Source organism: Sciurus vulgaris (genome assembly GCF_902686455.1).
Source record: "Sciurus vulgaris genome assembly, chromosome: 13".
Taxonomy (NCBI): Eukaryota; Metazoa; Chordata; class Mammalia; order Rodentia; family Sciuridae; genus Sciurus; species Sciurus vulgaris.
In genome coordinates this window covers 74,694,488-74,982,845 of record NC_136474.1, presented here as the reverse complement: position 1 = coordinate 74,982,845, position 288,358 = coordinate 74,694,488, and the positions used below count along the sequence as shown (strand labels likewise).

Here is a 288,358-nt window from a genome sequence, read left to right as displayed (position 1 = left end):
CATGTAGATTTGTACATAGTAGTCATCAAAAGTTGTAGAGGCGTAATAGAGATGTAACGTACTTAATTTATAACCATGGAAGGATATGTTTTTATTGGTTACAAAGCTGTGTTGGTTATCCTTTACGTGTATATGATGTGCTTATGTCTGTAAGATTAAAGAATTTCCGAGTAGAACAGTAGGTCTATTTTAAAACAGTGAAGGGTACTAAGATCCCCTCCAGAAAATAGTACCTATTGACATTCTTGGGGAGCTTTAAAAACACAAAATATGAGGCCACTCTCACTTCAAGACTTCAAGACTTCAAGTCTTGAGGATTCTTTGGGTGGAGCTTAGGAATCTGAATTCTATTTATTTTATTTCTTGGGTGATTGTGAGACAAGAAGTCTGCAGGATGAAATGGGGAGCCGGGAGGGACCCCGAGCCCAGGCTGCTGCTCCTCTTGGGCTGCCTGCAATTGCTGTTTCACTTTTCATGTGACTCTCCGTCTCCTCACCAAGGTAAAGGTTCCTAAGGTCAGGCCTGGGGTTGTCACCTTTTTATATTCTTCTGAACAGCGCTTTGCACAGCAGTGTTTGTCGATGATGAGGCTTTGGAGGGGTTTGTGGCTCATGTGATAATCTTGGCTTTCTTCTTCTTCTTTTAGTTTCATGGACCAAACACAGAGTATCCCGGATCAACCTTCTTCTGTACCTCCTTCCCAACCCAAGAGGAAAAGGACATCAATGATAGCTTTCTTTTCCAAGGTCTGATCCCAAATATCATGCACATTTAAATGTCCCCTCTAAGGAATCGTTTTGAGGTTCTTTCTGGAAAATTATTTCTAATTTTTTAATATTTTTTGTGGTGCTGAGGATTGAACCCAGGGCCTTGTACATGGGAGGCAAGCACTCTACCAACTGAGCTATATCCTCAGTCCTGGAAAAAATTTTTGATGTCAGTTCTTTTAACATGGATAGAATATTTATGGGAAGAGAAGAAGATGAGTTGAGAAGGATTTAACTTGCTGCTAACCCAACAATAAAAATATAGAATGAACCATGATAAATATCGGAAATTACCATAAAGCTTGCAGATTACTGAATCTCCTCAAAAGCACTGTGGAAAGAGACCTGGATCCAACCCCTCCCTCCTGAGACACACACACAGAGGATGGTGGGGGCAGCGACTTTGGTCATTGATCTTATCTGGATCTTTCAGTGTCTGGACTCTGACTTTAATAGTCTGCTCTGCATTCTGAAGGTCAGCAGGGCCTTCCCGGAATTAGAGTTCATCTGCTCACTACAGGGGGCAGCCCATCTCTTGCCCCATCTCTTGCCCTGCAGTCACTTAGAGTTTGGTCTTTGAAGTCGTTTTCTGCGTCAGACACACTGTGTTCCCCAATTTGCGTTATTCATGCATTCCTGTTCCCGATCTTAATTGCTCTGATGCGTGCATTTGGAGTTGGGACAGCCTTCCAGGGCCCTGAAATGTTTGTAGATGTGTAACTGATTTTTGTTGATGTGCTTGCCAGTTGTGTCACATGCTCTTATGAGGTTAAGGTAACTACTGAGAATGTGCCCTTGGAATGAGCCACGTGGAGGGATGGGGGGGGGGCGATTGCTGAGTGTTCAGGACAGAATAGGGGAGGGAGTGGGGGAACCAAGCACCATATAGACTTGTCATTGGAGGTGTTTTGCTACAAAGTGGAGCAGAAAGATGGGGAGGGGCTGGAGGAAACGGGCATGGGAACTCTTTAAGGTGAGTGAAATACCAACACATACTTTGAATAGCCTGTGTATTCTCAGTCCACATCGACTCTTCTAAAGTCCCCTTTCTTTTCAACTTCTGTACCCCTCCTCACTGCTATAGAGCATCTCTCTCCATAATTCCCCCCAAACACAACACCAGCCTGCATTATTTTACTTCCCCTTTCCTTTCTCTCCATCAATTTCTTCATTATATAGATCAAACTAATATGTTTTCCAACCTTTACAGGGACTGGGGTGTAGCTCGGTGGTAGAGTGTATGCTTAGTATAGATGAAGCCTTGGGTTTGATCCCCAGTAACACACACACACACACACACACACACACACACACACACATACACACACACACACACGCACATGCGCAAGCATGCATACACCAGCATCTTTAGTTGGATAAAGAAGAGCAAAACTGATCAGGCAATGACAGGATTTTCTTTAGAGGGAGCGAATGGGGCTGGTTTCAGAGCACGACTCTGAACACTCCCTATTAACACACTTTTGACCTATCACTCAGGTCTCTTGGAAGCTGAAGTTCCAGAAGCAGGATTCTTCAAAGAATGTGTTTTTCATCTTGGCGGAAAGAGCTCGGGACCCTAGTGCTAAAAAGCGCCACCTAGCAATGAGAGGCCTGGGCACCATGGCTTGTGAAGCCCCTGACCAGGTGAGGAAGGACATGGAGCTGAGCCAACCTTCCCAAGCCCTCCAGCCCTCCTGGGTGGTGCCCCCAAGGCTGGGGTGGGGTACCCCATGGGCTGTTGCCCTGTAACCAACTGCCAGACTTAGCAGCATAAAGCAACATACAATGTTTACCCACAGTGTCTGTTGGTCAGGGGTCTGCGGACAGCTCACCTGGGTCCTCCATTCAGGGCCTTACAAGGCCGGGAACCCACAGGCTGGACTGTTCCTTCCTGAAGCTCAGGAGCCTCCTACAAGCTTCTGTGGTTTTGGCACAATTTGGCTTTTCCAGTTGCAGGACTGAGATTTCTGTCTTCTGTCTGGCTGTCCTCTGGGGGCCAATCCCAGTGCCCAGAGGCCACCCTCTCATAGGTGGCAGCTCTCTTCTTCAAGGCCAGCAGGAGTCACTCACTCGTGCCTGCCACAGTGGAGTCTGGTATAATGTAAAGTGGCCGCGTGAGTGACATCCAGTCACCTTTGTCATATTCTGTTAGGCTAAAAGCAAGCCACAGGTTCCTTCTGTACCCAAGAAGAGCAGATTGTACACGTGCATGGCTCATTCAGGGTCACTCAGCATTATCAACCACAGGCGGTAGCTGCAGGCAGGGCTGATACATGCCGCCATTGTCCCCCTTGGGAATTTCAGTGATTTCCCCGTGATTTATGTTTTTTAGTAAAAGTCCTTTTTCATTTCTCTTTCTTTAATATGTGTCAACTTCAGTGGCCATTTCATGTCCTCCTTTTCATAAAGGTACCTAACCCTCCCCAGACCTCTGAGTTGCCCTGGTCTACCGTCCCCCTGAAGTATCCTACCCATCTCACCCACCCAGAGGCCACACTCCAGCTCGCTCCTTCTGTCCTTCCAAGATTGAGTTGGGCTCCTGGGTTGGGCTAATAGGAGCACCGGCATTATGATGAGAGTTGCCCCTGACCCTGAAGAAAGTCCGAGTCTCTCTTTTCAAGTCTTAGGCTACTGGAAGATTGGAAGCGGAGTTGTTTCTGGACGTATGGAGAGCAATTCCTGTGCTTACTAATGTTTTCAAACCTTGACACCAGGTGAGAAAGTACAAGAAAATTATGCTAGACCTGCTGGTGCATGGATTGTATGACCCTGTGAGTTCTGAAGTCATCCACGAGAGTATGAAGACGCTGACCATCATCCTGGGCAAGATTCAGGGGAAAGGTTTGGGCTCCTTCTTCGTAGACATCACCCTTCAGATCAGGACTTTATTGGATGATGTAAGTGACACAACTTATGAAAATTTGGGGGTATTAAAATCAAAGTGACATTAGAAGTGACAACCCTGGGTTGTGTGTTGCTTAGGGAATAAGATCTATATCATTTATTTATTCATTGATAGTGCTAGTCAGTTTTTCATTGGTGTGACCAAAATACCTACCATAAACAATGGAAAGGAGGAAAGATTCATTATGGTTCACAATTTTAGAAGTTTCAATCCATGGTTGACTGGCTCCAGTGCTTTGGACCTGAGGTGAGGCAGACCATCATGGTGAAAGGACTTGATGGATGAAAGGGACTCACTCCATGGCAACTGGGAAGCATGGGAAGGAGAGAGAGAAAGCAAGAAAAGGACTAGTGACAAGATATAGCTTTCCAGGGCGTGCTCCTAGTGACTTGCTTTTTCCAGTTAGACCCCACCTCCTTCAGTCTCCTCCACCTCCCAGTAATGCCATCCAGCTATGAATCCCTTAATGGATTACTCCATTGATGAGATCAGGGCTCTAATGATCCAATCACGTCCCCCTAAGTCCCACCTCTAAGAACTGCCACTTTGGCAGTAAAAGTCCTTTTTCATTCCTCTTTCTTTAGTATGTGTTAACTTCAGTGGCCATTTCATGTCCTCCTTTTCATAAAGGTACCTAACCCTCCCCAGACCTCTGAGTTGCCCTGGTCTACCGCCCCCCTGAAGTGTCCTACCCATGTGTTGAAGACCAAGCCTTCAACACATGAGCCGTAGGGGATGCTTCAGATCCACACCATAACATTTGTGGATCTGTTCAGGACTAGTACTGTGTGTGGGTTAAGGAGGACATAAAAGATGCACAATATTCCTCACTGCTCCTTAAGGAGTTTTCATCTGAAGAGTGAATGTTGTACACTGATGGCAGTGAGCAGCATATAGTCTATGCTCTCTTATGCATCTAAGAATGACGATAGTCCCATCTCGCGAGCCCTTCCTGTGTGCCGCATACAGTGCTAGGCAATGTACACGGAGCATCTCATCTAATCTTTGCGGTCATCCTGCGAGGGAGGCACTGTAATTATCCTCACTTCATGGGTGAGGAAGCACAAGGCACAGAAAGGTTGGAACCTGCCCAAGGTTTGCAGAGCCTGTCAGGGGATAGGAAAAGCAAGCTCTCTGCTGCAGCTTCCGCACTGGTAACTGGTAACTACCAGATGAAAGGATGGGCTCAGCAGGAATTGTGCTGGGGCAGCATTTGGTCTGAACCATAAGTCAGAGAGCCTTAGTTTTCCAATTAATAAGTTAGCCTGCTGCAGTTATTCTCTGCCTCTCTGAAAGACAAGACCTGTTGAATGGGAAATGGTCCCTTTGTATGCTCCCAGAGCAACTAGCATCAGTTCATCACACCCTGGTTCCCCAGGAAGCCACACAGAGCAAGCTGGTGTGCCGGCTCCACGTGAGAGGAAGAGAAACCGCCAGATTATGAAGCTCGCCGCTTATATAGAAGCTGCTGGCAGAGCTGTCCCGCCTTCTTTCAGAGAGACAGAGTTTTGCTCTTGAATATAAAACAGTCCTCTTTGAGGAGGAGACAGGAAGGTGTCTACTTCACCACCCTGGAATGCCAGCAAATGTCTTAGGGACATATCCTTAAATCTTTCTAGAGGTGCCATCTGAACTTCAAGGCTTATTTTTGTTTCAAAAACTTTTTAAAACCCACCTTGCCTGTGATTTTTGATGAGAAATCCTTGGAGATGTATCATGAGGAAATTCTCTTGCTGAGCTCTGTGCTGACAGTTTACATCTCTGTCACAGTCAGCACTCCTTGCTGCCTGCCTTATGTTTTGCTCCTGCTCTTGTGCCCCCATTGGATGAGTGGCAGACTCCTGGGGGACATGCACCTGTCTTATGCATTCTTGTGTAACTCAGCAATAGGGGAGGGCTCTGGATGGGGTGCATACACACACTGACAGGGCAGTGGACAAAATAGCAACCCTGAAGCAATTCTGCTGTGTCACATATGCTACATGTATACAAACACCCAGGGGTGTTTAACCACTGAGCCACATCCCCAGCCCTTTTTAAATATTTAGTGATAGGGTCTCTCTCTTTCTCTCTCTAATTGGCTTAGGGCCTCACTAAGTTGCTGAGACTGGCTTAAAACTCATGATCCTCCCACCTCAGCCTTCAGAGCCACTGGAATTATAGTCATGTGCCATCATACCCAGCACTAAATGTTTATTTTTAAATATATAATTTATATTTATTATAACATATAAACATACTTATGTATTAAGTATATATAAGTATATTTATATATTATAAATTATTAAATATATTATATATTATAATATATAAAATGTATATTTAAATACTTTACAAAATGATCAGTGGTTCTCAGTCTTGCTGAGTCTTTGTGACCCTGGGTCTAGTTGCTTTTGCTCCCTGGAGTGGCCTACACTGGCCCTGTCCTGCTTTACCTGGAGCTGGACAAGACCATGAAGCACTGATACACCAGTCAGGTGTGAAGGTACACGCCTACAATCCCAATGGCTGGGGAGGCTGATACAGGAGGATTTTGAGTTCAAAGTGAGGCACTAAGCAACTCAGTGAGACCCTGTCTCTAAAATAAAACACAAAATAGGGCTGGGGATGTGGCTCAGTGGTCGAGTGCCCCTCTACCAGGAATTCAATTCCCTGGTGACCTCCTCCCACCCCCAAAAATCTGTGCACCAGAGTCAAGTGACAGGGTCCTATGCTGGATCTGTTATCTGACAGTGTGACTCTGGGCAAGTCACTGAAATGCCCTGGGCTCTGGACTCCTCACCTGGAAATAGACACACAGGACAAACAGCTCACAAAGGAGAGAAAGGGAGGGCTGATTCCACTCCCCTGTGCTCAGGGGTGAGCCAACCCATCAGAAGAAAAGCAGGGAGGTGAGAGGGAGCGGTGGTGGTGGTGGTAAAACAGAATCCTATGTCCACTACAGGTAGAAGGAACTCAGACCAAAAGTAGAGAGAGGTGACCTAAGTGGGCGCGGCAGTGGTGCTCACCTTAATCCCAGTGGCTTAGGAGGATGAGGCAGGAGGATCTCAAGTTCAAAGTCAGCCTCAGCAACTTAGCAAGTCTCTAAGCAATTTAGCAAGACCCAGTCCCAAAAAACAAAAGATAAAAAGGCCTGGGGATGTGGCTCAGTGGTTGAGCACCCCTGAGTTCAATTCTTGGTACCAAAAAAAAAAAAAAAAAAAAAAAAAAAAAAAAAAAAGAAAAAGAAAATAAGAAAGATAGAGAGAGAAAGAGAGAGAGAGAGATTGGTAAAAAACCAAGGTGCACATCACCTTTGGTGTCTGTCTATTTATGTAAAAGGGGGGAAGAGCTGTGCCTGGTGGCCCACCCTGGGATGTCCCTGCAAGAACGATGACTGGGGTGGGAGCATGTGCTCTGATGTTTTTGTGTTTTTTTTTTTTGGCATCTTAAAACAGCAGGGATTTATTCTTTATATATATATATTTTTTAAAATTTATTTTTATTGTAAACAAATGGGATACATGTTGTTTCTCTGTTTGTACATGGAGTAAAGGCATACACCATTTGTGTAATCATACCTTTAGTAGGGTAGTTAGAATGGTGATTATCAAGAATACAAGCAACAATAGGTATTGGTGAGGATGAGGGGAAAAAGGTACACTTTTGTGTTTTGGTGGTGACTGCCTTTTTTGTTTTGTTGACGGAAACCCACAGGAGAACGATAGCATGAGGTACTTGGCCTTTGTCTTGCTCGGGCAACTGGCTGCCTTTGCTGGGTGGAAATGGAAGAAGTTTTTCGCCCGTCAGGTTAAGCAGACACGAGATTCCCTCCTGACCCATTTACAGGACAGAAACCCACAGGTTGCCACGGTAAGACATTAATTTTCCAACTGATGTCTGAAGTCACTGTGCTGTCCACAGAGGGGCTGAGAGGGCAAACCCCCAGGTTCCTGCGAGTGCCCTTATGACACTAGCAGCGTGTCATGGTGACTCCTGAAGAAATCGCCTCCCAACATGTCACCCTTTGCTGGGCAAGGGTGTTGTTTTCCTGCCCCAGTTGCTCTTGTGAGTGCCTGTCAAGGCCAGATAAGCTCAGGTTCATGGTGGGTGGGCAGAGGGTGCAAGTTTAGGCTCATGTAGTGAGGATATCTGTTTGCCCCCAGTTAGTGATTGTCACTGCATCTGTTACAGATTTCCCATCCCTGGCTTCTCACTTCCCCTCCCCCCCAGTCCCCTGATTATAGACATGACCATTTCACACACATATGTCTGTAATTTCACGTCTGTGAACTACCTGGAAGTTCCTTTAACACTGCAGTGTCCCTGACCACAGATTGGGTACACTCCTCTGGGATACTCTTCCCCAGCTGGGATTCTGGAACTCTGGTATTTTTGACAACACGGTGGTGGTATTACTTTTTTCCCTCAGGCTTGCAAAACGACTTTTCGAGCCTGTTCTCCGTATCTGAAACTGAGAAACGAATACGGCTTCCGGAGCGAAGAAGATCAAAGGAACCCCAAACTCTGCAGGCAGCTGGTGAGCGAGCCAGGGCAGGAGAGAGTCCTCCTCAGTCCCTGCCCTCCCAGTGCTTAAGACAAAGGTGGCCAAGCACAGGAGGGAGTTATCCACCCATAAAACGACTCAGACCAATTATTCGATTGTGATTGACCCATGATGCAATGTAAGTGGTGAACACCTGGGAGTTATGCACAGTGTCACGGGCAGTTCCCGTTCAGGTCATTAGCTAAGTACAGGCGGTGCCGCCTGCTCTCCTACTGCTTAGCCCAGTGCACCCACAGCTGTCCACTAGTTATATCTAGGAGGTTTGCTGAGTCCCTCCCTCACATGTACCTTTGCTAATTTCTTTCAGAGTCACTATCATCCAGAGCTCCTGCAGTTCTTCTACGCAAATAAAATTCTGTAAGCGGGAGAGGCAGGAGAATGGTCCCACACGAGTGTCCTGCGGGGGCCCTTGTGTTCCCTCTGTTTTGTCTCATTGGATGCCTCTTCTGCTAGAAAAGAGGATGTCAGGAGAGCAGATGGGGGCAAAAATAATACCGTGGAATTGCATAATTATACCCAAAGTAAAATTCTAAATTGCTTTCACATATCTCATTTTCTCCCCACACAAGTTAATGAGAAAGCATTTTCCTAAAAACACACAAAGTATATGCAGGTTCAGTGTTTATTTCTCAGCTATTTCCTTCTAAGGTTTATTGCTGTCAACTATCTTGTGTTTCTAATATTAAACTTCTGAGGCTTAGCAGAAAAATTACCTTAAGTTTTTTTAAAAAATGTATTTGCTATTGATATTTTGCTATTTGCTATTGATGCCTTTTCTTGCCAGGACTTATTTAAAGTTGGCCAAGATACCAAAAAAAAAAAAAAAAAAAAAAAAAAAAAAATAGCTTGCAGGGGCGTCTTTAGTTTTTCATGGTCTTAAAATGTCATTGCCTTCAAGATCATCTTAAAAAAGAACTAATGAAGAGAAAAAAAAATCTATGAATGATAGACTGATGATACCTAAGGAATAAAATAGTAACATTTATTGGGAGTGTTTATAATTTATTTGACACTAAGAACTTTTTGCAGTTATTATTTAATGTTGACAACAACCCTATGAGATAGGTATTTTTATTGTTCTCAGCTGATAGATGAGAAAACTAAGGCATGGGAAAATTAAGTAACTTGTCTAAGACAAATGGTGGAGCCAGAATTCAAATTCATACAATCTCATTTCTGGAGCCTGTGTGCAGTTACTCTTCATGGAAACTTTGGTGATTAAAGGCAGAACAAACAAGAAAAATCTCAGCACACTTATGTAATCCCAGAAATTCAAGAGGCTGAGGCAGGAGGATCACAAGTTCAAAGCCAGCCTCAGCAACTCAGCAAGGCCCTAAGCAACTTAACAAGACCCTGTCTCTAAATAAAATATAAGAAGGGCTGGGGATGTGACTCAGTGGCTAAGTGCCCCTGGGTTCAATTCTCAGTATTAAAACAAACAAAACCAAAAAAAAAAAAAAAAAAAAAAAAAAAAAAAAACCCAAAAAACAGAAACCCTCATCTTCTGCTCCTCTATTAAACACAGTTAATTGCTGTGATACCTGGTCTACATTTTTATTCATTTAAGTGAGCTAAGCACACATTTTTACTAATCACTTCCTGAATAAAATGCCAATTGTTTGGTGACCAATCCTAGTTATCTGAGGGGTCACTGGGCTCGATCCTCAGCTCCACATAAAAATAAGTAAATAAAATAAAGGCTTAGTGTCCATCTACAACTAAAAAACTTAAAAAAGAAAAAAAAGTTTTGACTGGACGTGGTGGCACAAACCTGTAGTCCCAGCTATTTGGGAGGCTAAGGTAGGAAGATCATTTGAACATCCAAGTTCAAGACCGGCCTGAGCAACATTGTCTGCTCAGGGAAAAAAAAAAAAAAAATTGCTTAGTTCCTCCACTTTCCACCAACACAATTGCTTCCTAAGCTTCTCTTGCGGTAATTCTGGTACTACCACTGCACGCAGTACTGGTCACGCCTGGAACACTATGTTCAGTTTTGGAAATGGAAAGATCACCAAGGGGGAAAATCAAGAGAAGGTCATAAAAACTAGAATGATCTAAAGTGGCACTCTGAGAACCAGGAACTCAATTTTCTGCCCTTTCTCCCAGATACTGGGCTGCAAGGAGATGAGGGTGCTTTGGAGCATTCTGGGAGACAGGATGTGGAGATGGCAGAAGGGGTGGCAAGTGCCAGCTGTGAACGGGGCTTCTTTCTTCCTGTTTTGAAGCTGGAGTGACAGCAGGACCTCCTAGGAGTGACTTGCAGGCTCAGGAGCAGGTGGGAAGGGCCCAAGCTGTGATTCCTCTCCTTCCCCAGATGTTGGCCTCTTCAAACTACCTTGCAAGGTTGATTTACAATCTGATCTCCTAAGTGATCAGTGAGTGGCGTGAGAAACATCTGAATTTGTGGCACTCATAAAGGTGGGGATGGGGGGAGGTGGATGGATGCATATGTTGTGAAGTTGAAAAATCTACGCAGGTAGCGTCCTTCAGTTGATTTAATCTGTGAAAGATGCTGTTGGATTATTTGACTTCAAGATTCCGTGGCAGCCTTTTGATTTTCCTCCCAGTAAGCCACAGCTCCTGACATTCATGCCCCTATGCCGTCCTCTCCCCTTGAACCCAGGATAGTTCTGTGACTGCTTTACCCTTTAGAATGTGAAGAAAGGGCCACCATGCTGGTCATGGAAGCCCTGGCTGCTTCCTCTTTTCACTCCGGCAGAAACCAGCAGCCATATAAGAAGTCAGATTACAGGAACAAAGGCGAATGTCTGAGATCCCTGTGTGGAGGAGGAACCCAGCCCTCAACAAAGTCTGAGGCCCAGACACGTGGGGCCACAGCTGGTTGGTCCAGCCAGGCTCTACTCATTCAAGCTGTTCCAGCTGACATGGCCCGAGAAGGAGGAGATGTTCCCATCACACACACCCCAACTGCAGAATTGTGAATAAAGAATCATTGTGTTTTAAGTCATTTAACCTTTGAAATAGTTCATCACACCACAAGAAATGACCAAAAAATTCCTCCTCATGAGTTTTGTCATTTTGGCCAGTTTTGCTTTGCTCTTAATGACTCCTCTTTGAATTTAAATTATGTCTAGAAAGTTACGTGATCATGCGAGGGACTTTGCTTTGTTTTTCTTTTTGCATCTCGCCATATCTGTCACAGGCCCTGCCACAGAGTGGATGATTAAGAAACATTCGCTGACTGATTAATGGTTCCAAATCATAGAGGGAATAAAGTCAATGTCTAGTCCGCCATTCTGATCTTTCAACTGTGGGTTTATGCTCTTCCTTTCCAGTTCTTCCTTGTGTTTCTTCCTTTCCCAAATGCTTCTTGTTCTCTTACACATCCTTGCCTTTGTTCAGGGTGTTGTTTTCACTCTGATCCCCTTCCTGTCTGCCCCTCCCCCACAGTCACATGCACCCCCCCCCCCACATCAGTACTCCAATACACACACAATTTCACAAGTAGGTCTGTCCTATACTCCAAAGGATAGGTCCAATGTCAGATCTCCTCGGTTAGGAAAGAGCTGGAAACTCTGAATTCCCAGGAGATTCTACCAGTTGTGTGTCACTTAAATTGTCTTATTCTCCTCTGAAGATTTTTCACTGAAATGTCCTTTTTTTATTCCTCTTAGATTAAAGTTGTCTTGTATCTCTCTTGTGATTGTAGGTGCTCAGTAAATAAATGCTGACCAGGTATGCAGAAGTCAAAAAGTCACTGGAGCTATTACTGATTCTTAGGAGGACTCCATTTTGACAAATAAGTGTTGTTATTTCACTTGCTTCTTATAACTGATCCACAGATTACCTTTATACTTATTTATCTAAAATTTCCCTTCACTATAAGATGCCTGTTAATTTGAATGCAACTCTAAAGGCAATGCTTTGACATTTCTTACTTTTAAACATTAGATATGGAACAGTTGAATAAAAGAAAAAGAGATGTTCCTGTGTTACTGTGCGAAGTGCTCAGGGTAGAGCTATTTGTAAAATTCTTTCAGGGGAAGAGATGAGTGAGATAATGAGATAAGCCCTTCTTTTTTTTTTTTTTTTTTTTTCTGTACTGGTTATTGAACTCAGGGATGCTCTACCACTGATCTACCGCCCAGGTCTTTTTTTTTTTTTTTTTTTTTTCCGGTGCTGGGGATTGAACCCAGGGCCTTGGGCTTCCGAGACAAGCACTCTACCAATGGAGCTATATCCTCAGCCCTATCGCAGCTCTGTCTAATATTTTTTTTTTAAATTTCAAGACAGAGTATTACTAGGTTGTTAAAGTTGGCTTCAAACTTGCAATCCTCCTACCTCAGTCTCCCAAGCTGATGGAGTTACAGACATGTGCCACCTGCCTGGCAAGAGATGAGTTTTTCTTAAATGGAGGGACAATACCAGAGGAAGTCTGAGAATCTAATGAGTGTGACCATCTCTGGTAATTAGTGTGAACAGAAGCCTTTATTCTAGTCCGTAATGCAATTAATTGGGGAAACACTTCACACATTGTTAAAACAAAACAAAACATTGTGTTTAGAAGGAAACAATAGTTGTGTAGGACAGAGAGCTGTAAGTGATGTAAATAAGTCAGCTACACATTGTGCTTTCCTGAATTTTCAGTTTTTTGTAATAAGCATGTGTTACTTTTATAATCATAAAATAAATGCAAAATGCCTTTTACAAAGGAAAAAAACAAAACAAAAAAAGGGCTGGGGATATAGCTTAGTCAAGGCCCTGGGTTCAATCCCAGCACCACAAAAAAAAAAAAAAAAAAAAAAAAAAAAAAAAAAAAAAAATTGTCCAGTGAGTGACATGCTTTGGAAGGCCTGGGATGGCCATTGTTCATTCTCAATACCTTTGTCCTTGTGTGCCATTTTGTTGTAACCTGTCATGACAATAATTTGTCAATAACATGTTGATGACACATGGCGTATGGCTGGTTATCCCTTTGAGTTACTGAGTTTACATCATTTCAGTAACCATCCAATGATCAATGTGGAGTCAGTTCCTGTATTTACATGTTAAATGTTCTTAGAAAAACTTGGGTTCTAGGTAAATCTGACATATCCCAATTTATTGAGGAGAGATGATTTGATATGCAAAGGCCTCTATTCTTTACTACATTAAGCACAGACTCCTAAGTCGGACGTTTAAGATTCTTCACAGTAGATACCAACTTAGAATTGCAAAGGATCTTCCTCAATTCCTGCTGCTGGGATGGAATACTTTGCTCTCCCATTCCTTGTTTCTATCCACTAGTCCCTGGGCTGATTCCATACCCCACCTTCTTCAGGGGTAGAACAAAGCAGTTGGGAGGATGAGGCTGACTGTGGGCAGGTCAGTGCACCAGGCCTCAGTTTGCTGATCTGTGAAATGGAGATAATACCCCAGCTCATAGAGTCACTGGGTCACATAGATTCCACTAGGTAACACTGAGCACTTGGTACAGTGCTTGGCATGAAGAAGTACTTGGCTCTGGAATTGGGGACTCTTTTTGTTTGTAACTCCCAACCAGCTTGCTAGACATTCTTTCTTCCTTCTCTGAAGCTGCCTAGGTCTTCAGAGAGGTCTGTTGTGGTGTGACTTATGATGATTTGAGTGCTATCTCGGTCCACTGGCACTTGAGGCAGCTTCTGCAACCTACTCCCCACCAGTTCTCCAAAAATGTAGCTTTGAGCCTGGTCTGACATAGGCATTCAGCAGAGATTGGTTGAATTTATTGAACTGCAAACACTGGTGCCTTGTCCAAACATGGGCCTACCACATGATAGGTTTTGGAATTTTAATAAAAATGTGAATTGCAAAGGAATGAGAACAGCAAATTTTTCTTTCCCATGGGCCCTTGTTGGGGTGTCATGAGCACTCAGAGCAAGTGTAATACTGCTTTGTGCTCCGGAGATGTTCTCAGTGGGCTCTGTTCTTCCCCCCTAATGTTCCCCAAAGCTCCATTAATAATTCTGTATTGTTTCTGTTAGGCAATCTCTTATTAATAATTAATGCCCCGCCTTCTGCTTCCGGATGTGACTGCTGTATTCGTGTTCCTTTCAAACTAATGAATTTCCTACAGCAGTTTGCCAGTGTTAACCAGCGAACGACCCAAATGTCTCCCTGCAAGAAGAAAATGTCTTTCAGAATGTAGATCAGAGAGTTAAAATGTCATTTCCTAAGCCACACTGCTAGAGGCACATGCCTCTGCCCTGGCAAAAATGCGATGAGCCATCCAAAGCAAATTTTCCACGAGCCTGCCTGACTGCATCAGCAGACACAGCCACCTGCTGGGAAGGGGGGACGCTCAGTTCTCCAGCGTGACCTGTTGTGCTGGAAGGACATTAGGCGGCATGCCTCAAGACCTGGCTTTGCACCCTGACTTTATCACTAACTGGTTCTCTTGAGCAAGCCACATAACTGTGGAACCTCAGCGTCTTCATTTGCAGAATGGGGCTATAACCCAGCCCACAAGATGCCATGAGGATCAGATGCCAACCTGTGAGAACGGAAGTGTTACCCCACAAGGGGTGTTTTCACTGTAGCCACTATTTATCAGGAGAGGAAGGGTGGAAAGAATGAAATAGAATGTAAACATCAATTGCAATTTAAAAGCAACAGCTAATCAGTATTCTTTTTAAAGCCTTAGAATATAAACGTAGTGAAATTAGATCTGTTACATTGTTTACCTAAGAATGCTTTTCCAGATGACAAATACTCCTGTTACATGTGAAATTTAGTTTACAAATTAAAGTGTATCTATTTTATACAATTAAGTTACACTCACTTTTCCAGTAGGAACATCCCTTTTTCTTTTATTCAGCTGTCCTATACCTAATGTTTAAAAGTAAGAAATGTCAAAGCATTGCCTTTACATTTGCATTCAAATTAATAGGCATCTTATGTGACATTCGGAAATTGTGGGAAACCTGCCATTCTTTCTTTGGATTACTTTAGTATTAGAATCCAGTTGAACTCAAAAATTATTTATGAGTCCATCAGGAAAAAAGGAAAAATTTACTGTGTTTGGATATAAATCTGCTAGAGGGACAGTTTATTTATTAGCCCTTCACAAGCCTTCTCAGAGCAAACCTAGGGATCTTCAATTTTTCCAACTGGCAAGAAAATCTATTCAATGTGCAGAATAGTGGATTAAATTAATTCAAAGCTGCCAAGTCTCTTTTTACAACTTAAGTGAGCCATCCAATTTCCTAAATAAAAATTTTATGACTTAAGGGAACAAACACAATTTCCTGTATTAAACACAGTTTACTTGTTTAGACGGTTAGACTATATTATTTATGTCTGGCTTCCTCTAATTAACTATCAGTCAACAGAGCATATTATGAAGGTAGTGAGAAGGGCACAGTTAAACTGGTTTAATCTGAAAAGACCTTTGTCCTCCCAGCATCCATGTTTCTACCCGGACCTAACTATAGATGAACCTCTTGCACCTTTCCCAAGAAAAGTCATGCCTGGTCCTGCATTTTGGATTTTACAAGGCTTTTTATGAAATATGATCTAGACTTGCATATCAATAAACCAGGTCTGCCTGAGAAATCAACACCTGCAACTTTGAGTGTCCCCAACACTGATGCAAGGCTCCTAGCAGACTGTGACTTTACTTCTCAGGCTGTAGAACCAGGTTGGAGGGTGGCGATGGGGACTGGGGGTGACTGAGGGTGACTGAGAGAACCAGGCTAGGTCATCCTCTCTCTAAGGAGCATCCAAATCCTGCCCTTTGTGCATCTAGGCGTTTTTGGAGCTGGAACCCGGTGGTGTGGCCCACAGCAGGCAACCTGTGCAAAGGGTTTGCTTGAGGACTTTTTTCACTTTGAAAATTCAAGTGGTTCATGGTGCACTTTTAACTAATGAAATAGCAGTCAATATTTTTTTATGGGTGGGAATAAAACAATCACTAGCAATAAACAAGCAACAAACCAACTGAAAAAGCCCTTGCCTCTTCTCCCATTCACTCCCCTACTTCCCCCTTTCTGACTGTGCTTTGGCTCCCCTGGGAAGAATAAATACAGCTTATGTGGTACGTGAGGTCTTGCAGAAGGGGGTGGTGGGAAAGTCATCGCTGGTGGACTTTCTAAGGGAAAGCTTGGCTAGGATGGCATTCCGTCAGGGCATGTGTGGTGAAGTGGTAGAGAGAAGTTCTCACCTCGAAAGTTAGTGCCTCCTTCCCCATCATGGACGTGGCCACTCAGCAAGGCCTGTCGGGCACATTTCCTTGTTCTTTCTAGTGTAGCCCTTCCACTGGAGGTCAGCTGTTAGGTGTACCTCGATTACCCAGTTTGGCCTTCATACTCTTGTGCTGGTGATTATCTCAGCCAGAGCCTGCTGCAGCAGGTTTGCAGGTTGCAGAAGGAACTCCACACACCTCCTGCTGCCCTGCCCTTTCCGAACCATTCAACAGCAAGAGTGGTATTACATAGACTCAGAAACTGCAAGGAAGGCAAGCGTGGCAGTTAGGATTGCTGTTCCCTGCCTCTCACCATCAGGTTACCATTTCTTCCCAAATTTAAATGTATTTCTTTGACTGACTTCAACACAGTGCATAGAATATAATCTAGGGAATATTTGTGTGTGTGTGTGTACAAGGTATGTTTGAGTGCTACTTCTGCAGAGGAAGAGACTTCCAAATACACTCTACTTATCAAGTAGTGTCTGGGGAGAAAAGAGTGCTGGGGGAAAAAAATGAAGCTCTATCACAGAACTTCCACCCCTCTATGAAAGCCAGGTCTAGACAGGGTTCCTTTTTAGTCTTGTCTTTTCTCCCTCCTTTCTCTCTCTTTTTGAGGTGCTTGCAATTTGACAACTGACTTTTGGACTCTAGGGATTTAATCTCCTCTGATCTGTGATTACGTTCCTCTGATCAGGCCCTCTGCCTTCTTTCCATCTATTTGAGAAGGTGTTCTGTATTAAGAACTGCTGATCTCGTTCTGGGACCCTCATTTTGGAAGCATTGCTTGAATGGTTCTGCTTACATGACTGAGCTGACATGAGCTGATGTCTCTGCTTTGGTTGCTATGGAATGTTCTTTGGAAGAGAGGTGCTCTGTGAGCAGTCATGGTCAATGGTGATGTTAACTTGAGGCCTCAGCTGGGTAGGGATGGAGGCATGAGAGGCACTCCTCACTGCCCTGTCTAGTCCTGTGATACCCACTCATGCTTCCTTTTTTTGAAAGTCCTAGTCATGCATGAGAGGTCTTCAGTCTTGCATGTACCCTCCACAGTCCCTTAACCTGATGCCTTAGACCATAAACAGGCAAAGAGCTGCTAGTAGGGGTCCCTGTCCAGACTCAGATAGTGGCAGTAACCCCATGCAAACCTGCTCTTCTTGACCTGGACTTGACTGTCTCCTGCTACAATTAAGTGCACACCTGTAATCTCAGCAGCTTGGGAGGCTGAGGCAGGAGGATTGAGAGTTCAAAGGCAGCCTTAGCAATGGCGAGGTGCTAAGTAACTCAGTGAGACTCTTGTCTCTAAGTAAAATACAAAATAGGGTTGGGAATGTGACTCAGTGGTTGAGTGCCCCTGAGTTCAATCCCCAGCACAGTCCCCTGAAAAGAATGAATAATTCCATATCCTATTTCCCAAGGGCTCCACTCCTTCTGACCTTCAAGGAGACCAAGTGGTTGGACCATTGCATGTGAGCGGTGATTGTGTAGTACCCTTCTTGTGGATGTTTGCATTGTACCCTGGCTCTTGAGTGTGTGCTTTTCAAAATGGTAACCACCAGCCACAGGTGACTATTGAGTTCTTTAAATATGGCTAGTCCAAATTAAGATGGGCTTGGGGCGTAGCTCAGTGGTAGAGTGCTGGCCTAGCTTACTAGTGGCCTTGGGTTGGTCCCCAGCACTGTAAAAACAAGCAACAACAAAAAGAGTAGTTAAAAGCTCCTCAGCTGCTTTAAAAAGATTTAAAAGGGTATGGATGAAGACACCAAGCCAAGAGAAAAAAGCCAGACCTAAAAGGACAAATACTGTAGGATTCCACTCATGAGGTTCCCAGGGGAGTCACATTCAGAGATGGAAAATGGACTTGTGAGTGATGGCAAGAAATTTCTTATAGAGAGTCATGAACTTGTCTATGCAGCAGCAGGCAAAGAGGGGAGAGGGTGTCTATGGGGTCATATGGGTCTCAGGAGCAGCTGCATGGGAAGACAGAGGGTGCAGGAGGCCAATGAGTATGGAGAGATCAGGGAGAGCAAGGGGCCAGCTGTTATCATGGCATTGGTATCTCAGCCAGCCTCCACTTCACTAGCAGGTGGGACTCTCCTTCCTCAGAGGGAGAAAACAAAAGCTGCTCAGTGACCAGGGGAGGGCTGCAACATCCCTGTCTTCCTTCCTTCCTTCCTTCCTTCCATCCTTCCTTCCTTCCTTCCTTCCTTCCTTCCTTCCTTCCTTCCTTCCTTCCTTCCTTCCTTCCTCCTTCCCTTCCTTCCCTTCCTTCCCTTCCTTCCCTTCTTTCCTTCCTTCCTGTTTTCTTTTTGTGGTACTGGGGATTGAACCCAGGGCCTGGTGCATCTGCCTTTCACCTTTCAAGAGCCATTCTTTCAACCCAGATTGGTTTAGGATTTCCAGGTCACCCTTGGACTTGTTACAGCTAGAAAGGCTTTGTTCTGCTGCTGGTGGTGGGAGGAGAGGGTATCACTCTTCCCTGCAAAGGCATGGAATTTCTTTCATTCATATCTTCAACCTTTAAATAGGTTATCTGTTGAAAGCTTTTGTCATGCTTTGCTGCTAATCCCTAGGGCACCTTGTTACAAGGGATCAGTACCCTGCTTTCCCATAGCTCTGACTGCAGATGCATCTCTGGATAGTTGAGGTGCCCCTGCCCAGCCTGCTCACGGTGACCTGAGCTGCCTCGAGGGAAGTGCCTCTTCATGTTTTCTTGGGCTGGCTAATTCCCCATCACTATATCAGACTCCATGCTAAACCATTTCCCTTTGAGTATTGGGGTATCTTTTGTTTTGAGGGTGGTGGTAAAATTCATATAACATAAAATTTATCATTTTAGCTGTTAAAGTGCACATTTCAGTGGAATTTAATACATCCATTGCGGAGTGCCATTCATGGCCTGCAAATAAAACTAGGCTTGGTTGAGCCATCAGACACAGGAATCTGGCGCTCAGGAACTGGCAATCATGAAATCCTGTTCCAGATTGCCTGGAGTATGTGGTTTCTGTGCAGACTGGTTCGCCACTGAAATCTGCAGGCCAATGACCTGCTGAAACAAAAGAGTTTGCTTAACTCCACCCCAACCTGTTTCTCATGGAAGAAGCTCCTCCCGGTTCCCCTTTGATCAGTGCAGCTATAAATAAAGAGAGCATGGGCTCCTCCATCTTGTTAGAGTCAGACATGGCTCAAACCATCACGCTCCTTGATTCAAAAGATAATTGTCTTCTGTGGTTTTTTCTATTAAATCAATTTCTTAGTGGCTAATTTACAACCAGCCCATCCTTTTAGCAGGAACCCTTTCCCTCAACCACTAGGAACACGCGCAAGAATCCATAATGTTGTGTACACATCACACTCTCTAGTTCCACACATTTTAGCACCCAGAAGGAAATTCCATGTGCTTTAATCAGTCACTCCCTCTTCCTTTCTCACCAGTTCCTGACAATCAGTAATCTGCTTTCTGCCTCTATAGATTCACCCATCCTGGATACTTTATATAATTGGAATCATATAATACACGGTCTTTTGTGTCAAACTTATTTCACTGAGCATAATGTTTTCCAGGTTCATCCACCTGGTAGTATGTACTTCATTCATTTTTATGGCTGGACACCTTTCAATTGCATGGATTGAAGACATTTTGCTTAGCCATTTGTCTGTTTGGAATACTTACCACCTTTGGCTATTATGAATAATGCTACTGTGATGATTGTTGTACAAGGATCTCTTTGAGTCCCTGCTTTCAAACCTGTGGGTCTATACCTAGCTGCTGAATTGCCAGGTCACATGGTAATTCAACATTTAACTTTTTAAGCAACCACCAAAATGTTGGACATAGTGGGTATGCCAGTTTATCTTTCTGCCATCAAGGTACAAGAGTTCCAATTTCTCCACCTCCTCACCAACATTTATTATTTTCCTTCTAAAAAATTATTATATTGGCTCTACTGGATGTGAATTGATATGTCATTGTGATTTTGATTTACATTGACTAAAGATATTGAACATTTTTCTGTGCTTGTTGGCCATGGGTGTATCTTCTTTAGAGAAATATTTGCTCAAATTCTTTCATATTTCTAAATTTTAAAAACTGAGTTGTCTTTTTGTTATTAAATTATAAGTTCTTTAAATATTCTTATACAAGATCCTTAAAAGATATAAGATTTGTATGTATTTTCTTCCATTTTGTTGGCTATCAAAAGATAGCCACAATACTTTCACAATACTGTCTTTTATTGTACAAAAGGTTTCAGTGTTGATGCAGTTCCATTTATCCATTTTTTCTTTTCTTTTTTGCTTGTGCTTTTTATGTCATTCATAAAAAAATTGCTAAATTTAAGGTAATGAAAGATAATAAAAACATCAACCTCTATGTTTTATTCTAAGAGTTTTATCATTTTACCTATATTCAGGTCTTTGATCCATGTTGAATGACTTCTTGTATATGGTGTGAGGTAAGGGTCTTCATTCTTTTGTACGTGGATATCCAGTTTGTCCCAGCACCATCTATTGAGAAGACTACTCTTTTCCCATTGAATGGTCTTGGCACCTTGTAAAAAATCAGTTGAACATAAATGCATGGCTCCTGAACTCTCCATTCTATTACATTCCCCTTTATTTTAAAGCCCATCTGTCTATTTGAGATTAAGGTGCTTTCTTTCTGTTTTCTAACTTATGCCACTTTTCTTTGTTACTGTTCTTCGTACTCTCTTTTCATTTACCATGTGCTTCCCTCTGAAACTTAACCTAAGATTCTGCAATGTCAATGCCTATGTGGACAATTTTACTAATGAATTGTTAGTAGAATTGTTAAAGAAAAGACAGCAGGCCCAAAATGAAGTCACTTATGCTGAAATTCCATGTCACCAAGCTGACACCTAACTTGTTTATTTATAACATCTGATGTGAGAAATCAGGAGTTAGTGAAAATCTTATTAAGCTAACAAAATTTCACGTTCATATTTATGAGGAAAGCAACCTAGAAATGACCATGCTCTAATGAATTCCGTGTTTCTGCTTTCTTTTGCCTTTTTCTGCCTATAAAACCCAACCACCCTTTTACCTCATAGAACTTCTATTTTACAAATTGGATGCTGCCTGGCTCATTAAAACCGATTAGGTCTTTGTAACCCAATTTGTGGAAATTCTGTTGATTGACATTTGATCTCTTAGTTCACAGCCTCCTGTCCTTAGGAACTTTTCTCCATCCCAGGCTATCACCCTCTTTTATTGGTGGTTCCTTTGACCTTGTCACCACCAATGACTCCACTCTCCAGAGTCAGTTTCAGAAATCCCAGACTCCAACTACCACCTCCTGAAGCATTAGGAAACCTTGAATTAAAACAATTTTATACCACTTCACACCCGTCAGGATGGCTGAACTCCAACACACTGACATCACAAAGAGCTGGGGAGGGTGTGGAGCATCATGAACGCTCGTTACTTGCTGGTGGAAAGTGAGGCAATGTAGGCATTTGGGAGCAGCTTGGTGATTTTGGTCATAGCTAAGCAGAGTCTTACCATATGACCCTGCAATTACACTCCTAGGTGTTTACTCAAATGAGTTGAAAATTCACCCCCACTCAGAAACTGTCATGCAAGTATTTATAGCAGTTTTATTCATAACTGCCCCAAATTGGAAGCAACCAAAATATCCTTTGAATAAGTGAATGGATAAACAAATTGTGGTATAGTCACACAATGGAACATTATTCCATGATAGAAACAAATGAGCTATTTGAAGAATGAACTGTAATGTAAAGCACAGACTTTATTCTATTTTGGTACTAAGATTGAAGCCACTTAACCAATGAGCCATATCCCCAGCCCTTTTTAATATTTTATTTAGAGACAGAGTCTTGTTGAGTTGCTTAGGGCCTCGCTACTAGCTTCGAACCCACAATCCTGCTGCCCTCAGTCTTTGGTGCTCTGGGATTTAATTAAAAATAATGTATCAATATTGGTTCATCAACTGTAACAAATATGTCCCACCAATGGAAAGTGTTAATTACAGGGGAAAGTGAAGGCAGAGAGAGGACGTACAGGGAACTCTGTACTTTTTGTTTAGTTCTTCTGTGGACCCAAAACTGTTCTAGGAAATAGTCTATTAATTTAAAACATTTCAAACTTCATCAGAAGGCAAGAAGTAGAGATATGAGTGAGAGCAAGGACCAGAGCCAGCGATCTTTACTTTCAATGCTGTTCACCCACGAGTAGAGTGCTGCAAAATTCTGACATTGAAAAGTTGGATTAACAATCCCTAAACTGCTCCATCTCTAGACTTCTTATGAGAAACTCTATCTCTCATTGTTTATTACTTTCAATTGGTCTTCATTGACCTGCAATTGGAAAAATTCTAATTAATATATGAGTACAATCAGCTCATTTGATGCATAAATTGAGGTTAGATGACTTTAGTTACTTGCTCAAGAACACACAGCTAGAAAGTGATATAGTTGGAATCTTCCTAATTCTTAACACGCCACAGTCTTTCAATCTAACCTGTACTGTACTTGAATGTGAGCAGACCATGTGACTTGCTTTTAAACAACAGGATATGGTGTTGGTGAAATGCTGCTTGATGGAGTTAGTGGCCATGACAGAGGTAAAGGACCTCAGGTCATCTCTAGGAATACAGGGGTCCCTAGGAACTGCAGGTCATCTCTAGGAGCTGCAGGGGTCTCTAGGATCGGCTGGTGGCCTCCAGCAGATGGCAAGAAAACACACCAGAGCTTCAGTCAAAAAATTCAAGGAAATGAATTCTACCTACAACAATCTGAATGAACTTGAAAGTGGATTCTTCTTCCTCAAACCTCTAGATGAGGATGCTGCCTAGGTGACACATTAATTGTAGCTTGTGACATTGAGCTGAGCACCCAGCTAAGCTGTGCCCAGACTCCTGACCTCTAGAAATCATGAAATAATAAATGCTAGGTTCGGGATAATTTGTTACATGGCATTGAAGACAAACATGCTACCCCTGCATGAACCAAGTTTTCATTTCCCTCAATTATCTAAATTGTGTTTTACAAATCCTAACACTAACACAGATATTAGACCTTGTATTTCAAATGCATAAATAGTGGTTCTGGAATGAAACCAGCAAGAGTTCTTATCTTTTTTCATTTGAACTGCAGAAAAACGAATGTGTCTTTCAAATAAAACATAATTGTCTTTCTTGAGACCTTGTATCAATCTGATTAGCAAGCAAATAGTTTTTTTTTTGTTTGTTTGTTTTGTTTTTTCATTTGTCTCCCTGGATTGTAAATATTCTCTTATCTTCTAACTTGTTTTCCAGAAGGGACTTAAGATACTAAATAACAAAGCACTGTCAGGTCCAAGTGATTCAGTTTCTTTTTTGATGAAAAGCTTATCCCATTTTAAAGAGACCCATACAGGGGGGGCTCATATTTCCCTTTCTAAAATAACAGCTGATATCCTTTAACTACCTGGGTCTCAAGTAAACAATTCCTGTTAATGATCCTCCATCAGACAAAAGGCAAAGACTCTTTCATCATGGGGATAGAGCCGAGATTCAGCCTATTGGTAAGAATCAAAATTTCCTAGTCGCTTATCATAGTTTTCAGGTTTGACATATCGACAGATGGGATGCTATTAAACTAAGGACCTGGGAGGCGGACAGAACACCAAAGCCAAGGTAAACTGTTAGGAAACTGAAATTTCTAGGCCCAGTGCTAGACCACAAGATTAAAACTAGTCAAGAATTCTGGGTTGGACACCATTTGACCCAGCTATCCCACACCTCAGTTTATACCCAAAGGACTTAAAATCAGCATACAACAGTGACACAGTAGCATCAATGTTCATAGCTGCTCAATTCACAATAGCTAGAAGCCCTTCAATAGATGAATGGATAAAGAAACTGTGGTATATATACACAATGGAATATTATTCAGCCATAAAGAAGAATAATATTATGGAATTTGCTGGCAATTGCAAGGATTTGGAGAATATCATACTAAGTGAAATAAGCCAAGCCCCCAAAATCAAAGGCTGAATATTTTCTCTGATAAGTGGATGGTGATACATAAAATGGGGGTGGTGGGAGGGGCAAGAGAAGAATGGAGGAACTTTGGATTGTGTAGAGGAAAATGGAGTGGGAGGGGGTGGGGGAAGGAAAGATAGTGGACTGAGACAGACATTATTACCCTATGTACATGTATGATTACACGAATGGTGTGAAACTACCTTGTGTACAACCATAGAAATGAAAATGTTGTACCCCATTTGTGTACAATGAATCAAAATGCAATCTGTAAAAATAAAAATAAAAATAAAATAAAAAATAAATGCAAAAAAAAAAAGAAAAAGAATTCTGGGTTTGAGGTAGCAGCCCATGAAATCTACTAGAAATAGATTCAAATTCTATTTATTTTAAGGAAACTTTATTACCATAGAAATTATAGAGCAAACAGACAACTCCTAGGTCAATCTTTAAGTTGCTTACAGATGATGAACTGTTAAACCTGTAGGATTCCTAGAAAAGCCACTCTTCTCCATGTTCACCTGGGCAGTGGCTGTGGAAGTTCAGAGGACTGTGGGCAGCCATACTGAGCTGACCACCAGGACAGGGAGGGAGTAGTCTTTGTCATTTGTACTGCTGTGACGAAGTACCTGAGGCTAGATGATTTCTAAGAGCAGAAGCTATTTCTCACAGTTAGGAAGGCTGGGAAGTCACGATCAATGTTCTAGCATCCAGTGTCCGATGAAGGCCTTCTTCTTGTCCTCACATGGCAATAGGTGGAAGAGCAAAAAGAATAGGTTCTGTGACCTCAGGTGGCAGAAGAGCAGAAGAGAAGGAGACCATCCTGCCAGCCCTTTACACAGCATCCTTCATAAGGGTGGGCCCCAAACACTTCCTGAAAGATCCCACCTCCAACACTCTTGCGTTGGGGATTAAGTTTCCAACACATGAATTATGGCGGCCATTTTCAGACCATGCAGGAGTCCCAGTTATTTCTACCCCAGTGACCACCACCTGTGATTTTCCATTCTCCTTTTTCCAAATGGGAGTTTGTGTCATTGCTCTCCTGTTCTCCCACCACTGTGTTTCAGGCGTGCTGGATACTTTACTTATTCTTCAGTTCTTGATCACTACCATCCTCCCTCAAGGTCTATCAGGGACTTGCTTATCTTGTGGAGATCCTGGATTTGGTAGTGGGTGAAGCAAATGACTGAATTTTTAGGTACTCTTTTGGGGAGGGACATATGAGCACACAGCATATGGCCCAAGTTTTTCTGGAAGGTAGACTTATTGAGAAGAAGGATACATGTGGCCGTCAAGTGGTCAATGGTGAGCTATCTTAGACACTTCCCCAGTTGTCTCCTCAGCCTCCATTTCTTCCTTCACTATCTCCAACAATGATAATTCTCCTGAGATCCAGGTGGTACTGGGCTGAGCTTTGAACTCTCCTTCTTTCTGGTCAAAGGAGTTGGTTTTGGGTGACCATGTGATCTAGGCCACTTTAATTAGAAGACTCCATAGGACTTTTGTGGATATTTGCTATAGTATGGAGTTTGAATGTTCCCCAAAGCCCACATGCTTGAGGCTCAGTCCTCAGCCTCTGATGCTATTAGGAGGGGGTGGGATCTTTGGGAGGTGTGGCCTAGAGGAAGGAAGTTAGGTAAGTAGGGGCATGTCCATGAAGGGGATATTGGGACTCTGGCCTCTTCCTTTCTCTCTCTCTCTTTCCTGGCCACCTTGATTTGAGCATCTTTGTTCCATGACACACTCCCTCTTTGATGTATGCCTTACTAAAGGCCAACATACCACAGATGGAAACCTCTGAAACCATAGCCATAATAAACCTTCCTCTTACAGTTTATCATCCTAGGTATCATATCACAATGATAGAGGACTAACACAAGAATCCTAGATGCAGGTTGACCCTTTTGCTTTAGAGAATGTGGTATACAGTCACGAAGTCCAAAACAGTGACTGCCATCTTATTTCCATGAAAGAAGCCAGTCTTGGACAGAGACTGACATATCAAGGGGAACACAGCTGAGAGAATCACTGATAACTGGAAGCTATCTGTGAAACCATGTCTAATTCCTTATAATTTGGTATTTTCAAGTTACATGAGCTTTTACATTTCCCCAGAGGCTAAGAGAGTTGGCAAAATATTTTCCATTATTTGTAAAAGAAAGCCTCCTAAACTAATACAAGAGGTCTGACCAATACAACCAATCTGGAAGGAAAGATCAAGCTATAGAAGACCATAAGACTGGAGAGGCAAAGCCTGTGGTTTTACTGTTTTAATTAAAAATTTTTTTTGGTACTAGAGATTGAACCCAGGGGAGGTTTACCACTGAGCTACATCCCCAGTCCTTTTTATTTCATTTTTAAGACAGCATCTTACTGTTACTTAGGGCCTCACTAAGTTGCTGAGGCTGGCCTTGAACTTGTGATCCTTCTGTCTCAGCTTCCTGAGTGGCTGAGATAACAGCTGTGTGCCCTCCTGCCCCAGCTCAGCTCAGGCATTTGGTTTAATAAGCAAGCAGTCACGTCTGTGGGAGTCAACTGAGGCAGGCAGAACCTTGCAGGGTCCAAGAGGCCAGGCAATTGGCTAGAACACCATTGGAGAGAATACGCTAAAGATGGGATTTGCTACTTAGAGTGATAAGCCAGGTTCTACCTTCTGTGGGAACAACCTGGAGGGGGTCTGAGTGAAGGCTCAAGGTTGAGAGGTAGTATCTTCCACTTGGATGGCTGGAGATTGGTGAGAAAAACATGTCACCAGTCTCTAAATGTCTCAGAGCCTTATCTTCACAGTAGGTCCTCAAAATCTTTCAAACTTAAACCTTCACAAAAGCCGGGTCAAGGCCCTACCTTAAATCTTTCCCACTCTTCTCTCTCCCCCTTTTCTCTCTTCCTGTCTGAGGTCATATCTTTGGACTGATAGGTAACTCAACAGATGTCATAAGAAAATATTTTACACCATCACATTTATGCTTTTGGGGACCAGAATGGGATTCTTTACGGTGACAGATATTCCTCGTGACTTTTCCAGATGCTGGGCACGTGGCTGTTTACAGACCCAGGCATGCCCTTGAATGCTTGCCACCCTGCGCCTCAGGGGTTCTTTTCTTGCTGTCCTCTCAGCCTGGAATACTCTTCCCTCCCTATCCACAGGGCTCACTTCTTCTCTTCCTGCAGGTGACGTCCGAGCAGAGACCTGGTCACAAAGACCATCTTAAATGAAACACACTTCCCACCTCCAGGTGCTGGCACTGTTAGCCTGGCTGCCTTCTTTACCTTTGCCTACTATTTACTGCCTTCTGCACCTCACACCCTGTACTTTCCCTCTCACCTTGCTGGAGAACAGGTTACTGTCACTGTTCGTTTTCTTGCTGTGTCCTCAGTATCCAAAACTGGATTGGATATTCAATAAACACTTGTATGACTTAATTTAAAGTCAGGAACTTTGAATTTTTCCGACAGGTGAGAAAAGACAATGTACATTTTAAAGAACTGTGTGTTTTTATTTTTGACCCCCGACTCTGGTCTGTTCTTACAGTGATTAAGGATTTGGGTTGAGCGTGCATCTCATTGCAATTTTTTCTTGAATGTGAATCAATCTGAAAGATTGGGAAATGGAGCATAGGAGATGTGAGAAGTTTGGCTGCAAACCTAACTGGGAAGAGCCGGGGTGGGCGGGGTAGAATGGTTAATGGAGAGACCTGACAAGGTCACATGTAGGTATGCCCGTGGGAGTGAGGTTCCCGACAGAAAAGAGTGGCCAAGGAAAGGTGCGTGTGGCAAATGGAATGCAGAGCAACAGGACAGGGAGAATGACTTAGGAGAAAACTCTTGGAAATAAAAGTGAAACTATGTAAGTCATGTGAAATGACTTGGGATGATAAAATTGAAAAAATATCCTACAAGGAACCCTAAAAAGAATAGTGGGAAAGCAGAGATAAGATAAATGATTACTCCAGGAGGCTGATATCTAAGAGCCTCTCCAGAAAGAAGAGAGAAAACAATAAGGAGGGGTTTATCAAATATACAAGAATATTGAGCAGAAAGGGAGTAAATAAGATTAAAAGTTTCCAGCACAATAAACAGGAAAAAAAATCCATATCAAGGCTTGTCATTGGATAATATTATTACAGCAGGGATGAAAAGATAATCCTGAGCACTACGAGGGAGAGAAAGAGAAAACATAATGCAACAACAACAGAGGCAAAAGTCAGAAGGGAAGCATCAGGAAATAGCAAGGTTTCTCAGCAACACTGGAAGCTAAAGGACACAGAAGGCTTCCTGCTCAAAATTCTGGGAAAAAGTTGTTTCCAATCTTGAATCTGTTCCCAGACATTATTGAGTTTGAGATGTGAGAAAGACATCTGGGGACATGCAGATCATTTTTTAAAAAAAATTACCTTCTGGCAGTAGTTATCAATGCTATTCAACAAATTCTTCCACTTTCCTTTTGGGAATTCTCTTTTCCCTTTGAGTTGGTGTAGACAAATTAAACAAGTGGAAGTGACAAGTGTCACTTGGAAGCTTCAAGTGGAAGCTTCACTGTGAAATTTCCTTCTATCTGTCTCAGTGACTTACAAAGCTGGTGATGGTGACTCTTCCAGTAGCTAGGATTTGGCAGAGAGGAGGTATACAATACTGGTGATCCCCAATGATCATATCATGGAGTGAGGAATACACTGATAATGCTTACGTCTCTAAGGTTTTGAGGCTGTGTGTTACTGCAGCATAGCCCCGCCCATCCTGACTGATACACTTTCCTATGTTCTTTATCAGGAAACCACTGGAGGATATGTTCATGAAAATTATGAAATTAGACAAAGCATATGTAATCCAATCAAACTAGAATCCAACTCAAGAGAGGAAGGAAGACTGGAGGTGAGGTCAGCTGAGCAGCCAGTCTTGAGTGTCAGAAGCCTTGGCTCCAAGTGGAGCCAAAGAATGGGCAGCTCTGGGAGGAACCCCCCAGGGGAAAATGGAACTGACAGATTGTCTGACAGGTTGACAGTATACAAATTTTGATGAAGAAGTATTTTTACCGAGCTCTTAGAGGTTGTGAGAAGACTTAGAGCTATAGGTTTCAGAAAATGATTGAATTTTAAAAAGAGAATAATTAACTCCAGGAAAAACAAAATAAAAGAAAGGAAATGTAATGATAATACCACCACTCAGCTCATCGATAACGTGGAGTAACAAATTCTAAATATGGACTTAATTCAAAATCATAACTTCCTTGGGATAGGAGGAGCAGAAAGGGATATGGTATTAGGTCTCACACTTTTATATAGTATAATAAGTTAATAGGTGATGTTTAAAAGTCACTAAACCAAAAGAAAGTTGTGGAACTGTATTAACACCATAGATTAATTTGCAGTTATTGTTATGATGTTATAACTGTGTCAATCAAGTAGCTTATGGTGCTACTATTGTCACCTGGGAGCTTGTCTACCCTGCAGTCACCCTAGCAGTTGACAGATGGTTAGCGGTGTTGCTGATGTATCGGTTACTCTTCTGTTCTCTGAATCTGCTGCCCAAGAGGGGACCCAGGGGCTCAGAGAGTCAGGAAAAGGATGGTGTGAGGTGCTCTCTACAATGCAGCCCCACCTGCACGTGGTTATGACTTTGTGGTATTTCCCAAGGTGAAGGAGATAAATACTGTTCTCCCATTTCAAAAACCTGAGATGTTGTTTGAACAGAATAAGATTCCTTGGGGATGGTGTTTTGTGGGTAAAATTGAAACCAAAGGGTAAACTGAATGTCATCTTGCCATGCCATATTCTGACTCTTGCCACCCACAGGAAGTTGCGTGCGTTAACCTAGACCTCAGAAGAGAAGCCTCAGCGATGAAACTCCTGTAAAGACTTTGACAGCTCGTAACCCCTGCAGAGCCTCATAAGTACTGGGCTGAGTCCCACAAGTGGACAATGCTGTGTCCAGTCCTTTTGGGATCCAAAATCAAACGAGCTCAGACTGGATGACTTCTAAGCAACAGGAACTGATTGCTCAGTGCTAGAGGCTGGGAAGTTCCAGATCAAGTTGCAGGCATATTCAGTGTCTTCTGAGGGTTGTGCTCCTCACAGATGATGCCTCTGGCTGTGTCCTCACATGATGGAAAAGGTGAACAAGCTCCCTTAGGCCTCTTTTTTTTTGTGGAACTGAACCCAAGGCCTTGTGCTGTGGGGCAAGTACTACCAACTGAACTATATCCCCAGTCCTTCGTTAGGCCTTGTTTATAAAAAGCGCAAATTCCACTCATGAACTAATGACACCCCAAAAGATCCAGCTCTTAATACATCACCTTGGGGATGTTCCTGTAAGGAAAAATGCAGCTCAGCTCAGGACCCACGGTAGCTGCAGCCCTTCCAACAGAACTGGCGCTCTGTATGCTCGGTCTCAGTTGCGGCTCAGAATAGCTCCCAGAAATCCGAGGGACACAGGACCTCACACAAGAGACTTTATTATGTGGACGTAGGCGTGGGCTCCTGGGTTGGAAAAGAAGGGAAAGAGAAAGATGGCGTGGACGCTTCTCCCAGATATTGGAATTTCCTGGGCTGGAAGGAACCAATAGCGGAGGAGAATACTTGCAAGCTGACTGATGAACCAATAGCTAGCTAGCATGTTCAGACTAACAAGCTAGGATGTAACGTGGGAAGCAGGAAATGGCTCTAGCATAGGCCGGAAATTCCCGGAACGTAAGAGGCGGGCAGAGCAACTTCCAGACTGGCAAGTTAGGTTGTGGTGCAACGGAAGGGGTGGGAGATGGGCTTTGTATTACAGTTCCAGCACATGAATTTTGGGGGAAACACCTTCATACAATAGCAGCCTTGCGTTCATGTCTGGTTGTAAGCAGCAGCAGATCCAGGAGAGCGGGAGGAATTTGTATCACCACACTAAAGAGTATGGCTCTGGCTTCCAAGCCTGGAGCCACACCACAGGGAGCTCCCAATGGAGACTCTTTGCCTCCAGTAGGACCTTTCAGGGAGGTGCTGTGGGCTCCATGCACTGGCAAGGCAAGACGGAAAACGATGAATCAAGAGAATAAACCAGGGTGAACAGAAACCCCCCAGAAAGAGGTGGCAGCTCCCCTCAACCTCACTGCTCTTTCATCTATTTGTTTGTTCAATTATGTATTTGTTTGTTCCATTAGTCCCTAATGCTTTATTGACAAGTTTATCACTCAGTGTCCACCCTCCTCCACCTGGATGTGGACATCTGCATGTGGTTTATCCACCTGTGTCTTGGAAGTATCCACTTTTCCCCCCACTTGATCTTTTGATCAGATTGGATTTATATCAGAAAATAAGAGGTATTTTGTTGTTGAATAATAAAACAGAGGCTGGGGGGCTTCGTGGGTCAGCACAGACAGTTCATAGGAACTCAGCAGTCATTCACACTGTTTCGTCAGACTCTGCCACACAGCTTCTCTGCTTCATTACTTCCCAGAGACCAGAGAGAGGAGTCTTTGGTGCCAAGTGTTCTGATGCACTTGTTAGCATTTATTTTGATATAATTTGTTTTCATTTTAATATAAATAAATCTGGAATGCACAATGTTTGCCAAAGATCTTCTGATTTTCTTTAAAGGGTTTTAACTATTCATTTTAAGGATCAGCCCTCTGGTTCATTACTTATTTTTTACCTGGAAGTTTCTTACAGCAACAGTGAATGTGGGGTACTCATCAGATATTTCTTTGTGAAATTTCCTTCTCGCCTGTCATTCGTATGACGTTGGATATTATTAAGCTGGACAAAGTTAGGGATTTTCTGTCTCTAGTATATGAATCAATGAAATGTCATTTTGGTGGATTCAAATGCATTGATAGACTGTAGGGAGAAAATGGAAGAAAATTCATAGTAGAATCAAGTAAATAGACAAATCCCATCCAGTGGCTGCCAGCTGGTTTGGGGTTAGGTATGTGCTCATTAGGCTTAACAATGAGGTAAGGTTTAACTTGAATTCAAGCAACTTCATCAGCAGGATCACCCTGTCAAATTGTGCTTAAGTTAATCTGTTAGAACCACTTTATTAATCAGTGACTATTGTAAAGAGAAATATTCCCTTTCTCTACAATCCTAAAGTTAATAAAACTGGTTCTGTCCCTTTATAAGCGTTGAGTTAATTTGAGTGAGACAAGCGATGTCATGGCAAGTTAGTCACCACGATTGTTGGGAAAAATCAACTTTCTGTGACAAATGTAGCATAGAACTTCAAGTGAACAACCCTATCTTCTACAATAAGCATTCTCTCCAATATAGTTACATAAAGCAAACATACTCATCCTTAGATCACAAATCAAAATCCTTGGAACCATAAGGATAAAGCTTACAATATTACAACAGATTTCTTTTTACCTTTCAGCAAACTAGATAGGATTTCATCTCTGATGACAAAAGATAAAGAGGATGGATAGAATGTGCTTGTATTAGTTGTTCACAGATGTGTAAATATTCACCATTGTTTTCCTTTTCTACCTCATAAGATTTAATGGTTTCCTCATGATTTATTTCTTTTTCAAAGCACTCATATCAAAAAAATCTCATTTTTTTCAGTTTACCTTCTGAATAATTGTTAACCAGGTCTTGGATACTCTGCATCCCTTGACATTTTCTAGCTAAAGCTGAATTCAAGAATATGCAGTTTGTGATCTGTTTCCACAATACCATCAAAAGGCATGGACTTAGATTTCTTTTGGTATGTTGACTGTGGAAGGTGGCTGTCTCTCTTCATCCCAGAGACCCAGTTTCTGATCTTATATCCTGCCAGGATCTCTGGTCAATTTGCAAAGTGGCCTGCTGACAGGAAACCTGAAAGTTTGCTTGGAAACCCTCTGTGTTAGCTTTGTGTTGCTGTGACCAAAATACCAGACAGGAACAAAGAGGAAGAAAAGTTTATTTTGCCCTAGGGGTTTCAGAAATACAGTTCATGGTCAGCTGACTCCATTGCTCTGGGCCCATGATGAGGCAGAACATCATGGCGGAAGGGTGTGGCAGAAGGGAGTACTGCTCACCTCATGGGAGCCAGGAAGCAGAGAGAAAAGGGGAAGGAGCTGCAGGCAAGAAGAACCCTTTTAGGAATTGCCCCCAGTGACCCACTACCTCTAGCCACACCCCACCTACCTACAGTTACCATTGTTAGATGGATTGATTAGATCTTCTCTCTCTTAATCTAATCATTTCACCTCTGACTATTCCTGCCTCAAATCAGGAACTTTTGAGGGATACCTCGTATCTAAAGTATAACACCCTCTAATTGGTAAGAATTTTGTAATTATTTCCTTGGTGGGTGTTACAGGTTGAATTATGCCCCACCAAAAGGATAAATTGAAGTCCTAATTCCTATTACCTTAACTGGAAATAGGGGTTTTGAAGATAATCAAGTCAGGAAGAGGTCTTTAGAGCAGGTCATAATCCAATATGAGAGGTATCCCTATAAAAAGAAAAAGGAAATGTGGACACGGACACACACAGAAGGAAGACGATGTGCAGATACACCTGGGAAGAATGCCACATGGAAATGGAGCAGACTGGAGTGACACAGCAACAAGCCAAGGGACGCTAAGGACCACCAGTCACCCAGAAGCCAGGAAGATGCAAGAAGCATTCCACCCAGAATCCCACTGGGAGCATGACCCTGCTGACACCTTGATTGCAGGCTACCAGCCTCTCAAACTGTGAGAGAATATCTTCTAGTTGTTTTAAGCCACACAGATTGTAGTGTTTTGTTATGGTAGCTCTGGTGGGTCTTTTAACCCTGGGGATGATTTAGAATTGAGAACAGAGATCATGAAGCAAATCTAACCTGTGCTATTACTATTGTGTAAAATCTGAGCATGACTTTGTGCATATTGCTATTTGTCTTAGCCAAATAATTTGGGCAAATTAGAATTTGTCTTTATTCTCTAGAAAGCAGAGCTGGAACAAAACTTAAAAGCAGGTAGTTTATTTTAATAAGGGATCGATGGGAAGAGAAGTGAAGCAATAGAACTGACAGCATAATTGAGTTGATCGTTGCTGTGGGCAAGTGAGTCTCCATCGTGCTGGACACCTTGGGAATCTTGTGGAATGTCTCATATGTGTCTGCCCCATAAATGGGAGGGGGAGCCTTTATCCACTAGCTTCTGTCTCTCACTGGATTTCCCTTCTAGGGTGTCAAATCCCCTAACCTTCTGGTCTGCATGTGGATGAATGTGGTTTTCAGGGGTCCTTTGCCACAGTGCCCGAGAAGAAAGGTGAAAAGCAAGAGGCTAAGGATGAGAGGTACTCCAGGCCCCACCTGTGCAAAGCTGGTTGCTGTGTCAGTTGACTGAAGCAAAAGGCAGGCTGCGAGGAGGGGCGATGGGACACAAATCCTCGGAAAATTAGGCTCATCAGAGTACTGAGCGGTCAATTTAAAAAAGTAAGCTGAATCTTACAAAAGAATCTTATTATGTCAACGGCATGGACACATTTAAAAGAACGTCACCATGTTTATAAAATGGATTTATTAGATTTGCAAAAATTATTTAAGTGCTTAGGAAAGTTGGTTAGCCAGGTCACTGAATTACTTTAAAAAGGATATTGAATACATTGGACTTAATTACATTTAAAATAGTCAAAGGAATTTAGTTAAGTTGAAAAAAAAAGTTAGTGTGAAAATTGTCAGGATTTAAAAGTGGAATATTATTTTTAGTCTGAACTTCAAAACCTTAGAGAGCAGGCACAGCGTCACCCTCCTCAATCCCTGTCCTAGGGAAGTGAAGGCAGGAGGGTGGCAAGTTCAAAGCGAGCCTCAGCCATTTAGCAAGGCTGCAAGCAACTTAGCGAGGTTCTGCCTCAAAATAAAAAATAAAAGAGGAACGGGGATGTACCTCAGGGATTAAGTGCCCCTGGGTTCGATCCCTGGTACAAAAAACAAAAACAAAACAAAAAAAACCAAAAACCCCAAAACAACAACAACAACAAAAACACCTTACGGAAAACAATCAATTTGTTTCTGTAATAAGTGGAACATCAGTTTGAAATACCAAAGTGGTTTCTGAATATTGTTCTTTTTTTCTTTGCGGTACTGAGGATTGGCTCTCTATCATGGACCTGCAGCCCCAGCTCAGCCCCTCCTCTTTTTATTTTTTTATTTTGAGACAGGGTCTTGCTAAGTTACCCAGGCTGGCCTTGAATTTGGGATCCTTTTGTCTCCATCTCCTGAGGAGCTGGGATTACAGGCATGCAGTATCATGCCTGGCTGAATATTATTTTCTGAACAAAAATCACCCCAAAATATTTAAAAAAAAAAACAGAGATATATTTTCTAATCCAATGAAATCATCCTTCTTTGCTATATTGTTTATCTGAAAAGTCGTTCTTCAAAAGGGGGCTAAATTCAAGGTCCCCATTAGTTTGCAGTGGAACTTTTTTATCTGTTGGGATTCTTTGGTTACAAATAACAGAAATCCATTTTGACAAAGCAGAAGGATTTACTGGAAGGATTCTGGGTTGCTCAGAGGAACGAGAAGGCTGAGATTTATACTCTGAAATGGACGGGAATCAAGCCAGCTTGGGAAATCCGAGCAGGGGTGTGGGCCTGGACCAGGACAGTCAGGTGCATCCAGAAGCTGCTCTGGCCCTAATCAGCAGAAAAGAATTTGAGTGAATGGGATGCTGGCAAGATTCATGAAAAGTTTTGGAGAATGGACTCTACCCACCACCAGAGAATGCCCTGCCACTGGAAGAAGTCCGAGGGTGAGGAAGCTGTTGTTCTACAAGCTGTCCTTCCCTCCCCTCACCTTTTGTAGCACAGAGCATCTAATTTCCCCCAGGTTCTCCTGGTGCTGAATGACAGGGCTCAAGCCTCTTTCTCCGACATGTCTTGGAGAGTCTTCTTCACCACTGGGGCCCCCAGCATCCTCAACTGGGCTCTGAATTTGTTCTGATTATCTTATTGCTGCACAACAGTCATCCCAATACTCAGTGGTGTAAAACAGCACCCCTGTTATTATGTCACAGATTCTGAGGGCCAGGAAGTCACACAGGGTACTATGGAAATGGTTTTCTCTGCCCGAGGGGTCTGGGAAGACTTGAATGGCTGGATGTCACCAGAAGGCTTCCTTGCTCACGTATCTAGCACTGTGTGCAGGATGGGCTCAGTTGGGGCTATTGACAGGCGCACATGGCATGGGGTCTCTCTGGGGTAGTGGTCTCAGGGAAGTAGAACTTCTCACATGGAGACTCAGTCTCCAAGTACACAGGTTCCAATGAACAAAGGGGAAGTGACCTGGTCTCTTACCACCCATCCTCAGCAGTCACACAGAGTCACTTCTCTGTGGTCAAAGCCATCACAAGCCCACTCAGATTCAGGGGTAGGGGACCCAGGCCCCAAGCTCTTCATTGGAGGAATGTGTTAAGGATTTGAAGCCCACCACATCTTGTTCTTCTGTGGCCTCACACTGGTGGGTTACAGTGCCTTGGTTGTTCACCAACCTCAATTGCCCCAAGAGCTACAAATCAGAAATCAGCCTGTAACCCTGTAATTAGGGCTTCTTAGCCCATGTGCTGCTATAAATGGCTTATTATGCTATTGATCCTCTCAGCCTTTGGAACCAGTGCAGGGTTTGGGGGAAGGTGGGGAGCCTGAGTCAGTCAGAGGATCTGGGCTAGTCTTCTCTAGCCAGAATGACATCCTTCAGCCTGATACTTGAGGGAAGCACATCTGTACACAATTTTTTCCTAGGTATACCACGAGTTGAGAAAAACTAGGACGCCCTGCACCAGACATGAATTCTCTCAGGTAGGAGACTTCTTTGGTTTCTTCATCACTGTATCCCCACAGTGCCTGACTTGTAGCAGGTGCTCAACAAAAGGCAGTGACCAGATGAAAGAAGAATTTGTCTCAAGTCTCATGAGTTGGAAGCAGCCCCAAACTCTATCTGTTCTTGAGTCCCTTCCCTGATTGAGATGGAAGTTCTGTTCCACAAGCCAGGTCTTCAGGAGGCACAGGAGTCAGGGTGCTGGAGGTAAGAGTGAACAGTTGTGACCTAAGGACACAGGGAAGAGCAGAGACCAAGCTGCTGGAGAAAGTGCTGGAGAGGTGACCAGCACGGGCATCTGCCTGCAGGTGGCTGATGCCAAGGCGCGGAAGGCTCACGCCTGTCTTTCCTCTTCCTGAAACCTCTAGTTTTCCCATCTGATGGGTGTGTCTGTTCTTGGCCTCCTGAAGGTCAGGCCATAAGTCAGGGCAGTGTGCTGTGGGAGTCACCTTGTGGGGTTAGCACGCAAAACCAAATGGAACAATATTCCAAGCCGAAGGCCAAGGAGCCCCTGGGTAGCTTGTGCCGGATGAGGTCCTGGTGCCGCTATTTCAGGTATGACTCCTCTCTGTGCCCCTTTCCCTCCTCTCTCCTCTGCTTCTACTCTTCTGTTGCCTTGTCTCCCTTCCTGTCCTCATACCTTTAACTCCTGGGTAAGCTCCCCTCTTGCTCTCTCTCCACCTCTGCTGGGGGCATCTTCTTTCATTCCCTTTGGCTCTTATGACCAGACTGAGCTCTTAGGGGTTCTCCCCTCCTTTAAGCTGAACTCATTATCTGACTGACAAGACCGAACTCCGCTGGTAGTGCACTCGCCTATTGTCCTTTGACAGCATCTCCACGCCTCTCAAAGGCAAAAGGTCCCCAGCAGCAGTTTTCTCCCCGCCGCCCTCTGTGGGTGAGGGGTATTTTTGTTTGAACCCATTTTGAAACCCTCAGTCGTATCCTATAGACCTTACCTATAAGGCTGGCCAATTCCAGATTTGGCTGGGTAGAAGTACTGGGGAGGTGGGAAAGGAAAGAATGAGGTTAACTCATCCTAGAGGCAGGTCTGGCCTACGTAGTGAGCCTGTCAGACAGATTGCTGCCCTTTCAGCAGGAACCAGGAGGTCGGCCACATGGGCAGGATGCTGGCTCCTTCGCCTTTGCTCAGCCCCCAGTCGGGTCTCATCCTCTGCTCCTGGCCTTTGCAGAGGCCGCTTTGCACTCAACTCTCGCTCCCTCCCACCTGCCCCCTTCCCACCTACAACTCCCTGCACTTCCTGGTGATTCCGTTGTCAGGCATTTGATACACTTGCAGTTCATGGCCTCCCAGAAGAGGCAGGTAAAGGCATCAAAGTCCCTGTGGGAAGACCTGGCTTGGACATTTGCCCACATCAGGCTGGAGATGTTGGGATGATGGGAGTCCCCACATTGGTAGGTTTCCACTCCTCTCGAGGGGATGCAAGTTCCTGTGGGGCAGGAGTGGGGCAGTTTTTCCCACTGGGGTCCTCAGTGGCATCCTCAGCAACAAGTGCTGGGTGTAGCCTACAGTGGGCGCTTCCTTCTTCTACAGTGTTTGGCCTGCCTGGGGCTCTTCTTGCCATGGAGATTTGCTCAAAGGAAACCTCCTGTGGCTGGCTGGAGCCAACCACCCCGTGTTTAGGAAACTTAACTCCTCCTTCAGAAGGAATCCTTCCCGTACCTAGTGTGTCGTACTTCTAGGCCGATCACCGGTCCAGGACATTTCTTTTTTGGTAGTGCTGGGGATGGACCCCAGGGCCTTGTGCGTGCTTCGCATATGTGATCACTGAGTCACACTCCATCCCCCATCCCATCAGACCATATCAATCACAAGGTGTAGACAAGGCAGGTTTCACATCCTGTGATGCACGTGGGCAAGCAAAGGCTCTGAGAGATCAAGAACCCAGACTCCTGCTGTTACCAGGGTTCAACCAAAGCTCGGGAGACAGAGGTGGGTGGAGAAAAACGGGCTTATCAAGGCCAGCCCTGAGGAAGATAGAGGAGACTTTTCAGTCTCAAATCTCTCCATCTTGGAGGTGCTCAGGGGAGCAAATATATTTTATGAGAGGGAAGAGGGTACGAGGGTACAAAAGACAGGAGAGCTATACATACAGGGTTGGTTGCTGTGCTAGCCAGAGAATATGTTGCAATATTCATATCCAGTTTTCTAACCCTCTCTGGTGCTGCCCAGACTTTGGGGCCAGTTTCTTCATTTCTGTTTTCAGGATAAGGAACTTAGTTGCAGAAAAATAATTTATTAGGAAATGGGAAATTGGGACTATAATTCCCTGTGTTAGCTGTCCCTCATTCTTGGGGAGTTGGGGTGTCATATTGGGCTGGATCAGTGTGTAGATGTCATTGAGGAGCTCTTGTTTAGTTGTTGAAGGAAGCAAGGCCCAAAATATTTAATAACTCTGCCTAGGGCAGGGCTTTAGTGTTAGCCCAGATATTGAGCCCTTGGACCCCTTGCCTAGTGCTCTAAGTTTGAGCATTGGCCAGAGCCCCCTTGGTGTGTTTCAGAGTCTCCACGTGGGGCCCCCTCCTGAGAATGAGCTGTCTCCTTTACTCTCTCCCACCCTCCCCTTGGACACTGGTTCCTCTTAGCTTCTTGAGGTATCCAATAATAAGACACCTCCTCCCACTATTTTGAACCATTGTCCCCTGAGCACAGTGTGTTGACATTTGCATTTCAAATCTCTAATTAAAGTTGTTTAGCTTTCTTCCTAGTTGACATTCCTTCCTCCCCTCCTCAAGGCTGATTAGGAACAAAACAGCTGCCAAGGTAGAGGCTAGGGAAGGTGCTCATTGTTTCTTCCACTTTCCTCCCTGTCCCTGTCCCTGGGGAATAGGTAAGTGCACAGAAAAGTCAGGGATGCTCTGGGCAGGTGGCGGGTGGGAATCTACAGCCACTGCTCTCTGGGGTTGCTTCTCCCTGGAGTGGCTTGCTGAAAACTTTCCTCTCTCAGTTGCATGTCACCATGTGGAGGGTGACGGTGATACTGCTGTTTACTGGTGATGAGTTCTGCTCCTTCTAATGTTGAAGACTGAACACTGGAGAAGCATGCCAAGGAAAGCATATTAAGCAGGTTTTCTTTAAAGGTAATAATACAGACTTCTCCTGGCAGGAAGAAGGGGGGCATGGCTGATGTTCTAAAGTCCCAAGAAGTGAGCGCACCCTACATCTTGTTAGGGGAAAAAAATGCAGCTCAGGTTGGGATCCCGCTGAACTGCCGCTCGCTCGCTTGGCTCGGTTGTGGCTCGCCAATAGCTCCCAAAAAAGATGCTCCGCAGACGCGAGATCTCACGCAAGAGACTTTATTTATGTGGACGATCAGTGCGTCCGCTCAGGGCCAAAAGAAGGGGCAAAAGAGAAAGATGGTGCGTGGCTTCTCCCAGATATTGGAATCTCGCAGGCTGGAAGGAACCAATAGCTGAGGAGAATTCTTGCAAGCTGACTGATGAACCAATAGTAATGTTAGGACGTAATGTGGGAAGCAGGAAAATGGTGGCAGTGTAAGCCGGAAATTCCTGTAACGGGAGAGGCAGGCGGAGTGCAGATTGACAAGTGGTTGGGAGGCGGGCAAAATGGCTGTACCTGGTGGGCGGGAGAGCAGCTTTATACATTACACATCTTTTATAGGTTAAATCTCTTTTGTTCTCCAGTTCTCCCACCTTATCTCTCCTTCCTGCCTATATGACTAGGCCTGGTTTTGCATTAAGTGAGAAGCTATGGGCAGGGGGAAGGCCAAGGTGATTCAGGCAGGTAAGGGCCCAGGGGGCATTAATTAGCACCTCCATGCTTGCTGTCCTTGATAAAGGCAGGTAAATTTGGTAATCAATGGGCTCCCGAGATCCTTGACATTCCATTCTCCCAGGGGCAGTCTCCAACTTCCAGAGGCAGATGGCTTCATGGCTTCATTTCCTCGATTTGGCCTGATCCCCTATTTCTACACTAACTGCCTGTCCTTAATTCTGGCTTCAATGGGAGCAGCCTGGACTCTGTCACAGCTGTCAGACCTTCTGTTGGCAGCCAGAGTCCTCTCTCAGCCCCTCTCCTTCCTGCCCTGCCATCACTCAGCTCTGGCTTTCTACAGGTTAACTTGGAGGAACACAATTTCCCTCTGTGCACTCTCTCAACCCCCGAAGTGACCGTGTTTCCCCTGCCTCCCAGGTGGCTTGCAGAGGCGGATTTATAGGCAGCAATGCTATTCAGAAAGCAAAGGACCTTTCTGTTTTGTAAGCTTCACACACAAAAAGCCACACTCAGTAACACTGTTATCAGAGGCCCCCCTGCACCCTGAACCAGGACAGCTATTATAACTGAGGCCTTGGTCAAGTGAAGGTTTGTCGCCAAAGCCCACACCGATTGTTTTTGGTTCTCGTTACACTGCCAGGGCTGCAAGTCAGGAAAACAGACAGTTAAAGGCAGCGTCAGTCTTTCCAGTAAGGTCAGAGGCTGGCTGCACATGCGTGGAGCAGTGGCGGCCTTGGGGAGGGGCAGATGGGGGCAGAAGACCGTCTCTAGCACCACTCTGTCCTCTGTCACTACCCCTTTTGCCTTTGGTACCAGGGCTGGTGTCTAGATTTGACCATTTGCCGTGTGACTCAGGGGCATGGGAGATGGAGCAGCCTGGCCCTTGGCAGTGTGGTGGCCTCTTCACAGGACATTTCAGGGCACTTGAGGCAGTTACCTCACAAATTCCTGCATATGGAAATTTCTGCACAGTTCTGGATTCTGACCTTGATTTCAGTGATACCATTGATTATCATTGACGAGTTCTGCTTCCTCAAATGTTGCAGTTTGAACATTAGAGAAGCACGCTGAGGAAAGCATATAAAGCAGGTTTCATTTAAAGGTAGTAAAAATGAGAAGGGGAGAAGGGGGCCATGGCCAGTGTTCTGGTATCCCAAGAAGTGAGCGCACCCTGCCCTTTTATAGACTAAAGTTTCCTTTTGTAAGAGATCCCACAGAAACCACGCTGGACACAGGAAATCACATAAGGGAGTTTATTAAGTAAACAGTATCTCCCTGCAGGGTAAGAAAGAAAATGAGAGGAAAAGAAAGAGAACGAGAAAGGGCATGCACTAGAGAGAGTGTGAAAGCCAGGAGGATAGAGAAAGTGAGGAGGAGAGGCAGAAGGATGAGAAAAGATGGCGGGTAGCTACAGTAAAGCCATTGAATTCTGCTGGGCTAACAGGGGACAATATCTTGCAAGCTGACTGATGAACCAATAGCTAGCTAGGATGTTCACAGATTGACAAGTGGTTGGGAGGTGGGGACAATGGATGCAACAAAAAGGGTGGGGGAGTAGCTTTATACATGACATTCCCCTGTTTCTGTTTTTATAAGAAAATCTTCTGTTCCCCAGTTCTTTCTGAAGCCTTCTCTCTCCTTTCTGCCTAAGTGACTGGGTCTGGTTTTGCAGGTGAGATGTAAAAAGTCCATTTTCCTAGGGGCAGTCTTCAACTTGCAGACTTCCAAAGGCAGATGGTTTTCATGGGCTTCATTTCCTTGATTTGACTGATCCCCCATCTCTACACTTACTGCCTGTCCCCAACTGTGGCTTCATTCACCCCTCTAATTTTAGAAACTCCTTTGCTGTAGGGATGAGCTGGAAGGGGGCAGTGTGGGGCAAGCAGTTTGGAGTTCCCTTTTTAGAAATCGGGTCAATTGAGGGGTCCAAGGTAGAAGTCCGGTTGGGGAAGAGCAGGTTGTAAAGGCATCTGGGGATGGGTGCTTCTATGAGAGAAGAACAAAAAGACATGAGTACTGAAATGAGGTTGATACAATATAAATGTTGCAGAATCTGGAACATGCCAATGAATATCATAAAGATGACAGAAGTCAATAATTCCTCACCAGGGGGTGGAAGAATTGAGAAGTTGTTCCCATAACAAGGCCTAGCAAAGGCTGGAGAGGACAAGGACTTTATTTGGGAACTTTAACATTGTCCAGGTTATGAGGAATGTAAACACAACATTTAGTAGAGATCTCTATACTTCTGTTACTAGAAAACATAGATTAAGCCTACCTGTTGTCTGTAGGCCTTAAACTGACTAAAACTTCTGACTCTGGCAGTTTCTCTTGATAGTTATCAGGCACATTTGCCTAAGAATCTCTCTTTTGTAGCTTTTAGTCTTTATTCTAGTGGGCTAACACAAGTGTACGTCTTAAGTTACATTTAAGTATTAATTCTTTTAAATGCCCAAGAATGGCTATATTTTGGTTTTAACTGTTTTGCTAGGTGTTTAAGATCAAGCTGGTCAAAGTGACCTGTTCCTGTCTGTTAAAGAGTCAGCTGAGTTCCCACAGGGGTCACTCATAGAGAACTTAAGAGCAGCTTCTTAGCTCCATTAGTGCCATTGGTTAGGCAGGGTCTCCTTGATGAGGTGGCTTCCCTTGAAAACACTAGGGATGTCTCCCTTTTTCCTTGACCCTCCTCTGCAGCAGGTGCACTGAGTGGCTTTTCCTCTAGTGGCCTCATCAATCTCCTTGATCAGGAGGTTGTGTGACCAAGAGTTGCAAAGCTCCTTAGAGAAGTCCTCTTGTTCCCTGGGTTCAGGCTGACTTTGAGGGCAAGACCCAAATATGGACTTTTCTTGACCTCTGTTTAATCTCAATCTCTAAGTTTGATCTTAACCATCAAGCAAGTCAGTCTCACCAGTCATAAAGTAAGAGTACTGGGCTTCAGCTTCAATGTCTATAACTTTACAGTTATTTACCCCCTTTTATCTAATTCGGGTTTATATTATCTGTCCTATAGGTGATGGCTTACTATTCCAAGTTAATTTATGGTGTACTTCTGCAAAATATTAATCAGGCAACAGTTACAGTTTATAAGGAAAATACAAGATGGAATCACCAACAGTAAAACATTCAGTTTGTGCAATAGCTATCTTGAATTTTGGCTGAGTAATTCATTATATCCCCTGTTTGAGATCACCGTAATCTTTACAACATACATCAAACTTTTGAACACAACTTTAAATGAGTTAAGGTCTGGCTTACTTTGCAGCCATTTTAATGTGCAGCAGGGTTGTGAGGCAGAGCCTTATCTCAGGTAAGGCGGGGCTTTTCATAAATCAGTGAGGGGCAAAGGAGTAATAGAAAATAAAGGTTTATAAACACAGATTTTGAAGATTAAGCTGAGATCAGATGGAGCTCTGTTCTCTGATGGAAATGCAGATCTAAAGAGTTATGTCAGCAATCTTTATAGGACATTAACATAACTTTTTTCAGAGCTGCAAAGTGCAATGTTAGGAGCTCTGTGTAGCTCTCAAGGAAGTCCACTATCCAAAGTTATTGTAAGGTGGGCAGGAACCAGAGAAGGGAGCTGATGAAACACTGGTTATCTAGCAAAAGAATTCCTTCCTGCCCAAGAGCTGTGTGCCTGAGATCAATGTCAGAGCTGATAGAACTCCTGTATAGAGCATCCCCAGGGAGGATATTGCCACAGCAGTTAGGCATCTTGTGCCTCTGCACAGGAACACTCCCAGGCACCAGGCATGCCACAGTCATGAGGTCAGAGACCCCAATCTCAGTCACTGTTGTCCCATTTTTGCTACTGTGCATTACACTCTTTCTTAAATGTCATTTTAAGAAGTTTACATATATTGACTCCTGAGTCTATATGAAAATTAGTTAACACAATTTACATTATATCTAAAACATGAATTAAAGAAAGGCCGAGAGAGCTTTTAAGTTTCCTTTTGTGTGGCAAAGTGGTAAAATGCTTTCATGCTTAACTTTTAAACAAATCAGGCTCTCAATAACTTTTAGAAATACATTTAACAAATTTTATATATACCCTATTGATGACAGGTCCTATATACAACATTAAATGATGAGTTTAAAATTACCATTACAGACAAGTTTAATTTGGAGAATAGCAGCTTGATAAATTTTCTGCTTTTAAAGGCTTGTATACCTGGAAAATATGAATACATTTAATATACAAAGAATAATGTTTTTAAGTATGTTACTCCATGGAATAACTTTGTAAATTAATTAGATGTTTCTAACAAACACATTTGAGTAATCCCATACATGTCAACTCTAATTCACTCATCTTAACAAGATATCAGACAAGTGTACCAACAGTATTTGCCATCTCTTTCCTGTTGAAGAAAAGTCCTAGAAAAATTGATGTTAGACATTTTACAAACATCAACATTTTATTAGTTTGACCACCTAGAGACTTGTGAGTTAATTTTAAAGACATTTTACTTCTATTAGTTTACCTAATTTAAATTGAACCTTTTTAAAATCACGTGAATTAAAAGTATTTGGATCCATTTTTTTTAAATTTTAATTTTTATGCACACTTATATTTAACACAAAAGTAAAGGCCTTATAATGCTTATCTCCATTGCAATGTAATGGATGTTCAAAAATAACTCTATAGAGTTGATTAAAAAGAACTGATCAAAAATCATTAACCTAGGTATGTAGGATCAAAATTATGAGCTCAAAAATGTAGCATTTAAGAAAAACAAGAGTCCTAGAAGAAAAGTGATAATGGCCATTAATGATAGCATGAGAAAAATGGGAAAGAGAAGGGCAGAGAAGAGGAAAAGGGAGAGATAAAGTGTTGTGTTGCAGCCCAGGAGAAATTTAAAATGGACACTTTTTTTCCTTGGGTTTGAGACTGGTCTCCCACTGAGCATTCTGGCTTCCTCCATTTACATTTCAATGTAAGCCTTGACTGAGATCTGGATCTGAAAGGAGCTAACAGGTTCTAGCAGAAACTTGATGCCTAGGGCTTTTAACCCTTTTCCCTGGTTAGTAATCAATTAAGGTTTGGATGTAGAAAATTGTGAAAAATTACTTCTTACTGGGACATGCCACTGGTGGTTGGGCTGGTTACTCCCTCCACACTGACGTATGTGGGACCTCATGGCAGGAGGACTAGGTGGGCTGGGTCGGGGAATGGAAGCAGAAACAGCTGACTCGAAGTTGGAGGAGGAATTAAGAGGGGGAAAAAAGGAGGCGTTCGAGTTTATAGGAAGAGCATAGAAGCATAAGAAAGAAGAGACTTGAAGATAAGGAATCCCTTTCCATCTGCCCACTCGCTCACAGAAGCTATGTGCCATTATGTGGCCATTTTGGATTGATTATGTAAAGAGTAATCAAGTTTTGATGGCTTTAAGCTGGGGGTCAGGCGAAGGGTTCCCAGGGGTGAATCTGCTGGAATGGAGGACCCAGATCCCATGGTGGGGACTGATACAACCGAGTCTGTGGCCAGGGCGTCTGCGGCCATTTTGGATTGATTATCTAAAGGGCACTGTGGCCAAATATAAACCGGGAGTCAGGCGAGGGGTTGAATCTGCTGGAATGGAGGACCTAGATCCCATGGTGGAGGCTGATACAGCTGAGTCTGTGCCCCGGCGTCCCGAGGCCACAGAGTAGTCGACTGGAGACAAGAAGGAGGCACATAGATGGTGTCGTCCCACAAACTTCAATGTGGGGCCAGGCAAAAGCTGAGAAGAGTTGAGGACCTGATATCAGGGTTTTCGAGTGCGAGATGAACCTCAACCCTGAGAGAGAATCTCCACCATAAAATCAGGAATCCACCTGGCAGATAAGACAGACTATAGGGGCCAGCTGTAACTATAAAAGTTGTGACTGGGGTACCCCCATCCCTCAGCCGCCTTGAGGGTCCCAAATAAACCGGCCTATGGGAACCAGCCTAGAGGACTCACCAATCTGAAGTTCGGTGATGAATGCAGAGCAGAGTGTCTGGGCAGAATGGAAGGTGAGGCTGTGTCTGGGGGGCACTGGGGCTTAGATGGGGTTCCACTCGCTTAAGAGACAGTGGAAGGACCCATCCCGAGTCACAGCACCAATGTAAGGGATCCCACAGAAACCACACCGGACACGGGAAATCACATAAGGGAGCTTATTAAGCAGAGTGTCTCCCTGCAGAGTAAGAGAGAAAATGAGAGGAAAAGAAAGGGAACGAGAAAGGGCGTGAGCTAGAGTGAGTGTGAAAGCGAGGGGGAGAGAGAAAGTGAGGAGGAAAGAGAGAAAGATGAGAAAAGATGGCAGCGTGGCTACAGTAAAGCCGTTGAATCCCGCTGGGCTAACAGGGGACAATATCGGAGAAGGACACTTGCAAGCTGACTGATAAACCAATAGCTAGCTAGGATGTTCACAGACTGACAAGTGGTTGGGAGGCGGGGACAATGGCTGCACCGGAAAGGTCGGGGGAGCTGCTTTATACATTACACCTTTGTTCTCCTGCCTTCTTCTCCCTTATCCTGCTCATTTCCTCCCATTCTGCATCGTGACTGGGAGATGGTGGAATGGGGGGTGGGGTGAGCAGGTGGGCTGGAAGGCCCGGTGGAGTGCTAGGCAGGAAGGGAGCTGCAGCCCAGGGGGCCTTGATTAGCAGCTCAGGAGTTGCTTCATTAACAACCTTTTCGGAGTGGTGGCATCAAAGGGCTCTGGAGAACTTTCCAATTTCCCAGGGATGGTTTCCAACTTCCTGGACTCAAATTTTCCATTTTTCTCAATTCGACAGGATCCCTAACTGCCTGTCTTTAATTCTGGTTTCATTAGCACACACAAACATCCTGTTGGTACTCTTCCTTGGTCCTTTATCTTGTTAGTAACCTGTTGCTAAATCAGGGGGAAGAAGCCGGGCTCCTTGGGCAGGTGGGCTGCATCCAGGCATCATCAGGATTGTGGTGGGTGAGAGCCATTTGACAGAAGGTGAGCCAGCCCTGGTGCTGATACCGCCGCCGTTTATCGGTGACGAGTTCTGATCCTTTCTAATGTTGAAGTTTGAACCCTAGAGAAGCATGCCAAGGCAAGCATATTAAGCAGGTTTTATTTGAAGGTTATAATACAGACTTCTGCCGGCAGGAAGAAGGGGGCCATGGCTGATGTTCTAAAGTCCCAAGAAGTGAGCGCACCCTACATCTTTTATACCTTAAGGTCTCTTTTGTTCTCCAGTTCTCTCTCCCCTTATCTCTCCTTCCTGCCTTTGTGACTAGGCCTGGTTTTGCAGGTGAGATGTAAAAAGTGAGAAGTGGATGGGGCAGGGGGAGGGCCAAGGTGATTCAGCCAGGCAGGGCCCAGGGGGCATTAATTAGCAGCTCCTTGCCTGCAGTCCTTGATAAGGGCAGGTAAATTTGATAATCAATAGGCTCCGGAGATCCTTGACATTCCATTCTCCCAGGGGCAGTCTCCAACTTCCAGTGGCAGATGGTTTTCATGGCCTCCATTTCCTCAATTCCACCTGATCCCCTATTTCTACACTAACTGCCTGTACCCAATTCTGGCTTCAGCACCAAGAATAGAGAATTCAGAGTTTGCTTCTGATGTCAGCCCAGCCTATATCCCCTCACCCAAGATCCAATTCCTGGATCCCAGGCCACACATATTAATGATTGATCTGTTATTTTGCTGGTTTGTGCAAATGAAATGTCTTCCCGAAGGCTGGGCTGAAGCAGGTGAGAGAAGAAGCCCCGGGGAATGTGTGTGCCTGTGTATGAGGAGGTGATTGATTTCGGCCAGTGGCCTCCACAGAGAAGTGTGAAAAGAGAAGGGAAAACAAAAATTACACAAAGCAACCTGAAGGTCTTCCCTACAAGCAACCAGAGGTGTTAACAGTGAGCATTCTCTGCTGGAACTGCTCTGGCCGTGGAACCTCCCACGCTGCCTCTCCAAAGCAGAGCAGCTCCCAGGCTCCAGGGGAACAGCTGGTGGGCTGCGGGATAATCACCCTCACAGGTTCCGGTTCATAAAGCTTTAACATCAGCTTCAGGGAGCCTAATCCCATAACCCCAGAAAGCTTCCTTCTTCCTCTTAAGTCAACTGAATTTCTTTCTAGAAAAGCCAAGTGACCTGTTTCTCAGGGAGGCAAGTCTGAGCTTGCTTGGAGGCTTGGTAGGGAAGGCTCAGCAAGGAGTCCATTTGCCTAAGAAGCTGGAGCACCCCTACCCCTGTCCCATCTAGGGAAAGAGAATCTTGAAGCATGTGAGATGGCTGTATTTGTATAGGTCATGAGAGACCCTGTCAGCCATAGGAAGGCTCTTTGAGTATGGCCTGCAACCAGCATGGCCATAGCAGCTGCCCCTTGGACACCAGGCCCCAGAGGCCTCTGCAGCAAACATGGCCTTTCAGATGAAGAGGGAAACCTGAAGCCAGCAAGATAGATTCTTTGGCACAGTCAGGTGCCCTTCCCACTCCTATTGACCTCAGGAATTATTGGGAAAAATTGTCTAGGGCTGGAATTCAGGTAGTATGATAGACAGGTTCCTGCACTGCAACAAATACCTGGGATAATTATCAAAAGTAAAGGTTTAAGGGCTGGGACTGTAACTCAGTGGCAGAGCGCTTGCCTAGTATGTGTGAAGCACTGGGTTTGAATCTTAGTACCACATTTTTTAAAAAAAACAAGTAAAATAAATAAAGGCATTCTGTCCATCCACAGTCACCAAAAAAAAAAAAAAAAAAAAAAAAAAAAAAAAAAAAAAAAAAAGTAAAGGTTTGTTTTGACTCAGGTTTGAAGGTTTCAGTCCATGATTAATTGGTCTCCTTGCCTTTGGGTCTGTGGTGAGGCAGTAAATCATGGCAGGAGCTAAACTGCTCACTTCATGGTGGGGCCGGGGGAAGGTGGCAGTGGGAAGGGGGCAGGGGTGGGGGGTTGGAAGAGGAAGGGCTGGAGTCCCCAAATCCCCTGGAGGGAAGCTCCCCAATGACCTGCCTCCTAAAGGCTCTGCCACCTCCCAGTAGCACCACTCGAGGAGTAGGCCTTTATTATATGAACCTTTGGGGACACTTAAGATTCAAACTATAGCAGGTAATATCAGGTAGTAAAAGAAATATTGTCGATAAATTAACTTTAAGAAGTTTATTTAGGCAAAGGACAATTTGTGAGCCAGACAGTCCTCAGAACCAGAAGAGATTCAGAGAACTTGGCTTCAGCAGCATGAGCCCACTGCTTTTGCGGACTGAATGTGGAAGCAAAGCCAAGGAATTGCTTGATTGGCTACGGCTGGGCGTTTGCTGTAGGTGGTGTGATCCGGTGGGAGTTTCTAGTCAGGGGTTGTTGGCAGATTCTCATGGTGGCGGTGCGGTTTCGTTTCACCATGCACGCTGGGCTTCGCTTCGCTTACACAGGCACCTATGGTGCGCTGGCTCTCGTAGCCTAATGGCCACAAGTGAAAAATGGTTTAACCCTGGCTAAGAAGAACCAAAGCCAGCTATCCTCATTGCTCCTGACACCCAAGGCTGGCCTCGCTCTCAGGCTAGTAGGCCTGTAAATGTCACTCTTAAAAAGCGCAATGATCAACTCAGCCTTGCCCACCAGGGAAACCCAGGGAGGTAAGATCTGAAAAACTGAACTTCTGGAAGCAGCCATGGTCAACCACAGGCCCCTCCTCCCGCATCTGCAGCCATCCTTAGGCTCCGCCTCCTGCCAGCTTCCACCTCGGAGCTTGCTCTGACCTGACCTGGGGTTGGGCTCTCCATTCTCGGTCCAGGATAAACTTTTTCCAGAAGATCTTTTCCTGAAGAAATTTGCCCCTTCATTCTCAGTCAGGTTCGACCTCCAGCACCTTCCCCACGTGTTCTTCACCTGGTCTTTATCTTTCTTCCTGTGAGGAGAGACTGTCACAGGCTCACATACATCCTATTCATCTCATCAAAGCTGGCTGATGGCTGTCACTTCTTCTCTGACGTGCTCTAAATCTGGCTGAGCTGTTGAGAGATCTCGTGCCAGTGAGCATTTTGTCCCTTCATCAATGTAATCTCAGGGAAAGGCTGTGGTGGGGAGAGGTTGGTACCCAGGGACAGACAGGGGGTGTCAGGGAGGGGTGGAGGTCTTTGCAGAACTTTGATCACACCATCTGGGGACACATCTGTGTGGAGAGCAGGCTCTGCTCTGAGTTACGGTTTCTCTATGATGTATGGAATAGTAGTTCTCATACTGTGCCTGAACCTGTGTTGCTCCACTTTATAAAGCAGTGGTCTGCCGTGGGTTACTCTATTTGGAGTTTAAATGCTGATGTGGAATATCTCTACACTTTGTTTGTCCAAGCAAACAACCGCCATCTGCCTAGCAAAACCGTAAGGCACACACTGAAAAATAAATTACATGCTAATAAAATGATCAACAGTGGACTTATAAAATTCATTGGAAGCATATGGATACCCGGGCATCTCAAACTCACAGTGGAAAAACCAGGCCCATGAGCTGCTGGAACATACCAGACCATGCAATGAATCAATCCCCTCATTCAAGGCCCAGAGAAGGAGGTGCATTCTGAGACTGAACACAGCAGCACACTGACCCTGTCACCTGGTCACTTGGCAAAAGCCTTGCTCAGGAAAATTGCCACAGTGATGAACCACTGAATCACTCTCCCTGGGCTTCAGCAGAGTGAGATTTCTCTTGCCTGTAGTGACCACTCAATGGCCCACTCCAAACTGATATCTCAAACTGACTGTCCAAACCAACACTGTGAACCTGCTGTTCACCTGGGTCCTGGCCTAGATAAGTTCCTGCGCTTTGACAGTGCTGGGACCTGAACAAGTTCTGGGCTGGTATTATCTGGCCACCTACAGTGTCTCTTTGTGTTCCATATCTGCCCCAGGCTTAACCCTTTCTTAGCCTTCCTGTGTGACTATTTGTGTTAGGAGTGATGTGTGACTTAAGTGTTATGGATATTAGAAATTAAGATTGGAATAAAAGAACTTATGTTTGTCTGGATTGTTGCTATCAACTGACCCACAAATATTTGGTTTACGGCCATCATTGAAAGCAGTTTAGCCCGTGAACTTATTATTATATAATGAATTCTGATATTGTATGTTTGGTCGATGTTAATGACAGCTCACCCACGGCAATCTGCCACTCTCACAAAAAATCTAGCCCTGTGTTCAACCCCAGGGTTGCAATTGTTTTCCAATTCCAAAGGAAGAACTTGGAGGACTCAGTGCAGAGGTTTTGGACATTTTATTGCTCACTCCTCACTGGTGGCCACTGGGATACAATGGAGGGCTGCACCACGCCTTCAAGTTGGGAGAATACATAGGATAGGTTGCATGCCCACTGCACAGGTGGATCTCCTCGGGAGTTTCATGAGTACATTCCTTTAGTTTACAACCCAGGTCACTCTGTCTTGACCCTCTGCTGAGGACTGGAGATCACTGGCCAGCTTTCCCTCTGCATTTCCCTCCTTACCTCGTTTTCTTGAAGTCTGCCTTATCTCACCTCAAGCTGTTCTAGGCACTGACTAGGGTTCTCCCCAACACCCCCCTTCAAAGCCTCAGAAACCCTTAACATCCCTCACAATCTCAAACCATCCCATGTTTGCGAAGGCCCTCAGGACAGGGCTCTAGGGACACTGCATCTATATCTTGTAACAGCAGCACAAAGAGCAAGAACCTATCAGCCAGCACGCTAAGGTAATACAGATAGCATTCATTTGTTTAGACACTTGGGTTAAAGCATGAGAGATACTGTGTTTTAGTCCAGTTCTGTCTTATCCAAGTCCATTCACTCTCACTTGCGGGTTGGTATACCCAGAGAAATTCTTGTACTGCAGTCAAGGCAAGTTCTGGGTAGATCCAAAGGTTGGTCTGATTGGCAGGAATAGTTACTTATTAACCTGTGGAGAATATGACAAATGTTTAGTAGGCACCAATAAGGGCAAATCAGCTCCACGAGGCAGTATACAGGCTGCCGTACAGTCCTGTGTTAGTAAAGCAGCCTGCATGCTAGGCTTGCCTAGGTAAGTGCACCAGACCATTTATCAGTTTGTATTTCAAGCATAAAGAAAAAATAAGACACCTCTGGAATATATAACTGCCTTCAATTGGTACAAAGCATTCATCACCTGAGGGTACATCACCTGGACTTGTGAGGGCCAGGTTCCCAGCACAACAGGTCTTACTTATAAATATAGACATTATCCCTCCCCGATCTGGTCAGTAAGGCAAACCACCAGGGGCTCACTTCTACAGCCCACAGCCGACTAATGCTGCTTGTCTCCCATGTGATGTTTTGAGGGGTCAGCAGCAGGAAGTTGTTACTTGTGCCCAGGTTGGTTTAAGACCATGTTCAGTGGAAGTGTCCTTTATCTGTAACCTTAATGCTGGTGGCCATGGGCAAGGGAACAAAGAAATGTCTGCAGATCACTGATGTCTGGGTCTCTCATTTTGTGTCCTCAGTGCTCAGGTGGACAAGCAGCCCATCTCTGCAGAGTTACACTCAGTCCGTAAGGTCTGTCTGCGCAGGCCATTTATTTTTTTAATTAAACAAGATCATGCTGGATGGTATGGCTTGTAGAAAATCCAGAGTGTCCTGGTCTCAAGCCACTGCTGAATGCCACGGCCTGTGAAATGGGTTCCTTGGTCACTCTCAGTCGCCCGCTGGGAAAGGCTCGCGTCAAGCCCGTAACTGTGTCCACACAAGTCAATGCCTATTTGACCCCTCCTGGTAATGGCAGAGGGCCAACGGGTCTCTCTGCCATCACTCAAGAGGGATGTCACCTCATCTGATATGCCCCTTGGTGGCATCTGGTCATCATGGGTTGTGCTGAGAGTGGGCAAGGCAGTTCTGTCACGCAGCAGCACCAGACCAGGTGTCATGGCTGCCCTCGTAGCCCTTTGACCTGCTGCTTCAATCTGTGCGGTAGCCTGATGGCGATTCTCCCACTGGGGCGTCTTCTCTTTGCCAGTTGTACGACTTGACTGGTGCCTCTCTGGTGGTGGGCTCTGTGGCAGGAGCAGCAGCATACAGTTGTTTTTCTACGAAACTTTAAGGTTCCTCTGCCCCCCTCCATGACTATGTCCAAAATCCAGTGGGGGGTCTTACATGTCCTAATCCACTGCCCTGAGCTCTATCCAAAGCTGCCTGGAGTGACACGGACAGTAGGCTCAGCAGGATTGGATGTGTCTGGTGTCCCAAGGGTCTGTGCCCGATTAAGTGCCTCTCTGTGCCCCCAGTCCAGCCCCATACTGTGCCCCCCAACACAAATAGTACAGGGGTCGTCACCTCTGAGCCAGCGAGGCATGAAAGCCAGCCCACAACCTGGTGGCCCCGCAAGTAGCTGTATGTGTTTTTCTGCATTGGGAAGAGGAAACAGCGGGCCTTTTTTCCACAACCTGAGGTACAACCTTTGTCTCACTGACAGACGATACCCAAGAATTTCACAGATGAGCCAGGGCCTGTACTTTGTCTTCGTTTATGGCCTGTCCTCCCCCTTGCAAAGGAGGCAAGAGCAGTGGGCAGCCTCGGGGAGCACTGAAAAAGAGTCAGGTGTGATCATGGTTTAAACCTTTGTATTAGTGGAGGTCAGCACCAGGTTACTCACCATAGCTGACCCAAGATGGGGCGACGGAGATACCCTTGAGGTAATGCCACAAACATCTGCTCTTGGCCTTCCCACATGCAGGCCAATGGGGCTTGACTCTCAGGGACTTTATGATAAAGAAGGCATTGGCAAGATGTAGTACACGATGATTTGTTCTCCGGTCAGAGCTAAGTTCTCCCAGGATGGTGGCTATGTTAGGAATGGCTGCATAAATGGAGGGTTCACCTTACTTATTTCTCTATGGTCCAGTGTCACGCATCAAGTTAAGTCTGGCTTTCTTGTTGGCCACGCAGGGGCTTAAAAGGACTGTGAGTTGGGTGTCCTGTTCACTTTAGCCAGTTGACAAATGATCTTCCTTATCCAGTGGGGACTTGAAATTGTTTGGTGGCAACAATTGGCAGGGGGTGTTTTTCATGACCCCTTAATTTTGGCCTTACCACTGGCACATGCTTAATCTCCCCACAGTGAAAATGTTACTCCCCTACGGTCATTTGTGGACACTTACCCCACAAGATATCAACACTTATTATGTAGTCAGGCATAAACTCTAGTAGGGGGTGGGTGGCAGGCGACCAAGTCAGTGTTGTGGCTTGAACGCTCACTGTCCCACCCCCATATCTATCTCAGCAGTTAACCTGCCCGAGGGTTTGCCAGGATTACCACAGGTCAGTGTGCGCTCACTCCCATGTCCACTGAGGAACGCTTTTCAAAGACCAATGTAGTGTCCACTCTGTAGATGACCTGTGGTACAGAGACATGGCTCAGACCCCTTCACCTTAACTTCTCACGCCCAAGGGCTCAGAGACTCCTGAGCGGAAGCCGCGGTCTCTGCTTTCACTCCATCTAATAAGAGACTTGTCTCTGTTTCTGGAGTAGGGGTGCATTCTACCTTCCTGTCTCCCCTTTTGCTTCTTTCCTGAGAGGTAATGACTGAGACCTCTTTGGCAGTTGCTTCCATAACTGTACCAGGGTGGTATTGTGTTGTTTATTTCCTGTCATCCAATCCTGCTGCACATCTATGTACAAGACTCGGAGAGGTTCTTCCAGTTTGGGCTGGAAGACTTTAACAGACTCCTGTTTTCTGTCGCAATCTGTCTCCCCTGGATCTGCTATCAGCTGCATTGCTTGCAGGGGGCGCTGATGTACTAAGGAGAACAGTATTGATATAAGGGTACCATAAATGAAAGGAGGGGTCACGTGTTACACTGCACCCCTCATCCCAGAGGTAAAAATCGTACTGTCTTGTCTCCCGGGAAAGGCTGTACATTCATTCCCAGTTCCAACAATGAGCTCTGTGGTTCTTCCACGGAGTCCCAGGGGCCTCTGAGCACAGGAATGTCTCCTGATTTGGCCACATTTGTGAGTAGCAGGAGGCAACCAAGCTGGTAATGACTCCACACTTCCATCAGTGGCTCTGGTGTGAAGCTGCTGACGTAAAGTGCGGTGGGCAGTTAGTGAAGTCACTTTAGAAAATTCCATACCATTCCATCTTATCCATCCACTCCAGTGTCTCACAAGACGAACAGCCATGCCGATACCCTTTCTTTTATTCTCAGCCTGAACTTGGACATCAGTTCCACCAGCTTTGCAGGGTAAGTGGTCTCAGGGTGGTGTGAAAATTTCTGTCTGGAGCAGGGGACAGATCTGGATCCGTCCCCTCTGGCCTCACCTCCTGGGTCTTTAACTTTTAGTCTATTACAGGCATAGGGCCTGACTTCCAGTATGTCTTCATCCTCACCTCACTAGAACTGGTGGACGCCCTGAGAGGATCTCCTGTCTGAGGGCCCCAGTCTGCACATCTTAGAACAGGCTGTGGTGATGCCACCTCAGTCTAGCCTGATGGTGTGCCATGACTTGCAGGTACTCCGCTGCAAGTTCAATAGCACACTCTTGCTGTTAGCCCGCACTTGGCTGGCCTCTCCAGTTTTAACTCTTGCTGAGCTCTGCAGAACTGGCAGCAGGGGCCCTTCCACCACTGCGGTGACATCGTGTGTTTCCTGTGGCTTCCGCAAGACTACTTTGGATTCCTTTTGCTTCCAACACTTGCCTTGCCCCTTTTTGCATTTTCAGGGTGGCCCCAGGCTCATGTGGTGGTCCCCGCCCCTCCCATAAGGAAGCTATTTCCTATCATGTGGCATGTGGCCAGTCGGGGATGTCCCCTGCAGACTCCGTGTCCTATCCCAACTCCAGAGTCCACCTGACAAGTTTCTCTCTGGGATCCACTGACTATACCAATTGTTCAACCCCAGGGCTGCAAAGACCCCAAGCATACTATCTTCTAATCCCAAAGAAAGATCTTAGAGGACTTAGTGGAGAGACTTTGGCCATTTTATTACTTACTCCTTATAATGAAGGGCCACAGTGTGCCTATAAGCAGGGGGAACCCATAGGATAGGTTGTGTGCCCACTGAGCAGGCGACTTTCTTCAGATGTTTTACGAGTCCATTCCTTCACTTTGCAATCAGGGCCACTGTTCAGACCTTCTCCTAAAGACTGGAGATAAGGGAAGTGGCCAGCTCTGCCTCCATCTCTCTCCTCACTGCATTCTTTAGAGACCATCTCATGCACTGCAAGATTTCCTAGGCACTGATTAGTGTTAACTCAAACACCCTGGCTGTTTAACCAAGTCCCATAAGGTACCAGGGGTTGAACTCAGGGGCACTCAACCACTGAGCCACATCCCCAGCCCTATTTTGTATTTTCTTTAGAGACAGGGTCTCACTGAGTTACTTAGTGCCTCACTTTTGCTGAGGTTGGCTGTGAACTCAAGATCTTCCTACATCAGCCTCCTGAGCTCCTGGGATTACAGGTGTGTGCCACCAAGATCGGCCACCCATAAGGTTTTTAAGGATTGGAGTTTTGTTTCCACAGTCCTCTGTCTCTGCTCATCTTCATAATTATGAGTCACCACAAGTTTGTTCCACATCATTTGGCCTTTTTTGCAAGTCAGGAGAAGAGTTCTGTGAGCATGAACCACGTCCCCCACCTCTACACACCCACATATTCAATCAGGGGACATCCTTGGCAGCTGCTCCTGCCATTTGCAGAATCAGGCTGAAATTTCCTCTGCATGCTCAAGGCAGACTGATCTCATTGTCAAGTCTAATAAATAAATCACAGCCTCGAGCCAGGAGACACAAATGTGAAATGCAACGTCTGGCACGCTGGAGATCAATTACATGTAATCTGGTAAGCGGGTCATCTTGATTCTCCACTCTGTTCTGGTGACTTCAGAGATTGATTTTGCTAAACTCGGATGAATCAGAAGGACATTCAGGTTCAGAAAGCAGTTGGACCCAGAGATGAGATGACAGGCCCCCCTGCACAGCAACATGGAGAGAGAAGCCTTGTTTCTTAGGACGATGGCTTCTTGGGAGCCCCTGCTTCTTGCCCTTCAACTTTGAGAGGCACTACTGTATTTTTCTTTCTTTCTTTTTTTTTTTTTTTTTGCGGTGCTGGGGATTGAACCCAGGGCCTTGTGCTTGTGAGGCTAGCACTCTACCAACTGAGATATCTCCCCAGCCCACTACTGTATTTTTCTAACAAATACTACTTTCTTTGTGTGTGGCATTGGGGATTGAACCCAGGGGGGGCTTTACCACATCTCCAGCCCTTTTTATTTTCTATTTTGAGACAGGGTCTCACTAAGTTGCCCAGGCTGGCCTTGAACTTACAATCCTCCTGCTTCACCCTTCTGAGTTGCAGGGTTACAGGTGTGCACCATTGAGCCCGTCCTATCAGTTTTTTTTTTTTTTAAAGGCCATTTAAGTGAGTTTGCAAATAATTTTTAAGACAAGGGGCCATAGTCTTGTGATTCATTTGAAAAGGATTTTCCCCATGAGGCTACCGGGGACCTGGCCCAACTTTGAGAACCACTGTTAGTTCCAGAAGAGGAAGGCCCCTTTAAGTGAACTCTCACTGTAAAAGGATCCAGGCTGCTGTTAGCTCAAGGTGTCCCAGAGCTGTGCTGTCCAACAGCAGTACAGTGCCAGCCACAGGTGCAATTACAAATTTTTGTTTTAGCCCACCACATTAAAAAGAAAACAAGTGAAGTTAGTGTTAATGTAGTTCACTTAATACCAGATATCAAAAATATTATCATTTCAACATGTAAACCATATAAAAATGCTATGAATGAGATAGTTTACATTTTTGAGGGGTGCTGAGTCTTGGAATTCTGATGTGTATTTTACGTTTATAGCAGAAGGGGATCAGAATATGCCACCCCCAGATATGCTGCTTTGGCATTAAGATAATTTTGAGCTGGAAGCAATTGAGACATGGTAGATGTTAGAGAACAACTCTCTGCTCTCTCCCTGTTAGCATAAAAGCAGGCAGAGACTCCCCTGGACTCTGATGGGAAGCGAGAGGACTCTACACATGAACCTCACCAGAGTAACACATACCTGCCACGCCCATCAGTCTCCCCGCCCCATTCACCTTCCCCAGTTCTACTCCTAAGTCCTAAAGTCTTTTTCCCTCCGTTGTCACTTCTCCACAATTTTATGGTTCTTCGTTCCACCCACCACAGCGAGGGACCCGCAAGCGTACATGCTGCACATGTTAATATACTCTGTCTTTCTCTTCTTAATGGCTGTTTTGTCAGTCAACCTCTAGGGCTCTAGCCAGAAAATCTAGGAGAGTAGAGAAGAAGGTGTTTTCTTCTCTAACTAACATGTCTCCATCCAGGCCAGCCATATTTCAAGTGCTCAGCAGACACAAGTAGCTACTAGATGATGGTTCAGATCGGGCACTTTTACCAAGCAACATTTCAGAAAGGTAGGGGGAATGCGTTTAATTTTTCTCCATTTAGAATGATCTTGGCCTTGGGTTTAGCATAGATAGCTTTTACAGTGATGCGGTATGTTCCTACTATCCCTAGTTTTTCTAGTGTTTCAAACATGATGAGGTGCTGTATTTTGTCAAATGCTTTTTCTCCATCTATTGAGATAATCATGTGATTTTTGTTTTTTTAAGTCTATTGATGTAATGAATTACGTTTATTGATTTCTGTATGTTGAACCAACCTTGTATCCCTGGGATGAACCCCTCTTGATCGTGGTGCATTATCTTTTTAATATGTGTTTGTATGTGATTTTCCAGGATTTTACTGAGAATTTTTGCATCTATGTTCATCAGGGATATTGGTCTGAAGTTTTCTTTCCTTGATGTGTCTGTCTAGATTTGGTGTCCAGGTGATATTAGCCTCATAGAATGAGTTTGGAAGGGTTCCCTCCTTCTCTATCTCGTGGAATAATTTGAGGATTACTGGTGTTAATTCTTCATTGAAGTTCTTGTAGAACTCTGCTGAGACTACATCTGGTCCTGGGCTTTTCTTGGTTGGTAGGCTTTTGATGGCATCTTCTATTTCATTGCTTGAAATTGGTCTGTTTAAATTGTGTACATCCTCCTGATTCAGTTTGACATTGTCCTTGGAACTCTAGCCAGAGCAATTAGATAGGAGAAAGAAATTAAAGGGATATGAATAGGAAAAGAAGAACTCAAACTATCACTATTTGCTGATGACATGATTCTATATTTAGAAGAGTCAAAAAGTTCCACCAAAAAATTCTAGAATAAGTGAATTCAGCAAAGTAGCAGGATATAAAACCAACACACATAAATCAAACATGTTCCTATACAGCAGTAATGAATCTACTGAAAGAGAAATTAGAAAAACTACTCCATTCACAATAGCCTCAAAAAATAAAATACTTGGGAATCAATCTAACAAAAGAGGTGAAAGACCTCTATAATGAAAATACAGAACATTAAAGAAAGAAATTGGAGAAGACCTTAGAAGATAGAAAGATTTTCCATGCTCCTGGATAGGCAGAATTAATATTGTCAAAATGGCCAAAAAGCATTACACAGATTTAATGCAATTCAATGAGATTCTTCATAGAAATAGAAAAAGCAATCATGAAATTCATTTGGGAAAATAAGAGACACAGAATAGCCAAAGCAAGAAGAGTAAAGCAGGAGGCATCACAATACCAGATCTTAAACTATAGTACAGAGTAACAGTAACAAAAAAGGCATGGTATTGGCACCAAAACAGACATGTAGACCAATGGTACAGAATAGAAGACACAGAGACAAACCCACATAAAGAGTTATCTCATACTAGCCGAAGGCGCCAAAAACATACACTGGAGAAAAGATAGTCTATTCAACAAATGGTGCTGGGAAAACTGGAAATTCACATGTAACAAAATCATATTAAACCCCTACCTCTCATCCTACATGAGACCCAACTCAAAGTGGATCAAAGACTTAGGCACTAGAACAGGGACCCTGTGCCTAATAGAAGAAAAAGTAGGCCCAAATCTTCACCATGTCAGCTTAGGACCTGACTTCCTTAACAAGACTCCTAAAGCACAAAAAATAAAATCAAGAATCAATAAATGGAATGGATTCAAACTAAAAAGCTGTTTCTCAGCAAAGGAAACAATAATGTGAACAGAGAGCCTGAAGATTGGGAGAAGATCTTTACCACATGCACCTCGGATACAGCATTAACCTCCAGGATATAAAAAGAACTCAAAAAACTTAACACCAAAAGAAAAAACCCCAAATAACCCAATTAATAAATGGGCTAAGGAACTGAACAGACACTTCACAGAAGAAGAAATATGATTGATCAACAGGTATATAAAAAAATGTTCAACATCCCTAGCAATTAGAGAAATGGAAATCAAAACATTCTGAATGGAAATCCAGTCAGAAGGACAATGATCAAGAATACAAGCAACAATAAATGTTGGCGAGGATGTGGGGAAAAAGATATACTTTGCTGGTGGGGCTGCAAATTGGTGCAAACTTTATGGAAGGCAGTATGGAGATTCATCAGAAAACTTGACCCAGTTATCCCACTCCTCAGTTTATACCCAAAGGATTTAAAATCAGCATACCACAGTGATGCAGCCAAATCAGTGTTTATACAGCTCAATTCTCAATAGCTAAACTATGGAACCAAACTAGGTGCCCTTCAACAGATGAATGGATAAAGAAAATGTGATATATACATATATATATATACACACACACACACACACACACACAATGGAATATTACTCAGCTTTAAAGAAGAATGAAATTATGGCATTTGCTGGTAAATGGATGGAGTTGGAGAATAGCATGCTAAGCAAAATAAGCTTAAAAAAAATCAAAGACCAAATGTTTTCTCAGATATGCTGATATGAGGATGCTAATTCACAATAAGCGGAAAGGGGGGCTCTAGGGAAGAATAGAGGTACTTTGGATTAGGCAGAGGGGAGTGAAGGGAGGGGAGGGGTGTGGAGGTAGGAAGGATAGTAGAGTGAACGGGACATTATCACCCTGTGTACATATATGACTACATGACTGGTGTGATTCTACATCACGTACAACCAGAAGAATGAGAAGTTGTACTCCATTTAGATTTGATGTGTCAAAGTGCGCTCTACTGTCATGTCTAACTAATTAGAACAACAACAACAAAGGCAACCTGAGAGCTGGGGCTGTGGCTCAGTGGAAGAGCCCTTGCCTAGGATGTGTGAGGCACTGGGTTCCATCCTCAGCATTGCATTAATAAAAAAAAAAAAAAAAAAAAAGGTAGGGCAGGTGGGTTCTGAGCAGGTACAGACGGCCTCCAAGTCTTCATCTTGTGCTTCTAGCTCTGAGCCATGGCTGCCCTGAAAGGAGGCGTCCGGCTCAGGGCAGGAGGAGCAGACGCAGTGGCCACTCAGGTTTTCTTCTGTCCAAGCTGCTCTGAGGCCTTGTGTAAGGTGACGGGAAGCCATGAGGGCATGGGGCTTGCAGGTGAGTGTTTTTCTGGATGTTTATGGTCTCCCTGCAAATGCAAAGATGGGGGACGCAGTGCATAGTAGAGCCATGGAGGAGGACTTGAATACAGAGAAATTAGGTTTCTTCCCAGAGGGGAAACGTGTCCAGTAAACATCTCACAAAATGGGTTGGAGAGATGGGATGGCTAGAGAATTGTAGGTTACAGACATAAGATGCAGCGCAAGGTTACTCTGAGAGGCAGGAGGGGCTGAAGGCACCATGTGGCTGCAGATAGGGTCCACCAGAGCACGGACTCTGCGGTTTGAAACTTTTGCTCATGTGTTTTGAAAAGCTAGGATCTTTGCACTAAAGGGGATAATGCTGGGCAGGAATATGTCTGTGGGATCACAAGTAGGTGTTAGAAAACCACATCAAGAGCCCACCAAGCTGCACGGAGCCCAGACAGCAACAAGGGCATGAACAAAGCCCATTGAGATAGCAGGAGGATCAGGGATCTATGCTAAGCCCTGTATTCACTGGGCTACCTTCCACTGCACGAAAACTGAAGACTGGCTTTATCGTAAGGGTTAGTTACTGCTTTCTTAACTAAAGTGTGAATGTAGGCAGTTCTAGGACTGGCTTAGCTGCTTAATGATATCATTGTGGACTTGGGCTCTTTCTATCTCTTTCACTCCTTAAGCCTGTTTGTTTTTCTTTCTTTGGCTTCTTGCCTCATGATCTCAAGATGGTTGCTGCAGTTCCAGCATTGCATCTGTTTAAAAGTTGGAGGCAGAAGGTAAAAAGTTTTCTTCTGATGAGGCACTTTTAACTTGAGTGTTAAGTTTCTCAGAAAACATGGCTTTATATTTTACTGAACTAGACCACATGCTGTGAATTTCTCTCACAAAAGCTGCAAAAGTAACTTTTTCAGCTTCTAGGGAAGGAGAATATAAGAGAGAAGGGTACAGAAATGGTCTTTTGGATAGCCATCTACAGTGAATATTCCTATCCCCAAGATAAAGTATTATGCTATAGAAGGAAGAGCACAAGCTTATGAGCTAAGAGCCACCAGCTTGCTGTGTGACCTTGCGCCTGTCACTTAACCTCTCTGAGCCTATGACCTTATCTCTAGAGTGAAGGGTTGGATTCATTAGATGACCTTTTTCTGCTTTCATATCCCTGGTTTTATTAAAATTCCTGAAGACATTGAATGAGCCATTCAGTGGTGATATAGTTACTTTAACGAGATCCAGTTGGTAAGAACAGCTGCGGCTCTTCTCATCTCCATGGTCAGGGGCCTTCGCTGGCTGGAGAAACTCTCCTATTCATGGATTCTGATGGAGGTTTCTTTATATCAGCAGCCTCGTGTCTTTGGTCCCTGTGTTTTTTCCCAGGGAGAGCATCAGGCTCTGGAAGGTGGTCACGTGATCCTCTTTGTGCACTAAGCCAAAGGGACTGTCTGCCCTGCCCAGGGAGGGTCAGTTGCAGGCAGCACTGCAGAGCAGATGACCTTGGCACCCTGAGGCCCCGCCACAGGCAGCTGGCACTCGCTGCTGTCCCTGGGGAGGGGGGGGTCGCGGCATAGGTCTTGCCTAAACTCTTCCTACCCCCCTGTCCTCAGTTGAGCCACAGCAAAGCCCACCAGGCTGCATCTCTGCGTCTCCAATCTGCATTCACAGGAGAGAGAATGAGATTCCCCCGCACAGGCACCCTGTCCAGTTACTCTGGTGGGGGTGGGGCGGGGAGGATGGTCGCCATAGCACAAACCTGGGTGCAAGGTGGGGTACTGACCTCTCAGGGAACGGGGCTGGGGCTGGGCAAATACTCCATAAACTGGTGTGTCAGTTGTTGATTTTTGTTTTTCACAATATTTGATGTAATGTAAAAATATCAGAAAGCAGATAATAGTAAAGCACATTATTAGGGTCAAATTCTGGACTCGTCATTTACAATTGGTATACTCTTGTATATTTTAATTGTTTTTTAAACCCTCGTGTAGTGTTTTCTCCAAACCAAATGTTGTGCTGGTCTAAATGCTTTTTAACTTATTTAATGACACTGTAATGGGCAAAACTATTACCCTGGTTTACACATGAGGAAACCGAGGCAGAGAAATGTTGAGCAGCTTGCCCCAGGTCACACAGCTAGTAGAACGTGGCGGAGCTGAATTCCAGGCCAGGCTGTCTGTCCCCACTGTCCTTGCCCTGAATCCCCGTCTGCTGACCGTGGCTAAGTTAATTAACTCCTCTGTGCCTCAGTTTCATCATTTGTAAAATGAGCATAACACCAACCTCCCCAGTAGGTGCCAGGTTAAAATGGGATCGTGTAAAGCCCTGGCCATCTGCACTAGACGGGGTTCTCCAGAAAACGCAATCAACAATTAATAAGGGGTGGGGGGAGAGAAAGAAATGTATTTTGGGGAATTATGTAGGGGGACAAACCTGAAGTCTGCAGAGTGGGCCAGGGAAGAGCTGAGGCTGTGGTCAAAGTGGGAGGCCATCTGTAGCCAGAATTCCTGACATACTTGTGGGAACTTCAACTGGTTTGAAGTGACCCACCTACATTACAGAGGGCAATCTGCTTAATGAAACATTAATTACATCCTAAGACTCACAAAGGCATCCAGAATAAGATCTGACCAAATATGGGGGCAGCATGGCCCAGCCAAGCTACACACTGACTTAACCCTGGTCCCCTCTAGTCACACACAGAAGGGTGTGCTGTGGTGAGACTGAATTCGTCTTTCTTCCCATTCCAGAGCCCCCAGGACTCTGCTGGGCTCGTCTTCTGACACTTTCTGAGGGCTAGGCTTGGGATGTGGCTCAGCCTGGCTGGTGACATCTTCATCCCTGACCTTGCCTCTTCTTCCTGTGGCCATTGCTCAGGCAGCTGTGCAGCCAGGGAGCCCCCTCAGCCTCAGGACTCCGAAGCCCTCAGTGCTGTGCTTCAGCAGCTCAGGGTGACTAGAACACTCGTGTTCCCAAGCAATTCATCACGCAGGAGGCGATGGCCTCGGTGGAAATAACCACGCTGACAGCATCAGCAGCGGCTGGCTTGCAAATTTGTTGACAGGCGTATCTTTCAGGAGCAGACCAGTTTAATAAGAAAAGGAATCTCAGGTGCTGGAACTTCTCTGCCTCAGCCTGCACCATTTATTATTTTTTTACCATATTTTAATAGTGCAACATATGCTTCGAAGTTTATAGGCACATCAAACCACGTAAAATCTCCACTATAATCGAAGCTTTGCTGTAATGTTCACGTAAGACAAACTCTCACGTGACTTAGTAATTGCAGGAGGCACAGATGCATTTGATGGCACTGTGCAGCCAAGGGTTAACTCAGCAGGCCCTGGTTGCTCAAACCCTGCACATTCCTAACAGAGGCCTGGGCTTGGGATGATGGGTCCTTCCTGACCCCAGGGGGGATAACCTCTGCTCATGGGAATATTCAGCCTGCTCAGAGGGCCTGGACGCCCCGAGGCACTGGGCCATGAGGCATCAGTTTGAACTCCAGGGAGGGGGCATCAGGTCCGTCAAGTTGCCACCATATGGCTATGTAACTGGTCACCCTCAGTACAAATGCTGAGGTCCAGGCTCAGGTGAGGTCCCCTGGTAAACACTTCCTGTGCGGTCCTGCAGTATTTCCTGGAGAGTTAAGCGCATCCATGTGGGACTGGCCTGGGAAGAGTCACTGGGAAGCTCATAGCTGGTTGCTCCTGGACACACTCATGTGCCCTTTCTCTTTGCAGATCCTGCATCTGCTCACTCTGATAAACCACAACCAGGATTATTTCAGCTCCTCTGAGTCCTGCAAGTCTTTACAGCAAATCATTAAGCCTAAGGGTGGTCTCAGGGACCCCCACACGGTCACTTGGCTGAAGTTCTGTGCTGAGGAGCAGTGGTAGAGAGGTAACTTAGGGACAGTCAGTGGCTGGAGATCAAGAATGGTGGGTCTGGAAATACACCTTGGGCTATGGCCACTGGAACCCCACATCCACATTTCAGTACAACTGCAATGGAGGGAAGGATCCCACAGCACAGACCACAGCATCCTTATTTCTGAATTTCTCAGTCATTCAGAACTCTACTTAGTATTGAGCTGTGAATTAAAGTAGAGAGGACATAAGCCTTTCGTCTACCTGTTAGCAGTCCTGGGGGGCAGAGGGTAGAATAATTGTTGAATTTGATGTTTTGCTCTTAGCCGCAAACTCATATGGTTCCTATGCTCCCTTTTTCCCTCCACAGAGCCTGCCCGCTTCAGATCTGTCGACTAAGCCTGAGCCGACTGAAGGGTCAATGTAATCCTTCTGCAGGGACTTTGAGACTGGTGTCCCTCCGTGGTCGACTTGGCACTTCTTGGTTGCAGAGAGTGGAACAGCCAATCTCTGCTAATGAAGTGGACTGGGGCCCAGAGTTCAGCATTTTTATTGGTATTATATTTTGGTAATAGGCTGAACTTCCTGGCTAAGCACTGCACTAAGGAGACTGATGTCACAGGTTGAGACTACGTCACAACCCTGGTGGGTCGCGTTGGGTTTCCTGACCAGGATGGTGCCGTGGGTGCTAAAAGACATGGAGGCTTGGAAGAGTCCCCACACCAGGTAGCTGAGAATGTGCAGAGCAAGGGACAGACCACAGTGGAGACCGAGTAACTTGCATTGCGAGATCACGAGTGTCAAAACCCCAAAGTGTTCTCAGTGGTCTTAGTGAAGTTCTCGATGTAACTTAATGAGGCAGAACTCGTATCTCAAGAATCAGAATGGCCCTGGACTCCAGCAAGAACCCATAGCTCTTTCACTTCAGCAGAGGTCTGCCAGCAGGCTGATACAAAGACCCCTTGGCAGGACACCAGCTCACTTGGATGGTGGCGGGAGTGCTGATTCTAGAGGTGGGTGTTTGGCCGGACATCGATGCTTAGGAGATTTGAAGTGAGAAGCCACGGGCGCGGAGAGGAGCACTTCCAGCTGCTTCCTCCTCTGCTTAAGGCAGTGCCACCCTAAGAGCAGTGTTTGTTCTTGCAGGCAGGAAGGAAGGGTGGGGATGTTTGAGAAAACCCACGCCAGGCGGGGAGTTCATTCCTACTCTGAGCAGGTGTTCTCTGCTGGGCCCGCTTCACGTTGCATCCCACCGTTGACACCGGGAAGCGAGTCAGGGTGTTTGCCCTCGCCTTTCTGTGCGTGTCATCCTAACATCCACCTTCCAGCACCTGCGTCCTCTGACCCTGGCCTTTTTCTATCCCGGAAGCCTGTTCTGCCACAGTTCACACCAGGGGTGCTGGGAAGATAATATCCCAGGGGAGCAGTTGCCAACCAAGGGCTGGCTGCACGAGGGAAGCCCTGAGGCGTATGTCCACTTTTCTCCTGGAGCCCCCAGCCAGGAAGCAGTGGCGGGTGCCCACGACTTCTCTTCCTTCGTTGGCTTCTTTCTCTCTCATTGCTTCTCCACCTCGCTTCCAGTGTTTCCCCAAACCCTGCCTCCAGCCCTCAGATCCTTACCTTAGGGTTTGCTCCTGCAGGAAATCAAACTAACGCTGTGCCCTGTTCTCCTTTCCGTTTTGACTACATAGCCAGGCCCCAAGTTAGGCAGAAGCTATCTGGAGGGGCAGAATACCATTTCTAAGGTCAGCCCTGGGGCTCAGGCAGCAGGAGCCTCCAGGCTCCAGTTTCCAGGCAGATGCAAATAAAGCACGAGGCCTCTGGTGACTTGGCTGTGACCTTTGTGTTCTGCCTGTTCCCATGTTCTGGGCTGATCTTGTTCCTCTAGTCTGAATTCCGGCGTCTGTACCCCTGTGAGGATGAATAAGCTTGGTTCTGGAAAGATTATGTGGGTTCCAGGTCTGGTTCTGCCACTATGTGGCTTTGGGCAAGTTAGTATTCTGCCCTGGGTCTTAATTTATCCATCTATAAAGCAAAGGCTAGAGAACCTGTCATTTCCCATCTATGTTCCACATTTATATTTGTTGAATGAGTGAAGGCAGGACGATTTCCCAGACTGGTATTACCTGGGTCAAGTTCTTCTCAGTGGTTCCGTCTCCATTGAGAAAGTACTGTTGGGTGCATGCTTGCTGGACTCAACCACACGGGTGGGGACATCTGACAGTCCCCGCTCCGCATGGAGCTTACGAGTCCACCTGAGAACCTCAGCTTTCAAGTTGGCCTGCCCTCTTGTTGTAAGCAGTTCAAAGCCTGGCTTGGGACCATGGTGGTGAGCTCTGACATAATGTCTCAGCCCAAAGAGGAGGGTTCCCATGCTACCAGGGCAACTCCTCACTTGCAAATGAAGACATTTCCCCTAAGAATGGCAAGAACGTAGGATGTGGAATAAGAAAATCACACATGAAAATATGACATTTCTGACAAGGGATGCCCGCGGCTGGAGGAGACCAGTCAAGCCATGTGCCCACTCGCAACGATGTGGGGACCCTGTGGCCTCTTACACTGGGGATCAGCAGACTTTTTCTGTAAAGGATCAGATGTGAAGTATCTCAGCCTGGGGGCCACGAGGTCTCCATCGCTCGGCCCCCGGGAAATGGAGGCAGCCACAGACCAGGGACAACGAGGGTGGAGGTGGGCAAGGCACTTACTTTAGATGCAGAATTTAAGGGTCCCCCAAATCTCAGTAAGCAAGATAAATATTTTAATGCAGTATTTTTAAATTAAAAAACGATTGCCCCAAATCCATGTACAACAAAATATCAAAATTTTACATGAAGACGGACTCATATACCATGTGAATGAATGAATGTCACTATGGTCCAATAAAGCTCTTGGTCTTGGAGGCTAGTTTGCAGACTCCTGTGCTACACACACTGACTCTCCTGGGGTCCTCTCAAGAGAAGTTTTCATCCTAACATCAGAGGTGGACAGATGTAATTGTGACATATTTCCCTGGGGGTGGGGTTTCACCTTCTTTTAGTTCCCCTTCCTCTCTGGTGCTATTTGCTGTGGGGGTCTCTCAGCTCCCTCTGCTCCACACCCACTTCCTCCACTCAGGTAGCTGAGGCCTGAACTTGGGCCTCAAGGTTTCTCCCATAGAAAACTTCGACCAGTTCTCTGCCCTGCCTCTGGGCTGTTTTTTTTCTTTTTTTTAAGTAGATATTTTTAAAATGCTTAATGTATTAATAACAATAATTATCAGTTTCTGAGTGTCTGTTATATGCCAGGCATATACTTTATCCCTTATAAATAATTTTCTCAAAAGTCTTATAATCATATAGAGAAGACATCATCATTTTCCCATATTTTAGAAAGATATACTGATGTTTATGCAGGTAAAGTAATTTGCCCAGATTCACTAGCTAATAAGTGGGCAGCCATGATTTGGACCCCAAACTATGTTCTTTCCATTATGTTGAATGAATGACTTTAAACCTGGAATTTAAAATATCAGAAATACTCAGCTGGGCGCAGTGGTACACACCTGTAATCCTAGTGGCTGGGGAGGCTGAGGCTGGAGGATTGCGAATTCAAAGCCAGCCTCAGCAAAAGTGAGGCGCTAAGCATTTCAGGGAGACCCTGTCTCTAAATAAAATACAAAATAAGGTTGGGGATGTGGTTCAGTGGTTGTGTGCCCCTGTGTTCAATTCTTGGTACTCCCACCCCCCAAAAAAATAAATAAAAAATTAAATACAAAAACAATTTATCATTTACCCCCCCCCCCTTTTTTTTTTTTTTTTTGGTACTGGGGATTGAACTCAGGGGCACTCAACCACTGAGCCACATCCCCAGCCCTATTTTGTATTTGATTAGGGACAGGGTCCCTCACTGAGTTGCTTAGTGCCTCACCATTACTGAAGCTGGCTTTGAACTCACAATCCTCCTACCTCAGCCTCCCGAGCTGCTGGGATTACAGGAGTGCGTATCTTTCATTTAAATATTTCCTCACTGTAATCATGTGTTGAAGAAATGTTGCACTGTTATAATTCAACCGATTTCCACTAGATAGCATAGGTCCTCTTTGCACCATCCTGTGGGTACAAGGTAAGATTTTCTTTTTAGGTTATTACCTTCTGCTAGAACAGATAACATTGCCTACACACCATTTCTAAAGAATGAAATCCAGCCAAATCAGTGCCATTGTTCCCACAACCCCATCCATTCACATTGCACCCATTTAAATTCAGCTCAGGCATCACCTATTCCAGCAAAACATTTTACACCTTCCCCTCCACTGCACACCTCATAATGGAACAGGTGTCTGACAGAGGAGATTGTGTTTTCCAGCATTTGGCGACTAGTCAGCATCATGCTCGAAAATGTAGTTAGGTGGCCAGCGTTCATTCTGTTTCTCTCTTTCCCATTAAAATAAGAATTCTTTAGAAGGAAGGATTGTGTGTTATTCATCTTTATATCCCAGGCATCTGGAGTTAGATGCAAAGTGATTTCTTGGTTGAATAAATGAATGATGAAACAAAGGAAGCAGGACCCAGGGCAGATATTACCATTCTACGGTTTGGCTTTCCTGTGTATGGTGGGACATTTCACAACCTTACAATGTATGACAGTCTTCCAATTATTACATATTTTAAAAACCAGGATGAAGCAGTGGCTAAATGCTCAGGTTCTATAGTGATACTGGGTTCAGTTTTTTTTCCTTTCACACTTCTCTGGCTAAAAACTGATTTCCTCTTTCAAGTCCTTATTTTCTTCTCCTTGGCATATGGTCTCCTTTGATTCTCATCACAAATTTAGAGTTCTCTAAATTTTCTTACTTTGTTGAGGTGTACAAAAAGGAAATAGATTTTCAGAACTGTTCATTTTAAAGTGGTGTTACCATTTGTTTTATCTGAAATGTCTGTGCATTACCTCCTCTTATCTGGAGTTTAAGACTGAGGTCCTTCTTGTACCTTTGGAGACTTTTTCCTGGAAGTTTCCATGTTTGAAAAAGGAACATTCTGGAAGTGGATCCTGGGCCTCTATCTTTGCTCTCGTTCACTAGCAGAGAGATTGTTACAGTGGGATGCCTTTCAAGATGCCCCAGGGGATACCTGATACCCAGCCCTGTACATAAGCACTGAGATACCTTGACAGTTGATCTGATAACTGAGATGACAACTAAGTGATTAACGGGTGGGTAGTATATACAGAGTGGATACATGAGATGAAGGAATGATTTCTGTCCCAGGTAGGACAGAGCTAGACTTCAAAAAATGTCATCATATTGTGAAATGTAAAACTAATGAATTATTTTTGGAAATTTCCATTTAATATTTTCTGACTGCAATTGACTGTGGGTCACTAAAACCTCAGAAATTGAAACTGTGGACAAAGTGGGAATACTCTCAGTTAATGCTTTGAGGAGGATTTGAACAAACTGTTCTTGGCTCAAGTGCATTTCAATAGTAGTTTAACTAAAAGACCTTTCAGGGAAGTTGAAAGGAACAAAACCAAAATTCTTAAACTCTATTGTCCATTCTTATTAATAATGAATGAGGTTAGGGCAAATGTTTTGACAAATATTACAGAGGGGTCAAATTCAGATGGGTGGAATCTTAGGCATCTGTGAGGTGTGGCTGAGGCAGGTGATTCTGGGCAGCTGATTCCCTCAAATATCATGGTGTTTGCATCTTTTATGACTAGAGGAAAGGACCAGCCCTCATCAGGTTTGGAGTTGACTCCAAGATGTGCCTAGAAACTCACAGTGTGGATACCAGTATCACCATAGGGTTCTGGAATCTCTTCCTAGTTACCAAGAATCTCTTCCTGGTTACCAGATCCGCCATCATCAACCCTTTAAAACACCGGCCTTCACCATGGAGGGAGAAGTTAGCTAGGCCCCAAGTGAATCAATCACTGTCAAAGACAGGCCCAGATAAGACATACATGAATGTGACCACACATGATGAATCTTTGTTTCAATAAAACTTTATTTGGCCCATCCTGATCAAATTCAATTATGTTTAACAGATTTTCTTAAAACATGAGTAGTTATAATAATTCCTCTGTAATAATAATTATATATGAACTCCTGGTCAAGGTCAGCAGCTTGTTCCTTTACCCAAAAAGTAAAGCCGCCTTCTGAGAACAAAATGGCACATGAGGAGAGGTGTACATTTCCTTCTCAAAAAGAAAAAAAAAAAAAAAAAAAAGCAAAACCTAAATACTTCATATTTACATATTTTTCATTTAAAAACTCATCAGTGTGATTAATTTTATTTTTAAATATAAGTTTCTAACGTGTTGCGAGTTTCAGTTTATAAATCATAGTTTGCGGATTAGCTTTAAGGTGCTGTGAGGGGAGGGTGAACACAGCCCAGGTCCAGCACTGGGGGATCCTCTCCTACAGACTGACGAGGCTTCCTGTAGGTATCTTTGGGGTGTTGTGGGGAAGGGGAGAGATGGACACTAGTGGCAGAGATGGCAGAGTATTCCAGGGACTGGACTGGGGTTGTTGGTCCCACCACATGCTTCTGTAGAGGGCCTGTGTGGTCCAGTCTTAGGCTAAGAGGAGCCATGAGGGACACAGCAGCGTCGAGTTCCTTTCTTTATTGTAGGGTCTCCATCCATGCTGATACATACCCTTAGAGCCCTTGAAGTTGGCACCCTTCCTTCCATATCCTCCTACCTTTCTGGGCTCCTTGCTCCAAGGTTGCTAGCTTTCCAGCATATTTCTTCATGGCCTGCTCTTAGCCAAGGCTAAATGGATAATCAAAATCAAGGCAGTGTTAATGAAAGGTGATGGGTCCCAGGTGAACCTTTCATCCTAGAACCTCTGCTCCGGGGCAGGTACCTCTTGCTTTCCTTCAAAGGAACGATTTGGTCCCGAGGTAGGCTGGAGAGGGGCTGTGTGTATGTGGGCAAGGGTGGTGGGGGACTGTGGGGTGGATTGGAGGGATTCTTGGAATTGCTTTCTTCAAACTCACCCGTGTACGACATCCACTGGGGAATGAGGGCTGTGTCTTTGTGCATGTCAGGAAAGTGCATAGGGCTGCTGGAGGAGGCAGACGCACAGGCCTGGAAAGTGACTGACTAAGACAGGTCTCAAACTGCTCTAATCTGAAACAAAGATTTCAGACCATGCAGGGAAGAGGCAAAGGCAGGGGGTGGCAGATGAGAACATTTCAGTGCTTGGTGACTAGGAGATCTAACTGGTTCAGTTTCAAATTTTAGCACACAAAAAACAATGTTCTGAACGAAAGAACATTGGATGGGTCAGATGGTGATGGACTGGGAAGAAACAACTTGGACTAAGTTTTCTCACCAAAAAGTCAGAGTGACTCCAGCAGAGGAAGACATGATATTGTGGACAGACACTGGCCTAGGGGCCAGGAGGCTGGGATTCAAGGCTCGCCCAGATACTGACTAGACCTGTGGTCCTAAGCAAGTTACTTTAATTCTCTGGGCCTCAGTATTGTCCTCAGCTGTTGGTTGAGGGTATGTAGACCAGATGGCTTCAAAACTAAGACTGCAAGCCATAGCTGCACCCCACCACCCACGTAGGGACTGCAGACTACTGTCTAAGAGGTGTTTCTTCCTGGCCTCTACCACTTATAAAACGCAGGCCTCCCCTTTTCTGGGAAAGTGACAACTCTCAGCCAGGCTCCTGATCAAATCCTCTCCCAGAGGTTAAAGGCTAGTTATTAAGGCAGTTTAAGAAATAGACATTCCTCTCGCTCCTCGGATCCTTCATGTGTTCTGCTGACCCCAAGGCAGCAGAGAGGGGCGGAAGTGGTAGTGTAGGTGCCAAGGAGGTGGCCACCTCCCGCCATGCCAGCTTTTCTGGGGTGGCCTCCCTCTCCAGTGGCTGAGAACTAGGGCCTCCCCGCTGGCCTCACCACCTTTCTTTGGAAAAGGCCTCTGTCTGCACAAGGTCTCCTGGGTGCTCAGAGATGCATGCGCCATTGAGGTCTCCCAATTTATTGTCTGGCAGATCCTCGGGCTTGGTGCAGAGCTTCAGGGCGCGGGAGATAAACACGTCAAGGTCAAACTGAGGGCTGGCACCCCGGTCGACTGGGGTCTGGCTCTCTGAGGGAGAGGCAGACAGACGGCGCTCTGGGCCATCTGGAGGCGGGCTGGTGCGATCCAGGCCGCCCTGCGTGCTCTTGACCCACTGCGCGATCTCCAGGAAGAGGCTGGCGGGTTCTTCCTCGTGCACCACAGCGTCCGCTGCCACCCCGGCCACTGGGGGCGCGCCGGCCGCTTGCTTCCAGTGTGACAGGTCCAGGATGAGCTTGGGCTCCGAATAGTGGTGCGGCTTGTTGTCGCGCCACAGCAGCTTGTCCAGGTAGGACGGCGACCCCACCTTGTAGTCGCAGGAGCGCCCGTAGTCCGCCTCGAAGGCGCGCTCCATGGACGAGTGCGACTGCTCCAGGAAGCGCTCGGAGCTGCTTTGCGAGTCCTTGCGCGGGTCCACCTGCACGTCCTCCGCCAGCGGCGCCGACCCCGCGCGCGGGTCGCGCTGCACCTCGCTGGAGTCCTGGCATCGATCGGGCCGCCACTCCAGATCTGAGGACAGACTCACGGGGTACCTGCGAAGGGCAAACAAAGCAGTGATGGGACACCCAGGCGGGATGACTTCCGGGAGGGAAGCCAGCCTCCAAGCCTTGCCTGCCATTTGCAAGCCTGCTTTCCATTCCCTCCTCCCAGACCCTTGTGCTCGGTCCTCCCATCCCCCCGGGTGGGAGGATGGTGGCGCAGGAACAGATGAGTCTCGAAGGGCTCGGCAGGCGGCCTGGTTGTTCGGCATAACCTTGAACTCGTGCACAACCCTATCAGTATTTCTTGAGTGCCCGCCAGCACTCAGCTCTGGGCATTACCAGATACTGCCGCAAACAGAACACATCCCTGTCCCATGGAACTTTCTAACTGATCCTCCTAAATAATGACCCTCACGCTTTTTTTCTTTTTTATTAGCACTTTATAGTTAAACATAGTGGTTGGGTTCATCCTGACAAACTCATACATGCATGGAAATGGATTTCAGTTCACGATCTCTCCTTTTCCCTCCCAGCCTCCCGTCTTCCATTCTCCTTCCTCTACTTGACTTCCTTTGGTTTGTCTATTAATTTCTATTTGATTGGTTCTTTATATTATCCTATCCTTCCCTCCCCCTTTCTTTATTTTACTCCAGCTTCTGCCTATGAGAGAAAACATTTGACCTTTGAGTTTCTGAGTTTGGCTTATTTCACTTAGAATGATATTTCTATCCATCCATTTCCATCCATTTCCTGGCAGATGTCATAATTTATTCTTTTTTATGGCAATCCTCAAACTTTAATACACACACAAATCACCTGGGATCTTATTTAAATGCAGACTTTGATTCAACAGCTCCGAGGTGGGGCCTGGGATTCTGCATTTCTAACAGGCTCCCAGTTGTAGCTGCTTCTTGGATGAAATTTGAATAGCAAGGACTTAATGAGTCCTTGCTCACATCAGAATCAAGCAGGAGAATTAATCAAGTACCAGGCCTGCCTCGATGATTCAGTAGGTCTAGGGTAGGGCCCTGCTTCAGCAAGTTTGTAAAACTTCCTCAGGGAGTGTCTAAGTCCTAGGGCCGAGAACCCCTACCATTGTGGATCCGGATGGGTGCCCTGCAGCGTGTGCATTGATTGGAGCAGATGCAGCCCACAGAAAGATCACGGCACTATCAGGAGAGGCCAAGCTGATCCTTGGAATTCTGCCCTCTGCCAACTGCCCTGCACCCATGGAGAGTGAAGTCAGGTGGCCAAGAGCAAATGAAGAGCTGTGCAAGCAGACAGGTATCAGCCCTGGCTGAGCCTCCCTCCTTCTGTCAGGTGCTCTGTGCAGAGCCGGAGGGGGGGGGGTGTTAGGGGAGTCAGGAAGCACCAAGGAGGCAGCAGCCCCTGGCCAGCTGCTTGCTGAGCACTTCGCCTGGTGCTCACACAGGGGAGTTAGATAAGCCAAGGACAAGAAGGGTGGTTGAATAGAGTGGCAGGCAGGGCAGCCGCTGGTCACAGTGTGGTGGAGAGGCCTGGGAAGACCTTACTGCTGCCCACCTCCCCATGACACACTAGGGCAGGAATCACTCCTAGAACTCAGAACTGCCTCCTCCCTTGGTCTTAGAATTCTGGAGACTTCTAGAAGGAAGAGCAGGTGAAGACCCACCCTTTGGCTGCTACACACCAAACATCTATTATCTCTAGTCTTCACAGCAAGCCTGCAGACCTAGTGTCACCACTGCTTTATAGGAGAGGGCACCAGCAAGCCCAGAGGTGAAGCGGTGTCCCTGGGAGCAGACCTGGAGCAAGGCACTTGTCACAGTCTTTGCTGTCCTTTCCCTTCATGCAAGTGTGACGGGGAAGGTTGGGAGCATAGGTGTACCCAGGTTGGTGTTGGTCAGACAATGGACAGTGACCTAGGAGCTGTGTTATAGCTTCCCCTGACTCTATCCCTGGCCACAGTGACCTTACAAGTAGGCTGAGCCTTGATAAGCCACTGCTTTATGTCCCCAAATTCTGTGGCGTGGAGTGGAGGGGAGGGGCTGCAGGGAACTAGTCCAGGGCAGGCCCAGCATGGGGGTGGCAGATGAGAGAACCTTCATTAATCTCTATTTTCTGGCAACACTTGAAAACAACAATTGACAACAACAACAAACCAGCAAACCTATCCCAAAATAGCAGCATTGCCCTGGCCCTCCCTCTGTGCCTCCTTATTCTGAAACCCATCATCTGTCAAATGACTAAAAAGGAGGAATTGCTCATCTGTCACTTACATAACTAGCTGTCACATTCCCATGGCAGCGGGACTCCCAGTTAGGTCCCCTGGGAGCCGGAGCTGAGCGGAGCTGTTGAGCCTCCACTGCTGTTTCTAAACTGAGCAGCTCCGGCCCTGCCTCCCGGATTAGCAGATGGTGAAGCCCAAGTGTGTGGCTGTCTGATCTAAGAACGTCAGAGCGGGGAAGGATCTATGAGATCATTATGTGCCCAGGCAGGAACTGTTTAGAAACGTTCTTCTACCCAACCCTGATTCATTGGTAGTGGCTTCAGGGGATACTTGTCAAGGATCCTGAGGTCAAGCCCAGCTTAGTGGGAAAGAGTGCTGTGACTGATATGGATGCAGACTGGGGAAGGCCTCATACATATTTACTGTGTGGCGGAACACCAAGCTCAACCTCTCTGAGCCTAGGTTTCCTTATGGGCTATGTAGCCTCCCCTTAATGGCACTCTCAGGAGGCGCAGATGACATAAGACATGAGAAAGCGAATGTAGCGGTAAACTCTGAGTTTCTTCTGGCCTTGCACTGACCTTATTGGCTTTTCAAGGGCAAACTCCCAGCCCGCAGGGAGTAAGTCCTACCGTGAGCACTTGCTCAGGGCCACTGTGCGTACTGAACCCCACGTCCAGTAGGCTCAGGGTTCTGAGGGGCTCCGTCTAGGCGCTGTGCTGCACAAAAGCAGGTCCCTGACCTACACAAGCAGCACATGTCTGGCCATTTACTGAGAGTGTCTGGGGACAAGAGAAAGGCAGGAAGCACCCAATGGGCCAGGCAACTTAGGAGACAGAGGGAAAGGTCACCGAGGATCAGAGACAAAACAGAAATGAGAGGCCAGGGGAATGTGGCTCTAGACAACAGGGCAAGAAGCCCTGGAACCGCACCTGTCCCAGTTGGAGAGCTGGCTCTGGTTGGCAGCCATCAGCACGATGTCATCAATCTCATCCTCGATGCGGAAGGGGTGTTGCGAGGTGGGCTCGTCCTCAGGGCAAGAGTAGGGGCTCATGTAGGGGTGCTGCAGCCCCATCTCAGCGGTTAGACGATCCATGGGGTTAAAGGTCAGAATCTTCTCCAGAAAGTCGATGGCTGTGGGGAGCAGAGGGGACATGAAGGTCACTGTTGCCCTTGCCAAGCTGAGAAGGGGACCCCTCAGCATGGTGACTTTGTAAATGAATGAAGAGAACCAGAGGGAAGAGGTGACCAGCCTGTCCTGTGCTGGCTTCTCAGAGTCAGGCGGTTTCTCTGGGGGATTCCAGGAAGCACAGGGCGGGGCAGTGGTAGAGCATCCAGGACAAGGTGTGCTACTGAGCAGTCACTCCTGGGACACCAGGGGCTCAGTGCCACTGGGATTCTTCTGGAGAGAGTGTGGAACACACGGGTGGCCCTTGAGGGGAAGGGAAACTGGGGTAGTCACCCCACTCCCTCTGTCCTGGGCCAAGGGCTGCTAGCGGGGAGGGCAGAGGCGCTGCAGGGGCTGGGGAGCCTGGGCAAGAAAGGAGAACTTGGGGCGGGGCAGGGCCTCTTCCAAGGCCAAGGCTCTTTGCACCATATGTATCCCTGGAAGTTTGAGGCACAAAGGCAGGTGGCTTGATGGATGCTCAAAATATTGAACAACCAGGCTGCAGCTCCCCTCTAGGCCGGGTAGTGACCCTTCAGTGGCTCATCAAGGGGAGTTCTGGGCTGTGGGAATCTGGCAATGGGACGCTTGTTCAGTGACTGTTTGCCACCTGGTATGGAAGTGTAGCAAGAGTGCAGCCCACAGGTTTTGGGTTGGTGGGCGCTTGGCTATCTTTCTGCTGAGTGCAGTGGCCACTCTGCCCTGGGCCACCTCAGGGCGAGGCCTGCTTAGAGGTTTGTGGTCCTCCTCAGGATTGGAGTCTCTGCAGGATCGACTTAAACCATGACCTGGCCACTCCTGTTCCGAGGGGAAAACTGAGCTGACCTCAAAGCCTAAGCTGCCAGTCCCTCCAAGGGATCCAGGGTGGACCTCAGCCTGCACCATTAACCTGCCCTCATGCCCACCCTGGGTCTCTGCAGAAAAAGCCACTGATGATTCAGGAAATCCATGTATTCAGAAGGCGACTGACCTCCCAGGAGGACATATTGTCACTGGGCGCCCTAGGCAGAAAGATGAGGTGAGCAGCGGGAACTCCGGTCACTCCCTGACACTCAGAGGGGGCTTCAGGATCTGGGGCTGCGACCTGGGAGTGGATCCACCTCACAGGTTCTTAGGACTGGAAGGATTAGTCACTCCAGGGCAGGGCCCAGCCCCAGACCCGGGCAAGTCTTTCCCTCCTGGGGCCTCTGGCCTCTTTCTTGGGGCCATGGACCCTTTGACAAGGCAACAGAGAATTGAAGCTCTAAACACTGTAGCAGCATCACCATGATCATCCTCACTGAGAGACCGGAGAACCCTGGAGCTGGAAAGTGATGGCCCCCAAGGCTGCCCCCCTCTCTGGGGAGAAGTTCTTCTCTTCCCTCTCCCTGAGAGCTCATCCTCCAGTTGCTGCCCAGACGCTTCTGGGAAGCGCAAGATAGTAGAAAACCCTTCCTCCCATAGGACCTGGATCTGCCCGTTTCACTTTCAGCCCTGGGCCCAGCTCTGCCTTCACTGGTGACCCTGCCTTGCCTCTCCAGCCCCTCCTGCAGTGAGGTGTGGCGCCATCACTGGGGCCAGTGGGGTGGGGTGGGGCAGTGGTGTACCCCACTTTTTCTTGGCTTTGGCTGCAAGTGGCTGCCCAGGGTGACCTTGTATGCCATGAATTGACGGCCTGGTCCTGGGCAAAGCCACTTAACCTCCCCCAATGTTTTTAAGGCATTTCTTATATAATGAGGCTTATATACAATCTGTCACCTTCCTCTGGTCCAGTGGATTCCAAACTGGGTTCCTCAGACCGGGTATTCTGGAAGGATTCCTAGGAGATTGAGAGGCAGGACCCTGAGCCCCTCACCCTGCCTCATCCAGAGCACCCCTTTTACCTATTCTGTATGCCAGCTGTCTTTATCAGTTTTGTTCCTTTTGGTATATTTACTTAAAGAGAGTTCCAAACTTGGCATCTTGATTTGGCCTTGGGCCTGTCTCTCTTGTCCTGTATCTGTTATTGATGGCCATTTGGGTAGCTGAAGGATCCTGTCACCTAGAATGAGTCCCTGAGTCTCTGAGAGTACAGCCAGGCGGATCCCTTGGCCTCTTCCCAGGCCTGTGGGGCCTTGAATGCACAGCACAGGGAGCAATTTGCCTAGAGCCACACAGCCAGTTCCTGGGAACCGAGAACTGAACCTGGGTCTGGCCCCGGAGCTCAGAATGTTCCTGTTCTCTGCAACACACTCTGACTTCCATGGGAAAAAGGTGAGAGGGGACCCAGAAAGAGAGGTAAGAAGGCAACCAAGAACGATGAGAAGGAGAAGGAAGCAAAACCAGGGTGGAACACAGAGGCTGCTAGTAAGTGCCTGCAGGCAGCTAGGGTTGAGCTCCAGAGCCCGGTAGCCCTTGACCCAGAAGAATAGGATGTGCAGCCCTTGTCTGAAATGCTTGGAGCAGTAGCGCTTCGGATTTCAGATTTTTTTTTTTCTTTCAGATTTTGGAATATCTGCATGGAATTTACCAGTTGAAAATCCCTAATTTGAAAATCAATATTCAGAAGTGCTCCCAAATCTGAAACTTTCTGGATACCAACACTATGGATTTTGGATCTTCAGACTAGGGATTGTCAACCTGGAGCTAGGGCCAATGCTTTGACTCCTGCACCCCAGGGCTGAGCTCTGCCTTCTGGAAGACCCGCCTGCCTCCCCTCGGGGTGCTGGCCTGGGGTCAGGTGCAGGTACCTTCACTGTTCACTTCCGGGAGTAGCTTGCGTAGTGGCCGCTTCACCTCCCAGGTGCTGCTGACAAAGGCGGGCATCACCCTGAGCAGTTCGTCCTTGTCTTCCTCCCGGATCACAGGGATGGTCTCCAGGATGAGCTGCATCTGCTCCAGCTCGTGAGCCCCTGGGGAGGCAAGCACCAGATGGTTACATGCTACCCAAGTGGCTGCAGTGTGAAGGAGCCCCAGAGAGGCTCCAGCTGGCCTGGGAGGGAGAACTCAGGGCACTGGGATGGAGGCTGGGAGTCAGGGAACCTGGGTTCTCATTTTCACTTTGACGCTAACTTGCTGTGTGACAGTTGCAGGTTGCTTGCCATCTCTGGGCTTGGTTTTGTCAAATGCAAGCAGAAGTGATTGAATTTGGTAGTCTCCCAGGTCCCAGTCTGGAACGGACCAGTCTGGTGTAGACTGAGCTGGCCAGTGCTAATAATGACAACAGTCTGGCCCTGGCTTCTCAGGTGTCCCTCCTCAGTGCCTCTTTGCGTGCTTTCTACCAGGCTGGGGAATTTTAATGCTGGGAATGAGCATTTCCTTGAAGTTTCTGATTGGGAGGGTTCCACCCAGAAAGTCCTCAATAGGAAAAACATCAGGAGCTGACTGAGTTTGGGATGTGCATGAGCACACTGTCTCTGCTCCTTGGGCACTGGGAGGCAGACAAGCCACGCCAGTTCTGTGGGACAGTTCTTTGGTGGGACAGGGTGGAACCAAGCGTTCATTCGTAGCATGTGTCGAGGGCCTTGCCCTGCCGTACCCTGCTGGATGCTGGAATGCGCAAGACACTTCTGGTCCATGAGGGGCTTCAGTCTCTGTGTCTCACCAACTCAGTTCCTCTTCCAGGTGACCACTGACTGTGGGCAGCCTCTGTGCTCTGCCATTGTTGGTGCTGGTCAGGGCTGTCTCCCTGCTGTCCTCCTCTGACCCCCAACTGTTCTCACTTCCATTTTTCCTTTTTAGCCTAAGTGGCCTTTCCTCTCAGCTCTGTGGGATTCAGTCCTCAGCCTTGCCTCTCGTTCCTCAGGAAGCCTCCCTCACCCTCACCTGCACAGGGCCTCTCCGGCCCACACGTTCCCATGGGAATCCTGGTCTTCCAGAAGCTGGTGGCCTAGGGTAGGGACTCTCCTGTGTCCCCCCCGATGCCCTGTGTGGTATTAAGCATGTTCAAATATTGTGGCTGCTCACTGAGCCAGTGCCTGTAGCATCAGGGTCCACACTAAGGGGCCCTTTGACCTCTCCCTGCAAAGGGCTCCTTCTTAGAAGGCCAGTTCAGAGACTCTGGGAGGCCTTTATGGGGTCCCCTCTTCACATGAGCACTCCAGACCCTGAGGTCAATCTGCTGACAGAGGAGCCTGGACTTTGCTCGTAAAATCCAACCAACTCCTCTGTGACACAGGCCAGGGACCTCAGCCTGGTGCTTGGCCTCACTGCTTCAGTGACTTCTCTGAGAAGTGAGGGATAGTGAGAAGGCAGAGAACTAGCCCCCTCAGCTGTCCGTGCCTGCCAGGCCTCAATGGCCTCATGTTGGAGGCAGCCAGTGGTGTCCAGTAAGCTGCACGGTGGGGCAGAAAGCAGGGGCTTTGGGGGCAGATGCCCAGAGGCAGACCCGCCTCCCACTGTTCTGATTTCCTTCCCTCGTGGAATGAGGAAGACTACCCGCAGCTGGGCTGACCAAGCTGAAGGCCTGTGAAGCCTCTGGCTCGTCGTAGGGGTTTGCTCAAGCTTGGCTCCCCTTGCCTTCTGGGAGCTGGGGGACAGGGACTGTCTCTGGGAGAAGCTGATGAAATAAGTCCACATGACGGACTTATGTCCTGATCATCCCTGGGTGAAACTTAGTGACAAATGTCACCTGGGGGAACATATTAACACTCTTGAGTCTACTAAGTCACCCCCCCCAAAATGGGAGGAGGACCCCACTCCTTCACCACGGGGAGAACGTCCTTCCAGGTCAGAGACGCTCCACTAGCTGGTTGCTTTCCCTGCCTCCCTGGCAATAGGGGAGGCGGATCTCAGGGCTCTCTGCTAGTATGGGCCCGGCATGCAGAGGCCAGCTGGGCATCACCAGTGACGGTCTCCAGCATTTCTGCAAAGCTATCCTGAGGTGCAGGTGGTGGGTTAGAATTCTTCCAGGGAGAGAGAGCAGCGGTTAGGGCTGAGCTTGGAAGCTTGGGGAAGGCAGAGGGACGGAGGGCAGAGGATCGCAGCACAGAGAAGTGGAACCAGTGGGGTGAGAAGCAACTGTGGAGGCCTGGCCAGAGAGGGAGGAGAAGGCTGTCAGCCCAGGGAGCAGAGAGCCTCAAGGAGAAGGGGACAGTTGTCACTGACCTGCACTACAGGATGAGGCTACTGCATTAGTGGTGGAGCCAGGGGTGTGGTCTGTGCAAGTGGCTTCTGTGCAGTGGAGGGGTATGGGGAGAGAATGGAAGAGAGCCAGTGAAGGGAGCCAGTGCTCTTCCAAGCAAGGACAGAATATGAAGTGCAGTGGCAGCACTGAGAGGGGTGACTCACACTCTGGGGAGTTAGGAAAGCCTTCACATAAGGACAGGACACAAACTGGGTTTTGAAGTTTCAATAGGAGTTTCCCAAGTAGAGAAGGGACTTTAGTGCCAAGGTGAACAAAAAAATCATGATGCATTAGGAAAGTAGTGTGTCTTTCATGTGGCTTCAGGACAGTGAAAGTGTCAGGGAGGGAGGAGGAAGGAGCTACAATTGGAAGGTGGGTGTTTTCAGCCATCAGTCTCAAGGTGTTAGAATATAAGTGTGTATTAGTCCATTTGGGCTGCTATAACAAAATATCATAGACTGGATGACTTGTAAGTGACAAACATTTCTTTCTTCCAGTTCTGGAGGCTGGGAAGTTCAAGATCAAGGCACCTTAAGATTTGATGTCTGGTGCAGGGATTGCCTCTTGTAGATGGTGCCTTCTTGCTGCATCCTCATATGGTAGAAGATAGAGGGCGCTCTCTGGGGTCCCTTAATAGAAAGGCATTAATCCCATTTGTGAGGGCTCTGCCTCCCCAAATCTTACCTCCTAATGCCACCACCTCGGGCTGGTGGATTAAGATGGGATTTCCACATATGACATTAGGGGGACTCACACATTCAGACCATAGCAAAATGGTTGCTCGACTGCCAAGGTTCTGTGCTCTAAAGGCTAATTTCAGTCTTGACAGTATTACCTGAAATGATGACAGGGTGCCTCCAAGGAGTGCCATAAAAGCCAAAGAAGTCATTTCAGCAGAAGGTGAGCATGTTTTGGGATGAGCAGGTGTTTGCACTCGGTTTCCCCTTTAACAGAAAGACATTAGAAGAGGAGCAACTTACCAGCAAAGAGCATTCTCCCCGTCAGCATCTCGGCCAGGATGCAGCCGGCTGCCCACATGTCGATGGCTTTAGTGTAGTTGTTGGGGGACAGGAGCAGTCGTGGAGAGCGGTACCACTTTGTCACCAACCCCTCTGACAGATAACCCTGAAAGACAGAGTCCCCGTTCCACTGCTGGACTATTGGCAGGTATCCTCCCATGCCCCTTCCTGTTTGCCCTCCCATGAGGAAACAGGGCCCTTTGGGGATCCCCTTCATTCTTGCTCTTTTCCTGTTGAACTTGAAGGAACATTAGTGAACAGAGGTTTAGTTAGAGTGGCTGGGCCTAGTTTGTGGGGCTCAAGGGCCGAGTTTGGGAATCTTATGAGGTCATAGGGTTCTCCTGTTTGGAAAGGGATCCAGGTTATCAATATTTTGGAAGGAATGATTTCCCCCCCAAGTCCATGTAATTAAGCATAATAGGCCTGCCCACATCTAGTAAGAAGATGGATAAATAGGAGTCATTCCTAAGTTCATTACTGCCATCAACAGTAATGATGAGAGACTCAAATTTCATTTACCCAGTGTCTGAATCTCAGCAATAGCCACACATTTGAAATTGAGCCAGTAACTTTGGTGCTAATGCTTATAATTAATGCTGCCAAAAATACAGACACCAGGCCCTGCTGAGAATGAAAAGGCCATCTTTGTAACGGATACAGGTAAATGGTATGTGGAAACAGCATGAGGGACGAAGCAGTCACAGCTCTGTTGGCCCAGGGGGGTCTGGGGGCCCCACACAGTGTCTCGTTAGGGACAGATTTCCTTGCTGGTTGGCCAAAGCCTAATGATTTGTGTTGTGGGGTGGCATCTCTTCCTATTGCATATGGTGGTGACATAGATGGGTTAGCATAGATAGGAAAACACACCCAGGCAATTTAGAAATTGTCTCCTACGCCGGGTGCAGTAGTTGATGCCTCTCATCCTAGTGACTCAGGAGGCTGAGGCAGGAGGATCCCAAGTTTGAGATCAGCCTTGGCAACTTAATGAGACTCTGACTCAAAATAAAAAGTAAAAAGGGTTGAGGATATAGCTCAGTGGTAGAGTGTCCTGGGTTCAATCCCCAGTAGTGCCCCCTGCCTCCCCCCCCCCAAAAAAAAAAAAGAATGAAAAAGAAAAAAGAAATTGTTTTCTACACAATTCAGAAAGCCAACCCAACAGTGAAGTGTGAGAAACATCCACGTGGATTCCCTGGTACAATCTCCCTGAAGGAAGAAGAGAACTCAGACCCACGTGGGAGTGAAGGTGAGGTTGTTAGGATCAATGGAATCCAGCGGAAGATTCTAGGGACAGTCACGCCACTTGCTGTTACAGTTCCCAGTTTGGCACCTAAATTTTCCTTTTTACTCATGTAAAAAGTATCGGAGACCCAAGTTAAAGCCAGTGAAATTAGGAAGCCCAAGTACCCAGGACCTTTTGATCTTTTCATCCGAAATCTCTTCATTTGTTGAGCAAAGTTTCATTAAATTCTAAAACCTTTCAAGGGCTCCACTCTGTGGCCCGTGTTTCTGCAGAGCAGGGCCTCAAAATGGCAGAAGGAAGGAGGAAAGCAGAAGACCCTTGTGATGTTAATAAATATGTTTGTTTGTTTGGTTCAGTTTGCTCCATAGTTCCTGGCTCACAACTCCCTCCCTGAGGCAGACTCAGAAACTAGAATTTCTCTCCCCAAAAGCAAGTCATAAAACACACTAATCTACCCCACCTTTCTGCCTTTAGCTGGCCATGAGGATATTCTCTGATCTGCCTTGAGTGACACTGGGTGTCCTCACTCCAGAGGCATCTTGCCCTGTACCTGGAGGAAGGAATTGCCACACAGAAGCGTCTGCACGGCCAGGCCTGCTGGGCTCCTGCCCATCATCAGCACTGAAGCACAGCCTTTTTGTCCAAACACCTTTCCACACAGTTGTTCATGCTTCATTCATGCTGTGCAAAGAAGTCTCCATAAAAACCCCAATGGAGAACATGTCCTAGAGGCCACGACAGGGCGCCCAGAGAGGGAATCTTATGAGGCCCTAGGGCACGGGAGCTCCGCGCCCCTTCCCCTCCCCTGCCCTGGGAATCTCATCTGCATGCTCTGGGATATCCTTTTTAATACACCTGTAAATAGGTTTCCCCGAGTTCTATGAACCTCTTGAGCAGATTAATCAAACCCAAGGAAGTGCTCCTGGGTATCTCAACTGGTTGCTGGTTGGTCAGAATTCCAGAGACCACAACTTGCTACTGGTATCTAAAGTGGGGACAGTCTGGTGGGACTAGCTTTCAGCCTGGGGGATCCGACACTGCAGGCAGAGTATCAGAATTGAATTGAACTGAATTGGAGGCTGCCCAGCACATGGCCACTGCGGAATCCATTGCTTGCTTCTTCCCTCCCCACTCTTTTTGGGGTCACAGAAGCGATGTGTGTTGGGAGCAGGTAATAGGAGGAACAGATAATAGAGAGTAATTGGGTTTTACTCTCTACCCTCAGCACACCCTAACCCTGGTCTCCATCACCCTTCGTTCTTCCTTCTCCAGGATGTCCTCAGATGCATCCCCCTCCCTGGCTGGCTGGCTGGCACACTCAGGCCAGCGTCCTCTCCCTGATCGGTTACTGTTTCTTTACTTCTCTGCAGCAAGCCTGCCCCTTCCCAGGAGCCCTAGATGCTGTGCCCCTTGTGGGGGGCAGCATCATCTTGCTCTCTAGCAGCCTCCGCCTCGCCCAGTGCGCTCTGAGGAAGAGTGAATGACCACTGCTGAATCTGTGGAGGGAAGGCTGAGTGAGTCAGCTGTGAGTCCACGGTTGGACCCTCTGCACAATGTGGCACCTTCCGCAGGGTCCACTGGTCCTGTCTTGGACCTGGGCGCCCTGTCGTGGCCTCTAGGACATGTTCTCCTTTGGGGTTTTTATGGAGACTTCTTTGCACAGTATGAATGAAGCATGAACAACTGTGTGGAAAGGTGTTTGGACAAAAAGGCTGTGCTTCAGTGCTGATGATGGGCAGGAGCCCAGCAGGCCTGGCCGTGCAGACGCTTCTGTGTGGCAATTCCTTCCTCCAGGTACAGGGCAAGATGCCTCTGGAATGAGGACAGTCTTATGACCCAGTGTCACTCAAGGCAGGTCAGAGAATGTCCTCATGGCCAGCTAAAGGCAGAAAGGTGGGGTAGATTAGTGTTTTTTATGACTTACTTTTGGGGAGAGAAATTCTAGTTTCTGAGTCTGCCTCAGGGAGGGAGTTGTGAGCCAGGAACTATGGACCAACCGACTTTATGCACAGGGAGTTCCAATTCCCACCTTCAAAGGTTGGTGGAGAGTTCTCGCCAGTCGATAGCTCCTCATGGTTTGTCTCTTATTTCAAAAAAGTTTAGCTGATGTAATTATTATAGGAGTTTAATTTTTTGTTAAAGTCAGGTTTAATCTGCATGGAGGTAGAATTTGACTTTCAAGGGCACAGTTATGAGTTTCAAAGAAAGCTGAGAATCATGTCACCGCCATCCTAAACATGACGTTTTACACGTCCATCATTTCAAACAATTCCCTCATACCCCCTCTGGACACTCCCTGTCCCAGACCCCAGCAACCACTGTTTTTGTCCCACCCCCACCCCGGTTTTACCCTGCACAGAATGTCATATAAATGGAGGCTTAGTGTGTAGCCTGTTGAGTCTGAACTTATTCCTTTAGCACAAAGCATCAGAGACTCACCCATATTATGTGTACAGTAGCTTGTTAGAAATTTAAGTGTGATTCTAAAAATTTACAGAGACAAGCCAAACTGTCTGTACAAATTCTTCACTTCTGGATGAGTGGGTTATAAATAAATAATGGCTTGATTTTATTTTCCAGTCAGAGGGTCAGATTGTCAGGGAAACACTAAAGCAAAGAGGATCCAGAGGGGAGGTGGCTTAAGGGGAGTTTTCTCTGCCATGTCAATGAACAGTCTTTTATGGAATGGAATGTTCTGGAATTAATCTGTCTCTCTGCAGAGTCCAGGGCTGGAGGAAAGTGGGGACACAGGGCTTCCTTCTGAAATATCCGACCTGAAAGATGTTCACATGACAAGGCTGCCCTTGGGCCAGAATCATGGACCAGGCTGAGGCACCAGATAAGGAAGTTCCTCGCTGGCTCTTCCTGACTTTTGAATGAAAGCCAAGAACCTGCTGAATTAGTGTTAGCTGCTAGCTCTTTCCCTAAGGCTACTTGTCCCTTAAGCTTTTCACAAAACACAAAGGGATTTTTTTTTAATGAAGAAGTTGAATATTTTATTTGCTTCTTACTTTACTGCAAAGCTGTTTCTTCACTGTATAAAAATAGCATCAGCAAATGCAGCATATTGAACAATTAAGATAGTATTGTTCTTCGTCTGACACTGTGCAACTCACACACTTTCCTCCACTCCAAGGTATTGCTAATTGGAAGACCATTAAGTATTTTGAACAAAATCCAGGGATGGATGCATGCAAGTTACAATATTATATAAGGATAACTAGGTTATCCTTGAATCACATGATTTTTTAAAAAATTTGTTCTAATTAGTTGTACATGCCAGCAGAATGCATTTATACATTTGATAGATCACACATAAATGGAGTGGAATCTCTCATTTTTCTGATTGTACCCATTGCAGGATCACATCAGTCATGCAGTCATATGGTCATACGTGTTCATGAGGTAATAATGTCGATTTCACTCTACTATCATTCCTACCCCCATCTCCCTTCCCCACCCTTCACTTCCCTTTACCTAATATAAAGTAACTCTATTCTTCCCTATTCCTCCTACCTATTGTGAATTAACATCCGCACATCAGAGAAAATATTCTGCCTTTGGTTTTTTGGGTTTGGCTTATTTTGTTTAGCATGATGTTCTCTAATTCCATTCATTTACCAACAAATGACATAATTTCATTTTTTTAAAGCTGAGTAATATTCCATCATATATATAATCACATTTTCTTTATCCATTCATCTGTTGAAGGGCATCTAGGTTGGTTCCATATTTTAGATATGGTGAGTTAAATTGCTATAAACATTGATGTGGCTGTATTACTATAGTATGGTGGTTTTAAGTTCTTTGGGTATAAACTGAGGAGTGGGTTAACTAGGTCAAATGGTGGTTCCATTCCAAGATTTCTGAGGAATCTCCATATTGCTTTCCATAATGGTTACACCATTTTGTATTCCCACCAGCAATGTATGAGTGTACCTTTTTCCGCACATACTCAACATTTGTTTTTGCCTTTATTCTTGATAATTGCCATTCTGATTGGAGTAGTTTTGATATGCATTTCTCTAATTGCTAGAGATGTTGAACATTTTTTCATATATTTGTTGATCAACTGTTTATCTTCTGTGAAGTGTCTGTTCAGTTCCTTAGCTCGTTTACTGATTGGGTTATTTGGTTTTTTTGTTTGTTTGTTTGTTTTGTTTTTGGTGTTAAGGTTTTTGAGTTCTTTATCTATCCTAGAGATTAATGCTTTATCTGAGGTGTATGTGGTAAAGATTTGAATCACATGATTTTTAAAGGTAGTTTTGATCATGGATAATTTCATGAATTCTGAATACCAGAGTTTAGAGCTTGCTCTAAAAATCATAAGGTATTGTTTAAAAAAAAAAAAAAAGAAAAGAAAGGTGTACATTGTGTTTATCTGCAACAGTTAGGAAGGGAAGGACTTTCTCCCAGGAGCAGTGCTGAGAGCAGTTTCTTCCCCACGGTATTGCTGAAAGCGCTTCCTGCCACCCTTCTGTCCACCACTAACTTAAGCCAGCTGTGCTGGAATAGTGCTTTCACACCAGTCTATTTAGCCAGCCACTTCCAATAGGTTTATAGAGTTTATGTCTTTCTCATATTCTGCACTTACGAGGGCATCTAATTCTGCAGGGTGATTCAGTGTCATCTTTGTCAGCCAATGAATTGGTAAAAAGGCTTGTTGACAGCCCTGGACTTTCTGCAGGTGCTTCACTAGTTTGTGTTCCTTCTCCCAGTAGAGGAGCACAGAGTTCCCTGGCAGATTCCTCACCTTCCAAAGCACCAGACTCAGCTTGCATTTTCAATTTTGTCTCAACTAAGGGTGACTATAGGAAATCACATCTCCCAAAGCTTCCTGGGCAAAACTGCTGGTCCCTCTGTCCTGATGCCATTTTCTGTTGTTATCTGTTCACGTTTCTGTGTGAATGTGTCCTGAGGACAGAGCAGGTCTGGGGTGCAACGCTGGGACAGTGCCTGCCCTCAGCCACCGGGGCCATGCTCCTTGAGCTCTACGCCACTGTTCCTAGGGGCATTGAGAAAGGGCTTTATTGAGGTGTTTCAGAAGCCCCAGGGAGAGGAGAATTTGGGAAGTTGCAATGTCTTCCGCTAAGCTCAGACACAAGAGGAGCCTTGGGAAAGTAAGATGGGAGCAAATAAGAAGCTCCATTCCTGGGTCTGAGGGATGGTCACAGGGGCCAGGAGTACTGCCTGCAGTGGAGAAGATCAGAGAAGATCTCAGTGAGAGAGGCTTTGGGCCCCACGGCACAAGACTGGTGATCAGAATTGAAAAGAGGAGTTCCAGTTGAGTGGATGGGGTGAAAGTCAGAATTTTCTAGGGTTGAGGAGGGAAATGTACCCAAGTGTGGAGACTGACTTTCATCATCAGGGCTCATGATCGGGAAGGAAGGGAAAGGCCTGCAGCTCCATCTGGATGTGGAGAGGAACCTGTCCGCAGGGCAAGAGCTGGTCCTCCCAGGGAGGGCATGCCCATCGCTCCTGGCCAGGGAGAGGTGGCGGGCACACGCAGGATGCACAAGAGCATGAATGTGGTGTTGCAGGTCAGCTGGGGCCGGCGGTGGAGTGAGGCTGCAGGGATCACGGCTGCGCAGACACCACACACCTGTCATTCTCCCTCACGGCCACTTGGTGTGCAAGAGGCAGGGCTGGAGTTGCTCTTACTAATGATCTCTTTCCTTCTGCCACCTTGTCTCTTTGTGTTCCTGGTTGAGAAGAACTCTGGAGGCACTACCAGGGGACAGTTGTGTATAGTTTCTTTTCTAGATCTTTCCATGGGAGCCTTCGGGCCTTTTGCCACTGTTTTTCCTACCAGGCATTTTGCTGTCCCTATTGAGTGGTGTAGAGCCCACGGGAGGCTTTGCCTTTGAAAGCTTCAAAGGTGTTTGGGAAATAACCTAGCAACAGCTGCTTGTGCAGAGCATAATTAGGGGCCCCCAACAGTTCTAGAGAGAAGCTATAATTAAGGTTCTGAGCACTCCCCTTGCAGAGGGAACCAGCACTCAGTCCCAGTCGCCTGAGAGGGCATTGGGAACAGCCTGGATCCAAGTCACTCCAGCAGGATGGGCCCCAATGCTGCTCCAGTGAGTCCGCACTGGGCGGGTGGGCAGCAGCCCTGCCTGCTCCTCCATGTCCCCTTCAGCCCTGAGCCTGCTCCCTTATGTCAGGGAGCTGGAAGGCTGGGAGAAAGGCATGATCTGATAAACTCTCTATTTCACCCTTTAGTGAGTGTGCCTCCTAATCCCTCACAGGTACAATGAATATAATAAATGGGACAACATTCTCTCAGAATAAAGCCTCAGCCAACTGTGGTTTGGTGTATGGGTGAATGGGGACAAGGCAAGGAGGGTTATTTCTCTCCTCCTTCTAAATCAATGTTTAGGATGGTTCCTGTTTCCAGGCCAGGATGTGGGTGGAGGAGGGTCTAATAGCCTGACTTTCCCAACCCCAAGTTTCTGGAATGTGAACTTGGAGACACATGTGTCAGTCCCTGTGTGGAGGATACAGAGATGGCTAACATCATTCGTGTCTTCAAAGAACATGTCATGTGGTTAGAGAGAGGACACAGTGATATGAAAAGTGACCTCAGGACAGGAAGTAGCCACGCCCAGCATTTAGGTGGAACCTATTCTGTGCCCAGCCCTGCGTTAGCATTTTACAAAGAATTCATTCAGGAATTCTTTCACCCACCTTTGGATTCGGTTCTTCCCAGAGTGGCAAAACAACTTGTCCCAGGCCCCATGGCAGGGAAGTGGCTAAGGGCGCTCATGCACACTGTGGGGCCTCCCTACTGTGACATGCTGAACGAATAGCAAGAAGCAGGGAGAGGCAGGAAAGCCCTCCTCCAGGAGTTCAGAGGGCTGGAGGAGATCCCTAGAGGTCTGAAATGTTCTTGAGGGACGGGACATCTTGAGGTGGTGACAGGACCCAGTGTACATAAAGTTGGATGTGGGTGAGAAGACCCAGAATGTGCACAGGAGACAAAAAGACACCTAGACTCAGGGATAGATGGGAGCTAGGGGGAGAAGGACCTTTGTTCTGAAAGTCAGTGGTCCCCAAGGTTCTCCTGCATTTAGATCAAGGGAAGTGCTTGGGAATGTGCAGATTGCACAAAGCTGCTGGCTTGCCTTCTGATCTTGAATGAGCTCCCAGGGAAGCTTCTGCCTCTTCCCAGTTTGAGAACCCCAGTTGGAACAAAGGATGCCATGGAGGAGGAGGACAAGCAGGGAAGGAGGGACGGCAGTGAATATGGCAGCCCTGTAATGGGGTCCCTGCTGTTCTTCCTACAAGGGGGCAGTGGAGGGGGGCTGCAGGCTCTGTGCTCCTCCAGCACACCCAACTGGAGAGATAGGCGAGACAGGCTGGCGGCAGGGGTGCTACTACCTAGATAGCAGGGGGTCAAGGGGCTCCAGCAGCCTTGGGAGGGCCCAGGCACATGCTTCCTTCAAGGGTTTGGAGTGTATGGGCCCTCCTCCGATCTAGGAGAAACTAGGTCAAGCCTCAAAGAAACCAGGCCATGGAGAAGCAAAACCTTTGTCCTTGTAGGGCAAGAGGCTGTCGCATGGATACTGTGATTCTTGCAGGGCCCCCTGAAGTCCTCCTGGTGGATATGCAGTAGAAATCAGAGGCATGACCTGAGGCATGGGAGGGACCCAGCTTGTGTAGTCTGGAGAACGTGGGGCGTGGGGCGTGTGAGAGCTGCCTTTGGACATTTGCAAGTTTGTCCTTGGGAAGAGCTGTTAAGCTTGTCTCTGGGGTTGTGGGGAGGACAAGAGCCAAGGTGTATGACAGAAATCTGTGATGTAGTCATATTAGCTAATAGGTATCAAGCTCCTCAAATTCCTGTTGTAACTACTTTATAGGATTAATTCATTTCTTCCTCATGACAACCCCTTGAGATAGGGACTCTTGTTACAGTCATTTACAACAAGGAAACAAAGGCACAGAGAGGATAGGCAACTTATCTGTGGTCACATAGACTAAGTGGCACATCTGGGATTTAACTGAATAAGAGGCTCCACTATGCCTCATGTAAGAAAGGCCTGTTGGGCCTCTAGGGCTGTCTGTGGGGGGACTGGGCTCTCAAGAAGGACAGAGGGTCCTATACAGAACTGAGAGACTAATGGAGACATATCCAATACCGTGCTCCTGATGGATGTCCTAAAGTTGGCTTCTCATATTTTGGGATGTACATGAATCCCTTGGGGACCTCGATTGGTTAAATGCAGATTGCATTTCTCAGTCTCACAGGTGATGCGGACGCTCTTTCGGGGGACCACTCAACCTGTCCCTAGATGATCTTCACTATGCTGGCCTCCCTAAGAACTTAGGACTTGCTTGCTTACAGGCCAGCCAGATTTCTCAAGCCCAGCAGCAGACTGAACTTCAACAGAGGTTAATTCTTTGTGTTACAGATGCTCATCAAAAGATCATTTAGAAAAACAACACCCTCCCAGGGGCTTAGTTCAAGCAGAAAAATATGGCCTCCCTCTCTACAGTCTTTTCCCTCTGAAGGTATAAACCCTTTTTGTGCCAATATATATATTAGGCATGTTACAAGCTTTGTTTAAAGAGTAACAGCACAGCCAAATATCCTTTCTTATTGCTGACTTCAGACGCCTTCTATTTAACTCATTTCCATGAAAACATGCAGCAGGAAATCTCTCCAACCGAAGAAGGGAACTCGCAATCTTTAAAGCCCAGTTCATACCACCATCATTGGTAAATTATCTGGTACATTCCATTTATGCAGTTAAAAAAGACATGGGGGAAGAAATAGTTTGGTAAAATCAGCTGATTGGAATTTTCATGAACTTCTAAGATGCCCTAAATGTTGATCTGCAGGCGCAGTGGTAAACCACGCCCTGGCACGCGTGAGGCCCCCGGTTTGATCCCCAGCACTGACAAATAAATAAACAAACACATAAAATCACACGTGTGTCTGAATATTGGTCAGCTGACCCCCCTTTTGAGGCTGCCTCCTCTATACACTATGCTTAGGGGACACCCTGCCCACTGGAATTCACCATCTCTCCTCAGGTTTCCACAGAAGTAAATGAAAAACCTAGTCAAATTACTCTAAGCTTGCAACCCTTGTTGGACACACTCTTCAGACCCCATGTAGTCACATTACTTAAAAAAAAATTGCTTTTTAAAAAAATTATTTTTAATTGTGGTAAAAAATGCATATCCTAAAAATCTTAGGCATTTTTAAGTGTACTGCCCAGTGGTATTGAGCACAGTCACAATGTACAACAACCACCACCATAGAGCTCCAGACTCTTCATCTTGCAAAACTGAAGCTCTATGCCCACTGAACAATGTCCTATTTTCCCCTCTCCCTGTCCCTGTCACCCCCTGTTCTTCTTCCCGTCTCTATGAGTTTGTCGGGACTGGTCCTTGTGTCTGGCTTGTTTCACGTGGCATTAATGTACTTCCCCTTACTCTTCAACAGCAGGACAGTGTGGGGAGTGGAGATGGACTTCTTTTAAAAAGCACTCTGTCGCAATGCAGTTGTCTTCTAATTCAACTAGAACTCCTTGTCACAGATAAGAGCTGGGGACCTTATTCTCATGGGGTCCAAATCATGGACTCTGAATCCTACTTCAGTTCAAAGACATGATAAAATGTTTTGTTTGTCCAGAGATGTACCAGGGACAGCATCCCTACCACCCTACCACCACCATCCTCACCAGAATTTGTGGCTGGGCTGGTTCGAGAGGTGGAGGGAGGGTTTGGTCCAGCTGCTTCAGCCTCAGTTTTGGCACCTGTTGAACTGCTGGGGTGTCTCAAGTTCTCCTTGGCAGGTCGTTAGCATCCTAGATGGCTGCATCGTTCCCAACAGCAATCTTTTTTTATTGACAGGGTCTGTGTTGGCTAGGCTGGCCTCACACACAATCCTCCGGCCTCACTCAGTCACTTGAGTAGCTCGGATCACCAGCACGCACCCCTGCACCAGGCTTCAACAGCAATCTTTAAGCGAGGAGCCCCGCTGGGCCACAGTGATTAATTTTTAATGGATCTGTCTGTGAGCAAATGGCTCCTTTTAGGAAGATGCATTAACTGCCAGGCCATAAAAAGACATTTGTCTCACTGACTTTCAAGAGGAAATCTGGCGGCTCTCTGTGGCAGTGAGTCTCAGACCTGCTACAGGTTAAAAGCACCTGGGGAACTTAAACAAATCCTGATATTCAGGCCAATTACATCAGAAGCTCAGGGTGGTACACAGGCATAAGTAATTGTTAAAATTCCCAGGTGATTCTAGTGTGTAGCCAAATTTGAGAACCAGAATCCTAGAGTTCTATAATTCACCTGCTTGAAGAGATAAGCAGTATTTTCATGGTTTCCTAATTAATGCATTTCTCTATTTCTAGCTCCACCTAACACAAAATGAATCCTTGAAGCGCTGCAGAGGACTTATCTGCGGGAAGTAAGAATCTATCAGAAAAGGACTAATCAAACAACGACTAATATTTATTGAGAACTTCTGATGTGCCAGGCACTGTGCCAAGGGCTACTTTCTCATTAGTGCATTTAATGATCAAAATGACCTATGAAAAGGCATAGAGAGATGAGTAACTTGACCAAGGTTAAATTAGCTAATAATTGGCAGAGCTGAGATTTGATCCCAGCAGTGAATAAAACAAAGTCCCTGTAATCATGGAGCACACAACTTAGCAGGAAAGACAGCTGAACAAACAAATGTATATGTCCAGTGGAGATAAGTGTGAAGAATAAAAATAAAGCAGGGTAAGGAGATAGGGGGAGTGGGGTGGGTGGTCCAGGAAGGCCTCTTTCATCAGAGGACATCTGAGCAGAAGCAGAGGGCATCCAGGGAGGGAGCCAGGTGGCCTCCTTGGGATGCACAGCAGAAAAGGTGAGCTCTGAGCTGCAAATCTCCCCTTTCTGGCCTCCACCCCCGCCCCCAAAGAAGAGCAATATTCTCACTTTCCTCCTGTCACCTAGCAAAACTTCCTCTCCCATCCCGCATGAGAATGCAGGGATACATAATTGAGAACATCTCGGAGGAAAGAATGATGGAGTACAGGTTGAGCACCCATTACCCAGCAGTAGATCAGCTCCCCTCATGAGAACTCTGTTTGAGACTTGTGTTTATTTTTAATTTCTATTTGGGGAAATGATTGCAGATCTGTCTCATCTGACTGGCGCAGGTGACAAGCCTTGTGTCACCTGACCTCTCTCCATCCAAGCTCACAACTCTATGAGAGATGCTCACTTAAAATCTGTTGAATGAATGGGATAAAAATCTTAAGCTAAAGGATAATTGCTATGTCCACGATTGCTTGCTTGAATTTATTTTTTAATGATATGTCCGTGTTAGCAGAATGATATATCCATGAAATTTTAGAAATCGAACACTAGTCCAGAGGAAACTTTTTTTTTTTTTTTTTTAAAAACACTTAATTGCTATGTTAAAAACCACAGGGCAAAGTAAGTCTCTCTGTTCAAGTCCAGCCCTCTGAAATCTAAGGACTCCCCCAGCTGTGGGGTATGGGCTTGGATTTCTATGTCACAGGATGGTGATGCTACTGTAGTGTAGTAACTGAGCCCTCTCCTCTGCTAATTTTGTCCAGGGCCAACCTTGAGGTCAGACTTGGGGCTTTGTGGCACCCCCCTGCCACTCCACCCCCCAAAAGACAGGAAATATTAATTCAAAACCACTTGCGAGTAATGTGTGTAATGGTGACTATCTGGCAGGTGCTGGCCACGGGCTGGAGACTCAGCTCTGTCTTCTTTCAGTTCATCATCAAGAGTTGCAGAAGGTGGACACTATTACATCCCTGCTCTGCAGAGGAGGAAGCTGAGGCAGGGAGCTGGATGACACAGGAAGGACATCATGAAGTCCCTCATCGGACGGGTCCCTTCATGCCTCTCCTGTGGCAGCTTCCTGCTGTCTGCTCAGCTCCTCACAGCTGCTCTTACGTCATCCCTCCCAGAGGGTTGGAATCTTCCCTAGTTCACAGTTCAGAGCATGCTCAGAAGAGCTTCCCTGAACGTCCCCTTCCCTGGGTTCTGGGTTGAAACACAATCTTCCCTGAGGATAGCTCAGATGGAGTCAGTAGACTAAGAGAAGCACAAAGACATATGTCATCATCTGGCTTTTTTTCACCGACGCAGGATCAGGTGGAACTTAGGTCTGTGGAGTAGGATAGATCTTAGAGCCCTGGGTGGCTTATTAAACAGAGGCTGTGGGAGGGGACTGCCATTATCTGAAATGTGTTAGAGGTGCTTCTCTCACAGGCTTGGAGGAAGGGCAGGCTTGGAACAAGGCTCCTGTTGCAGGGTTGGCCCTGAGCAGGGGTCAGTATGTCAGCAGGAAGTAGCTGCTTCAACAACATGGTCCAAGGAGCCAGGAAAGCCCTGCTTGCCCAGAACTTGGCTTACCTGGCTGTCCCAGCTCAGGGGAACCTCACTACAAATGACTTTTTAGTTAAGGCAGCATTTCCTGAATGGGTTCACATCTAACAATGCTATAGTACAGGTATTAGGGGAGATAAGGGTGTGTGTCCAAACACCCTTGGGACAAGCTGGCAATAACCAACATGTTTATAAAGTCTTAGGATATCTTAGATGGGGGTTTAGCATGTGACATTCATCAAACCTCCTTGACTACATATTCAATTTTTTGTAGGTGCATCTTGGGGGCCAATTTTTTTCAGGGCAGGCTATGGGAAATACGAGGCAAGTCTGATAATACGTCAATATGGTGCCTGGGGGAGGAATAGTGACTATCTTCTATTAGCAAGCCCTAATGGTGCCTGCCGAACGTGGCTCTGTGTGAATGGGGATGCACACTGGATGTGAGTGGGGTAGTCACTGTATGAAGAAAGAGAAAGGGGGTCAGGGTGAATCCCTGTTTGGGGGGGGTCTCTTAAAAAATACTGAATTATAAAAATAAGATTATATATGGAAGTGAACCCTTATTTTGAATCAGAAAAGTAATGGAAGCAAATTAAAAATTATAAAAAGCTGGCAAATACTTATAAACATAATTTATAAAAATAACATTTTTGCTAATTAGCTGCTTGGCAAACTGCAGGTAGCAAATATGAATATTCTGCAAAATTTTTAATCCTCTCTTCTATGACAATTTTGCAATATAATTTTCTACAGAGGGAATTTAAAGACAACAGGGCTTGAGAGATAATTGAAAAGATAAGTGTTCCCTCTAATATAGTTGATAATTTAGGGTGGTTGATAGTTTAGAAATTTCTCTCATATTCAAAACTAGTTATAGTAATATCTTATGCATTTGCAGGATTATTATCACATTTGGGAAAAATTCTATTACATATTCTTTTATATATGAGCTGTAATATTCAGGGGCCTTTGCAGTTTTCATATGTGGTGACTAATTTTTGAGTTGATGACACTCATCCAGGTTTTTGATACTGTCCTAATTGTATTCACATGCTCTGAGTTGTAGGGTGGGGCCCTGTTTCTCTGTTCTATGACCCCCTGAGTTGGCTTAGTGGGCCAGAGGATTCCTAGAAGTTAATCCTACCCAAGACTGCTGGCCAAAGAGAGGTAACTTCAAATCATGTAAACACATCCTACTACTGTCAAACTAAATGTACCCCTGGCTCAGTCTCCCCTTAGTTAGACCCTCCCAAAATGCCTGTCCATGAGAGTATCACTGAACGTGAGGAAGCATGACAGGGAAGGTCAGACTGTCAACAGACTGTCATATCATGCTCAAAATGACTTTGTATTACAAAAATACATGACCACGTGTTATAGTTTGGATATGGAATGTTCCACTCATGTGTTGAAGGCTTGGTTCCCAAAGCAGTAATGTTCAGAGGTGAGACTCTTGGGAAATATTTTGATTGGGTCATGAGGCCTCTGATTTCATCCATTGGTTAATCCATTGATGAGCTCATAGCTGATGGCATTATTGGGAAGTGGTGGAAATGTTAGGAAGTTGGTCACTGGGGGTGTGATCCAGAAGGATGTATCTTTCCCTGGCCCCCTCCTCTCTCTCTGCTTCCCATTGTGAGGTAAGTAGCTTTCCTCTACCATACCATTCGACCATTATGTTTCTGCCTCACTGCAGGCCTAAAAGCAATGGAGCCAGCTGACCAGGGACTGAAACTCTGAGCCAAAACAAATCTTTCCTTCTTTAATTTGTTTTTCCCAGGTATTTTGTCACAACAGCAAAAATTTGACTAACACATCATGTGAATACACTGTTGGGGCCCTTTGCAGGGCCTTGGGCAGGGTTGTGTAAGTGAGAGGCCTTGAGGTTAAGCTTCATGAGATCTGTGATAAATCTGGCCCTGAATAGGAATAAAAATGTCAGGAGAAGAGGATAATGATCAAGGAGAACAGGAAGACCTCTTGACAGAACTTCCAAATTAGGAAGGAAAGTAGGGACATATTCTAGGACTCTCCTTTGAAGTCAATGAGGGCAGAGCCCTTGTCCTCATAGGCTGAAGCAAATTATGGAGAGTGATCACTCTGGAGACCTTGTGGGAAGGCCCTGTGGACTCTCCAGGAGAGGGAATGTGGACAGAAATGAACTTGATTTTTGTATATTGCTCTTATATTCAGCAACATTGCTAAATAAAGTCTTCTTATTAAATCACTAGTTTGTCTGCAGGTTGAGATTTTTCAGACACTGCAATCATCTGTGGATAACAATAGTTTTGCCTCATTTTCCTTGCCAGGCCTGCTAATGCAGTGATGAACAGCAGTCATGGGCAGATAAACTCCCATCCTATAGCATCCATATGCTGCCCTGGTATTCCTAATCCTATTTTACAGATTGGTAAAGTAAGGTTTTGAAAAGATACAGTGAACAAGGTAAGTGTTAAAGCTATGAGTAAACCTAGGTCCTGTTTTGAACAGTGATGTGTTCTCTACACCCCCAATTCTCAAACTTGAGCACAAATCAGAACCACCTGGAGGGTTTATTAAGCCTCAGATGGCTGGTTCCACCCCAGAGCTTCTGACTCAACAAGGCTCAGGTGGGGCCAGAGAACTGCATGTCTAACAAGTTCCCAGGTGATGCTGCTGCTGGTGGTTTGGGATCACCCTTTGAGAGTCCCTCTGCACTACAGAACCAAATTCTGAGCCTTCTTTCCTGCTTCATTCAGCCCCACTTCCTTCTCTGTTCAGGGCTCAAGTGCCACGTCTCTCCTCCATGCATATGTAAGGAGCCTCAGCCCAGGTGGACTTCCTGTGTGTCCTTGGGACCTTGACCCACAGCCTTCAGCTAGCATGGGTATCGGCTGCCGTCACCATCTGTCTCTGTGTAACTGCCTTCATTAAACAAGCCATGCTGCTAAAAAGGGCTGTCTCTGCACCTGACTTCCCAGGCTGTGTTATGGGCATCACACCAGCTGATGCTTTGGCCCTCAGCCAGAAGACCAGAGGAGGTTCTCGGGATTACCTTCTGGGTGAAGGCTGCCCAGGCTCTTCCGCTCGGATCTGTGGGTTCTGCTACACTGCCACTTCCATGTTTCCAAGGAAGTCCAAGTGATTTGTTCCAACTCCTATGATTTGGACCATAGGATTCAAGTTCACAGCAGCTTTGTTTCATACTGTGTTCTGAGCCTTGGGTGTGGGAGCCTCAGTCCACTCAGCTCATTGGGTCCATTGGGCAGATGAAGCTCTTTAGGGGCCCTTAGGACTGATACTGGGATGGTGCCCCTTCTTGTATGCAACACAAATACAACCAGCACAAACCATAAAATAAGTGTTCAGAAGTCCAACCTAGGTCTAATCTTCCCCCCACAATTACTACTTTGATTTTTCTTTTATAGCAAAACATCAAATTATTTAAAAATCCTTTTTGGGTGTTCTTGCTCTGCTGGGGCTCTGACTCTTGGGTGCTCCAGGACACAGGGTTGCCTCATGTATTGTATGGTAAACATTTTTGGTTTTTGTTTTTTATTTTAGCTGAAGAACCTGTCTCTCATCTTACCTAGTGCATCCTGCGTTCCTCTGCCAGACGGAGATTCTTCTGATGCTGCACATTTGTATTGAGAACATCAACCTTGGATCTGGGTTCAAATCCTGCACCAGTAACTTATGTAATGGTGACTTAAAGAACTTCTTTAACCTCTCTGAACCTAAGGCTGTTCATCTGCATAATGGAGATAATACCTATGTGGAAGGATTGCTGTCAGGATGAAACAGAAAACACACGAAGCGCCAAGCTCTGCATAGCTGCTGCTTCCCTTTCTCAGTCTCCCTTCAGCTGAGTGTCGGAGACCTCACGGTTCCTGTTTGCTTCTTGTATCATGCCCACACTCCTCATTTCTCAGGTTCTTTCTGATCTGCCCCTCCTGTCCTATGCAGCCTCTTCTCCCCAGGTGTCCTCTCCATGCGTGGGATGTCACCACCTTTGTCCTTTGCTCCTGCAGTTGTCTTTGGAATGTCCCTCCTCTCTCCCCGTCCCTTCTTGTCTAGATCTTGAAGGCTCCCTTCAAGGCCATGTCCTCAGGGTGTCCTCCAGCTCCAAATGACCTCTTACTCAGAGGAAAAATGGGGCTGGAAAGGTAGAAAGGAAAAGGAAAGGTTGCAGGAAGACCCGTCCACGTCACTCATTCCACCTTGGCTGTCGAAGCCACCTCGTCTGACTCGCTAAGATTTTAATTTAGGCTTGTTTTTCTAGTTAGCCTACCTGTGCCTGTCAGGCTTGAACAACAGAAATAATAATAAGCGCTGCTGCTCAGCAGACACTGACTATTTGGTGTATTTAATTCTCAGAGTGGCCAGGTGAAGAAGTACAAGTATAATTTCCCCTTACAATGGCTCAGCACAGATGTTCCATCTTGGGTAAGTGTCTGTGGATGATGATGGTGGTGACATATGTTCTTGCCTGGCATCAGGATGCCACTGTGCTCTTTCATTGGCTCCTGATAAGAGTGGTGCAGATGCAGATATAAGGAGCCAGTGGAGCAGGAGGCTGGCAAAGAGTGAGCAGGGGCAGCTCTTCCTGGGGGATTTAGTGGCCACCTAGATGGTCCAAGGAGGCCTGATATTCCCACATTAAGAATATATTCCAGGGCTGGGGTTGTAGCTCAGTGGTAGTGCAGTTGCCTAGATGTGTGAGGCCCTGGGTTCGATTTTTCAGCAAAATACACTGACAACTAAAAACAATTTTAAAAAAGGGACCATATTACAGTTTTACCTTGGTATCTGTGGGGGATTGGTTCTGGGATCCCAATAGACACTAAAATCTGTGGATGTCCAAGTCCCTCATATAAGATGGTGTAGCATTTACATGTAACCATGTTACTTTAAATCATCTCTGTTAATTATAATACTTAATACAGTGAAATTCTATGTAGATCATTATAGTCTATTGCTTAGGGAATAATAACAAGGAAAAGCATCTGTACATGTTCAGTAGAAACAATTTTTTATTCTGAATGATTTTGATCTGCAGTTGCTTGAATCCACAGATGTAGAACCTGTGAATACAGAGAGCCAACTGTTTTGGGGCAATATTATGGGTGTATGGGAGACCACAGTTGAAATGCAGAGTGACACCTGTCATGTACTTGATGAATATCGATTGTTTTTAGAAAGGTTCACCCAAGAGCCACCTTAAACAGCTGAACACAGGGCTGCGTTGGAGGGAGCAGACGCAAACAGGAAATAAGCGTGCTCTCTTCGTGGAGTGTCCTTCAGGAGAGTGCTAGTTGTCTCTCAGCAAGACTTTGAGGAAACAGCACTCCAGCTGGGGGACTTCTGAAGTGAGGAGGAGGGACATATTTGTCCCCTCAGACAGGGATTATAAAGGGTGCCAATGGCTCTGGGTGGCCCGAGGACCCTGTGTGCATGGGGTGGTGGCGGAAAATGGAGGCCAGAAGCCCGCCTGGGGTGGTCCTCAGAGAACCTGACTCCAGCAAGACATTGTTAGGTGAGTTGTTCGAATGACGGAGTTTTCCAGACAGCAGGCTTGTCCCAGTCTGCTCACAGCCCACAACTTTCTTCGGATTTAATCCTGTTGGAAAGAAATGCTCCCCAAATGGTAAGGGCAGCAGGACCTTTGATCCTGCACGCTGGTCTCCTGCAGATGAACACTGAGCACTTCCCAACGAATCAGAGGCGGGAAGCCACAGCCTTGCTCACAGGCACCTCTGCATCCTGTGCAGCTCCTGGCCCCTGGCAGACACCCAAGAAACACAGCTTGGAAACGTCTGCAGGGGAAGGAGTCCTGGAGACCAGCCCAGATTTATCACTCCTAGTTTTATAAGCCTGGGCAGGCCTTGCAAAAGGCTGCAGACCTTAGTTTCCTCATCTTCAAAATGGGAGACAATAATACACACCCTTCTTGTATCATAGGGTTGTTACGGGTCTGATGATAATCAGACATGTGGAAATCAAATGCAAGGCAAGTTTGGAAAGTTACACCCACCCAAGGGTCTATTGTTCCCAGCATCTGCTCAGCTGCCTTCTTAATATATGCTGAATTGTAGCTGGCCGTCCTTCCACGGGGTCAAGATTTGACACATCAGCTCTCAGAAGCTCCTGTAGAGAGCCCAAGAGCCGTGACTGTGAATTCTTTTGTCTGCTTTTATATTTTTTCCGTCTCCTTGCCTGTCGACTATCAGCTGTCACTTCTCTCTACTCAAAGTGTGCCTGCCTGGTCCCTAGTTTGTTGTCTACAATCCGCTATGGATTCGACAACCAGATAATGAAGCTTATTCCAAGCATGTGTAAAGCAAAGATCCGTGGGCTTGGGGGCGACCTAATGCCCTCGTGTGTGCAGCACACGCCCTCTGTAGCTGCCGCGGACCTTCCCCCTCCCCTCCTGCCTGTGGTTCAGATGGATGTCGCCGCAGAACAGGGGAGCTGTGCCCCCACTTGTGAGTTCAAACCTCGACTCCATTCGGAGTGACCAGCTGTCCTTACCCACTACTCTCCACTGGGGACACTGGATCAAAGAAGAGGCTAGCAGAAACAGGTGCCTTGTCCCAAGTCCTCCAAGCCCAGCCGCTAGCCTGCTTTGGTCCTTCTGTTTTCTTTCCTCCATCTGCCAGCCAAACAAGAACTCCAGAGAATGCCTGTTTGCCGAGGGTCCCCTCCTCCAGGCTCTGTGCTGAGCACTCTCCATGCTCTGTCTCATGGAGTCTTTGAATAACCCTAAAAAAATGAAGCTGTCATGTCCCTTTTATAGGTAAGCAAACTATTCAGAGAGGGTGCACACTCTGCCCAAGGTCCCACAATTCTTAAGAAACAGAACCAGGGCTGGTATGAGAGGGCTTGTATCCTTGTAAGGGGACAGATAGATGAGGATGGCGGGGACACAAGGTTAAGAGAATAATTCTATAAAATGAGTCCACTGAACTGACTTCCCACATGCTTTCTTTGCCAAAAAGCAATCAGCTTGCAGCCCTGAAGGGCCAGGAAACATCACATGGCTCAAGAAACTGAGGCAGGGGCTGGAAGGCCTGGCAGCTGGTATAGGTAATGATTGAGAGGGTGAGAAGATGAGGGCCGGGTATCAAAGAAAGAAAATGGGTTCTAATAGTTAACACCTCCGGGATCAGGATCGTGCTTCCCAGACACAAGGGACACAGTGATTACCCCTGTCTGCTGCCTCTGTCTCTCTTACATAAAGCTTGCTTTCTGCGCTTGCCTTGGTGTTTCTCGGGTGTTTAACCTTCAGCACCAGGGGGACGAGGACAAGTTTCTGATCTCCAAGACCCCGATCACCCTCCCTGTGACTCTCCGGCATCATTTTTCCTGGGCTCTCGACAGTGAATCCTCCTCAATCCTGGCAGCCAAATTCTCTTCTGCAAAGGGTGCAGTGGCTGGCAACAGAGGTGGCAAGTGTGTCGTCTTGCTCGCGAAGAAGAAGGGCAGATTTCTTCCAGAGGAGCAGAGGGGGCCACCAGAAGTGGAGGAGGCTCAGCAAGGAGGCTCAGGGTGGGGACGCCTGACAGAGGCTTCACACAGAGGACAGTTGGGTGGTGTGATTCCTGGAGAAATATCTAAAAGGTTGCTTGAAAAATACTGCCTTCTGGCCGATATCTGAAGAGTCCTTTCTCTGAGATTCAACCTTAAAAACTTAAAATATTAACATCTCTGCGTGGTTCTGGTTCAAATTCCTTCTAAAGTGCAAATAGCTGATACTAGCTTCCTTTTAAAGGTTCATAGAGGGTTTTGAGAGAAGATAAAGCATCTTAAGATAAAGCGTGAGGATGATTGAAACCTATTTTGCAAAGAAATTCTCTGGGCCAAGTGCATCTTTTCTATATGCCCTGACTGGAGGGTGGCTGCTTCTTGAAAGTGGCCTCCACCTGAAGGTCCCACAGGTACTTCAGTGACCATGTAGCGAGAGCTCGGCTTGTACGCAGCCCGGGTTCTTAGGCAGAATATGCCCTGCCATTGAAGTTGGCTGGCCTGGGCCCACATGATCTTTTTCCCACCCAAAAATGCCAACTTTCAGCTGACCTCAGCTCTTTCCTTTCTACATCTGGTGAGGTCAGACCCTTGCTCCCTCCGTGCTACTTGGTCCCTGGAGATTCATTTCACTGCCTCGCAGGGCAGGTCTCTATTTAAATTTGAGTTTTTAAATGACAAAAGTGGTTTAGGTTCATTTTTAAAGATTCCATAATTAAAGAAGGAAACTTTGGAGTCAATGTCACTCCTCAATTCTCAAGATTCCTTCAACCCCACTCCATAAGGGCATCAAAACTGAGTGATTCCTGTTCTTCCTTCCTCTCTCCATGTACACACACATACACACACTCCCCCCCCCCCAATGAAGTGATTCTACTTCGCTTGACCTTATCCTACTTTTTTATTTCATCTATTACGGGTGAAGTCTCATGCACGAAGAGATTTTAAATGGTTGCATGGTGTAGAATCCCTTCGTTGGTTAAAATCTCTGCCCAAAGCTCTTAACATCTTTGTTCTACATGTGTCGCTCTCAATAGGAGAATGGCTCTTCTAAAACATTTCCACCTACGTTCACTCACTGTGTTGGGCTGTTAGTCGCCAGATGCTCGTGCTCTTCAGAGACGATTGGGAGAGGTTGCATACAAACTCACCCCTGGCCCTAAAAGAGTAGGTGTGTGGGGGGGTTAGAAATACCAAAGTTCAACTTGAAAGTGTCACTTCAGAAAAGGGGATACAGCTGCACTTTCCTTTTTCACTAGTTGAAGAGCTAAAGCCCAGGAGAGGCAAGGTCGGAGATGTGACCAGGAGGGTCGCATACCTGATCTCATATAGACAAGGCAGGTAGTGCTGGCTTGGCCAGCAGGCAGGAGAGCCAGCCTAGGAGGCCAGCCCTCTGGGGTCCAGCTTAGGTGAAGGAGAAAAGGCAGGTCCCCGCCCCTCTTCCCGTTTCCTCTTTTCCCTCCTGCACGCCTGTACAGATGGAAACCTGGAACCTTGATCTGGGGCCTCTAGGATCCCATTCTGATAAGGAGGACCAGATTCCAGGGTCCAAGGCATTAATCCTAAAACACCATTTACAATAAGGACTTGGAATAACTTAGTCTTCCTAGAGTGTTATTAATTATTTGAGATGTTACTTGCTGAGTAGGTTTTATGTCAAATAAATTTGGATAACTCTAAGATAAGCAAGTTCATTCATTATAGGACTTATCAGAGCCTTTATTTGTCTTTATTTAGACTATCATGTATTTGAGAGTCTACAGGAAGGAGAATCTCCTTTTAAACATAGAGACCCTTGAGGGAAAACTCAGGAAATTTGCAGAGTTCTGATAACCTCTAGGTATATATTCAAAAGAAATTAAAACACAGGTCACATGGATACCTGTCTATAAATGTGCACAGCAGCATTATTCACACTAGCCAAAACGTGGAAACAACCTGTATAACTATCAACTGGTGAATGGATTGAGCAAGACATATTCATAATATTCATACAATGGAATGTTACTTGGCCATGAAAAGGAATGAACTACAGGCATGTGTTACAACATGGATGATTCTTAAAACCATTATGCTAAGTCAAAGAAGCCAGTCCCCAAAGGGCTCACTAATATCATATGATTCAATTTATATGAAATGTCCTGAATGGGCACATTTGGAGAGAAAGAAGATAGGTGGTTGCTTAGGGTGGGGGCTGGAGGAGGGTAGAGGTAAATGGGAATAATTGTTAGCAGGTATGGTATTTCTTTTGGGGGTGAAGAAAATGTCCTAAGTTGATTGTGGTAATGGTACATGACTGTTAATACACTAACAGCCACTGAGCTGTACAGTTTTTGTGGACGAATGGTCAGGTGTGGGACTGACACCTCACTGGAGTTGTTTTATGTGTACATATGGGCTTAGCCATCTTCATCTGGACTTTGGGGAAAGATTAGTGGCAGAGTTTAAGACAGAGCATTGGTGAAGGACCTCAGGCCCACCTGATCCTGCTCCTTGGGCTCACTGCTCAGAATCGGTAGCCTTTGTTCAAATTGCTCCCCTCTCCTCCGATCAGTCCAAGTGAAGCTGAAGGAACCAACACACTTTTTTCATGGCCTTGGATGCAAGTGGGTAACTGACAGACTTCAGGAAATCTCACTTCATGCGGCAGATGAGCCAGTTGGGCCACACCAGGTAGAGGAAAACCTGGATCCCTTCAAGTGCACAAGCTTAAGGGGAACTGCGGAAGTCTATTTGCAAACTGAGTGGCAGTTTAGTAACATGAACGAACATCCCTATTGAGGGAGAGAGTGGGTGCAAAGTCGGGTAGATTTGGTTTGCTTAATTGGGAGCCACATCTGAGAAGAAAATCCACTGTTCAAAAAGGAAGCAGAGCATCACAAAGAATGTAACATGGACAAAGTTTCGGGGAGTAGTGTATGGATCTGGCTGAGGGTTAAGCAGAAAAGACTTTTTGTTTCAACCCCTGTTCTGCAAACATCTCTAAAATGTCCCTGTTCAATGTCTTGCCTTGGTGCATAGCATCCAGGGAACAGAATTTAATTTTCAATGACTGAATGACTTCCTTAGCTTCCAGGTCTTTCTGAATTTGAGTTTATTATGGTGCAAGACTACAGGTAGAGGGTGAAAACCTAGAATTTCATTTGGCAGCTTGGTCTACAGAATGTTCAGACCAGAAACTAATTTGAAGTTAAAAACTCAAGAGCAACAGAATTCCTGACGAGACTTGTTTTTGTTTTGCTATTCTTTGCTTTTCTCTGCAAAGCCAATTCCAGGCTGTACCACCATGTCAGGCAAGTTGCCTTTTGAGGCCAGGAGCAGTGTATGAGGTGACTGTAGGGCAGGGTGGGGTCACCAGGCCCCTGGCTTGCTCATCGGCTGCCCCTCCACCTCCCGCTCTTGTCTTCCCTCCACACGTGTGTTTTCCTGTTTCCTCTTCCGAGTCTCCTTGTTTGGAGGCCTCTCTGGTACAGGCTGATGTCTGAGTTCTTACCTGGCCGTCACAGGCACAGGTGTGAAAGCTGTGCTGCTGTAGTTACTGTAGAGTCTCCGTTAATTGCTATTTTGCTTTCTGCTGATGCCACTGTCTTATTGAGAAACCTGTCAAGTCCTGACCTGCTGGCACCCTCACGGGACTCACCATGAGGGTGGCAGACACAAGTCACTGAGACCACAGTGTGCTCCAGGAGAGCTGAGCGTCATTATCTGGAACCACTCTGAGGAAGGTGGCAGGTTTCACCTGGCATCACCCCCAAACGCAATCCGAAGGTGTGAAGCGAACAGAGCCGCCTCCCTTGAGGAGGTGGAGGACGCAGGGGATGCAGGCTGCGCGGCTCTTCATCTGCACTTTGGGGTCTTGGCCTCCAGGTGGACTGCGGGGCGGGGAGTCTGGCCATCGGGCCAGCTTCCTGCAGTCATGGCGCATGCTGTGCACGCCTGCAGCTTCACATCTCGAAGGGGGTTCTTGTTTGTTGGCTGATCTTCCCAAGGCCATGTGAGGGATGAAGACCCTCATTCTCTTTCATCGAAGAGTGAGTGAGGAAGCTAAGCCTCACAGAGTTGGGTGGCTTGCTCCAGGTCACACAGGTAATACTAGGGAGCAGGCTAGAGCCCAGGTCCCTGACACCAGCCTGCTGGTCCTTCTGGCCCTGTGGTTTTAAGTCCTAATACTGCTTCTGTGCCCTTAGAGGAAAGGAAAAGCAGCTATTGTTCTCCCTGCCAGAAGGGGAAACCAAGGCACAGAGCGGGGTATTTGCTCTTAGCAGTGCGGTGAGTTGGAAACAGAAAAGACTAGAAATCAGACTGTCTGAACCTCAGGCCAGGATTTTGTTTCCAAATGAGCAACTTCTTTCAGCACTGTGTGTTTCTGGTCCTCTATGAATGCTGCGAGCAAAGAGGCTCAGAAAAGGAAACAAAAAGATGAGAGGAGAGGCAGGTGAGAACTGCCCGCTGCCCCACCGGCCTCTCACACGGGCCTCCGCCTCTGCTCCCACAGGTCTGCCTGGAACCGCCTCTTCTTGCCCCGAGCATCCATCCCACCCAGGTTCCTCCCAGTGCCTTCCCACTCCCGGCTTCTAGGGGGCCCCGGGGGTGTCGCTGGGGACTGCCTTCTCCTGTCTTCACTACTGGAGTTACCTGACCTTCCTCCTCTCCCACAGGGACCTTGTCCCTGCCCTCTGAGGGCCATGGCCTCAGCTCTGAAGACCCAAGTGTGACACCACAGATGACAAGGAGCCTTCTGAAGACAGAGCCCACCCAAGGGAATGAAGGGTAGTCAAAACTCTCCTTGGTTGCAGTCACAGGCCACTTAGAAATTTAAGCCCCAAAGGGACTCCACTGGGGGTATTGAAGGGAGATTAGGGCAGGGCTAGAGTCCAGCCCCAAAGCACTGAAAACTAACCAGAAAGCTCTCCAGCAGCAGGGCTCCTCATCTCTCCACCAGGCTTCCCCTCTCTCCTCAGCCCCTTCCTCTGTACAACACAGCATGGCCTTCTCTGCTCAGTAGGTCTCTGGGGCGTGACTGTTCTGTTCACAGACAAGAGGGAATGCCAGGCGTGGCCACTCCCTGCTGGTCAGGGGTGGGCGCATGGATGGTGGGCGCAGGGGTGGTGATAAGATGCCTCAAGGGGACATGCAGGGAGAAGGAACAAATCCCTCCTATGGTGGGCTCCTGCTCCAGATGGCCCCGCACCCAACTGCCTTGTCAGTTCTCCTGCGTCTCCAAGAGAGGAAACTCCAGAGCTGCGGGGGTGAATCCCTGGCGCTGTTGACCAGCTGCCACCTCTGTAAGCTCCCACCTAGATACCAACTCCACCATGGCGGATCTTGTCTAGGGTCTCGTGTTTCAGCCTATATCACCAGTAGCCACACCGTTGCTGGCACTCAAGCATTTGGTGATTGAATAAATATCTTTATTTTAAAGCAAACTTTATTGAGGTATAACTAAAAAGCTGCATGTTTGTCGTATGTAATTTTGAAAGGTTTTGATATATATACTGTGAAACCATTGCCAATCAAAATAATGAACACATCCATCACCCCAAAAGTTTATGTCTTTCTATAATCCTGCCTCATCCCTAGGCAACCACTAATTTGTTTTCTGTTACTATAAATTGGTTTGTATTTTCCAGAATTTTATATAAATGGAGACTTATTGCATTTACTCTATTTATTTATGTCTGCCTGTTTTCTTTCACTCAGCATAATTACCTTGAGATTCAATCATATTGCTGAGTGGTTCACTCCCCTGTATTATAGTAATTCTATTGTCTGGATATACCAGTTTGTTCATTTGAATGTTGATGGACATTTAGATAGCTTATAGGCTTTGACTTTGAGAAAGAAAGTTGCTGTGAGCATTTGAGTATAAATACTTGTATGGACATGCTTTCCGACATAGAAATGAAATGTTTGGGTCATATGTCAGAGGTAAGTTTAACTTGCTAGACCATTCTCCAAAATGGTTATAACACTGATCTTCAAATATCAGACCAAACTTGCATTCCAAACTTGCATATGGGTCAATACGTATTATCCCTTTTGTCGCTGGCTCTTTGCGGTTCCAAAATCCGTGGATATTTGTCACCGCCTGCAGCAACAACTTGCACGGGTCTTATGGGTGGTGGAGTGGAAACTGAGGCACTTCTATCTTTCTCTTTGGTGCACTGCTTTCTTGCTTGTTTATAGAGGATAGAGGAAATGAGGTTTACTTGCTTTGAGAGGAGAGAGAGAGAGACCCCGCTTATCAGAGAGAAAGAAACTTTGCTTAAGAGAGAAACTTTGAAAGAAAGACAGGCTTTTCTCCGGTCCACGATCTGCCTTCCGCCGCTGCCCCTACTCGCTGCTGTGTTCTTTCTTCTGGCTTTTCTGCTAATGGCTGCTGTTGCGTATGTCCCTACTAGCTACTGCCGCGTGTTTTTCCCTCTGGCTGCTAATGGCTGCTGTGTGTATGTCTCGCTCCGCCCACGCTTATATCTCCTCCAGGACGCGGAGTGCAGGGCCACGCCTCTTACGCAAAGATTAGGCCAGACGCTCGGAGCAGGCAATTAGTGCTTGAGAACCACATGTGCATACGTTGTGTGCCTGGACGAGAAAATCACCTGAGTGTGCTTATGTCTATTAACCTCCTCGCTGCCGATGTGATCAGGAGCCATCCCGGCGCCGCCAACGTGGCACAGCCCCCAACACCTTTTGCATATTGTTGAATTTAATTAGTTAAAATTTTATTCAGCATTTTTGTATCCACGTTAATGGGAGATATTGATCTGTTGCTTTCTTTTCTTACACTGTTTTGTGTGGGATGTTATCCCAGGGATGATTAGAATGAGTTAAGAAGTACTCTAATTTTTGGAAAGAACTTGTACAACTGATATTAATTCTTTTTTAAGTATGTGGTAGAATTTAATTGTAAAATGGGTCTGGATTTTTTTTCTTTTGATAAATATTTTGAACTATATATATGATTTCTTTAATAGAAGTAAGTATAACTCAGATAACTTAGTTCTTAAGTTTTTTGAGATTCAATTTGTATGACATAAAATTCTCCACTTTAGAGTATTTCATTTAGTGGTTTTGGGTCCTCAAGATGGTGCAACCATCCTTACTAATTCCAGAACATTTTCATCCACCCAAAAAGAAACCTTATTCACATTAGCAGGCTTGTCCCATTTTCTTCTGATCCCCAGCCCTGGGCACCACTACTCTATTTTCTATCTCTATGAATTTTCTTATTCTGTACATTTTAGATAAACAGGACCACACAATATGTATGTAACCTTGTGTGTCTGGCTTCTTTATTCTGTATAATGGTTTTGAGATTCATCAATGTTATATCATATATTAGTGCTTCATTGCTTTTTATGTACTGACTCTCTAAAACAATCTTGAACAAGAACAAAGTTGGAGGATTCACATACCCTGGTTCTAAAACCTGCTGCAAAACTGCAGTGATGGAGATTGTATAATACTGGCATAAGAGAGATACACAGGTCAATGGAACAATTGAGAATCCAGAAATAACCTTGATCTTTATAGTAAATTGGTATTTTTAAAGATTTCAAGAAATTCAAAAGAGAAAAAAATAGTGTTTTCAATAAATGGGGCTGGGTCAAGAGAATGAAGTTGGACCCTTATCTCACACTATATACAAAGATTAACTAAAAATGGATCAAAGACCTAAATGAAGAACTAAAACTATAAAACTAAGAAATCATAGCCTAAATATTTACTACTGTGGATTAGGCAATAGTTTCTTAGATGTGACATCAGAAACAAAAGCAACAAAAGAAAAAAATAGGCAAACTAGGTATCACCAAAATGAAAAATAAATTGTTTTTCAAAGGACATGATCAAGAAAGTGAAAAGTCAACCAACAGGATTAGAGTTGAAATTTGTGTTTGCAAATCATTCATCTGATAAGGAGCCTGCATTCAGAATACATAAAGAACTTTTCCAATTCAATAATAAAAAATTTAAAATGGGTAAAGGATCTGACAATATACAAAGAAGATATACATATGGCCATGAAAAGATGCTCAGCATCATTTGCCATCAGAGGAACACAAACCAAAATCATAGTGAGCCAGGTGTGGTGGCTCATGCCTATAATCCCAGCAATTTGGGAGGCTAAGGCAGGAGGAGCACAAGCTCCAGGCTAGCCTTCATGTCCACATGAAGGCTGTACAGGAATATTCATAGCAGCATTAGCCAAGAGGAAGAAACAATAGCACATCCATCAACTGATGAATGGATAAGCAAAAATGGTATGCTCACGCTAAGGAATATTACTTGGCAATAAAGAAAAAATGAAGTACTTGTACCTGCTTCAACCACATGGATAAATCTTGAAAACATGCAGAGTGGAAGAAGTCAGCCACAAAGGACTACATAGTATATGATTCTGTTTATAAGAACTGTCCTGAGTAGGCAAATCTATAAGAAAGATCAATGGTTGCCAAGGGTTGGGGGGCAGTGAGAGGCTATGGGAGGGAGGCAGCAATTCAGGGTATCCAGGTTACCCTTGGGGGTGATGAAATGTTCTAAGATTTATTCTGCTGATGGATGCACAATTCCAAATATAGTAGGAGTCACTGAATTATACTCTTTAAAGAGGTGAATTGTATGGTGTACTAATTACAGGTCAATAAAGTTGTTTTTAAAAATAGAGTTTAAAGGCAAATATGAAGCATTGTTCTATTCAAAGGAATACTCTTGCTGGTGGCCTCTGCCATCTGGCTGCATGCTGGGGCAGGGGGAGCTCCAGCCCCACCACGGAGGGAACCTATTGTTGCTAACACCTGGGCCTCCACAGGTTTCCTGTGAGGACAGACCAAAGCAGACAGCTGTGCAGGAGGCCCGAGGGAAGGGCAGGAGACTGTGCAGGGAACCACAGAGAGGAGGGCCCGGGACTCAGGATGGCAATTTCTGTCCTGGTTCCATCTCTGCCGAGTGAGGACCTAGAATGTCGGGGATCGGCTCTATGCTCCAAGTTCCTTCATGGAAAGGCAGAGGTCAAAACTTGACTCCACCCTCCTTTCCTTGCAGAGCGCACTAGGAGGGCTCCCAAGTTCTGTAGCCCAGGGGGTTTATCAGCTGTTCTCCCAGGCCCCTGGAGGCCAGGTCCAGTCTCCGCTTAGCAGTGGGGCCTTGGATGACCTCCCCAGGGTCAGGCTCAGGGGCTCACTAGTCTTCATCCATGCAGGGAGGACAATGGTTAACCTGGCCTGCCTCCCCACAGGGTCGGTATGAGGATTCGGAGTTCTCTTGGTGGGAAGGAACACCCAGGGTGCAGCACTGTGAGTCCAGAGTTCCAGGAACTAGTTCAGGGTGAAACAAGGATGCCGATTCCCAGCTGCAGAAGCATGGGCTGCCCACACCCACACCACTTCAGACCCACAGGGGTCAGGGGTGGGAGGGCAGTGGATGACCCCAGGACACAGCTAGGACAAAAAGCCACACAGAAACAGACCCGTGACTCAGTCCTTTTGGCTTTGGGTTCCTCTTAGCTCAGCTCATGGGCTGCTGAAAGCCACCTTTATACCACTGGTTTCCTGGGACCGTGAAGCCAGGTGTGGCAGGTCATTCTGTACTCCTGGCTCCCTCTCCTTCAGGCGAACTTGGATGAGAATTCCACACTAGTAAGGCGCTGAGGTTGAACATGGGGAAATTCATCCCCAAAGAGACCTCAGTTCACACCTTCCTTACTGGGAATGTGCTGTCACAGATGGTGGTAGTGGAGGGAAGCTGCCTTTGTTCCAAGCACTGGCCCTTCACTCAGACCTGCAGATGCCCAGTGGGTAACTGAAAGCAGGATAAAGTTTGGCATCTCCACCTTTCTTCTGTATCTGTCTTCAGATTCCTGCTCAGCTCTGCCCGGAAGTGTGTTAATCATGTAAAAAAGGTTCATCTAAAAACTAGCAGTTTAAGGCTTACTTTCCTAACTTCCCCTAACCTATTTTGCCTGAGACACGACTTGTAAAGAGAGTCGACGATCAAGATCGGCAGCATCCTGTTTCAGACCCCTAGAGTGGTGACTAGAAGTATCTGGTTGCTGTCCTATGTCTTCCAGAAAGTCATCCACGATCAGACTGACCCCCTAAGCAGGAGCGATCATCCAAGGGAATGGAATTGCCTCCCTCCAGGATCACAGGTCTGAGAGATAAACATCCTGAGCTACACATGGAAATTACCCCTCAAGTAATGAAGACTTCTCTGGAGCCACTCACAGGACCAGATCGGGAACAATGATCAAACCAACCACAGTTGGATCAGGACGGCCAAGGGATGCAGACCTCTCCCCCTGCACCCACTCTTCCTCTCTTTAAACCAAAAAAGCTCCTGTTAGTAGCTGTAGCTGGAAGACAGGGCTGAGAGGCTGGATCTCACTTTGCCTTCCAATATGACCGTTTGCTGGAAGTTCTTTTCCTGCTTTCCACCCTTATCTTTTGTTTATTTTTTTGGCATGAGTGGCCAGAGATGCCTGGTTTGTCAGGCCCCCTGCCCGCCCCCAGATTCAGGCCTCTGACTCTGAGAACATTAACTGTGTATAGAAGAAAAAATAATCTTGACATATACCCTAGGGTGCCCCAGGTGCCAGCAAAGCTACTGGCCATGTCTTCTGAGGACCAGAGGAGGGAAAGACAAGGCACAGGAGGGAGAGCAAGGAACGATCTGCTCATTTCTGATGCCTCCACCTCCAAAACAAGGGGATCTGGTCAGGTGTGATGGGCAGGAGAGGGCGCACGTAACATCCCGGAAGAGAAGGAGGCATGGATAAGAGTGCTGGGCGGCTGTGGGACCAGACCCTCTCTCCTCTGCAGCTGACTGCCAGGGCAGGCCTCTGGGTCCCCGTTCATTTGCCTGGGTGTGCAAGTCACTGGCGGACCTCAGGAGGCTCACCCCTAGGAAGGAGGCCCTGTTTTCTAGTCTTTGTAGGGGTGATGGGTGCTCACAGTGTTATCTATTCTGACTGGTCACTGCCAAGGTCTATTCTGATTGGTGGTCCCCAAACTTACCAACTTTTATATTCATATATATATATATATATTTTTTTTTTTTTTTTTTTTTGGTATGGGGATTGAATCCAGAGGTGCTTAACCACAGAGCCACATCCCAACCCTTTTTTTTATATTTTATTTACAGACAGGGTCTCGCTGAGTAGCTTAGAGCCTTGCTAAGTTGCTGGGGCTGTCTTTAAAATCGAGATCCTCCTGTCTCAGCCTCCAGAGCCCCCGGGATAACAGGCGTGCACAATGCGCCTGGCTAAATGTTAGATATTTGAATATCACATCTTGTGTGTAACCTCAGCACTAGAACCAGCCTTTGGACAAACTGAAAAAAACGTCAAAATTTAAAGGCGTTCCCTATCCTGGTCTCCTTTTGAGTTAGCCACCCACCCCCACCCCATGCAAACCCAGAGCTTTCTCATTAACCTATTCTGACAAGTTGGTTCACAAAATGGTCTTCCCACTGGCTCCCACTCTTCTTCACTCCTTTAGCCTGTATCTTAGAATAGAAATGGAAGCGTGGACAACCACCCCCATGTACTGTTAGTGGTGGAACTTCGGGTATCTGGGAACCTATTAAGAGTCAAGGTAAAATATGGCTGCCGTTTACTGAGTGCTGTCCGGATGCCAGACACAGGCTGAGCATTGCGCACATCATTCTGTTTGTGTCGACACAGCCCCATGAAGTAGAGCCCGTGATTATGAGGGGATGGAGCCATCCTGAGGCAGGTGAATAGCTTGCTTGGGGCCACAAAATACCAGTCGGCATCTGTCCTCTCCACCTAGAGAATCTGATGACACACCTCCTCCCATACACCATAGGGTGGGCACCACGCCACGGATGCAGACGAGGTTATGTACTTGTGCTTTGGGGCCAGATGCCAGTGTGCCTGGCTCTTCTTTCTTGGTAACCAAATAACTCAGGTTCACCACCGTGCAAAGGACATATTCTTGGTAAACTTACTCTTGGGGCAGACTTCCCCACACTCTCACCTGTAAAGTTTACTGTGATACAACCATGCAGAATTTGGGGAATTATAGAGAAATGAGAGGAGGGAAAAAACTGTGTTGTCTAACCACTTGTTAACGTTTTGGAGTTTTACTTCTAGTACATTTCTTATGTGTAGCTCTTTTCTTCTTTTTGGAAGTTGTTATGATCATACCATCAGTACAATTCTGTACTTTGCTTTAAATCCATCATTATTATATAAAACTCTTCCATGTTATTGCAAACTCTTCAAAAATACCATTGAAAACCATTGTATAACATGGACATTCTATTCAGTGGGCAAACTATAGTTTATTTAACCATGGCCTAACCTTCAGCATGATTTCGTAAGTTTAGATTTTTAGGTATCAGGTTTTCTCTAAGTAAGGGGGGGGGGGGGTGTTTGCCAGTCTGTGCTCCGTGTAGCTGGGAATTAAGGTGTTACAGCTGGTCTTGCAATTTGAGTTTGGCTGGTTGAGGCTTTAGGCTGAGTTTTGAACTGTATTAAGGCAGAATGAGAGGGCTCTGTAGAGAGTGTCCGTGAATCTCCACAATGCACTTAGCTAAATCTCTAAGGATATCTTCTTGGACAGTAAAAAAAAAACACAAAGACAACTACATAATTATGTAAATCAATAACTGGCTGGACAGTGAAACCCCGAGAATGCTAGCTTTGGGTCAGCATCAACCCGGAGGGAAGAGTCCAGTGGCTACGAGGCTAGGCCTTTGGCCTAATCTCTTCACACATATTTTAATTACTGATAAGGGTGAAGTCCTGGAAGACAGGCTTATAAATTATGAAGCTGTAAAGGGCAAGATTATGTGAGGGAACAAAGATTCAAAAAGCTCTCTCCTGCTTGGAAAATTTGATGCCAAGAAGATGAACTCTACCAGGTATAAGGCAAAGAAAATCCTGTAGTTGGGCTAAAAAACAACTATATAAATGTAAAATAGAGAATATGGAGTTAACAGAATTCAGTTGGCCACAAGCTCAATGTGAGCCTGTAGTGAGACATGCTGCCCCAAAGCTGGGCAGCATGAATGTGTGACATTCACAGAGCAGACAGGTCACACCTCCACCGACTCTGTGCAGATGAAATCACATAGGATCTGTTCTGGAAAGGACCTGACCAGCAGGAGGGGGTCAGCGAAAGGGCAGTCCAGGTGGCGCAGGCTCTAGAAACACAGTTGTCCAGAGAGCCATTAAAGCTCTGGGCACAGGGGCTGAAAGCAGGGTCTCTGAACCCACCACTGCTGGGCTTTGAAATCCAACTGCCATTTACTAGTTGGGTGACTTCAGTGTCTTCACCTGTCAAATGGGGGTGAAACTAGCACCTAGAGGACTAAGTAGGTGAACACCCATCAAGCACTTAGAGCAGTGCTGGAATACTATTGTGTAGAGATGAAGGGTTCTAGCCCTCAGAGATTCAAAGGGACATGATAGATGACAGCAAATATTCAAAAGCTGCCCCAGGACAAGAATATTATGCTCTATCTTGGGGGCTCTTGGGAACTACACTTCATTCGATAGAAAGGTAGAGAGGTTCAATAGAAAGAATAGAGAGGTTCAATAGAAAGAATAGAGAGGTTCAATAGTCAATAAGCATTTAGTGAGCACATATTATGGGGGCCGATAGAATGTCAGATGCCAGGAAGGAGAAAAATGCTCTGTCCCTGGGCCCCACTGGGTCTGCCTGGGAGGAGGCGTGTCATCAGATTCTCACACGCATGAGGACACTGCTTTGGCCAACCAGAAGGTGTGACTAATTGTCTCCTGGGGCACTGTGTGAAACTCATAGACAGGAGACATTTGCACAGGATCCGCAGGAGTAAGAAGGATTTTATGTGGGGACAGTGTGTGGGAACAGAGCTGAGGGACAGAGCTGTCACCGGGTGTGGAGTTTTTTCCAGGGAATGGAGACAACTTAGACAATGGGTTGGGTGGCAGCAAATGAGGTGAGACAAAGGTTTGTCTCCCCCAGTTTACAGATGGGTGATTTTGCTCTAGAAGGTAGTCAAAAAGCAAAAAACAAAACAAAACAAACAAATAAAACCAGGAAAAGCATAGCAATATGATCCTTGCCCTCTGTGCTACCGTCTTCTCAACAGATCATCATAGCAAAGGCTAAATAAAGAAGCCACATTTCAGAAGAAAATGGAAATGGCTTTGATTCAACTTTTAATCGTCTTTGGTTCAAACAAAGGAGTATCTACCTGCAGAATAGGACCATGTCATGCTCCTGAGGCATTTATACCTTGGAAGTAGACAAGTGGAGAGACTAGAGCAAAGGCTAGAAGGTGGAATCCTTTCTGCTAAGACTAAAGACACTGTCCAAAAGGGAGTGCTCTCGCCAGATGCATTAGTCCATTTGCTGTCACTATGACAAAGTACCTGAGGCTGGATAACTTACAAAGGAATGGGGTTTATTTAGCTCACAGTTTTGGAGACTGAAATCTCAAACAACATGGCACTAGTTCTGGTGAAGTCCTTACTGGCTGTGTCGCCTCATGGTAGATGGCATCATGATGGGAATGTATGTGAGAGGGAGCAATCACATTCAGGGACAGGAAGCCAGAGTGAAAGGAGGTACAGGGCTTGCTTTTTTATAACAACCTCACAAAAATTGACCAGGGTCTTATGAAAACTACGTCAATGTCTTCCAAGATCAGGGACTAATGACCTCTAACTAGGCCTTTCATCTTAAAGGCTCCACCACCTCTTAGCATCACCACACCAGGGGCCAAGCCTCCAATACCTGAACCCTTGGGGGACAAACCACATCCAAGGCATAGAACTAGCAAACGTCAGGTATAAAGGAAGGAGGAGCACATTATTCAACATTAATCCCCCGGCTCTCCCATTTGATCCCACCAAATAACACTCACTGAGCATGTCGCGGGAAATGCAGAGGTGAGCAAGCCATCAACACCTCCTTCAAAGTGCTTACAATCTGGCATTCAAAAACAATTAATTACGTAGAGCATTGCCACCATTAAATGTCAGGTCTGACCACTTCTGGTTACGACCGAGTGCCTGGTCCTGGATTTGTCTTCCTGTGGTAGGCAGCTACAAGCCTGGACAAAACCTACAGAGCAGGTGTTTTCAGGAGCTGGACAACAGGCTCTGCAGGATCTTCGAGAGAAAGGATGGAAACGGGTAAGATGAGCTTCGTGCATACGGGAGAGGAAGGAGCTTCCCAGGGGAGAGGTCCAGAAGCTTGTGTGTGAGGGGTCCCCACAGATCCCTAACTCAAGACTGAGCTGCACATGCACAACGTGAGACTCCGACTATGTCTAGCAAACAGCATCTACTTTGGAACTCGGCAGAATAGGATATTAGAGGCAGCAGCGTGCTGGGAGAGAGGAGCCCCTGCCCAGCCAGAGGGCAGCCCCTGATAACACTGCATGAGGGGGACAAGAGAAGGTCCCCGCCATCAGATTGAGGACTAGCTCTTAAGTAAGGACTACTTTAGACCTCCTGGCCTAAAGCCTTGATGGGGCCAGGGAGAAGTACTAACAGATTAACGACCTACCAGAATAAAAATTGATATTCATCAAGGAAAGACAGTAATATTTGGACTCCTTTCAGCTTATCAACTGCAGTGACTGCAAACAATCAAAATACTAGAAATGTGGAGGAGTAGAAAGACGTGAACCAAATTCAAGGAAAAGAAACAGTCAATAGAAAACAGATCTTGATGCATCTCAGATGTTGGAATCAACAGACTTTAGGCATTCAAGGACTTAAAGAAAAAATGTTTGTGTGTGTGTGTGTGTGTGTGTGTGTGTGTGTTTGTTTTAGTACTGGGGATTGAATCCAGGGGCACTTAACCACTGGGCCACATCCCCAGCCCTTTTTTGTATTTTATTTAGAGACAGGGTCTCATTGAGTTGCTAAGTGCCTTGCTAAGTTGCTGACTTTGAACTCACGATTCTCCTGCCTCAGCCTCCTGAGTGGCTGAGGTTACAGGCGTGCACCACTGCACCCAGCAAAATATGGTCTTAATGAGTAAAAGACAGGGAATTTAAGCACACAAATGAGAAGAGAACTATAAAAAAAAGAATCACATGAAGATTCTAGAACAGAAAAGTACGCTATCTAAAAAAAAAAAAAATAATTCACCAAATGAGTTTAATAGCAAATTAGAGATATCAGAAGAAAAGGTCAGCAAAATTGAAGACAGAATTATAGAAATTGTCCATTCTGAATAAAGAAGAGAAAAAAGACTGGGAAATCTTTGTGTCAATGCTTCGCTCACCAATGCACAAATAATCAGAGTCCAGAAGGTCCAGAGGGAAAAAGAGAGGGAAAAAATTGTTGAAAATGTTCCAAGTTTGGTGGGGATAAAATCAACTTACAGATTGAACAAATTCACCAAGCTCCATACAGGATAAATAAAAGTACACCTGAGCACATCACAGTCAGGCTGTTGAAAGTTAAAGATCAAGAAAAATTCCTGAAAGCGGTCAGAGGGAGGGAAAATACTTCATAGAGGGAAATAATGATACGAATAAAAACTGACTTCTCTTTAAGAACAATAGGATAGACAAATAGCAATGATTTTTTTAATACTGAAAGAATAAAAAGTCATACATTCATAATTTTATATAGTTTAGATAAAAACTTCAAAAATAAAAGCAAAGTAAAAATACTTTCTAGATGACAAAGAATTTGTCGCCAACAAGTCTACAGGAAATTCCAGCTCCGCTCTAGCCTCCCTGGCAGGCCGAATGCTTCTTGAATTCTGGAGCTTTGGTGCTTGCCATCAGAGGTGGCACTTTTGATTGACAGGAGAGTACCAGGTGGGTAAGAAGCTGGTTTTGAGAGTAAGAAGTTGTCAGGAGGGACGTTTAATTAGCTGCTCACCCCCAGGGGAGAGTCAGACCCAGAGGCACGTTTGGAAGGGTGAGTTTTGATTTGAGGGGCAGCAAAAAGGCATGGCTGGTGAGGTTGCTAGGCTGTTGTCACTACAATGAAACACCTGCAAACTGGACGGCAAAGAGCTGCTGCTCCAAGCCCCAGCTACCTTGTTTAACACCTTGACCTGGCAATCCAGTGCCAGTTTCTGGGAAGCAGAGAACCTCAGGACCCTGCCTCAGGACTCTGGCTGGTGCATCATGATTGATTGGCGCCTGGGTGGTGCCAGTGGTTAAAGATGTATAACACCATCCCTGGAGTTCGGTGGGTTGCTTTCCAGGAAGCAGGGCCTGTGTGCAATGTTCTCCTGCTCCTGAGGCCTCTTCTGCAGGGGAAAGGGGGCACTGAAAGCCAAGAAAATGAACTTTCCAACTCTGCTGAGCGTTCAGGGACTCTTGACTCTCTAGAACAACCTCTATTCTAATCCCTAGGCCATATCTTTCCCCTTCAAAAAGGGATATTTCATAGCTTTCTAAATAAATCTTTTCAGCTCCACTGATTTGGAATAACATGTTTAGCGGCTTAAGAAGAAAGTGACCTTCTAGCTAGCTGGTCCCTCTGCCAGGTGTCCTTCCATGAGCCTGTTTTCTCAGGGCCTCTGTGGGAGGCTGGGCCCCTCATGGAGCCAGTACTGTGGACTCTGGTCCTATTCTGGGGTCCCGGGCAAGTCCTTCCCCTCCCTGCACCTTGGGGTTTGCCATCTGCCATGCGGAAGCCATCCAGGATATGAGCACATGGACACCAAGAGGGCACTGGCCAAGACCGCGGGGACGAGCGTTCTTCCTCTGAGGCTCAGTGTCAAGGGAATGTGTGCTTGAGAGGCGCTTTCTGTGTGTCTTCTCAGGCAGATGGCAAGGTTATCCTGGCCTAAGAGTCTCCAAAGGCAGGTGAGTGGCCGGCAGAGGGGAAGCAAGGTCCATGAACATGAGGAACCCTGCGGGCAGAGCCCCCAGGCAGGCTCGGTGAGCGGCATCTGCTCCGCCTCAGGTCCGTCTTTGCCTCCTGTGGGGCCTTGAATTGAACCACGGCCTCAATAAACTACAGGGATTTGCTGAGCCCTCAAACACTCAATCTTACTGAACTGTGAAACCAGTGATTTTGTTTTTAAATAACATCTTAGTGAAGTAATTGACACCAGAACGAAAAGTATATGTTTCCCCAAATCACTGCTCCTACCACCTGAGTCACTGTTAAAACCAAACCTAAACAGAACCCGGACTCCATTTGGTGTAGGTCCCTGGCTTGTTTAGCTCTCTGCCAAATCTGTGCCCTGGTGGCACAGGCTGTTTCCAAGGCGATGTGTCAGGAGCTGCCAAGCCGTCCTGTGCTCTGAGCTGCACCACCAGCCACCCCTCCTGGTTAAGGTGCCTGCCTCAACTTCCCCTTGCCAGCTGGGAGGAGCTGGTGCTGCCCACAGTGCCCAGCAGAGCAAGCACACTGGCCGCATTGGCTTTCTATCCACAGGCAGGCTGCCCATTGCTTCAGAGCATTGGAATCACCAGGAGGCCTGTGGACACGGATGGCCTGGCCACCCTCAGGGTTTCCGACTCAGCAGGTCTGAGATGGGCCCTCTAAGGAGTTCCCAGGTGAGCCGAGTCTGCGCTCCAGGACCACAGTCTGAGAAGCCCTGAGCTAGCTGAGTTTTAAGGAATCCTAATGAGAAATGGAGGTGACAGTACATGAGTAAGAAGGTAGACAGCTGTGACATAGAAAGGGGTCTGGGCTCAAAGGCAGGCCAGTCCGGCAGAAAGCTGGACTTACTGGAATGATTCATGCAAAAGACAAGACTTCGGCTGACCAAATTCTGATGGGCCCGTTCCTCTTCTTTTCCATCCTGGATATTTTCCACCTGCACCCTGTGGAAGCAGGTCTGCTGGCAGCCACAGCGAGGCCTCCAGGGCAGGGTAAACAGTGGTGCTTTCTCCAGGCCACGGGGACGAGTTCACACAGCCTGGGCCCTCTGAATGCTCTCGGGGGCTTCCTGACATTTCTTAGTTTGCACAGGGCTCAGAGAACTTTTCTTCATTTCTGTTGAGATCACCTACTTCCTAATAGGACAAATTTAAAGGAAAACACGCTCTGATCATTCAGCTGCCTCTTTTTGACAAGGAACTCATCAGTGGGCTTGCTGAGGTGGGCAGAAAGGGACTCAGAACAGGGCCTCATGACTCCCCCTGGGCCATGCTGTCAAGAGTTGTGTCCATATCTCAGTGGAGAGTAAACGGACCTGGGCGTCTGTCTGGCATCACCAGGCAAATAGTTCCGTTAGTGGTTCTACCCTTTGTGCATCTGAAAGCACTGTGACCTCCACACTTCCATTTAACTCTAACAAGAATTCCAGGAAAGAAGCAGAATCCACATTTGGCAACTACAACAACTGAGAAGTGAGGCTCCGTGCAGGTGGCGTGACCTTGAGCAGGGCCCTTCTCCTCTCGGCGTCTTTTCTGCAAAGCTTGAGTAGGGAGGATTCTTCCACCTGCTCAATACAGTCAACGAGATCAATGGGGCCCGGCCGTGTTACAGGCACAGTGGTCAGACTCCATGGGGGAACCAAGATGAACAAGAGACAGCCCTCGAGAAGCAAGGGACTCTCAGCCCGGGAGAGAACAGATCTGGTCACAAACACCCATAAGACAGAGCAGAGAACCATTGGTGTAGAAGATACAGGGTACAATAAGGGAGAAAGAAATAGGGCAGTTCAGAGGAGGGCGAGATTAATTCCAACCCAGAATCCAGGAAGACTTCATTAAGAAGAGAGCGCAGGGAGAGTTCCCACAACAAGACCAAGAAGACCTCAGTTCTAGGGCCCCTCTGCCACAGCCAGCCATGTAAGCCTGAGAAAGCCATTTCTCTCTGTTCTCCAGTGGGCCCTTTGCCCTAAGTGCCTCATAGCATTATGAGGATTAAATGAGAACTGATTTAAATGCACATGGGATAAATAAAACCACCAAATACAAAGCCCTTTCGGCATCACTGGGGAAGAAGAGGGCAGGAAGCTAAAAGCAGAAAGCTTATGAAGGAGAAGGGGTGGGGGTGGGTGCACCTGCCAAACCCAGGGTGTGGGGATGATTTGAGCTCCTCCTGGGTTAGTAACGGGTTCCAATTATTTTTTTCTAACCTCCTACAGCTAATTTTCTTGAAGAGAGCCTGACAAGAGTTAAGTCAGAATATCTAAATTCCTCTGTATGGGGAAAATGAAAGTCCCCAGGGGGAAGTGGCAGTGACAGACAACAGTGCTGGCATAGCCCTTATGGCCAGTCACTGGAGCCTCGTCTGTCCCTAGCCTGCAGCATTGGGCCTGGGCTTGCTGGGTGCTTAGCAAACAGCCATGACATGAATGGATGTGCTCCTTACTGCTTCCCAAAGATGTCTACACTCTGATCCACTCTGATTCTCAGACACAGCCAGAGGGGCAGACAGGGTGTGAATTGCTATCTCTCTCAAAGACAGGGCAACTGGCGCCCTAGAAGGTGAGTGGCCACCCACGTCCAACCTCGTAAGGTCAGAAAGGAACCCAGAGCCCTGACGGTCATACGGTGGTGCTTGCTCACACTGGGCCACTCGTAAGAATAATTACTACAGCAATCTTCACCACGACAACCATCTTCCCTGACTTGACTGAAGTCCTACTATGTGTCATTCGAAGCTCTTTCCCTGTAACACTACTAAATCAGTCTGTTTCATCACACTGTGATTCCCACATGTACTGCTTATTCCTTTGCAGAAGTGATTTCTGTGTGTCCCAGATACAATTATTGTGGATTCCCTGGGTCTTTTAACAATAAAAACTGATTTGGGTTAATCAGTTGGTTTGATTGTTTGGAAAGAACAGGTTGAGATTGCTCAGATGTTAGGAAGACAAAGAGGGTATGTTTTTATTATTGTTATGTGTTTGTTTTTACTGTGGACCTTCCTACCTACAAAGTAGGTCTCAGCTGTTGCAGTCTGGGCAGAGGACACACTCAAAGTTAAGGTTGCAAAGTATTTTGTGGCACCACTGACCCAGAGGCAGCTAGGTTGCTTTGGGGTCTGAAATTGGCTGGTGGGGCAGGGAACCTGCCCGCCTTGTCAGGGATGCCCTTCCCCGGTGGCTGCTGCAGGCAGATTGGAGCCTTTCTATGTAGGAAAGAGCACTCAGGAGTGGGCCTCAGAAGGGCAGCTGCACGTTCAAGGTCAGAGCCACCTTCACTACCCATGACCCACCCCCATCCCTTGGCTGTTAACAGATTATGGAGCACTGCTTTCTAGAGGGTGTTCTGCTCTCTCGTAAAACATTTCAAGATGCAAGGCTGGGGTGCAGCTCAGTGGTGGGGTGCTCACCCAGAAAACACAAGGCCCTGGGTTCTATCTCCAGGACTCTAAAATTTTTTAAAAAATGAAAAATTTCAAGGTACAAAGATTTGAGGAGGAGGCTGAAAACCAGCCTGTCCCCCATGCTCTGTAGAGGAGTACCTGATGACATGCTACTGCAGGGGTGCCCCAGAGTGGCAGGAACCTGGGGTGGGGGAACAGACAAAATGTCAGAGAACCAGCAGCACCTGAAGAAAGCATGTGTCAGGGAGGCTCAGGAGGTCTGGGCCATGAGAACAAAGGTCAGAGTGACATGTGTGTCCCCACCTGTACGGCCAGGTCATCTCTGATCCCTGCAGCTGGGGGACCACTTAGTTATCTACTACTGGGGCTATTAATAGAACCATCCTGACCCTTATGGCTTTCCTTTCACACTGAGGGATGAGGGTGTCACAGAGCTCAGGAGGCCTGGAATGAGCTGGCTAATGTATAATGAGCATTAGTTTATCACATTAGCCATTTGGGCCACCGTCCACAGACTGAGAGGAAGTGACACAGAATTGGTTGGCTTTGATGAGAGGAGCATAAGGCTCATAGGGTGGAGAGCCTTGGAAAGGGTCCTGGGCAGACGTCAGAGCTAAGGGGATGCAAGACAAATTGACCAACCACAATTTCAAAGCCATAGAGTTTGGAGCTCGAAGAAACTTTAGAAAGTATCTAGTCCAAACTTCTACTTGTACATCCCAGAATTATTGGCCATGGCCATGTGGTAGAGTTGAGATTAGGAACCAGCTCACCCCCAATGGCTTTTCAGGCCTTTCCAGCACCCTCCAGCCTCCCCCCAATACTGACCACAGTTGAGAACCTAAGGACACCCTATGGAACAGTGTGCGTGTTCGATGGGCCACAGGCGACAGCCATCCAGCCAGACCTACCTTGTGCGAATAATGCTGATCCACGATCCTCGCCAGCCCGAAATCCCCTATCTTGAGCACGAGGTCCTCTGTGCTGATGAAGATGTTGGCGGGCTTCAGGTCCCTGTGCAGCACGTTGGCGGAGTGGATGTACTTGAGCCCACGGAGGAGCTGGTACATGAACAGCTTGGCGTGCTCCTCGGTCAGTGTGCCCTGTTCCAGCAGCCGCGCCAGGTCGGTCTCCATGTACTCCTGGACGATGTAGGCCACGCTGAACTTGAACAGCTCGCCCTGCAGGTCAGTGCCCTGGGGCCCCAGCACCTCGTACACCTTCACGATGTTGTCGTGGTCCAGGCGCCGGATGATCTTGATCTCCCGGAGCGCATGCTTCATGCTGCGGGCGTCGCTCAGGGCAATCTTTTTCACGGCCACCTTCCGGCAAGTGTGGCTGTCCGTGGCCGACAGCACGAGCCCATTGACACCGAAACCCAGGGGTTGGAAGTCCACGAAACGTCCGCCCAGGTCGTACCCGTAGACGCTGGCGATGCAGTCGCCCCTCTCGGCCATTGTTGGCTCAGTGGTCTGGGGCTGCCCGTGTGACGAAGGGGCAGTCAGGAAAGGCCAAGTCCCAGCTGGTGGCCTCCCCAGCACTCCTCATTCTGTCAAGTCCCACAGCTGAGGAATGCTTTTGCTCCTGGTGAGGTCCACTGCCACCAGCTGTCTGGAGGCAAGAGCAGCGCAGGTCCTTGCTCACAGAGGTGGACAGTGACGGCTCAGGCTGCTTTCCTTGCTAGTGCGGGGACGGCTGTCCACCAACTCTTATGCTTCCCAAACCCTCCTCGGTGCTTGGAATGGCTCATGTTTCTTTCAAATCTAGCATCTTAGAAGGAAAATCTGGTATGATTATCTGGGGGGTGGTGACGTGTTCTGTCACCATGGATCTCAGAGTAAAATGTGCAGCAACTCTCCTCTTGGAATCCTTCTTTGTTACGAGCTCTTTCTGGCTGACATACGGGAGATGTTGGCTGAGCTGCGTTCCTTCACTGGAGGGTCCCAAGCTCAGCCATATCACAGCCTCCCTCTGTGCCTCTGGGTTCTGGGCAATAGGAAGGGATCCTGTCAGTGGGCTCTGGAGGCTTCTCGGGGCTTCCTTCTACTTCTGCCAGCTCCCCTTAGCTTCCCAATCCCAAACTAGTCTGATGAGTCCTGAGGAAAAAGCTAGAGAAAGCCAAATGCCTCTCCTGAGCTCTAGACCAGTTTACACCGATGCCCCAAGTTCAAGGGGAGCTCGGCTGCCAGGGTGGATCCTCTGGAGACTTGGGTGGGCAGCATCCTCTTTCACCCACTCAGCCACGCCACCTCACCGAGACTGTTGCCCTGCATACAGAGGGGCTGCAGGAACTTGGCATCTTTCAGACCGAGTCTCCTTCCCTGCCAAAGAAACAACGTTGGGTAAATTTCCACACTCCAGCTCCCAACACCTTCCCACTTGCGCCTTTTGTTAACCAGCCCAAGTGTTATTTGATCTGTCCAGCCAGCTGAAACACTGCTTGCTCAGGGGATTCCGGCTTTGCACAGCTCAGCTGCCCCTCCTGCTGTGCACATCGCTTCCCGGCAGAGAGGGAAAACCGGCTGATTTGATAAGACCATCAGATGGTGTGCCTTTTATGTCAACGCCTGCTCCCCCAAGGCTGACACGTGCAGACCGTGGGTGGGAGTCATCCCTTCTGACCTTTGCAAAATTAATTTGTGACGCTTTCCAAACATACTCCTCAGCACTAGTTAGGAAGTGGGAGTCAAAAGGAACCAGTTGCAGACAGAAAATACAGAATCGAGCATCTTGTTTTTCCATGTGGGTCCCTTTTCTTTCTTCTTTACCCAGTTGCAAATATCTTTGAATAGTTTTAAGAGAGAATTTGGTATGGACTGAGATTTAATGACATTTGTATTGCATGCATTCCATGTAGGTGGCAGAAGCACACATACCAAATTACAAGGAAACTATATTCCCACCCACAAAGAGGAACTCAGCCCAGAAACAGATTTTCCCATGCTGTATCAGGGCTGGCACATAAGCTATATTCTTTTGGATGATGGGAACCTAAATCCAAGCCTCACTGCCCCCCTCTGGTGGTCGCTGACTCAAATTACAGGCATAGGAAATAAATGGGGAGGCAAAAAAAAAAAAAAAAAAAAAAAAAAAAAAAAAAAACTGCAAAACTAGCAATGTCAATTCAGAACTCTGAACAAAGGCAACATGGTAGGTTCCAAGAGAGTGGCAGGTTTTCTAAGTTCATAAAGTTGACGGACACAGAAAGAACACTGTGTCCAGCTCCAAGGACTGAACATGGCTGAACTGTTTCTTCATTCCCACTACCTGCCACCAAGGGGCTATTTTTCCATCTGAACTCTGTAACTCTGCAATTACAAATGAAGCAAAACAATGGTAAACTCAATGGAGGGGCTAAATTTAGGGGCACAGATAATCTGAAATAGTAAATAATCAGATCCTCCCCCCACCCCAGGACTTCTAATGAAGGGAATTTGCCAAGGGTCTAGAACTTGGTGAGCACTCAACAGATGCCACCTGTGGTTGTTGTTGTCAACGTGCCCTGACTCTTCTGATGACTCAAACATTCAGCAACTCTACTCTGTAGTTTTTATTGGGCAAAGTAGCAAAACAATCCCAGACTTACAGAACTTCAGACTGGGAAGCAATCCTGGTGAACAAGTCCCATGTTCTTAACAGGGGATAGTACTGCCCTCCTTCCTTGGCTTCTTTGACTAGGAGTCACTACTGGCCTTTATTGGGCAGTATTTGTTGACCATTCTACTGAGCAACCCATTTGTGAATAACTGACATCTACCCTGCCATCTCCAAGTGCCAAGAACACCTCTGCCCTGAGACATCAATTCTGGTCCAAGTTCTTACTTTGAAGGTGAGGACGCAGAGACTCAGTGAGCATCAGCCTGTGTTTCCAGCATAGAGAGGGCCGATAAACATTTGATGCATAGATAGATGAATACCATTCCCTCTGTTGAGGACACCTAGCCATTGTGGGCTAGGACCACCCATGGGTCACAGTTACTGACAGTGCTAGTGAAGTCCTCCTGGCTACCTAACTCAGGGGAACCAGAGAGTCCCCCAGCCCCCAATCAAAGTCCCTTTGATTCCTGCAGCCCAGGCCGGGAAAGTGGAACTAAATTGCAGCTTCTGATGTGCCATGTGCCTGGTCCATTTCTCAAGGGCACAGTAAGGAGAGACAATTCTGTATTTTGTTCTATGAGGAGAGATGCCTGAACCCTCTTCCCTCTTGGCGCCCACTGGGCTGTAAACAGAGATGGGGACATGCACCCATGACATCACAAGCCAGCTGGAAGGAGGATTTGTTGGAGATTCTCTGCAATGCAGATAATCTGTGAATAATGAAGAGATGCTCTGTGTATTTTTAAACCCTCCTTTTCCTCTCCTGTGTGGGAGGAACTGTCCTCCTGTGTGTATGTGTCTCTTCATGACCATGAGAATATGCTCTCCCAATATGTTTCCAGCTTGAGTGGGCAGAGAGCATGTCACCCTGGGCTCCAGACAGCCATGCCACCTTCCTCAGGGACCTTGAAACATCCTCCTTTAATTCCTGCCTGGCTTCACTGCTTGTGTCTTTCCAGTTCCTGAAATGCTCTCTTGTTCCCTCCCCACTTGTTGAAATCCTTCTGGTGACTCAGAATCCAGACGAAGTCTCCCTTCCTCACTGAAGTGTCCATCCTGCTTCTCAGGACATCTCCCCACTTTCTGAGCCCCTGTGATGCTCATGTGAATAACACAGTTGACATTTACTGTATACTAACCTGGGCTGTTATTTAGCTTTTTATACCTGTTCATCTCCCAACTCAACTTTCAGCTTCACAAATCTAGTGGCACACAGAAAACAGTTGTGGACTGGAAGGACCTGGGTACCACATGTTATTTCTGCTTAATTGGGATGCCCGTGTGTTTAAGGTGGCCAGCCATCTCTCCCTAGGCTTAGTGCTAACTGCAACTTGTCCAACAGGGCTCTTCTCATGAGCCCTCGCCACTCACAAGCGTATATCTTGAACCTCAGCCATCTTGGTATCACCCGCCGCTGAGACAATGCCTCTCAGAACTCCAGTGTTCTAACCGGGCAGCTCTGTTCCCATCTTAGTTTACTGTTATCTCTTCTCAAAACTCTTCATTTTCTCTTTCTTCTCCAATTCATCCATAATGCCTACTGTACTATAAACCCTCTGCCTTTCTTTCAGGAGAAATGATAGACAAAACATCTTGTCTCCCAAGTCCCAGATTGGTGATTCATATTTGGCATGGTATACCCAGAGTCAGGGGCCATCAGCACCCATAGGGGCAGACTGGCATCTGGATGTGCCCCCCAGGCAGGGGAGTGGGCTCAGCAGCTATTGGGGCAAGGCAACTGCTCAGGGTAAAGCCCAGTCATTCTGCTGTCAGAGGTGGTGGCTCAGAGCAGCCTTGAGTCACAGGCGTGATTGCAAACCCAAGGAGTTGGCATTCACTATGGAGACAGAAGGTTACCTGTTCAGCTAGTCTTGAAAGACACCAAGCAAGAGGAATGCATGTGTCTCTTGCAAGGGCAGCTCAGACTCCCACAACTCCATGGCAAGCATCAGAATAGAACAGGAATAGAAATTTCTACCCCCAAGCCTCCTAACAATGGAGCTTCAGCCCTCAACTGATTTTTCACTGATATAGCAACAGCTTATTTGAGGCTAATTAATTATTCTCACATTCATCCAGCCTTTTGACATATGGAGGGGAACCAGAGACAATCTGACGTGTGCCGACTGTCCCTTTCTGGAATTCCTGGGCTTCTGGTTTACAAATCGGCTTTGGAAAGTCTAAATTTAGACTCACCTCTGTGCCTGCTCAGATCCTCCCAAACCTCATGCTGTCAACTTTCAGCAGGAAATATGGTCCCCTGTGAGGTGCTGACATTTCACAGACACTGCTTCTTCCCTTTCCTGAACATCCAAAAACCTGCAGTGAATTCTCAGGCAGGGTGATGTCTGAAGTTGAGGGGGTTGTGCACCCCACAATTCTAGGTGGTGCCATTCATATCACAGTTGGGTCTGACTGGCTCCAAGGCTCATGATCCTAATCGCTATGTCGATGTGAACGAAGTCCTCTGGACCATGGATCAGTAAACTTTTCAGAGAATAGATATTTTGTTATTTTCACAATCCCAGAGTGCTGGGGACTCAAACCCAGGCCTCCAGCATGAGAGGCAGGCACTCTACGAGATGGGCCATATGGCCTGCGAGAATAAATATTTTAATCTTTGTAGGACATGTAGCCTCTGTTACAACTACTCGAAATTGCCTTTGAAACATGAAAAATTCCTAAAGTAATGGGCACAGTTATGTTTCAACAAAACTTTATTTAGAAATACAGGCGGTGGGCCAGATTTGGCACAGGGGCCTAGTTTGTCAATTCCTGTCCTAGGTTCTATGGGAACGTCATCTATTCTACAGGAACGAGGAGGAACTGTAGTATGTTCTAACCCAGGCAAGGCTCATGGGGAAAAAGATCTCCTACAAGGTCATGAACATGATCGCACAGTGATTCTTGCCTTGGAATCAGCCGTTCTTCCTTTGTTTTGTGGGTTTGTACTGTGACTTCATTGCCAAAAGTCTAACAGGAGTGGTCCTTACCCACTAACCAGTAGCACTCCCTAGTCTCTGTGATGGGGTCACACATTCCAAAAGTCCTAGAGGGCACTGGCATCTCTCAAACCCATCTCCACTGAAGAATCTAAACCAGTTGAAATAATCCAATTCCCCTTTTGCAGGGACTGGCTCAGGGGTGGCCATGTGATCCAGTTCTTGACAATATGCCTTAAAGGACAGTCTGTTGAGCAGGGAGGGCTAGTTTCTGTCTGTGGATGCAGCTGTAAAGTGATGTTGGTGCTATAGCAGCCATGTTGAGACCATGTAGGGAAAAGCCTGTGGACCAAAGCCAGGGGCACCAGGGTTGGCAGATGAGCAAGGGACCTGTTGACAGCCCAGGGGAGCTGATCCACACCTGCCACTAGCTACCTCTGGCTTTCTTGTCAAGAGAAACTGTCAAATCTGTGCGAGTCTGCAGTGACTACAAACACGCAATGAAAATACTGATGCCACCCACCCTGTGCTGCGTCTCCCTGACACAGTTTCCTTGAGAACATGCCTATGGGGACGTCACCAAGTGGGAAACAGGAGACCCTGTTGTCTTTATCTCCCTGGGTGAAGGATAAAGGAAAGCAGCAGAGAGCTTGAAAAAAAGTTGCAGGAGGAAGATCAGACCCTGGGGGTGGGGAAGGGGATCCTCCTTCACTCTTTCAGTCTTTGCACTGCTTTTTCTTCCAACATTACGTAACCAGCCGGGAAGAACAAAGCTTCCCAGGGCTCCCAACACTAAAATAGCAGGGAGAGAAATTCTGGCTGCCTCATCAGAGCTCGGGCCCCTACGTTGGCAAAGCTGGGGAAGGGGAGCAGTCTGGTCCCCGCATGTGAAGTCTGGGAGCTGGTCATCACAGGGACAGTGCCGGCTGCCCAGAGGCACCTGCAGAGCCCGCAGGCTGGGGATCAGCTTCCAGCCCACCTGTGTGGGAGGGGGTGGGAGGTGAGGTGTGTGAGAGGGCTTCAGGCCTTCGATTTGTGGGGACTTCTACATTTGACCTTTGTAGATTCAAGGTGAAATTCTCACTCCCTCTCTTTAAAGGCAGGAAACTTAGGATAGCAGAAGATGGCCATTTCTTTGGAAATCAAACTCTGCAATTCTGCCGTCAGCAGCTAATCAGGTGAGGCCCCTTGTGGGGCTGGCTTTGTTGGGCAGTTCTGGAGGGGACACCCTCAGCCAGGGGCGAGGCTACTCAGAGGCACAGCCTGCATCTTTAACCCTCAGCACTGGCTTCAGCACCTATGGAGCAGAGCCACAGGCCACTGTGAGCCATTGCATAAAAGCAGACAGTCCCTGCCTAAGAGGGGCTCAAGTGTTCAGACCTGATCTTTCCGGCCAAACTTTGGAGCCCATCTTTTGAAGCCCACTTACTTACTTCCTACCAGCAGGGTGAGCCCATGGCAGGATCACTAAATAGCCCTGTCTTGTGGACACAGGAGTCAGTAGTGTATCTTATTTATTTGTTTGGTTATTTTTGGTGCTGAGGATATAACCCAGTGAACTACATCCCTAGCCCTTTTTATTTTAAGACAGGGCTTTGCTAAGTTGCTGAGACTGGCCTCAAATTTGCAATCCTCCTGCCTCAGCCTCCCTAGCCACTGAGGTTACAGGTGTTCACCACTATGCCCAGTCATTACTATGTTACTTTTAGACCAAAAATGGCAAATATGTGTCATACGTACTACTGTCAGCCTGTCTGTGCAGTGGCAGACATTGATAATCATCACTCTCTCTTTCCTGAAGAGCCAGGAAAATCAGAATCCTTCTCAAACAGCTCCGGAGAGAAAGCCTATGCTCATGGCGGGCTGGTGCTCGATGGCCTGGCGGCATTCCTGCCTTGACTCTGACCTCTTGCTCCGTCACTGCTCTCTCCCTTGTTTCTGGCACCATGCCAGCCTTGCTCCCCATGCACATGGTCTGACTCAGATGGCATTTACTGAGGACCTACTAGGTGCTGGGCATAGTCACATGCAGTTAAGGATGACTGACCCAGCCCTTCACAGGAACCCAGTGAGGTGGTCACTGTTCCCACTCCATGAATACACAGCACAGAGCCTGGCCCAGGAGCTGCTCCAAAGACACCACCCCCTTCCTCCTCTTCCACTCTGCAAACAGTCAGAGTGACCTCTTCAAGGTCGCACACTGCGAAGTGGCAGAGCCTGTCCTGATCCAGTCTTGGTTCCAACACCAGGGCGCTGTCTGGGGGGCTTCCTTGTAGGGAGAGCTGCCAGCCCGACTACCCGCGAGTGTGTGCATTTGTTTCCTAATTTTCCCACTTCCTTGGAGAGGAAGGACTTGCCCTTCTTCCTTAGGTCACCGCAGGAAGTGACTCCCTTCCCTCTGGACTCAGAGCCACACAAGACCTTCTTCAGTCCTTTGCAAATGTCCTGCTCTCCCCCGCCTCTGCGCCTTCACACATCTGTTCCTTTTGTCAAAAACTTCCCCTCCCCTTTACCTGGCTGCTTCTTTCCCACCCTGTAGGTTTTAGCTAAATGTCCCTTCCTCCTGGAAGCTTCCCAGACTAGCTTACTTGTTCGGGCTGTGTTCCCCTGGCTCCTGTCTGTTCCAGCCTCAGTCGCTAGTGTTCAATGTTCCTGGAAACTCAGTGAGGGAGGTGGGATTCCTTTATCTTGTGCCTCATCTACTCCCAGTGCCTAGTCCTGATGGACTCACTAATAAATAATAGTGCCTGAGCAGAGCACCCTGAGAAGCCCCCTGCTGCAGACCACCATCCACCACCATCTGTTCAAATACGTAGTACTTCTTTCTTCCCCACAAGGACTTCACAAGTCTTATCTGATTCAAATCCTGGATTCAGTCCTTTAAGGTTCATAGAGTTCTTGACTCCCCGCTGGTCTCGCTGGACCATTATCCAGCAGATGTATGTCCTGGGTGATCTCCTGCTATTCTCAGGGAGGCTGATCACGTACAGAGGTTGTGCTCACAGACCAAAAGAATCATTCCTAGAGCAGAAAAAAAGCTTTCCCTCTCCTGGTGATTGCAGCTCCCTGTTCACAAGCAGCAAAAGTGGTGCTTTGACAGCTGGAGTGACAGCAACAATCCCTGGGCCACAGGGGGCTGTCACAGCAAAGGAGAGCTGCAGCCAGGAGGCCTGGATTTTCCCTGCTGCTGCCATGAGTTCCCCAGCAAAGGTCCCTTCTCTGTGAAGTGGGAATAGCCCCACTGTCCCTGACTCACCAGGAGAAGAACAACGGGCTGGCAGTGTGACTGCACCACCCAAAGTAAGACACACAAGTTACAAGTGACAGGCAGGACCATCGCTCAACTTCATTAACATCAACAGCTTCCCTAGCCACAGCTAGGACCAGGAGAGCAGAAGGGTTTTCCTTTCTCAGGTATTGGGCACAGCGCAACACCCCAATAGGAGTAGCCTCACATGGTGAGTGGCATTCGGCCCACCAGCCACTGCACGTGTTTTGAGCCTCTTTTGGAGGGAAGTGACCAGTTTTCAAATGAGGAGCGACTCTGCTGCCTAGAAGGGGAGTGGAGGGAAAAGCCTGGGGGGAACTTTGGGTTAACTACTTCGACTTTCTCTTCCAGCACCTGCCCAGGCACCTGGCCTGGGACGGTGTGTCTAGGAAGAAATCTACCAAGAATCACCACCTGGTTAAGCAAGTCCATCCTGGTGATGCCGCTTACTCTGTTCCAACCTCCAAACTCTGTGGCCACGTGTCTGGTGCCTGGGATGGTCCTCCTCTGGGAGCACCTCCTGCACCAAAAGGCTATTATGCCCAGAGAGTCAGAACCACCTGCCAGAGAAAGCACATCCCAGGGGCATTGTTTCGCTCCTTTGCTGGAGCAGGAGGGCTACCAGGGAACGCGGCTGGTCTCTAGGAAACAACGCGTCCCCTGCAAGCCCGGAAGGCATTCTGCACGCACAGGCTTCTCCCCCGGATGGTCAAGGCCCCACGGGAAGTCATCAGACCTACTGCACATGGAGCAGGAGGAGGGAAGTGACCAGCTGTCTGACGAGGAGCTCCTGGGGGGAGGAGGCAGGCGCAGGTGCTCTGCTGCCTGGGAGGGGAGTGGAGGGAGGATGGAAGAGGAAGCAAGAGAGCGGGCAGAGCAGGCAGAGGGGAGGTGGGCAGCAGCCGGAACCTGCAACAGGTTCTTAGGTAAAGGAGTCCAAAATGCAGCTCGATGTGACACTGGGCTTCCTGCCAGCAGGCATGCACATTCTTAGCTGGTTTGGGTTTCGTTTGGAGAAATGTGACCATCCTGGCCTTCAGGTGTAGGATCAGTGCAGGTCAGTGCCCACTAATTACACAGGCCCTGAGGATCCCTCCACTGCCAGGTGAGGAAACTGAGGCCATCAGAGGGAAAGGACTCCCTGGTCACTAGAATAGTGGGGGCAGCTCTGCAGGGGTACCTCTTTTAGAGCAGACTCATCGAGGCATTTCCTCAGTCTCAGGATGACCTCCTGGACCCTAAGTGAAGAAGGGGACCCTGAGCCAGTGGGCCAAGAGCTATGCATGGCAAGGACTGGCCGGTACAAAGGGGCTGGTGCAGTGAATCTTCTCAAATCGTTGAGGAATTTTTCAGTGTCAGGGAAAAGTCACATATAGACAATATGGCAGCAACTGCCACAATTCCAGACTGGAGAGCAGAGCTGGATGCCAGGCGTGCCCTGGAAGGGGTTGCAAATAGGACCTGTCCCAGTGGAGGACGTGCAGGGCTGGTGTTCAGCACTGTGCCTGGCCTCTGGGGGATCAAGCCAGTGTCTGCTGGGTAAGGTAAGTTCTGCTTCATTTTAGTCTGGGGAGAGCCAGGTGTAAAAGATCTGTTCAGGGGTAACCAAGTCAGTAAGGGGCTCACAAGCACATGGACAGTCATGCTTACCGGTATCCACAGGAAACCAGACACTCAGAATCCTGCAGATACAAGCCAGGGTGTGGACCCAGGGTGGAAGAGAGAGCAAGGTGATCAGGGAGGGAGAATAAGGGGAGAAAAGGAGAGGGGGAAGGGATGGCAGAGTAATGGGAAGAAAGCAAGCAGGGGAGGGGCCCATGGGAAGCTTCACTCCATCCCCTCCATCCCAGAGACAGCTACCCACCTCTGTCACCAGCACTAGGCACATTCTGACCATCCTCCCTATCTGGAAGCCTCAGACATACACACTGATAAAGTCTTCACTGCAGAAAATGCTGGAACCTCAACAGAGCAGCAGCAGGATCCACACAACAAAGCACACTAGCCCAACAAATGTGATTCTTTGGGCAGTACAGGGAATCCTGGGGTAGGAACCGGATTTTCCCTGCACAGTGTAGGCATTTAGCTGGGAACCCAGGGTGGGGCAGACGGATGTTTGGTCAGGAGCAGGCTGGACAGTAAGGCAGTAAACCACTGCATTGTCCCTCCCTCTGTCTACACTCACCAGATAAATGAAGCTCAGGATTGAAGGAGCTGAAAAACCAGCGCAGGCCAGGCTCCATCTCCTTGTTATAACCCGGAGCTCTTGAGCACCACGACGATAGGGAAGTCAGCAAATGGGCCAACCTGGGCTGGTGTGCAGACCTTGCCTCAAGCCACCCTTGTCCCAGTGCCATTGGCCAGGGCAATGTGGGGCTCGAAGGAGAAGGGAAAACATTGGGCTTCATGTGCTTTACGGCCAGAGCTTTCCTCCGGAACATGAGCAGGGTGGCAAAGGCTGGAGAGGGGACAGGAGGCTGAGACCAGGTCCAGGCAGCCTGCGGGGAGCTGCCTCTCCCAGCACCTGTCACTTCTCACCTGAGTAAGCTAAGTAGCGAACTTCCACCATCTAGAGTGAATTTTCTGGGTGGGAAGAAGGCTGCTTCTAGAACTAAGCTTTTCCTATTACCGAAAACAACATCATTTTCTTTCTGCAAGTACTGATGGAAATTGTTTTTAGTTCTGAATCTGTTTCTTACACTTAAATTGCAAATTAGAATCCTAAGTGGGAGCAGGCATGGAGTCTGGGGGCAATTCGAGAGCCTGGCTGGGAAAGGCGGAGAGGAAATCCAGCGCAGCCGCGTGTTCTGGAAGTCTAGCTAGCCAGAACCTCAGTGAAGGATGGACCCAAAGCCTACCCCTCCCTCTGTTCAGTTATGTAAGTCGAGAGCTTCTTCAGAACAAAACAAAAGGCGAAATGGAACACTGGTTTGAGAGTGAGCTCTCTTCACCCCGGGATTGTTCTGTTCTGCCTTGGACATGAGGGATGACAGAAAGGACAGGAGTCCGAGCTTCACCCCTGCTCTTCCTGGGACCAAAGAGCCCCTCTGCTTCCTTTTTTTTCTTTTAGTTGTCAGAAAAGGTGATTGGGAATTAGGTCTGTAAAAGATCTTGGTGATTTTCCACCCCTGGGACAGTGCCCAGCACGGCCACTTAGGCTGCACTTTCTCTTCCCACCTCCTTCCAAGGTCTTGCTCTGAGGCACCTCCCAGGGCTGTGACCCAAGAGAAAAGGGTTAAGGGGAGGTAAAATGCTCCCCTGGAGGGATCACTCTGTCCCCTTGCCTTCATCCACACTGCCGCAGGTAGGTTCTGGATATCTACCTCCCAATGTCCTGATTCTACATTGTGCCACTTCTTGCCCCCAGTGCCAAAAGGCACAGGAACCGTTCACTTTTGCTTCCCTGTAGCAAGAGCACTGTACGATGGGTGGCATCCCTTACATAAGCCCCTAAAGTCTCCCTCTGCTGCCACCCCACCTGCATCTATCCATCCTTTTTTCTGCTTTATTTCTAAATCACATGTATTCATTTTGTTCTCTATTTGCAAATTTGTGAGCAGCTCTCCAGGCCCAGAGGCTCACGCCCCGCTCCTCCCACAGCCCCTGCATTCGGACCTGTGTGGGTCTCCCCACCGCGTCTCCAACCTCTCTGTGAAATGCAGCCCGAACCACAGCCACACAGGCTGGGGCCATCTCCCTGATTTGTCACATTCCTGGCTCATGCAAGTCCATCTGCTGTGTGTGATACTGTCCTCTTTGTACTTGAGCAGCCTTACCCATGCTGTGCCCCAAAGTCACCTTCCTGGGGAAATGATATCTTCCGAGTTAACTTTTCCTTCTAGCTCACAGGACACAAGGCGCATACCTGTGGAGGTTAGCCCAGGGAATTCGGTCTCTTGGTGCAGCTTTCTTCCCAAAGATTCAGATTTCCAAGAGCAACAGCACGGTGGTTGGTTTACCCTTATGCCCACAGGCATGTTCCTGGCACATAACAGACACTCAGTAAAAAGCTGATGAAGAAATGAAGACATAGGGATGGGAATGGGGGTGGGGTCTTAGAGTAGAAAATGTTTGGAAGTGGGGCTTGGGGAAGCGGTTCCCTCTTGAAGTTGTGACTTCCTGGGGGAACGCTGGTCAGTTCTGTAGCACAAGAGCAAGAGGTCCAAGGGGACGGAAATGAAGGCGCACCAAAGCCCAGGGTGGGCTTACAGACTGCAACGACAGTACCCAGCAACCGGGACCAAGGAATGGCTGATGGTGAGGTCAGGTGGGAGCTGAGCAGGGGAGAGGAGGAGGGGACAGCTGCAGAGGGGTGTGCGAGAAAGTTCCAGAACACAGACGGAGACTGCAATGAGGGGAGGGAATGGTCAGCAGGACCCTGATAATGACCTGCCCTCCTGGGGGCCACACAGGGAGTGGTGTCACATGACACAGAAGGATTCTTTCCGAAGACCCAGCTGCTGTAGACATCTCTTTTATTGTTTGGTAGCCCCATGGAGGGCAATGAATTTAAGATAAAACACATTTGCAAAGCAACTTTCCACTGTCTGAGGCGCTTGCCTGTAGTATTATTTAATATTTAATACTTATTTATTTATTAAGCATCACTGTGTGCCAAGCAGTGGGGTATCGAGCGGCAAATAAAAGAGACACAGTCCCTGGCCCGATGGATCTGATAGTCCAGGGGTGGGGGAAAGGGGCCAATGGGACACGAATAATGGCACAAATGGTAGGTCTGGATGGTCCCAGTTGTGATAAGTGTCTGATGGAAAAGCACAGGCTGCTAAGGGACAAGGAGATGATGGCAACAAGGAGACAATTAGGCTGGGGGAAAATGGCAGATTCCTCAAAGAATTTAAATTGAGACTTGAAGAGTGAGTTGAGCCTACTCAGGAGTGGACAGCACTTTGAACAGGGGGTCAACGCCACGACCTTGAGGAGCCTGATACTGGGGGAAGAGAGACGGCCTTGGATATGGAGCCTGCCAGGGCACGGGTGGAAAAATGAGGCCAGGGAGGAAGGTAAGGCCGGTTCAGATCTATTTCATTCCCACTGAGACGGCCTGAGCAAGAGTGTCACCCTCTTCTGTCCTGTGACAGAAAGAAGCTTCCTGGTTTCATGCATCACAATGCCCTGGGGAGAGAGGCTGCTGCAGGCCCCGCACACAGTCCTCAGAGAGATCCACCCTCTGTGGTTTCACCTCCATCTTACAAATATGGAAACTGAGTCACAAACTAGTTCAACAACTTGCCCAAGTCTGCACGGCTGGAAAGAGGCAGAACGGGGCTTCAAACCCCAGCGGTCAAATGCCAGACTCTACACCCTCACCGGTAGGCTTTACAGTCCGTGTAAATTAAATGTCCCAAGACACCTGCTAAGAGCTGTCCTGCCAATCTAACTATGGAGCTGGGGAGCTAAGTGACAGGACCGATCGCCATTTCCTTGCCATGTGCCCAAGCCTTCAACCAGGGACTGCCCTTCTCCTCTGTTTCCTCTTATTAGACAGGGATTACAATCAGATTAAAAACCAAGAAGGACAATGGTGGCTCCCACTGCCACCATTGGCACGATCGCACGTGGATTCTCACAAGTCCAACTCTCTGCAAAATCGGCTCTGCCAATTTGGAGAGCATGTGGTGCTCTGCCAATCTCTGGGACCATTTTGCACAGAACACTGGCATGCGTTGCTCGTCTTTAGTTCCATAGCTTTAAATGTCCAGCAGAAAACCCCCTCGGCCTCTCAGTGTTCCAGAGGACCCTGCAGGGTCCTTCCACCACAGCCTCTGCATGGAGGAAAGCAGGCAGCTGCTTCTCCCCCGCCCCATCCCCTTGCTTAAACCTTCGGTGGCAGTCAGAGGGATACTGTTCAGGGTACAGGGCACAGTGAGGGTGGGATGAGATGAGCCAGGAGGGCCTTTTTTCAAAGACTAAATTTATAACGTAAATGCTACTTACTGGCTTTCAACTTTCAGAATCAATCTAAAATAAGTACATCACAAACAGAATGTAAACATCATCATCTTTGACAAGGTAGAAGAAAAGATTTAGTAGATGAAATGTTGGGGAGGTGAAAGGGAAGGAGGAAGGAAATGAAATCTAATATTCTTGTAGTGAGTTGGGAGCTGCGGCTGAGTCTTTTGCTGTCTCCCATCTTCCCTCATCCTCCTCTCACCCATGAGCATCATTTCCCGGACTCGATTCTCCTCTCCCACTCTGCCATCTTCCTTTTCTAGATGGCTCTCCTCTACTAATTCTCATCCAAGTCCGAATTCTACACTATAGCTCTGCACAGGGTCCCTTCAGAAGGCCACCTGAGAACTGAGATACCAGAAGGGCCGTGTGAGAGGGAGAATGGGGAACAGCCAGTCCTATGCCAACGGGAAGATGCATCCATCTGCCTGGTTCCAAGTTGATTTCTGATCCTTTTCTTTCTATGCTATGTCCTCTCTTCCTCTTTTTCAACACACCTATTGCGTCCTGCCATCTCTAAGATGAAGGTGACCTCTCCAGGAGACTGGTAGCTTAAGTTTAATCTCTAGCTATTGTGACGTATATCCTGGTTATGAAAGGTTAGGTGTCACCTTGGCTATTTGGGGAAGATGGTTTCTGGCACCTTACAAGTGTACCTGGGCTGCAGGAGAAAGGAAAAGGGAGGTGCAGGAGCCCTTCACAGCAGGGGGGTAAAGGATAATGTCGCTAAAGCAGAATCACAGCCCCCTGAAGCACTGCTGTCTGTTCTTGCTGCTGCAGGCAACTTGCGAGGTTTTTGCTTGCATGACTGAACAGGTTTGGGGCCCTCCTAATACTAATGATAAGCATGACTTTGTTCCCAGCCATTTAGTCTGATCCTTGCTGCTCAGCAGTTTCAATCTGGTAACTACTGTCCCTCCTCCCACCCTCATTCGAACCCCTGCCAGACCACCCCAATCTCCAAGGTGTTGTTTCCAGAGGGAGGCTGTTACCAAGGCAACCCAATGAGTACATTATTTTACACTATCATGTCTGTCTTTCCCTTGTCTCTCCCCACCACAGGAAAGTTATCCAAGCAAAGTCTTATCTCCAATGTGGACATCCCAAATCTTGAACTCAAGTCCCTCTGGGAAGCAGCTGCAGAGGGAACAACAGCTTAGATGTTGCACTGAGATGTGGACCAAGCAGGCACTGGTCTCCCCTTCCAGATGATAGCAGGGGTCTACCCATCAATATAAGCCCACACAACAAAGAGAACAGGAGAACAGGAAATGATCAGAGGTTAAGAGATCGCAGGACATTTTGGTAAAGATTCCCACGTCTTAGTCCAGATTGCATGGTGAGATGGGGCAGCTAAGGAGAATGCTGTCAGTCCTTTGACACATGGAGAGGACCCAGACTGAGATCAGCGAGAGCAAAGGCCAGCAGGTGGGAGGAACTGAGCCTGTGGGATTACTTGCAGTCAATATGGAAACACTGCAGGCTCCTTCCCACCACCAGCCTCTGCATGGAGGAAAGCAGGCTGCTCCTTCACCCCCACCCCATCCCCTTGCTTAAACCTTCCGTGGCAGTCAGAGGGATACCGTTCAGGGTACAGGGACAGTAAGGGTGGGATGAAATGAGCCAGGAGGGGCTTTTTTCAAAGACTAAATTTATAACGTAAATGTTACTTACTGGCTTTCAACTCTCAGAATCGATCTAAAATAAATATGTCACAAACAGAATGTAAACGTTATCAACTTTGACAATGTAAAAGAAAAGATTTAGTAGATAAAATGTTGGGGAGGTGAAAGGGAAGGAGGAAGGAAGGAAGAGAAATATTCTTGTAGTGAGTTGAGAACTACTGCTAAAAACTGATAGACGGGAAAATGGAAACTAAAGATAATGAATGTGAGTACTTACAGCTAAAGGACAAAAAACATCAGCTCTTAAAAAAGTGGTAATTATCAAAATCAAAGATGCTGACCACAGTGTGTATTTTTGTAGCAAAGAAGGTAATAGGATTCACCCAAAAAACCTATTCTAAAATAAACCTATTATAAAATATTGACTTATTTAATAGAGGCAAACAGATTTGACCACTCCTATTTAAATTCCTTCTTTCTGTGCCTGGTCTTTTTTTCTTAAATAATATCAACAAACAAAAACTTTCACAAAAATAAGCAAACAAAAAAAGGCAGAGAAAGTATATTATTTGGAGATATGGAAATAACCGGCAAAACAACTGAATGAAGAAATGCTTGAAAGTTTGGAGTCTGAGATGGGACAGGGAACAGCACTTTTTCCTCATAAGCCCTTTTTGAGCTTAAAAAACAAAATGCCCTGGCTTGCACTGATTCAAGTTAGAAAGGTCTAGAAGTCACGTACCTACTAGTATCCTCATGTTCATCAGGGGAAAAGGGGAAGGATGCTCCTGAGGGGAGGCTCTCTGTCCAGAGGGACAAGATGTTGGGAAGGACCCAGGCCCAAGTCCTGCCTGGGCCCAGCTTTGAGGAAACTCTTGTCAGCAACTGAGCAACTGAGCTTTGTCCCTTATGGCCTATCCCATCCTCACCCTCTCTCCTTTAGGTGCCTGTGATGTTTTAACCTAATGGCTCTTAAACTCAGCTGCATGCATAGTAGACCCGTCTGGGAAGCTTTAGGAACTCTGAAGCCTGGGTTGCACCCTAATCAGTAAATCAGAATTTTTACCAGGTGGCACCCCAGGTGACTCCAATGTGCAACCAAGTCTGAGAACCACAGGGAGAAGAAGAAGGCAGGTTTGCATGTTGGCAACGCACAGAGGGGAGCTGTTTCACTATTCTAGACAACTGTGCGATCTGGTGTGTGCGTCTTTGCTGAGACCCGGGGAAAGGATAAAACCGGCTACCATTCTTGCTCCCACAGCACGATCATTATAGCACGTTTTTTGAACAAGAAGAGAATATCTGGAACCAGAGCCAAATAAAATTAGGCTAAGCCCAAGCTTCCTCACAGGTCAATTGCAGTTGACATGACATGAATGGGAAGGACCCAGACACGACCCTGGAATGGCCAGTCTGCCCAAGTGACCCATTGCCTAGAGCAGTGGGTCTCCAACCTGGAATCCCCTGAAGGACTCGTTAACACAAGGGCTGGGCTGCAGCCAGATCTCCTGGTTCAGTGTGTCCCGGGTGAGAACTGAGAATCTGCATTCCTAGTAAGTTCCCAGGCAGTGTTGATGCTAGTCCGTGGGCCAGACTTCAAGATCCACTGATGAGCTGGGGTGGAGCTCAGTGGTGGAGAGCTTGCCTAGCACACACGAGGCCCTGGACTCCACCCCCAGTGTGGTGAAGGTAAGATCCAGGGACTGAGGGGGCTTAGAGGAAGGAGGACGGGAGTCACGGTTTTTGCAGACAGCCCTTTCCCAAGGCATAAGAACATAAGGCAGCATTAAGAGAATGAAGGGCACAGTACCCCTCTAATCTCTCTGTGAATGTTCAAGACCAAGGCTGGTTACCAACAGCTGCAGCAGGGCGTTAGCCACAGAGAGACCTTCTGGGCTTTGGCTGAACTTGATGACCACCTTCCCTGCCCAGCCACGCCACAGGCCCAATCCCATGGCCCAGCATCACTGGCCTCCTAAAAACCAAGGCAATCAAATGAGGGGCGTTCATCCTATCCAGGGACGCCAGACTCAAAAGGGGGCTCTTCTAGGCTTCATGAAGACAACTTCCTGGTAGTCCTCAGAAGCTTGCATTTAAGCAATTTCTTGGAGTTTTTCCTTCACTAAATATATTGGGGTGGTCATTTCATAGAATAAGACGAAGGAAGGAAGGCAAAATGAATACACCAGCCAAGTTTTGCTAAACCAAATTTTGAGTCAGTACTTTGTAATTTAATTTAGAATGATCAATTGAACAATCACCCAAAACCCATTCCCTAAAATCCCCTGAGGTGAAATTCTTCTGCTGTGGCGCAGGCAAGCTTTCCGAGACTTCAAGTAAATTTCCTCTTCCCAAATACACAATCATGTGTTTCAGAGGACAACCAAACAACAGTCAAACAGCAGGGGAAATAATTAGAAAATTCATTAATTAGGACACTGCTTGCCCTTCTTCTACACTGGTTACCCTTTGCTTATTTTAATTACAATCCCCTGCCTCTTACTAAAACCACTGATGATCATTAGTATATACTAATTATGTTTGCAAGACCACAAACATATTTTGTTTTACATATGAAAATATAACTCACATAGAACGTCACATCTGAGGGACTCTCAGAAGTAACGTCCCAGTGGAATGCTTTTTGAAAAAAACAAAATCTTATAGGAAATCAATTATATATGAAGGAGAACACTCATAGCCACTGAACAGTTACTGATCAGACACTAGACTATGGTTTTCAGTATAAGCTCACTCTATTTTTAGTTTGTTTTAACCACTTAATTATTAAGACAGTGAGAACATTGAACCTGATCGTTATGTAATATTAATCCAGCTTATTTCTAAATTTTATTTACTTGCATGTTATTGAGAAAATTCTGATCCATGGAGGTTAAGTTATGACAAATATTTTAATGTCTTAACGACAGCAACAAAAACAGTTCACATTGAGAATATCAAGTTATTTCTAGGCTAAAAGGAGATGACAGAATAAATTTTAAAAATCAAATGAGCCCATTGAGAGTTTCAGGCAAAAATTGATAACACATTTTGAGTGTGTTATATATTTTGGGTGTAAATTTTAAGAGATAAAAAATAAATTTTTACAAAACTCAAATCTAGTATCTGTGGAACACCAAAACACCTTTTAAACACAAGTTAAAAACTATAAATTTATATAAACCCCTTTACAAATGAAAAGACAGGCCCAGGAAGGTAGAGAGAGCTGTCCAAATCCCACTGACTGGGTATTTGGTAACAGAGTGGGATTAGAACTAACTTCCCCTGACAATACGCCCAGCCCACTTTCTATGTTCCATGTTTGAGAAAAAGAAGGGGAGAGAGAGGCAGAGAGAGCAAGGGAGAGAGAATGCTGTATGGGGACTGTCATACGGAAAGGGGTGCCTTCAGTGAACCAGTGGAAAGACAAATTATGGAGTATGGAGCCTCATGTTATGTGTCACAAACAGAACTTCTTGCTCAAACTTTTTTTTTCCCAGGTGACACTTTATATGGCTCTCCAAAAACTGATAAATAATTATCTTTGGCATTAACAAATTTAAGATAGCAACACTGACTTGTACATTTGCAAATAATCTTTGTTACGGGACAATACCTTTTTCTTATTTCTCTGGATAGATTCACAGAGGCTGCTCCATCCATCTTTAAGTCATCTCTTCCTCACCTCCCTACTCCTCTAACACATGTCCAGTGGAAGGGATGACAGTAGCCACAATTCCTGATAAGGTCGTCTTCCTTCTTCCCTCCTTCCTTCCTTCCTTCCTACCTTCTTCCTCCTTCCCTCCCTCCCTCCCTCCCCTCCCTCCCTCCCTCCCTCCCTCCCTCCCTCCCTTCCTTCCTTCCTTCCTTCCTTCCTTCCTTCCTTCCTTCCTTCCTTCCTTCCTTTGTCCACAGCCAATGCAGATTGAGATAGAATCCCAAGCTCCAAGATCAGCCACACAACTGATAAGGACCCCAAGCAGGTAAGAGGCTCATTTTGCAGTACACCTTTGATTATCCATTTTCTTCCCAAAATCTCATGGCTGTAGAGACGTTTCCACTCCCAGTTTGGTTGTTTTGCCTCTTGTCCTTTTGCACCCATGTGTATATATACGAAAAGAACGTGTGTGTGTGTGTGTGTGTGTGTGTGTGTGTGTGTGTGTGTGTGTAGAAATAACACCGGGCTCTGCCTGACATTCCCAAGGTGAATCATCTGTCTCTTTAATGTTCATTTCTAGAATTAAAGGTCAGTGGTCCATGTGAACTGATTCTATTAGGGGCACAAAAGAATACAAAGGTGGCTGTAAATACCAGATGCTGACACTAAAGTTCAGATCTCTGGCTAGCTGATATTAGAGATAATTATTAACAGAGCGGACAGTGTATAAATAGCATAGATTTCCAAAGACAGACGTTGACCTGCTGTTCTAAGGTTCCTAGTGAGGTGCCCTACCAGGTGAGCTAATCAAGGGAACAAACTCTCAGCTATCCCAGAATCCGACAACGAAGGAATTAAGTCATAGCACATCACTTATGGGGAAGACGTCATGATTAAGTAGCACGTCTGGAGATACTGGAAACTGAACGTTCCAGCACTAAGTGCTGAGAGGTTACTAAGAGTATGTTTCCTTTCATTTGTTTCTAAATGGTGTATGAAGAAGACTGGAAGGGTAGCCTTAACATCAGGATGTTCATCACAATGGAATTCTCTTCCTTTGTAATTAATTTTCTAGGTTTTTCTCCCAAATTTCTGCAATGACCATTTCTAGTTCTATATCCAGGGGGAAAAATTGATCGAAGTGGCTTGACACTGATGATCGCTTCCCCGCACCCACTTTCCTTGATAAACACCAGGCTCTCAGAGCCCACTCAATGGGCAGCCATGGAAGAAGAGTCCAGGTGGGATGTAAACCACAAGAGAAAAGGCAGGTGACGGATTCCTGTCTCTGAACTTGGCTAATTTGGCTCACGTTTACAGGTTTCTGCTTTGCAGCTCACTCCGGTTTCCAGTCACCCCGCCTGGCACATCCCTCAGGGAAAGCCTTCCTTTCCTTCAGGGCTCTTGCTTCAACCCACAAGCCCAGGGTCCGCTGTTTTCTCCATTTCTTGAAATTCCATTTCTTGCAAGTGGAAGGGGGTTCAGGCCAGAGTTCCTGAGTCAGGAGGCAGCTAACTGGCCCCCTGATCAGCTCATGAGGTTCCCAGGATGTGCCCTGGATCCTTCCTCCCCTTTGAGGTCTGCAGGTAAGCAGAAGAGGCTCCGAGTCCTGGCTCTGCTGATGCAAGGGTGGCACCTGGGCAAGCTGCAGCGGTAACGTACCCCACGACAATGCTTAGTGCCTGGCATGTACCAGGCACCCAGGGAACAGCAGCTGCTGCTAGCACCATGGTGCTACTGCTTCTTTCTCTAAAAAGCTCCTATGTTGGGGCTGGGGTTGTGGCTCAGTGGCAGAGTGCTTGCCTAGCACCTGTGAGGCCCTGAGTTCAATCCTCAGCACCACATAAAAATAAAATAAAGGTATTGTGACCACCTACAACTAAAAAAAAAAAAAAATATATATATATATATAGAAATAGTATATATATAAATATTATATATAAATATTATATATACATATCTATATAAGTGTATATATGTATACATATATTTTTTAAAAGCTCCTATGTTTCCTTTCACGTTCACTTCACCACAGCAGAGCATCTTCATGGACTCAACAGCTCTGGCTTATATTTCAACTCCCTTGGATCCTCTTGGGTGGTTCACTTCTATCCCGCTGTGACTGGGGAGGGGGTCTCCTGGGAGGGAAAGTGAGGCCCAGCAGTAAACACGGGAACCTGCGGGGACAGCAGCACTTGGCATCTCTGAAAGCCATTGCTGTTTTACTGAATGAGTAGACGCTTCAGCTGGTCAGCCTCAAGGGGAAGGAGAGACTGCCCTCCTCAGACAGAAGGGACAGATCTACCTTTTCTTTTTTCCATTTTTAGTTATAGAAGGACACAATGCCTCTATTTATTTATGGGGTGCTGAGCATCGAACCCAGTGCCTCACACGAACTAGGCAAGCTCTTTACCACTGAGCCACCCCAGCCCTAAATCTACCTGTGAAAGGCAAGCTGATGAGCTTGGGTTGGCTGTGCAAGTCTGAAGGGCTGTGATTTATCATGGCTTCCTGTGTTAACCCGGGGAGCGCAAACCATGCCATAGCAATCTAAAACGAGGGAGAGAGGTTTCCTCTCTAGAAACAGCTGCCACACAGATGCCATCAGTGCTCACTCACATGTTGCCTGCAGAGCATCCATTTCTACCCAGGAATAGAGGGTGGGCATGAAATTGGAGCTGGCAGGGAGGACAAGTGCCCGGCATTGACTGCGTTGGGCACTTTACACACATGAATTCCTCGAAGGAGCACAAAACCCCCTTGTCATGGACAGAATTGTCCAAGTTCATACGTTGAGGCCCTAACCTTCCACACCTCAGGATGTGACTGCTTTGGAGACAGGGTCTTTAAAGAAAGAGGTGATTACAGCAAAAGTAATTTGGGTGGACCCTAATCCAATATTGCAGGCGTCCTTAAAAGGAGAATAGGACAGACAAGACACAGACCAAGGGCAGCTGCCCAAGCACACAGAGAAGATAGCCATCTGTAAGCCAAGGAGAGAAGCCTCAGAAGACACCAGCCCGGCTGGCACCTTGATCTTGCCCTTCTATCCTCCAGAGCTGTGAGAAAATAAAGGTCTGTGAGAAAATAAAGCCACCAGTCGTATGGCATTTTGCTGTGGTGTCCCTAGCAGACTCATGCAACCCTGACATAGGTCTTATTCCCACTTATATCTGGGAGACAGGTGCCCAGAAGTAGCCTGGCCAGGGCCGCACAGCTGATAAGGGGCAGAGTTGGTCCTCCAGGCAGATCTGACTCCAAAGCTTGCTCTCTGTTCTCTACGGGAGCTGGTCAAGAGTGGGGGCCTTGGAGCCAGGATTCCTAGATTCAAATCCTGGCTCTGTGGCTTTGGGCAAGTTTCTTAACTTCCCTGTGCCCGAGTTTCAACATCTATAAAGCAGGGCTGCAAAAAATATCTACTTTGTTTGCTTGTAGAGGGGACAAATAATTTAAAAATGATTTACTGCAATGTATGTAAGATTCTTAGTACCTGAACCATGGATGTGCTCAACAGATGTTAGCTAATATTATTATCATTATTATCATTGCTATCATCATTACTATTACTGAGGGATCCTCAGTAATCTTGTCCCAACTTCTCATTTTACACAATCAGTAAAGTGAGGCCCAGAGATAATACATGTCTTTTAAGGTCACTAAACCAGGTAATTGAAGCCTGTTCTGATTTCTCTCTGTTGTTTTGGAAAGGATCAAAGAGACAAATATTGGGAGGCAGGATTTTGTTTCTGTTTTTTTTTTTCAAATATTTTTATTTGTTCTAATTAGTTATACATGACATAAGAATGCATTTTGACACATCATACATAAATGGAGTATAACTTCTCATTGTTTCTGGTGGTTTTAAGATTAGGAGGTGGCAAAGGACTTAAAATCAGCATACTACAGCGATACAGCCATATCAAAGTTTACAGCAACTCAACTCACAATAGCTAAACTATGGAACCAACCTAGGTGCCCTTCAACAGATGAATGAATAAAAGAAAATGTGGTACATATACACAATGGAATATTACTCAGCCTTAAAGAAGAATAAAATTATGGCATTTGCTGGTAAATGGATGGAGCTGGAGAAAATCATGCTAAGGAAAATAAACCAATCTCAAAGAACCAAAGGCCAAATGTTTTCTCTGATATGCGGATGCCAATTCACAATAAGGGGGAGGTTAGGGAAGAATAGAGGTACTTTGGATTAGACAGAGGGGAGTAAAGGGAGAGGGGGCATGTGGTGATAGGAAGGATAGTAGAATGAATGGGACATTATTACCCCATGTACATATATGACCACACAATCAGTGTAATTCTGCATCATGTACAAGCAGAAAAATGAGAAGTTATACTCTATTTATGTATGTGTGACAAAATGCATTCTACTGTCATGTATAACTAAGTAGAACAAATTAAAAATATATATATATATGAAGATTAGGAGGTGAGCAGAGGTGTAGAGGCAACTAGGAAGCCACGACAGGAGTCAGGGGACGCATTCTGGCCTGGTGTTCTCATCTGTGAGCAGAGGTCATCCTTCACATCCACCCTGCCCCAAGATGACAGGGAGGCCACCTGTCATCTAACTAACATTTGGAAGCACCTGCGTGGCATGAGACACTGTGACATGAGATCCAAAATAAAAGAGAACTACTGAAAACCTTTCTGGGCCAAAGGGGCAGAACAGAAGATGCACGTCAAGACCCCGACAACCCAGCTCAGGGAAGTTCTAGGGACATGAAGAAATAGCAGAAGATTCTCATGGAAAAGCAATGGATGGATGAGGATATGAATAGAACTTAGGAGGTTGCTGAAAATAGGGCAGAACAGACACCTCATGTGGCATGTTTTATGTAAGCGGGCTGTTGGGAAGCACATGGGTCTCAGGCAGGAGAAGCAGCCCCTGCCTGAGAGAAGATGGGGCAGGAGAGATCAGCTGGCTGCACCACAACAAAACCAGTGCAGTCTGGAGGTGTTCTGCAAGAACGCTCGGGCATCCAGGACTGGATGAGCACCTTCATGGTGGGCCCACCCTCTGCTCAGCCCTCAAGTTAAAATGACTCAAGTCAGCGACAGCCCCTGCCTGGGGGAAGTCAGTCAGAGGGGCAGAGAGACATGGATCCAACACTCACTCACATGGAAGGGGACCTATAGGTTAGGGGACCTGCTTACAGGGAGGTGAGCCTGATGCTACAAGAGCAAGTGACAAAGGAACATTCCGCTGGGGCCTGAGAAGGTTTCTTCGAGTTAGGAGTCCTTAAGCTGAGAAATGAAGGATTTGCAGCAATTAAGTAGGTAGAGAGGGAGAGGAAGATGGGAACAGTGTTCTAGGCTGGGGGAAAGGCTCCAAGGCAGAAGGGAGGTGGAACTCAGGAAGTGCGAGGAAGCTAGGGAGGATGGGAGCAAAGGAGGAGGCAGAGTAGAGGGAATCTAGATGAGACAGCAGATTAGTCCACGGGACCATGTCGACCAGGCCTTGAGACCTGTGGACAGACCAAGGGTCTTGTGGACCAGGCCTATGGAGCAGACCACAGGGTCTTACGGAATAAACCATAGGGCCCTGTCGACAAGGTCATGGCCCTTGTAGACTAGTCACTGGGCTATGCAGACCAGGCCACAGGGGCCTGTGGACCAAACCACAGGGTGCATAGACCAGATCATAAGGCCTATTGACCAGACCACAGGGCTTTATAGACCAGGCCCCAGGGGCCTGTGGACCAGACCATGGGGGCTTAGGGACCAGGCTACAGGGGCATGCAGACTAGACCAGAGGGCCTGTGGCACAGACCATGGAGTCTTGTGGGTCAGATTAGGAGGTCTGGGTCTCCTAACAGCAACAGCAAGTCACTGGGGCATTTTAATCAGCAGATCACATTTGCATTTTGAGGGGATGATTCTGACTACAGTGTGGAGAATGGCGTGGCTGGTCTGGGCAATGCACTGGTGGCCCAGATCAGGAAGTATTTAGGGGACCGAAAATAGAATCCTGGATTTGATGGTGCTGGTGGGTGTGGAAATAAATGGACAGATATATACAAGAGATATTTATTATGTAAAATCACCAAGCATAGTAAAGGACTATGTTGGGGAGGGAGAGATAAGGGTAATCAAAAATAAATCCTAAATTTCTGGCTATACTACTAGATGAAAGGGGATGCAAATACTGAGAAAGGGAAACCTGGAAGAGGGACAGGCTCTAGGCTTGTTTAAGAGCTTGGCTGCCTGCAGTTATTCGACATCCATCAGGAGATGCCGATAGAAGGCACTGAAGTCACTGGGAACCTGCTCAGTGCCGAGCATTACAGGAGGTTCAGGAGATTAAGTGATTAATAAAGTAGATTCCCTGCCCTCAAATGGCTCGTGCTCAGCCCTGGCTGCACACTGGAGTCGCCTGGGAAGTTTGACAACTACCGATGCCTGGACTCCAGCCCCAGAGAGGCCCAGTTAATTGGCCTGGAGAGCCGACAGGCATTGGGATGTCTAAGAGCTCCCCTGGTGATTCTAATAAGCAGCTGACGCTGAGAACCACTCTTCAGAGCGTGCGAGACCTAGTGTGGCCCGAGTCTAGTCACGAGGAAGGGGAGGCAGTGGAATGACTCATGCGGTTAGGCCTTAAGAATTTAGAGCAGAAACACCAAAGCACATGGGTATAATGGGAATAATATTATTTGGATATTAAGCCAATATATTTTCATCCTTTGCAATTCCTGGTCCTTAGGTGTCCCCTGGCTCCTTCATTAAGAATGGAACCTGGCTATCTCAGATCACAGGACGTCTTCTTGTGGTATGTAGACGCACCTCTTATGCCTCTGGGGGAATTAAAACAGAAGACCAATGACCCCTACTCTATAAGAGCTGATGTTCTAATAAAAGACATAAGTCAAACATAGCTCCAGGCAGGACGTGATCCACACCACTGAGAGAGGAACGAAAGAAACGCCAGGAAGTTCAGAGAAGCCAGAGACCGCCTGTGTGTGGCCACCCTTTCCAGGTCACTGCAATGGGCCACTCCGATCTCTCACTCCGAGAACTGAGCTCACCTGGTCCTTGAATCCTGTCTGATGACACACATTCCTCAATTTTCCCAGAGAACAAAAACAAACCATGCTGAAAAAAAGTTGCACACGCCAAGCAAATGACACTTGAGCCATTCACCAGGTGTTCACGCCGTGCCCAGGGAAGCAGGGAAGTAGGGCCAAGCGCCCCTCAGAAGGCCCTGGCTCATCTTTGCCCCAGGCTGATGGGAAGGCAGCTGCTGGTTCTCACCAAAACTGTTTAGGAAGGAGAGAAATGGTGTACCCATGTGTCTGTTAATGGTGGAAACCTGGAGAAAACCAGTCCTGAACTTCAACTTCCAACAAAACTACTGTTCTGACCTGCCCCCACCCCAAATTCAAACTAATCGCACGATGTTCTGGAATTCTTCCTAATGCCCCACCTAATTATACCAAAGCCACACATAGCACAGTGGAACTGGCCATGGTGGACTGTGCTTTCTATCTTAGGATCTAGAGCTGACTGCCCGAAAGAAAATTCTACAGCCTCACATTTCTCCAGAAGGGATCATAGATAAAATCCAGCTGTTGCCTCTGCCATGGCACTTCATCACTGACCATCCTGACCCTCCTGAGGAGACTACAGAGGAGTATCAGATGGAGTCTACGCCCTCAAGGACGTCAGGGCAAGATATAAGGCGTTTAGACTTAATCCCTTGGTGTGAAGCCACTTAAGGCTCCTGAGCCATGTGATCATGGTGTTTCAGTAGATTAATCTGGCAGCAGTGCACCCAGGTGGCTTAGGCTGGGAGGCCACTAAGCAAATGGAGGCCTCTGAGAAAAACCAAGTCCTCAGAGCCCCCAGTTTTCTCAAATGTGCTAGAGATACGCTTGCCACTCTCTGAGCCAGTACTTGTTATGGTATTTAAGTCAACTGGGCTAAGTGCTCACTGCTGTAGGATATAGGCCCTCAGCAGCTCAGTCACTGGACTGTTCTGACGGGACCCAGGGTGACTTGATGAGAACAGCTGTCCATCTTGGCTGCACTGTTTCCAGGCAACCTTGCCAGACAGAGAGATGCCATTATTTCCTAAAGATTCCCAGGGACGGAGATTCCTCAGTGCCTTTGCAGAACTCCTAAACTCTAGAAGGATATCTTGCTTCCTTCTCATCTCTCTCTCTCTTTTTTCCTCATTCAAGTAGAGAAAGACTGAGCTGATTCCTCCCTGCCACATGGAGACAACTAGGCAGGAGTGTGACTTGGGCACACTCATGTCCTTATTGCTTCAGGGACCCAGAGGTAAAATCATGACCTTTGTTAAGGCTTTCATTAAAGTACGCCTTCAGTCCAACTGATAATAATCATTACAACAATCATAAAAATTATGATAGCCCAGGTATTGTACTAGACACAGTGGCACCTATAAAATAATCAAACCAGACTCAGTCTCTGCCCTCAAGGAATGATTAAACTCCAGAGGTGTTGACTCTAACTCACAAATATCCATAACAAGGGACAGAATAGAACAGAACAGGAAAGGATGCAAGAGAATAGTTTGCGGGAAATCCTACAGGCGGAAGGAACATTGAAGCGGCTCATTTGGAAGGGAAAGATTGGGAACAGTTTCTAGACAGAGGGGACATTTGAGTTGGGCCCAGAATGATGGATTCTTTGCCACTCGAATTATTTGGCAATCAACAAGGAGAAAACTGGCTTCTCCCAACTGAAGAGAAGAAACACAGGCGCTTATGCCCTGCGACCCTCCGGCAGCCTACTGGCTTCCAGGAATGTCCGCAGTCCCCGGGCCACTGAGCCCCCAGCCGGCATCGCTTCTGCCTTGTGAAGCCGATAGGAAAATACTCATCAGGCTCTGCAGCAAGAAACCAGTCACCTGAGGGCACCTGACCCAGGGCCATCTGAACAAGCTGTCTTCTCTCAGCAACATGAAATGCTTGGCGGATTTGACCCTCTGTGTCCATCAGCACGCACATTCTATCCAGACAGTTTCTCCATGTTTGGCCACAGCACATCGTCACTGTTCACCAACTCAGGAAGGACATGGTGAAGACCAATCGCTTTCTGCCCTAAAAGGCCTTCGTGTCCATCTGGGGTCCACACTCAGAGAGTTAAAAACCAATTCAAGGCGGGCACGGTGGCGCACGCCTGTAATCCCAGCGGCTGGGGAGGCTGAGGCAGGAGAATCTCGAGTTCAAAGCCAGCTTCAGCAAAACCAAGGTGTTAGGCAACTCAGTAAGACTCTGTCTCTAAATAAAAAAACAAAATAGGGGTGGGGATATGGCTCAGTGGCTAGGTGCCCAAGTTCAATCCCTGGCATGCCCCCCGCCAAAAAAACCCAACAATTCAAGGAGCATCAGCAGGCAGAACCTAAGTGAGTATCACATAAAATGGGTAAATACTGATCAAAACGAGTTCATGGGACAGGGGAAGCAAGAGGCTTCCTGGACCCAGCAGGAAGCCTCAAGGTACCAGAAGGGTTTGAATGATGAATGGCACTTAGTAGAAGCTCAGCCTGTTTTCAAAATGAAAATCCATTCATACAGTTGATTCTTGTCTGTAGCATTTATGGTCTACAAAGCCGTGGTGAACTCTGAATTAGTGAGCAATGGACCACTCTCCCAGGGGAAACCCGAGTTGGTTTCCTAGGTGCCTCTGGTCATGCCAGTGCAGCACCCTCACGGGCATCTGAGTGAACCTCCTCTTCCTCCTCTTGAAGCATTACAGTGCTGATTCATTAACACTGAGCTCAGCCCACAGCACTGTGCTCACGCCTACTAGAAGCTGATGTGATACACATGTCCTCTGAAAGGCACATTGCACCTTCCTGCACTCATACACACGAGACCTCACTCCAGCTCTGTGGTCAGGGGCCATTTTATACTGCAAAATCAACAAAAAGCACAAAAAAAGTAGCATTAAATGAACCATGAGAAGGACTCTTGTTCCAGTGAGAGCTGAACCAAGACTGTGTTGCCTTATCTGTCCTCAGCTGGGAACATGCGAGTCAGGCCAGGAAAAATTTTCACCATCCTGTGTCTGCCCACAGATAACTGAAAATACCACAAATTCTTGATATTCATGGTGGGGGGGTCCAAGTCAGTTAGTGAATAGGCAAATTGACAAACATGGAATCCGTGAATTATGAGGATTGACTGTACTCATTCCAGAAAGGATGGAGGAGAGGCACTCAGCACCTGTCTGTGGAACTGCATAGAAGTCGCAAAGCCAGGTGAGGCTTCCAGGTGGGAAAAGCCAAGGTGGAGGCTGCTGAGGGGTGAGCGGGTAGCTGGCTCTGCATGATGGAGAGATGGCAGGCACAGTGCTGTGGGCATGCTGGGGAGGGCTGCAAAGTCCGCGGCCACGATGAACACCAAGAACCCAGCTGGCGCAGGACCAGAAAGGAGCAGAAGTTCAGGACACCCAGGATGGATCAGAAGCTGCAGTGCTGTGGACAGAGGAGCCCGCCTGCACCCACACCCTGGTGCCGCCAGATCCCCAGGATGGACATGAGGCTGGTCTAGAGGCAGAGCGGGAGAAGGGGCTTTGTGGCATTAAGAACCTGAATCTCAGGGTCCATGCACGAAGGACTGAGCCAGTATCCAGCAGGTCGAACACCCTAAAGGTAGGCCTGCCCCACCTGTCCTCCAACATGGGAGATGAGATCTGGCTCCATATCTCACACTCCGGTTTATTGTCTGCTTGCTAATGTTCAGTAAGCCCTTAACGAGTCTAGACACCTGCACAGGCCTAGCAACGTGCTGAGTCCTCACAATAGTGCTGGCATTACTATTATGAAGCCCGTTTACGGATAAGAAGCATGCAAGGTGAGGCAGAGCTCTTCAAACTCTCGAGGCTGACACCAGAGTCCTTGGCCTTGCTGCAGGCGACCTTGGCTCGCTTATTACTCTGGGAACAGAAGCGGGGCATCCAAGCACCCTGTGAATGGTCTGCACCTCTGACTGTCGTGCTGAGCCACATTAGCATCACTCAGGACCACTCAGCCCTGGGCTCCTCCCCTCACATCTCCTGTGGCTTCCCGCCTGGGCTAGCTTCACAGTGTATGACCCGGCGCTTAGAAGGGCTGCTCACTTCATCCGCTGCACTGCGGTCACTGTCTTGAAAGTCTGAATCTCCTCCTGCACTTAGTGCCCCACACCTCTGACTCCTGGGTCTCCTCTCCCACAGGCTGTTTTCCTGTTGGCCAAACTTGAGAACTGGAGACAAGTCTGTGCAAGTAGCAAAGGCTTTGCTGAAAACTTTCCATCCCAAATGAGCACGTACATTTCTATTCTGGTTATGGAGCCAACTAATGCGTGTAACTTAATCACACTGTTTGCTCAGTCGGGCTGTAAAGCATGTAAACTCCGTCCTCCCGGGAGCTTTCCACTCCTGGCTGGGGAATTAACGACACACCACGCTTGTTACATGATTCTCTCGGGGTTCTGCCCTCCGCATTTCCAACCCCGGTACACTGCATTTCAGCCCTGAGCGATGTTCTCCTGCCCTCAGGAGCACTTACCCCTGAGAAAGCCAGGCAGGATGGAAGGAACAAAGCCAAACGATGAAATGCTGACCACGTGTTGTTCCTAACCTTCCCCTCCAGGTATATGACGAGACTGAGATCCTGAAACCTCTTTTCATAACAAGTTTCCACAATATTTATTTGTCCCAGGCTAATCTGAATATCAAAATGATGCAAAAACTAACAGAACTTAAGGTGCCTGAGATTTAGTTTATTAATCAAACAAATGTGTTGAACGACTTATTGAAACTTAATACCATGGACAAAGGAAACTGCAGTTGGCTGTCTGCAGAGAGGATTGTGATACACGAAAGTCCCTGCCGTTGAGAGACACAGCAGGGCCAAAGGAAGAGGAGAGCTAACTGGTTGTCAGCAGCCCCTGATTCTAGATTCCAGCCCTACTTCTGCTACTGATGAGTTCTCGGAGTTGGGTTTATATTGCTTCACTTTCTGGGCCTTAGTTTCCACCTCCGAAATATACTGACAAAAATATTTGGTTATAGTGAGATTAAATAAGACCATGGATCCAAAAAGTACTTTGTGAAATCTTACAGCTTTATTCTAAAATATAAGTAGCTACTGGGACAAGGTGTTGCCTGTACTTAGCAGGTCTCCCCGGAAGGCCCACGTTTGATTCTAGCAGGTCCCATGGAAACTGCAAGAACCCTGAAAAGATTTCCAGGGAACCCAGGCCCCCAGGGAGGCAAGATCAGAAAGCAGTGGAAAGAATTTCTACGCCCCATGGCCTCCAGCCCTTGGCTCCCTAAAGCGATCAGATGCTGGATTTGGAAGCAGCCGACCCGATAGAATTCTTCACACTTCTAATTACTTCATGATTTGTACACATTTTGGCGGTTGCTTCAAGGCTGTTTTATTAATTCACAGATTTTCACTATTTTTGCTTTTCTTTTTCTTGCCAATTAGCTGAGCTTGCTGCAACTTGGCATCTGGGGAGAGCTCCAGTGGGAACCAAGCCTCCCTCCACCCAGCCCCCACTGCCTGGGAACCTTACCTCGGAGGGAGTGCCAGAAGCCACCAAGAGGGACAGATGGGTGGGGGTGGCCTGGTGGGAGCTGATCCCTGACTCAATCTCTGCTTCCTCTGCTTTGAGCAAACACCCTGGATCACCTCTCCCAGTCATGTACTGCTGACACCCACACACTCCAGGCCCCACGGGCTCCCACTAGGAGCAAACCCAGCAAGATGTCACCATTAACCCCATGAGAATCTTTCATCGGGCTCCCAGAAATTAGGAGAGGACCCTATGCAGCCAGGTCTCCGGTGTGGCCTTGTGCTCTGTGTGTTCTGTTGGGCCGCCAGACCCAGGCCGGACGTCTGTCTCATGTCTGGGCGCTGACCTGAACGAACGTGGGATCCCGGGTCTCTTTCCAACTCTGTAACATGGGATGATGGCATGTGTGGCGCCCTCCTTCCCAGGGTCTGTAAGGAAGGATGCTGAGCCCTGCGAGTGCCAGATGGAGGTAAGGGACCACTGTGCCAGTCAACTTTGGTCTGAGGCCAACTTAGTGGCTGAGTGCTGGGGCTCTGCTTTCAAACCAGAAGGATCTCAGGGCTGGGTCCTGGCATGGAGCAGGCAGCACAGTCAGGTTGGCGGTGGCTGGCAGGAAGGACTGCCCTGACAGGCAGGGTCTGCAGCCTCACAGACCTTTGCTCTCCCTGTGCCCTCCTTAGGTGGTTCTGTCGGCTTCGTGCTTTCAGCGCCCAGCCTCAGAGGGAAGTCCCAGCAGAATCCAGCTGAAGAAATGGAGCAGGAGCTGAGATGGAGGCCCATGGGCTAAAATGAGGTGTGGGGGGCAAAAAGCAGAGCTGACTGGTCCCCGCTCCCCTCCCTCCCTTAGTTACAGGTATAACAAAAACACCCATTTGTCTTGCAGATGGATGGGGACTGGACAGCCAGGGGCTGGTGTCCCTGTGCTGCAGCACAGAGGGCTGCCTTAGTAATCATGCCTATGTGATGAATGGCACCGAGCACCACCAACATTAGCAAAGGGCCACAGGCTCAGGCTATACTTGAGCAAGCCTCCTGCTGAACATCCGGAGGCTGGGAAGCAGGGCCACCGAGGGGCTGCGGGCCACCCTGAGGATGTGGAAATGAAGGTCATTTGCTAGAGTCCCCTGATTTAACCAGAGGCAGAAGCTTAAAAATAGGAAGAAAGGGTAATGAGGAAAGGGACAGGATGGGTACAAGAAAAAGGAAAACCAGGTTCCCATGAGGGACATCAGGGTTGCAGGTGGGCCCCAATTTATAAGTCTGATGATTATTTGGGTCAGAGGCTGCTGCCCTCTTTAAACATCCCAGGATCCTTCCAGCCTGTGATGAGGCATTTGTCAGGGCCAGGGGACAGCCTCATCAGTCCACCCTTTTGCTCGATAAGCAAGGACAGCAAGTGCCATGAAGCCAGATCCATCCACTGAGGCTGGGTCAAGTCCACCTCTCCCAAGAAGCCGTCTCTGACCATTTGGTCCACAGCACTCCTTCTGGCTGCTGACCTCACCTTCAGAGGTGGGTTTACGGGGTGTGAAGGTTAATTTTATGTGTCAACTTGGTTATGGTGGATGTTTCCGTAAGGGTATTTTTTAGATGAGATTTACATTGAAATTAGTGGACTTCGAATAAAACAGATCACCCCTTGTAAAGTGGGCAGGCTTTGTCTAATCAACAGAGGCCTGAACAGAAAACACAGACCTCCCTGGGCACCAGGGACTTCTCCAGTGGATGGCCATCAGACTCCAGTGCAACATCAGCTCTTCCTGGGGCCCACCTTGTAGATTCTGGATTTGCACACCTCCATAATCATGTGAACCTATTTCTTAAAATAAATCCCACCCTGAGTCTCTGTCTACACACTGCACGCAAGTGCGCGCACACACACACACCCTCGGTTGTATTTCTCTGGAGAATTGATGAATACAGTAATAATAATTAGAAACTAATGAAACCTAGGCTGAAAATCCTCACCTGCAAAAGCCCCTTCCAGTCCTGGGAGGGCCCTAATAATTCCAAATCTCTTCTTTTTAAGATCCATCCGCCCTAATATTGTTTAAGCCTCATAGCCCTCTAATCCTGGATCCTGCCTTTTTCTGCTGGTATTTACTGTCTCAGGTCCCCTCTTGACATTCATGTCTTACACTTGGCCTTGTCCACAAAAGAATGTCTGTCCTAATTCAACAGGAAGCTCCATGTGGATGTGGCTGTGATTCTACTCCTTGGTCTTAAAGCCCTTGTTGCTCGAGCTGAGCACCTGGTACACATTTGTTCACAGCGTGATGCTTCTCATCTCCTGTGGAGGGAGAAAGCCAGGAAAGGCTCTCCAAAAATGATGCCGAGGGCCCAGGAAAGCACAAAGCCAGGGCAAAACCAGGAAGGAGACCATCTCGCCACAAATCATACCCAGTACTTTCTCTGTCCCTTAATACCAAAGGTCACCAAGGCTTGGTCTACTGGGGTGACGAGGGCCAGCCATCCTCAGTGCAGACTGTATTTTCCAGGCCAGCTCTGAGTCCTCTTGACTTGCTCACGTCTCCAGCACCTTCCCCTGTGCCCACAGTCAGCTTAGGCACAGAGCTGAATTCAGAGCTGTCTGAATTCTCAGGCAGCCTGGGCTTCAGCTCCTCCACACTGTGTGCGGAGTGAGCACCTGTGGCCAGGAAGTCGGTTTCATTTCCATGTATTTTTCATGTTCCAGGGAGCGAATGGGCATGGGATTCAGTGTCCCAGACTGAGGGAGAAAACAGGCTGTCTGGCCAGGCCCTGGGCTTCCACAAGGCTTACGGCTGACTCAACACTCTTCAAGCGTGCCCCGTGCTCTCAAGTGTCCTGTTCTGGACGTAAGATCGCTAAAGACCTCGGGCAGCAAAATTTCCCTGGCGGCTACACCAGGAAAGCAGAGCCCGTGGGGCCCTCCAGCAAGGGCACCTGCACAGTTTAGGATTGTCTCAAAAACAACGTCATCACCAACAACCCCACCTCCCCACAGAACTCTGACTCTGAACTTTTTTTTATAAAAATTGTGCAAAAAGTATACACAGTTGGGTTTGGGCAAAACAAATACGATAGTCATTCTTGAACCCCCAAAAGGATTTGTCACTGATGTTGTTTAAAAAGGAAAAAACAACAAAAACAATCGCTGTTTTTTAAAAAGTCGCGAATCCATCATAAAAACACCAGATAATAAAATAAGAAAGGCAAAACAGAAAGAATAACTATAATACCAAGGATAATCCCAACTGATAACTCCAACACTTTGGAAATACCCTTCCAATCTTTTCTGCATATATAATAACATATATAATTTATAAAAAGAAAATAGGATCCTTTAGAATATACTGTTTTGAAGGGTTGGGGACATGGCTTGGCAGTAGTGTGCTTGTCTAGCATGCTCAAGACCATAGGTTCAATCCTCAGCAACTAGCCTCCCCCAGAAATACTCTGTTGAAGTGATGCATGGTACAAACATCTGAGAAGGAGAAGAGCGCTTCACCACGTAATAGCTTCACAGTATCATCACGTAGTACTGCCACTTACTCTGCTGATCTCCTTCAAATAGTGCACTCTTCTAGAACCTTAGGTAAAATGTTTGCAAATTGTAAGTTACTGTACAAATCTCTAGGAATGGAATGGAATTGTGAAATCATAATCTGGCAGGCGTTTTTGTATTCTGCTTCCATTTGTACCACGGGTTGTACAAAGTCGTCCTTCTCTCACCAAATGCTGATTCATGCAGTTATGGTTTGGCTCGCATGGTCCAGTTTGGTGATGTCCAGGAGGTGGGGTCTCTTGGGAGGTCCTTAGGTGTAAAGGGGTTCTTCCTGCATCTGCTAAGTAGCTCTTGCCCGAGCGCAGTTATAGAACCCTGAGCCTGGCATCGCCCAGTCTTTCTGGCTTTCTGTCTGGAGATGTGAGCTCTTTGTCTCACATGTGACCCCTTTGACTTACATGTGACCCTGCCATTGCTATTTGCCACAAAGTGATGCTGTCAAGGAGCAGGCCCTTGCCACAGCCTATACCATGCTGTTTGGATTTTCAGCCTCCAAAATTGTGAGCTAAATAAACCTCTTGTTTTCATAAGCAGCCTGCCTCAGGTATTTAATTATAATGATGAAAAGCAGACAAACACAGAGGCCTGCTCTGTCCTCATTATTGTGTTGGCACTGGAGATACAGCAGTAAACAAGTATAAACACTGGAGATACAGCAGTAAACAAGTAAACAATAATAAGCAGAGATAATAAAAATAAAATCAGATTGCACTAATGGTCATGAAGGTTAAAAAAAAAACAGGGACTGGAGATGTGGTAGTATATATCAGAGAAGTAATTCTTTTGGCTTAGAAAACTATCTGAAAAGATATTGTTTGTCCTAAGACATGAAAGGTAATAAGAAGTCATTCATGTAATGGCTGGAGGAAGGGAAATCCAGACAGAGAAAACAGCAAGTATGTGCAAAGGCCCTGGGGCAGGAAAGAGTTTGGTATATTAGGAAAGAAACTAATGATGTGAAGCTAGAACAGCAGGATTGGGGACAATAAGGCTGAACAGGTGGATCAAGTAGGGCCTCAATGTCACAGTAAAAATTTTCAATTTTATCCCATGTACTGGGAAGCCATTGAAGTATTCGAAGCAAGCATGTAGATCTGAGTTGTAGGTTTGAAAGTTCCCTCTGGCTTATTCCTGAAATGTGATAGATGTTCTGGGGTGAGCCGGGGGAGGGACAAGAATGAATACAGTCAGAGAAAATGAATACAGGGAAAGCAGGCCAGTGACCACTAAGGTGAACCAGGTAGGTGACAAAGGTGTTTTGGACTTCAACATCAGGGTGATGGAGGGGTGTGGGGAGATGTGAGATGTATCCTGGAAGCCACGTTAATGGGACTTGCTGATGGAGTTGCTGTAAAGACTAAGGCCAGGGAGAATTAAAGACAGACTCCTCACCGTGTGCCTGGCGGGACACTGGTGGCACTGTTGACACAGACTGGGAAGTCTGGGGACAGGCTGATCTGGGCTGAGTCTGAATGAGTCGGTGGGAGATTCTGCCTGCTGCAGGGTTCACAGTTCTGTTGAGCCCCGCCTCCCCCGGCTCCAAGGAGCTTAGTGCTCCGACCACAGCCTGGCTGGCCCAGGTCCTGGCTCTGGGTTTGCCGCTCCCCACTTCAACTTCAGGGGACTTCCTCCTGTCACGGGGCTTCCCTCACCTCTGACAAAACAGATGGAGTAAACACCTCCTTCCCAGCTCCAGCAGCTCCCTGGAAGGCTGTCGATGGTGCTGGAGAAGAGGCTCACCACACTACTTTGTTTCTTTAGCTGGCTCTCAATTAACTCCTGTGTCTGCAGGTGGACACCGGGGTGATTATCTTACTCCAAGGGCTCTGTTCCCCCCAAATAAAAATCTTTTGGGGACACTATCTGCGATGATGCCATCTGACTGTACAGGTCACTAATTCCACCCCAACAGTCAGTGCTGGGCTCGGGAATACTAGGCTCGTTCACACTGTGAACCACGCTCCTGCCTGTGCCCCATGGTCCCCTTTGGGAATGAGGCCTGCCTGCCCAGCTGATGGGGGTGCTGCCTGCAAACAGCCCCCAGTATCTGTCACCAGCGACTGCCTCACCTGAGTGCAGCCACCTGCACAGGGATCACCTTCCTCCCCTGGACAGCCCATGTCCAATGGCAAGGTGACCTGAGAGTACAAAGGCCCTCCAACTTGGGTAACTCGGCTGTGGGAGTCCCCAGAGTGTGGAGCAGATGCGGCTCTCTGGGATCGCATCGCTCCCCAGCTTCCTCTGGATCCCGCTTCCTTCTCCCTTTCCCTCTTCTGCAGCCTTAATTCCAAGAGCACTCCCTACCAAGGCCCTCTTCCTTGTTGCAGAGGCTGTTCCATGGAGTCACACCGGCACGGGCCCCAGGTGTGGAATGCGAGCCAGCCCAGGAGAGACGGTGCCCCAGCGCACCCCTCCCAGAGGCCACGGTCTGCCAGGGGAACCTGCTGGAAGCACCTAGCTCTAGCTTCTGGGTGACTCCAGTCCTTGCACAGCCTCCTTTCCAGGCTGCCTTTGCTTGGTCCCTGGTGCCCCAGGCCACACCCAGGCCTCCTGGCCTCTCCCTCCCCTGCTGGCCTACTTTCCCTCTGTCCTCTCAATTGCTGGCCTAGATCCTGCCTTACCTTAAAGTCCACTGAGATCACAGTGAACTCGAGAAGGGCTCTAGCTGGATCACAGGTGAACGCTCTCTTCCCAGGCAGTAAACGCCCAAAGGCAGGCAGTTCCCTTCCATGCGAGCACAGTGCAGGGCAAACGCCAGTGGACGTTGTCCAATGACAGCATTTGTTCATTCTCCAATGGAGAATGGGAAGATTGAGAAAACGCCAGGGAAATCACAAGAAAAGCTTTCCTAACACTCTCAAACTCTCCGGTGACAGTGGAGACTTCATCAAACTCTCCAGTGACAGTGGAGACTTCATCTCTTGGAAACGTTCTGCTCTTGGTAACACCTACCCTCTTGGTTATTGAGACTGTGACTCTCCAACTCTCCAGCTCATCACCCCTCTTTCCCACCATGTGGGGTCCTGTCTGTGCTGATTAACAGCCCTGAAGAGAAACATGAGTTAAATCTCAGATCCTTTTTTTTTTTTTTTTTGCGGTGCTAGGGATTGAACCCAGGGCCTAGTGCTTGCGAGGCAAGCTCTCTACCAACTGAGTTATCTCCCCAGCCCAAATCTCAGATCCTTAGTGGCTCCCGCAAAGGAGTTGTTTGAAGAAGCATCAGCCAAAATTGATGGCCTTGTGGAAGACTGGGGCTCTCTGCCACTTGTCATTTCACTGCTGTCCCCAAACCTATGACAGGCTTTGCCATTAGGGTAACGTCCCATTTTTCTCCCTTGCATCGAAGGCTTCCAGCTCACAGGTTTCCCCGGCTCTCTGCACCACCGTGTCTGGAGTGGATATTTTAGTACTAGGTATACTAGTGATTTCTGTCCCCTGGTTGTTTTCTGCTCTCTTCACGGGCACAAGGTCTGAGAATCAGCCATTGTCTGCCTTTTGTCTGCAGGTCTGGAAGGCAACAGGGAAGGAAGAGCATGAGCTTTGGAGTCAGAAGGTTTGACTCTCAGTTTATAATGTGGTACAAGCTGCTTATCCTTCCCAGGCCTCGGTTTCCTCACCTGGAAGAAATGAGATAATACGATGATGTGATGAAAGAGTGCACGTACGTAAAGCACAGTGCACATGCTCAGTGACGCAGCCAAGGCCTGGTGAGATGGTTTGATGGAAGACTAGTTTATGGGTTTTTTTTTTTTTTTTCTTTCTGTAAGGTTATTTTAATGTTGTGATGTTCTTTATGCTATCATTTTTATATTTAAAAAGAAATTTTGTGGTACCGGAGATTGAACCCAGGGCACTGAACCACATCTCCAGCAGCTTTTACGTTTTATTTGGAGATAGGATCTTGTTAAGTTGCCAAGGCTGATCTTGACCTTGCTGAGGCTGGCCTCAAACTTGTGATACTTCTGCCTTCACCTCCAAAGTCACGGGATTACAGGCATGTGCCACCACATTGGGTTATGTGATATTTTTTAAAATGAGCAAGAGTTTATGGCCTTCTTTATCCATTAACCTGTTGAAGGGCAACTAGTTGAATCCATAGTTTAGCTATTGTGAATTGAGCTGCTGTAAACATTGGTGTGACCATGTCACTATAGTATGCTGATTTTAAGTCCTTTGGGTATAGGCCAAGGAGTGGGATAGCTGGGTCAAATGGTGGATCCATTCCAAGCTTTCTGAGGAATCTCCATACTTCTTTCCAGAGTGGCTGCACCAGCTTGCAACCCCACCAGCAATGTATGAGTGTGCCTTTTCCCCACATGCGCACCAACACCTTCTTCATATTTATCTATGGAGTGTCACTTCCCTCCCTGGGTGAATACAACCAGAAGTGGGTGTTGAGGAGGCAGAGTGGTCTCCTGCATGCTGATGACACCTCACATCATGGCCACGTGGAGGTGCAGGTTAAACAGGCTGATTTGGCATCAGAATTTCTAGTGAAGAGACCCAGGAATCTGCACTTTATTAAACAAGTTCCTCAGGTAATGATCTGCTCCCGAAAGTTTGAGATTCTCCTAGGAAGAACACTGGGTTTGGAGTTGGAAGATCCAAGTTCTAGTCCTTAGCAAGTCTTGTGTCCTCTTGGGTCCCATTTTGCTTTCCTACCATAACACTCCCATCTCAATGATCACTAAGGCCCCTTCTGAAGGGAGAAAAGGGCCATTCACGTTCCCTGCTGGGAACTCATGCCCAAGGAGAACTATTGGCGAGAACGCCTGGATTCCTGAGGACAGCCAAATAATCTTTGGAACAAATAAATATTCAGCAAGTGATGGAGCCTCAGCAAAAGTGAAGTGCATGCCAATGGCTGCCAAGCCAAACAGAGCAGCTGCACAGCCTGCAAGTCCACGGGAGGACCAGCAGGCCACTCCTGTCACCCTGGCAGCTCTGTGACACAGCCCAGCACCCACTCACCCACTCCCCGTGTCCTGGGGGTGTGTCTTGACTCTCCAAGAGGAAGAACTGTGGAGGACACGGGGAAACATCATTGATATGGCTTAGCTTCAGGGAAAGGATGAACTGTTTAAGAGGAGGCCCAGTTCACGAGTGGGCTTCTGCGAGGTAGGCTCACTGCATTGGGAAAGGAGCGTTACTGAAAAAGACGGAGAGAGAGGCAGCCATCAACGATCACAGAGATTTGCTTGCTTCGTGGAGTGAGTCAGGGATTCAAGGCTTTTAGATTGAATTCTGATGTGCTGGGTAAACATCATAATGACTCACAGAAAAACAACTCAGAGCTGATCACTTCATTTTTTCTGATGAAGGGTCTCATAATTGCAGACTAGTTAGTATATGATACCAGGGCCTCGTACACCTTAAGCTGGAAATCTCTGGCTGGGTCATGTTAATTCATTCGGGTTTATAGAAATTTGAGTCTTTGTAAGAGATCCTTCAAATCGTTCTTTTTGTAGGGAGATGGCCTATTTCAAAGGATATGTTTACCACTTCTCAGTTTATATTGACCTTCTTGCATAACACATAATGGCTTTAACCAACTCGGGTCACAGAGCAATGTGCTATAGAAGGGCAGTTCCTGAGGCCAGGTGCCTGAGTCTCAGAGGGGTAGCGTGCCTGCCACCTTGACTTTCAGACAGTATTCTGGAGGGTACAATCTTTGGGTTTTCTCTCTGGGTTTGGGATAGTCTCATTTGTCCTCAAATGTCCCTTCAAACACATCTTTTGCTCCATTATGATGATCAAGGCTGCTAATCTCTCTGATAAATTTTAGACATAATTTAGAAACACAAACATCCTCAAAACTAAGGGAAATTTAACACGGACAAATTTAAAATGCAGTATTTAGCTCCAGCTTTATCTGAAATATAGGTACACTCACTGGAAAAGGCCCAAAGGTCTTGGGGGAATCCCCAGTTTACAAACTGTTCTGCAAAATAATGTTTTAAAGTCTCCCTTGCTACAAGAAGGTATGAAGAGAAACAGAACACAAGAGACTGTACATATTCCTCCTCTTATTTTCCACCATTGATTAAACTATTATTTGAGGTGTCACAAAGAGTCTGAGAAGTGAAGAGGGGCCCAACGCAGTGGCACACGCCTATAATCCCAGTGGCCTCAGAGGCTGAGGTAGAAGGACGGCACGTTCAAAGCCAGCCTCAGCTCCAGTGAGGCACTAAGTAACTCAATGAGAACCTGTCTTCAAATAACATATGAAAAGGGCTGGGGATGCGGCTCAGTGGTTGAGTGTCCCTGAGTTCAATCCCCAGTACCCAAAAAATAAAGTGAGGAGAAATGGAAGAACAAGAATGAGAGGAGGTGCAGGGGATGAGAACCAGTTTGGCTTTGCTCATTTTTACAAGCACATTCAACAAAACCACGGAAGCCCAGAGGTGACTAGGCAGGTGAAGGTTCTGACGAGGTATCAGAGACAATGAGAGAGCCCAGCATGCTAAGCTTGGAGATGGAGGGGGTTCGTTTTAAATATTTGCAGGATAGCCTGTGAAAGAGGGATCTGGTTTATGTAGGCTTGATCCAGAGGGTGAAAGGTTATTAAGTATACCACACATATATGATACTCGTGTATCATAAGAAAGTCTTGGAATACATTGGAGCTCTCTTCCAAAGTAGTGCCTGACTCTGATCATCGTCGTGGGACAGGTTCAGGAAGGAGCAGGGACACTCTGTCAAGGGTGACATGGAAGACTGCAACACAGGATAAACTCCAAGCATCAATTCAGAGGTGAGATTTTAAGATTCTATAAACAAGGATAGTCAGGAAGATAGATGGATGGGGGTGGTTTGAGGGCCTATGATTACAAGTCAGAGTAAAGAGGTGACAGGAATGTTCTAGCAGGATTTTAAATCCTAAGATGGGTGGAGGATCAAAAGTCCTGTCACCTTTCCTCCTTTTGATTCTTAGGACACGTGACTGGTCCACGAGGACAGGTGTCATCTGTAACCTGCAAGTCTTTTCAGTTCCGGGCTCCTAAGGATTGTTGCCAGAGCTCCCTGGTCTGCAAAGGAGACCAGCGTGACGCTCTCGTGAGGAACCACTGAGTTGAACAGCCTCAAGTTTGTCAAGGGTTTAACCAACTGGAATAAGCAGGGTCTAAAGTCAGAGTCAGGTTAAATCCTAGAAAGTCACGTTTGACAAAAAGCGATACATGGGTTTTGCTGTGTATCCTTCTCTTTAACTATTTAAAGCGCCTTAAACTCTATACTCTATTTTCCTGTCATGTAGCATTAAAATGGAATTATTTTCCTCCATGATTTAAAAAGATGAAAATTGTTTTCTCTTGTTTTACAAAACAGTTATTTAAATAATGCCTTTGAAATGATGGAGTTGTCCATCTTACTTAGGTTCAAATGACTTTACCTACCCTGGACTCAATCTAGCACGCCTTGTTCTAAGAAAGATCTGCAAAATCCAGGAGCAAAGAGAAAAATTCACAAATAATTATTCACTTCATACAAGGGCCCTTCTTTTTCACAATACTTTGCAGAGACAAAAAACCTTACAACCCAGAGCTGAAACTTTAGTGCTAAAATTGATGGTAGGGGCAATGATAAAAATAATCATTGTTACTTATTAAATATGTCCTTCACCCCAGACTCAGTGTTAAATCCTCTTAAATACAATATCTCATTTAAGCCTCAAGGTAATCCTGAGAGGTATGTAACAGTGACTATATTTTATGGGTGAGGAAACAATATTTTACTGCTGAGGCTCAGCCAAACCAATAGCTCGAACCAATGTGCCACAAACGGTAAGTGGCAGAGTTGGGATTTAAATCCAGACAATATGACCCCACATCATGCAGCCTCTACCAAATAGCACAGTGTCCAGGCAGTTTTACACTTCCTGTTTAGGAGCAAAACTCCCAGGCACCTCCTCTTTTTCTTTCCAAAAGAAAATTCATGCAAAGCCTAAGACACACAACCAACCGAAATGGAGCTGCTATTGTTAAATAGGGAAGAAGAGTTCACAGCGCACCCCTCATGCCTGAAGAGACCCCAAGGAATCCTAAGCTTCCCTGTTTGCAAACTGGGAATCTAATGCAAAACCCTCATTTTACTGAAGAGAGAACTGAGGCCAAGGAAAAGAATATAACCAGCTCAAAGTCACTGTACTAGTTTGTGGCTGGTTGTGGATCGAAACCCAGTTCCTTTTTTTTCTGAGGATCAGGAAATTTGGCTTAATGCTTCAGGTAGTATCTGGCCTACAATGTGCTTAAGACCATCCAAAGTTCCTTCCTCTGTCTATTGGGTAGATAAAGTACAACTGAACTAGGGAAACTGTGTATTCTTTCCTCTAAATTATCTTCCCTCTTCCAAATTTGTATTAAAATACACTTGTGGCAGAGATTGCTAGTTATGATTCAAATTATGTTCTCCCTTTCTTCCATAAAAACAACTTCAGTTGTGCCCAAGGGCATCCTGTGGAAGACTCCATCCCTCAGCTGGTTGTGGCTATGAGATGGGGCACAATTGATGCATGCAACTTCAGGGTCAGGTCCTTGAGCAGAGGGGTATTCCATGCCTGCATTCCAGGCATGGTGGGAACCATCTCAAGCCATACAGATGAGGCCCACATCTTAGGAAAAGGGGAGCAACAAGATAGAAGCAGTCTGGGTTTCTGAGACTGTGCAGTTGCATACTAGGCTGGGTGGTCTTCTTATCTTGATTTGTTATGTGAGAAGGAAATAAATGTCTGTGTGGTTAAACAACTAATGCTGGGGCACTGCTCCCCTCCCAGCTTAGATGCAAGAGCAGCATGTTCAGGGGACTCTGCCCATGGGAGTCCTGGAGGTTGCAAGTGCTCTGTCTCTCTCACACGAAAATACATGCAAGTATTAAAGAATGCACAGGCACTAGTCACTCAGGATCCAGTGCTGAGCACCAACACAGCAGGAATGGAACTCTGAACATCCACTTGTGACTAGCATCATTCAGGTCCCAAGGAAATATGTCCCCACATCTCTTACTCAAAAAAAAAAAAAAAAAAAAAAAAAAAAAAGGGTCCTGTGTTCCTGTGTCCAAGTGCTGTGAAAGATCATGCCATCATCAACTTCCGGGACAGGTACTACTTCAGTTTGCGGAAGCTGATTGGTAGGAGCCCTTGGGTATTAACCATTGACTCCTTCATCTCAGACACCATCGGTGCAATGGGTTCCCCCAGAACTAAGAATGCTGCTCCCAGGCAGGTGGAATACTCGTTTCTTGCTTCTCTCCATCCTCCAATTCTTGGTTCTGTGGACACCACTGAAGCAGTGTAGTATTCACAAAAGTTGCAGATGGAAGTGGAGGAGCAGTTTGCACTGATAACTAATTCATGTGACTTTTAACTTAACACACCTCGGGGCAGGTCTGGAGGTGACACACGAGACATGTGAAACCGAAACTTTACATTAGCAATTGGATGGACTTCCAAATTCCAAGTAGCTTTATTTTTATAAAAATGCTTAAGGGGATTCAATTTAATGCTTGAGAAATTCAGTTGTTTCAGTCTTAAATAATTGTAACTTAAAATCTGACATTTATTGAATTAAATGTCAATTTTATTACTCCATCCAAACACTGTCCATCAGCAGAATACTCAACGTACATACATAATAATAGCAACAAAACTGCTTTATCTCTAATGTTTTGTCAACTTCCAAGCTATCAGGACCATCACTTTACACATGTTGTCATTATGGAAGTCGATTGTCAACAAAGAACATATTAAACAGTGATTTTCTAACCTTCAATTCTTTACACATGTGGAATTTCATCATTTGTATTCTTGCCCTGGGCCCTATAAATGTTAGGAGAGGGGCTGGTTTAGGGCCTTAGGACAATTAAACTCACATCCTAAGCAAGCCAATGCCCTTGTTTACTGCTTTACAAGTCGGAGCTCCCAAGAGTGTGACAGTAAAATGCTAAATGGAAATTAGGTAAAAAAAAAAACTCTCTGGCATTTTATTCTATCCCTCTGTAGGGCCTACTGAACTCAGAGTGCTTATAGAGCCAGGATGTCACTTGGTTGTTTTGACACAATATTTTCAGGTAAGTGTGTACACTTAAGAAATCTTTTTTAAAGATTATTTTTTTAGTTATAGATGGACACAATAGCTTTATTTTATTTATTTATTTTTATGTGGTGCTGAGGATGGAACCCAGTGCCTCCCATGTGCTAGGTGAGCTCTCTACCACTGAGCCACAACCCCAGCCCCAGTCATCTTTTGCTGCGTAACAAACAGCAATAAACTTAGCAGCTTAAGAAAACACACATTTATGATCTCACAGTTGCTGTGGGTCAGGAGTCTAGACACAGTTTAGCTGGGTCCACTGCTTAGGGTCACAAGGCTGCAATCAAGATGTCTACTGGCCTGTCTTCTCACCTGGACCCTTGACTGGGTTAGAATCAAGCTCATTCAGGCTGTTGTGGGTCATGAATCCAGCAACAACTTCCTGCCAGCTCCAGGATCACAACATGCCACAAGTTACACACAAAAGATGTTGCTAATCTTACCTGTCTCCTTAACTTGCAGCCTGGTGGCAAGAAGAATGTGTGAGAATGCAATTCTGTTCTAGTGTCATCGATTCCTCTCTGGACCCTTTGGTCATGGGCTCCTTCTCTGACAGCCACATGAACACACAGGCTCTTGGACAGAGTGCCAAGCCCTCACAAGTCCTGAGGACCTTATCTCCAGTTGCACTAGGAGTTCCTTGAGGACAGGGACAAGTTACTCATATACATGTGTCCAGCACCTAGAATCATCCCTGACACAAAGCCATCACTCGGTGCTTGTTTGGACTGATGGATGGATGAACAGAAGGATCATAACAAATGGGCAACATGCCAGGAGTGGAACCTTACTCAAGCCACGCCAATTCTCTGGACTCGTTACCAACATTCTCATTAGTAAAAAATGGAATTGTACAACAATCTACCAAAGAACCAAACACACGTATGTTTCCTATAATTCCATTCCTATTACCTGCAAACCCAGACAAAACTGATCTATGGTCAGAATGGGAGGGTGAAGAGAACTTCCTAGGAGGGGACACAAAGCCGCCTAGGATGAGACTTAGAGAATTAGAATAGTCCTAGCTGGTCACGTGGTGTACACACATGTAAACAATTCATCAATCTGTACACTTAAGATTCAAGAGCTTTTCTTCCTGTAACTGATAATTCAGTTTAGGATAAAGGGAGAGTACCTGGAGGACACTGCCCTGTTCCTGCATAAAGAGTCGGCGTTTTTGCCAGGGAAGGTGGCATTAACGTGTGATCGGCTGGAAGGAACGGGACTTGGAGTACTCTTAGTCGCTCAACCCTGTGTTCCCAGGTCCTGCTGACGTGTTCAGGTGCCTCCAGAGGAAAGGCACAATCCCTACCATTTCCTCTGGGCCACTTTATTTTTCCCTGTAGACCTTGAAGATCAGATGCTGCGTCATTAGATGACTCTCTGAAGACTCCCTTGAGGCCAGGGAACAAAGCCTTAACTGTCAGAAAAAGGGGCAGCTCTCCCTGGGGGATTTCTGCAAGGTGACACTCTGGTCCAAGATTGGATAAGGAGCTCAGTGGCTTTTAGCAAAGATGCACTCTGGTCACTCATTTGCTGGAGGTATATGAAGATGGCCCAGGCCTGTCCCAGTGGGGACTTCTCTGTGGCAGATTTTCTGCTGCCATGAACAAGTAACTGTGGAATGTTCTCCTGATAGCTCCACATTCATTTGAAAAAAAAAAAAAAAAAAAAAGGAAGTTGTACACTATTGGACTCATGATGGGAAGATTAGGCTGAAGAAGAGTGCAAAATAAGAAACCTCTAGAATGAAGGAATGAACACCCGCTCTAAGCACGTGCATTTTTGGAGAAATTGTGTTTCTAAGTCAGTACATTGGTGGTTGCTAAAATACCTTCCTCTCAAAAATCTCCTACTGCAAGTGATGTGATCATTCTCCCTTCCCTGAACTCAAACTCCACCTGACCCTCCCCAAGTTCATCCCTAGCCACCCCATGCCTCCTGGCTGGGTACACCTTCTGTGGTCTTGGAATACGTGGTGACTTACTTACACTGATAATTATATAGTTCAAGCATATAATGAGCAGAACCCACCAGAAATCATCCTTGGCACTGGACAAGGATGGTGGAAAGGACACCGTAGGCCTTAAGTTGCTCATCACCAAGTGGGGAGAGGGGAGAAGATGAATTTGGTAAGCTACACCCTTTGCTGTGACAAAAGCCTGGGAGACGGGGTAAACAGAGTCCCATTTGGCCCCTGTACACTATGTGTTCAGCCTCATTGCTTTACAAATGAGGAGGAGGAGGAGGAGGAGGCGTGTCTGTTAGAAGCTCTTGTCTCTCGGCTCTGAACCAGCCCTTCTATTACCTGTTCAGTGATGCTGGACTAGAAATCAGCCAATCAGCAAACCAGATGGCTCCCTGACAGCTTGCTCTGTTAGTTTCTAACAACAGGGGGCAGTAGAAGGGGGCTGTTTCTGCAGCACTGCCCCAGCAATGCTCTTCACGGGACTTGTTTCTAGTTCCCTTCTTCCCACACTCCCAGCACCAGCCTCACTGCATCCCTCCTAAGTACCAACATCTGGGCAGCGCCCAGCTCCCTAAGGACCAGTCGCTGCTCTGAGACAGCTGCCTCCTAAGGCCTACAACCGCTGCACCAGTCAAGTGGCTGTCCCTCCTCTGGAGTCTGAGCCACAGTTCCAAAAGCCACATTCTCCCAGTTTTCTTTCTTTGTTCCTTAGCCGTGGGATAGGTAGCTGCTCCTGCAGCTGTGTCTCTGTGTCACTCCCAGGTCCCCCCTTCCCTTAGCAGGCCTTCTACACCTGTTCAATCAATCCCCTCTCTTAAATTCTCTCTGTTAAAATAACCATGCACATTCTGTGCTGTGCTGCATTAACACATATCAAGCACCTAGAATAGCACCTGGCATCAATGAAGGCGTCACTAAGAAGCAATTATGGCAAAGTAGGAAAAGGGCAAGTTCTCATTCAATGGCATCTGTGTTGAAATCTTGGTTCTGCCCCTTGTGTGAGTTTGCCTAGATGAGTTTTACCCACAAGTCTCAGTTTCCCCGACCCTGTCATAAAACATTGTACAGGATAGAGGACCAGACATGTTAAGAACACGAAGCTCAGTGCAGTATCTGTCACACAAGGGTTCAAGAAAAGGTTTCTGCTGCTGCTGATTTTTATCAAATCCAATAAACCAAAAATTTCCTTCTAGTTCACTGGCACATCAAACAGTGAGGTTAGAACTGGATCCCTCAAGCTGCCATTGGGGGAGGAAGTGGATCTCTACTTTGAGGGCATCTGAAGCTCTGATGGACCACAACTCTGGCTGATACACAGCCAGAACTTCCAAGTAGGCCAAGGCAAGCAGGAGCTCTAAATGCTAATTCTGCACCACTCCATGACTTGCCATCTCATGGCCAAGTGATGTTATAAATTCTAATTGACATCTAATTCCAGGAAGAATTTTCAATAATAAACATTACACAATTTAAAACTTGAAGTCAGAAACAAAGATCTGAACCCACAAAGGTAAATAAAGAGTGTAAGGAGAGGAAACATACCCTACCATAATCCTGAATAGCAATGCTTATTATTTCCAAATAAATCTTGTTTCTTGGGGCTGGAGATATAGCTCAGTTCATAGAGTGCTTGCCTTGCAAGTTCAAGGCCCTGGGTTCAATCCCCAGCACCACAAAAAACCTTATTTCCCAACAGACAAGGTAAAAGGGGAAATACAATCACTTATGCAATTCTCATTTTGATTTGGGAAAGTATCAGTTATTGAAAAAACTTTTCCATGATACTACATAAAAATTTAATTAAACAGGACTTTAAATAAGGAATATTGAAAAACATAACATATAGTCTCTTCAATAGTAGCTCTTGAGAAGTTACAAGAACTCATTAATGTGACTTATTACACGATAGAGTTAGGCTATTGTGACTCAAGACTGGTAAATTAACTCAAGGCCATCACAGGTGACAGTCACAGCTTATTCAGTGCTCTTCCAGACCAGGAAGGGAAGTAACATGATTTCTCAAGACAGTTCCAGATAGAAATTATTCTTTTATGTTCAAAGGAAGACAAGAACATGGCTGAGAATGGAAAAATAACAACAGGTCTTGAAGATGATTGACAGAAATGCATAGGTACATGACTGAGGGATTCCAAGGACCCGCCAGTCTCTGACACAGCATCCTACTGTGTATATTGGAACTTCCAATCCAATTCATCCTTCTGGCATTTCCATCCTCCTCCTCCACTGCTACAGACTGGTACTTTTCTGGAAGCACAATTATTCATTCTTGCCCTGTGGCAGGCCTCTGGATCATGCCAAATAGCACATACTTCCAAAAACAGTGACCAAGATAGCAAAGAGATGAAGACATAAAAGAAAAATATAATAATTCAAAGTTCAGAATGCAAGCAGGACACACTGAGGTTAAGAATTTAGGAGTGAGAATCACAACATCTGGATCTCAGGTCATCAAATGAACCGTTAGACCCTGGACAAGTTAATTCGCCTAATATTCTGTTTTCTTTTTCTGTAAAATGGGTACCATACCAATACCCATGGCCTGTGACTGTGGGAAGAAGGACTTATGGACATGAGGCTGACAGAGTCCTCTAGGCAGAATGTGACACATGTAAGTTTTCAGGAAATGTCAGCCATGACGATGAGGATTCGCTACTGATGGTGATGCTCTGTCTTCAAGGGTGGCACTGCCTCATGCAGTGGAGAGGAGGTGCCAGAGTAAGAAACAGTGCCAAAATCTCCAAGGGCAGACACTGCCAGGTTGGCAACTCCTGCACATGACATGTGCATGGCAGGGACTTGGTCCAAGGGGTCACTCGGGGCCCCAGGCTGATGAGGCTTCACTTCCATATGAGCTTCCAGGATCACAACAGAGGTGACAAATCAGGCACCAGCTCTTGGAGATTCTGTCCCAAAGGGTTACTTCCATTCACAAGCTTTGGTCCAGCAACAGTGAACCACAGTGCAGACCAGTGGTCCCGTTTCTCCAAATGAAGTTTCACTGGACCCTGGCCACACCTCCCCTGTGCCTATTGCCTGTGGCTGCTTCTGCACTTCAACAGTCAAGCTGAGCCGTTGCCACAGACTACGTGGCCCACAAGCTGAACATATTTACCATCTAGTTCTTTTAAAAAAAGTTTGCCAATACCTACCCTTGGTCTAAGTAGGTCACAGTCACACCTAACTTTGAATCAGACAAGAAAACACAGTCTTACTGTCTTCCAGAAAGCAGTGCACTAACTAGACAGAGTGCTGGACGGCCCTGGAGACCAACACGGCTCCTCACACCAGGCTATCAAAAGGGCAGTATTTTTTTTTAATGCTACTTTTCCAGGCCTGGGCACGGATTCAAACTGAACGTAACTCTACTGGGCTAATCTCACTCAAGCACTGCTCTGATCAGGTGACCTTGCTAAGTGACCTTCAATGGATTCCTAGTGTATTAAAGATAAAATCTCAGCTCCTCTGCTTGACACTTTAGACACTCAAAAGTCTGGCCCCTTTCACCCATCCTGTAATACTTCCACTCTATTCCTTGCCAAGATTCCTCTCTTCTGTCTAATCTCTCTCAGAAACTAAGGAAATGTCCTCAGTTACAGAGCCAGAGGCAGGCAAGACTCTCCCATGTCTGTCTGGCTCCGGGGCACATTCCTCTTCCCTCTGCAATGCTCTTGTTGTACCATGATACCTGTGTCCTCGCCACTTTTTCTACATAAACCCATTAGAAACATAAGCCACAATTTTATGTTCAGGCTCAGAATTTCCTGTGGGTCAGAAGCTCAGGCAGAGCATGTGGACTGGGCCATGCTCTGGCCTCCCTTCTCCTGTCCTTGGAGCACACGTTCCACCTCTAATCGTTCCCTCTGGTTGCCACTTAACTAAAGGACAAGACCCAGGAGGAGCTGGGACAGGGCTGAGGCAGTGGACAGAGGCTGCCATGTTCCCTCGGGCAGCTGAGTCAAATAGGAACGGAGGGCCAAGGCCTGCGGGGTGCAGGCCCCTGCTAGGACGGAAGGAAGCTTGGGCACAGTCTTCCTCATCTCCACCTCCTGCTGCTCGTGCCCTGAGAGAAGCAGCAGCTCCACAGTTCCCTGAGAGCCACCCCAAATGACAACTCAAGCCTGAGCTGAACACCTAAGGAGGTCAGGAGTCAAACTGCACAGTTGGAAGGGACCCTCAGAAAGCCCTTGGGCAAGAACCCACAGGCCACAGGAGCAGGGCGTACAGGTCCTCCCTGCACCGTGGGGGGAGATGCTCCCACGTAACCTGGTTTCGCTCCAGCCCCCGGAACAAAGGGCCACTTCCAGGAGAGGAGCTGCCCTCAGCACTTCACCAGGCCATCCTCCTGGGTCCACACCGTTGTCGCTGGCATTTCCCCTGGGAGCCTCCTCACGGCTTTCCCTCCCTACAAAGACCAAGGTTGAGCAGGTCCGGGGGACGAGAACGTTCCCCAGTTCTTGTCCAAGGGTTAAAAGCATGGCCCTTAGGGGCAGACAGATCTGGGTTTCAACTTCAGCCTCTTCTCTAACTAGTTATATGACTTTTCACAAGTCAGTTAACCTCTCTGGGCCTCAAATTCCTCATTATATAAGTACCTACATTGTAGAGTTGCTGGCATCCAAGTAAGGTGCTGTGGTATGCATGGTGCCTGGCCTGAAAGTCACATCGGGCTGCGGTTCCCATCCTCCTACACCCCCTCCTCTCCCTTAATGGGGAAACATGCCCAGTAATCAAAGGATCTGCCTCTTGCTTTACTGTTTGCAGACCTTTAAATCCCTTACCTGTTAACCAGCGAGGTATCACTATAAATGGCAGAAGCCATGGCGGGGGTGGGGGTGAGCCCACTGCTCCAAGCCATGCTACCATCAAGATCAGCCACTCCTGACCAGCCAAGGCAAACTTGAGCACAGAGATCCAGGGACAGTCTCTAAAGCCCAAAGCAAAATATTCCACAGGCCTTTCGCTGGTACTAAAATATATCTGCTCCCAACTTAGCAAAACATAACAGCGGATAAGGCCTTCTGGGGCAAGATAAAAAGAAGTTAAAAATAGAACTTAGCAAAGGGGCTGCTTCAGTTACAAGCACCAGACTCTTCCTTAGGTCCATTCTCTGACATGCCCTGTCTGTCCTCGTTGAATCTGTAAAAGTCCCTGGAACTTACCAAGAGTCACACTTGGGAGTTGTTTTTCTAATAAAGAACTTGTACATCATGGGTTACTGGGTATTTTCCAATTATTGACTGCTATAACCATGCAAAATGATGCCTCATTCATTCAGTACAATGTGGGAACTGGATTTTAGATAAACTGCTTCAACAAATAACAGGACCATGACTGATTACTTTTAACATCAAAACTTTAACATTCGCCATGTTATTGGAAGTTCTAAAGCATTCCACATGCTTTCCCGCCTGATTAAACAAAGCATGCTAAGAACCCTTTACTCAATCTCTCCAAAAGCATCCCTTGATAAACATCAACTATTACCCTGGGCATTAGAACAATGACATTGTTGGAGAACTACTGAGGTACGGGGCTCTTTTGTCTTTTCCTAACTAAGTGATCGCAGAATTCAGAAGTTCTTTTGTCTGGTTTTATACTTTTATACTCTTCGCTACCAGCAGTCCACTTCTGGCTGTTTTGAGTTTCCCTGCCTCTAATTCCTTCTGATTTGTTGTTTCTGATCTTCTGTGAAGCAGGAGAACAAATCAAGCTTGTTAGAACTCCATGCAAACCAATAACAGACAATCTGAGTAAGGGCCCAACAGACCCAAGAGGTGAATGTTAGTAGGAGGTCAACTGTGACATCTGGCTTGATTAAGAGGAGGCTGTTATGATGTCCTAAAGTCATCCATTCCACTCCAGTGTAATGGGCCTGCTGTTAAGTCAAAACTTTGATAATAATTTAAAGGATAGCCGAGAAGGGAAGGTAAAAGGAGTAATGAATACTTACTGGTGCTTACAAGATGCCAGGCAGTGTTCATTCAGGGCTTTGCAAATACTCAACAGTTTTCCCAGAACAGGCCCATGGGCCTGATACTTTAATTTGATACTTTAAATTCTCATGTTGCAAGTGTGGACTGAGGCACAGAGAGGTTAAGATTGATCATATGGGGCTGGCCTGGAAAATCAGGTTCTGGAGGAGTGATAGCGTAGCATTTGTGGGTACAGGCCTGGTTGCTGCTGGAACCCCAACAATGTGTGTGTATCAGGGTGGAGGAAGGAGGAGGAGGGCAGAACACAGGCAGGCACCTGCATGCAGTTACCTAGCATGAAGGTCCCCTGCCAGGGTTTCTGGTAACACTCTGCAGCTCTGGTGTAGCTGAGGTTCCAGAGGCAGGACACAACTCAAGCACAACTTTGAGGAAATTCAGCCATTTATTATATTTATTAGCACTCCGTGTGTGCATGGCAATCACAGTTTTCCCAGCTTAGGGATGTCCCCTTCAAGGCCCTCTGACACCTGAGCCAGCACCCAAAATATCAGGAAGCACAATAGTAGTACAGGCCAGTCCCGGAGCGAACTCAGGCTCCAGGGGTCCTACGTGGAGTGGTGGTCTCCAGGATCCTCCAGCACTGGCCTACAGTGCTGCACCAAACACTTGGGCTTTTCAGATTCACATACCTTGGTTATGCTGGGGGGTGTGGCCTGGACAATCTTTGTAATCAATCACTGATCTCATCATTCATTGCACCAATGAGAATTCATTTCTTATACCTTATGCTAATTAACAAGCCCTCTGGTGTAGATGTCAAGCATACCTGAATGCTGAGTAACTACCCTAGATTCTTGGTTAGGATATTTCAAATGCTAAACACTTTCCTCAGGGCGTGGATTGGGGTTAAGATGTGGACCTGCCCCGCTGCACTTTTTATAAATGGAAATACTTTAAAGCAAACTACCCCAGGTCAGTTGTCTGAGCTAGGCTCAAGGCAAGGGCTGGCCATTCCAATAGACACAGACAGCTGTTCAGGAGTTTCCAGGCAAGGGAAACCCTGCTTAGAGATTGCAGAGTTCAAATAGGTGGTGAGGGGGTTGTAAATTCTGCTCAGTGGTTTCACAGGTTATTGAATAGACTGTGTTGGGAAGGAGAGAAGAGGTAGAGGGACTCATGGCCAAAGAAGTTAAACAGCTGTCTTTGTACAGCATTTACCTGGACCTAAAAGGTGCACTGTAGTGAGCACATTAGAAATAGTAAGTATTGGGCCAGCCTGGTGCTTGACCAGAGCACACTTATCTATCTACTCCTATGCTGGACACCATGGACGCCATGGGTACGGCTGGAGGGGCAAGATGAGGCTAGGCACAGCTTATCTGACACACCAGAAAGGTATAGTCCACAACCAGAACTTATAAACTGCACTGAACCCCAAAGTCTTTGGAGTAGCAGAACCGGAGCAGAATTGAACAACATCAGAGAGAATGCCTGACGCTGGGCTCCCCTGTGATCCCTGCCACGGCCGAGGAGGAACCCACCACAGCTCCTGGACTAAGACACGTGGTGGTAAGCGTGCTCTGGGTTCAGCACTAGGAGAAATAGGTCAGGCTTAGAATAGGTTTGAATGATGTGTGATACCTTGTGTGAAGCATAATAAAATGAGTTCAATTCACCAACCGATTCCTAGTCAGTAAGACGCTTGCGACATGCAAACAGATTCTCTGGGAAGGGACGTGGCATTTCTCAAGTTACTTTGTTTACAGATTTTTTTTTTTTTTAGAGCACCCTAAAGGACTATATTCTGAGAAAGATAATTTAAGAAATACAATAGTTAAAAAGTGGGAGATACAGCTGGGTAATATCAGCTAGGAAATACTGGGGTATGGGCTGGTGAGGAAAAGGAAATTTACTTCCTATGCTAAGGCTTAAGATGCCAAAGTAACAGTGGCTTAGGAGGCTGAAGCAGGAGGGTCGCAAGTTCAAAGCCAGCCTCAGCAAAAGTGAGGTGCTAAGCAACCCTGTCTCTAAATAAAATACCAAAAGGGGCTGGGGATGTGACTCAGTGAATTCAATCCTGGGTACAAAAACAAAAACAAAAAACACCAAAATAATGAATCCTTTCCTTAGGATGGAGGGAAACAGTGTCTGGCATTCCTGGTACCCTCTGGAGCTGGAGAAAGCTCTTTCCCCATAATCCCCCTGTGGTAAGCTGGGCAAGCAGCAGCACGGCCAGGGAGGAGGAAGAGTGTAGGGGATGCCTGGTGACCCATGTGGAGAAAGGGGTGGAAATGGCCAGAAATGACATCCCCTGGCTGAATACCTGGGCATCAGCGTGCAGAGCCTCCATAAGGAAGAAAACAGCCATAAGCTAACATCACAAAGTGGCAAATCAAATCTCCAAGAAATAAGAAAAATTCCATAGACGAAGTTTATGAATTTGGGAAGTGCTGTGGACCTTCCCAGCACTGAGGGTGCCCTAGGCTAAAGCTAGGAAGTGCTGGCGTGCACCTGGCAAGAAGCCACTCTGGAGACATCTGCCCAGAGAGGAGGCCCAAAAGAAAGAGGAAAAGAAGGGATGCAACAGGGGAGGCGGGGGGGGGGGGGGGGGGGGGACTGAGGCAAATAATGCTGACAGATCAATCTACCGCACCCGAACTTGAAGGTTTATATCCTCAAACCACAAATAATACCAAAGTTTAAAGTAATGCATAATGAACAAGCTTATGATCATGGAGCAAACAGCAATAAAAACCACAGTTTCAAAATTTTTCTAACTTGGGTGAAATTCTTGGGTGAAATTCCTTTCCCAAAACAAACTAGTGTTTTGTTTGTTTGTTAATCTCTCCTACCAAAGAGATCCTTTGGTACTGAGCTCAAATAGCTCAATCAAATTATTGTTGATAATTCTGTATCATTCAAGATGCCTTTCGGCTACTAGTAATAAGAACTTAAACTGGTACATTTATTGTTTTACCAAACTGGAAGCCACAGCATCGCACAGATCCCAGACTCTTCCCTGACGTTCTCCTGGCTTCCTACTCTGGCTAGCGGTGGGCAGTTCCACACTGCTGACCTTCCCGGCTATACACGACAACGCCACAGGCAGAGGAACCACCTTGTCCTTCTCTACGGCTTCTCCTTAAGAGGAAGAGACTTTTCTCAGAGCAAGGAAGATGAGCGTCCTTAACCAACTGAGACAGGGGCAAAGGACAGGTAGCTGGTTATCAAAGAAAAAGAAAATGGGCAGATAGCACTTCCCGATCAGCAGGTTGCTAACACCTCAGGGAGAGGAGGGATCCCACCTTCCAACAGGAGCAATCGCCTCCTGCGCTGCTCTTTTCCTGCCCTTTGGTGACATAGGCCAGATAAGAAGAGGAGGGGGCATGAAAAGAAAGGAAACCTAAAATCTATAAAGGGGCATGACATTCCCACTGCCAGGGGCTGCAGCTCTGGGTCCCCTCCTTTCTAGAATAGTGTGTGTGTGTGTCTGTCTCTTTCTCTCTCCTGTCTCTTAAATAAAATGTGCTTTCTATTCTTGCCTCTGTGTTTCTTCAATACTGGGGGACCCAATCCTGATTTTCAAGATGGTATCACAATCAGACCCATCCCTGAAGCTCAGGGTGGGCAGTTTCCCCTGAGATGCCTGGCTAGGAAGCGGAAAGGGAAATTAAATAAGTTGGGGATCTGTTGGACAGAAGGAAAGGCATAAATGGAAGAGGGAAGGCAACCAGAAACATCTATGTAAATGTCACATGTGCACTGTGGGAGACAGAGGTGTAAGTCACTGACTATTCTCAAATCATTCAGTGTAATTTGTGATTAGAATACACAAATTACATCAGATTCCACACTGGGCAGAATCCAAGATAGACTCATCCTAAACTAAATTCTGCTCTACTGGAAACCAACTCACAAGGAGATGGGAGTTTTTTGAGAATACAGATTATTACTTAATTAAATATCATAATCGGCTTTGCACTCCTTAAGAGAGGTGTTCCATTTAGAGGCTGTAATATAATAAATAGATTAAAATCCAAGGCCATTTTCACAAATATGTTCTCTTTAAACGACTTAGGATAATGCTCCACAGGAAGGCTGAAAATACAAAGTAGAATGTCTGGAGGAAGTTACTCATGCTGAGGCTCTGGAGAGAAGCCCTTCAGAAATACATTCAGAGACACAGACTTTGTTGATTAAGCGTATACCGCCACTTTTAGCTACATAAATCTCAGCTTAGAAGTGAAGACTGATGGGTTTTTAGAAAATCTGTTCTATTTACAGATCAGTGAAGTGAGAATTAGTGCAATTCTGCTATAATTTCTAGTCAGGATTAATTAGTTAATGTTCTCTGAGGGCAGATTGAGAGTGCACTGTCGTGTGAGGTTGAACTATACTGTAGAAGGAAGGCTGACTATTAATTCTGTTCAAAACACATTCGTCCAAATAATATATGTGGGCACCCTCTGCTCCAGGAGGTGGAGCTTGTGTTAGACTTAGGGACTCCCTTAAGAACAGAATATGGACAGGGACGGAGAGCTATTTTACAGTGGAAAAACTTGGCAAAGGCTGTCCCCTAACACATCCTAACCAAGTGATAAAGATCAATGCCACCAGAAGGGGGATGTCACGTCCACCCACTATGAATAACAAGGACACTTCACCTCAGGGATTTCCTTCTAAAACCTATGAATGCCAGTCTAATCATGAGAAAAATATGGGACAAACCTAAATTCAGGGATATCGGGTCCAGTAATCCTCAAGAATGTCCAAGTCCTGGAAAAACAAAGTAAGACTGAGAAACCGTTTCAGACTAGAGAAGCATGGGCACACATGATCATCAAGTGAGACGGTGAGCACAAGACTGGACCCGGAACAGAGCAGACATTAATGGAAAAGTTGGTGACTTCCAAATAAAGTGTACTTAGTTGGAAAAAAAAAAAAGTCACCAGGTTCTGTGGCACACGCCTGTATCCCAGCAGCTGGGGAGGCTGAGGCAGGAGGATCTCGAGTTCAAAGCCAGCCTCAGCAGCAGTGAGGCCCTAAGCAACTCAGTGAGACCCTGTCTCTAAATAAAGTACAAAATAAGGCTGGGAATGTGGCCCAGTGGTTGAGTGCCCCTGAGTTCAATCCCCGGTACACCCCCCACCAAAAGTCAGTCTAAGGTATGAATTATGCAGATAAAGGTGTGTGGAAAAATTTATTTTTAACAAAAATCATATACCAAGAACACAATAACGTAAGTTTACTTATGACTCTTTCAAAAGATACATGATTTTTGACGCTTACGTCTTGTCTTAGAAGTTCATGAAAGGATTTTTCTTGACCAGGCCATTGCTCACTGTAGACAGGAAACTCAAGAATGAATTACTTAATGTGCGAAAAAGCAGAGACCAAGATAAACTTTAGTAAGCCCAGCAGTGTGGTCAACGAATGAAACAGGAGGGCACAATTTGGACGTCTCCTGCTATACGTGATGAGATCAAGCTGTGAATTCCTAGAGGGCTGGAGTTTTTCTTCCTTGTTCTTCACAGGGCTTGATGTGCAGGAGATGTTTAATATTGCAGTCTGCTGACTCTGCTTAGCAGATCGAATTTCAAGGCTAACATTTCTTAGAAGGTTTAGCTGGGGGTGGCGGGGGCGGCTAAAGTGGTGACAGACGGAGGGGCCTTGAAGCACAAAGGGACAAATGTGAGGGGTGAACTTGCAACAGAGAGAGGCTGAAAAAGCTAAGACTCTAAACCCCACTATGTGCCCAGCTTCTTCGGCTCAGCTCCTGGGAGAAGCAGCAATGAGGGCTTTGCCAGGCGATGCCCCCTCATGCCATACTAATTAATTCCTTTCAGAGCCCTAAGTACTTAATATCTCAGTTAACCTTACCCACAACCTTAAGATAGAGAAACAGCATTAACCTCAGGGTTTGGAAGAGGACTTGCAGCCCGAAGAAGTTAAGCAGCTGTCTAGAGGTGAACTATGACGGAGCCCCAGGGAGAAACCCAGCTACAGTTTCTTCTGCAAGCACCATCAGGTATCTCCTCCACCCTAACACCATGCCATGCCCTGTGGGTGCCTCTTGGTCCAGCATGATCTCCTATCTTCTTTCTGTCCCACTTTAAGCAACTTACAGGTAGCAGGCAAGACCCCAGGCCATTGAGAAAGCTGATCACTGAAAAGGTCTAAATAAGACTTAGAATGCACCACCTGGAACTTTCCAGTTAATCACACACTCTTTGGCAGCTTTCTTTCGGACACAAAACCACAAAGCTAAGCTTGGCTCCAACAAGATTCTGGGGCCTTTGGTCACGAAATAAACAGGACAGTCATGACTGGACAGGTGGCTGAGCATCACCCGGGGGCTGGCTGCTGGGAGCAGATGTCGGTCTTTGGGGTTTCCAGCCAGTAGGTCGTCTGGTTCTGCCTGTGCCTTGAGCTGAATCCAGCCTACAGCTCCCACTTCCAAGGGACTCTTCGCATGGTTTCACAACAGGAACGCAGTGCTTGGCAAAGGTTAGTAAAGAGGGCTGGGATTGTGGCTCAGTGGTAGACTGCCCATCTAGATAGATGGCTATCTGGGTGAGGCCCTGGGTTTGATCCTCACCACCACATAAAAATAAAACGAGGGTATTGTGTCCACCTATATCTAAAACAAAATTTGAAGAAAAAAAAAAGGTTAGAAAAGAAAAATTCCGATCAGGTCAAAAGACCTCTTCTTTTTCATCAAAATATACCTGGGGGAAGGGGAACACACTGGAAGGGACACACTAAGAAGGGGACAAGAGGAAACTGTGGAACAGAAACATTCTCTACCTTAATTGGTGATAGGTGATGGCTATCTGGGTGGGCACAGTTGACAAAATCCATTCAACCGAACATTTAAGATCTATGCAAACCCTACCTAAACACCGAAAAAAATGCCACCATGACATCAGGAGTTGAACGTGTTGTGGTTTACTCTAAACCCTAAGGAGCGAGGCAGGACTGTCCTTCCTGTCATCTGAACTTCCCAGATCTGTCCGTGGGGACTGGGACAGTGGGAAGTTTCACGCAGCTTCATGACCATCCAGGGAATGTGGTTGATGATAACTGCCGAGCCTTTCTTCCTTCTGGGCACGAGCTGATAACAAGAGGCGCTTTCCCGCCAACTTTGCACCACTGAGGTTGATTTTGTAGATACGCAGAAAGCAGAGTGCATCCTCTGGCCACCTGATGCCATTTAAGGAATTCTTTGAACTTTGGTGCGTGGAGAGAGACTGCCATGAGGCCACGGAGCCCCTGAGAGCCACTCCCCTGAGGTACCTTCATAAACAGATTCTCCCACAAGAGTCTCCTGAGGCATTCGTAAGGTGCCCCAGTATGGCGTTCCTTAGGGGAGTGACTGAGGTGTGAGCTGTAGTGAGAGGACTAACCAGAAACTCCTCAAATCCCAGGTCACCTGTAGTGAAAGCATCGAGCAGAAGACACAAACCCAGCCAGGCAGAAGGCAGCCTAGGGTCAAGAGTACAGATCACCAGCCTCACCAGGACTTGAGCCAGCGCCACCCTGGACAAGCCATTAACTTCACTGGGCCTCAAGTGGACCCGTCTATAAAATGAGGGTGTTGGAGCACCGAGCCCAGGAAGAGTTCCTGGCACTCAGTCCTATTTAAGTGGAAGCTGCCTGTATTATCTTCAGCACTGTCTGTTCTGGAACAGCACCTGGCTTCATCCGAGTCCTACTCGATCCTTCAAGGGCTGCATACAGACCCCTTTAGATCAACAAAGAAGGCCCTTGAGAAAGGAGCACTGCTTGGTAGCAGTTCATTCCTAGAAAGAGAGACTGGGCTGTCACCATTAGCCATAAATTCCAGAAATGGCAAGAAAGTAATGAAGCAGCTAAAGCCCAGGCCACCTTATTAGAGGCAGAGTGTTCAAATCACGGGAATGACAGTCCCACCGCACTCGCCGTTCAGAGTAAATCTTAATATCTTCCGTTTCAGATATTATCATTTGGGTTTTTTTTTTTTTTTTTTTTAGCATTTAAATAGAATTTGCCCAGATCTGATGTGTTCAATTTAACAAGTTTCGTTGGCTGTGTCTGCACATGTGAGCATCCCTGTAATCAAGAAATAGAATGTTTCTATTACCCGAGAAAGTTCCTTCCTTGTCAGTCACCCACCGCCCACCCTCCCGCAAAGCAACCCCAGCTCTGATTTCTATCATCGTCCATTAGTTTTATCTGCTCTTAAACTTCATGTAGCTAGAACCATTTGGGGGCTATTCTGGCTCCTGGCTTTTTTTCACTCACCATTATGTCCTTGAGATTCTGTTGCATGTATGGGTATTCTATTCCTTTTTATTGCTGAGTATTACTCCATTTTCCACGATCCTACCACACTTTGTTTATCCCTGTTGATGGGCCCTGGGTTGATTCTAATTTGGGACACTACAAATAAGGCTGCCATGAATATTCTCATATTGGTCTTTTTATGGACATGTGTTTTCGCTTCTCTTGTGTGTCTGAGAGTAAAGTAGCTGGGCCACGGGTAGGTGTATGTTTAACTTTATAAGAAATGCCAACAGTTCTCTAAGGGAATTGCGTCACTATGCGCTCCCGCAGACCGCAGGCTGTCCCTGTCCTTGCCAACATTCTCTACTGCCAACCACTCTGACTGTGGTTCTTCTAGAGGTTGCTAATGACATCTCACTGTGGTTTTAATTTATACTTCCCCTGTGACAAATGACATTAATCCCTTGACTGGCTATTTGAATATCAAATGCCTGATCAAGTCTTTCGTAAATGTTTTCATTGGGTTGTTTGTCTTTTATTATTCCTTTGTAGGAGTTCTACAAATATTTCATCTTGAAGCCTTATTTATTTATATATATGCAAATATTTCCTTCCAGTCTGTTGAATGCCTATTCATTTCCTTAATCACCTCCCTTCATAAACAGAAATCCTTTTACCTTTTATGGCTAGTGCTTTCTGTGCCCCTAATCACTGACAAAACCAACATCTTAAAGCTATCCTCTTATGTTTTCTTCTTGAAAGTTTCGGTTCAACTTTTACATTATGACTATGATGTATCTCAACTTGGTTGTCATGGTAGGGATGTAGCTCAGTGGTAGAGCGCTTGCCTAACTTATTAGAGGCCCTGGGTTTAATACCCTGTACCACCACCAAAAAAAAAAAAAAAAAAAGAAGAATTTTCAAATTGGTTGTCATATATTGAGTTAGGTACGGATCAAGGTTTGCTCTATTTATAGACAGACATCCAATTTTTCCAGGGCAATCTGATAAAAACCTTTCCTGTCAAATTGATTTCATGTCTTTGTCAAAAATCAATTGACTATACATGAATGGATCTGTTTCCAGGCTCTCTGTTCTGTTTCATTGATCTATTTGTCTACCTTTCTGCCAGCATTGCACTGTCTTTATTTTGTAGTTTCTCGTAAATCTTGAAATCAAGTGGTGTGTCCCCTCCACATTTGTTCTTTTTTTGGTCATCTTTTTGCTATTTAGCATCCTTTGCATTTCCATGTAAATGTTGGAATCAGCCAGTCAATTTCCTCAAATCAGCCTGCCAGGGTTTCACTGGGACTTCATGAATGTCCAGATCCATTTGGCGGATGCTGCAGTTGTCACTGCCTATAACAACAACAGTGGTCACTCTTCACAGGTTTGCACTGGGTCTGCCCTTTGCCTATCTTTACCGTGATCCAAGGGGCTTAGAATTAGTTCCACTTCACAAATGAAGGACCCTTCTCTCAGAAAGATAGAGCAGCATCTGCTCTAGCACCTACAGCCAGGCAAAGAAGCTGGGAGGCCTGGCAGGTGGGTTTGACCATAAAGCTCTTCACCAGGGTATGTAAAACCAGCATGCAACCTGAGGAAGTACCCCCAGGTCAGAAATCATGACGCAGGAGAGGTCACTGGGAGAAGTAAGGATTACCAGCCTGGAGGAGGAACAATGAAGGGAAGACATGATGGTTTAGCTGAAAATATCTGAGGCATCACCATGTGAAAGACGCTGGGGTAAAAATTAGAAGATGTCAATTTTGATGATGCAAACTAAGGAAAAAATAATCTTAATTACTAGATTTTATCATCAGAGAACAGTGAAGCTTGTGGCTAAATGTACAGTCTGTAGAGACTGGCCACCTGAATTCTAATCCCATCTGTCAATTAATAGCTGTGTGGCAAGTCACCAAATCTCTCTGTGCCTCCATTTCTTCATTTGTAAAACTGAGATTAAAATAATACTGGATCAATGACAATAATCATAAAGGACTCACACCAGTGTTTGGTAGATAGGAGGAGCTCTAGGAGGTGTTTGTGGGGGTTAAAAAGTAAAAAGTTTAGAAATGGAATGGATAATTTTGCAAGACGATAAGTTTTAACTCTGAAAGCATTTCACACATGTTGAAATTCCATCTCTTCAGCAGCTGCAGAAAAGACTGCATTAGCGGCAAAGTTGGACTACACGGTCTCTACCATTCTTGTGTTCAGATCCAGTGATTCTGAGTCAACTTCAAAAGCTATGAACAGCTGGGGACGTGGCTCAGGGGTAGAGAACTTGCCTAGGATGTGCAAGGCCCTGGCTTTGGTTCCCAGCAAAACACACACACACACACACACATATATATATATATACACAGAGTTATGTAACAGGCTTGCTGGACTTCTCCCCTCAATCAATCAATATTCTCACTTTATTTGATCAATAAATCCCCACACTGCTTGGAAACAAAAGCCTTTAATTGGTGTAAGGAAATCTAAATCAGTATGTGCCTTCGGTCTCACAGGGTGGTAGAAAGCAATACAGAGAGAAGGACAACAGGCTCCGAGCCGAGCAGCGTGTGTGATGAATTCACTCTCAACACGAGCCGCTTCTGCCGCCTGAGAGCCAGAGCCTTTGATCCTCTGACTGAGATCTATCAAAGCCCATGTGAAGAAATGTCCTCATCCTAACTAGGGAAGAGTGGGGATTTGTGTCCTCGATTCCATATTGGTAAGTCCTTCTTCTCCAGCTTCCTTCCTCACAGATTTCTATTTGTCTCAGACTTCAAGCTCCTCAAAGGTTCCTTGTCCAAAACAAGGAACAGCGTTCTAATAGGAAAAGTCATTGGCGTGTCCCTGCAGCCTTTCTGGGCCTTTCTTAACCCTCTCTACCCTCGTGGGCCTCCACATTCCTCACTCCCGCTTCTCACTCGTGACAGGTGCGGTTGCAGGCTTTCAAGAATGCTCTCGCTCCTAAGTCTCTCCCCTTCTCTAACTGCCTTCGGCCAGCCTGGCTCCATTGGAAAATGAGCTGCTTAATGAACTTCCCAGCACTTTTCTGTCTCTCTGGTCATTAAAATCGCCCATGCCCTGTACAAGGTGGCTGTATTTTTAATCACTGCAGCAGTTGAGAGATCATAGTTGTTCCTCTTCACCCAGGAGGACCATCTCGGCATTTCAAGAGGTGCTCATTAGGAGCCCTGCTGGCCCCGCAATCCAGTGTGATGATGTGGAGAAGCCCCTGGAGAGCAGGCAGGAGTGAGGAGCCCATGGAGGGACCAGAGATCAGAAGTTTGTACCATGTGTGGCCATTTACCAGATGGCAATTCACTTAGTTTTTTTTTTTTTTTTTTTTTTTGTTTTTTTTTTTTTTTTTGAGCCTCTTTCCTCCTCTGCAAGAGGAGAAAAGTGGTGATAGTAAGATTTTACTGTTCACCTAGGCCTTGTACTTCTGATGCATCAACAGATGCTACAAACAGATAAGATGCATACAAGGTTTTGCAAACCATAAATGTGCCAAACAATACAAGGTTGCCCGTTGGCCAGTTTTAGTCAGCTTTTTTTTGCTGCTGTGACTAAAGAACCCAACCAGAACAACTGTAAAGGAGGAGAAGTTTATTGGAGGACTCATGGTTCAGAGGTCTTAGTCCAGAGAAGGCCACCTCCATTCCTCAGGACTCCAGGTGAAGTTGAACATCATGACAGAAGAGTGTGGGCAGAAGGAAGCAGCTCACATAGTGATCAGAAAGCAGAGAGAGAGAGAGGGGGAGAGAGAGAGAGAGAGAGAGAGAGAGAGAGAGAGAGAGAGAGAGAGAGAGAGAGAGAGAGAGAGAGAGAGAGAGAGAGAGAGAGAGAGAGAGAGAGAGAGAGAGAGAGAGACTCCACTTGTCAGATACAAATATATACCCTAAAGCCACGCCTCCAATGCCTCACCCCTCCAACCACACCCTACCTGCCTTCAGTTACTACTCGGTTAAACCCATCAGGTGATTAATTCACTGATTAAGGCTCTCACAACCCAATCATTTCTTCTTCAAACCCTCTTGCATTGTCTCACACATGAGCTTTTGAGGGACACCTCACATTCAAACCATAACAGCCACACTGGAAGAATAAATTAGCAACAACTCATGTTCTAGATAACCAAGCTCTGCACTGTCACCGAGGTCAGCAGACTACGTCTTCATCAAGCTTACTGGGTTCTAAATTACACTAGGTGCTAAAAGAAGCATCCTAAGTCAACACAGGCACTCCGGACACTGCTGCTGGGAACATCTGCATGAGGCAGGATTAAGGGACCAAGGTCAAATCAAAAGGTAGGAGACTCAGATCCAGTTTCACTGATTATTCTTCATTAGTTGTGGGATCCTAAGACCATTGGTAACCCTGTCTGTGTCTCCAGTTCCTGAGACTCTCACACTGAACAGAGTTGCAGTGAGAGAAAAACCAGTCATGCACAAGCCAGGTGTGGTGGCACATGCCTATAGTAGCTACTCAGGAGGCTGAGGTGGGATGACTGCTTGAGACCAGACTGGGAAACATAACAAGACCCCCATCTCAAACAAACAAACAAAATCATGTAAGAGAAGAAATAATTTACTAAGTTATGAACACCCTGGACAATAATATGATGAATTTCTTGATTCATCCACGAAGAACCAGAGACTCCTTCCATGCGTTCAACTGAATGAAAGCCAGCACAAGTCAGGCCAATTTTCGGGGGCATTATGAATTTGAATAAACACTATCACATTTGAAAGGAAGACCGTAAGCAAGGACGAAGCCTTGATTCCAACATCTAGTGTGAAGAAGAATAGATCCATCAAAAACACAAAATGCACACTGCTTGTGTGGCTACTTCCCTGGACCCAGTCCTGGCTTGCAGAGCAAGAGAACTTGGCTTTCCTGAATGTCTGTGATACACTGAGCCCCTTGCATTAGGGGCTCATAATTCAACCATCCAAACCTGAGCACTTAAGAGTGAAAGGGGACATGAAGAATTATGTAAGAAAGACAAGCTGTACTGAGACTGTCCACTATCTCTACACAGCTCACAGCAGAGCTCTGATGAACTCCAAGGGCAAAGGCGTTGTTCAGCCACCCTCATTTTCCCATATGGTATAACCTTATTATTCAACTTCGGTGACGTATCTGTGTTTACCTTTCAGGTCTAATTTCAGCCCAGCAGGAAAGCTTATTAGTTGCTATTGAGAAAGTTTTCTCATTAGCCTGTGTGAGCTGTTGTGGGCTGGACCCAAGTGTCCATAGGGCTGCTAACGGGGCAGCTCTGATCCTAGTGGGCAGATGGAAGTGCTTCTGCAGCTGAGCCTGTGCTGCCCTGATTCCCACCCTCCGTGATGCTCAGATCTGTGAGTGAAGGCGCTCAAATCCTCCTCACGAGGGAAGTCACTGCCTGGGTTGTGTAAAAACATTATTTCCCGACAGTTCCTTCATTTGTCACTCCCTGAAATTCAAGTTAAAAACAGGTACCTTTGCATCTTAACTTCATGACCAAGGTCATTAATACGCTACTTTCAGAGCCCTTAGTCCCCGTCACAGCTGCTCCCCCTGTGCTGGGCATTAAGATAGACATGGCACAGGGTGCAAGAGTGGAAGAGATGGGAAGGCATGGAAATTCGGGGCCTAGGTCTGGCTTGGCTACCCTTGATCAGCTTCTTAGCATCCCTGGATTCTCGCTTTCTTCTTTCTGCAAGGAGCAATTACTGAGTGTTATCTCACGAACTTGCCATGAAAATTAAGTATAATATTGCTTCTGAAAGTTCTTGAGAAAGAACTAAATATTCCACAAATACAAAGGCAATGCAAATCTGCAGGTGAGAGGACAACCACAGAACAGAAGCCCCAGCTGTGAATTCTCTTTTAATTGCAGTTTGAACTCGTGTAGCCCAGTTCTCTCAAGGCAATTAGGAGCTAACAGACGCTTGCTCAGGAAGTAAGAATGTGGTGGATGGAAGGGCAGAAACAGACAGAGAACCATGTTCTAGCACGGGCAATTGGAGAAGTGCATATTTGACCAGAGTATTTGGATATGAACCGTAACTTGGCTGCAGGAGGCTCTGGAAAAGGCCCAAACCATTATGTCTTTAGAGTTAATACTTTTCTGTCCTCTAATGGGGTCATTTCTCCCATTTTCCTCTATCCACAAATGCCTGTCAAATTGAGTTTGGGTTAGATGCATTAGGTAATCTTCAAGCTCAAGACATGATTTCTAAAGCTATGGGCAGCCGCAGAAAAGGAACCCAAATGGGGACCTGGACTGTCCATAGCCAGAGGACTTATGTTCCAGTGCTATTTTTTTTTTAACCTTGGATTGAATGGGTTGGTCCTGGAATTAAAAAAAAAAAAAATTCCTCATGCATACTTAATGGATCTAAGAGTTTTCTTTGTACCTGTGAATGGTACATGCTACTAAAAATGTTTGTTTCTCTTAGCAAGTGAACACATGGATACTATTATGGCTGCCATCAATTCCTCCCATCACCCTATGAGAATTCCTCCACCACCACCACCACCAACAAGAAGTGGAATTTGTTTCCCCTTCCTGTGAATCTGGGTTGATCTTGTGACTTGGTTTGACCAACAGAAGGTGTTTGAAATGATGCTCACTCTGGGACTTTAAGACCAGGTGGGTCTTAGGAGAACTAGTGAACTGTGCCTCAGAAGCCAGGCTCTACACAAGATGTCCAGCTAACCTGAGACCACCATGCTATGAGGAAGCTCAAGCTAGACACAGAGAGAGGTCACAGGAAGGAGTGCACGGGTGTGAGGCATATGAACAAGGCCTCCTGGACCTTCTGGCCCAGCCTAACCCAGCCAGCAGCTGAGAGCAGCTAAATGAGTGACACCACTTGATGCCACATGGAGCAGAAGAATCGCCCACACAAATGCTCCCAAAATTATACAATTATGAGAAATAATACACCATTGTCATTTTAAGATATCAAGTTTTGGTATGGTTTGCTCTGTGGAAGAAAATAACTGAAATAGCAATGTCTTCATTCTGTCACAAAAGGACACTCAATAATACTGGCATAAATGGCACCATCAATCATGCAGAGAGAATTCCAAACTACCTTGCAGTAAACAGCTAAAACCATCCAGGCATGGTTGAGGAAGTTGTCTTCAATGTGCTCCTACTTTCCTGCTTCACTTTAATAAACACATCTTGAAAAACCCTACCGGATCTCACAGAAGGGCTTTGCCAAGTGCGAGGTCAGAAAAGCCTGGGAAGCCCAAGCTCCCATTGTGACTTCTGACCTTTTGTTTCTCCCTATACTTTGGGCAAGGCATCTGCGAAGGCCTGGGTCCTGAAGGTCCCACAAGGGCCTATACACTGAAGGCTTGGTCCCCAGCGTGGCTGGGGAGGTGTGCCCTCCAAGGGGATCGTGGGATCCCAGCCTTCCTCTCTCTGTCATCTGGCCATAAGGCCAGCAGTTATGCTCTGCTCTGTACTTCCACCATGATGTGCCACCTCTCCACAGATCCAAAACAATGGGGCTAATCCATCATGGACTGAAATCTCTAAAACTGTGAGCCACAATAAACTTTCCTCCTTACAAGTTAATCATCCCAGGTATTTGTTATAGTGATGGACAGCTGACTAGCAGCACTTAATCAGTCTTAGTCTGTTAGGGCTGCTATTATAAAGCACTTTAGACTGAGGGGCTTATCAACAACAGAAATGTGATTCTTGCCATTATGGAGGCTGCAGTTACGGAAGTTATGAAGTCTGAGTATGAAGGTGCTGGCAAGCTCAGTGTCTCGGGAAGGCCCTCTTCCTCACCGATGGCACCTTCTAGCTGTGTTCTCATGTGGCATGCAGCCCACTGGGGAGGGCACAGACCTCACGACCTACTAATCTTCCAAAGGGTCCAACTCTTCATAGTATCATCATCCCTCTGGGGATAGTTTCGATGTCTGAATTTTGAGAAGTCACAAACATTCAGACTAGAACAATCTCTTCTGAGTGTTTCATTTACAAGATGGATAACCTACTCTACAGACTTCTTGTAGTAGCCAAATTAGGTAGAATGTGTTGACAAGCTCTGAAAAATACGACATATTTTTTCACCAGCTGTCATTTCATAATTTTTCAGATTGAAATTTTTAATATTTATTCATTCTTCAAAAAAAGGGGGGGGGAGCGGGGGATTTAGCTCAGTTGGTAGAGTGCTTGCCTCACAGGCCCTGGGTTTAATCTCCAGCACCCCAAGAAAAGAAGAAAAAAACCCTGCAATTTGAGGGTGTCGCCACCAGATGGCAATTGCTTATAAATCGGGGTCTCCAAAATCTCAAGTAAAGGTTAAAAAAATGAAGAATGAGTTGCAAGTTCTTACCAATGGAAGAACTTGTCTGGAGTGATGGTTCTGAGAACATTTCGAGGTCCTGCCCTAGCTCTACAGAAGGAAATCCCCTTTTTCTTTTCTATGCAGTTAACATAATAAGGAGAAAGAAAACTAATACATCCATAAAAATGGCTAACCTAGACTGACAGTTTATCATGAGCCATGCTGTTCCAAGAGCTTTTCATGGATTCTCTTATTTCCTTCTCAGAAAAGTTCTATCCTTATTACCCCACATTTACAAATGAGGACTCTGAGGCCCAAATAAGTTACCTGCCCAACTGATAAATACTTCCATAGATGGAATTCACATCCAAGCTAACCACCGACTCCACGTCTAATAGTTCAGAACCAAAAACTCAAATTCCCTTAGTTCTGCTTTCCTCAAGCAGACAGGGGTGGTTTTTGCACTTTAATTTTTCAGTACCCTTCCTCCCTTATAATTAGCTTTTCTTATAGGACTTCTAGCTAAGAGAAGTTTGTTTAAAATATGACAACTGATAATAACTGAAGGTTTCTTAGCTAAGTTGATCAAGCCAAATCTGGCAGGTTTGACAAACCAGTGTTAATCAGGAAGTTGCTCAGAATTGTTTTCTGACATAGAAAAACAAATGTCAGGAATTCAATTTTCAAAGGCTTCTTTGGCACAAATATTGATAATGACCCTGTACAAGTCCATGTGAATGGATGTAGGTGTCCCTATTACTACAGCAGGGTCATGCAACTTGTTTTTTCACTTACAGTAACAGGTCATGAATCACTCATGAGATGGTCACATCCACTCGCTGAACCATGGATGCAGAATGTCATCTCTGAGCTAAAAATGCAGGCAAGATAAAAGTCTTATTTCTGCATATTGTGGGCAACTTTCAAGCACCATTCATCTTTCTCTGTAGCAAAAGCCAGACATGTCAATATGTAACTCACTCCACCATTGCACACAGAACTCAAAGAGAGGCCAAGGAAGAGAGGAAAAGAGGGAGAGCCCCTCACCAGCCCAGCAGAGTCCATGCTGGAAAACAGGGAACATCCTCAATGGTCAGATTAGGGTGAATCACAGTAGCAAAAAAGGGAAAATCACATCCAGGACCATAGGAATACAACTCTGAAAGTTCTAAGCCAGTTGTTCACACCCTGAACCATAAACTAGAATCAACCAGGAAACTTTTAAAAATACCAGTCCTGTTGGCCTGTGGACCACACCCTTGACCCATCACATCAGAACCTCTGAGGCTAGCACTCAAGCATCTGTATTTTTTTTTTTTAGTAACCAAGATGATTCCACAGCTTGAGAAACATACACCAGATAGAAATGCAGCATAACTTGGGATTATAATAAAATCCCTTCTCCTTATTTTTTCCCAGAGGCAAATGGCCATTCTATCACAGGACCAAAATGACAAGCAAGAAAGATTTCTACAGGAGCGCAAGACAAGGACATTCTCATGAGTGGTGAAAGGTGGTGGTGCCTTGGGCTCCTTGGAGTGGAGTCTGGACTGAATGTTCCTGCTTGTAGGCTGTGGTTAGTATTTACATCTCATGTTGACTACTTAGCATTTCGTGTGCAGGTCCATCTCTTGGTTTCACCTTAGTCATTGTCATCTAATCCTTTTGTTATCCTCGTAAGCCTCTGAATTAAAGTAACTTCTTCACAGATGACCAAAGATAAATACCACACTGGACTGTTCCCACAGACAAGTGCCACTGAGATCTTCTGGTGTGGAAGTAGAGAGGACTTAGAGAAGAGTCCGCCACTAAGACTGTTGCCAGCTAGGTTTGCCTCACATGCCACCAGAGTACTCGATCACTGGTAAGAGTTGGGACACTGTTTGTGACTAGGAGACAACACAAAATTAAAGGACCATGTAGAGTTCAGTCATATTTTTAGTCTCTTCAAATTAAGGAATCTGAATTGCTCAAGTTATTTTTTTTTAAAGTAGAGATTTTGTATTTTTTAAAGAATGTGAGACATGCTGTAGACATATTTCATTCATCCAACTTCATATCTTGTTGCTGCCAGAGAAATGCAAAGTAGATGGGGAATCAGGTTTTGCACACTGATTTGACCCCTCTACCATATCCCTGGAACACTACTGTAAGTGTGTACAACCTTCCTCCAGCCCCCGTACTGGGGATTGATTTCAGGGGCCCTTTACCACTGAGCTACATCACGATCCCTTTTTATTTTTTATTTTGAGGCAGGGTCTCGCTAAGTTGCCCAGATAGGCCTGGAATTTGTGATTTTCCTGCCTCAGTCTCTCGAGATGCTGGGATTATAAGCATGCAGCACTACATCTGGCTGCAATTCTTCTTAATGGTGAAGAAAAGTCACAAAAAGCTGGGACAGAATCCCTGGACTACAGCAAGCAAGAGCTAAGACATGCTGTAAGGTAGCAAACGGTACACAGATGCTTAAGAGTGACAAACTGTTTCATTTTTATCCAGGAATCTCTCCCAACTGAAAGCCTGGCATCAGTCCTTAAGAAGCAGGATGACTTCAGGTGTTCCTTGGCAGAAGTTCACAGCCACTGTGATGATCATGAAATCACTCCATCCCCAGTACACCCTGTGAGGTTTACAAGACAGACATGCCCACAACTCACCGCTGCAGAGAAGAAAGTTGGGGGTCAGACAGTATTGGACAAATCCTCCAGTTCAGTGCTTCCCTAAATTTAGGAGCAACTGCAGTGGCTCCACCCCAGAGATCCAGAAATTCTGATTCAGTTTGAGGGAAGGGAGAATAAGCATTGCTTTAAAAAAAATAAAAAATTCCAGGTGGTGTTGTGGGACTATAGGCCACACTTTGAGACCGCTGGTCATACCCACCCACCACTGCAGGAATTCCTCTTTATAATATCCCCAAGATCCCTGGACATGGGCACAGGCTGAGCTGTTGTGGCAGCAGGGAGCTGAGTAACTCCCAAGGTAGCGCAGCACCTTCTTAGGCCACTGGGTAACCAGTGTTGGGGACAGGATGGTAGTTTCAGGATGTGAGCTCCTCAACCACGGCACCTGGGCATCTTTTCTGTGCCGGATGACCAGAGAGCTCACCAAAGCCACCCAATGTCACAGCCTGTAGGATCTTCATAATCCACTAGCCTGGTGGGTCTTGTCAGAGGAGCTCTTATGCCCAAACTTCCCTGATACTGAATGAATCAGAATTTCTGAGGACATTTTCTTTCTAAGTTCCCCTGGTGATTCCAGCAAGCACTCAGGGTACACCCACTGAACAAGTCCATTCACTTCACTTTTCAGAAAAGAAAACTGAAGCCCAAAAGAAGGGAAGGACTCTAAACCCTCAAAGAGATAAATCCACTTCTTTAGGTTGCCCATTCTTTGTCTTTCTAGAAAGACTAGAAGTCTAGTCAATAGATAAAGCCTTGGAAAGAACAATGGTAATTATATGATGCTTGTTAAAGGTGTCATTAGCTGAGCGATCACATGGACTTTCCTAGATTCCCAAACTCCTAGAACATGTATTACAACTATTGTCAGACAAACTCTAAGTTATGTAACTGCAGATTCAACCCTCTTCCACACTCAACTCACAGGCACATGGAACCCTCCAGAGTGGGCTGGAAGCCCTCCACACAGGAACGGAACCCTTAGCCGGGGATGACTCAACTGTTCTGCTTGCCCATATGGTCAGAACCAGGAGCCACACTTTATGTGGTGGTTTAAAATGTGTTTGACACTCACTTCGAAAGGCTGGGCATAATTCCCCTTCCCTTTGAGTGTGGGCTGGACTTAGTGACTCACTTGTAATGAACAGAAAGGAAATGGGAATGACAATACAAAAGGTCAGAGTCTAGGTTATAAAAGATACTGCAACTTCCCACTAGTTCTTTCTAGGATCACCTGCCCCGGGGGAAGCCAGGTGCCATTTAGAGAGACCCAGGTGGAGAGGAGCTGAGGCCTCCAGCAAACAGCCAGTTGAGTGACCTTGAAAGCCAATCCCAGGGCCCAGCACAGGCCTTCAGATGTCAGCAGCCTTACTCTACATGTTGACAATGACCTCATGAGAGATCCTGAGAAAGAACCACCCAGCTAAACTGCTCCCAAATCTCTGACTCATAGAAACTATAAGTTAGTCAACATTTGCTGTTTCAAGCTTCTGAGTAGTGGGGGTGCTCGTTACACATCATTGAATAACTAATTCATTTTGTTTCCTCACTTTTTAAGTAAAAGCACTAGTGCATTTTGGGATGTTGAGAGAACCCCGGATGAACATGCAAAGTATGACTCTCATGTGGCTCATAGAATGAAGGATGAATAAGTGCGTCAAGTCGACCTACTGGGTGAGTGTGAGGGGAAAGGCCACAAGCAGTACTTGATGGACACTGGAAAGGAAGACAAGTTCAGACAGTGAGTTAACTCAGAGCCACAGGGGACTCAGACATCTCAGTCAAGCATCAAGTCACATGGCAGCAACTGAGGGAAACAAGTGAGTGGTATGAAAGAAGTTCTGTGACAGGTTCAAGCTCCTGCCTTACAGTTTACTAAGTATCTTAAGAGATGGGCGACACACAACTGACAGTATTTGAGAAGGCAATGGATATTCTTCTAGTGCTGTTTCATGGAGCAGGGCCGGCAGTAAACACCATGCAAGAGGGAGAAGGCAGAACTTCCTCAAGTGACCCAAGACTGGACACTTCCAGGTGGCATGAGCTGTATGCGGAGTTTCATTCGAAGCCAAACAGCAGATAGAATCAGGAGAAGGCAGCCCTGCCTTAGCCAACCAAAGGTGGACAAAAGTCTCCTCTGACATTTAGCCAAGCAGTTTTAGCAACTGGCAGGTGAGAGAACCCCAGGTGGCATGTTGTTAGAGGAATGACTGGGCCCTCTCCCTGGGTGAGGCACTCAAGGGCCTGTCTGCCTTCCCAGACCAGGGCACACACGGACAGCAGGTCAGGCCCAGGGCGTTCCGCTCATACCCTCCCTTCCCAGCTGCCAGCTCCCATTCCGCCCTTCAACCACATCCAGTTTGTTGGTTTGAGGTAGCACAGCCACCTTGACAGGGTGACATCTAAATCTTGATGCCATTGCCTCAGAGCGCAGAATCTGCCTGCTCATCCGTCTACTCCATGCGGTCCCCAACACCTCCTCCTCCAGCAGCAGCCCACTCAGGGGTCCTGAGGGGGTCCCTAACTCAGCCACTGGAGTGACCTCACCACCTGAAGGAGGAAGGGGCACCACAGGGGAGATGGGGCCTGTGCAGACCCTTGTGAGACCATCCAGGTGCTGATGAGACCTGTCAGAATTGATTTCCTGGAGAGCCACTTGTTGGAGGCATATCAATTACTGTGTGATGAAGAGCCCTGTAGGGGGAAACCACAAATCAAATTTTCATTACCAGACTGAAGTGAGAAGTACCACAAGTGAAAACCATCACTATGGATTTCTTTTTCAGAGAGGCCAGGACAGAGGAGGACTCGCCCGCTCCTGTTGCACTTGGCCCCACCCAGCCATTAGCCACTGTGCCCTCTTCTTGACTCCCTCATGCACAGCTGGCTTGCAGCTGCGGTGGGCAGAGTGGACCTCATTAGTTCAGGGTGGCCTCGTCCCTCTGTGGTGCTCAGCCCTGAGTCACCCCAAGAGCACTATGAACTTATTAGGAGGCTGCCCTGAGTACACCCCAAAACTGAAGCGGGGCTGGGGCTGGGAGGTGGGGAGATGTGGCTGTTGGCAAGTGGCTGGGCTACAACTCTAATGTGTCTGAGTTCGGAGCAGAGGAGGGAAGAGTGACATCCAGCTGGGGCCAAACAAGGAACACTCGGAGTTCCCCATGGAGATACCACGGGCAGAGAAGCATCTCTCCCTGACCTCCCGTAAACTAAGGAGGTGGCACTGTCCCACTTCCCTCCACACACCTCTCATTTGGTTGCATTTTTGTGGTTCACCTGCTCCAAAGTTCCCTGACATTCATTTTAACTTCATTTTCCTTGAAAAAAACATCTGTATGGGGGACACAGAATGAGTGCCTGGTGGCACTCAGAGTATAGTCACTGGAAAGTCTGCAATGCTGAGCAGAGGCAGAGGTGATGCAAGGACAAGATGATGTAAAGGCCACGTCCCCTGTGGCTTCATCACCTCCCGCAGGGACTCCTGTGACAGTCGCCCTAGTCTCTTGGAGGCGCATGGCCCCTCCAGTCTGTTTTCCAACTTGCAGGCAGTGAGCAGGCATATCTGATCATCTTCCTCACCTGCTTTCACCCCTGAAAACCGTGCTTGTCCTCAGACAGCCCAGGCTCCTCCCCGCGAAGTCAGGGCCCTATGATGGGCCTCTGCCTGCCTGTCCAGACTACACTCCCTCTCCATGTCCACCTTCGCTGACCCACACCACATGCAGTGCCCCACGCAAGGTGTGCCTGTGTTCTCTCACGTCTTCCGTCTGCTGTCCTGCACCATTTTTGCGCTTCTTCCCAGGGCAAACTCCTGGTCATCTTCCAAGACCCCACCCAGGCCTTACCTGCTCCCAGAAGCCTTCTCTGAGCTGCCCCATTCCCTCGGCACATGTGTGTCCCTGGAAGCCCCAGGTGCCCCCTCTACAGAGCACCAAGGGAACAATGCTATGGTGGTCCCTTGACTGGTCCATCACCCCCAAGACAAGCTGATCCATGTAATAACTGCATCTTCCTCTTTCTATAGCAGCAAAGCTTACACAATACTTACCAGGTAGTAGCTGTTTCATATTTTTTTAAAAAAATCAATGAATGCATATTTTCTTGTAGGCAAAGAGGTCACATCAATTCCTTACCTTGCGACCTTTTGACCATTTCCTAAACAACACAGTGGCGTCACCATGTCCTTCCTCCCCTTCCTGTGGGAGCAGTGGCAGTCTCTGGATGAGTAGCACGGGCATCTCTGGGGAAGGTGTGAGAGGTGTGCACCCTTGGGCTCCACCCCGCACCTACTGAATCAGAGACTCTGGGGTCCTCCAGCACTCTAGTGTAACAAGCCCTCCAGGCGATCCTGATGGCACTCAGGTTAGAGGACCATCACCCTAAACCCCTCAGAGACCATAAGAGGCATTTCAGATTTCAGTGAGGAGACACTGAACCCACTGCCTGGTCACTGCCCTTTTCCAGGACAGCTGAGGCTCTTCATGTTTGAAAGCACCTGCCTTCACCCAGGGGCCAGATTTGGAAACACTTCCCTTTCCCTTCCCCTTGAACTAAACAAGAATCATCCAAGGAACAAAGGAAACCAGGCGACACAGGCACTCTGGGCTCCAGGGAGTCTCAATAAGCCCTGGGCGGAAGGGAGGCCCTGGGGAGACACTGGCTGAACCAGACAGAGTTCACCTGAGGCTAAAGCCAGGACTAGAGCACCTTCATTTCAGAGATGGGAGCTTCCGGTTATTTTTCTCTGAAGAACAATGTTAGACACGTCAGGAGTGTGATAGGCAGATGTGCCACGCCCACCATGGCAGAGACAATGGAACAGCAATTAGGGAGATTGTGACTGTCAGTTTCAGCTCAAAGTTCCCCAGTTGGCCTGGCCACAATGAAGGCGACTGCGTGAGCTGAATTGATTAGGTTTTGCTACCCAACGCAGCTCCAAAGCCCACATAACACCACCAGGCCTGCAGAAATAACCGAGAACCAGAAATGCACACTCTCAGCACTAGCGTTCTTAGATGCCCTTCCACCTTCATTTCACACGTAGTTGGTTTTGAGTACCTACTATGCTCAAGGTAAACCTGGTCTTACTCACCTGGAGGGCTGCAATATGGGCTGTTTTAGAATCTCTTGAGGGGCTTTGAAGAGATGCTCAGATCAAACCCCAGTCCAATAACACTGGAATCACTGGACTGGAACCCAAGAATCAGTATTTTTAAAACTCTCCAGATGATTCCCATATGAAGCCAATCTGGGCTTTTAAATAATACTGATATCTGGACCCCACCCCCATCCACTGAGATGAGTATCTCTAGGGCTAGAGCCTGGGCATTTGTGCATAACACATACACACATGCACACATGCATATAGGTACACATGTACATATATTCTCCCAGTGATATCTTTGGTGGTGGGAGAGCAACCAAGTGTGATAATGTGATGCATGTATACAATGTAGAGTGATCAACTTGGGGTAATTAGTATCTCTCCATCACAAAAACAAACATTTATCATTTATTTGTCTTGGGAACATTCAAAATCTTCTCTTACAACTATTTTGAAATAGGCAATAAATTATTGTTAACTACAGGCACTCTACTGTGCTATAAGAATACTAGAATTTATTCCTCCTATTGAACCGTAACTTTGTACCCACTAAATAACGTCCTTTGTCTCTACTTCTCTCTCGAGCCTCTGGTAACCCGGGTTCTACCCCCTATCATGAGATCAACTATTTTCGTTTCCACATATGACTGAGAATATGCAGTTTTTGTCTGTCTGTGCCTGGCTTATTTCGCTTAACATAATGTCACATAATATTTTAAGAGCCCACGGGTAAGACAGAAAACACCATTCCTCAGTTTACATTTTTGCTGCTTGGTGCCTGGATTTACCCAAAAAGTGATGTAATGTGACTCTAACACAAATGCACATGGTAAGAACAGTTACCATCTAAATAATTCCTACAGTGAATCCTTTTGTGCAAATGCTGAGGTTGACACAGCAAGTCTGCTTACAAAAAGGTATGTCTGCAAAATAATTCATCAAAACTTGGAGGAAAAATGCTCAATACAGCCTCTTCTTTCTCAGATGACCTCTCTGGAGTTTTTCATTCAGTGTGACCTGTTTTGTGCCAGCACTGACCATTTATCTAAGACCCAATGACCAGAACAATTGTTCTCTGTAATGACTGATGCAGCAGGAGGGGAGCTGGGCTGGAAGTCAGGAGAACTGGGCTCTGTGTACTGCATCACCTCCACTTCCCTGTGGGATCTTGGGCAAGTTATGTGATCTTCAGATTTCTTGTTTATGAAACAAGAGAACAAATATTCTCAAAGATGGTTTTCTTCCAATTCAAATATCATGTGGTTCTCATTCCCTTGTGGACAATAACATTAGTCTTGTAGAAATGGCTAAGTGTATTAATTTTATTTTCCTAGAAATGGATAATTATTCGGAAGAAAGTACCTTGAGTATCCAATTTCAAAAAGCAAAGATTAAGCGTCCAATATATACACATAATATACTAGACACAGTAAGACTACAAAAGGAAGAGAGAGAGCCTGTGTGAACAAAATTAATGAGAACAATTATGCATCTAACTATGATTCAACAGAGAATAAAATAGATGATGCAGCAAGAAACCATAAAGGAGGCAGTTTACAGTGTTTAAAAAAGAATGTCCAGATTAAGTAGTAAAATTGTTCTATCAGAAATAAAAGAATACTAAATGTGGACTCAAACTTGGCTTCTAGTCCGAGAATTACCAGATAGGGACTATGTCATCTAAGACAAATCACCTATCTTCCCCAAACTTAAGTATTCCCTCTGAAAAATGGGAATCATATATTGCTGGTCCAACATATTGGACAGTGCCACCAGGAGGTTCAAAGAAGACACTGTCATGAGAGGTCTTTATGAAAGGCTGTAGACAGTTACACAAAACCACAGGGGATATGTATGACAAACACTGACCACGTGCTCCTACAGACTGCAGTCTAATGATCTATAAAACCAGAGTAAAAACTCCTTATTCTACATACCCTAACATTCTTCTGTGATTTGAATGGCTTATTTTAAAATTTTAATGGTATAGAAAAATACAAAATAAAAGCCAAAAAGTTCCTTTCCTCAACTCACTCTTACTCTACCACTAACAATGCAATTTGTGTCCTTCTAGGAAAAAAGCTTATGTAGATGGACATGTCCCTGGTCTGCCTCCTGGATCTACAGCTACGTACCTTCTCTTCAAGGTACTCAGTACTGAAGAGGAAAATCTTATTTCAAATAATCTAAGTTTTAGGCAATACAGTTTTAGATTACCGAAATCTGACATGGCCTTTGGTGATGATAATTTAATAAGAATGCTATTATTACTTCTTGCCCACAGAAGAGGTAGAACCCAAGACTAGAAGGTTATTTAATTATGTTATGAAAGCCAAATCCTGGACTCAGGAACATGAAGCAAAGCGTTGTATTGTTTGTTGGTTACATAAGAGAGAAAAGTGGGCTCGTAAAGGACTGATGGATGTTTGGTTCTGGGGATCTGCTTCTGGATAAACTGGAGAGAGAACCCCAGGGGGATGCTGTGCACCTCTAGTTGCATAAATGTATTCCAGGTTCACATTCAAAGGCTGCTCACCAGAGAGGAGAGATTTAGGGAACTACGCATTCACTGAAGAGCTTTTGAAGAATGAAGTGTGCACCAAAAGTGTGAAACAGTATTTTGAACTTGTAACTAAAGTATTAGACAAACACAGAGTGTTTCCACTCTGAACTGATTTCACTGATCGTCCTCCATCCAGAGACCCAACAAAAACAATAAGGACCTGAGTCTTTTTTTCCCCTTTCATCTTTAATATTCATTCAGTATGAGAAAGTAAGGATGCATAGACAAATGGATAGACATTCAGGGCACGACGTGCCAGAACTACTTACCAGGTGTACACTGTCACAGCGCAAAAGGCTCACTCCTGACTCTGCATACCCTAATGGTCTCTCTGTCACCAGGAAGACACACATTTCAATGGCTGTACTACACAGCAAATGGGTGGGTCGTTAAAGCCCTCTCTGAGTCTGACATGCAGGTCTTGGAACTGTGCAATAATTCATAAGAGTTTTTCACTTTCTCTCCTCCAACCTGGGAAATTCAGAGCAAGCCGCTGTAGATGCTTCATTGTTATGTTACTGCAATCATCCTCCTTATTCTTCTCTTACAAAAAACATCATTTCAGATTTCTGAACTTTTCTATCCCTTCCCTCCCCCACCTTTTTCTATTTAAAGAGTTATCATATATTACTATTCTGAGTTTTCTAAAAGTTTCTGGACACTTGGTAATAACTCATCACACACTGAAGCCAATATCTTGGTCTCTGACATGTATGGGAGGTTGCTCAGCTAACTTGGTCTGAACTCTCCATGGCCTTCACATATGTTTATGAAACTGCAGCATATTGTCTCTTATTAGCAGACAAGATGATTTCAAAATGGCTAGAAAAAAATCGAATCCAAATAAATGGAAAATTTGACAAAAGAAACATAAACAAACATCCTGATGAATTTCAAACAACTATACCTCTTTAGAAAAATCAGATTAAGAGCCTGGGTCAGGGATAAATAAATCTGGGTTTGTACTTAAAGAGAATCGTGCTGGGGGAATTAATCTACTTCGTTTCAAGCTGAAGAGTTTTAATATGTCATAGTTTACAAATTCTAGAACTTGTTAGTGATTCTGCCCCTAAAAATTAGCATGGAAGGGTACAATTTCCTGGAAAATAGAAAATCTGCCTCTTCAAAATTAATTAAGCCATTATCATTTCTTCCAAAAGGATCAGTCACAATCTAGAACTACATGGGAGTGGAATGACAGATCTGTTCCTTTTATGGACAGTTATTAAAACCTAACTGGAAGATTTCTATTTCTAGCAATATGGTGGACTAAGTTATATATATTCTTTCCCATGTGTGAAATATTATAAAATAAAAATAAAACTCATAAACTGGATAAATCATTGTGAAATACAAAAAAAGGCCCCATGATATGGGTGGTCTCCAAAAGGCTGGTGGGGACACCTCCCACCCCAAACAGGCCCTTTGCAGAGGGGCAGGCTCCTGCTGCCCATACCCTTTTGCCTCTCTACCTAATGACCACACCCCTGAAGGGTGAGAGAGAATTTGTGTTTCCTTGAGAAGCATGCAATAAAAACAAGAGGATATCTTAATCCTGAAGTTTCTAGGGGGAAAGGGACTCAAAAATAAAAATTTGAATCTCCTTCCTGCCCCCAAAAATGTCAATACAGGCTCTGGTAAGATGGAAGCAAACTTCCCATCACTCAAAAACCCTGGGCTTCCCACCACTCAATAACCCTGATTCCAAACTTTTAAAACTCACAATTATGTTTTTCTCATGGTAAATTTCTCCAGCTTCCTGAAGGCTGGGGAGGAAACATCTATGGGATTGGAACAGGGTAGGGGGAAGATACATTTGACTGCTGATCCTGAGAACACGTGGTTGAGTGTGCAGCTTCTAAAAGTCAGAAAGTTTCTTTTGAAACATAAGAATCAAGCACAGTCAGTCACCTGGGAAGGTCACCCTGAGTCCTGAGCCTGGATATGATCATTCTGCCTCCACAGGAGAAGCCCTGGCCAAGGATGAGAAATTCTGTTTTCCACATGGAAGTGTTGAGGGACCACATGGATTGGAAGAAGCCTTGCCAGCGAATATAGTCTACTTGTTTCACTTCTTAACAGTGACGGGCTGGAGAGCATCTTCCTCCCTCTTGGCTTCCCTTGGTTCTAACTTCCCATCTTTTTGTAGCACAGAATGGACGAAAAGGAAGAATCCAAATGGAGACTGATGGCTGATTGGACTCCAGAACCACTCCTGTGACTACTCCCTCTGCCAGGTCACCTGCCTTATAAAAAGCCTGAGGAATTAGATAGAGAAACATCCACATTTAGCTGTGTCCATTTGTGGAAATTTATCCATCCCAACTTCTGCTTTCCAGCTGCCACCAGAGAGGACATGCCGGGAGCAGATGGAGAAAGGTCTCTGGTCACAGGCAGGAAAAGAGCAGCTGGTGACTTGCACTTCTCTCTGGTTATTCTCCAGGATTTACTGGTCTTGGTTCCACCCCCTGCCCGGCAACACTGAACTAGGTAACTTGAACCAACCTCCCCAGTGAACACAAGAAAATAAACTGGATGAAATTGTAAAACACAGAAAACTTCCTGAAAGCATGAAAGGGCTAAGGATAGGGGAGATTTTCAGATTTAAGATGTGGAGAAAAATAATAATACATGTAGGCCTTAGTATTAGGAACCACTTTTACCCTGTTGGGGGGACTTGCCAATCCAAAAGAGGAACTTGGGAAGCAGAATCTGAGCAACACATTGACAGCTTCATGGACCAGGAGGCCAAGGCCTCCCTAAGGTAAAGGCCTGGTGGGTCGCTGTACAGTTAGGATAGGACCCAAAGAGTGAGATGTGAGTAAGAGAAAATGTAAAATAAACTAGTCTGGCTTCATGTCATCTGGGTGGCCTAGAAAATCTCAAGCCCCCAAATTGACCCAGTATTGCTTATCCCTCCAAAATTCTGAAGAAACTAATTAAAATTCTCTCTACAACTCTTGTCCTTCTTATCATCATCATCCAAAGCCTCCAATTATTACATTATCAGATGTTAAATATCACTAATTATATGATGCATTATTATGTACCAAGGAAAAAGAAAAAAATGCTACCAACTATAAATGTCAGGCTCTATTAATTGTAAAACATGTCCCAATTTCAGAAATTAACATGTAAAACTATGCAACATAAAATGGCTGAAATATGGTATTTATACATACGTTTTTTCAAAATAATATTCAAAAAACATTTAAAGATAACCAAGCACATGAGACGTGACAACATACATATGTACCAGTGAGAGAATCAAAAGAAACAACAGAGAAAAAACAGATGCTTAGGTATTACAGATGGAAAAATTTCCAGACAGAATGGAAAACATTTATGGTTAGCATACTCATGAAGACAAAAGCTGGACTTAAAAATTATAAGAAACCAGGAACTATATAAAGTAACACTACAGATATGGAAAAGAACTAGAATTTTGCAATGAAAATTCAATAATTAAAATTGAGTATGCAAATTACAGATGGATTTAACCACAGAGTAGATAAAGTTGAAGAGACACATTGTGACTTGGAAAACACATTAGAAGAAATTATTCAGAATGTAGCCTGAAGAGATTTTTTTTTTTTTTTAAACACAGGAGCAGATAAGGCATACAGAAGATAAAGTGAGAAAATTTAATTTAAGATAGCAAAATAACCTATACCACAAAATTCTCCCAGAAATAGGCAGCAGAGTTCAGAGGAAGTTGCCAATATTCTGAGTCCCTCAAAGACCACTTACACAATGAAGATAGGCCCCACTGGCAACAATCCAGAGGTAGATGGCAATGATTCAAAGTGTATATGTAAATTACTTTACCTTTCCATGTATGACTTTCCTTATATGTAAATGGAGATGATTAACAAAACCAACTTCACAGGCTGTTGTAGGAATGAAGAATTAACATCTGCGAAGCACTCAGCAAATGCTCAATGAACATTAGATTCCACAAGGGGCCAGAGCGCTCTCCTCCACTTAAGCTTGCTTCAGGAACTAACTAATGGGCAGCTCCACTACTGTGAACAAATGAGCCTGGAGCATGGCACTCAAGGTGTTAGAATCATGGAACTTAAGGTTTAAATGGAACTTTCCATAGAATTTCCATTATACCTTGGAGATCAACTTTCCCTTTTGAAAAAAATGGCTTTCAGATGAACTTTTTAAAAAACTTTTTTTAGAAATTATAGACAGATGAACTTTTTAAAACCACTAAGCCCAAATAGAAAAATAGATAATTCACTCAAAAACTACAAACAGGAAGCAATCTTACAATGACCAAAATGCAAATGAGAGCAATAAAAATACTTTTTTTTTTTTTAACTTTGTCAAATAAGCAATTACAAAAAAACAAAGTGCTGGGTGCTCTCGAAGATGAGGTGAAATTTCATCACTGACAGCATGCTATCAATGTAGGTAGACTAATACACCATTTTTGTTAAGTCATTCAGTGCACTCACACCCCTGGCTAATCTCATGATCTGGGAATACACACCAAGAAAACAATCCAAATCCTAGAAAAAACATGGACACAAAGTTACACAATGATAAGAAAGGGGGAAACCAGGAGCAAACTTAATGTTCACTAATAGCAAAGTGTTCTGATAAATTCAGGAGCTTTCAAATATTGATTTACTACAACCATTAAAATTTTGTTTATGAAGAGTTTGTGACAAATATTGTTTATTCTAATATTAACTGAACAAAGATAAAAATTAAAATTATATGTACAGTATGGTTTCAATTGTTCAATTGTGCTTTAAAATGAGTTGAGAAATAAAAACCTAAAAATAAACAAAGCGAAATGTGAGTGGGTTCAAAGTATCCCAGGTAAAATTTGTATATTCTTTTTGCTACTTCCCACAATGAATATGCATTACTTTCCTAAACAGAAAAATAAATGTTTCCATTCTAATTATTTGCTGTAAAGATGATATAAAAGAGCATTAAAGGAAGCTTTTTAAGTAATCTCATTCCATCAGTCCAACTCTTTCATTTTTTCTGTGATTCTTTTCATTACGAGCTGTGTGCACACAGATGTAAACTGGTTTGAATCCATGAGTAGTTCTCTCAGGATTAGGCACCCTGGAAATGAGGGAGATTATTAAGCCCTTTTCCTGCCTGGTCCCCTCTACCAACAAACTCTTGCTACTAGAAGACAGAATGGCCTCCCAGCAGCACTGTGTGTCAAGGGAAGGGGAAAACTCTGGCTCTGACCCCAGCCTCCACACTGACCTCTGTGTAACCTTGGCAAGCCATCTAACTGCTCTCAGCCTCAGTTTTCCCAGGTAAACAATGGGCAAGGAGGGCTGGTCAGGGTCCCTGAAAATCTCTTTCAGATCTACTCCCTGTGAATGTGTAGACAACCCAAAAATCTCTGAATGGGTCTCAACACTTGAAAATTTTTATTTTAAATCAAATCAGTTTAAATACAATTGAAAGACTGGCAATTAAAAAAAAAATCCCTCCTACAGCAAATCTTCACAGACAGCCTTCCAATGTTTGGTAATAGAGACATTTATGTATTGACAGAGCAGCCTCACAGAGTCCAGTGCACTTAAATACTGAAGTGACAATTTGAATAAGCTTCTTTGTTGAAGCTAGGTTGATCTAGACTAAGGAAAAAGGATAAACTAAATAATGAGTGAATGCAAAGTCTGAATTATAAAGTTTCCTTCTTAAAGTTTTATTGATTGATTGATTGATTGATTGTACCGGGGATTGAATCCAGAGGTGCTTAACCAATGAGCCACATCTCCAGCCCGATATAGTTCAATATACATATTATATACATATAGTATATTATTTATATATAGTTTATTAGAGTCTGGGTCTTGCTGAGTTGCTTAAGGCCTCACCAAGTTGCTGAGGCTGGCTTTGAACTCTGTATCCTTCTGCCTCAGCCTCCTGAGCTGCTGGAATTACAGGCTTGTGCCACCCCGCTCAGCAGTCTGTTTTATTATTTTAAGTACTTGAATAACCCCCCTTCACCCCAAAGAAAGGGAGGACAAATATTTTCTGCTTGGCCTGTTTTAATACAAGGTCAAGTCTCACCTCAGGCTTGGGTATTCCAAGAGAAAAGACTGAATCAATGATGTCCCATTGTAAGACTTCTCAAATACCATTCAAGTGACCTGAAAAATAGTTTCTGAAGAAATAACCTGGGCACTGCCCAACTTCACTTACACAGTGCAACAAGTTACTTCCATCCACTAGTGGAACTCAGAGCCTCCAGCTCTGAACTAACCTTGCCCCCTCATTCCATCCTACAGAGATGCTGCTAATGCTGATGCTGATCTGGAGCTGCTGAAGGGATGTAAGTTCTTACTTCTGAGGGCAGATACTAACAGAAGTACAGGTCACCTTGTAATTAACAATTCTATTTTGATCCGTGCTCTCAATTTAAGTCAATACTCTAAGAAGCTTCTCTGAGCTTTGTCAGTCTTAAGTGGAAGACAGCCCTTAGTACCTTACTATTGCAAACACAGCTGTCCACTTGCTTCTCAAAACCTTTCCCAGAGACAGCTCTGCCACGGAGTTAACAAAGTGTAAACTCAGAGTCCCTGACTTGATCCTTACAGTACCCTCCAAAACCTGGACATTTTGTCTTCTTCTTAAAGCCAATCCTCTGCCCAGTTACATAAGCATCAAGAACTGAAGCCTCTCCCGCCACTTCCCTGCCCAGCAGCAGGTTGGGATGATCCCATGGGTAATGGTGGCTGCCATTGAGGGTTCTGCTGCCCACACTTCTGGTAGATAAATCTGCAAAGAACTTAAGATTTTTTTTTGTCCTGACAGATGAACTTAATAATATGATCAGATTAGAATATGTGTATGACAAAGAATGTTCATTCTAATATGAAATTACTTATATGAAAAGTTCCACAGTGTTAATTAAATATGTATTAAGTTATCTTTATTGAAAAGCACCAAGTTACATTACATAAAACCTCTCCCAGAAAAGTGGGTATAGCTATACAGTTTGATACAGAATAAACAATACCCAGGGCTGATTTTGTGCCCCAGGGGACATTTAGCAATGTCTGTAGATGTTTTTGGTTGTCACAACTTGGGAAGGAGAGTTGTAGGGTGCTATTAGCTTCTAATGGGCAGAAGCCAGGGATGCTGGTAAACATCTGACGATGCACCGGCAGCATCCCCATAGCAAAGAATCATCTGGTGCACAATGTCCCAGTGTCCAGGTTGAGAACCCCTGCCTTCAAGTAATGGGCATGTATGGCAAGAATTTCTGCTGTGAACCAACAAACCTTTAGACCCTGGGGTGGAGTGCCTGAAGGCCACGTTGACTGGTGACTCAAAGAGAGCTACCGTCTGACACCTACCACCAAAACCATTCCATGGCAAAACACAATGAAGACTCCAGACTTTGATGGATCATGGGACTGCAAGAACCCTCGCCAAGCACGGCTCTGTAAGGAGGTGGTAGCATCACTGCAGGAGCACCAGAAAAGGCTCCTTGCCCCCTAGTTACCTCCACTACCCACTAGCCTGTGTTTGATGCCCTCTCACTGCAGATTCAGCTTTTCATGCCATGATGAGGCTGAAAGAGCAAAGACCCCCAGAAGAAAGAAGACAGTGACCTACATTCACATTCAAGACAAAGTGGCAGATGACAGACTGTTTTTCCCCTGAGACCAGTTTTCATAGAGTGAAAGGCTTGGAGCAGCTGGAAGTGGTGAAGAGAATGAGGAGAGGACGACAGGCCCTGAAGAGGGAGGGCAAGGTGAGGAAGCAGGCAGCAGAAGGCACTGAAATGAGTCTCATCTACTCTACAGGCTCTGCAGGAGCTTGCAAGGAGGCATGCAGAAAGAGGTCACATTCCTGGCCTGGAAGATTACAGTCAAGTTTGGTTCAGGTGAAAATGCTCCAAGAACACGTGAGGAATGATGGCGGGGACTCTGGGTCACCAGGCAGCTGGAACAGGAGATAAGCAAGGGTCCTTGCAGCTGTGGGGTCTCTCAGAACCTTAAACTATGCAGGGTGATGTCCCTGCCTGATCCCCAGCACAGGCCTGGACACACAGTAAAATGCTCAGACAGCGCTTCTTTGTTGAGTGAATGGAAACCATTCCAGATAAAGATCCATCAAATTCCTAGAGGCTCTAGATGGGCTCTGTTTTCCCTGACACCCTTGCTTACACCATTTCCCTCAGTGTGAGAGGGGAGTCCTTTAAAGTCTTTGCCATGAGACTCCTATTTCATCTTGCAAGGCCAGTTTAGGTTTTCTCTATATAAATTCCTGGTGTTGGTCTCCCTCGGTTTTTCTCCCCTTTTCTCATGAGCAAGAACAGGTCTCCGAGTACATTCATCTGGTGCTTACCATATTTTCCAAATAGCTCTCATAATTGTTCTACTTCCAGAAAAAATGGGGTGGGGGAGCTTTCAAGTTCACAAGAAAAACAATAAAATGTAGTTTTAAAAAGAATTTTAAATGGATGCCAGAAATAATTTGTGAAGAAAAAGTTTATCATACCAAGAGACTGGGATAAAGAGTTATCAGAAGCTGCTGGAGGTCAATGGAAAAAGGATAAACACACAGAGCATTCTAAGGTCTGATAAAATAAATGTTTTAATTCCATGAAGTCAGAATTTATTCTTCTGACAGTAAAGCCTAGGAGGAAGGTGCTCCTGGTTTTTCATACATACTGCCCAACCTGTCATTTTATGAATTTTTCTGAAGAACTCTATTAGGTCCTTTTGGACAAAGACTATGTCTCTGGGACTACATGTCCCTGTTAATGGCCTGTGCGACATTCACAACTTGCTAGCCACTCTGGTTAATCTATTGTTTCAAGTTCCCAGGATAATCAGACTAACAGATTAATCAAATCTCTTAGAAGGATCCTCAGACCATTCAATACAGCCCCGAGGTTCTCAGCCATGTGCAATGGTGGGACTTTAAAACACTGTCACTCCCACACCCCTGGTGCCAGGGTGCTGATAGAGGCTGAAGGTCCAGCCGGCCCCATCTTCATGCTCCCCTCTCCCCTCCCCTGTTGATTCATTCATTCCTTTTCTAGTTGATTATCTTTCTCTCCTCACCACAGACTCTCCAACCCTTTGAGCACCAGGGCTTTGCTTTATTAACCTTTGTTTCATTCCCTGTGACAACTAGACCAGTGCTTTCTTCAAAGAAACTGGCTTTTTAATCAATCTCTCCCCCCCCCTCCTTTCTCTGTCTCACTCTCAAACATAAGGAAACTGAATTGGACAGAGATTCCAGAATACAACTTTTCATTACTGTCCTCCTCCTGTTGGACAAACCCTCAAGCACAGATATTAACCTTAATTGTGGAAGACCAGCTCTTCCCAGTCCTACCATAAGAAGCCCAGAAGGTCAAAATGCAGTTTACTTAAAGAGTCGCAGAAGTGCAGACTCAAGGGCCAAAGACATATTCTCATCTCCTCCTTTCCATATGCCCCCAAAGCTACAATGGGCAACCCTTCCAGGGGAAAAAAAAATCCTTTGCACTTTCAAAGTGCTCCATAAATATCTATTACAATACAAAGGCCATAACACAGCTACCTTGACCATAGTAGGTACTCAGTAAATATCTGTTAAATTGAGAACCTCCTGACACATCAGTTATACACATAGTAGGTGGTCAAAAAATAAATTATTTTTTAAGCTGATCTTAGTACAGCTGCCTTGCACATAGTAGGACTCCAGTAAAAGGCTATGAAATCAAATAGTAGCACTCACTCTTTAGAGAAACCAGGCAGAGGTGACATTAATCAAATCCCAGGCACAGATCCATGAATGGAAATGCGCGTCTGGAAGCAGCGCTTTCTAGAGTGCTGGAGAGGCGCGTGACAGTGCGCGGTCGCGGGGGGTGGGGGGGGATCGCGTTCATTCCGGACACGACAGACCGCCACTGAAGGTTCCCCAGCATTGATTAGCGGGCAGGAAACCGCCGCCCCCTCCAGTTGTCACTTCGGGGCGCACCTGGAACTCCCACCAAAGCCTCCTCCTGGGCATCCGCCCACCAGGCTTCTCCACCGATTCCAGAGTAGCGGGCAGAACAAAAGCAAAAGCCAGCCGGGATCCCGGTTGCTTCCCTGATTGAAAGCAACCAGGGATGAGGCAAGAGGGGGTCTGCCCGGGACCGAGCTGTGATGTCAAATCCCAGCCGCTGCCCACACCGCCCGCCCTCCCTGGCAGTTTCGGGCTGGGGATCGCCGAGCCGTGGAAAGCAGCGGGTTCCCTCCCTCCGGAGGACCGTGGACCCGCAGAGTGGGCGCCTCTGTCGGGTGGGGCGAGTGGAAGGCGCTATATTAACCCTTGAACGGAGAGGGAAGGAGCCTGGAGGGAAGGATAATAGGGAACTGAGGCAGACCCCTCAACCGAGATCCGGATCTGAACTCGCAGTGAGAACCGCCCCTCGGAGACTCCGATCGCGCGAGTGTGTTACTGGGGGTGGGGTCCCCTCGCCGCACCTGGTCCTTATTACCTCCTCCCCTGTGCACCCCCACGGAGGAGCCCAGCGGCAACCTTCACATCCAAACTGGCACCAGCGCGCGCGGTCCGAGTAGGAAGAGGTCACCGAGGGCGGCCGGGGTGGGTCCGGCGGGAGACAACCCACCGCCCGCAAACTCGGTAGTTGGGTGTTCGCTTGGCCTAAGGGTTTATTGTTCAGGTGAGGCGGGGGTGCAGAGCGAGCGAGGACTTCTCATTTCTTCCTTCTCCCAGCTTCTCCGGAGCCCGCCGAACTCCGAGAGGCGCAGGCGACGGGAGAAGAAAGCCTGCGAAGGGGGGAGCCACTTACCCAGGCAAAGCCGGAGAGCGCGGCGGCCCGGGAGCGAGCGGCGCCTTTGTCTGTGCGGCCGCGGCGCCAGCGCGCTCAGCCAGGCCGGTCCCAGCCCCGGCGCGCGGCGAGCTCCCGCGGGCGCTCGGACAGCCCAGCTCGCCGCTCCAGCTCCAGCTCGGGCTCGAGCTCGGGCTCGGGTCCTGCCCCCGCCCGCGCCGCCGCCGCGCGGCTCCGCCCCGAGCCGGGCCCCGCCCCCGGCCCGCCGGGCCCCCACCTGCTGCGGCGGCGGCGGCGCGGGGCAGCCGGGCCCAGGGCTGCCGGGGGTGGCCGCCTCCCGCGCTCGCTGCGTTCCTCTCCCTGCAGCCTCGCGGCTCCATCGCCCCGCTTCGGGGCCCAGTGTGCGCCGCGTAAACGGCCTTCTTCGACCCAGCCCCGGAGACAGCCTCACCTGGACAGCACGGTGCCCGTGCGTCGGGGCAGCCTGACCTTCCGCCTGGACATACACTCTGCAGGGTCCCCTGTCACCTTAGAAGCCCGTCCTTGTTACTTTCCCTGGAGGGGATCTCCCCAGTCTCTGTCCCGGAGAGATGGAGAGGCGGAAAGTGGGGTCCTCACGAGACCCGACCGAAACCCGGCCTCGCCTGGTCAGCTGGCTCTGTGGTAGTGGCCAGGAGAGAGGGCGGGGAGAAGGAGCCGGCGGGAACCAGACGGCGCCAGGCCCGGGGAGGCCCGCGTGGACAAGAAGGAACACCGGGCAGAAGATCCAGGGGATGCAGAACGCACGTGCGTCTCGTGCCTACCCTGAATTCACAGTGGAGCGTCTGGGCTGTGATCCGTGCTCATTTGCACCGACGAAATAAAACGAACAGAGGGGAAGGAACACTTTGGGAACCAGAGAAAATGAACAGAAGAAGCCATCAGACCTATAACTTTGGATATGATTGGGGTTTATTCGATGACTTCTAGCAAGCCCGAAGAGGTCCGCACCAAGTAGATGCGTCACTGAACGTGTGTATCCCACTGGAGTGGTTGAAGAGCTACTTTCATAGGCAGAGAAAAATGTGATAACCTAAATATTGTATAATGAGGTCATTAGTGGCTTTAACTGTCCACGAGCCCCCCTCCCTTCTCCCAACCAAAGCATTCGGAGTGAGAACAACTCTTAGAACTTCATAGAGTCTGCTGTATACACACACACACACACACACACACACACACACTATGGTTATATCTGCTTCATCCCCTCCCCCAGTCTTGTACAATTTCAGATTTTTAATAGACAATGTTGAAAGAATTAATCAGTGAATCATATAACTGCTAATTGTTACGTGGGCAAAAACATAACAATTAAAAATTGTGGTATCATATTGGAAAATGCATTAAGTGGTTAGCACATTGATGGTCATGTGATAGGTAAGAGATGTTGGCGATAATTATGCAGATACAACTGCCATGAATCGCATGTATGTAGATATGTAAGAGGCTTAGGATTATACACTAAATTAGAGACAGTAATTATCTGGACCCTCATTAACCTAAAAGAAATATAGGTAGGGATGAGGAAAGAGAGTATATAACAAGCAAATGTGTATACATCTGTGGGAAGACATTCCAATGTGTCTTTCCCAAAAGAACATTTTAACATTTTGCTTGCTTAATTTTCATTACAAATAAGCATTATCAATTCAGCAAGTATGCATTAAGTATGAAATGTTCTGTGTTGATTTATTCATTTTTATAGCATCTCTTTAGGAAGAAAGAACAAGAGGCCCCAAGATGCTCATTTTGTCCAAAGAGACGCAGGGCACGTGTCCCACTAAAGTAAACCCAGATGAGGATCTGGTGAGTTCAAATGAAGATGATAACCAGGGACACCAGAAAAGCTCAGTCTCCCTTCTGGGTGGTTTAGCTCAGTGTCTGGGTTCTGGAAACTGCTCTTGGGAGCTATGTGCTTGTCCACGTGAGTTAATCTATTTCTTCCATTTGGCAACTGGGAAAATGTAATTTTTTCCACGTGTGAGTGTGAGTGAATGGTTCATGCAGTGAATGGCCCACCTCCAAATTATGGGACAAGAGACTATAAAATATGCATTTTAACATCAGAATCCATTACTGCCCAATGGCAGGGGAGGAAATAAGAACTGGGTTTCTTATTTGGGTGACCTTCATCACACTTCTATCACGTGGCGTCCTGCTCTTGTGAGTGCTGCTCTCAGAAAACAAGTGGCTAAGGTTGCTGTCAGTCAACAGAGAATAACTGCACAGAACTCAGGTGTTGGGATGGTCACCAAGTCATTTTTTCTGGGGGAAAAATATGTGAGCATTTCCCCATTGCCAGTGACTGGACATCACGACTATACCTTGGCAGTTAGGCCAGGGGTCTCCAATGTCTACGGTGGTCGGGGAGGATCTGGGGAAGGAGTAGGAAAGTAGTGTGCCTGCCAATTCATCTCTCTGATTTTTGACTTAGTGGTGGAGGGGAAGCAACCTAAATTATTAAACTCTATTCCCACACCCATCCCACCCCTTCTGCTCCAAGGAGGAATTGTCATCATTGCAGGCCCAAGATGTTGCCTCTCTCCCAGGGGTAAGTGCTGGTTGTGTTTGAGGAACCGACTGGACTCTGACTTCTAGATGATGGAGCCCCTCAGCAGCAGGACTGGAAACAAGCCTATGTGTCCTTCCTCTCGTGGACTGTGCCCCTGTGTCCAGCCAGGAGGATGAGACTCTCTTGAAGTATTCTCACAGCCTGCAGCTTAAGGCCTAGAAATCAGAGGCCAGTCCCTCTTCCTGTTGCTTCAGGCTACCCTGGAAATGTCTTTCCTGCAGCAGAGAGATGCAATCCAAGATGCAGGTGTGGATTTGGGGGAAGAAAGCACCAGGCTCTTTGGGTTGCATGGCTCTAGCTGCAGACTGGTGATTTTAATTCTGCATTTCACTAGAGGAAGAATCCTCTAGGAAATCTTCAAGGACAGTGAGAAAAAGAAGCAATAGATGACACAGTGACCCACTTACCAACATCTGTCCCTGCTTGTCACATTCTGCCTTCCCTCTTCTTACTATAAACAACCAGTCATTTCTTAGGGCTAGGGTGTGGCTCAGAGGTAGAACAAGGTGCTTAGTGTGTGAGTCCCTGGGCTTAGTCCCCAGCACCAAAAATAAAAAATAAATAAACTGTCCCTGCTCTATCTGAAGTCACACTCCACTTGCACACAGGATATCACACTCTCGTGTCACTGTCTGAGGTCATCATTTTGCAAATGCTCTCCTCTCCCTTTGACCATCAGCTATTCCTTACTACTAGGACATAAGCAGTAGCTTTTAAAAACAAATCCAAAACAAAACAAAAAATACCTTTCAGGCCTCTCTTCTCCAACCACTGCCCGACTCTCTTCGCCCTTTTACAACAAAACCCAGCAAAGCAAAACTTGCCTTCTCTCACTGTCTCAACTTCCTCTTCTCCCACTCTGACCCACTCCAACCATCACTCTGCAGAGACTGTGCTTGTGGAGGGGACCGTGACCTCCGTGTTCTTCAATCTAGTGATCCATTCTTAAGCTTTCTCTTACTTGACCTACCCGGAACTCAACATTTGACAGAGTTCATCACTCTTTTCTTCTTTTTTTACCTGGCTCCCAGGTCCCTTCTGGTTTGTATTCGACCTTATTGGTTTTTCAGGAAACAACAACAACAACAAAAATTACTAATTACTCAAAACAACCGAGCAAACAACATACAAAATTGAAAGCCAAAATAAAATAAATAAAATCCAAATACAAAAGAGAATCCAAATACAAAAAAAAAAAAAAAAATTGAAAGTCATTTCTACCAAATCGAGGAAGAAGACAGAGAAGCATGCAATTTCCACTATTATTAACACTGTTTCAGAGGCTAAAATAAAGCAATAAGACATGAAAAAGCAATAATAGATATGAGCACTGAAAAGGAAGAGACAAACACTCTTTATAGACACTAGCATTGTGCAACTAGGCCAGAGGGTGTATCTCAGTGGCAGAGCACTTGCCTAGCATGTGCGAGACCCTGGGTTCAATCCCCAGCACTGCAAAACAACAACAAAAAAAAGAGAGAGAGAGAGAGACTGGCAATGTGGCTAGAAATAATAGAAAGAATAAATAAAACCCCAAACTGGTTTTATTATGTATGTAAACGCCTCAGAAGCCTGATTGAGGAAGAGAGAAATTATAACAATATTATCAAGGAAAAGGGTGATATAAATATGGACTCAAGAAATATTCTAAAACTTAACAAAGAAAATTGAGCATTATTCCCTAATATGATTTTAAAGTGGTTGCGTTTGTTGGTCTCTTTGTAACAGGTCTCTCCCTATTTGCCCGGGCTGGCCTCAAACTCTTGGGTTCAAGTGATCCTCCTGCCTCAGCCTTCAGAGTAACTGGACAGCATGTCCATACCACCATGCCTGATGCTGTCATTTTTTGTCAGACATGGCCCCTACTTTCGTGGAGCTCACAGTTAGTGGGGGTTATATCTATTAAGTATGCTTTTACACACGATTGACTTGCCTTGTTTGAAGGGCCTCGCGGTGAGACCTAACCTCAGATAAAGCTTTGTGAGGAGCTCCAGAGGTGCAATCAGCTAGTGTGGGACTTACAAGGAAAGGCTTGCAAAGAAGTGAATATTGAGTGAGGTGTGGAAGAGGGAACAGTCTGAGGGAACCCTGAGGAAAAAGTGCTAGAAAGCATCCTACAAGCTCAAGGGCAGGGCAGGTGGCCCAGAGCAGCCAGAAGGAGAGGCAGGACGTAAGTCGTGGCCCATGGCAAGGATTTTTCCCTTTATCCCGAGTGTTGTGGAAAGCCTTTCTGCATTTCAAGCAGGGAGGAGTTGAGCTCCTCCTGTGGAAGCTACTTCCTCTGTAAGACCTGCAAAGGTTGTAACTGCGAAGCAAGGGAGCATTTTCCAGGATCCCTTGTCACCGTGACTGTTCCAGAATACAGCCACAACTTCCTCTTCCCTAAATGCTCAGTGTCTTTTAGGTTTCTATGGGAATTCTACCACACTTCAATGCAGGTCAACCCAGGTGACGGGTATGCTGTTCGAGGTCCAGTTGACCCTCACCTCAATCCCCTGGGCAAGGCAGACCTCTCAGGCTACTTCCTAGAAGTTTCAAGGAGCTTAGACTATCCCAGCATTCTCTTCTCTCAATCTGTGATTGATAAGACCTCACCAAAATTCCAACTCCATGTTCCCTACCCTAAAACCTTACCTCATACCGCCCTGCATTTTCCAATGAACTAATCATCACTCTTTATAGGCTGTGAAATCAGTAAGACAAATCATGCCAGCATTCTTGAAACAAGGAAATAGAATAGAAAATATCAGAGTTCATTGTAGCAAGAGTACCACTTTATGACATTTTAATATCAGGTGTGTGTGTGTGTGTGTGTGTGTGTGTGTACATCATAGGTGAAAACCTATGGTTTTCTCAATTATGGGTCATAATCTAAAAAAGTTCATCAGCTCTGGTTAGAAACTTGAACTTTCTGAGATCTTTTTGTTCTGTCTCACCTCATTTCCATTCCCCAGGTCAGTTGTATTCATCACCTGACCTGTTAAGATACCCTATTCCTCTTCTACAAACAGCTTGTGGTTCCAAGAATATATTTGAGTGTTTCCCCTAATCATGGTGCTTAGCTCAAGTTTTTTTCCTGATTACCAGCAATGGCTCATATTCATAAAATGCTCATGGTTTGTTGAGTAACCTATACCCATAAGGACATAAAACTCTCCACCTGTGCCTTGTTGGTACCCAGTTGAGCTAACCATTATGCTAACATTGTGCCAACAAGAGCTAAGGTTGTGCTAAGCTAGTGCCTTAGCTAGGGTAGTCCTTGGTATCCAGGACCTAGAGAACAATTGAAATACTTGTCCCTGTCAGTCAATACTTGAGTGTGTACTATATACACGTGGAAATAGTCTGTATTTACACTCTGATGACTTTAACCCATTAAACAAAGACTACTTGTGGTCTAACTTTTTAAACTTGATCTGTGTTTTAGTCAGTTTTTTGGTCACTGTGACCAAAGGCCTGCCAAGAACAATTTTAGAGGAGGAAAAGTTATAGATGGCCAACTCTATTGCTCTATGCCCAAGGTGAGGCAGAACATCGTGTTGAAGGGTGTGGAAGAGGAAGCTTGGGACATGCAACAAGGAAGCAGAGAGAGAGAGCTCAGCTTACCAGGGACAAAATAAAAACCCCAAGACATTGCCACGGTGATCTTCCTCCTCTAGCCACACCCTGTGTCCCTATAGTTACCATCCAGTTAATCCACAATGCTCATAATCTAATCATTTCACCTCTGAATGTTCTTGCATTGTCTCACACGTGAGCTTTTGGAGGACACCTCATATCTAAACCACAACAATATGTGTTCTCTTCCAGCCCTGCCTCTGCTCTCCACCCCAAAATCAGCATTACCGTGGCCCCGGATTTTCCAAACATGACTGTGGATTTAACAAATATGGAAGGCAGTCACTCACTGTTTCCATAAACACTCAATAGATGTGGAATTGGATTACTATCTCCAATCCCCAACTCTCTCAAAGCCAGTAGAGAAATATACTGTTATAATTGCATGTGCATGCCACAGTTGGTGCTGGTGGTGTTTACATGAACTAAAACAAACAAACAAAAGAAAAACCTCAAGGGCCATTAGAGACTTGTTTTCTAGGTGTTGAAATAATTTTTGCTTCAAAAGTGAAAAGAAATTGTTCCTGACCCTATGAAGACCATCATCTAAAAATGATTGTATAGTTGGAAATAAAATGTAGTTTCTATGACTCCAGCCAAGCCAAACTCTGTTTAGGTATTAGAAGCTTACTAGTAACAGCATTTCTTATGAGTAGTCCAGCTTGTGTGAGTAATTTTCATGGAAAACGTAACTCACAAAAAAAATTGGGGCTGTAACAGTGGTAGAGCACTTGCCTAGCATGCATAAGGCCCTGGGTTCATTCCCAGTACTGAAAAAAAGAAGAGAAGAAAATTGTGACTGAGGAGATTAAATACAAATTTTTTTTATACTTTTAGTATAAATAACACACATGCACGCGCACATGCACGCACACTCATACACATAGGTCTCCATTGAAAGCATAATAAGTTCCAGTTATTTCACCAGGGCAATCAGGCAGCTATCAAAGATCAGAACACATAGTTTACTCAGCTGACTCAAGAATATTACAACCTGAACTATTTTAGGAAGTGCCATGACTTCGGGAAAAGAAGTTGCACAAACCTAAGGCCACATAAAGGCTGACTCATAGCCAGGAAATGTGTGTACCAGGAAGGAAAGCGAGAACCAGTCAGTTTATTGGGAGTGTGAACCTGCTTGCCGGTCTCCATCGTCATTTGTTTGTTTTTACACAGCTGCTCTGGTGTGTCTGTTACCAGCTGCCTGTCAATTAGTAGAATTCTCCAAGAAAGTGTGAGTGACCTCAGTATCATTTCCTAGGAGGCACCCACCTAGGAAACCATTTCACAGGGTAACAGTTCTCAGGAAGGTTCAGGCTCTAGAGCAAGGTAGCTAATGACTATCTTTGTGCAGCTACAAACAGGACTTATTTATGAGTTCTTAATATCTATTCCCCAGTTTGGTTGTTTTCTGCAAGAAAATCCATTTATGATTATTATAGTTGTGCCTGAATTATATTCTTCCAATTACAGAAAATGGTATGAGGTAATATGTTTAAAAAGATGTGAAGCCGTTATTAGGCACTCATGAAGTTTTGGTACATCAGTCTTAGTCGAGCATTATCCTCAGCATTTATTTAATAAGGACAGGTACCACTCAATTCTGGCAAGGTGGCAGGTGTGGTTGAGAGTGACAGACTTCCACTTAGCTGTTGTAGAGTTGCTTCCCCTGACTCCAGAGGAACCTGGCTGACAAAAACAAAGAAACAAAAACCAATATTCTAGTTCCTATGTGTACCCAGTCTGTGGTGGATGAATCTGATGTCGCTTAGGAGATGCAGTTGAGAAGGGGTAGTGCTTAATGACACTGGTTTGTGTTTTCAGGAGGAAGACAGATAAAATATGCATGTGATGACAGTGTGGAGTGACGAAGGAGCTCTGGGTCAAGTCGGCAGGTTCTGCCACTGAGTAGCTGGAGGACGCCTGGAAAGGTGTTTCTCCTGGCTGGGCTACAGAGTTCTCTGATGGATGGGAGTGCTCACCTACATCAGACACCTCTTGTGCCTCACCTCAGATTTTATGGCCTCCACCTTGGCCTGGGGGCCCAACTCAAGGACTGTCCTTGCTCAGGTGCCCCAGCATATTCATGCTGTGCCTCTCTAGTCACCTGCTCTGGAGCTCTCCTGGTGGCCCTGAAGCAGAGAGTAGCATGAGACTCAATGGGCACCTTTGCATACAACAGACCAGATGTGCAGGGGAATGAAGGTGCTGGACCTATGTATGGAGCCAGCAGGCACATTCTTCTCACCTTATCCCAGAGACAGATTGTCCTTAGATGCAACAGAAAGGGTCTAGCAAGGTGCTAGCAAGTAGTTGAACTTGATGCCCGGTGTTAGCAGATTCCTTCATGTGCTTGCTTGCTTTTTCTCCCTCCTTCCCAGTCCTGGTCCCCATTTCCCCTCTGGCTTCTCTGGCATGGACTGAACTTCCTAATAAAGCAACAAAAGATAAGAACGTATTTGGGGTTCTGGCCTGGGGACCCCAAGCTGTCTCCAAGATCACCTCTGTTCATTAGCATCCAAGGAATCCTGCAGATGCTCAGCCCTCACTCCCCGCATAGGACCACCAGGCAGAAGTCAAGTTCTCAGTTTTATGTAATGTCTTTCTAGGTAAGTTTTGTTGAAAATAAAAAGTTCTAAGCCTGGCATGTTGGCACACACCTGTAATTCCAGTGACTTGGGAGGCTGAGGCAGGGGGATTGCAAGTTGGAGGCCAGCCTGGATAATCTAACAAGGCCCTGTCTGAAAATAAGAAATAACTCAGAAATAAGAATAAGAATAACTCAGTGGTAAAGTGCCTCTGAGTTCAATCCACAGTACCAAAATAAATAAATAAAATAAAAAAGGGCTGAGTATGCAGCTCAGAGGTAGAGCACCCCTGGATTCAATCTCCAATACCACAAGAATAAATAAGTAATAAAACTAAAAAGTCCTGACATTAGAACATGTTCAGAAGCTCCTGGCTTAAGTAATTGGGATAAGTTTGGAGACTTACTTCCATATGGATTTCTTTATTCTTTTTTTTTTTTTGTACTGGGGATCGAACCCAGGGCCTTGTGCTTGCGTGGCGAGCACTCTACCGACTGAGCTATCTCCCCAGCCCCAAGAGTATGGATTTCTGGTGAAGGGAGGGCTGGTGCCTGAGGAACCTCCAGAGAAAGACAAGGGAGTAGCTGTACCCTGAGCTGGAGGTATAGGCTTTGAACTGTCATTGAGTGTGGCAGGAGGAGAATCCGAGTTTGTGGGTAGAGAAAGGAATCTAAAATCACCACGCTCTCCATAGCCCATGCAAAGCCACGCTCTACAGCTGACCATACCTCCTAAAACAACACTAGTCTGTTCAGGAAGTGGGGTAAGTTCTCTTGATCTCAAAAAGTTAACACCTTCCTGGGCCTCTAGAGAATGGATTATTATTGGTTTAAAACTAGATGTGTGACCCAGCCCTGGCTGATGAAAACTAGCAGGAAGTCTCCTTAAGAGAACTTTCTTCCTAAATTGAGAAAGAGAAAGAGAGAGAGAGAGAGAGAGACAGAGAGAGAGAAGTTGCCACATGCCACATTATTTCTTTCTTGAATGCAGATGTGATGTCAAATACTACAGCAGCTATCTTGTGATCTTGAGGCTACAAGTATGCCAGGAAGGTCAAGAGAATCTCAGAAATGCTGGCTTTAGCATCAGTGAACTACTAAACCAGTTTCAGCAGCTATACATCATCTTGTGTGTAAGAAAAGTAAATTCTTCTTCACTTGTTGCTGTTAATTGGTTTTTCTGTCACTGGCAGCCCAAATCATTCCTAAGCCTAAGAAGATGTGATAAAGATCCAGGAAGGGGAACATGAAAGACAAAGTTTCAAAAGTCACTCTTAGCTGGGTGGGCGCAGTGACACACTTGTAATCCCAGCAGCTTGGGAGGCTGAGGCAAGAGGATCTCGAGTTCAAAGTCAGACTCAACAAAAGGAGGTGCTAAGCAACTCAGTGAGAGCTGTCTCTAAATAAAATACAAAATAAGGCTGGGGAGGTGGCTACGTGGTCATGTACCCCTGAGTTCAATCTTCATTATCCGCGCCCAGAAACAAAACAAAACAAAACAAAAAAGTCACTCCTTCCTTTTGAAAGCTCAAAAGGCAGGGGTGATTGACAGCACAAACTCTACAAAGAAGTCAAGTAAGATGAGACTGGAAACAGGCCTGGGATTTTTCAAGGATGAGGTCAAGTATGGGCACCATTTTAGAGAAGCTGAGAGGGCAAAAGTCAGATTTCACTGGGCCATGGAGAAAAGGGAGAAGGAAGTGGAGACATCAAATAGAGACGGTTCTTTCAAGAAGCTTTGATAGTGGATCATATACTCCTTATAATGGAGTGTATCATACAAACACGTTGAAACATTGCCAAGCTTTGAAGTAGATTTTTCATTTCCAGGGTTCTATTCCAAGGAATTAATTAGAGACACTAACAAAGATTTGGGTACAAGGATGATTATTGCTACTTTATTTATAATAGACAAATGTTGGCAACAATGTGACTATCAGGCAGCAACAAAATTATTAAACAAATTATGGTATGTTTCCAGGATGGAAAATTGTTCCAACCAATATAGATGATATGGAAGAATGTCTTAATGACATGCAATAATGTTCACAACTGAAGCAAAAATAAAAGCAGGGTATAAAATATGATTATAAATTTGTGATGTATAAATATATCCTATTTATACACAAAGAGAAAGGAAGGAAAAGATTGAGGATGTAGCTCAGTAATGAAGTGCTTGCTTAGCATGTTCCTGACCCTGGGTTCAGGCTGGTTGTGTCTCAGTGGTAGAGCACTCGCCCAGCACATGTGAGACACTGGGCTCAATCCTCAGCACTACATAAAAAATAAATCAGTAAATAAAATAAAGTCTATCGGTCACTAAAAAAAAAATTTTTCGAAAAATTGAAGTTACAGGGAAACCTCCTAAATTTTACATTTTTCTGTTTCTTAAAGTTAGAAATTTTTATTTTTGTGATTGGGAAACTTCATTTTTTAAAAATGATGGAATTTGGGCTGTGGCTGTAGCTCAGTGGCAGAGCACTTGCTTAGCACTGCATAAAAATAAATAAAATAAAGGCACACTGTCCATCTTCAACTACAGAGAAAAATAATAAAAAAAGAATGTTTAAAAAAATAAAAATGATTAAATTTGCTCTGAAGGAAAGGAAATAGAATAGTGGGTATGGGGTTGGCCCTGGAAGTACATATAGCTGAAAAACTAGCAGGTGGTTTGAATGTCCAAGAGTAAGGCTGTGAGACATGAGAGAAACAAGTTAAAAGGAGGAAAGATTTATACTGGCTCACGGTTTCAGAGGCCAAAGCCCACGGTTGCATAGCCCTGTTGGTTTGAGGCAGAACATCATGGTGGGGAGCATGTAGCAGAGCAAAGGGGCTCACCTCAAGGCTACCAGGAAGCAGAGGGAAACATCGGGGCCACAGATCCCCTTCAGGGACACGCCCACTGACCAAACCTGCCTCCACTGGGCCCCACCTCCTCAAAGTTCCACCCCCTCGCAGCTGTCCAGGGGCTGGGACCAAGCCTTCTACACAAGGTCTTTGGAGGATGTTTAAAATCAAACCACAGCAGAGACCTATGAAAGATGTCGTGTTTCCCTTTGAACTCAGGCTGCCCGGAATCCTGGAAGCAAATGTGGTGTTTAGTCACAAGAATATAATTCTGTTTTCTTTATTTGGTTTATCCCCTTTCTTGGGCCCTGGTTTTCTCCTCTGCAAAGATAAGAAGAGCCATATTGAATAATTTAGCCCACAGGAAGGGTCAGGTTCTTCCCCTGCAGCCCAGACTCCTTTAGTCAAGGGACACAGGTAGAAGACAGCAATCCCCTTCTTGGCAGAAGTCAGGCAGAGGTCTTTATGAGAACTGAAACTAACATTCAGCAATGGACAGTTAGCCCCATCTACCCAGAGCTTGTTGCATGGCCTCAGGCTGGGAAGAGAGGCTCTTGTCAGGTGGCATCGCCTCATGCCGGCATGGCAGAGGCTGGCCCTCAGAGTGCATGGACAGGAGGAGGCACTGCAGATGGATACAGGAGCTGCATCACCAACATGTGGCAGTCCAGATTCCCTGCCCATCCACCCACCCTACCTCACAGCTCCAAGTTCTTATGCCTCAGTGTGGGTTACTTTTTTCAAGGGCAGTGATATAATTGCGATTTCCTCTAGACAGGTTTCATTCTAGAGGAACAGTGATTCGGCTGTCAGTTATCCCATGTTAAGAGCTAATTCTTCTACAGGTGCACATGGCCATGCTGTGATATTCCACGCAGGGAGAAGAGTCAGTGGAAGGAAGACGGATGCCCAAGCCTGGAGGTGTTCGTACCTCTTCACATGACAAAACCTCCCATGTGTACCTCACAAGGTGATTATGAGAGTCAGGGGAAATAATTAACATGCAAACACTGGGCAAACCATGTGAAGCTGTGTGAATGTGTTGCTGGTTTTACTAGTGCTCAGTGGGAAGTCAGAGTCTATAATGGATGCTCTAGCCCGTTTTACTTTTCTTGACTCCAAGCCGTTGAGGAAATCTTCCAGCAAAGAACTTATGCTAGAACTCTGGTATTGCTTTCCATTTATTTCAGCAAATGGCTTGCCTCCAGGTTACCATTTAGAATGGAAATTCCTTGTTTGATTCCTAAAAATCCTGCAATAGGTCCAAAGAAAAAAGTAAGCGATGAAGGTTTCTATGTAAGGGAAAGCAAGAAGGCAAATGGGAGATTTGGGGGAGCCTCTCTTGACACCGTTTAGGTGCTCAGAAAGTATTTGTTGAAGTAGTTACTTCAAGTCCACAAAGCCTCAGGGTTGGCAAGGGCAGCAGCCTCTGCTGCGAAGGGCAAGTGAGTGGGGAACAAGGCTGCTCCCTTCTGCACCGATATTCAGCACCTCTAGGGAAAAGCCAGGGAAAGGGGGCCTGGAACCAAGGAAGGTGGCTGCGGAGAGCAGGTGGCCCTGCCAGCGGGGCCTGCAGCACAGCACATTCCTGCGGCCCCTGTTGCCAAACAGGGTTGGTGTGTTAGTGAGAAAGAACAAATGGGCCACAGGTGCTGGTTGATCAGGAATGATTCAGGCAGATTCTGAGGCCTCGTGCATGAGGAAGCAGTGGGTAAGAGCCTTACTTAGGGTCAAAACTAATGTGCAACGACGACCTGTGTTCTCTACCATGGTTCCCACGTCTGGAGCAGAGCCAAAGTCTCCCACTCATTCAGCACCTGTCTGCTGGACACTTACTGTGTGCCTAGTGAATTCTAGACATAGGGAAAAATAATAAAGCAATCTGTCATCTATGCCTTTCACCCTGAAGACACTTAAAAAGCCAGTAGGGGAGGGAAATTTGTCATTTGACACATCAGAACAACCATGTCACAAGGCAGTAGGAGACAAGTAAGGGAAGGATTCCAGCAAAATGCTGGCAGGTGAAGGGGAAGAGATGATTGGGGCTGGAGGGTCAGGGGCATTTCCTGGAGGAGACACAAGCTGACCTTGACCTCAAAGGATGCACATAAGTGGCATGGTCAGGAGGACAGTCCAACATGGGGTGGAGTGGAAGAGCACAGATAAGCAGATAGGAATGAATACTGTATGTGGTGGCAGTGAAAGGGACAGCCTTACTCTTACCTTTTTGCAAGGTAAAAATGGAAATCAAGGTTAGGAAGTAATTTAGATCTTGATTGCATCCTGCAAAGGGTTTTGAAAGGCCACTGGAGCTAATCCTACTTGTTCAAGTACATAGAACATGAAGACTGACTGTCTTTGACCCAGTGAATCATTCTACAAATGCTGTATGTACAGCAGTCACTGAGGCAACCCCAGAGCATCAGGATGTACTATGTAACTGCAGTCAGTGGGAAGGAACTACAACCAGGAGCCCAAGAAGCAGGTCACAGGTAAGGGATTTAAGGGAACCTAAGTAGTGCTTTCTAAGAGAGGTCCCATAGAGGGGTATTAAAATAAGAGATCTGAGGAAATTCCCATATGGTCTCTATACTTGCAAGCTGAGCAGATTGGGAAAATAATTATGAGTTGAAAATTAACCACTGGCAAATGTGATTGTCCCCCTTTCCCTTACGTTCTGCTCCACAGCTTCCAGTGGGTAGAAAATGGCATGGCATACCCAGCAAGGAGAGGTGTTCCTTTAAGCGACTCTTCATTTTCGAGAGAAAGTTGAGTATGCCTGTGTTTGACACTGGTCCTTGATTCTTTGTTTACCTCTCCATCTGTCCACCTTTAGGCAGTAACAGGGGTGCTTTATCGGTCCCACACAGTCAGTAGTGCCTGCAGGGTGCAAGTGCCTTTCCCTTTTGCTCCATAGCACCTCCATCTTGGCAAATGACTGAAAGGGGGTCAGGTGACAGTGTGAGGTTAGTCAAATGGGGACTGAGAAGAGTTGGGGGCTCAGCTGGGCAGACAGCATTCCTACTGGATGGTCAGAGGGTTGTGCTGGCTGCCACTGGTGGGATCCCTCCTTGGATGGGCATTGGAAGGTCAACCACCTCCAGCTCAGGCAGCACCAGAGACCCAGCCAAAGGACACCCATTCATTTGCAGTTGTGGACCCAGTTTCTATGTGATTCTTGGGTGGTTAATGCCAGAACACCATTTCTCACCTACTGTTAGGAAAAATAGGCAAGTGCTTGCCATGCCTTATTGGCAAGGCTGTGGGAAAAGGATTTCCCAGGTTGCTGATTCTTCACCCCACCTGTACCCTGGTCCCCAGTCACACCTCCCAGACATCGCCCATTCGTAAGGCTGCTACAGACAGTATCTAGCTGTGTTTCATACCAGTCATCCAACTCTGCCAACTCTCGAAGCCTGTAATTCTTTTAGAAAAAGACACATTCTCATGAAAATGGTAGAATGGGGAACTACAAAAGATCATCCCTTTACAAAAATAGCAGGAAAGAGCAGGGAAGGAGTCTGAACTCATTCCTTTACCAGGAGCCTATTCCTGTAAGAATGGCATTAATCCATTCCTGCAGGCAGAGCCCTCATGCCCCTAAAAATCTCAACCCTTACAGGCCCACCTCTTGCCGGGTGTGGTGGCACATGCCCGTAATTCCAGCGGTTTGGGAGGCTGAGGCAGGAGGATCACAAGGTCATAAGCCAGCCCCAAGAATTTAATGAGATCCTAAGCAGCTTAGAGAGATCTTTATGTAAATAAAATAAAACATTAAAAAGGGGCTGGGCATGCGACTCAGTGCTCCTAGGTCCAATGCCTGGTACCAAGTAAAATAAAATAAAATAAAATAAAATAAAATAAAAAACAAAACATGACCCCACCTCTCAACTCTGTTGTACTGGAGATTAAGTTGTTAACACACGAACTTTAGTGGACACATTCAAACCATAGCAGCAAGGATGAGGAGACATTGGAATCCTAATATATTGCTGATGAAATTGGTGTAGTTCACAGTAGGAAAAATATGTCCGTTTTTTTTTTTTGAAGTTAAACATAGAATTACCATATGGCCCAGCATTCCGCTCCTAAGTGCATTCCAAGAGAATTGAAAACAGGTACTCAAACAAACCCTTACGTATGAATGTTCATAGTCGAATATACATTAGCCAAAAGGTAAAAACAAACCGAATATCTCTCCACAGATGAATGCATATACAAAATGTAGTATAACCATTTCATGAACTATTATTCAACCTTAAAAAGGAATGAAGTGTAGATAGATGCTACAACATGGATGAACTTTGACATTATGCTGTGTGAAACCCTTAAGCCACATACATGATGCCATGTATATGATATATGTACAAAATGGATAAATCCATAGGACAGAAGGCAGATTAGCCATTACAGGAGGGGGGAGGGGAGGGGAAATGAGGAGTGACTGCTTCATGGCTATACGGTTTCTTTTGGGTCTGCTGATAATGTTCTGAAATTAGTGGTGAAGACTGTGCAATATTGTGTATGTACTGAAACCATTATATTGTATACTTCAAAATAGTTAAAACGGTAAATTTTATGTAATATAAAAAGGGTGCATTGCAAAATAAACTTTTAAGCAGTGTGCTGGGGCTTTGCTTTGATGTAGTATAATGTGATTTTGCAACTTCTCCTAACAATTCCTCTTTTATCTTTAGACCCACTCTTCAGTAATTCCAGGTGCCAAAATCATTAGCTAGGCGGGTCTGTAATTGGAGGCCTATTTCTGGCAGGCATTCACCAGGGTCCTGATATCAGGTTCAGATCACCACCTGAAGTATGTGGTTGTTTCTAGCCTCCCTCAAATGCAACATTTGTAAAACACAAGCATGATTCCTTCCCATACTCACTCTCCTTCACCATCCTTACATCAGCAAAGGCCATTTCCAGGTGCCATGTTGAACAGTTCCCTCACATCATATATGCAACTAATCCCTATGTCTGGATAACTGACCTTCTAAGTGGCTTTGAAATGTACTCACATCTCTTCCTCACCACTGCCACCCCCTTAGTTCAATGTGTCAACCTTGGTCTTTAAAAGACTGGTCTCACCGAATGCCCCCTTAACCCTTACAGTCTATTTTCCATACTCTATACTCTATCCACACCCTTTTTATTTTATTTTTTTTTTCCAATGCTGAGGATGGAACCTAGGGCCTCACACGTGCCAGGTACAAAGCCACATCCTCAGCCCTCCACCTGCATTTTAAAAATGCAAATCTAACTTTTTCACTCCCCTATTTAACGCCTTTGGTTGACTTCCCATTGGTCTTAGAATAAAATCCTCCAGCACTGAAACAGTTCGCCAGCCCCTGTGTGGCCTGGTGTTTGCCTACCTCTACATCTTCGCCTTCACTCACTCCACTCCAGTCATAGCAGATTCTTTCTGTTTACTTCAGTGCAGTCATACCTGGGCTCATCTCTTTCTGGAATATTCTGCCTCTGTCCTACTCATTTTCAAAACTCAGATGAAATGTCATTTCCTGAAGGAAGTCTTCCTGGGCCTCCCAGATTCAGTTAAGTTCCCCTGTGTGGACTTTCCAAGTGCTGAGGACTTCTCTTTTATAGTACATATTCCTCTTATAGTTTAAAATGTATGATTAATTACTCAATGTCCCATCTAAAATATGAAACCTATGGGGTAGGTACTTTTGTACTCAATGCTGTAGCCCCAGTGTCAATCACAGACCCCTCATATAGCCAGTAGGTAATACTTACGTGTGGGCTTAATATTATGGAATGCAATCAGGCCTCAAAGACATCAGAGTAATCAGTTGGCACCTTAGTAAAAGTGAGTAGGCAGCTTGCCAGAGAAAGAATGCAGCCTAGGGAACTGCTAGCTCTGCCCCTTATCACAGAAGCAGGGTGGGGTGATGCGAGTTAGAAGGTGCATCCCTCGCCAGGGAGCCCTGCTCTGAGCCAGCTGAGCACACGCAGGGCCTCAGAGGAATGTATGCATGAGCAGTCCTTCATTTCTCCCTTGAAAGTCATATTACAACACACACAACATTCCCAGGAGTGTGGAATTTAGGGAGTGGATTGTCCATTCCACCCAACTTGACCTCCTAAACTGCTCAATAAATTCAGGGTCTTTTTTCCCGGACTCTCGGGTGCCCCAAGTGCCCACCCCCTTGCAGGGAACAGAGAAACTTCAGTCTTGGAATCCTCTAATTGGGAAGGGGTGAAAGGGGGGAAGGAAAAAGTGACCGACCCTCGTGATCTAACCTCCGGCCAAGAGATGGAAGAACAATCAACGCTCTCATCCTGCCAGCACTAAGCCCCTGCTAACTTGTTTCCTGAACATGGTCACACCAAAGGGGATTCTGTTTCTTACCTGCCTACAGTTTCATTGCCAAAGGTCCCTCTGTTATTTTAGCTTCAGTGGGTGCCAACCAGGAACCCCAGAGGTGGGAAAGAAACCCCTGCTGAGGCTGGCACCAGAAGTGGCCCCAGTTCTGATATAGAAACAGAAGGAGGTTCAGGTGACCTTTACGATCCTCCCAGGCTTTCTGAGAATCTGACAGAATTTAGTACTTCTTGCAAAAAATAAGTATCAGTGAGGGATACTGCAGAATTAGATCCATAAGGTGTTTGAAGCAAAAAATGATGGAATGACATTGAGTAAATAGACTCCATTGCTCCTTCCTTGTGTGCTTCTGTTTTTGTTTCTTTTAATTTGTTTTGTTTTGTTTTGTTTCTACCCAGAAGGACAAGCCGAGGTCTGCAGAGGGCAGAGAGGTGAGGACAGGTGATGAGTGGGTCTGAGAGTGCTGAGTTGGTCCAAGTGCCCTGGGCCTCCCAGCCTGGACAGGCTGCATGTGGATCAGATAAGGGAAAGATGGGTCAGCCTGTGTCATGCTTCTGAGGACCCTGGAGAAGGGGAGATGTGCCAAAGACTAGAAAAGGACTGAACTTAAGGTCAACTCAGTGAATTCGAGTTATGGTTTGTGGGTGACATAAGGAAAGAAGCACTCGCAGCCCCAGCATGAAAACCCTGACCTCGTTCCCATCCTTGGTAGGGTTTCAGGGCTGGGAATAGATTAGCCAGTGGATGGCCCAGCTAGGTTCTGCAAGTGTCGGCCACACGAACACCCAGGAGCACCTGATTAACGGCACTAACACCATCTGCAGAGACATTCCTCAAGCTCTGACCATAGCCAGCTCCTGTCCTCAAATTGTCACCACTAAATTTAGCTCTCTTTGCATCTAGCTCATGTTTTTCTATATTTCCACGAGGAAATAACGTTAAATAATAATAAATGAAAGGTTCTGTACACTGACCCAAAGAGACAACTGCACATCTATAACACAAAAAAGATGTGGCTTGGCTTGGAGTGGCACTTTGAACCTTTTGAGTCAATAATTATTTGCCTGTCACTCTGAAAGGATCCGTGTAACAATGTCTGCTGCCACCAGCGTTGCGTGACCGCTGCTCCCCTTTTAATATGAGTCTATCAATTCTATTATCAGATATCATAGGGCTCTAGGATTTGATCTCCATTCATGTACAGACTAAGTATTTCCTTGAAGAGCTTTAAAGGAAGTTGACTTCCCTTCTCAAGGACAGGACAGGAGAATCTCTGTCTCACCCATTTGTCATCTTGGTTTCAGCCAGGAATGTTCTCCCCGAAGGGAATAACGGAGAGAAGCCCCCAGTGTTTGTGGCTTTCCTAAAAGTTCAAAACACTCTTCACTCGTCTCATTTGATCTTTTTCTGTCTCCAGTTTCCTGATGGGGGAATCAAATAACCTGAAAGATGCCAAGTCTACCCAGCTTCTCAGTTCCAGGGCTGGACCCAGAAGCCAAGATGCAACTTCAAGTCCAGCTCTCTACACATGAAACTGTCCCCGGTGGATGTGTGCATAAAACATACAGTTCATAATCAGACCATCTTATGAAAGAGTTCCTGTGTATTGGTTTACTACAACAACTATTAAACTATTAATATTTAACAACTCCTAACTATTTAAAAGAGCCAATCGTGTGAAATTCTCTATTCTCACAGTGGAGGCAGGGCAAGAAACAGTGATCTCAGTCTTGAAGTTCCTCCCCTGTCGGGAGCTCAGACAATATCAGTGTGAGGTGACAAGCTGCCGATGTGAACTAAAGAAGGGCAGAACCATAAGGACAGGGCAGGATCAGGGGTGGACAAAATTTAGACTGTGCTCTGGTTGAATTCTTTACAATTTAAGAGGGAAGTACTTGAAGATTTAGTTGTTATTGTTACTATAAATGGAACTTCAATTCCAGTTATTTCAAATACCTGAGATATGGTGATTCAGGTCTGGGATGGGGCCCAGAATTTGCATTTCTTCCATGTTCCCAGGTAAAAATGGGGAGAAATTGCTTTGGTTTCAGTTGCCCTTTCTTGAGTGTCCCTTAATTCCATTGAATGCAGAAGCAGACTCTCCATCTCTGACAGGTCTTCCTAGCTGGCCCTGACCCTTCTGGTCCTTCTCTCTGCTTCTTGAGTTGGTTTGGGATTTGAATCCCTTAGCTCTTTCCTCTACCAACACCATTCTGGTTTGTGACATTTTCTTTTTCCTGTCCCTGACCAGGCCAAATTGTTTTTCTCTGAAGGACGCTGATGTGCCAAGTTTACAAAATAAAACTTCGACTTTATTCTCCTCACCATTATTTTAGATTAGTGGCTCTCAAATTGTGGTCCCTAGGCCAGAAAAGTCATTTTTTAAAAAATCAGGGATCATGCTAGAAGTGTGAATTCTCAGGTCCAGTTCCAGAACTGAATCAGAAATTCTGGGGTTAGAACCCAGAACTTTGTTTAACAAGACATCCAAGTGATTGCGATGGGCGCTCAAGTTGTAGACCAGCTGGTGTAGACAGATGAAACACTGTCTTCTTCACCAATTTCCTACTCCTCCTTCAAAAGCCAGACCACAAGCTCCCTGCTTCTTGGATCTGGTGCTGCCACTTCCTCTAGCCATGACTCTTGCACCACTCACTGGAATCTCTCCTTCTCTGTGTGGCCTTTTCTTCTCTATCCACATGCTTCTCTATTTTGGCCTTATGGCCAAAGCAACCTACCTGGGCCTGGCACTCCCATAGAAAAACCTAGTGTCTACTTCTGCTCCCAAAATATCCACTGGAGCGTGCATGTGCGTGCGCACACACACACACACAGAGTTCTTTTCTCATGACGTCATCTGGCCTCACGTGCACACTGGGCTTTCCTGTCTCCAGGGATCGCCATCTGCTCCTCGGCTGTGCTCCCATTCTCCTGCCCAGTCTACTGGGGGTCCTTGTTCTGCACCTCCCCTGATTTGTTCTTCTTTCCCCCAGGAAGTATTTGTTACTCTCCTGCCTGTCACAGCCTTGGCAAGAAGCCCATCTCTGTGCCCTATTTAAGGCACAGAGTATTTCCGATCCTGCTGGAGGCCTCTTCTTGGTGTATGACCTGGCCACCCTGATCTCATCCCTCACTGTGCATTCAAGCTTCTCCAATGGCATCCCTTTCTCACCTAGCTCACCTAGAATACCTGTATTGGTGTTCTAGTGTATCTCCTGCCTCTGCCAGAATTCAGGCATCTGTGTATCCCTTCTCTTAACCTTAACCCTTTTATTCCATTGCTTCGTGAACTTCTGCCTGCATTGCATTGATAAAACTTCCTCCTTGATGGGCTCCAGGGGACCCTTCCTTTCTGCTCATCCTAGCAAGTCATTGATGATGCATGTGTGTGATCAGCTATAGTTAGTCAGTCCAATCCTCCTTTTTAGTCACCGTCAAGTCATCTTTGGTCCTAGGGCACTTAGGAAATGAGGCAGCCTGAGAGATTGGCTTGTAGAGTACCTACCCTAGTCAAAACACTGTTGGATTTTATGTGCTTTGTACTTAGTATTTTAATGTTGTAGAATAACATTCAATTAATAAATCTCACCAATATGGAGTTTTTAAGGGATGTCACTTGCCTGTTCCCCCATCACAGGCACAGAATTGTGACTAATTGGGTTCACCAAACCTAGACAGCTATGTGTAATCTTTCTGTTTTTTTTTTTTTTTAAACTCTTGTCTTGACATCAAAGGACCAAATTCATACTCTGTGAGGACTGTACATTTATGAAGACATAGAATGATATATAGATTCTGACATGGCTACATAAAAGCAGGTATGGGGAGAACCATGAGTTCTGATACTACCTTCCAGCTCCTTCTCCCAGGAACTGTTCGCGGGCCTTGGTCAGTAGCCAAGAAGATATTCTGCTGGGCCTGGTCTGGAGGCCTTCCTCCGGGGCTAAGCAGGTCTCTCCTCTGCTGTACTGAGACACCTGCTTCATGCTTTAGACAGAACCCTCAGCAACAAGCCTCCCACCAAATATGAGCAAACTTCCCTCAAAACTCAGCCTTTGTGGTGGTTCATTTTAGGCATCAATTTGGATGGATTAAGGGATATCTAGAGAACTGCTAAGACATTGCATCTACATATGTCAGTGAGGGCACTTCCAGGGGAGATCGGTGTGTGAGTCAATGAACTAAATGGGGAAGATCTGCCCTCAATGTGGGCTAATCTAATTGTCTGGGAGTCCTGACTCCCTACCCTCCCCTGTACTCCCCTTCCCTTCCTTCCCTTCCCTTCTCTTCTCTCTTTCCTGGAGCTGGGACACCCTTTTATCCCACTTTTGGACACCAGAATCACAGTCCTCTGGTCTTTGAACTCTGGGACTTGTGCCAGTACTTCATAGGTTGTCAGATCTTCAGCCTGGTTCTGGTTCTTTGATCTATGAACTTGGACTGGACAATGCTTCCAGTTGCCCTGGTCCTCCAGCTCATGGATAGCTGATTAATGGACTTCTTTACTTCCATAATCTCACAAACCAATTCCCCTAATAAATCTCCTCTCCTATCTATCTGTCCATCCATCCATCCATCCATCCATCCATCCATCCATCCATCCATTCTTCCATTCATCCAACCATCCATCCATCCATCCATCTATCCATCCATCCATCCATCCATCCATCCATCCATCCATCCACTCTTCCATTGTGTTAGCTCTGTCTCTCTGGAGAACTCTGAACACTCTAACCTTTATCTAATGGTTTCTACAAAGTCAGTTTCCATCAGTACTTTCTGGGAGATGCTGCTGGGAGTCTGCCTGCTCCAATAATAAATAGAGTAGTGCCTCTCTGATTGTCTAATACAGATAATTTGTGTTTCTGCTCCTTATTGGCTGCTTCCTCTCTGCAGGGCCAGTCTCTCTTTGCATATGGTAGCAAAGAGATGAGTGTTTTAAATCTATCTTGGGAAGAAAAATAATTTCCTAGGTTAGAGAGGGATTCAAACTGCAATCCCCCAAGACTCAGTTCCTTGACACTTTCTGTGAAACACCGTTAAACATCCCCAGGAGGAGGGCAGTGTTGTTTAGTTACTACTTGCCCCATATTGTAAGGATTGTATCGGATTCCTCACTAAGAGGTATACTGACTCATTACTTAGATGAAGAATTCAGAACTAAAGATGTTATGTGATTTGTCCAGGATTACCCAGTACATGTGAGGCACAGCAGCGTCCAAGTCCATGTTCCTTTTACTTGGACATACTTGCCAATAAAACTTGGTCAAGGAAATGGGTCACTTGGCTCTTCCACCTACTGAGCTCATCCTTGATTGCTCCTCTAATCCCACTTAGATGGACCTCACCTGGACCTCGGATACCTCCGAGTCCTTCTACCTTGGCAGTATCCCCAGAGTTGACTTACACATCAGAAGAGCCAGGAAATCATGGCAGTTAAGTGCACAGAGGGTGAAACGACCCCACACAGGTTCAAATCCAGCTCTACTACTAACTAGCCATTTAGACAAGCAATGGGACCTTGGGCAAGCTAATTACCTTCCCTGTACTTTGGTTTCTATATTTGTGAAATGACAATAATAATACTACCTTCTTTTATTGATTCCAATATCTACTTTCCTTGCAGGATTATGAAGTGAAGATAACTTACCTAGGTGAAGCACCTAGTGACCGTGGGTGTGTTTGCTCTTATTTTTATTCATCACTTCCTCTCTTGCCTTCAATCCTCTGTGCTCTTTCTTTTGTTCCTGGCTACTCTACGTCCTTCCTGTGCTCTCTCATTCACCTGCTCTGCCCAAAATGCATTTAGCTCAATTACTCATGGAAAAACATGATTCGGATCCTCTTCATAAATTCTAAACCCAAGGATTAACTCCTTTATCTCGCTTACTTTCTTCTTGGTACATGACTGTATTGGTGTGGACCAGAGATGAGTTGGGAGACAGAGACCTCAATTCAGGTCTGAACTCTGCCATTAAAGCTGCTGAGTCTTAGTAGGATATTTAACTCCTGAACCTCTTTCATTAAAAAAAAAAAAAAAAAAGGATATAATTCTCCTGTCTAATTTACAGGGTAATTGTGAGGATTAAGTCAGGAGATAACTGCAAAGATGTTCTCTAAGCTCTGAAGTATATACCTTTTTATCATGACCTGGGACAATTCCATGAAGATGGCATGAAGTTGACATGAAGTTAATTGTCAGGCCACACCGCCCAAGTATATGTGCCTTTTGGCTTCTTTGGACAGCTATTCCTCTTGACCACACCCCCTGAACTGATCTCACTGCTAAGAGGTGCCAGTGCCCAATAGGCACATGCAGGAGTTAGGGGCTCCATCAGTCAATGGTCTAGCTATAAGCCACAGAAACCAATTCGGGTTAATTTGAAGAGAAGCATTTATTGGAAGAACAGGCTTGGAAGAGGGGCTGCAGGAACTTGACATGGTCATAAAGCAGGCAGAGTCTCCTTGTTGCTGCTGTGATGAAAAACTAGTCTTTGTGTCTACAAAACACTCGTGCAAGGTCCAGAGACCCAGGGGAAGGCAGCTCCCTGGCTGTGCTTAGCCACGAGTTTAGTCCACACTGTAATGGGGTGGAGAGAGCAAGGGTATGGCCCCTGTGTAGGATATTGGCCCTAAGACACCAGACAGTAGGGGTGGGTGTAAGATCTCCTTAACTCTTTTGCAGGAACTATCCATAAGGTCAAAATATGCAAAGCGCCCACTGGAGAGGGAGAGCCGCCATTTTTCAAGGGGGCGGGTGTTATACTTTAAAGACTGTATAGCTGAGTTTCAAGAATGAGAATTTGGCAACAGAAATCTTCATAGGGCCCTTAAATAAATTCTTGCACCCAGCTGGCTTCTGGCCTACTGGTAAGGTTATCTTGACCTCATAAACCACTACGAGGGCCTTCCAACACTTTGTAAGCTGGTCCCTGGAGTCCAGGTCTGAAGTATATAGTAACTTTTTCTTGGACTGTCTGCTCTGGCCCACATTCGAGGGACTGCTCAGTCTCTCAGCTCCAAGATTGTTCATTCTTTTGGATCAATTTGACCAACAATTAATCATGGCCTCTTAAATAATGTGCAACCCCTCTCCAAGAAATATCAGCCCACCCCCAATGATGACTCTGAGTCATGGCAGGGAGTCTGGGGGCCAAGCCCACTTCTCCTTTCACTGCTTTCATTCTGATCATCAATATTGCTCTCATCACAGGCTTGTTTATTAGGAATCTATTACAGTTCTTTATTCCTGGCCTCCACTGGCCTCCATGCCTCCTCTGCAGGGAATCACAGACCTGGTGTTTGAGAGGCAGAGATGAAACCAGAACACTGTATATTTGAAGGAATCAATCCTAATTTCATCTTCTGAATTCCCAGCTGAAATTTGAAATCTGCTTTTACTGCACTTTCCATGTGGGTGAAGTGTCATTTGTTTCCTGGGAAGGCTGCTAGGCTGCCAGCTACATTTAGGGAAATATTTCCCTTTGTTTTTATCTTCTGTCTTCATGGGGCCAGTGACTCTGCTTCAGGCAAGCTGGAGATGGGCTCCTGGGGATCCATAATCAATGAGCAGGGTAGGCTCTCCTCTCTGCCTGAGTGCTGCTGGAGAATGGGATTCCTTTTTTCTCTCCTTTGTTCTTTACTTACAGCCATGGATATTTTCCAATTAAGTTTTGTCTGTGGAATTACACCACAATCACCTGAATTTCACAGAAAAGACTGCTCTTTCCATGCAAATGTCTCTCTCAGACCTCTCAGTTTGGAGATGTAATTTGACTGCTTCAAGAGAATTTTCCCCAGTGATTTTAGAATTGAGTGATGCCACTAGGTGGAAGATGAGATGACCATCACATACATGCATTGCCACATGCAAAGCACAAGGTGACATCGTGACATGACTTCTGGGCCTGGAAGCTCAGGGCTGCCCAGGGGCCAGTTGAAGAAGGACAAGGGTTAGAAGGTGGGTTTAAGGACTTCAGTTTGGGGCTCCTTCAGTAGCCAAGAGATGTAACAATCTGGTCATTGTCAGGGGCAGTAGAGGCAGCCCTGAGCGGGGAGGAGCAACAGGAGCGGGAAGCTCCAATGGGAGATCTAGGGCGCTGTGTTCCCACAAGACCAATTGAACAAAGGCCTCAAAACTTCGTTTATGGCCATAATAATCTCAACAAAATGTCTCATTCAGCTGCAATTAGCTACATAATTGGAGAGCTAAGTTTGGGGGGGGGGCGGTGGGAGAAAAGGTATGAAATGGTCACAGAACGGTCTGACTGCAGCGAATTTTCAAATTGTTCACATGGTTCCACATCCTGACACTAATTACTGTCCCTATTCTCTCCATTCTTAGCTGAATTTGTCTCATTATCATTTAACTCATTGCTCTAGTCCAGTCTCATTGGTCAGCAAACTTATCTGGACTGGTTTTGCTCCTAGAAAAGTGTCTCTAATAACACACAGAATATGATTTTCTATAACTGAGACACAATATTTCTTAATCACAAGGATTTTTGTTTTCCTCGTGTAAACAGGGAACTCGTGTAGACCAGGCATGTCCACATTAACTCAACCAGTGGTTCTCCAATGTTCCTGGACCAATAGCAGCAGCACTACCCCAGAGCTTGCTAAAATGCTAATTTAAGCCCTACCCCAGACCACCTGCCTCAGAAACCCTGAGGATGAGACCTGGTCATGCATGTTTGAACAAGCCCTCCAGGTGATTCTGATGCATGCTTGAGATCTAAAAGATCTTCCCAGAATCTTCTGTTGCTTTATGTTGTTTTGGCAATGAGGAAAACATTTATTGTAATGCTATAGCCTAAAAAGATTTATAATTTGTTGTATTTTTTTCCAGTACTAGGATCAAAGCCAGGGCCTTGCACACGCTAGGCAAGTGCTCTATACTTGAGTTACATCCCCAGTCCAACAAGTTGGACTTCTTTTGATGCCATGGGGCAAGACACACATGGTGGTGTGTTTGAGGGTTCCCTGGAAGTCATCACGATTTAGTCTCAAGTTGGTCACCTGTCAACTGTGGAAACTTGGGCAAGGTTCTCTCTGCTTATCAGTTTTCTCATCTATAAAAAGGCATGAAATTGTAATGGAATTGTTAGGCTTTCTTAACCTAACAATCTGACTCATCTCTTTCTGAATATAGGGATGCTGTATTTGGCAAATAAAAATATGCACCTTTTAAAATATATATATAGACAAATTTCAATTTTCAGATTGAATTTCAAATAAACAATAACTTTAATTTGTTTGCATATATAAATAATATGAGTACACATGGGCATACTAAAAGATTATCATTTATCTGACATTCAGATTTTACTGGGCATATTATATTTGTGTTTGTTAAACTGAGCATCTTTGAATTCTGATTTTTTAAAATATATTTTTTAGTCATAGATGGACACAATACCTTTATTTTATTTATTTATTTTTATGTGAGGCTGAGGATGGAAACCAGTACCTCACACATGCTAGGCAAATGCTTTACCACTGAGCCACAACCCCAGCCCTGAATGCTGATTTTAATCAGAGATTGCATTAATTGAAGGGACCTGATCCAATCTGCCAGAATTCAAAGGCCCTGCAGCCTCAGGGAGGGGCAGCCCATGGAACCCTTGGTTAGGGTAGGGGAGGGGGAGTGTCAAAGGAACAGGATTCTGGTTCAACCTAAGTTTAGGTAAGTCACTTGCCTTCGCTAGGACCCCATTTTATTATCTGCACAATGAGGGATATTGGACTCAGTTTATTGGATTGTGCTCGGCTTCAAATATCTGTATTATTGGCTTTTGGATGTAGTAAAGGCACTTATTTCTGTGTCCTTTTTCCTGTTTTTTAACTTGTGGGAAAAATAGATTGATCATATGAAATTTAGAAAAATAAATATTGAACTGTGAACTGAACTCGTTAAAAATAGCCTTGACATCAGAAAATGGCTTTGATAGAGTGATGGATTCAGTGATCTAGTGTCTGCCCTTAAAAACCCCATGATTTAGTTCCCATAATTTATGTGAACCTAACATTTGATTCAGTTGAGTTGTCATGAATGATGGATTTGCCATTCTTAAAGCCAAAGCTTTTTGCATGAACTTGATTATTTCCTTTTAATTCTTAAAAGTAGAGCTGTAGGGCAAAGGTGAAGGCCTCTGGGGGGAACACCTCTCCCCTTCTGCTCCTCACCCCCGGACTCCCCTCATCGTATCCCAAGGAGGCCATGAGGGCTCTGCACCCAGTAAGCTCCGGGTCAACAAGGGGGCTGGTTGCAAGCTAGCAAGCATGGCTGAGGGGGTGCTTAGCTGACTCTGCTCCTTCTGTCTTTCTTCAAGGCTACTGCCCATTGGAAGTCAGCAACAGTGGCCTACTAAGTAGCCCCTATTCTAACTCTTCTTCTCTTTGACAGCTCCAGCTGTCACTCCTACTGGGTCAGAATTGGAGGCCCCAGATGCAACAGCTTATAGCAGGCATTGGTTCACAATCACCTAGGCCCCATTATTTCTAGAAGAAGCACTTGGTGTGATCCAGTGCAGGTACTGAACTTCTACTTTTGGCTTCAGGGCCAAAAGTCCTCCTCTTGGTAAGGGGTTCCTTTTCTTGACCTTGCTTCCTTTGGCATTTTCCCCCAGTGAGTAATATGTAGAGAGGAAGGGGCCTGGGGTAAGGTACGACTGGTCTACATCTGCGCCCCATAGCCAGATGCACAATCACATATATCCAACAAAAGGATTTTAAGGCTATTCAGGCAGGTTTTTTTTTTTTGGTTTTTTTTTTTTTTTTTTTTTTTTTTTGCCAAATTCTATAATGAGCACTTATTATTTTATAAAAAGAAAGTTATTCTTTTAAAAAAGCTTATAATTACTACCAACTGTTCATTTTTCCCAAATATACATTTTTAGAGTAACCAAAATGTAATCCGTTCCTTGCTTTCTGATTGACTTGCTTATATGGGGTCTGTGATGAAAAATTGGGCCGATGGTATTTGAACAATAAAGAAGTGAGTAGATCACACTTGAACTTGTTAGGAATGGGAAGAGGAGAAAAGAGATAAGCCTGAAGAAATAATATACTGAAGAGAAAAATAAAGGAGGAGCAAAGAGTGGGGATCTGTTCTCAGGGAGTGTGTGACCGTAATTGTCACTCAGTACCTGTTATATGCTCAGGAATGAGAGACTGGGAAACCAAGGTCAAGCCATCTGGTGGCCCCCAGACTCACAGTCATTCTCCCAGAACCATCAAGTACCCACGGGAGGAGCATAGGGAGCTTGGTCTGAATTTCTTTGTATTTTACAGAGACACAATAGTGACTTTTCCCACCCGACCATAAAAAGCTCTGCCCCAGGTATCTAACTCTGATAAACATTTGCATGTTTAAGTCCTGAAGTTCTTCAGTCCTATTCTCTGGAGCAAGGAAGAGTGAGGACAGCAGAGAAAGACAACCCAAAGCTGCCAGAGCAATAGTAGGACTATTCACTCTGCAGTGAAGTCCTTTAGTCCTGAGGCTATTGCACTGAGATGGACCCTCTCCCCTCTGGGAAGCTTTGGTTCTTAGCTTATGCAAGTACTTCTTGAACCATCAAGAGCCCCAGGGTAGTAATGGCTCAAGTTAAGTTTGGCTAAAATTCTCAGAACAATTTGAGTTTGTTCATCAGAGAGAAATTGGGAAGTAGGTTGGGTTGTGGACCAGCTTGAATGCTTGAAAAAAAATGAACCAAAAGGAAGGTTTAAAGGGGTTCTCAGTTTTTTGTTTGTTTGTTTAGACCAGCACCAGGTCACCTATTGAGAAATAAAGAACATTCAGGGTTCAGAAACTCTTTGCTCAGGTATGCTGCTAAGTCACAGTCCTTAACAAAGGAAGAACATTTCTTTATCCTTGTCTAAATATCGTCAGTCCAATTATTACTCTCAGAACACATTCTGAATAAGATCACTGATGTGTTGTCTCTTGATTTTCTCAACGATCTTATGAAGTTGTTAGTGAAGGGTTTTTGTTTGTTTTTGTCACACTGGGGATGGAACCCAGGGTCTCATGCCTGTTAGGCAAGCACTATCACCAAGCCACACCCCCAGCCCTGTTGTCCTGTTTTAGAGACGAGAAAACTGAAGGCTCAAGGTTGCACGGTGAGTTACATGGCAGAGCTGAGACTACAAGCTGGGACTTTCAGAAATCTGGATCTGGAGTCCTGCAGTACCTAAGATGAGGAAGATCCGCTGCACCCTCCGCTCTCTTGATGGCAGCAGTAGGGTTGGAAGCACTGAATTTGGATAAATTTGTTCTAAACGCAGGCTTACACAAGAAATAAGTCATCACAGAAACAAATCAGAGAAGCTCAACTAAAACGCCTGTGGAGATGGAACTACTTTCATATGAAGATGGATGGAAATGATTAGAACTCTTCAGACTCTAAGGGAACAGATTGAAGGGGACTAACGAAGTAAACTTAGCTTTCATTCCAACATTAGAAAGTAGACATTACAGCCAGGTACTGTTGTGAGTGCCTGTAGTCCCAGCTACTTGGGAGGCTGAGGTAGAGGATCGCCTAAGCCCAGGAGTTTCAGACGGACCTGGACAACATAGTGAGACCCTTCTCAAAAGAGTGGGGGGGCAAAATCAAGCAAATAAACAAAAACTAGACACTACCTCCTTGAAGACTTGGAGATGCTTTATGACAAACAGGCTCCTGCAATTCCTTACCAACCGAGGTAGCTCTACCTCTTAAGAGCGAGAGAAGATTGGCTTAAATACACAGTTCATAGCTTATAGAAAGTCTAAGCTCTTACCTCAAACTTTTGCACATTTGCAAAGGTTCATGTTCTTATAGTCACCCCTGGCTCTAATTTATTTCTTGTGATGAATTACTCAAGTTTATGAACTTTACACTATTCCTTACTGGATCCATCCACCTTGATAGGGAACTGAGCCAGTTTCTTTGATTTCTTTCATTCCTTTCGTACCAAGAAAGCAGTAAGAAATAAACATTGTCTCATCATAAAGGCCCTTGTTGTTACAACAATGCTTGGGAAACCAAAAATATTTATATTGCAGAAACACAATTTCAAATTGCATGTTAGCCTTCTCTCTTCCTAAATTAGGTCATTTTAGCAACTGTGCCTCTAGGTGTTTCCTTACCTATATGGTGCCCTAACCCAGTCTCAGCTAGTGAGCTCTCTCTTGCCCATCTAGCCCTTTTCCTTACATCTCCCCTCCCCCCACCAGATTGCCCCCAGAAATTGCAGATTCTTCTTCTTCTTCTTAAGATATGCACTTCAACTCTCTTCAATTCCTACTCCTTAGGCCAGCAGCAACCCATACTAAAAGCCATTGTTTTGTTAGTTTTTCATCACTATGACCAAAAGTCTTGGCAAGACCAACATAGAGGAGGAAAAATTTATTTGGGGCTTACATTTTCAGAGGTCTCAGTCCATAGATGGCCAACTCCATTGCTCTGGGCCTGAGGTGAGGCAGAACATCATGGCAGAAGGGTGTGGTGGAGGAAAGCAGATCAGGACATGGCACCAGGAAGCAGAGAGCTCTCTCCATTCACCAGGGACAAAATATAAACTCCAACAGCACGCCCCCAGTGACCTGCCTCCTCCTGCCACACCCTACCTGCCTGTAATTACCACCCAGTTAATCCCTATCATGGACTAATTCCACAAGGTTTTAGACTTGGAAAGTTGGGAGTTAATGGTTACATTGAGCATCCCTAAGGTGGCCAGACTCACCTAGGGTCCCCAGGCTCACCCAGGGCTTGTAGAGGATATTTCCAGATGCGACATTTGGAGCTCATAGACCACAGCATTGTCTCAACATGGCTTTTTTATTTTCACCTTGTTATACAACCCACATGTGAGTAGGAAGGGGTAGATGTGTTGTGAGACTGGGGAATACAGGGAGGTTTTTATTTTAAGGCAAATGGTCCTCTAGATGTAATGAACCCTCTTAACCTACTAGAGACTCATCAGCAGTTAGCTGGGTTAATTGTATAGTAAGAGAGTACATGTGAAATGACTCTAAAGAGTGGATGACATTAGACATTATATCTTATCATGTATCTTTTTTGCTTTTTTTCTCCTAACAGTAATTTGAAAATTTCAGATAATTTAATTTTCTTTTTTAAACCTGAGTTCAGAAAGTGTAAGGATATTAACACGAAAAAGGATAAAATTATTTAAGCAGAAAGTGCTAAAAATAAACTGTCCTCCAGAAACATTAAACCAAGGAAATTTAAACTGCTAGCTTGAGAATTTTGTTTTTTTAAGTTTCTTATTCGCAGTCCAAGAGCTCATTTAAATGCAGTACTACAGACATCAAGTAAATATGTTAAATTGAGCGACAGAGCCCTAACTTAATCTGGTCTGTTTCTCCCTACTAAGGTAGACGCTAAACACAACCATATCAACATTAGCAACTTTAATGCCTTTTATTAACTTTGTCAGAAAAATTGGAATTTTTTTCTATGCTTATGATTATTATGATTATAGCTAATATGTTTGAGTGCTTCCTAGGAGCAATGATAGATACTTTACATAGCTGTCCTTTTTTTAATCTTCCATTATAGAAAAACTCAAATACACAGAATAGTAGAACCCCCTCAACTCCATTCCTGTACAAAACATCAGCTGTTATTCTTTTTTCATGCATTCCCCACATTTTTTCCTTTCTTTCTTTTCTCTTCCTATTTTCCTTTTTATTTGGGGGGGGGCGGTATAAGGGATTGAATCCAGGGATACTCTGCCAGTAAGCTATATCCCCCAGCCCTTTTTAGGGTCTTGCTAAATTGCCAAGGCTGGCTTTGAATTTGTGACCCTCCTGGAATTAAAGGCGTGCACCACCACACCTCTACTCCTTGCATTTCTTTCTTCCTTTTTTTTTTTTTTTTTTTTTTTTTTTTTTTTCAGTGCTGGGGATTGAACCCAGCAACTTGGATAGCTAGGCAAGCTCTCTACCACTGAGCTACGTCCCCAGCCACCTCATAACACTTCTCTAATGAATTGTATTAAAGAAGAACTCAAATGTCATACTTCATCCATAAATACTTCAGTGTATATCTTTAAGAGATGAGGATGTTTAAAAATTCAACCACGAATCTGTGTCACAACCAGTAAAATAACAATCATTCCTCAGCTTCATTTAATAATCCGTGTTCAAGTCTTTCTGATTATCTAAAAATGTAGCTGGTATATTCAGTTTGAGATCCAAATACTATGTATACATTGAATTTTACCATTGTATCTTGTCTCACTTTATCCACAGATATTCCCTCTCTTTGTGTGTGCCACATATTTTTTTTAATAATCTGGGTGATTTTCTTGCATAACTTAGCATTTATCCCTCTGAGGCCTTGCCTGCATCTTTGTGGTGTTGCTGAACATGTGCCACTATCTCTTGTATTCCTTCGTAGACCTAGTGTCTGATTGGATTTAGGTTCAGTAAGGGGCAAGAATATTCCATGGAAGTACTGTCTCCTACACCATATCAGGGTGCACTAACTGACTAGATGTCCCACTTAGCGACACTAAGATTGCCAGTGCATTTAGATGAAGTTTTATCTATTCTGTGATTCCATCTTTCATCTAAATGCTTTCAGCAATCACTGATGAGAAATGTCTATATTTATTATTTTGTTAAGCCCGAAGATTGTGATCTTTCTAATTCTTTTTTGTTCCTTCAATGATTAGCTATGATTCATGTATGAAGAATAATTTTCCACATAACTTTCTGAGGATTGTCTGCAAAGGAGAATAAAACCTGAAAGGTGCAATAATTCCTTGATTCTTTTTCCTTCTTTATCGATTTTCAGTATAAGAATTGGGTACCCTAGGGCTGGCTGGGGTTGTAGCTCAGTGGTAGAGTGCTTGCCTAGCATGTGTGAGGCACTGGGTTGGATCCTCAGCACCACATAAAAATAAGTAAATAACAATAAAGGTATTGTGTTCATTTACAACTAAAAAAAAATATTTAAAAAAAGAAAAAGAAATTGATAACCTAGCAAGCTCCAAAGATGACCAATGACATTTTTATTTTTAGTTCATTATAAGCTCATGGAACTTCATGTTTTATGTGTTTGAATCCACGGCACTTACTTTTCTTTCTGGTCTCCAAAAGTTCCAGCTTCAAGATTGCTCCCTATTTGTGCAGCTTTTCTTGTTCCTCCCAATGCCACCAGCTCACCACTGCCACTTGTTTCCATATGCCGAGGAGAACATTTAGAAAGTCAGAGTTGCTGAAGTCAGTCTGCTTTGACAGGAGCTATCAAAGCCTTGTGTACCTGTGTGTGTGAACACTGACCATCTCTGAGACTCTTGATCGCAGATCACTAGAGAGGTTTGGCTTCGTGGATGAGTTTCACATTTTAAACTTGGGTTCCCTGAGCCAGCAGGGGAGAGACCAGGCCTGACTTGGGAGAGCAGCTCTGACTTTGGACACTTCTCTGGAGATTCATTCTGTGTTGGTCACTAATGGGGAAGGAGGTGGGCCAAACATTTTATAATGAACCTCCCACAAGAACAGCTTGTTCTTGAAATTCAGAAGCCAAGAAATTTTGAATAGAATCAGTTGAGAGGGACTAGGTTGTTGTTTTTTTGTAAATTCAAGTGGAGCAATTCTTATTCAGCCAGAACCAAAATCCTGTCTAACTTTATTTGCATCACATTCGCTGGCACAGATCGCCTGATGATGAAAATAAAAGAGTCTGTGTCAAGGTCTGGGAAGAAAAACAGCAGAATGAGAGAAAAGGAAAGAGAAGAGTGAAGGGAAAAGGGGAGAAAGAGGGCAGAGAGGCAATGGGGGAGGCAGGGAAAAGGGGGCGGGGGCGTCGGCAGAGGACTCCCACTGGAAGTTGCCTTAAATAACTTCTGATTTCCTTGAACCCTATTTCGATGGTATAGACACTGAGTCCCAGAGAACCTCACTTGCTTGGCAGCACCTAATAGTTAATGACAAGGCCTATTCTTGTGGTCTCCCAACCTGGGTTCAATTTTCTTCCCTTCTACCCGCTTTCCCATGCAGGCTCATTCATGAATTTTTTTGTAAACATGCATTAATTTTTTAATTGGGTCGAGTGAGAACAGAAACAACTGCCTCCTAGAAAAGCTCAAACCAAAGGTTCATGCATTTAGAAGACTAGAAGGAAATCTGGGATATTTTCAGTCAAGCGTCTGACAGTTATTTGTCCAAATGTAATCATGACCTACCTAGAAACTGGATGACTGACTTTTCTTCTGGTGTGGAGCACAGAAACTCCTTCAGGGCAGGTTCCCAACTTCCCTTCAGTTGCTTTGGAAACTGGTTCACGTCCTTGGTCATCTTGTCGTGATCCATGATCTGCTCCATCCTCCCCACAAGATGTACTGGAATTTTCAGGAGAAGATCGAGGCTGGCAGGGGCTTCCTTTCTAATCTGGCACACAGGGATCAACCTCACCCAGACGCAAACAGCCACGTGAAAGCAAGCTGCTCGGATTTCAGTCCCCTTCATCCAAGCCTGTTTTTTATACCCCTAATCATATGGCTGCAGGAAAGAGAAAAAGTGCCATTCTGACTTACGGAAAACCCTGGAGATTTCTTCCTACCCTGAAGAAAATGTCTACTCCCCAGAATAACTGCTATAGGATGATGCAGGTATAATGGCAGTATCTAGAATTAACCAACTACTGGGCGCATCCTGGTATCAGTCGATGTGCTGGGAGAAAATGGCCAGTCTGTGGGCAGAAGTTGTAAGTGTAAGACTAGAGGAGAAGACTGGAGTCGCTTTATAAGAAGGAAAGCAAGGAGCTTACGGTACAGGCACTGCTGCAGAAGGTCCTAAGAGCCAGACAGAGCCAGGGAAGATTTGGGGTGCACATCTCTGACCTCAGAGCAGCGTGGTTCGGGCAGAGTGTGGACAAACACAAAGTGAGCACTAGACACCAGCACTGGCATCCATTTCTTGGGAGTCCCAGAAACAGCAGCCTCAGCAGCGGGAGGCAGCTCCTGGAGAGTGGCCCCAGCAGCTCCTGCAGTAGTGAGACACTGCCCTCAAGTGGCTTGTGGGCTGGGGACCTCAAAGGTCCAGGACTCACCAGACAGAATTACCTGGTGGACGCTGGAAGTCCTGCAGTCATACAGGTAGCCTCTGTGAGAAAGCCAGAAGATTCTTGTGTTAGTGTTGGCAGGGTGCGTCCATGTGTGGGGAGGCCTGGGAACAGCCGGTCCTCTCATCCCTGCTCCTGAACCCAAGCTCCATCTTTCTCTGGGATTCCTGGGTTCCAGCTCCACAGATCACATGCCCTTCGTGCTCCTTCTCCCTGACAGTTGGCAAGTGTGTGCTCCACAGATGCCGGAAACGCTCACCTTGTAAGCATAGAGTGGTGCCGTTATTTCGAATATTTGGTGACAAATGGCCATGAAGTGACTTGTGATTCAGAGGCTTTTTTCTCACTCGCACAGAGTTGCCATATTGGCTAGTAGAGCAACTGCCTGGAAAGGCCACTTTTCATGGGTCATGGCCCAGGAAATACGAGGCAATGACCTCAGAGAAGACCCGGGACTGAGGTTGAAATGAAGGACATGTTGGACTTCCTGACATTATTCCTCAGTAATATGGGTTGGGGAATGTATGGGGGAAATAGTGGTTGACCTTCAAATTATGAAATGACAAACTTCCCCTATCCAGGGAGTAGTTCTAGACTGACCTCTCTGAAGGGAGAAACTGTGTTCTAACTACTTGTTTGTGCATCTCACCAACCTAGAAGCTGGTTGGGTTGAATTTTGTTGAATTCCTCTTTCCGTCAAGGTCTTCTACAAGCACATCAATTGTTGACAAACCTGGAGCTTTACTACCTCCCATTAGAAGATGATTGCAGAGGATCATGCAAAAAGTTTGAGTTTTCCCCCTGGGTTAGGAGACTGGGTGAGACAGGAGTGTGATAAGAAGAAAAGCATTCATTGAACACCTAGTATATACTAAACGCTCTGCTTTTATTATCTCAGTTGAGGGTTTGGCGTAGGGTTTGGTACTTTCATTCTGTTTGTGCCCTTACTCCTACAGGATTGTTAACAAATTTACTCACAAGGGACAATAGCCAAGGGGGAAATAAAGGAACACTTTACAAGCAGCAGCCTTCAACCAACCTTGCTATGGACTCTGAATGGGAGAACTGAACTCAGAGAGAGGCTTCTTGGTTCTCCCTCTCTAGAGTCTAAGATGGCCAGTTCCCCAGAGACTATTCAACCTGATTTGCCACTCAGTTCCCAGTAGAGATACTGGACACAGGAAGAATATATGATGTAGGACCTGACAAGAAAGAAATTCTGAGATGTCCCAAGGGCCAGAGGACAGAAGGAAGGAGAGCTGGAGGAGGTTAATCAGTTAACAAACTGATGTTCTGAACAAACTTTTGTTCTGAAAAGAACAAAAGACCATTTGACATTTGTGAAGGTAAAACCTTAGCTCAGACCCCATCAACACCGTACTTAAACCCAGTCAACCCAGAAGCAACAACTACTTTGCATTTCGAATGTCCTCCTATTCCAAAGTTTCCCCTGCTTCTTGTAACCCTGCCCTTCTTACTTGCAGTCAATGTAGGCTCAGTGTAAACAGCTCATGCATTCCTCCCCCAGATTTTCATTATGTTTTCTTACTGCTGCCTAGCCTTGCTGCTGAAGTTGCAGGACTTATCCCAGGACCTGGTGCATTTTTTTGGCTAGCATCTGTAATGGTTCAATAAACCCTGTTGTTTCAGAGATGCTTGGTCTCTGTGTTAACAGTTCTGTGTTAACAGGTCTTGTCTAGGCTTCTTATATGATGGATACAGGAAATAAAAGAGGAATGGCTGGCCCATCCAGTCCCTTCTTCTGAACCAACCACATTGTATTAGTTATCAACTGCTGTGTAACAAATTATTTCAAAACTTAGTGGCTCTAAACAACACATCACTTCACAGATTCTCTGCGTCCAATATCTGGTCCTGTCTTAGCTGACTCTCATACAGCCGAGTCAAGGTGTCAGCCAAACTCATTCACATGGCTGAACAGAGCCTCAGTCGCTTACTGGCTTGCTGGTCAGAGGCTGCCCCTGGTCCTTGGCACATGGGCCTCTATGGGTGATACATGCCATAAGCTTTCTTCATCAGAGAAAGCAAGTGGGTAGAGCCAAGAGAGTGTATGCAAGCAAGGTGGGAGTGACAGACTTCTGAGATCTAGTTCCAGAAGTGGCATATCCTCATTTTTGTCATACTTTATTTGTTAGAATGCAAGTCATTTAGGAAATTCAAAAAATAAGCAGTAAAGTAACACACTCCTAAATATAAAAATAAATTGGTAGAGAAGAAACAAAAAATGGATGTTAAAACATAATTTAAGATGAATGAAAACAAAATATAACATCAAAATTTAAGGTAGTCATCTAAATCAGTGCTTACAGAGAAATCTGTAATCACAAATGCCTATATTAAAAAAAAAAAAATCTTGCTGGGCATGGTGGCTCACGCTTGTAATTCCAGTGTCTTGGGAGGCTGAGACAGGAGGATCTCAAGTTCAAAGCTGGCCTCAGCAACTTAGTGAGATCCTAAGAACTTAGTGAGACCCTGTCTCAAAATAAAACATAAAAAGGACTGAAGATGTGGCTCAGTGGTTAAGCACCCCTGGGTTCAATCCCTGATCCAAAAAAAAAAAAGGTCTCAATCAATCACTGAAAGAAAGAAAATCTAAAGCAAACAGAAGTCAGGAACTATAAAGACTAGAGTGGAAATTGATGAAATTAGGAAGAGAAAAACAATAGACCAAGTCAGTAAAATTGAAAGTGGATTCTTTGAAAATATCAAAAAAATTATCAGAACTTTAGCTAAATTGACCAAGAAAAGAAGGAGGAAGAGGAGGAGGAGGAGGAGGAGGAGGACGCAAACTCCTAGAATTAGAAATGAGTGATATTACTGCCGCACTTACCAAGATAATGTGGATTATAAGGGAAATGTACACAGAACATAAGGAATCGTATGTTTAAAACACCCCTAGATAGTCTGGGTTTATGAAATAGATGAATTCCCAGAAAGATAAAAACTAACAAATCTGACTCAAGAAAAAAGACACTGAATGAACCTAAACTAAGGTAAGAGACTCAGTTGGTAATAAAAAAGAAAATAAACTACCCCAAATGAAAAGCAGGAGCAGATGGCTTCACTGCAAAGTTCACCCAAGTATCTAAAGAAGAATTAATACTAATTCTTCACAAACTCTATTTCAAAAAAATAGGAGAGGAGGAAACACTTCCAAACTCGTTCTATGAAACTAGTCCTATCCTAACAACAAAAGGCATCATAAGAAAACCATAGGTCCATATTTCTTTTAAGTATCTATGCAAAAGTTTCAATGAAGTATTAATACACTGAATCTGGCAATGTATGAACAGTGTGATTTATCCCAGGAATACAAGGGTGGTTGAACACACAAACACACACAAATAAGCCAACCAAAGTGCTACATTTCATAAATAGAATGAAGGGGGAAAATACATTCTAATCTCAACTGATGTAGAGAAATTATTTAACCAAATCCAACATGCTTTTCTGGTTAAAAAAAAATTAACAAACTGGAGACAGAAAGGAACTTTCCTATTTTGGAAAAGGGCATTGATGGGGGAGTGGGGGAAGCCCACAGCCAACATCATTCTTAACGGGGAAAGATTGGATAGTTTCCCCCAAAGCTCTGTAACAAGACAAGATGCCCACTGGAACCACATTTAGTCTACATTGTGATGCCATCCAGCGGAGTCAGTTTGGTGCGGGAGAGGAACGAATATTGAGGCTCTTGAATTCAGAAGGGTTTATTGTAGATTCAGGAAACCCAGGAACCAGAACCTGGAACCTGGAACCTGGAACCCCGGCGCTGGAGGAGAGCCGGCTTATATCCCCCCCAGGAGGTGAAGGGTAGGGCTGATGCCAATTATGCGAAGATCAGGCGAGGAGCCAGCAGCTCCATGGTAAAGGTCAAAACGAGCAGGCACGATCGGGAGCACTCAAGAACATATGTGCATGCATTGTATGAGTGGACTTAATTGAATACGGCCAATGACAAATCACCTGAGTATGCTTATGTTAATTAACCTCCTCACTGCTGATGTGACCAAAACAACTTCTGGCTGGCTGCCAGGCGCCATCTTGGCATAGTCCACATGGCACAGCCCCCAACAACATTGTACTGGAGGTTCTAGTCAGGACAATTAGGCAAGAAAAAGAAATAAAAGTCATCCATATTGGAAAGGGAAAAAATAAATCTCTATTCACACATGATGTGATATTGTATATAGAAATTCTTGCCCCAGGTGGTGGCACACACCTGTAACCCCAGCAACTCGAGAGGCGGAGGCAGGCGCATCACAAGTTCCAGGCCAGCCTCAACAGTTTAGCGAGGGTGTAAGCAACATAGCAAGACTCTGCCTCAAAATAAAAATACAAAGGGCTGGGGATGTGGCTCAGTGGTGAAGTGCCCCTGGATTCAGTCCCTAGTACCAAAAAACCAACCGACAAACAAAAGAGAAAATCCTAAGGAATCTGATAAGAAAATTTAAATTAATAAATGAGTTAAGCAACATTGCAGGATATAAGATCAATGTATAAGAACCAACTGCAATTCTGTGCATTTGCAATGAACAATTAAAAATACTAAGGAAACAATTCTGTTTACAACAGTATCAAAAGAATAAAATAAGAATAAATTTAACAAAAGAAGAATGAAATTTTCATTGTGAAAACTACAAAGCATTGTTGAAAAAAATCAAAGCAAATCTTAATTAGCCAGGCATGATGGCACACACCTATAAATCCACTACTCAGGAGACTGAAGCAGGAGGAATACAAATTTGTGGACAGCTTGGGCAACTAGTGAGATCCTGTCTCAAAATAAAATAAAAATGGCTGGGGGTGTAGCTTAGTGATAAAGGACCCCTGGATTCAATCCCCAGTACCAGAAGGAAAAAAAACAACAACAACAACAAAGAAAATCTTTTTTTAAAAACATCTCCTGTTCTTGAATTGGAAACATTAATTTTGTTAAGATGATACTTTACAAATTTATCTACCAATTCAATGCAATCTCTATTAGAATCCTAGTTGAACACTCAATCAAGTAGAAATTGATCAAGATTGATCAAGTGATTATAAAATTCATATGAAATTGCAAGGGACCCACAATGAAAAACAAAATCTTGAAAAAGAAGAACCAAGTAAGAGGACATACACTTCCAGATTTCAAAACTTAATACTGTAAAGCAACAGTAACCAAGACAGTATGATACTGACATAGAGGTAGACATGTAGATCAATAGAACAGAAGTGACAGTCCAGAAATAAACATATGTGTCTATGACGATCTGGTTTTCAACAAAAGGACCAAGCCTATTATTAGATGGAGGAAGATAGTCAATGAAGGTACTGAAACACAGTACACTTATGTGGAAAATACCTCATACCATGTACAAAAAAAGTAACTTGAAATGGATCAAAGATCAAAAAATAAGAATTAAAACAAAACAAATAAAGGAATGAATCTTCATGATCAAGGATTTGGCAATGGATTCTTAACTATGACACCAAACAAAAAAGAAAAAGTAGATTGAAACTCAACAAAATTGAAAGACACAATCAAGAGAGTAAAAGGACAATCCACATAATGAAAAGAAATCTTTGGAAATTGTATTTCTGAAAAGGGACTTGTACATAAAATATTCAGAACTCTTACAACTCAACAATAAAAAGACAAAAACTTTTTTAAATGGGTAAAAGACTTGAATACACATTTTTCCAAAGAAGATATACAAATTGTTAATAAGCTCATTCATTAAGGAAATGCATATAAAAACCACAATGAGATAACCACTTCACACCCACTAGGGGAAACAGAATTTAAAAAGCAGAAAATACCACTCATATACTGCTTGAGGAAATGTAAATGTGGCAACTACTTTGGAAGAGTCTGGTAGTTCCTCAAATGATTGAAAAGTTTCAAAATGACCCAACAATTCCAAGCCTAGATACAGACACAAGAAAAAACTAGGTCCACACAAAAACTCGTACATGAATATTGGTACTGGCATTATTCATGGTAACCAAAAGGTGGAAACAACTCAATGTTCTGAACAGATGAATGGATAAACTGGTATGGTATAGCCATACAATGGAAGGTTATTCATTCATAAAAAGGAATGGAGTACTGACATGCTACAAAATGGATGAACCCTGAAAACCTTATGCTGAGTCAAAGAAGCCACAGAAGACCACACATTATAGGATTCTGTTTGTATGCAAATGTATAGATAGACAAATATTGAGAGACAGAGTAGATTGGTGGTTACTTAGGAGTAGGAGAATAGTGACTTGAGAGCTACAGTGTGTGGAACTTTCTTTGAGGTGATAAAAAATGTTCAAATATTGACCTTGGTGATGGTTTCATACGTATTTGAATATACCTTTGAATCTTAGTAAATAAAACCACTTAATTGCACACTTTATTTTCTCCACGTTTTTATTGATGCATTACAGTTGTACATAATGGTAGGATTTGTCATTACATATTATATATGCACACACTATAACAACATAATTTTGCCAATATCCCTCCCTACCACTTTCAGATTTTAAATCGATAAATCATATCTCAACAGAGCTGTTAAAATAAACAAACAAAAAACAAGCACCAGGTTCAGTCTGCACATAAGGGGCTGAGAATATGTGCAGGCATGAATGTCAAGAGGAAGAGACATCTTAGAATTCTGCCTGCTTCCTGGGTATCCCAGGGAATAGGGGAGGCTGAGGCAGGAGGGTTACAAATTTAAAGTCAGTTTCAGCAGCTAGTGAGGCCCAAACAACTTAGCTAGAGGCTATCTCAAAATACACAAAGGGCTGGGAATATAGCTCAGGTGAAAAGTGACCCTTGGTCACTACCACTACCAAAGTATAAAAAATAAAATCCTGCCTGCTATACTTTGTACTTATGAAAAAAAGAGGTGAAGAAAAGCCTGCCTCTTGTGAGTGCAGAAGAGTAAGAGTTACCATCGAGGGCACTGATACCTTGGTATGTAGTGTCTCAGTCTATTAATGAAATGTGGCCCAGAGATATCTCGACCCCTGATCAACCAAAGGCACTGATCAGAAACAGCAATATTCCTTCAGTGGAGCAGTTGGCTCAGAGGTGGTAAGTACATGGGGGTGCGGGGAATGGTGGGGGCCAGGGCTTGAGGACAGCCAGAGCATCCTCAGTCATCTCTGAATCTCCGACCCAGCCAGGCAGACATTATCATTCCTAACATGCACACATACGGAGAATGTCTAATTTAAACCTGTGATCTCAAAGCTAGTACGTTGTCAACATTCAGTATTCACACATATACGTCGGTCTTCCTGATCTCTCTCTCTTCTTGGTATAGGAGTTAACAGAGGAAAGATTCTCATGTTTGCTACTTCTTTTTACCAAGAAAACTAAAAATGGCTTTATTGACTCTTAAAGTCAATAAAGCAATTTATATTATCTACTTTGCTGAATAGAAAAATGTCAATAAGAAAATTGGCACTGCTTTCAGTTACTAAAATACTAATATCTACAAGCACTTAAGAAGTGCAACAGACAACAGTATTTCAATCTGTTATATTTGACATTTGTGTTTATGTGTATTATCGTGTTTATTTCTCAAAACATATCTTTTGAGCTGGTTACATTGCTAGCCTTTTTTTTTTTTTTTAAACTGGGGATTAACCTGGGGCACTTTACCCACTGAATTACATCCCCAGCCCTTTTTTAAATTTTGAGACAAGGTTATCAACCCATTTTAAGGAGGAAAAACTGGTCTCTGCAAGGTGAAGAGATTTACCCAAGTTTACCCAAGATTAAGTGCTGAGTTGAGCTGAAGTTGGTTCATTTGTTTCAATGTGACATTTACTGAATGTATGAATCCGGATCTCTTGTGCGGCAAGTAAAAGAATACTAGAATAGTATTTTTTTAAGCAGCAGATGAATATAATTGCTTTGTGTTCTTGATGACTTTGTGGAGCTATTGCTATTGTTCCACAAAGTCATAAAGAGCCTGGATAGAAAACAAACGATTCTGCCCAGCCATAAGAATGTCAGCTTTTGGTCTCTGAGGTTGTAGCCTTGGTTATGCATGGCTTCAGCAGCTTCAAGCATGACATCCTCACTTCAATGTCCCAAGCATGAAAGAGGGGAAAGGCTGTTACCATAGAACAGTCCTCCAATGCCTTCTCTTATCATGAAGAAAATGGTCCCAGACCCGCCTGTCATATCACTGATCACAGTTCACCCCTAGCTACAGGAAGGCTGGAAAGGTGTCAGGGAGGGGAGAGGTAAGGGAGCGCCTTACCTGTCTTAGGCCAATCAGGAGTCAGCCCCTGAGGTGAGAGGTCCACTTCTCTGAGATCAAAGGGCTTTCACTATGCAACTGGGCAAACCTGTTTTTGTTCTTGTTTTTCAGCAGGAGGAAGGTGGGCAGGTGCTGTTGAGCAGGCAGCCAGTGGTGCTCCCCAGGCTGTGCTGTCTCTGGAGAGACACAGATGATGAACGCATGGACCCATTCAATGCAGATGATCCTCTCCAGGGGTTGCAGGCCCTGTGTTCTGCTTACAACACAGGGTACAACCTTGAGCAGCGCCATCACAGCTGCTATCAATTTCCAGAAAGGACCGGCAGCCTGAACTGGGTTGAACTTTATTTTATTTTTTGGTACTGGGGATTGAACTCAGGGGCACTTAACCACTAAATCACATTGCCAGCCCTTTCAAAAATATTTTATTTAGAGACAGGGTCTTGCTGAGTTGCTTAGGTCCTCGCTAAGTGGCTGAGGCTGACTTTGAACTCGCGATCCTCCTGCCTCAGCCTCCTGAGCCACTGGGATCATAGGTGTGGGCTCCTGCACCCAGCTGGGTTGAACTTTAATGCTAATGTGTAGCCCCCTGGCTTCCACTTTTCCTTTCCTAGCACATTTCGCACTGAGCTTTCAAAGAAATCTTTTCAAAACATAATCATGGAGGTTTCAAGATGGCGGCCTAGAGGGTGGCTGCATTTCATGTTGCTCCAGGACTCAGGATTCAAAAGAGGAGATATTGAGACACTTGGGACCAACTCAAAGCAGCCGGGTGACTCTCTCCCGTTGGGGAGGCGTCCCGGATGGGGCGGTAGTCCCGGAACGCAGGGAACTTTGTGAAGTAGAGCTGCCGGCGAGACGCCCCTCCCCCTGCTGGAGCAGTGAACGCGGACAACTGGGAGCGTCGTAGAGGAGGCCGCTCAGCACAGCGCTGGGACTCGGAGCAACCACTGGGGCTCCCGTGGCTGCCCAGGGGAGGAGTGGCGAGGAGAGCTGTGTGGACTCAGAACACCGGGGCCTGCCTTGAGGAGGAGGAGGAGGAGGAGCGCAGCCGCTTGGATTCGGAGTGGCTATACCAGAGCTACAGGCGGTTGCCAGAGGAGGGGCTGCATGGCGAGCTGTTTGGACTCAGACAACTTCTGAACACCGAGGCCTGCCCAGAGGAGGAGGAGGAGGAGGAGGAGGAGCGCGGCGGATCGTTTGGACTCGCAGTGACTGCATTAGCGCTCCAGGCGGCTGCTCAGAGGAGAAGGCGAGTGGTGAGTTGTTTGGACTTAAAGTGACAGCTCCTGAACACAGGGGGGCTGCCTGGAGGAGAAGCGTGGTGGGTCGCTTGGTCTCGAGTGGCCACACCAGAGCTCCGGGCGGTTGCCCAGAGGACGCGTGCAGTGGGTCACGTGGATTCAGAGCCACTCAGAGTGACCGCTCCTGAACACCCGGGGGGTTATCTGGAGAAGGAGGAGGAACGGGGAGGGTCACTTCGACTCGGAGTGATTGATTGCTCAGGGCTATGGGTGGTTGGTGGGAGGAGAAGGCACGCAGTGAGTTTCTTGGACTCCTAGTGACCGCACCAGCATACTGGGCGGCTGTCTGGAGGAAGAGGCGTGTGGCGGGTCTCTGGGACTCAGAGCGATTGTACGGGGCTCCAGGTGGCTGCTCAGAGGAGGGGCCGCATAGCCAGGTGATTAGGTGCAGAGCAGGGTCCCAGGATCTAGGAGGCTTCTGGGTGGAAGAGCCGCACAGAGACAGGCTTAGGGGCGGAGCGAAGGTTCCAGGACTGCGGGCAGATTCTCTGAGGAGGGGCAGCCTAAGGAGATTCATCTGTGAAGGGTGAGGCTCCCAGGCCCAGGAGGTAGGGCCGGGCCCCTGGGAACTTTGCAGAGGAAGGCAGCCCAGCCCAGGCGGTAGCTGTAAATTGAGGCGAACCTCTAGGAGGGAACTGACCAACGAGACCTCCCCACCGGGTGAGTCTTCCCTGCCGGGTGAGGTTTCCCCACAAGGACGGTAAAACCAGAGACTCAGGCCCAAACAGGCCTTGCCTCAGCCCGCAGACTAGGTCCCCTTTGGATGACCATTGGTCAACAAGTGGAGGCACCTCTGCCCACTAGCAGGGAATATACCCCACCTGAAGGCCACCACTCCTAGAGAGGCAGCTTCCTTGTGGAGCACCACATTATCAACTTCCTCCAAGACTTCAGCCTACTGAAGGCTAAGGGGGGATATATATAGAAATCTTCAGGGACATTGTAAGTCAATAGAGGAAATCTGCAATATCTCAGCGGTCCACTGATACCTGAACAATATGAGAAAACAAGGAAAGAAAATGCCGCAAACAAATCTAGATGTTACATCAATAAAACCCAATGACAGCATGGCAGAAGAAATGACAGAAAAGGAATTCAGAATGTTCATAATTAAAATGATCAGAGAAGCAAACGATGAGATGAAAGAGCAAATGCACGCACTGAATGATGAGATGAAAGAGCAAATGCAGGCATTGAATGATCGCACCAATCGACAATTAAAAGAGCAAATACAGGAAGCAAAAGATCATTTCAATAAAGAGTTAGAGATATTGAAAAAAAAACCAAACAGAAATCCTTGACATGAAGGAAACAATAAACCAAATTAAGAACTCCATAGAAAGCATATCCAGTAGGATAGAACACCTGGAAGACAGAACCTCAGACATTGAAGACAAAATATTTAACCTTAAAAACAAAGTTGAACAAACAGAGAAGATGGTTAGAAACCATGAACAGAATCTACAAGAACTATGGGATATCATGAAAAGGCCAAATTTAAGAATTATTGGGATTGAGGAAGGCCTAGAGAAACAAGCCAAAGGAATGAACAATTTATTCAATGAAATAATATCAGAAAATTTCCCAAATCTGAAGAATGAAATGGAAAATCAAGTTCAAGAGGCTTATAGGACTCCAAATACACAAAATTACAACAGACCCACACCAAGGCACATTATAATGAAAATACCTAACATACAAAATAAAGACAGAATTTTAAAGGCTGTGAGAGAAAAGAACCAAATTACATTCAGGGGGAAACCAATACGGATATCAGCAGATTTTTCAATCCAGACCCTAAAAGCTAGAAGGGCCTGGAACAACATTTTTCAAGCCCTGAAAGAAAATGGATGCCAACCAAGAATCTTATAGCCAGCAAAACTTACCTTCAAATTTGACGATGAAATAAAATCCTTCCATGATAAACAAAAGCTAAAAGAATTTACAAAAAGAAAGCCAGCATTACAGAACATTCTCAGCAAAATATTCCAAGAGGAAGAGATGAAAAACAAAGAAGCAAATCAGCAAAGGGGGGAATTATCCTAACGGAATTGTCAAATAAAGGAGGAAACAAGTTGTGTCAAACAAATAAATAAATAAAATTTAAAAAATGAACCAAATGACTGGGAATACAAATCATATCTCAATAATAACCCTGAATGTTAATGGCCTGAATTCATCAATCAAAAGACATAGACTGGCAGATTGGATTAAAAAGAAAGATCCAACAATATGTTGCCTGCAAGAGACTCATCTCATAGAAAAAGATACCCATAGACTAAAGGTGAAAGGATGGGGAAAAACATACCATGCACATGGACTCAGCAAAAAAGCTGGAGTATCCATCCTCATTTCCGATAATGTGGACTTCAAGCCAAAGTTAGTCAGAAGGGATAAAGAAGGTCATTTCATACTGCTTAAGGGAAGCATAAATCAGCAAGATATAACAATCATAAATATCTATGCCCCAAACAGTGGCTCATCCATGTATGTCAAACAAATCCTTCTCAATTTCAGAAACCAAATAGACCATAACACAATAATACTAGGTGATTTTAACACGCCTCTCTCACCACTGGACAGATCTTCCAGACAAAAATTGAACAAAGAAACCATAGATCTCAATAACACAATCAATAATTTAGACTTAACAGACATTTATAGAATATACCATCCAACCAAGAGCGAATACACTTTCTTCTCAGCAGCACATGGATCCTTCTCTAAAATAGACCATATATTATGCCACAAATCTAATGTTAGCAAATACAAGAAGATAGAGACACTACCATGTATTCCATCAGATCATAATGGATTGAAGTTAGAAATAAATGAAAGAGTAAAACACAGAAACTATTCCAACATCTGGAGATTAAACAATATGCTATTATATGATGAATGGATACAGAAGATATTAGGAAGGAAATTAAAAAATTCTTAGAGGTAAATGAGAACAAAGAAACATCATATCAAAATCTCTGGGACACTATGAAAGCAGTACTTAGAGGGAAATTTATTTCATGGAGCGCATTTAATAAAAGAAGTAAAACTCAACAAATAAACGACCTAACACTACAGCTCAAAGCCCTAGAAAAAGAAGAACAGACCAGCACCAAAAGTAGTAGAAGACAGGAAATAGTTAAACTCAGAGCTGAAATCAATGAAATTGAAACAAAAGAAACAATACAAAAAATTGACAAAATAAATAGTTGGTTCTTCGAAAAAATAAACAAAATTGATAAACCTTTAGCCACACTAACAAAGAGAAGACGAGAGAAAACCCAAATCACTAAAATTCGGAATGAACAAGGAAATATCACAACAGACAGGATTGAAATACAAAACATAATTAGAAGCTATTTTGAAAATCTCTACTCCAACAAAATAGAAAATTTCGAAGACATCAACAGGTTTCTAGAGACATATGAATTGCCTAAACTGAACGAAGAGGACATACACAATTTAAATAGACCAATTTCAAGTACTGAAATAGAAGAAGTCATCAAAAGCCTACCAACAAAGAAAAGTCCGGGACCAGATGGGTTCCCAGCCGAGTTCTACAAAACCTTTAAAGAAGAGTTCATTCCAATACTTCTCAAAGTATTCCAAAAAAAAGAAGAGGAGGGAACCCTCCCAAACTCATTCTATGAAGCCAATATCACACTGATACCTAAACCAGACAGAGACTCATCAAGGAAAGAAAATTTCAGACCAATATCCTTAATGAACATCGACGCAAAAATTCTCAACAAAATTTTAGCAAATCGCATACAAAAACATATTAAAAAGATAGTGCACCATGATCAAGTGGGTTTCATCCCAGGGATGCAAGGTTGGTTTAACATCAGGAAATCAATAAACGTAATTCACCATATCAATAGACTTAAAGTCAAGAATCACATGATTATTTCAATAGATGCAGAAAAAGCATTTGATAAAATACAGCACCCCTTCATGCTCAAAACACTAGAAAAAATAGGGATAGTGGGAACATTCCTTAACATTGTAAAGGCCATTTATGCTAAGCCCACGGCTAATATCATTCTAAATGGTGAAAAACTGAAAGCATTCCCCCTAAAAACTGGAACAAGGCAGGGATGCCCTCTTTCACCACTTCTATTCAACATCGTTCTTGAGACTCTGGCCAGAGCAATTAGACAAACCAAAGAAATTAAAGGGATACGAATTGGAAAAGAACTCAAACTATCCCTGTTCGCTGATGACATGATTATATATTTAGAGGGACCTGGAAATTCCACCAGAAAACTCTTAGAACTCATAAGTGAATTCAGTAAAGTAGCAGGTTACAAGATCAATGCCCATAAATCCAACGCATTTTTATACATAAGTGATGAATCTTCAGAAAGAGAAATTAGGAAAACTACCCCATTCACAATAGCCTCGAAAAAAATAAAATACTTGGGAATCAATCTCACAAAAGAGGTGAAAGACCTCTACAATGAGAACTATACAACACTAAAGAAAGAAATTAAAGAACACCTTAGAAGATGGAAAGATCTTCCATGTTCTTGGATAGGAAGAATTAATATTGTCAAAATGGCCATACTACCTAAAGTGCTATACAAATTCAATGCAATTCCAATTAAAATCCCAATGACGTACCTTACAGAAATAGAGCAAGCAATTATGAAATTCATCTGGAAGAATAAGAAACCCAGAATAGCTAAAGCAATCCTTATCAGAAAGAGCGAAGCAGGGGGTATCGCAATACCAGATCTTCAACTCTACTACAAAGCAATAGTAACAAAAACGGCATGGTATTGGTACCAAAATAGAAAGGTAGATCAATGGTACAGAATAGAGGACACGGACACAAACCCAAATAAATACAATTTTCTCATACTAGACAAAGGGGCCAAAAATATGCAATGGAGAAAAGATAGCCTCTTCAACAAATGGTGCTGGGAGAATTGGAAATCCATATGCAACAGAATGAAACTAAACCCATATCTCTCACCATGCACGAAACTAAACTCAAAATGGATTAAGGACCTCGGAATCAGACCAGAGACCCTGCAGATTATAGAAGAAAAAGTAGGTCCAGATCTTCAACATGTCGGCTTAGGACCAGACTTCCTTAACATGACTCCCATAGCACAAGAAATAAAAGCAAGAATCAATAACTGGGATAGATTCAAACTAAAAAGCTTTCTCTCAGCAAAGGAAACTATCAGCAATGTGAAGAAAGAGCCTACAGAGTGGGAGAATATCTTTGCCAATCATACTTCAGATAGAGCTCTAATCTCCAGAATCTATAAAGAACTGAAAAAACTCTACACCAAGAATGCAAATAATCCAATCGACAAATGGGCTAAAGAAATGAACAGACACTTCACAGAAGAAGACCTACAAGCAATCCACAAACATATGGAAAAATGTTCAACATCTCTAGTAATAAGAGAAATGCAAATCAAAACCACCCTAAGATTTCATCTCACCCCAATTAGAATGGCGATTATCAAGAATACGAGCAACAACAGGTGTTGGCGAGGATGTGGGGAGAAAAGTACACTCATACATTGCTGGTGGGGCTGCAAATTAGTGCAGACACTCTGGAAAGCAGTGTGGAGATTCCTTAGAAAACTTGGAATGGACTCTCCATTTGACCCAGCTATCCCACTCCTTGGCCTATACCCAAAGGACTTAAAATCAGCATACTACAGAGATACAGCCACATCAATGTTCATAGCTGCTCAATTCACAATAGCCAGACTGTGGAACCAACCTAGATGCCCTTCAATTGATGAGTGGATAAAGAAACTGTGGTATATATATACAATGGAATATTACTCAGCCATAAAGAATGATAAAATTATGGCATTTGCAGGCAAATGGATGAAATTGGAGAATATCATGCTAAGTGAGATAAGCCAATCTCAAAAAGCCAAAGGACGAATGATATCGCTAATAAGTGGAGGATGACACATAATGGGGGGGAGGGAAGGGTTAGTGTTAGGGTTAGAGTTAGGGTTAGGGAGGAGGGCAAGTATGGAGGAAGGAAGTACTGTATAGAGGGAAAAGAGGGGTGGGAGGGGTGGGGGAAGGAAAAAAAAAACATAATCATAAGACAGAAGAAAAGGCACATACCCAGCTTGAAGCCTTCCATGACTGGCCTTTCTTAGGATAAAGATGGACACATTGACATAGATAAGTCCCTAGGTGATGACCTCTCACTACTCTCCAGCCCCTGTTCACACTACTTCAGAAGAGGCTTCCCCAAAAGGAGGTCAGGCCCTTACATTATGTTTCTAAGACCCATGAACTTTTTCTTGACCTCATTTACAAGAGTGTGAATCTACAATTATGTTTGCTATATTTGATTAGTGTCTGATTTCCCCAACTAGAATGCAGACATCCTATGGGCAAGAGCTCTCTGTTTTGGCTTTTGAGTACAACAGACACTGCTAATGACCTACCAATGTCTAGTCTCCACCTTTTAATTGGAAAAAGAGTCTTGGACTTACAGAAGGCAGCAATGAACCCAGCTAAAACACTACATGTCCCAATTGCCCTGCATGTCCCGTGCCCATGACTCAGTTCTGGGATGTTAGAATTAAGCAGAGTGTTCTGGGGTAGTTCTGGGAAGTCTCCTTCAGAGAGAGAGCAGAGATGCCCGCACCCCCGGTTTTTCTCCCTGCTTGCTGGAATATAAACACTGGAGCTGGGGTTCCAGTCACCCACTTAGACCCTAAGGTGTCATGCCAAGGACAGGAGCACAGAAAGCTACAAGGAGCCAGGGTCACTAACAACTGTGCAACTACTGTGCAGGTACTGGAGTGAATGCCTGCCCTGGGACCTTCATGTGCCAGAGGAATAAAGTTCTATTTCTTTCAGTCATTTTTTTTTTCTGTCACATGCTGCCAAACTTGACTATAACTAAACACAATATTGAGCCATTTTAGCTGACACATAATAGCATCTCAAGAAACACTTGGAAAGGGGAGGAGAGGGGATAGGAGAAGAGAGGGTAAGCTTTGGTATCACAAACATAAGCAAAAATCTGTGACCATTCAGAAGACCGAAACATTGGGGAATCTCTTGGACTTGGATCTAGCGGCGTATTTCGTTGTTTCTGTATTTCCCTGTATATGTCTCTTTGATGATACTGCCATGCTGCGTCACTGTCTTATTATATCAGTAATGAATGTGCAGGGCAGAAAGAATGCTTTTGAACATATGGAGAGGTATGAAGTGGAAAGTATAAATCACCCTCTTTTCCTCCTCAGAGTCAGGCTCCAGAGATGACCAGAACTCAATATGCTTCCAGAAACAGTCAGAGGATATGTAAGCAGATGTGCCTTTCGTCCTCTGTATGTGTAAACATTTCTTGCTACCAGACAGGATTGTGTCCCTGGGGCAGATCTGCCTCTGCCTTTTTTTCTTAACCCTGCATCTCTGGCACCTCCAGGCTGTTTGTGTGTTCTGTGTCTGTGTGTATCATGGACTGTAGCCCCACTGAAAGGGCTCTGTGCTTGCTCATCTTTGAAGTCTTGGGACCTACAGCAGGTGCTTAATAAATGCTGCTGAATGAAGGCAGGAAATACTTAAATCAGGCCTCGAGGGGCCAGTGACCAAGGTGGAATTTTCCTCACTGATAAGATGTGCTGCTCTTAGGGCCTGTCTGGTGGCCACTGAACACATCATTCTCAAGTCCCTGAGCCCCTCAGGACTTTTCCCCAGGCCACAAAGGTGGTATTTCAGAGCAGGGAGCAGCTGAAGGGTTCCAGGAGTTAGGGGGACACCTGAAGGGGAGCCCCAGGAGTTAAAGCTCCTTGGCAGGAGCTGGAGGAGCTGCCCAAGATCCAGAAGGGGAAAACTAAGCTAAAAAGAGCCAGACTCTTAAATTAAACTGAAGTGCTGGCCCCATGCATCCCCCAAGGCTGTCCCTTGGGACCTCATTAAAATGCAGCTCTGTGGAAGGAGGAAGAGCCACCATGGCTGGAGAAGGAAGGAAGGCCCCTCCCTGGCCAGTCTGAGGTCCAACAACCCAGCCTTTTTTTTTTTTTTTTCTACATGAAAAGGGGATTAACAAGAGACTCAGAGCAGGTCTCAGACCTCTCAGGTGTGGGCATCCACAGGCCAAAATTGTGTCTGGAAGTAAGACTGGGAGAGGCAATAAAAGGGAGAATTTAGCTCTGCCTTGCTCCCTTACCCAAAATTCTGTATTGCTTTTAGGTTTTGCCTGCTTTCAGTTTTCACTTATTGGTTAAAACTCAATTTTAATAAACCTGACAGGACATCTGATTTGCTTCTGAAATTCAGATCAGTTAGCAAGGACACCTATCACCACCATGTACGAAGATAGTGCTTGTACAGACCCCTCTCTCTCCTCCCTCTCTGAGCCAGACCACCTCCGGTCCCTCAGCCCTGAAACCAAGCTGCTCTTAGGAAGAACTGAAGGCAGCTCCTCTCTGGGCTGCCAGGAAACCCACCCTGCCCTTGGGTGTTCGATCTTCTCAGCCCACGCCAGTTCTAGTAGCTGCCCTCTCAGAGAGCTGCCTGGGGCCTGGTAAGCGTGTGCAGCTGCTATAGGAAGAAAGTGCATTTTCCAGGGAAAACTGTGTATTTTCTAGTCTCTGAAGGACACCCTGGATGATCTGATTCTGTGGAAGCTGTTTTACTTCTTCATAAATTGCAGGTAACTGATAGCAATGGAAAATGATTCTTGTCTGTAAACATGCAAATCCTGCCCTGTCTGGTGGAGCTTCTACTAACTTCTGCCTTCCACCATGGAAGAAGCTCGCTCAGCTTCCATGTGTGCGTTCATTTCACATTCCTTCCCTCCAGTAAATTTGTGCTTTTAAAATTTTCTCCTTTGAACTGGTTGGGACATCTGTTTCCCTCATCGACTCATGAATCAATAAAACCTTTAACACAAGTTCATTTTATATCTGTACCAGGGCCATGGTTTGACCTTTTTAAGGATTATTTTAACATATACACATTCTAATGTTCAACATGTGCACACCTCACTATGTACATGGATGTATGTGTACAATATAGCATGGACACTGGGCTTTGGGAGCTCAGAGAGGTAAGAATGGAGGACACAATGCTCCAGGCTGGTCTTGAAAGTGGGTGGGAACTTAGGGGGGACTTTACCAGGCAGAGGGAGTGAGGCACAGGTGTTCCAGAAGGAAGGAGCTCCAGTTACTGCGGTAGAGACTAAAAGAGGCTTCAGTGGGTGGAAGGCAGGATGCAAAGTGAGGTGGAGGCTGAGGAGAGAAGGGAAACTGAGTCACAGAGGGCGCCATGTGCAGGAAAAGGTGTTCCAGCTTGGCTTCCAAACCTTGCAAGGGCACTGATGGGGCTTAAGCAGAACTTTAAAAAATATATAGTCTGACAACAGTGTCTGTTTTCTTAGGGTAGAAGGGAAGCGAGGCATTGAGGAGCCTGGGGTGGCCAGGGTCTTCCCTATAAATTGGGAGGTGGAGAGGAAAGAAGGGGAGGAAGTGGGAAGAGGGAGCAAGTGGGGAAGGAGAGAAATGAAGACAAGGGGCAACTTGAGAGCCTGGTGGGCTTTGGGCTCCATGTTTCCCATTTAATCTAGGGCGAGGGCACTCTCTTTGCATCGTATTTCGTCAGTGTTTTAAGGTTCTCAGAGATTATCCGCAGTTACCATTTCATTCTGCAACCTGAGGAGAGTGATATCTAAAATTCGTAAATGAGAAAACAATCTTGGGGAGGTTCCATGGTGGAGGGAAGAGATAGTTAGAAACCATAGGGTGGCTTTCTTTGTCTGGTTCCTGTTGCTATAAGAAATATCTGAGGTTGGGTATTTTTTAAAGAAAAGAGGTTTATTGAATTCACATTTTTAAAGGTGAAAGTCCAAGATTGGGACAGTCCAAATATTTGGCCTCTGGTGAGGATCTCAGGTGACAGTATATAGTGGCAAGATCATGTGCAGAAGAGATTCAATGACAAGACAGGAAACCAGAAGAATTCAAAGGCCAGGCTTAGTCTTTTATAACAGGTTCTCTCAAGAACTCACCAGGGTCGCATGAAAACTATGATTCCTCTGAGGGTGGTGACCCCAATGACCCAATTACATGACCCAACCTCTTAAAGATCCCATCCACTCCCAACAGCAAGGACCAACCTTCTAGCATATGAACCTAGGGGGACACACTCAAACCACAGCAGTGACCCAGGTGAGAAGTGACTCAAGCCTGACCAAGCCAGAGACGGGATAGGAAGAGGCAGATGTTTAGGAAGGAGAGGTTTGAAAAATGGGGGGAACAATTAGATGGGGAAGCAAGGGAAAAGGAGGAGACTTGGTTAGAAGCCTGGGTGTGAGATGTGGGGATTTGTTTGCTTCCAACAGGGGCACACAAAGGCACTCAGGCATCACTGTTTGGGTTGAAGTGGGACAGGAGAAAGTTGGTTTCCCAGACCTGACACCGAGGCTTTGTGGAAGCCAGATTGACTGTTAATAATATTAGACAAGGCAGCTCACAACCACTTTAGCTGGTGAATTATTATTTCCTTTTACAGATGAAAAAACTGTGAATGGGAAGATTAAATAACTCCACCACAAGTAAACACCGTAGAATCATGGAGCTGGAATTTGGAACAGAAGTTCTCTTGACTTTAAGTCTCTCTTTCTCTGGGACTGCATGGGTTCTCTCCACCCTACTTGTCAGTTTTGCAAGCTCAGCACAGTCTGCTCAGTTCTGTCTCAGTCACTAAGGCATCGACATGTAAGAACTTCATGTTTTCCAAGAGAAGGACAGAAATCTATACTCCCAGTTTCAAGAATGAACTCCTGGTGTTTTCATTTCCTATTGCCCCGGAAACAGATTACCTCAAATCTTGACCCAGCATAGATTAATCATCTCACAGTTTCTATAGGTCAGAAGTCCAGTGGGCTCACCTGGACCCTCTAAACCAATCACCCAACACAGGGATCCCTCATTCTAAATGTGCAATCCACAGATGGATGCATGTTAAAGAGAAGTCGGGGACTGTCTTCCACCTTTGACCACAACCATAACAATAGAAGTGCTGTTGTCCCCAGGACAGCTCTTGGGGTTTTTCAGAAGGTAAATAGACAAGAAAGAACAATTAGGCTGGAGTCAGGACACTTAGCCTCTAATTCTGCCCCCGCTGATGGTCTGCTACATGGTCTTCTTTATCAGAAAAATGAAGGCGTTGAGGGGTGATCTGCTAGGTTCCCTCTCACTCAAGCTAAACTACAGAGTCCGTGGAGAACAGAGAAGTGTGGGCAGTCACTTCTCCTTTCTTAGCATGATACCTAACATTTGTATAGCATCCAGCTTTAATGATACTTTCACTTTTATTCTCCCAAGTAAAACTCCCAATAAACTTGAGAATGAGGAGTGGTCTCACAGGACAGATGAGGCAATGGAGAGACTAAGTTGAAGGATAAATGGGAAATTCCCACTAAAAGGCTGAACTTAAAGTGCAAATGAATAAGACATCGATGTGTTGCAGCTGGAATGCTTGCTCCTTGACTCTGGGAAAGCAAATTGGGTTGGCCACTTAGGAAAACTAGTGTTAAAAAAAGAATGGAAAAAAAAAGTACTCAGCATTACAGGTAATCAAGGGACTATAAATCAAAACAAAAACAATTGATTGCAATTTTATACCTAAAAGAAACTAGTGTGCCTTATCCCAAAGCTAAACATACACTTATGATAAAACAACAGAATTATTTATTCAGGAGAAATGAGTGCATATGTCCACAAAAGGCATGTTGTAAGAATGTTCATAGCAATTTCTTTATAATTGCCCAAAATCGTAAGCAATCCAATTGCCAATTAATAGAAATAAGGATAAATAAATATTGATATGTGTCACACGGTGGCAATACAGAAGGAAATACGACTGCTCACAGACCTAATACTGAGTAAACAACATCAAAGTGTGTGATTGGTCTGCCTCTATTTATATGCAACTTAAAAACCGGCAAAACCAATCTGTAGTGATAGAGGTCAGAACAGTGGTCACTTCTCCAAGGTGAAGATTGACAAGACAGGGGCGTAAGGGAGCCTTCTGGGCTCCTGGAGATTTTCCTGAGTTGATCTGAGTGGTCGATTACACAGGTCAAGACAGACATACATTCATTAGCCTGTGCTTTGAAAAGTTGTGCCATGAATTATACTTCTATTTTAAAAATATGAAAACAAAGGAACAAGAGAAACCTCCTCAAAAAGAGAAACAGAGAAAAGAAAGAGAGCCTAAGTTAGAATGCATGGTTCTTGCACATGCCTGTAATCCCAGTGGCTCGGGAGGCTGAGGCAGGAGGATGGTGAGCTCAAAGCCAGCCTCAGCAACAACAAGGCACTAAGCAACTCAGTGAGACCCTGTCTCTAAATAAAATACAAAGTAGGGCTAGGGAGGTGGCTTAGTGGCGGAGTGCCCCAGAGTTCAATCCCCAGATATCCACTCGACCCCCAGCCCTGCCACCAAAAAAAAAATAATAATGATAAAAAAATAAATGCATGGTTCTTTACCCATATACCAAGTGCTGGCTGTGCTGTAACTTCTGCACATTAATGCTGATCTATTTCAAGTCTGAGCTGAATTTCGTATTAACCTTTTCTTCCTGTATAGTAAGGACTTAACATTTGTTATGTGACATGCTTATGTAACAAAGAGTTATTGTAAATTAAACCACATCAAAAGTGCAATTTGGGCCTGATTTTAAAGAACCCTGTGATGGAATATTATGTAAAGAGAAGAATCTTTTTATAGAAAATATTGTCCTTAAAATATCTGTTTGGCTTAAGATGAGGGACATCCTATCTGTTGAAGCAAAGGGGTTAATGGCATTGGAGAATGAAGGACAAAGGCACAGTTACTACCATACTGAGATCTGTGTGGTGTGAACTCATGGTGAGGACAGAAGAGTGCCGGATGGCTGCAACTTGTGCTTCATAAAAACCAGGTCAGCTCTTTTTGGAAACATACTTACTATAATCACAATGTTCTGTTCAATACATACACCACCACACAGAATCAACTAGGAAGGGAAATCTGCTCAGTTTGGTGAACATTATTTCTCTTGAAGGACAGTTTCAGAACTCTCTTCCTGGAGCAATTTTTGTGAGGCTTGGGGGTTGAGAAGGGTGTAGGGATTCAGCTTGATCTGACCTCAGACTTTTTGAGTCATAACCATGACTACTGCTCCTGAGTAACCCTGGTCTGTTTTCCCCAAGTGGTTTTCTAGGGTGCTGTAGATTAGAGTCGTACATGGAGCTTTACAACTGAACCCTGGTGCCAGGAATGTGCCTGTGATCTTTGACATTAGCTTGAGATAAGCCAGGTATATTTCAGCTTGGATGAAAGTTTCTTTTGTCCTGCCCATTATATAAGCCCCCTCCCTCTGACCCAAAGCCCAGGGATCACCCATTTCACCACACCCAAGACGCAGTTACGTTAGTAAATCCCCAACAGTTTGCATTTTGTGTAATCCTGGATCTGTCTACCTCCTCTCTAGTCACCCCTTGTGGCCAGTCCTGACACACAAGATTGTGTTTTTCCAAAACCAGGGACTAGAAAAATGCCCGCAGGAAATACATATGGGAATTAGTTTCGATAAGTTGTATTTAATAAATATGCTAGTACTTGACAGGAAAAAGAAGAGTTTTAAAACAATTCCCTGCCTCTGGTTTAGAAAAAAGAAAATCCTAGCTGTGTGGAGATGAAGTCACCCTATAAAGTTAATAGTTCTTTTCTTCCCAAATGTGGAAGAAAAAAGAGAATTGGAAAGAGAGGGGTGTCGTACTCCTGGGCACTTCCCTCAAATGGTTCCAAAAAGGCAAGGATGGGGAGAGGTAGTAGCAAGGTAACCAGGGGTGGGTACAGCCACGGAAAGCAGGGGCTCCCCCGCAGATAAGTACATCTGTGGGCAGATTTAGGGCTCAGAGCAGCTGATAAGGGGCGAGTGGGAAAAGCTCCAGTGCTCACTGTGGGATTTATGCACATGTCCAAGTTGCTCTAAAGTGAGAGCAAGCACCCTTCTGTGGCCACCTGCATCCAGTCTAGAGTGAGTAGGGTTCCTATATGGAGCCTGGCTTGTGCTTTAAATCACTACTACTTTACCTTTAATATTGTTGCTTTGAAAACTGAAATGAATTTAGACATGCACATGATCATTTTGAAAACGAAATACAAAGAAAAAACTGAATATTTTCTCCAGACACAAATATTATGATTAGTTTTTCATTATCCTTCTAGCAATATTTTATATATCCACATTCCCTTTATTATTTAAGTGACAGAAAATCCACTTAGTATATCTTGGAAATCATTCTATATCAGCACATAGACTTCATTCTTTGTCACAAAATTTGGTTGTACAAACATTGTGATTTATTCAGCTAATTCTCTATGGGTTGTTTCCAGTCATTTCTTATTTCATCTAGTGTTATGCAAATAGTCTTGTTTATACACCATGTCTTTGCATTTATCTATGTATATTTCTATACACTACATTCCTAGAATTGAAATTTCTGGGTCAATTAGTTTATTAATATTATATATGTGTAAATATAATTTGGTAGAATGGTTTTAATTAAATTTTGTCACTTTTTATCTTAAAAAATTCTTCATCTTGGTTTTAATAAGGCTACTTATAACTGTAGTTTCAGTGATCAGAAACATAATTAGGATTACAATAACACTAATAATGGCAAACATCATTGGCCACTATTCTTCTGCATATACTGTGAACCAGCGCACCATGCACAGGAATGGAATCAGGCCTCTGGCTCAAATGTTGCTACTGTATGTAGTCTTGATCCAGCTGTTTTACTTTTGGATCTCAATTTCTTTCTATATAAAAAACTAACCTCTCTTAATCTTTCGATAATATATTAATATCCTGAATATAAGTAAAAGTCTGTGCCATTGTGCCAATTATAAGAGATCAGTTCAGAACTCAGACACAACAGTGTGATCAGTAATCAAAAGATAAGAGCAAAGGCTCAAGAGACTTGTGTTGTACCCAGGACAGGCTCCTCTGGCAAGCTATTAGGACTACATACACCATAATTTCTAAATGAAATACTCTGCAAAAATGAGCATAATCTTGACCAAGCAATTCTATTCCTAGAAATTTACCCTAAGGAGAAAATTGTGTGGGTATAAAAGAATACCTGCACAATAATATTTATTGCAGTATTTCATAAAATATAAAGTGAAGAAGGGGAAGGAGGGGAAAACTGGAAGAAACTGGAATGTTCAACAATAAAGGATTAAACACATTCACACACACACACACACACACACTCACACACTACAACTAATAGTCTGTTACTGCTTCCTGGATGTTGACAGAAGACATGAGGTTCCTAGGTCAAAGACAAAGGACCCTGGCACCTCAGCAGCATGAGTATCAGCATGTTTGCATCAGTTACCTTGGGGCCAATGTCGTCAGCCAGGATGGATGTTGTACAGAAGTGCGTTTGCATCACATTCCATGGGAACTCATGCTGCTGCCAAGCTTGGGAACCCACTGTTTTATTGCCAGCAGTAGGCAAACCTGCTCTTTGTTCAGGAGGGAGACATTGCCTCACCCCTCAAGGTTGCTTGCTGCAGACATAACACTGAGAAATGGCCTTGCATTCTTAGCATACCCAGTAAAATATGTAAGAGCACAAGAGACCCATGGAGAACCATCTCTCCCAATGACACGTGACTGAGTGAAGAAGTGCATATATGGTACAATTACAGTTTTATAAAATCGTATCTGCACACTGACACATAGATCTAGGTAGATGCTTAAAAAGATGTTTACCAAAAAGATAATAGTGTTTTGCTGTGGCTGGTCACTGAAGAGAAGGTTATTTTAAAAATTTTCTCTAAGTACTTTTTTGTATTATTTGAATTCACTTCAAATACTGAGATGTATCAGTTTTATTAAAACCATAAAGCTATTCTTTAAAAAAAAAAAAAACTGGATGGAATCGCATTCTAAGATTAATTCACACTCAGGAACACGGATCAATAAGATCCAGAAGCAAACCAAAGGAAAAGAAATTGAACATCCATTGGAAATGTGGGAATGAGAGGTAATCAGGAAAGCAGGCAGCCAACTCTTATTTACTGGTTTTTATGCCAAAGACAGGAACATGACCCAAGATCACGATCAAGTCCTTTTGACATCCAGGAAGCCTGAATCCATGGTGCGAATCCAGGAACAGCTAGGTCCATGGACCCGTGACTCTGACATCATCTTCACCAACTGTCTCTTCAGAATGACAAGCGCGAGGCAGGCGGAACCGGGCAGGCCTGTGCCCCAGAGACTGCAGAGCCTGAGACAGGAAGATCTCAAGTTTAATGCCAGTCTGGACAACTTAATAAGACTCTATCTTAAAATAAAAATTTTAAACAAAAAGGTGTCAGGAGCAAACTGAGGATTTAGTACTTGGCTAGCCTGTGGGAGCCTCAGATTCAATCCCCAGTACTGCGAATAATAAAGGAATGAATGGATGAGTAAATAAAATGAAACAGCAAGTGCAAATTAAGCAGAGACAGAAGGAAAACCAGGGCTTCCACTATCCAGTCTCTTTCTATACCTCTGGGCTAAAGAAGTCACTTTTCAAATACAGTGCCACACTGTTAAATGCTGCTTATTAGGATATACAATAAAACAAGAGCCATGAGATATAATGGCAAAAGCATTATGATTTCAACACAATTTAGGGGTAATAGCTGATGATTTTAAAATGATATCATGTTTCCTACCAGACATCTGAATTATAATCACTTTGATTGCTAATGAGTAATTTCACCTGCATAAAAATGAGAGATTAGTAGAATTATCTTTGGAGGATCCTGGCATTTAGGAGATCAAAACTGTTCTTCCGGTTGTTCGTCAGTGTTTGTAGCTGTTCATATAAAGTTGCCAGAGGTCTCGGTCCCAGATTTGCCCCAGAATGGTGACAGCTCATAATGCCTGAGCTAGGGTGCAGGGGAACTCATGTGGGATTAGCAGGGCTGAAGTCAGCCCTCCACATTCCCTAGTTATCAAGTTTAGAAAAGAACTGATTGGAGTTGGCATTGTCAGGAGGATTGTTCGTGGAGAGCTGAAAGGTCATCCAGCAGACAGTGAGCCAAACTGTACCAGGACTCTGGTGCAGAACAGCTGGAGGAGGACTGGAAAGGAGAATCCCTGCTCCTGCAGCCAGCACACAGGTGCCAGGTAGGGCCAGCCCAGCCAGCCCCAAAGCAGTGCTCTTCCACCATTAGCAGGTCAGCTCTGGGCCCTGGTCCTGCCCTCAGGACCTTAAGGCGGTCATAGACCTGGCAGAGCCCCGTGCAGCAGCTCCGAGGGATGGAACCAGGTGATCTTTGGAAGCACCTTAGTACTCCCATCCTCCCATCTGTTCTTTTGTCCCTGAGGCTCTCTCCATGGGCCTCGCTGGGAGTTCTCAGGAGTACTTCCAGGCTGAGGCTGGTGGGCAGGGCATGGTGCTGAACCATGCTCCCTGAACCAGAGCACACCTGCCATACCCGGCTCGCTAGGGAAATGACCTGGGGCAACGGGCTGCACCGCTCTTTCTGCTCTGCTGCTTCCTAGGGGAAGGCTGGTCATTTCATTTGCAAGTTAACTGAAAAATGTAAAATGTCAGGTGAAAACCAAGGAAGTCCTGATTTGCTCTCTTCACAGGCTTAGTTTCGTGTTTTGTCATGAGAGCACAGGATACATCTATTCTCATGCCACCCTGTTCGTGGAGGTGGTAGACTAATGTCTACAGGAGAAACACCTCAAGGACCAGAAAACACCCAGGAACACACAGTACCTTCCACAGCACCTATTTTTGTCAGATAAACAAATGTAACATTCTGTGTTTCATTTCAGTGTCAAGGGTAGGAATTTGCCCCTTCCCCTTAATGCAGCCAGGCAAATCACAAATCCTTCTGCTGCCCTTTTTCTGTAATGAAAGATACCTTGCCAATAAATTGCCCTTGCCGAAAAGCCAAAATTTCTTCTCAAAAGAAAGGAAGGGACTCATTTCTAATCCTCCCGTGTTTTAAGCAATTAAAGATGTCCAACAGGTATTGATGCCTGGCCTTGCCTGGCAAGGCACTGAAGTGGCCCTTGTTCCTTGGCACCCCTGGACTTGTGGGCCTTGTCTAGGAGCAGGAAAGAAAACAGTGAAACTGCTCTGCAAGGTCACAGAAAGGGCGGGAGGGAATGAGGAGTTGGGACAGAGAATGTTATATTTAAGAAAAATAAGTTTTTCTTTCCCAAGGTAGCTTAGTACTGTATTCAGTCAATGATAATTACTGTTTTCTCACTGAGAAAGATAGAGGGGAAATTTTTTTTTCTTATTTCATTGAAATGTTTGCCATGTCTTGCATTTTATTTAACTTCTTACATATTTATGACTTGTTTTTTCCAAAGAGATTGTAGGAACTCCAAGAGTAAGATTTGAGTCAGACTTTGCACATTTATGGTCAAAGGGACAGAAATAAAATGAGTGTTAGCTTTGCATCGCTGGAACAAAATGCCCGGCAAGAACAACTTAGAGAAGGGAATGTTTATTCTTTTTTTTTTTTTTTTTTTTAAGAGTAAGTAGCTTTTATTATTTTATTTTATTTTAGCTCACAGTTTCAGAGATTTAGTCCATGTTCAGCCCACTAGATTGCTCTGGGCCCAAGGTGAGATGGAGCATCATGGCAGAAGGGTATTGTGGAGAAGCACCCTACATTCGTGGCAGCCAGGAAGCAGAGAGAGGGAAGGAGCAGAAGAATGAACCCTTCCAGGGCACAGCCCCAGTGACCCACCTTCTCCAGCACACCCCACCTGCCTAAAGTTCCCATTCTGGTCTATTCAAACTAGGACGGACTGATTAGATCACAGGTCTCATCATCCAATTGTTTCACCTCTGAATATTCCTGCTTAACTCAGGAGCTTTGGGGGGATACCTCATCTCCAAACCATAACGGCAGGGTAAACTAAAGTTAATTCCCAAAGCAAGCCTCATTTTGCCTGTTCTACTCTAATTAGAGCAGTGGTTTGAATGATTGGAGCGAAAGGTGTTCCTGCCAGGAAGGTGGACTTAGATAGGGACAGTGGAGACTTTTCCCATAGAACACTGATTTGCTCCCATTCAGTGGATCCAGGAGGACAAAGAAAAAGGGGCCCAGAGCCCAGCTCAGAGGCTCTATGTGCTTGACTTTTAGAAGCCAGGCAACTCAGAATGACTGATAAATCTTTCTTTTCTAAGTTTTCTAATTAAAATGGAATGGAAATGGCTTATTTAATCCTCATTCTTTTCTCTCTGCCTAAAGAACACACGCTTTTCCCACTGACTGGGGAAAATTAAGTGTATTGGGATTATCAGTGAGGAGAGCACATACGTCAGGAGAACAGTAGGAGGCAGCATTGTTCCCTGCAGTGGAAATTGCACTGGACAGGACCAAGAAACTTGGATTGGGTTCGCCTCATTTCTTAACTGTGTGACCTTGGGTAAGCCAGGATGCACCCCTGCTATTGGGCAATCTAAGGTACAGCCCAAGAAGTCAATGCAAGAGTCTGGAAAACTCTGAATGTGGGATGTTAGAGCAGGGGTTGGCAAACTACAGCTCACAGACCAAATCTACCCCCATCACCTGTTTCTGTCAAAAATGCTTTATTGACGCACACCCATTGGATTACATATTATTTCATGTGACAATGGTAGAATTGAGTAGTTGCTACAGATACCACATGGCCTGCAAAGCTGGAAATATTTATTAACTGGTCTTTTATAGAAAAAAGTTGGCACATGCTCTTCCAGACTCATGCACTGACTCCTGCTGACCTTGGGATCCAATTCCCAAATGCAGTTTTCTTACCACAAAGCTTGGGGTGCTAGAGAAAAGAACTAATTATTAAATGCTTTTGAAACATGATGCCATGTCCTAAGAGCACTATGTCTCACAGGAGCAAGCTAAGGAGCATCTTTCTGCAGAAACCCTGTCCTCGCCCAGCCTCATAAAGCAGAGAATGGGCACCTGCTTGTAATGCTGAATGGTCTTCATCTATTATTGATGCTGCTGCAGAGTGGAAGTGGGAGTAGCTGGGGCAGCTCCTGCAAGTGCCCAGGTAGCCTTCTTTGCTGCCCCGCTTTCAAAGAATTCCACTAATGCAATGATGTGGCTGAAGGGCAGCAAATGTGCAAATCTTGCACTTATGGGAATAAGACCCTTTCCCATAAATGTAAGCTAGACAATTGGAAAGGGTTTCTTCACATAGTTCTTGGCATGTTAGAGCAGGAAGGGGCCTTGGGACAAGTTCAGGTCCAACCTTCTCACTGGATAGATGAAGAAGAGTCCAGGGAAGTACAGTGATTGGCTCAGGGTCATGGCTAAGGACAGAACCAGGTCTCTCACTTTCCCTTCAAGTAGTCACCAGCCATTTATGAGGCATCTGCTATAGATCAGGAATTGCAGTGGCTGTTGGTAATAGAATCTTGAATAAGACACACTCCTGATATGACATGTGGGTCTTTCAGTTAACAGCCAAATCTTAGATGCATAGTATGTTTATAACCATACATATTATTAAAAACTGTGATAGTGTTATGATGGAAGTGAACAAAAGTCAGTGATAGGTAATATCATCCTGTTTGCCATAGTTCATTGTTTATGCATATGCATATATTTTAGTTTTTGGTACTAGGGATTAAACCCAGGTTCACTTAACCACTGAGCCACATCCCTAGTCCTTTTTTTTATGTTTTATATTGAAACAGTATCCCACTAAGTCCTTAAGGCTTCACTAAGTTGCTGAGGTTGGTCTCGAACTCGTGATCCTCCTGCCTCAGCTTCCCAAGTCACTGGGATGGCAGGTGTGTACCACTACACCTGGCCTGGGCATATATTTTTAACATTTTAATATTTCTGATATTAGGATGTAACTTGTAATAGATATGGCTTGAAATGATAATGAGTAGCATTTTTACTTTCTGAGTCATGCATAAAAGAATGGTACATCTTAGAACTGATGGTTTCTTAGATTTAATGCTATAGAGTAGATTGAGGCAGTCAGGTGAGATTTCTGTTTAAGTCAAATCCTGAAGACTGAAAAGGAGCCAGCTGTGCCAAAAACAGAGGAAAGAACATTCCAGCCAATGGGATCAGCAGGTACAAAGTACAAAGGCAAAAAAAAAAAAAAAAAAAAAAAAATGGCGGGAAGGAGCTCTTGAGGAACTGAGTGGGAACCTGCATGGCCAGAGTGAGGAATAAGGCCCAGCAGGTCCCTGGAAGTGTATGCAAGAACCAGGTCATTTGGAGGTCTGAAAGCCATGGGCAAGAGGTTGGATTTAAACAGGAGAGTGACACAAACAGCTTTGTAGTTCTAACGAAAAATCCATGTTATTTACTTGGGGGGCATGATTAGGATCAGGGATTCCAATTCTAATCAGGGGCCAATTTAGAACTGCAGGCAAGAGATGGCTGTGGCTTTGATTAAGGTGGGGATAGAGGTGGAGAAGGAGTTGATTTGAGAGATGCTCAGATGGTGCCCATGTAGGACCGCTCCCTCGGCATCTCACCAGGAGCCTATGGAGGGGGTTGCCATGAGAGGTAAGGGGAAAAGCTAAATAAGGCTTCTGTGGCATGGCTGCTTTGTCTTCTGCAGTTACCCCTCTGAGGATATTCTGTACTTAAGTCCTTTCCAAGCTTATGCCATGGAGCCCTCTTGGGGGAAAGAGAGGGAGTCTCAGGATGAAGGAATGGTATTGCCTCTTTCTCCAGGTACCTCTTGCTCTTCCAAGTTCATCCTTTTTCCTGCTCTTATTAGCCCAATTAACCACTACGTACAAATATCGTAGGGAGATGGAACTGTACATAATGTGATTCACCCTGATCTCTTTGCATCTTCCTCCATCACCCCAAAATGATCTTGCCTGGACTTGTCAGTGGCAAATCCTTAGGGTTCCCGAGTCCACAAATCCCAGACCCCATCAGGAGGCCTCACAGAGGCCCTCAGCAGTTATCAGGAAGTGAAAATGGAATCATATGTCTCTGCTCAGGCCCCCAAAGTTCCAGAATAATTCATGGCTGGCACCCGGTGTGTGGGTTTCTGGGCTTTTTGCTCTTGCTGCCCCAGCTTCTTTCTCCATTTTTCTAGCCTATGTGCATCGACTGCTATGAAGTCACCAGGAGAAACCTCACAAAGCACTCACAACCTCCTCCAGCTCGAAATGGCTCCTCCACCTGCTGCCTCCCTGGGGAATTGAAGGTTGTGGGTGTAGATGAGTCTAAGTTCAGATAATGACAAGGGAACCACGTGGATGTTCCTGGTGATGAGTGAGCCTGCTGTTCGCCCACTCCTGCCTGCCTCCCTTAGCTTCAGCCAGCATGAGGAGGTCTTGCCAAAGCTCTGTGAGCCCAGCCAGGCCAGCAGGGCACCATCTCCTCCTGCTTGCTCATTCCACAGCACCTGGCTTTGCCTCCCCATCATCTGGCACTTGCGGGATCAGAGCCAGTGACTGGGTGACGAATTGGGGGTGGAGCCTTGTTTTCTTGTCTCCAAAAATATCTGCTCCTGTGTGTTTTGGATTCATCTGGCATTTCTCATCCTCTCTGCTCATTTAGCATTTTGCTTATGATATCTGGAGTGTTAGGTTCATTTCAAGGTACCATGTCATCTCTCTTTAATTCGTAAGTTCCTGGGGACCAAGCTGATGTCACCTAGGTTATTATTCTCCTGCAGAGCGCTATAACCAAGTGTTAAGACAGCATGTCTTCACTTCATATTGGCTGACTTAAGGCTTGATATGTCTTCAAAGATTTCAAGATTCCCAGAAGCATGAGCTGTCTCCACAATTCATTTCTTGGAAATTGTTGTGGCTCAAGTGGGGTTGACCTCAAGATACCCAAGTTTAAGAGAGAAGGGAGAGGCCAGGCGTAAGTGCACCCAAGGCCAGAAGCCCCAGACATGACAACAATCCAAAGTGGAGTATTGTGGTGACGTGTACACCACACTGGATAGTACTGACTGGGTCCCCATTGGAAGGGCCTCTAGCCACGAATGGCAAGTGGCTTTCATCTTGATGGTCAACACTAATCCATGAGTGACTGTCAGAGGTTGTATAAAGAAGAGGACCCTGAGGCTGCACCCTGTCTGGGGTCATAAAAAGAAAAAGACCTTGAGGCTACAGCCATGCCAGTGGGAAAGATCACCAGGAGCGCTGGCACTTTTTTTCATGGGCCTAGGAGAAGGGAGAGAGAGACCATACCCTGGTCTCTCCTCTAGACAGTGCCGGGAGTTTGAAGTTGGGTGAATGGCAGAATTCACGTTTTTAGAGCTCCGTCTATGAGGAGCAAAACCATGTTCAAAAGTGAAGAGAGGAAGGGTGGGCTGTCCTTCATGC

At 45.5% G+C, this 288,358-nt stretch overlaps 2 protein-coding genes and 1 long non-coding RNA gene across 12 annotated transcripts in view; 2 read left to right on the top strand and 1 right to left on the bottom strand.

Annotated features, from left to right (window-relative positions):
- The window catches only part of MRO (maestro), a 23,710-nt gene extending 14,533 nt beyond the window's left edge, over positions 1-9,177 (top strand). For 2 of the 6 annotated variants that reach the window (XM_079109007.1, XM_079109006.1), the window contains 5 exons: positions 647-746; positions 2,265-2,411; positions 3,482-3,664; positions 7,369-7,524; positions 8,084-9,177. In XM_079109007.1, the coding sequence (XP_078965133.1) occupies positions 651-746; positions 2,265-2,411; positions 3,482-3,664; positions 7,369-7,524; positions 8,084-8,248 (747 nt within the window). In that variant the 5' untranslated portion in view covers positions 647-650 and the 3' untranslated portion in view covers positions 8,249-9,177. Of the gene's footprint in view, positions 1-646; positions 747-1,615; positions 1,741-2,264; positions 2,412-3,481; positions 3,665-7,368; positions 7,525-8,083 lie in introns of those variants that run through there. The other 4 variants (XM_079109008.1, XM_079109005.1, XM_079109009.1 and 1 more) reach the window with 4 other exon arrangements.
- Positions 9,178-73,324: 64,147 nt separating this feature from the next.
- Positions 73,325-220,412, bottom strand: MAPK4 (mitogen-activated protein kinase 4). Of its 3 annotated transcripts, none has more exons than XM_079109470.1 (6): positions 219,793-220,412; positions 127,403-128,812; positions 84,109-84,253; positions 80,754-80,915; positions 77,813-78,014; positions 73,325-74,722 (listed from the first exon to the last, which is right to left on the bottom strand). In XM_079109470.1, exons 2-6 carry the CDS (start codon positions 127,946-127,948, stop codon positions 74,026-74,028), a joined length of 1,752 nt encoding a protein of 583 aa, XP_078965596.1. In that variant the 5' UTR covers positions 127,949-128,812; positions 219,793-220,412; the 3' UTR covers positions 73,325-74,025. The 3 variants fall into 3 exon arrangements, with proteins under 3 accessions (XP_078965596.1, XP_078965597.1, XP_078965598.1); XM_079109471.1 differs by lacking the exon at positions 219,793-220,412 and adding an exon at positions 219,363-219,542; XM_079109472.1 differs by lacking the exon at positions 219,793-220,412 and adding an exon at positions 180,506-182,071.
- LOC306643388 lies at positions 94,751-106,051 on the top strand. Of its 3 annotated transcripts, none has more exons than XR_013758923.1 (4): positions 94,751-96,260; positions 101,309-101,442; positions 104,743-104,830; positions 105,039-106,051. It is a non-coding gene; the product is annotated as an uncharacterized lncRNA (long non-coding RNA). The 3 variants fall into 3 exon arrangements; XR_013758924.1 differs by having other exon boundaries at positions 101,309-102,190; XR_013758925.1 differs by lacking the exons at positions 94,751-96,260; positions 101,309-101,442 and adding an exon at positions 102,502-104,540 and having other exon boundaries at positions 105,039-106,050.
- Positions 220,413-288,358: the final 67,946 nt, after the last annotated feature.

What these genes read in the sequence shown, in the direction of transcription:
- MAPK4 (XM_079109470.1), bottom strand. Translation starts at nt 127,948, where the DNA reads ATGGCCGAGAGGGGCGACTGCATCGCCAGCGTCTACGGGTACGACCTG. An exon ending in CCCGGAAGTGAACAGTGAAG is followed by an intron (nt 78,015 to 80,753) that starts GTACCTGCACCT and finishes TGCTCCCCACAG; the next exon opens with CCATCGACTTTCTGGAGAAG. An exon ending in CAGCTCTCCAACTGGGACAG is followed by an intron (nt 74,723 to 77,812) that starts GTGCGGTTCCAG and finishes TGCCCTTCGCAG; the next exon opens with GTACCCCGTGAGTCTGTCCT.